The sequence below is a fragment of the Miniopterus natalensis genome, chromosome 6, assembly GCF_054644295.1.
Source record: "Miniopterus natalensis isolate mMinNat1 chromosome 6, mMinNat1.hap1, whole genome shotgun sequence".
Classification (NCBI taxonomy): Eukaryota; Metazoa; Chordata; class Mammalia; order Chiroptera; family Miniopteridae; genus Miniopterus; species Miniopterus natalensis.
Window position 1 is genome coordinate 58943370 of NC_142086.1, and position 251467 is coordinate 59194836.

The following is a 251467-nucleotide window of genomic DNA, read 5'->3' on the forward strand; positions in this document are numbered from 1 at the left end:
TTCTTAGTTCAGCTGTTGCATTATCAGCAGAGTGAAACGGAGGCCACAAGGAAGCCGCGCCTACAAGTGGTTTCAAGAGGACAGGTGATTTTGAAGAGGCAGGCAGAACGTGTGTGCGAGGGTGAGGATTTGACATCAGTTTCAAAAACGTAAAATGCCTGATGCATATAGGACCGAGGAACTGAAGCACATTTCTTTGATGTTCAAACTGCAAGTTATTATCAGGAGTTAGATAGAGCAGATCCTTAAATTGGCCAAATATTTTAACTAGGAGAAGTCCTATAGTGTATCTATGCTATTCTCTAACAAATATTTGGAAAACATAGAGGAATTGTGTAAGGGTTATCCAGAAAAACAAACCAATAGTATATATAGTATAAATATAGATAGGTGTGTGTGTGTGTGTGTGTGTGTGTGTGTGTGAGAGTGAGAGAGAGAGAGATGATAGATAGATAGATGATAGATAGACAGACAGATAGATAGATAGATAGATGATAGATAGATGATAGACAGACAGACAGACAGACAGACAGACAGACAGACAGATAGATAGATAGATAGATAGATAGATAGATAGATAGATAGATAGATAGATAGATAGATGATAGATAGATATTTAGTATAAGAAATTGGCTCACAAAGCTATGGAAGCTAAGAAGTCCCACCATCTGCAAGCTGGAGGCTCAAGTAAGCTGGTAGCGTAGTTTCAGTCTGAGTCTAAAGTCCTGAGAACCAATAGTGCAAGTTCTAGTCCAAGCCTGAAGGCCTGACAACTGGAGAGCTAGTGCTACAAATTCTAGTTTGAATAAGAAGGCCATAGAGCCAGGAGTGACAACGGTGTAAGTCCCCATCCAAAGGCAGGAGAAGACTGATGTCCCATCTCAATCAGTTGGGCAGAGGGAGAGAATTCTCTTCCTCCACCTTTGGTTCTGTTGAGTCCCGGGTGGACAGGCCGGTGCCCACCCACACTGGGGAGGGCAGAGCCATCTGCTTCACTCAGTGATAATCTTTTCAAGTGATAATCTTTTCTAGGAAGAGCCTCACAAACATACTCAGAAGCAATGTTTAACCAAATATCTGGGCAATCAGTTACCCAATCAAGTTGGCACATAAAATTAACCATTTCAAATTGTATATAGAATCCAGAAGAATTGTGATTGGTGGCAAAGTTAGAGGAGTTCCCATCTCAGGCACAGGCACCAGGAAAAGAGAATGTGACTTTTCTAAACACTTCTGTGATTGTAGTGACAGGTTCTAACTATAACACTGTTATAGTTAATTTCTTGATAATAATGAGGAAGAATTCTTCATGTTAGTTAATTGCTTCACCGCAGGCAAAAGGTATCTGATTTTTTATTGGAGCTTCTAGTAGGCAGAGCCATCATATAATCTTCAATTTATAGATAAGGAAAACAAAACTAGGAAAGGTAAATGGTTAGCCCAAGCTCACTCAGATAAAAGTGGGATCACAAAAACAGGTAAAAGTTCACCTGACGTCCAGCATCCTCAACAATGCACCACACTGCCTATTATTATTTCAAAAAAATTTAAGTTACAATATATTCTTTTTCTGTGACTCTCCATCTATAATAAGACAATTTTTTAAATAGCAATTTTAAAAAATATGCTATTTATACCAAAGGTTGCCTTTGGGGCATCAGGTACTTTGGTGCAATCCCACCAACACATCCCTTGATGCTTTTCTAAAGAGACAGAATTTCCCATAAACAACATGCCAAAGTCTTGATACCTAAAGTAATTACATGCCATGTCAATCACTCTCTCTTACTTCTTGCCACTGCCACTCCCATTTCAGGTGCACAACTTTGCGGGGACTGAAAATAGAGTCAGCCATGTCACTAGACTTTGAAGATAAAATTATGAAGTGCCAAAAGGAGGTGGCAGGTTATAAATGAGTGTCACTTATTCACATCTCAGGACAATACCTGTAGACTATAGAAATTCTGATAGCAATTTCTTAAGACTATATTAGCAACAGTATTCAGATTTGTGAGACTTGTATTCCTCACTGCTGAGATGGAGCAGTGAGATTAAGGACATAGACATACTTGTGAGCACACACACGTGTGCACAAACACACACTATCACACATGATTACAATTACTTTTGTCGGCAGCATATCTACTTTATAAAGAAAGAGTAGCAGTTGATTACAAATATAGAGACAGATAGTAATGTGGTTATTATTCAGAAAGTTCCTGCTGGTAAATGACTTTTAGTTCAAATTGAGCTACTTTGTATATTATATTTATAATACTTAAGGTTTTTCATATATACTTAACTTAATACTTATAATTTTCTATCTTCCATAGTATGTATGTATTTATTTATTTATTTATTTGAAATTCTTATTTTATTAAGTTTATTAGGGTGGCATTGGTAATAAGATTATATAGGTTTCAAGTGAACATTTCTATGATACATAATCTGTATATTGCATTGTGCGCCCACCACTCAAAGTCAAATAATGTCCCCTCACCATATATTCGGCCCCCTTTACTCCTTACTTCGGCCCCCACCCCTTTCCCTCTGGTAAACACCATACTGTTTCAGTTTTATATTCCACATATGAGTGAAATCATACAGTTCTTAGATTTTTCTGTCTGACTTATGTTGCTTAGCATAATATTCTTAAGGTCCATCCATGTTGTTGCAAATGTCCGTCTTTCATCTTTCTGATGGCTGAGCAGTATTCCATAGTATATATGTGCCACATCTTCTTTACCCAATCATCTATCGAAGGACACTGGTTGTTTCCATGTCTTGGCCACCATGAATGATGCTGCAGTGAACATAGGGGTACACATATCTTTGAAAATAAATGTTCTCAAGTTTTTCAGGTAGATGCCCAGAAGAGCAGTTGCTGTGTCATATGGTAACTTTATTCCTAGTTTTTTGAGGAACTGCCATACTATTTTCCACAGTGGCTGTACCAGCTTACATTCCCTCCAGCAGTGAGTGAGGGTTCCTTTTCGCCACAACCTCTCCAACACTTGTTATCACCTCTCTTGTTGATAACAGCCACTCTAACAGGTGTAAGGTGGTATCCCATTGTAGTTTTGATTTGTATTTTCCTAATCGTTCATGAAGTTGAGCATCTTTTCATATGTCTATTGGCCATTTGTACATCTTCTTAGGAAAATTGTCTGTTTAGGTCCTCTGTCTATTTTTTAATTGGATTGTTGGTGTGTTTGGTGTTGAGTCCCATGAGAAGGTTCCCTGTGCCCTGAAAGAAGAAAGCAGAGTCTGATGTTCTGGGATGAAAGGCTCTGTACATGTCAATTACATCCATTTCATCTAATGTGTCAGTTAAGGTTGGTATTTCTTTATTGATTTTCTCTTTGAATGATCTGTCTAGAGCTGTCAATAGAGCATTTAGGTCCCCAACTATAATTGTGGTTTTATCAGCTTCTCCTTTTTGTTCTGAGCAGTCACTTTATATATTTCAGTGCTCCCTGGTTAGGTGCATATCCAGAGAAGGGTTATGTCTTCTTGATGTAGTGACCCCTTTATCATTATAAAATGTCCATCTTTGTCTCTTGTTAGCTTTGTTATCTTGACATCTCTTTTCTAAGATGTAAGCATGGCTACACCTGCTTTTCTGTGGATGTTATTTGCTTGGTGAATCATTTTCCACCCTTTCACTTTAAATCTGCTTTGCCTTTGCCGTTTATGTCTCCCGAAGGCAGCGTATGGTTGGGTTTTGTTTTTTGATCTGATCTGCTACTCTGTCCCTCTTTATTGGTGAATTCAGTCCATTTTCATTTAGGGTGATTATTGATGTATGTGGATTTCCTACAGCCATTTTATCTTTTGTTTTCTGGGAGCTCTGTACCTTTCAGGGTTCTTTTCCTTGTGTTCCTGCCTGTTTTTCTTTGGTGGTATCCATACCTCTTTCCTCTGCTTCCTCTTTTTTCAAGTTACGTGTCTCAGTTTGGTTTTTTGTGTGTGGTTACCATTAGGTTTATAAAAAAGAAAGTTCCATATATAGTTATTTTTCTTTTGAGTGCCTTTGATCTCCATCCTTCTTCAAAAATTCAGACTGTTACCCCTGCCCCTTTTGTGTGTTTGTTGTCACAAATTATCCCTGCTTATGCTGTCAGTTTGTTGGTGATCTTACTCGTAGTTTCATGACCTTTTGTTCTGTTTCAAGTAGAATAACCCCCTTGAGTATTTCCTGCAATGGAGGTGTTCTGGTGATGAATTCCGCCAGCTTCTGTATTTCCATAGCTTTGAAATTGGACCATTTTGTGAACATAAGTGAAAATAAACATCAAAAACACTATTTAATATTCCTTCTCTCTCCTTCTATCATTTATATCATCTCACAAATATCAGCTACATCATCTCACACACTAGTAAGTGCCTAGAATTCTCAATATTACTACTTATTAACTTCTCTACATGTTTGTGTACCTTTTAAAATGCTTCTATAACTTATGTGCATACATTAGAGAGCCTAAATCCATACGACAGAGCTGAAAGGGTCTTTAAAGACCACCTGGCTGAGACTTGGATCGAGCCCCCTCATTCTATAGGTTAAAAAACTCCAAGGATCAAGGAGTTAAGTGCCTTTCCCAAGATCCCAGAGCTGGCCAATCAGAATTGGCACTAGAACTTAGCTTTCAATCCAAGGATTTTTCCACTTCTTTTGTACAAAATATCATAAATATGGATGCCAGTATTTTTCATTAATTAAAATTAGCAACACATACAAAAGGCCATGGTACTCTCAATATCAATTGGAAGAGGCCTTCTTAGGAAATAACGAATTTTCCTGTGTATTACCCAGCAGTTGACCACTTATGTGATGTGTGGAGGCTGAAATTTACCCAGATTTATAACATTTAAGCAGGTTAGCATTTCATCTGGTAGGGTCCACCATTACTAGGCTATTTGTCCTTTCTAGCTAGACCATAATTTAATCCTTTCAATAGAAATGAGATAGAAAGAATTTTACTGTCTTTACTCTGTATCACATGTCATGCAAGTAATATCCAGGTATTTTTTTACAATGATTGCAGCCCTCCAAAGCCCTGCTTGATACCCCAACAGTCCTGTACCCTGGAAATGATATTCCTTGTGTGGTGAAAGGGGTGAGCATAGTAGTTTTCCAGCAATTTCCAGATAAGTCCCTATCAGAAAAATTATAGGATAGTTCCAGAAAAAGGGGGTTAAATTTTGATCTTTTTCAGACCTTTACTGGGGCAGAAATTGTGTACTCATGTGTCAAACACTACGGATCCTTTTTACCTTATTCATGATATGCAGGGACACGTTTCTAATTTCTTTGCACATGTACATGTGTATTCATGTGTATCACAACAGTAAATAAGTGGGGTTTCTAAACAAAGAAGTTTTAAGTAGAGCCCTGTGGGTATTTCACATCCCCTCCCTCGTTGCAGACCTGCAGTCTTTCCTTTTGGAAGGGGTATGTGGCTGGGCAGTAAATCATGGCTATAATCTGTCTGTCCATCATCTTCCTATGAGAAGAAAAAGAAACCATTATGTAGGGGCTCTTGAGCCCCACCGAGAGGATTTTTTCACTGCTTTTCTATAACAGAAAAAATAATAACACATGCCCATTAGTGACTGCACAAATTTAAGGTTACATTTTTCTTTTGATCAAGCATCTGTCTGATCTTATTTGCTACCTTTTTCCTCAAATTTTTTGCTTACTCATTATTTACTCAATTATTGCCTAATATATTCCAGGTACTTTTCTAGGCATATTAAAATGAAGACACATGGTGCCTGTCTTCAAGCAGCTAATTGTCTTATGAAACTGGCAGGCTGGTAAACAAATATTTGTCTTTGTATCCCTAGTGTAAACAACCCAAACTCCAGAAGGCTTACAGCTTCGGAGCCTCTCCCATTACTCTTTGTGCTATGGTCCACTTCTGTCCGTTGAGATGTTTATCTTGTTTTAAAACAGCAAGGCCTTTTAAATGTTCTCATTATGAATTATGTATTATGATGTGCGTTTGGAATAGTGCAAGCCCTCTCAGCTTGAACATGAAACTCAAACTAATTGGGATAAGAAGTCCCAATATTTGCCACGGTTGTAACTATTTTGTAAAATATATGAGCCTCTTGGTTTTAAAGTATTTTGTAAAATAATTTTTAACTGTTTATTAGAAAGTTTTGTACAAAAATAGCATAATGAGCTCCCATGTACTCATTACATAGCTACAATTACAACCAAATCTGCTAATCTTTCACCTATACCCACCCCAACACTTTTTTTCTTGTTTCTTTTTTAATGGAAAGTGCTGGTAACAGTTTAAAATAGATTTTTTACCAATTTATAATTAATGAAACATATAAGGGTGAGTGCTAAAATAATTATAAAATAAGTGTATTTTATATACCCCATTATATACCTCATCATTACATCATTTCACCCATAAACACTTTACACCTTTGACAGAAAGGGATTTTTTTTAAAACATGCACACATACAAAATAACATTATCATACTCAACACAATTAACAATAATTCCTTAATATCACCTAATACCTTGTCTATGCTTAATTTTCCCCAGCTGTCTTTTTACACTTGATAAGGAACACATATTGCAACTAGCTGATTGTTCTTTTAAGTCTCCTTTAATGGGTATCAGTGTACTCTGCCCTTTTTAAAACTTCATTTACTTTTGGAGAAAAACTGTAGAATTTTCCACATTCTGGATTTGGCTTATTATATTTGCAGTGTAAATTAGCATATTCTTCTGTCCTCCCCCCCCCCCCTTTTCTTTCTTCTTAAAATTACTACTTAAATCTTCAGGTTTAATTAGCTCAAATTCTTTTTTCAGGAATATTTTATTGGTGATGCTGTGTAATGTCTACTGCTTTACATCCTGTGGCACATGATATTCATTTGGTCTACTTTTGGTGAAAGTGAGATTAATTATAGGGCTCAGCTGGCTTCAACTAAGATCCATTCATTATAATTTTCCATTAACCATTCACCTAATGGTTTTAACAACCACTGTCGACTGTTACCTCGATCCATTATTTCATTAGGTATTGCAAAGTAGTGATTTTCTAATTCTATCATTTGTTCTGCATGTATTAGCTGTGCTTCTTTTATTAAAGAAGGCTTTACCTTCAATGGATACTTGGGTAATCTGAAATACAGTTCATACAGGAAAGGATCCTCTACCTTTATTTATATATTTTCAGATTAATGAGTTGGTGCTTTATCTTGCTTTTCTGCTGGGTCTCTGTGGTGGCTTAAAATATTGCTAGATTATTTTTCATCTCTATGTAGCACTTTTTTATCTTATGTCGTTCCTTTTCTGTGACATCCTGATCTGATTTCAAAAAGGAACATTCCCTTAAGTCTTCTTGAGTCCATAAATCATGAATCTCTTAAAATTTCTTTTGCTTTGTATGCATCAGTAGGGAAAAGAAACCACGCTAGATTCTTCAGTTTTCAATTGGTGGAAATGTAATATAGGACATTGGTTACAAAAGTAATCAGAGCTCTAAAGAAATAAAAAGGGGAAAATACTAGCAACTGCAAGAAGTTATTACCCATCTAGGCTCAATGAGAAGGAAAACAGTGGCACGCAGTGCCCTCAAGAAGCTCACTACAAGGCTACCGGAGCCACTGGAACTGACATTGGGGCCACTGTGGCGACCACCCCTGCAGGGAGCCTCGAACTCACAGCTCCCCTGAGGCTGCCATGTTCAGAGGACTTCTGTCCTTTAGATTCCACATGTAAGTGAAATCATATGGTCTTTGCCTTTCTCTGACTGACTTATTTCACTTACCATAATATCCTCTAGGTCCATCCATGTTGTCTCAAATGGCAAGATTTCATTTATTTTTATGGCTGAGTAAGATTCCATTGTATATGTGTGCCACATCTTCATTCCTCTGTCAGTGGACACCTAGGTTGCTTTCATATATTGGCTATTGTAAACAATGCTGCAGTGAACACAGAGGTGTATATATCTTTTCAAATTGTTTTGGTTTTCTGCAGAAAAATACCCAGAAGTGAAATTTCATACAGTTGTTCTATTTTTAATTCTTTTTTTTTAATCCTCACCAGAGGATACTTTTTCCATTGCTTTTCAGACAAAGTGGAAGGGGGAGAGAGAGAGAGAGAAACATCGATGTGAGAGAGACACATGGATTGGTTGCCTCCTGCACATGCCCCAACCGGGGCCAGGGTTTGAGCCTGCAACCGAGGTATGTGCCCTTGGTGGAATCAAATCCAGGACCCTTCAGTCCTCAGGCTGACTCTCTAACCACTGAGCCACATAGGCTAGGGCCTATTTTTAATTTTTTTGAGGACTCTCCATACTGTTTTCCATAGTAGCAGCATTAGTTTATAACCCCATCAGTGCACAATGGGGGTTTCCGTTTCTCACATCCTCACCAACACTTGTTATTTGTTGTCTTTGTTATCATAGCCATTCTGATAGGGGTGGGGTGATATCTCATTGCAGTTTTGACTTGCATTTCCCTGATGATTAGTAATTTTTTTAATTTATTTTTTATTATTGACAGTATTACAGGTGTCCCCCATCCTCCCCCCTCCCTGCCCTTGGCCTCCCTCCACCCAGTCCCTGCCCCACCCCAGGCTGATGATAAGTGATTTTGAACATATTTTCATCTGTCTGTGTTTCTCCTGTGGAGAAATGTCTACTCAGGTCCTCTGCCCAGTTTTTTTCGGGTTATTTGTTTTTTGATGTTGAGTTGTAGGAGTTCTTTGTATATTTTAGGAATTAACCCCTTATCAGAAATGGAGGCTGCAGGGTTGAGGGATGGGCAGAAAAGGGGAAGGAGAGAGGAGGTCAATGGGAAAAAAGGAGGGACATCTTCAATACTTTCAACAATAAAGATTTTTTTTAAAAGTACAAACTACCAATTATACAATAAGTCATGGGGATGTGATGTACAGTGTAGGGAACAGAGTCAATAATATTGTAATAACTGTGTATAGTGACAGACAGGTACAAGACTTATGGTGAATCACTTTGTAAGGTATGTAAATGTTGAATCACTATGTTGTATACCTGGAACTAATATAATATTGTATATCAACTATAATTAAAAGCAAATTTTAAAAAATATATGAAGGTGAATTTATCAAACTTTTCCTTTATGGCTTTTGAATTTTATGTTAGCTAGAAAGAGCTTATCCAATCTTGGACTTTTTTATTCTTCCACTTTTAAACACTTAAACCTTTATATTCAAATATCTGATCTACCTGCATTTCATCCTGGCATGAGGCACAGATCTGATTCCAATTTTATTGTGATATATAGCTACCCATTTCCTCTGCAATTATTTATTTAAATAATTCATATTTTCCCTATGGATTGAGCACCTTTATAATCTACTAAATTATTTCATTTGTTTGTGTCTATTTCTGAACTTTGCATTCTGTTCCATTGATTTGTCTGTTTATCCGTAGTTTAAATATTATTAATTTAGTTACAATATTAGTTTAAGTTATTTTATATGTTTATCATCTGGTAAGGCTACTTCTCCCTTGTTAATCTTCTGTTTAACTCTTTAAAGGCTTAAGGACCTTGAAAAGCTTTGAAACTAAAGATCTAGGCCATCTTTTGTACGTCCACGCAACAGGAAAGGCATTGGGTGGGTCCAAGTCCATGCAAACATGTAGTCAGTATCCAATGTCCAGGCTCTTTTGCTGGATGCTGAGAGAATCACAGTAAACTGGTGATTCAAAATGGTGCCTTTTGTAGGCATCATAGTTTAGGAAACTCGGAAAACGTTAAATAAATGTTGCTGTATAAATTCATTCCCAAACCTGCCTCAAACTGAAGAAGCAGGAGATGAAGGGCTACCACTTGAGAGCGTCAGGCAGAGAAGCCACCGCAGTTAAAGGAAGAAGAATGGATCTAGTGTTGGATCTAGAGCAAGGCACCTAGATCTTACATCAACACTATATTTTTGAAAATTGGGCCAGGAACTACATTTTATTCTCATATGGGTAATATTCAATCATCTTCCCTAGTTTGAATATGTGCATGATTCAGTTTCAACTCTGATTCATTAAATTGTCACTGTCTGCTCTGGGAGAGAGAAAAGCAACACAGAGACATTCCTAAAATCCCTCTAAAATCTTGCCATAGACAGCCTCCATGAAAAGCCTGTTTTGTCGCTTACTAGCTGTGGGACTCAGGCAAAGTGCATCAGCTCTCTGTGTGCCCCCTCCCTCCACCCCATTTCTCCTTTCTGTAAAACGTAAATAATAGCAGTTTACTTTAGTGGGTTGTCTTGAGAACTAAATGAGATCATATATTGGCCCTTAGCACAGTGCTTAGCCCATATTAGGCACTAAATATAAAAATAAAGTTACTATTACCTATAATGATCATCATGTCACTTATTTTAACAACTAAGCAACCATATGATGAAATTTTTATTTTCACTTTATAGAAACCAAGGTTTTCTGTCTTTCCCAATTTCCATAGCTAAGCTTTTGCTGGAAGGGTAGTATTCAAACCCCAATAAAGGATTTGTGGCTGTAAATTCTAAAATTATGTTTTCTAAATCTATCTAATACTGACCACTGTAGAGGTCTTCTAGCTTTTTGTGCTTCTTCTATTGATGACTTCACCAGTCACGCTTGACCCAAAACCCTTTGTCACATTTAAAACTGGCCTGTATTCCCTTCCCTCAGCACTTTATTGTATCTCCTCGGTCTCTCCTTTTAAATGCTGAAACATAGTACCACCAGTTGTAATTATATCCTAGGATATCTAGTTAACTTTGAGGCAAAGCCCTGAGGCTTTTCACCAAGGTCTTCAGTATTTTGTTCCTTGTTCACACTCCTTCATAAAATAATAAAAATGAAATCGCCTCTGGAGTTTTAACACCAAAAGGACTGTCTTATTCAGCCTTCTACTCCTTGTTATACCTAAAACAAATTCCTAAAACAAATAACCTAAAACAAACAAACCTTCCCCATATATAGATGAGGAAAGTCAGCACCGAAGGTGACTAATTACTCACAATCCTAGTCAAGGATGGAGTTGGGAGAAGCCCTCGGAAGTGTCAGTCTTCCATTCTCTAGCCAGTTGAATATTTAACTTGCCTTGTTGACTCAGGAAATGCTGGACCATGTGTAGTGTGATGCTCTGAGTGGTCAAGAGACAGATGTAGTCTTTCAGTGCCATGTCGAGGGTAAGAAGATGACCTCACCTCTAAGAGCTCCATGTGGAATGAGATAGATACAGGAGAGTGCAGTTAAGTGGTCAAATTTTTAGGGTCCATGTTTCAGGACTTTTTGCAGATTATCTATCATCTACCTACCTACCTACCTACTTATTCATTTGTTTGTCGATGCATTTGACAAACACAAGACTAACTGCTGGGGAAAACATGGCTAAGGCCTGCTAGCCCTCCACCCCCACCCCAACTATTCCAGCATCACAGCACTACCTGGAATCTAATCTGAAAAATTTACAAAACCTTGGAGGAAATAGAACAGAAGGAGTCAAAGACAAACTCAACTCAAACTGGTCAAATAATTGGGAACTTACTGGCTCACGTAAATGAAAAGTCCACGACAGCTGAAATAGGTGCCATTTTCCCAGTGAGTCGAGCAAAAGTGCCAAGATTCACTCTAATAGAACCAACTTTGTCTATATGCCTATCCAGGAGTCACTGGACCAAAAGAAGGGAATATACAGTTTTGCCAGGTTTTAAAGTTGGAGTTAAGTCATCTTTCCACCCCATGCCATCCCCAAAACTATGTGAATTGAGAGTAGAGAAGGGATGGTTTCCTATAGAATAATGGAATTGATGTTACAAGAAGAAAAAGGAAAGGATGCCAGGCAGGCAAACACAAATATTTACCAAATGTGATCCAAAATGTGGTGATACATATTCCATTATTTCATTCATTCAAGCATTAAGAAAACAGAAAATATTAAAGCACAGTCTCTGCCCTCAAGGAAATCTTAGCACTTTGAAGTCATCATATCGATACATTTTTATGACATATTAGATTTCATTAAAGGTACACCCACAAAATAAACTATAGCAAATATATATGACAAGTATCAATTATAGAGGCCTTGGCTATAAATTTCACATTAATATCTACCAGTAACATGCTAGTACACATAAATGTAGAGAAAACCAAAACAGAGACCTCACTTATACTTCTTGCTAAGGTGACAGCCTTATTTTAGGTGTATCCACAATTGAATATGGAATCACCAGCTGAGGTAGTGTTTCCTGATGGTCTGCCCACTGCTGGGTGCTTCTAGCAAAGCATAAGCTGGCAGCATCCACACCGAGAATTTGTTAACCTCATACACTACAATTTACTTTTTAATGTACAGTGCCACAACTACTATTAAATCTCATACCATGGCAGGTGGTTATTTATTAGATAGGAAACTGCTCTCTTTAAAGAATGTCTTTCACTTTCCTACCACTTGGAAAGCACTGCAGTTTAATTTAAAATTGGTCCAGTCAATCTGCCGTGAGCTCCTGAGACATAATTTGAGTGAATAACTATCACCAAGAGCTTCCCCAAGGACAAGCTTTCATTAGGGCTGGGAACACATTCTGGTGATTCTAATAATTACCTTTCTTTGAGTTCCTGGCTCACCAGTATGGTTGTCATAAAGTACTTTGCTGATTTTCTTTCATGCCTCTTGACTTTGTAGCTCAAGATCCCACAACAGAAGGAGAAAACTGGTCAGGACATGAGTGTTTATTAAGTTCTACTTCACATGAAGTGTTTATTGAAATATTTATAAAACAAACCCTGAAAAATATTCCTCTAGAATGTATTAGGACGTGGCCCCAACTCATGCTTCTAAATTCCTAAAGAATTTTCCCTGATATGGTTGTTATTATTACTAAAATAATGCTGTGGAAATGTGAAGGGAGCATCCTCAGATTGGAGATGGGAGACCTGGGTTTGAATCCTGGCTGCACCTAAATTGTAAGGCAAGTGGGGATAATAAACCCTATGCCTTCCCATGGATTATTATGAAGATTTAATAAGATTGTATAGAGAGAAATACCAAGCATTGTGCATGTTACATAGAAAGTGCTCTGACATGGCTGTTGAATCTAAATTCATGGGAAAGCAATTGAATTAGACTTCTAACTTTCTTACACTTGCTATTTGAATGGCAAGAGTTTACTAACACTGTATTTGTTCAATTACTGAATTAAAAAATGGCACATCTCCATTTACTTTATACTATAATAGCTGTTTGGAGTGTAAAAAAGAAAGAAAGAAAAGAAAATATACATCAGTCCCTGTGCTAATGGGTAGAAAGTCAAGGGCACAAATATTTACCTTATGTTGAGTATAGTAAGAGAGGTATGTACAAGGATCCCTAAAAGTATGAGGAAAGATCCCTTAAATCTTTCTGAAGGAATCTGAAGAAATTTTCGCAGAGAGGACAACACTTGAGCTGAGGCAAAAATAGTAAGCAAGAGTTTACCAAATGGACAGAGTTGAAGCGAGATGAATAGAGAACAGAGCATATGCTAGATGTGAGGGAAAGTGCTATGGTGAAAGAACAGAAAGCAGATCCTTATGACTAGAAAGGCTGCCTGAGGAAGAAAACTGGGTGAGGGAATAAAAATCAGATTAGGAAGGCTCTGGTGTGCCATATGAACTCGGAGGCACGTGGACAGCAACCCTCTTGAAGCTTTCATGCCTGTTTTAATATATTCATTCAGTGCTGAAAATTTCCCCATAAGCGCTGTTTTTGCTGCATTCCTACAAATTTTGATATTTAGTTTTAAATAATTTTTAAATTTCCTTTGCAAGTTTTTTCATCCTCTTGTTATTTAGAAGTGTGTTGTTTAATCTCCAGTTATTTGGGATTTTTCCATCTGTATTTCTGTGATTGATTTCTAGTTTAATTCCATTGTCTGAGAGCATGCACTGTATGATTTTTTTTTTTAATTTTAAGATAAGTTTTATGGTTCAGAATGCAGTTTATCTTGATTAATGTTCCCTGTGAGTTGTAGAAGAACGTGTAGCCTGTTGCTACATGAAATCTTCCGTAAATGTCAATTCGATCCAGTTGATTGATGCTTCTGCCGAGTTCAGCTATGTTCTTACTGCTGCTCTGCCTGTAGGACCTGTCAGTTACTGAGAGAGGCCTGGTGAAGTCTTCAAACCCCTTTTCTCCTCGCAGCTAATTCTATTAGTTTTTGCCTCATGTATTTTGATATGTGTTGTTAGCTGCATACACATCAAGGGTTATGATACCTCACTTGTCTTGTTCTGAAGTCTGCTTTGTCTGAAATGAACTGTTCCAGCTTTCATTTGATTAGTGTTAGCACTAATTCCTTTACTTTTATTCCTTCTGTGTATTTATATACAAAGTAGGCTTCTTATAAACAACATATAGTTGGGGGTTTTTATATCTATTTTAATCTCTGTCTTTTAATTGGTGTGTTTATGCTGTTGACATTTTAAGTGATTCCTGAAGTAGTCAGATTAATATCTGTCATGTTTGTAACTCTTTTCTATTCTTTTCACTCTTCTTTCTTTTTCTTCTCTTTTTCTGTCCTCTGTGGTTCTAATTGAACATTTTATATTATTTTATTTTCTCTCCTCTTTTACCCTATCAACTATACCTCTTTAAAATTTTTTTAGAGGTTGCCCTAGAGTTTGCAACATACAGCTACAAATAATCTAACTCTACTTTCAAGCCACACGTTGTCACCTCAGGGCAGTGCAGGCTCCTTATAGCAGGGTGTCCCCAATTCTTTTCCCCAACATTGCTGTCATTCACTTCACTTTTCCATATGTTATAATCACCCACAACATTACTGCTGTCATTGCTTTGAATAACCAGAAATCTATTAGATCAATTAAGAATTAGAAAGCCCTAGCTCGATTATGCTTTTGTTTTTAAAAGGACTCGGAAATAAGAATGTATTCCTTCACTTCTTTCTTCCTTCTCTGACGCTCCTCCTTGCTCTGTGTAGTCGGAGCTTCTGGCCTATGTTATTTCACCTCTGAAGAACTTTAATAAGTCTGGCAGGGAAGGTGTTCTGGAGAATTCCCTGTCTTCGTTTATCTGAGAAAGTATTTCTCTGTCACTTTTGAATGGCCATTCCACCGGATACGGATGGTTTATGCGGGCAGTTTGGCTCTAGACGCTTGAGCCGGTTCAGTGACTCCCACCTTACGGAGCGGCTCCTGGTGAGGACGGTCTAGAGTGGAGGCCCCATGTCGTCCTTACCCTGTTCCCGTAGGTTTGGTGTGACTCGCTCTGGCTTCCTTCAAGGTTTTCTTTCTTTTTGGTTTTCCCAACTTGAATATGATCTAGATGTAGTCGTTTTTTAAATATTTATCTTGTTTGGTATCCTAAGAAATTTCTGATCCTGTGCTTTGTTATCTTTCGTTCATTTTGAAAAATTTGCCTCTGTTATCTCCTCGAATGCCTCTTCTTTCTGTTCCTTTCTCTCCTGACCTCCCATATTCCCACTGCATGTATTCTACCCTTTTTCTAATTGTCCCATTAGATACTCTGCTTCATTTTGTTTTTTTTTTCATTCTTTTTCTCTTTCTCTGCTTTTCAGTTCAGGAAATCTCTACCAACATTCGAGACCACTGATTCTTCCTGTCTTTCATTCTCTGGCATTTCCTTTTCATTCTTAGACTTTCCATCTCTCCACTTAAGCTATTCGTAGGTTCTTACAAGTTATCTACTTTTTTCATTAGAGGCTTGAGTATATTAATTATAGTTACTTTAAATTCTCTGGCCAATAATTTCAAAATCTGTGCCATATCTGCATCTGGTTTTGTTGCTTGCTTTGTCTCCAGATTGTGTTTTTCCTTGTTTAGCACGGCTGGCAATTTTTTGGTGAAAGCCAGACCTGACGTATTAGGAAATAGGAGCAGAGGTAATTAGGCCTTTGGTGTGAGGTTTTATGATAATCTGTCTAGGAGGCAGGTTGTCTTTAATATCTGCTGTAGCTATAGGTGCCAGAGGCTTCAGTTTCCTCTAGTTTTCATGTGTTGATTTTTTTTTTTTTTATTCCCCTTTGTCTTTGTCCTTAACTAAGAGCTCCGTCTGAAATTGAGTCTGTGCCCTGTAGATCTCTCAGTTGTAATCCACTGATATTATACTGGAGTTCTGTGGATGTGATGCAATGTATTATAGAGGGGACACTTCCTATAATCTCACAACAGAATCTCATTTTTTTCATGGGCTGAAGTCTGTGGGCTTCAGCAGTGCTTCTTAGCTTATTTTTCTCCTCTTATCAGTGATAGAAAGGCTATAGGGGCTGGATCTAGCAAAATCCCCCTCCTTTAGGTCAGATAAGACTGGTAATGTAGTTTCCCTTGAAAGGCAGGCTTTTATTGTGGAGGAGCTCTGGGCATATTTCAAAATAGTTACTTTCCCTTCCCCCTGCTCTCAACGCAGAGGAAATGTTTCTCTCAACTTCAAGGTGAGAATCTGGTGAGATTCCTGGAGGTAAAACCCAGGAAAGCGTGGAGTTCTCTCTAATATTGGGCTTTAGGAGTTTTTAGCACAGCTAAGTAGTCCATACCCAGTATCCAGAAATGTATCAAAATAACTATGCAAATGTTTCTACCCGTTTATGTCTCCAGTGACTTCTACTTCAGGTAAACTGATCTCTGCTGTGATTCTCTGAACTCACCAGTCTCTTCAGATTTGGGGGTGGTGGTTTGTTCTGTAAGCTCAGTTCTTTGATGGATCTAAGAAGTCATTGCTTTTCAGCTTGTTCAGTGTTTTTCTTATTGTGAATTTGGGAGTGACAACTTCCAAATTCTTTACATGTCGTAGCTAAAAAAAAAATGGAATACCTTTACTGTATTATATTTTTCATATATAAAATTTGCCTAATTCAAGTGTACCATTCAATGATTCTTAGCAACTTTACTGAGTATTACAACCATCACCACATCAGCTTTAGACTACATTTATCTCCTAAGGGGAGAGTATGTTCTTGATATCTCCAGCCCCCACTTAAAACTCTCCCCATGTCCAGACCTACATTTCTTTGCTGATATTTCCCCAAAGTTTTATTTTATCTGGTGAAAACTCTCTGCTGGAACTATCCTAATTCCAGGCCATGTTTACCTTAAAGACTGGATTCGGAGAGTTAGAAGACCCCACATTGCCACTAACTGTCTTCATCACCTTAAGCAATTCACTTAAACTTTCCTCTCACTGAGGAAAAAAAGTAGAAGTTATTTATCCTTATATTCCTTGCAACTAGCAAAATAGTGGGTACAGGTGATCATCAATAAATATGTGAATGAATCTGGAATCGATTTCAAGATTTGTGAAATGGTGAGATTGCACAAGATCAGGAGGTGTGTTTATGGATTTATGTATACAGTTTGGAAGGGCAAGGAATGAAAAACTTTGTTGATATACTTCGTGAGATTTTCAATGGGTTCAAGGCCCTAACGGGTAAAGAACAATGGGCCAAATGATATCCAAGGACTTTTCCACCTCAACCATTCTGTCAGTTAATGTATTTCCTGTTCCTAAGACAGGATTTTTATAAGTTGGACATTATGTAACTGAGAGCCTTTTGGCATTCGGCTCTACTTATTAGTAACTATGATACCACACACCTGAATCTGCACAAGCTCTGTTAAAAGGTGGAATCCGCACCACGTAGGCGCGAAGACTGCAAGATGCTAGTTCACCCAAATCTAAGTCTTAGGACCTCATTACTTTTAGCTCACCATGAAAAAGAAGGAGGTTGAGGAACTGAAGGGAAAAGAAATGACTAGGTCTATAAATCAAATCATGTTTAATTTACCCAAATAGCTACATGTATGGAAGACACATGTAGAAATAAGAGTTTAGTTGCCCAGCCAGCATCAAAGAGCCAGGCCCCATTTAGACCTGCTTATCACATCAAAGCAAGAAGTAGAACACAAGTGCATCCCTTGAAAGACAACCTTAATTAGGTTGCAACTCTTCATTTTTCAGAGGACAAGTAGGAGGGTGAGCTAAGAAGATGGTGGACAGAAGAGACAGGTCTGATGTGAAGGGAGGGGCCTGAAAAATTTTCTCCCTCCTACCTGGATACTGGAACTTACTTTGATTGGTGGCCTGCCATTCATCACTCCAGCATGACTTTTCCTTGAGCATGATTTCAATTTGATAAATGTTCTGTTGTTCTAACAAATGCTTTGTTGTTTTTGCTGTAACTTTTCCTTAGGCCAACTGCTATAGCATTTCCACATGTCCTCACTCAGCCATGTCATCATTGCTAACACCTAGACTCTTGAGACATTGGCTTTATATTTAATCATTTTTTGCTCACTCATACCAAATACAGACACATATATACACAAAATTATTAAATATATTTTTACTAGTGAGAAGTTAGCAAATATTTATCAAATGAATGAACAAATGCACAAATGAATGATTATTGCTGGTTTAAATTGCTTAAAGCATTTAGCTTGATGGAGTGACTAACGCTTCATCATTCACTGAATTATATGCCTACTTAAATCATTTTCTTCTCCTTTACCCCCAACCCACATGTGGTAAATACAGAGCAGTAGGAGGATAGGACAAAGGACAAGTAATTTTGGGGATGTAAGAAGTCAGAATCATAAGAAGAAATTTTCATTGCTTGGCCCTCAGATACCAGGAACCATGATGAGGTATCTCGTGGATCATCATAATAGTCCAGTAAAACAGGTAGAGCATGATTACATTTATTTTTAAATTTCAATTTATTTTTAAAATCAAGTGAAAGTAATGAACTCACCCAGGTCAAAGAGCCAGTAAGTGATATAGCCAAGCCATGAATCCAAATCTAATTCTAGTTAGCACATAGCCACCTGCATTTTACCCAGGGCCTGCTCAGACTGAATCTAGGGCTCGATCAAAGAGCAGGCCCAGGTTGGCCCACAGAAATAAAGCAGTGGGGAGGTGTTCTCTGGCTCCTGTTTACGCTGTAGTCCATCTCTGCGGGCTCAGCTGAGCGATGATAGTAGCAAACAAGGACTTCTAACTCATGTATTTTATGCTAAGGAGTCATGTGAGACAGCTGGGAATTTATTCTCATTAGTAAGAAAAGCACTTAGCTGCTGAACCCACAACTGCACCTCATTTTTATTTGACATTCTTAATTAAGATTGATTTGCTAGTACTAGTCTCTAAAGACAGCAGTACCGTAGGGCATGTGTTCTTAGATGACCTCACTCATAAATGGGTAAGTCATTAGTATTCTAGGGACTCTTCTATCCATTTGTATGGCTGGGGTGGGAGGACCGGGGTAGAGAACAGAATTGGGGAGAACCCCTCCCCAGCAAAAATATTGTTTATTTTCCCTGATAAATCAGGATCAAATGCCTAGACCAACAGATATCAAACCATAAACTCACCTGGGGCACTTGTTAAAAAATGTAAATTCCAGGTAGCCGTCATTAAAGATTCTGCTTGTATAGTTCTTGAGTATGGATCAGAAAAATTTGCATCAACAAACACTGTCATCGATACTGATGTGGGCACTTGAACCATACTTGATAAGCACAGGCTGAATCTATGAAAAGGGAAGTCAATGTTCATTTAAATAACAACAGATTTATAAATAAAATGAAATTACATTCAACAGAAATGATATAGATGAAATCATATCAATATCATAAAGCCCTATTTTTCACAGGACCACAGTGAAAAATAGGCAGGGTCAACATTTTGCCTGGAAAATTTGGGCAAATCCATACACTTTCCCTTTTGACAATATTTCTACAATTTAATTTTTATGGTTCTGCATAATTCAATTAACTATTTCTCTAGCACCTACCACATGCTGGTACCTAAGTCTCTTCCTTCTTGTCCATCAAGTCTAGTTAAGACAAAAACAGATCTATAAAATAATTCAGTACAGGGGAGAACATGACTGTGAACCTGTATGATAATAGGCTAAAGAAAATTTTAATTGTTAGAACAAATCCTTGCAGCCTATTTCAGAGATGAGCTCCCTAAAAGAACACAAATTGGCATTGTCCCTGGTATCCATGTGTTCAGTAAATACACAGATAAACAGAATTGGCTGTCTAATTAACTAGATAATTTATCACAAATTACCTTGGTTAATTGGGTTTCAATATTTTTATTTTCAGGGTACTCTTCTTTAAAGTCATGTGTATTATGAGACCATCTACCTAAATGTATACACAACCCCAAAACACACTGACAAAGGTCTGGGAGAACTTCTTCTAAGGCTTCCTGGAGGACAGTCTGAAAACCATGACCAAGAACAGAGAGAAAAAAAATGGGAAAGAGAATAGAAAGTACAGAATATGTTAGAAATAATCCCAAATATATTCATAATTACATTAAATATAAATAGACTCACTTCTGCTTCCAGCGAAGGTGGAATAAGAGAAGAACTAGATTTCCTTCATCTACCTTAAACAATTAGGGGGGAAAAAATACATGAAACTATAGTTTGCAGACACTGGACAAAAGCAGCCCAGGACCGTGATCCCAAGAGGAAAACAAGCACTATTGCACTATAGTACCGCCTAGAGACAGCTTCCATGCTGTATGTTGCACCAAGAGGGGGACCCTAAAACAGAGCCTTTTGGTCCTGCTGAGCTGGAGAGGCAGAAATTAAAGCTGGCTAGCATGTGCAGGAAAGAGTACTGGAGATGAGAGCGCTGCACAGAAAAGAGGGAGCTCCAGAGATCTGCAGATGGCCCCCTTGAATCTTTGCCTAAGTACTGATATGCATATATATAATTAGAAAAGAGTATGTGGTAAGAAGACCCCCAAGGTGAAGTAATTTGGTAATATGTAGAAAGAGCCATGACACCCGGCTGGGCGTGGCTCAGCGGTTGAGCGTCAACCTAGGATCCAGGCGATTGGGGTTCGATTCCTGGTCAGGGCACATGCCCCGGTTGCGGGCTGCAGCAGATCAATGACTCTCATCATTGATGTTTCTATCTCTCTATCCCTCTCCTTTCCTCTCTCTGAAATCAATAAAGATATATTTTTTTAAAAAAAAGAAAGAGCCATGAAATTGTCATACTTTGACCCAGGAGTCCTAATTCTGAAAAATGTTATATACATCCACATGTGCACAGCTGCACTATTTATGACAGAGAAATAGTGAAAAATCTGACTAGAAATTAGATAATAATTATGTAAATTGAGTTATATAAACTAGATTATAACCTGGGATCTTTGAACCCAAAGAATTCATGGACCCTAATATGTACAGTAAATGTTGAGGACATGTGTGTTTGGGGTGCGTATCAGTGACCCTCAATCCTGGACACATTAGATTCGTCTCGGGATGTTTGGTTTGCTTGTTTGTTTGTTTAATGCTGATGTTTGGGTCTCCCTTCTGACTAACCAGGCCTGAATTTCTGAGGGTGAAGCCTGGACAGCGATCTCTTTAAAGCTTCCATGTTACTCTGGAGCACACTGAGGGATGAAAATCAGTGGAGTAGAAGCTTTCATCCAGTATCAAGGGGATTCTCATGTAAAATATGTTAATTACTTTCATTGAAAAAAAACAGTATGCACTCATCAAAAATACTTATTACAGAAACATGGGGAAATACTTACAATCCTGAACAAGGTACAATGCCAAGCTGCGTATATTGTGATTAGAACTATGAGAAGAACATATGTAAAGGTGATAATACAGAAAGGAGCTATGACAAAATGTTTCCAAGAATTGTTTGAATAACTCATGAGTATCTTTTCTCCCTCTCCAAATATTCTGATTCCTTCTCTCTCTCTCTCTCTCTCTCTCTCTCTCTCTCTCTCTCTGTGTGTGTGTGTGTGTGTGTGTGTTTGAAGGACATAGTGCATGGTAGGTAAGGAGACCGTAGTGGGTTGCCCTTCTATAGAGCACCCCTGTATCCTTAGCCTCCTGACATTTCCCTTAATGACTCAGTATGCCACTGGGTTGTGGTTCAGCCTGCATCACCCTGAGTGCTCTCTTGTTAAAACTAAAAATAGGGTAGCCTGACTTAATGGTTTCCCTGCAGGATGTCTGCCTCTAACCTCTGCCCTTTGGCAAGGCTTCCAGTCTTCCAGACCTCCCAAGTCAGCGGTTTCTCTTCTTGGGAGTCACTGTTACAGAATTGCTATTTTTCTTCCTTGAAGAAACCTAAATTAAATGATGAACATTTGGGATCCTAAACTCTTTTCACAGACCATGGAAAATCTCCTCGTGTGGAAGGTATAAAATCGCCTATGCTAACCATAGCACGCACAAAGTATACAACTTTTAACTACTGCAAGACTAATAGAGCGATTATGACCTCTTTCCTGCTGGGCCCTAAGAACCTGTGGGCATTCCTATTCTTTGGAAGTTAGATAATAGCTCTTGTTGTTCTTCTTTTAATTTCATAAAATAGCAAATCCCTGTAGTCCTTAGTGATTTAGCCAAGTAAGCAATTATAGGAGATTGCTGAATCCATCTGCTTTTCCCCAATAGATTTGAAGATGAGAAAGAGTATCTTCAGTTTTTCATTCTTCCAAAAAGTCAATCAAACTCCTACTGCTTTATAAGGTCGTGGAACACCTCCTGCAGACTCCTTCCCGACTCTGGTTGGGAAGCTTTTGAAACAGCAGTCCCGTTGTATCAGTCAGGTCTCCTTTGGTTGAAAATGGCAGAAGCTCCTTACACTTGCTTATGTGAAAACAAAGAAATGAGAGTAGGCACTATTTAATAGTTCACATAACAAGAAAATTTAGGAGCAGGCTGGATGTAATATAAGGTTACTTTTCATTTCTAATATTAGAGGTTATATTGAAATAAACATCTTTCATACATGAAGCTTTATATATTTTTTAAATTTTTTTCTTAAATTCTAAAAAATGGAATTATTGTGTTTAGGTATGAACAAATATGATTCTTGCTACATATTGTACTGATTTGAAAAATGGTTTTAATGATTAACTTAAAATGTAAATATACCCTTTTACCATAACTGCATCAACATTGGATATTATACAAATTTAGCACAATCCCTGGTTAGCCCAACTGAAGTAGCACTTCCTGATCCCAGCTGTCGCCTTTGATCCTCATACCTTGTTTTTGTTTTTCCATAGCAATTTTCACCACCAGAGACTGTATTTGCACTTTGATTTTAGCTCTTCTTTCAGACCATCAACATAAACATAAGCCTGATGAAATCAGAATTTTACCTCTTTTATTTATGCTGTGTCACTACTGCCTACAACAGTCCGTGGACCACAGTAGACATCAATAATGCTCTCTAAGCTTGCTTTTTTAAATAGAGGTAAAATTTACATAGAGTGAAATGTACAGACCATAAGTGTATAGTTCAGTGAGTTTTGATAAATGCACATATCCATGTAACCAATACCCTATTGAGATATAGAGCATTTTTCCATGACCCTAGAAAGTTTCTAGTGTCTACTTCCAGTATTACCCATTCCCACACTCGCAACCACTATTATTTCTATCCCTATAGATTAGCTTAAACTTTCTTAAACTTTATATAATTAAAATTAGACACAATGTACTTTTCTATGTTCTTTTACTCAATATGAGATGTATCCATATTTTTGTATACATCAGAAGTTTATTCTTTATTTATTGATGAGTATTATTCCATTGTATGGATATCTACAAGTTCCTGTTGATGGACATTTAGGTGATCTTCAGTTTTTAGCAATTATGAATAAAGTTTCTTTAAACATTCTTGTACATTTTTTTGGCCATATGTTTTTACTATCTTTTGAGTAAATCCTTGGGAGTAAGTGCTAGGTAAGTGTTTATTAAAAAAAAACAAAAAAACACACACCTACAAACCATCTTTCAATGTGTTTGTGCCATCTTAAACTCCTACCAGTAATGTCAGTGTTTCAATTGTCATGGAATATGGCATCTTTGTCATGATGCTATTAGTCTTTTTAATTTTAGCTATTTTGGTGGTTGTGTATTGGTATGTTATTGTGCTTTTAATTTGCATTTCCCTGATGACAGTTATGTTGAGCACTGTTTAGGTGCTTATTGTCCATTCGTTCATTTTTTTGTTTTTAAAGGTGAAATTCTTTTTTTTTTTCAAATATATCTTTATTGATTTCAGAGAGAGGAAAGGAGAGGGAGAGAGAGAGCTAGAAACATCAATGATGAGAGGGCCATTGACTGGCTGCAGCCCACAACCCGGGCATGTGCCCTGACCGGGAATCGAACCCTGATCGCCTGGATCCTAGGTAGACGCTTAACCGCTGAGCCCCGCCCCGCCGGGCTCGTTATGTTCTTTTGTGAAGTGTTTTAAGTACTTGTATATTTATATTGGGTTATCATCATTATTGACATTTACATTATGGACACTTGTTTTTTGTTGTATTTATATTGCAAATATTTTCTCACAATTTGTGCCTTTATCTTCTCGCTAATATCTTTTGATGAATAGAACTTTTTAATTCTGATGAAAACTAATTCATCCATTTTTTAAAGAATTGTTAGTGCTTCTTTTGTCCTACCTAAGCAATTTGCCTGTCCTAACATCATGGAAATAGTCTCCTATGTTTTATTTCCATAAGCTTTATAATTTAACTGTCACATTTAGGTCTGTGAGTCATTTCAGATTATTTTTGTACATAGTTTGAAGTAGGAACAGAGGCTTTTTTTCATATCTTTATTCCAGGATGTCTCTGACTTTTGGGGTCAGAAAATACTTTGTGCGAGAGAATGTCCTAGTCACTGTAGGATATTTAGCAGCATTCCTGGCCTCTACCCACTAGATGCCAGTAGTGCCCCTACTCAACTGTGACAGTCAAAATGTATCAAGACATTACAACATGTCCCCTGGCGGTGGGGGTGAGGGGGTGGCAAAATTGCCTCTGGTAGAGGATCACTGCTTTATACAATAGTTCCAGCATCATCCTTTCACCATTGAATTAGCTCGGCACCTTTTTTAAAAATTTAATTATTGTATGCATGTGGATTTTTTCTCACACTATCTGTGCTATTCATATGATCTACTTGCCTTAATTACACCAATATCACAATATATACCAATGCTATAATTTTTATTGTTTTAAAATCAAGTAGTAGAAACTGCTTCAACTCTGTTCCTATTTTCAAGATGTTTTACGTTAAGATTGAATTCTGAAAAAAATAATTAGTTCTAGTAGTTGCTCTGTGGATTTCTTAGGACTTTCTTCAAGTCCAAAGATGTCATCTGCAACAAAAGATAAATTTACTTCTTCCTTTCCAATCTGCATGCCTTCTATTCTTTTCTTATTGCACTGAGTAGGACATCTGGTACAATGTTAAAAAAAAATTTTTTTAAATGAGAACAGATACCCTTGCCTCACTCCCAATCTTAGAGAGAAAGCACTCAATATATCATCATTAAGTATAATATTTGCTGTAGGATTTTAGTAAATGTCCCTTATGAGATTAAGGAAGTTCTCCTTTTCTACTTTTCTGTGAGTTTTAAATTATGAATAGCTTAGTGTTTTTATGGCATATATTTTCCACCTTTTATTTCTGAGTCTTTATATTTGGAGAACATCTTTTTTAGACAGCACATACTTGGGTCTTGTGCTTTTATATACAGTCTGGCAATCCCTGCCTTTAAAGTGGAGTATTCAGTCTATTTGCATTTAGTATAATTAGTGATATGGTTGATTTAAGTCTACTTGGTTGTTAATTGTCCACTCTGATTTTTGCCCCTTTCTTCTTCTTGTCTCCCTTCTTTTGGATTAATTGAATATTTTTAGAATTCCATTTTATTTTGCTTATTGTCCTTTTAGTTATATAGCTCAATATAATTTTGTTAGAGCTGTCCTAGTCATTACAATATTTATCCTTTACTTATTGTTGCCTACTTTAAAATAATACTGTAGCACTTCAGATGAAATATCAGAACAGAACCTTGCAACAGCTTATCCTATAATTCCATTTACCCCTTGTCTATCCTTTGTGTAAACCACATGGGAAATTTGATATTTTTGTCTTAAACAATCAGTTTTTTCAAAGAAATTATGAAATAGAAAAGGTCATTTGTTTTTGTTTTAGTTTGTGTTTGCTTGTGTTTTTTTTGTTTTGTTTTTTACATTTACCTAAGTAGTTATCATTTCCAGTGCTTTTCCTTTCTTTCTGAAGATTCTGGTTCCCACATTATGTTGTTTTGTTTTTCTTCAACCTGAAAAAATTCTTTTAGCATTATATTTAGCACAAAACTTCTACCAAAATATTTTTTTATTTTTTACTGTACCTAGGTTTCTGGTTGAAATTTTGTTGTAATTATTATAATTTAATTTATTTGAAGCTATAGTACCATTATTTTTTATCTCTATTGTTTCTGATAATAAGTGAGCCATTATTCTCATCTTTGTTCCCACACATAAGTGTCTTTTGACATTTAGTTGCAGGACTTTTTTCTTTCTATTTGATTTTCAGCAGTTTGACAATTATGTATTTGGCGTGGCTTTCTTGGTATTTATTTTACTTGTGAGTCACTGAACTAACTGGATCCCTAGGTTGATGTTTTTTGACAAATTTATAAAATTTTGGGCCATTATTTCTTAAAATATATTTTTGCCCAGTTCTCCAACTCCTCTCCCACTGAGGCTCCTATTATATATGTGTTAGATCAGTTGATATTGTCCCACAAGTTCCTGGGTCTCTGTACATTTTTAAAAATCTTTTTTCCCTCTCTGCTTTATTGGATCATTTCTGTTGATTTGTGCTGTTAGGATGAATCTATTTGGGTTTTATCCCTAGTGCTAGTGCATAGTACTTAATGTAGGGTGTGGGCTTTTTCTTCTAAAGTGTGCCCAGTGGGTTTCCACTGGATTTTTGAAGTACACAGTAAGTTCTCTCCACTCTGGATGGAGTGGCTTTCATCTCCCAGCACTCTGTGACCTCTCTTACATCAGTTTATTTCTCAAATCTTTGTACAGTTGCTGTGTGCCAGCCCTTTAGTGGTTTTACACAATACAAGACCAGCCCTTGTTCAAAGACTTGAACGAAACCCATATGCAGATTTCTGGGTACTCTCCATACTATCAGCTCCCTTGTTTCCAGTCTCTGCTACACAAATTCCAGCCATTTCTTCAGCCCTAAACTTTTCTCTGCCTCATCAGAGGCAAACCTCTGGTTTCTGCTGGATTCGACCTACCTGCACCACAGTCGGGAAAGTGCCTCAGGGCAGAAAGCTAGGGTTAATGTGGAGCTCATTACATGTTTTCCTTCTCTCAAGAATCACTGCCCTGTCCTGCTTGTTTACTAGTTCCTTATCTGTTTGTTCCAGTTTTATAGTTGTTTATATCAGGAGAATAAGTCCAAAATGAATATCTTAGTCATGGCTGGATGCAAAAGTCTCTTGTCTCTCAGCCTTTTGGCTAAGTCAAGTATAGTATCTGTTCTTATCAATTAAATAAACTTTGGAAAAATGAATAAATGAATCTTGGCAGAATAAGGAACTATTATTTTAAAAGTATGCTCTGCTAATTATCCTCCTGGCAACCTCTTACACAGACTCATCCATCTATCATATGTCCTATTCACTAGAAAAATGTTTTTAGATCCAAACACTTATTAGCATATTAGGGTATTTGCATTTTCAAGACCTATACTTTAAAGCAAAAAAGCCTTTGAAAATTAAAAGAATAAATATTTGAGTTTTTATGCAGCTCTACTAAGACGATAAAATTAATGGACAAGGAATGCTCCTTCTGACCCTTAATTTGCTCCCTCTCTATTTGCCACATACTTTGCCTATAATGAGGTCCTTCCTGGTATCATTTACCACCTTGATATTACACTTACAGCACAAAATAACAAATCTGCATAGTTAACATTCTTTCTAACCGCATCGCCTTTTTTATGGCATTTCCTATGCTTACCTAGTTCCTCAGGTTCTTTTCTCTTTACTCTTGCTCACAACCAACAGAGAGGATGGACAGAGTGATCAGGTATTAAACAATACTTGTATCTCATAAGAACATTGTCACCGTGAGACACTATGCATCCTCAGTTTGCCTTAATGTACTATATTCAAACAGTCAAGCAAAGGGCACCAGGTATAGGAGAGAGAATGAGGAATCAGAAGATCTTAGTTCTGGTCCTCTGCCTTTTACTAACTAGCTGTGAGAACACAGTAGACTTTATTTAACAGCTCCGGCGCCTTGGTTTCATCATCTGTAAAATGGAGGGGTTAGACTAAAGAATTTTAGTATCTAACGTTTACTGAGTACTTTTTATGTACCAGGCACTATGCCAATAATTTTATATATTTAATGTTATTTAATCTTTGCAATAATAAGTCTATGAGACTGTTTGTCAGAGTTATCTAGAGAAACAGAACCAATAGGATATATAGGTGTGTATATGTGTATATACATATATATGTGTGTGTGTATACATATATATGTGTGTGTGTGTGTATTATATATGTATATAAGAGGAAATCTATTGTGAGGATTTCCTCACATGCTTATGGAAGCTGAGACGTCCCACTATATGCCATCTGCAAGCTGGAGAAAAGCTGGGTGTATAATTTAACCCAAGGCCAAAAGCCTGAGAACTAGGAAGGCTGCTGATATAAGTCCCAGAATCCAAAGGCCTGAGAACCAAGAGATCCAATGCCCAACGGCAGGAGAATATGGACATCCAAATCAAGAAGAGGGTGTGATTAGCCCTTCCCCCTCTTGTTTGTTCTGTTTAGGCCCTCAGTGGATTGATGAAGCCACCCACATTGGAGAGGATTGCCTGCTTTACTCACTGACTGATTCAAATGCTACACAAAGTAGTATCCCAATAAGACATGTTCTCATACATTAGCCAGGTGAAGAGCAGATAGAAGAGGATTCCAGAAGGAATAATTTGTTCAAAGAATCAAAGACTAGGGAAAGAGAAAGGCATCATCCCAAAAACTGAATATAGTTCCAAACGTTGCTCAGGGGAGTGGTAAGAAATGAGATTATAAGGCAGACAGGCATCATCCTAAAGGACCTTGTGAGCCCTATAAGCTCCATGTTAAGCCATTGGGGCCTTTACCTGAAGACAACTGAAAAGATTTAAGTGATGAAGTGAGGTGATCAAGTTTGCATCTTGGAAAGGTCACTTTGGCTGCAGTGTAGAAGGAAAATCACAGGGGACAAGAATGGTCTGAAGGAGAAAAAATGAGGGCCTTTTAAAATGATGTATAGTCAAGGCAGTAGATGAATTGGAGTCAACTGAGGAGATAAAATTGAACAGGACACAGTTGTTAGAAGAGAGGGAGTTGGGAAGCAGTCAGAATCACAGAAGTGCTTGTGTTTTGGGTGTAAAAAACTGGATGGATGGTAGTTCTAGTCATTGGAATAGGGAACGTGGAAGGAGAAACAGCTTGGGAGAAACAGCAAAACTGATTAATTCCGTTTTGGTTAAGTCCAAAGAAAGTTGGTTTTGTTGTTGTTGTTGCAAATATCCTCTGGAACTATTCCAATTCTCATACAGTCCTAATCTGTACCACAACTTAGCACCTGTTCACTAGAGTAGATTCGGTTTTATCTTTCTCCATCAATTCAGTCAAAAAGACCCTTCAGTTACTGGAAAGGTAATGATAGGAAAGGGAGACACTCATACTGAACATTATTGATTCTTGAAGAAGGTAATGGTAGAACATTACAGGCTGGACCACATCCTGTGGGGGGAAAGTACTATTCTGGGTTAGTCAGTAAAATTTATAAATATTATGTGGTGGCCTGGGCACATACACTATGATACTAATTCTATGGGAAATAATTGAGGCAGAGGCCCTAGAAGATTGCAAGCCAGTCTCAGCTTACAGAGCATTTCTGAACAGGTTGTTACAGCATTTCTGAAAAAGGTAGTTGCTTGCATGAAAATGGAGAGAGCTGGTGCACAGAAGATTAAATTGAATGTCCCAATCCAGTAGCTTTCACTCTCATAGGAGCCCCCCAAAAACTGGACCCATTCATTGAGTGAAGCAATTGGAAAACTGTTTACCAAATTGTCTCACTGCTAAAAAACAGATTATCCCCAAAGAATCATGCACTCCCCAGCTGACTACATCTCTTATCAGACTATTCTACTCAGTCACTTTGCCTCTTAGCATTTGAAGACATCTGCATTTGTAACTTTACCACAGAACAGGGCTCAATGACATTAGCCTAGGCATTTTTTCAGGTAAGGTGTAAAAACCATAGTCATAAAATCAAGCAATATAATAAAATCTTTCAAAATAAATTAACTGCGGGTATCTTAATGAGTTGATGTAATGGAAGATGTTTGCCAAGAAGAATGGCTTTGGCTTGGGAGCAACTGTTTCTTCTGGTAATAATTAGATAATATGTCTGGTTGCTTGTTGTTTATTGAGGCCATCTTTAATTTATGACAATAAAATCATGTTCTGAATTTAAAAAGAAAAGATTATGTTCTGTATTGTATAGTGCAGTGGCAAAAGTGGTTTAAAGTCATTCAGATGAAAGTTAAAGAGAACAATGAAGTATATCCAAGAGCATTCCTGTTGTATACTACTCTAGCCTAGTGAATTCTCAGAGCAATATTTAACAATGTGAAGAATACCTACTTTGTAATTATCTCAGATTAAATTTCTAAAAGTGGGATTATACCCTAGGTCAAATAATTTGTTCAATTTACAGTTTGATACATATACCAGATTACTTACAAAAAGAACTACCCATTTAATTTTCATCATTAGAACATGAGAGTGATTATTTCCTTACATCTTCATTAATAATGGATTTTTATCTGTATTTTTAATTTGTACTAATCCAAAAGATAAAATATATTTTATAATTTATTATTTTCACTTACCTGATTACTAATGCAGTTAGATATATTTTCATGTTTCTTGGTTATTTGTATTTCTTCTATTAATCATATTTGTATAACTATTGTCCATTTTTCAACTGGGCTAATGATTTTTTTTTTCATTGTCAGTCTCATTTTGTTCCTCCTGATTTGTAAATTTGTAATGTTTGTAACATTAATATCTTACGTTATTTTTATTGCCTATGAATCAGCTGTGTTTGGTGTTACAATAATTTTCTCCTATTTTCTTTTTGCTTGTGTTTTCTGATAGACATTTGCCATATACAGGGTGGGGCAAAAGGAGGTTTACAGTTGAGTTCACAAAAGTTTATTCTTGTATTATTGTTTATTAATTATTTTATTATTTTTCATATGAACAACTATAAACCTACTTTTGCCCCACCCTGTACATTTATTTATAAATTCCTCTAGCAAAACCTATAGTTATTCAGATTTTGCCCTCTCAAATAAGATGTCCTTAGTAAATTTTTACCCTCATTCTCTCCATGTTTGTTTACCTTATTAACTAGAATTTTTGTTCCATTTTAAAAGTACCCACATTAAGAAAACATATGTATTTTTTTTACATTTAGTAGTTAATTGCTATTTCCATATATGTTACAATTTCTGACCTCACTGTAGGTTCTTGCACCCTACTCCTTCCCTTTAGGTTCAATTTTAGTAGGTTTTTATGTGAGAATCTATGAGTCCTAAACTTCCAGAACTTCCTGTGTTTGAAAATGATTATTTATTTACTCTACAAGGATATTTTAATTGAGTATAGAATGCTAGCTTAACAGTTATTTACCTCAGCTCCTTGAAGACATTCCTTCTTTTTGTCTTCTGACAATTGTTGCTGCTATTGAGAATTTTATTGCCAATCTACCTCTTCTTTCTGGTTATCTTGCTCTTTGATTTTCTGAAGTTTCCCTTTATTTTTCCTGTGCAGTGTTTGTAGAATGTTACAAGTTAAATTGTGTCTGCTAAAAAAGATAAGTTGAAGTCCCAACCCCAGTATCTCAGAATGTGACTTTATTTGGAAACAAGGTCCTTATAGGGGTAGTCAAGTTAAAATGAGGTCATTGGGGCAGACTGTAATTCAATATAACTGGTGTCCTTATTTTTAAAAGGGGGGGTATTAGGACATAGAGGTATACATACATAGAAGGGACAGAGAGACAGAGAGAATTTCATGTGAAAATCAAGGCTGAGACTGGGGCAATACATCTACAACCAAGGAACACCAAAATTGCCAGCAAATCATCAGGAGAGAGGCAGGGAACCAAGTTTCCCTCACAGCCTTTAGAAGGAACCAATGCTCCCAACATCTTGATTTTGTGATTTTACCACAGAACAAGGCTCAATGACATTAGCCTAGGCATTTTTTCAGGGAAGGTGTAAAAACCATAGTCATAAAATTAAACAATATAATAAAATCTAGCCTCTACAACTGTGAAATAATAAATTTTTATTATTTTAAACCACCCAGTCTGTGGTACTTTGTTACAGCAGTTCTAGTAAACTAATATAGTGGACATTTTCAAATGAGGCTAATGTGTTTCTTTAATTTTAGAATATCCTTAACCACCATGTTTTTGAATATTTCTTTCTACTATTTGTACTATATTTTTGAATTTTTATTAAATTTACTTTGGAATATCTCAATTTATCCTCCAAGTCTTTTAACTTTAGTTTACAACTTACTCAAATACCAATTTTTCTTATTCCATTATTCACATTTTTTATCTTCAGGATTAACCTGCAAGTCAGTTTAACCCAAAGTTAACCTGAGGTTAATTCACTTTCTCATTTTTAATTTTATTGGTTTTCTTTGTATTATTTTTCTTAGTGTGCTTGAATTTTTAATTTGAACTCTTATCTTCCATGGGGGTTTGTTTTTTACCTCTGTGCACATTCCTCCTTGCCTAACAGTTTTACAGTTGCCTCAAACTCCACCGCACCCTCAGATACCCTTTCAAGTACCTGATGATATGCAGTGAATGACTCAGCCAGTTGATTGGCCTAGGTCCTGTGCCTGCTTACTCCTGTCTCTCAATATACACAGTTCTATACAATCTGTAATCCAGGAAAGTTTTTTACAACTTTCTTTCATTGATGATAGAGCTCCCACACAGCCCTGTTTTTGAACAGTAAGGCTGACCTTAGTGTGCTACCTTACATGGGCCCCATTTAGTACCTCTTACTCCACTCCAGCATTGTCTCTAATTCTGGTCCCAAAGTCCAGTGGGCTTCTAGTTTACTATTTGTGGTTTTCTCTTGCATTTTTACATGCAAAGGTAAATTTTTAGTTCAGCCATGTCTTTTCACTTTAGAGTTTATCTATCACTGCTATATATTTAGAGTAGCACATAAGGACAAAAACATGAAATCACAAGCCCACCTTGAATAGAAACCCTGAATTACTTTCTAACTTTAAACCTTTGTGAGTCATTCCTAGTTAACTACTGTTAACATTGTTTCTACAGCCCAATGTAGAGAACTCTGTTGGCCTAGAAAGACCCATGTGAACTATTCCTAGGCTTTAAGCAAATTAGGCTTAAATAGCTTTTAACAAAATCAGGTTAAGATAGGTCTTATTTCTTTTCTCCAGGTTGATAAAGTACACATATATCAGCACCAGGTGCAATGTAAGCAGACAAAGATAGATGACGATTTTTCCTTAATTCTGAATGCTGAGCTGGGATTATTTTCCTTCCATAATGCTGAGTCAAGGTTCTTGGTCCTTACCACGTCAGCATTATGGGAGGGAAATGCAAAAGACAGAGACATAGCCACTTGCATTTATCTTTCAACTTTCATTACACAGGACTTTCCCCAGCAGCAAGCCTAGGCCACATGATGCTGCAGGATCTAAGATCAATTTCCCTCTTTTCTCAAGTGGAAGAAGTGATGAAGAGAAGACCTGAACTCCTTTCTTAAAGACCAACAATATTCATTTTTCTCCAAAACTTTAGTTGTTTTATTAGCTTCTACTTCTAATGAAGTAAATAAGTATGAGACCATACTGATTTTTCCTTGATGGATTTCCTACTTCTGTCAATCTAGTTGAATGACTCTTTGTCATTGAACTTCGCTAGTAAGATTCTATTCCTTGTTTACCTGGCTGTGGTTTACATACTCCCTTAGACTTTGAGCTGAAAACCTAGTGCACGAACCCATAGCTCTTTAGTCATTCAGTTACTAGAGGCTGTATGAAAAGTAAGCTGAAGAACTTGGTACCCAACATTCAGGTGGGTTGTATTTGCCTGTCTCTATGAAAATTTGAGTCCCTTGCCCTGGTACCTTTGCATTATCTCTAAGGACAGAAAAAGTACCTGGTACTTAGGTGTTCCCCAGCTTCAGCCTCCCTAATCAGCCTTTTACAGACTTCATGAAGTAGCTGCAAATCTCCCATAATTGACACCATCACCACCACCAAGTATTATTTACAGTCTCTCTTTACACTTACTCTTGCCTTCAATCACGCACCAGGTTCCTCTTAAAAATTCATCTATATGCACATAAATTCTTTGGTTACTCTCTCCCCCTCCCCCACTCGCCCTCCTCCATCCCTCTGACATTCATCAGTCTCATCTATGCTTCCATGTCATTGAATCTATTCTGTTCATCAGTTTATTAAGTTCTTTAGATTCCATGTATAAGCGAAATCATGTGATATTTGTCTTTTGCTGCCTGGCTTATTTCACTTAGCATAGTATTCTCCAGGTCCATCCATACTGTCCCAAAGGGTACGAGATTCTTCTTCTTTACAGCTGCATAGTATTCCATGGTGTAAATGTCCCACAGCTTTTTTATCCACTCACCTACTGATGGGCACGTGGGCTGTTTCCAGATCTTAGCTATTGTAAACTGTGCTGCTATGAACATCGGGGTACATATATCCTTTCTGATGAATGTTTCAGGATTCTCAGGATACATTCCTATATATACACAACCCAAGGACATGGACAATGGTGGGGAGAGGGACAGGGGAGGGGGAAGGGGGGTGTAACGGGTCATTGGGGAGAAAAAGGGACATCTGTAATATTTTAAACAATAATAAAACTTAAAAAAAAAATCCCTTTGAATAGTCTATAAAATGTAAATAATTGTATACCTATACAGCCTCTCATCATAATTTTCCATAGAAATATTCTATTTTGATTTTTTTCATTGAGATTCTTTGAGCTATGGTGATTTGGACAGTGGTGCAAAGAATAAACTCAACATTTTAATATCTAAAAAAAAAAAAAATTCATCTAGGGAGTTAAAATGACAGCATAATGTGATTTTCCCATTAGACCTGCACTTCTGTGCTGTGGAGGAAGGATGAGTGTCAAATAGGCCACTTCCTTTTCTGTCTCCCGTGGCTCTTTCATCACTGGAACTTTCTGTCCACTTATTGATCCAAGTCCTAGATACTCATTCATTGTCACACAAATGTATTACATCTGACAAGTTTGTAATATGACTTTATGGTCATGCCACTCATATTCCTAAAGATGAAATTCTATCTCTATTTTTGTTCTTGATATTTTTGTTATTCATATCTGTAAATTTTAGGTAAAGGCATAACCTATGTAAACATGTCCTGACTCTACACTCTTTCCCATAAGTTCATCAATAAAGTGAGTTTTAATGTAGCAATTTATAATAAAAGTGAGAACTAGTAGGTAACTAACTGAAGAACAGGAAAAAGCTGCTAAAAGTTTCAATTGACTAAAATATAGATTATGTCTAAGGGAGCCATCTTTCTTGGATTCTTATCAGAAGTTTTCATAGATAAAAATTATAAATATTAATGCTATAATATATTTTATTGTTTCTTATGTTATCATAGGACAATGCATTTGACAAAGTAGAACTTATTCTTTGGAATAGTAAAGAACAAGGGAGTAGGATTTATGAAAGCTTTTCTCTCTTTTTCTTTTTTAATTGGAAACAACTGTTGCTAACTAGCTATGTGTCCTTGGATGTGTTTCCTTCCCTGACATCTCTGGGATTGATTTTCTGCAATTATCAAGTAAGAAAGTGAAATCCTCTATTCTCTAGGGTTACTTCATGCTGCATTTATTTATGCACAAATGGTACAAAGATGACTTCTCTACAGGTGAAGTCGTCTGCCTACAGAAAATGTATTTTTATCCCTGCCTAGCTACTTTCTTCAGTTTTGGTATCCATGACATCACAATCAACAATCATAAAATAATTGGAAAACTTCAGTTGAACACATGAAATGTTTATCTTTTTCAAAATTCTCATTTGAACAAATTTTGAAGCAGAACTGAATTTTACTCAAAAATTGAGTCGAGATAGTCATGATTAATATTATTTTGGGAATAATTCATTATGACATGTTTAAGTTCAGAAAGTGCCTGCTGAACAGTTTTAAAGACCTTTTCAAATTGTTTTCACCTACCTCATAAGTGAAGGGCATTTTACACAAGCATAAAGTGGAAAAATTATAAACACCTATGGTTATTTGTAGGAAGGCAGATGGCATTGATTAAAAGAAAACATAAAGGATTCTCATTTGAAAATAACTTCACAATTATGTACTACAGATTAATCTAGTCTGAAAACTACTATCTCAGAGTAAATGCAAATTTTTCTTTATAATTGTGAACTATTTAAGGTAAAAACTCATCAGCTTAATAACATTATCTTATACACAGGAGCCCAAGGTTAGATATTCTTGCATCTGGATTTCTCTGCCATCACACATCATTGCTACATACTATCTTCCAAGCAGTGGAGTTCAGAAGAGGTAAATAGCCTTGTTATTTGACATTTTGCTCTACTTTCTAATATCCAGTATATAATGATACTCAATAAATATTGATTAATAATGTCTTTAATGAGAATTCAGATAGAAATAAATGTTTTATTACTAATAATCTTTCTCTGAGCACAATGCAGTAACTAGGATCATCTTGACATAATTTCACATAAATCACAAACTGGGCAAGTTTGGGCAATTGGCTCACATCGCCACTTATTTTTAATATTATTTTGAAGTCCCCTTAGATAAGAATAGAACAGGCCTTTGGTACAGTGTAATGTTCTCTGACACCTCATAATTCACTTATGCATTGCAGAAGTGAAAATATTTTCAAGTATTTAGATAATGACACCTTTGGCCAGGGATATGACTGACCAGCAGGAAGAACAAACTTCTCCCAATTTTGCTCCTTTTTTGGAAGACATTCCTTCCTGCAACAGTATACACTGCCAAGTTCTCAAAATCTGACCCAAAGACATTCTAATTAAGTAGGAAATAATGATGGGATAGAAGATCTGAAAGATTTCTTTACAATTTGCAATTTTCTTCATGGAGTTTAAGGTATTATTATAATAGTTAACATCGCTCAAGAAACTGTTTATGAAAATATTGTCTTAAATATATTTTTCTAATTATAAGAGTATTATATGCTTATTATATAGAAAATTTGGAAAATATTGGAAGGTATAAATAAGCATATAATATTTTCCCATATTCCACTATGGAGAAATAATAGCCATTAACTTTTCTTTCCTTTTTTTTGGGGGGGGGCTTTTTAATTGTTGTATAAAACACAATTAAAATTGCAATAATTATATGTATTTAGCTAAGTAAATTTTCACAAACACACCTGCGTAACCAGCTTCCAGCTCCCAAAACAAGAAATAATATATTATCAACACCTCAGAATCTTCCCCATTACATATCCCCTTTTGTCACCACAGATAAATACTATTATCCTGACTTCTAATGCCATAAATAAATTTTGTCTGCTTTTGATTTATACGTAACATCTTTCTCTCACCATGAGCTGAGAGAACATAGAGATGTGTGAAATTTATGTTGTCCTGTATAGTCATAGTTCATTTGTTCCCTTATCTGTGAATATACTACCACTTTGGGGCAATTTTAAATAGTCCCCGTGAGCAGTCTTGCACATGTTTTGTGGTGAGCATATATATATACATTTATATTTACTTAGGGGTGGACTTGCTGGGTCATAGCATACATAGAGAGTGTACATACATTCAGTTTAATAGATACTGCCAAATGGTTTTTCAAAGTGTTTGTACCAATTTACACTCCTCCTAAATTAGGATGAGACTTCTAAATACCCCAAGACTTGATCAAAGCTTGGTATTTTTTTCTTTTGCAATTCAGCCATTTTGGTGGGTAGAGTGTTGTCATATTGTGGTTTAAATTTATATTTTCCTAGGGGTTAATGAAGTTGAGCTGCTAACTATCGTTGATATTTTGATGTATTTCTTTCCAGTCTTTTTTTCTCTGTGTATCTACATATGTGCATCTGATATTCTAAAATTAAGATTATATGGCATATATAGTTATGTGAACATCTAAAATTACATCAAGAGAATTTCCCATGCTCATAAATACTCCTCAGAAATATGATTTTTAGGGTATTTTTCTGATTCATCTCATTAAAAATAATTAATCTTCTAATATTTGGATAAAATTAGACCAGAGAAAACAATACCTGAAGTTTAAATTGAACAACTGATTTCACTAGTTTTTTTCTACTTTTGTCTTTTTCTCTGGTCTAAGTCATGGACAATACATTGATTAAACTGTGATTATTTTAGCACATGATGAGAAGCAGTGAGGTGGACCTACAGTGATCCAGTCACATCAGGATGATGGCACATTCCCTGGCTATGCTGGGAAGGTTTGGGCAGACTGAGGGTCCTTTGAATCTGAGAACAGTTTGTGCTATACTAGGCAAAGCATTATAATAAATTAGAAACTATTGTTATAATTCTAGCACAGCATCTTGTAAATATGAGGCTCTTAAAAAATGTTAGCTCAAGGTCAAAAGTACAGGTGGCCCCTCCACAAGTAAAGGCTATTCCGTGATGTTCTATTGTTGCAACGTTCAAAATTCCAGATTCTGTACACATGCCATGAAGATGAATTTCACTTTTAATCACTGCAAAGAAGGGAAATTTAGAACTGGTCATAAACTTGCCCCATTAGAATAGACATAAAAAATCCCTTTTTAAAAAAAAACAAAACACAAAACTAAGAATGCGGCTATAAGCCAGAGGTCAGGCCTAACTTGTAAATATCCACCCAACGAACAGTAGTCTGTTACTTGCACACTCCTCCATAGAACTGGTGTGTAAACTCATTTTTTCAGGGCAATTCTTAGCATCAGATTCTCAGTAATGTTGTGGGCACATTGGGATGTATTTTGATTGTATTCATCCTAGGTCGCCACAGCTGACTCAGTAACCAGGAACAGCAGCTAGAACATATGTTAGAACATACATCTTATATGTTCTATGTTCCTGGTTCAGATGGGAAGGGTCTTTTAAAAGGATATTTGAAAGGAAAAGGGTGATTATTCATTGAGTATACACCATGTTCTATGAACTTCACAAAATAGTTTAAATGATAAACATTTCATTTAACTGGAAAAGAAATCAATAGCTTCATTTCTGTCACTGTGTATGATGGGTTAGGCTTTAAAATGTGAGCATTTTAAAAATTGACATAAGCTATACTGAGAACCTGCTTAAGGAGACAGGTCTGAATCAACACATATTTCAAACCCTCAGGGCGTATACTCCTTTTTTCTTTGTTCATGTTGTTCATGCTGTTACACCCAACACCCTGTACTTTATTACGTTTGGTAATAACCTGCATTTCCCAGGCAGTGAGCTATGCTAGCTTCTTTATTTGTAGTTCCTGTATAGTTTTGGTTTAACTCATCTACTGATACATTCATATGGAACTAAGCCACTCTGTGGCGAGCTGTTGGGAGCACCCAGGTCTGCTCAGTGACATTTCCAGAGCTAATGACAAGTGTTATATGTCACAAGCCACCCAGAACTCACAAGAAAAAAAGGTAAGATTACCAGACCGAAATCCCAAATACAGACATTCCTGAATTCATAGCAAAGATCACATTTACACAATCTTGCTTATTCCAATCCTTCCAAAAACTCTAATGCTGTAGGATGCAAATTGTTACGGTGACAGAGAACAGAAGAGTACAGCCCCGTGTTCCTCAAAGTATCATTCAAGAGTTTCCTGCATGAGAAGCTTCTAGAATGCTTACCAAAAATGCCACACCTAGACCCTCAGAATCAAAATCTCAGAGGGGTGGAGGGGGCTTCCTGGGCGATTCTGATGCATGATAAAGTTTGAGCATCTCTGTTATATAAACAATATTCCTTAGAGTTCACTCAGTGAGCTGGGCTTCAGATGGCACCTGGCCTGCTGGCATAACAAGCAGGGGGCATCGTGAACACAGGTCAGGACGTTTTTCTAACATTCCTCAAGCCGAGCTGTTCCCTGTCATCACACTGCTATCCGGGTGCTGCAGGGAGACCATGACTACTAACAGCAGGTCCTGGTGGCGGGAGCAGTGACTTCCAGTTGGCAAGTCACAGACTCCTTCGTAGTGCAGATTTCCCTTCCAAAGTGTGCTTGGAGGCATATGCACGTACGAACATAGGCAGCACTGTGAAGCAGAGAAAAATAGGGTGGAAATAGGAGGCCTAATTTAAAACCCCAGCCCCAGTAGATACCGTTAGTTAGATTACTCCTTACTGCGCCCTGTCCTGATGCTCTTTCTATGTGATCTTGGGGAAATTGTTTAAATTTAAACCTTAGTTTCCCCACCAGAAAAACAAGGATTCATAATACTTCACTGATGTAAAAGGATACCACAATTCCTGAAATACAGTAGGCACTCCACGAGGCTTGCTCAGTAGTTTCTTACATAGACACGTGTTTGTGAGTAAGTTATAAAGAGCTACACAGAAGGCTGCAGTGTTGTGTAGTCAGAATTAGCATGGACTCGAGACAAACCTGTGTTAGAATTTCAGTTCCATCACATGCTATCCATGTGACATTGGGCAAGTTACTTAATCTCTCTAAGCCTCACTTTAAAATGGGGACTCAGTGGTAACTGTTTCATGAGGCAGTTGTAAAAATCAAATAAGAGAATATATGTAAATCCCTTAGCACAGAGTCTGGTACATCGTGAGCACCCAACGAAAGTTCACTATTATTATGTTAACAGTGTAAGATGTTAATAGTGATAGTTGTATATTTTATAACCATTATCTTAATCGATCTCCATGATAACACTGTCGGACAGGCTGGTAGGTCTTGTTTTCCTCACTTTACAGATGAAGACACAGGATACAGGTCTAAGAGCTCTGGCCGTCATCACACAATGGCAGTCAGTGTATGAACCTAGGTCTTCTGACTCCAATCTCGTGACATCTGGTTCCCTGGTTCCTTTTCCTCAATAGCAGAACATTTGCTCAAATTATCTAGACATTTATTTAAGACACCTATTTTATTTTTACTATCTAAACCTAGTTTAGCACTAGCAAAACAAATTTGTTTAGAGTTTATTTTCAGAAAAGTGTTTTTCATAAGGGTGGCAATCAGAAAATTCTTAAGACTAGATGGAGTAAGGAATTATCTCCCTAATTTGTTTTAAATTCGTCTAATTAGTATCTCCATTGTCATAGATCCTGGGATTTTCTATTGAAGATATATTTATGTTTATATTGAAGACTGCGTAGTAATCAAAGGCCCTCTATAAAACTACTTTTAGCAAGTTGTCGTGGCACTAGTGGTTCTCTCATAGAATTCTCTTTTGAATTCTGCCCCTCTTCTCCCATTCAGATGCCTCTAACCTGACTCAGCACCTCATTGTCACTACCCATAACTAGCATAGAAGTTTCCTATTCAGTATTTGTACTCATAGAAATACTCTAAAAATTAAATCTTATGTGTAACTCCCTGGCTTCCTAATCTTCATTGCTCAGTGTCTATTTGAAAAAAATCTTATTACCTTACCTGGCCGTTAAAACCCTCACAACCCAACTCCTTCTCCAGCCTTGTATTACCCCCTTACCACTGCAGCCACGCTGAACATTCCAGGTTTCGCCTGCCGCTCCCTCTGTCTAGAATGTCTCCTCCCTCACCCCACCGGACCCTCCACCTGGAAAACGACTACTTATCCCAACTCTCAGCTCAGACAGAATCTTCTTTATACGGCCTTCCCACGGGGCCTTGTTACACGTGGTAAAATAAAATGCATCATGTTGCTTCTGAGTATAGTTGGCCCTGGAACAACTTAAATGCAGATTTTCTTTCAATAAATACTGTAAATGTATTTTCTCTTTCTTATGATTTTTCTTAATAACATTTTCGTTTCTCTAGCTTACTTAATTGTAAGAACACAGTATATAATACATATAACATACAAAATAAGTGTTAATTGCCTCTGTTATTGGTATGGCTTCATCAACAGTAGGCTATTAATAGTTAAGTTTGGAGAATTCAAAAGGTATAAACAGATTTTTTTATTGCATGGGGGGGGGGGTCAGTGTCCCTAACCCTTAGGCTGTTTAAGGGTCAACTGTATATAATAATTTCTTCCTCTTATGCGTGAGGACTTTCTTATATGGATTCAATCCTCTGTAGTTGGTTACTGTGCCTGGCACGCAGTAGAGGCTCAATACGTATATAATACATATGAGTGAACAATAAGAGCTAGTTTGAGCAGGGCCTGTGGCAATGGATCCTAAGTTTGGAGAAAGAAGCAGAGAGGTTGGAGAGTGGAGACAGGAAATATATCAACTTTGTTTTTGTTGGAGTTCTGCCTGGGGCTAATGTTTGGTGAAGACACTCCCTCAAGCTTCACTTACGTCTTGAAGTCTGGCTATCTGTTTGCCATTCCCACCCAGGTAGGTTTGATCTACAAATGTCTGTTGAGATCCCCCTGAACCAGATGATCACCAAAGTTAATAGAAAACAATTTTTCAAAAGTTAACACTGAGGATAATGTTACCATATTTAGCAAACAAAAATGTAAGATGCCCAACTAATTTGAATTCCAGCTTAGCAATGAATACATTTTAGTGTAAGTACGTCTTATACTTACATTTGTATTTCATCCAGCAACTCTAAAATAGGGCCATCAATTAAGTTGGATGATGATGAGTATTTTATTGAATTTATTAATGTCCCACTTTTCTTCAAAAAAGATTTATGCCAGCTTAAAGTAAAAGACAAGATAACTTAGCATATTAGAACTAGAAAACTAGGAACAAGTAAAATCTATAATTAATATAATTGAGCTTTAAATTGTGCCTTAAGCTTTCTGAAACAGTGCAACAAGTCATGATAAATTGCAAGTGTCTTGAGATTTAAAAGACCATTCCTTAGAGTGGAAAAAAAAGTATTATTATCATAAAGTAGAAATGTAGTATAATAAACTACTTCTAGGAAGAGAGTTTGGATTCAAGCCCTTAAGCAACTCACAATAGCTTTCTGAACTTCAGAGTTCATCTAAAAATGGGGTTACTATTTTCTGTTCCAGTTATCTACCTATGGCTGGGTAACAAATTACCTTATAACTTAAGTGACTTAAAACAACCACTGTTTTATTGTAGCTCATGGTTCTGTGGATCAGGAAAGTGGGCAGGTGTTAGCTGGATAACGTGTCTGCTCCATGCAGGGTTGCCTGAGGTCACTCAGTGGTATTGTTTGAGTACGAGCTCTTCTGAAAGTCCAAGGTGGCTTCACTCACATATCTGTGCCTTTGCAGAACTGTGTGGAAGGCCAGGCTCAGCTGGGACTGTGGCCTGAGGGACCCACATGTGGTCCCTTCAGCATGATAGTCTCAAAGTAGTTGTACTTTTAACATGGCAGCTCAGGGCTCTCAGAGAGATTGTTCTAAGAGACAAGAAGTAGAAACTGGCAGTCTCTTAAGGCCTGGCCCAGAAATGGGTACCGTGCTACCTCTTTCATATTCTACTAGTTAAAACAGAGACATCACAGGGCCAACCCAGATTCACGAAGAGGGGACACCCTCAATAGATGGAATATTGAAAAAAACTGGCCATCTTCCACTCTGACTCTTTACCAGGTTCCTGGGAAGATAGAATGAGATGATTATGCACAAGGCCAGATAACAAAAATGGCCTAGGGTGCTGGTCCTATCTAAATCTCCCTTAGCTATAGCCTCTACCTAATCCCTGTGGCAGACAATCTTTTAAACCAGGGAAAAGGTATAAGTGTTCTATGTAAATCAGATGACTGGGATCCTCATAGGTGCTCCTTGGAAACACACAAGAACCCTGAATGTTAAGAGCAGCTGCTAGATCAGATACTGGTTTCCAGCTGTTTCTAGGGCACTGAACCCTGCCTTACACCGCTGGACCAGAACAATCACCTTGGTTTTCTCAGTAAGTGACCCACATTCCTAATTTATAGTCATAGTTCCCATGTATGAAAAGACTTTCAGTATTTTAGGGAGATGGAATACTGTAATTTAAAAAGAAATTTAAAAGTAGCTGGTTCATGAGAGAAAAGGATCATTTTCTTTAAAAAAAATTCTAATCATTCTAATGATTTTGTGCTTTGTTCATTAACAAAATAAAACCTCCCTTTAAAACTTCACTCCCCATAATGAGTTGCTAGCCTAAGGAATATGCATTCAGGATGAATCCCTACCCTAATGTTTTTCCTGCAATGCTGGCCATGCCATTCCCAGCTCTATTCAGCAGCAGCACCAAGATTTGAGAACCAAAGTTCCTCCCATTGCTCTTCTGCCCCCAAATAGTTCTTCTATTATCACCTTGGGGTTATTAATCACTTCCTTGAGCTGAAGAGGTGCTTTAGAGAAATCTTTGTTCAAATGGCATTTAGCACCTGCTGAATTTTAATGACCCACAGGACTTCAGTGCTGGCAAGGACTTCACTGTCTTCATCTTTGCCTTAGCCAAGGAAACCAAAGCCCCAGTAGGTGAAGTGGCCTGCATATAAGCTCACAGAGCTTTGAGCAGTAAGGGCAGAACATGATTATAACAACTTCAATATAATAATATTTAATAGGCCACAATGCTCTTATGTTTATTTTATGCCGTTTGATCTTAAAAACCTCTTCTAAGGAAACTCTTGAAGCCGAAGCACTTGAAGATTAGTCATGGTTTCTTTCCACTCCACACCTGCCCAATATCTGGGCCCCAAGAGAATAGAACTTGGGACAGGTAAGCTTTGCTTTGCAGGATCAGGTGGAAGAAGGGGGAGGGTAAACTGCGCAGGCTGGTTTAGGCTGGATCGGTATAACCTGAGGAAGGAGACCCCAAAGGCAAACACCCCTTCCCAGGTCTCCTTAGGGGTTCATGTAAATAGCTTCTTCCTTTTCCATGAATCCTCTTAAAGGCCTTACAGGATGCCTGGCCTCACATGGTTGGATCTGCAGAAGGTCTTGCCAGAACACAGACTGCTTAGCCTTTTCTCTTTTTCTTTAACTGCTTTTGCTGCACTGTCAATAAATTCCCAAGTGTTTGAACTAAGCAATGATGGGAATAATTTCCATTTCTGCTTCTCTCAGCATGAAAGAAGGCAATCTCTTTCCAATCCAAGGAACTTTGTTAGCAGATGTTAGGAAGCATCAGGAACCACCCAGTTTCTCGGCTCCTTTTTACTTATTTAAAAAGAAAAGAAAACACAACATATGATTTCTGTTTGTTTCTTTGTAGCAGAATTTTCCCCAAGCTTCTGAAATGTTATTTCTAGACTTGTTCTGTCAATATCTGAAGAACACTGCACAGCAGTGAGATAGCTTTCAGATGCATGGGGAGAAAATATGCAGCATACAGACCTTTAAGGGACACTGCTGCAGCCATAGAGCTGAGAATGTGGCTCATATCCTTTGTCAGCGTCAAGAGACTCCAAATGATGGGTCTTTTATCAACAAAGCCAGTAGCTGCATTTCTAAATTAAAGATACTGGGGCTTTTGTGTATCTGAGTTTAGATAGTTAGATTAGGTAGGTAGATGATAGGTAGGTAGGTAGGTAGGTAGGTAGATAGATGATTGATGGATAGAGATAGATGATGATAGATATAGATAGATGATGATAGATAGATAGATAGATAGATAGATAGATAATAGATAGATAGATAGATAGATAGATAGATAGATAGATAGATAGATAGATGATAGGTAGGTAGGTAGGTAGATAGATGATAGATAGATAGATAGATAGATAGATAGATAGATAGATAGATAGATGATTGATAGATGATAGATAGATAGATGATGATGATAGATAGATAGATGATAGATAGATAGATAGATAGATAGATAGATAGATAGATAGATAGATGATAGATAGATAGATAGATGATAGATAGATAGATGATAGATAGATGATAGATAGATAGATAGATAGATAGATAGATAGATAGATAGATAGATGATAGATAGATAGATAGATAGATAGATAGATGATAGATAGATAGATAGATGATAGATAGATAGATGATAGATAGATAGATAGATAGATGATAGATAGATGATAGATAGATGATAGATAGATAGATAGATGATAGATAGATAGATAGATAGATGATAGATAGATAGATGATGATGATAGATAGATATGATAGATAGATAGATAGATAGATGATAGATAGATAGATAGATAGATAGATAGATAGATAGATAGATAGATAGATAGATAGATAGATAGATGATAGATAGATGATAGATAGATGATAGATAGATAGATAGATAGATAGATAGATAGATAGATAGATAGATAGATAGATAGATAGACTAGATAGATAGATTAGTAGAGTGGGGAGAAAATAGATCTAGTAATAGGAGTGTTAGAGATAAAGAGATTAGGAAGGGAGGGAGAGAAAATGAAGAGAGATTGATTTAGATATTTATTAAAATCACTAAACCCTATCAAGTGTCTTATGAAAACCCAGTTATAAGACAGCATGGCTGAGGCTAAATACTGGTCCAAGTATAGTGAGAAGATAAGGAAATAATGGTCCCACTGATCCCAAATGTGTCTTGGTGCTAGAGACATAAACGACACAAGACTGGCACAGACAGTAACGGTAATCCCAAGAGATGTTATTGTATTAGAAATTTCAGATGCTCTCAGAAAGACTCTTTTCAAAATTAAAATATTTGTTTTTATTATAAAGTTATTTTATAATTTTGATTTCAAATATAAAATATAAAAAAAGTAAACTAAGTTTCCGTCTACCTCTACCCACCTCCCTCCCCACCCTGCAACACGCACACTTCCTATAATCCCAATCCCTAAAGCTAGTCACTGTTAACAATTATATATATTTTTAATTTATCTTTATTGTTGAAAGTATTACAGATGTTCCCTTTTTTCCCCCCTCATTGACCCTCTCCACCCACTCCCACTCCCTTCCCAGGTGTTCCCCACACTATTATCTGTCCATGGGCTATGCATGTATGCATATAAATTCATTGGTTAATCTCTTCCCATCCCTCCCCCTTCCCTCTGAAATATGTCAGTCTGTTGCATGCTTCAATGTCTCTGGATCTTTTTGTTCATCAGTTTATTTTGTTCATTAGATTCCACATACTGTTAACAGTTTTAATGTATCCTTCTGGACGTCTGTGCACAAATATATATTTTAAATTAATGTGTCATATTTTACAGAATGTTCTATAATATGCTTTTCAAATCACCAGTGTATTAGAGCTATCTCTCCACTTCAGCACATCTCCTTTTGTAATGATTACATAAAATTCATTTCCCAAAGTCCACTTTAACCAAGATCCTACTGATTTAGATGGTTTCCAAATGTGGGTGTGTGTTTTTTTAATTTCAAAGAGTGCTGCAGTGTGCACATCCCTGAATTTATATCATGATACACTTTAATTAGTATATCTTTATAGCAAATTTCTTGCAATGGCATTTTGGACAAAATAGTTGCACATTTTGTAATGTGATACATTTTTCTAGATTGTCTTCAAATAGATTGTAACATTGCCCACTCCACTAGGAAGGTACAAATATTCCTGGGAAGACTTTTGTGCAGCCATGGCTGCTTCATGGAAGAGAAGATTGTGTCTTCCATTCAGTGACTATTGAGAAAGTGATGATTTCTTCAGAAGCCAAAGAACCAATGGGTAAGACACCATGGGACTCAAAGCCTGATTCAAAACCCAACAGTGGCTGGACAGCCTTCTTTAAATCCGGTGCCATGTAAGACATTTGATTGTTTGAAAAGCGTATGTCTCCACATTTTCACTGAAGACTATACAAGCTCCCCAGAACTGCTGGCTGGGATTTGAGTTCTTTTTACCTACCATACAGAACGCACCCAGAGAACCATATAATAGATAAAGCACAGGGCGGCAGCTGTGGTGCAGGGAGCTGACACCAGCTGTGCCACCAAGTAGCACGTGAAGTACACAGTAGGGAAATCGATCCGTCGAGACAAACCACAGATCAGACTAGCCATGGCTACCTAAAGCCGGGCGAGCATAACAGGTGTAGCCACCGGATGTGGCTGGGTGGGTATGAGGCAGAAGTACTGATTTGTATCAGCAAAAGTCAAAATTGGGTGAGAAAACGAAAAGAACACACCTCAAAGCAAGCAGAGCAAGAGGCCAAGTAGGGAAATTATTTCACCGAGAAGGGCCCAGGCTCTGAATACTGCCCTAGGTAAATATACCTTAGACTTAGCTGAAGGTCTTCTGAATTGTAATCTATTCTAAAAGACAGAAACACACAGATCATGCAAATATACTTGTATGCATGTGTATAACTGTCAATTGTTTTTTATGCTATGAATTTTCTTTTTCTAAAAGTCTGAGAGATTCCAAAGCTCGAGCTATAATCCCACTTACCAAATTTAATTAGTCCTCTTAGGAGTACTCGTTGGTGTAAAATGAGCCTCATCAATTCATTACAACACAGAATGTATGAAATTTCCCACCCACCCCACCTCACCTCACCTCACCTCACCTCACCTCACCTCACCTCACCTCACCTCACCTCACCTCACCTCACCTCAGAAGCTTTTGTTCTTCGCATGGGGTAGGAGAATCTCATCTTTAACACTGGTCTAGGCCTCCCCACGCCACCCTGGTTTCCAGGAAGGTCCAATAGGCTGGTCAGGTAGTTCTTAACACTCCTTTTCCTGAAGCTCTAGAGCCCTGGATTTCCAGCACTTTTGAGCTGGGCAAAGAGGGTTGGCCAGGCCAGAAGCCTTGATCAAGTTAGTCTCTTAACTTCTCTAGGCCTGAGGTTCTTCACCTATAAAAGCAAGTGCCTGATCTACCTTTCTTAATTTAGTTAATACCACATATGCCTGAAATTAACTTTGCATTAGAGGGCTTTAAAGACTCCTTTTATTTTGAATGCCCAGTTCCTTATTTTGCTAAATGGATAAAACCCATAAATTCTTTTCTTGATTAGCATTGACATGTTTCTTGCATACTTACTCACTAAAAATTGACTACATCACTTCAGAAAAATCGAGACATAGTATTAATGAAAAGATAGACTTTATCCATTTAATAAGCATTTAGTAAGCATTCAACAGTGTGCCAGGCACTGGGCTCAGCCCTGAGGAATTAGCTCTGCCTGCAAGGACCTCTCAGCCTAATGGAGGAGGCAGACTTGTAAATAAATAATTACAGTCTTGTGAGATATCCCTGATGACATAGGTATACAACCAGTGCGCAGTCGCAAACAAGGCATGCAGGAGTAAAGGAAAACTTCTGAGAGGAGCTGACACTTGAGCAAAGGCCTGAAAGGAACGCAGATTCCCTGCCAGGTGCAGGAGAGGAAGGAGGCAAGGGAGCTGCAAGCGGAGGGAGCCACACGCACCAGCGCACGGAGGTGGGGCCCAGGGCGGCCTATTCTGGGGACAGCCACCAGTCACGTAATGCTGGATTACCCTTGGGGATTTGTGGGAATATGGTGAAGAGCTATGCTTGTCCTGAAAATAGTTTGGGTCTTATCCTCTTGTTAATGGAGAAAGTTGGAGAATTTTTAAGATGTAATTTGCATTTATTTTTTCAATGTTGACTCTCATTACATTATAGAGAATCGATTAGAATAAAGAGAAGGGGGAGGCTGAAAATTTAGGAAGCTCTAATAAGTCCAGGAGGGACATGAGCCTAATAAAAGTTGAATAATATACAATATTCTAGTGATTCTAGTGATTTAGTCTTTAAGAAATTTAAACAAAAAATAGTCTCTGCCATCCAGCTACAAAATGCCATATCCTTTAATAAATACCAAGTTTATTTTATTTTTTTTTAAAGTTATAATTTTAGGGCCCTAGCTGGTTAGCTCAGTTGGTTGGAGCATTGTCTCAATATGCCAAGGTTGTGGGTTTGATCCCTAGTCAGGGCACATACGAGAATCAACCAACGAATGCGTAAGTGGAACGACAAATCGATGTTTCTCTCTTTCTTTCTCTCCTTTCCTCTCTCTCCCTAAAATCAACTTTTTAAATAAATAAAAATAAAAGTTATAATTTTATAAGCATTTACCCACAGGCATTATGTATCACATCACAATCTTATTTCTTCTTTCAAATATAGCCTTAAGGTTTCATTTTTCCCATTGTGCTGTAACAGTAGGAAAGTGGGAACAGGATAATCTAAGGAAAGAGAATGATCTAAACTAGGATTAGAAACCATGCATTTACCTTGGAAACTAATTCCCAATTCCTTGTAGATTATATCAGCTCTGTAATGATTTTAATGTTGCTTATCTCTCTCTCTAACATGAAGTCTTTGAAAATCAAATCCCCTCATTTGTGAGTAGCAAAATCAGGCCATTTCCATTGATATAAGGTAAGCCTATGATTCTATCACATTTCTCAAGTGCCTTTGCAAAAAGAAAAGAAAAAAAATCAGATATCAGCATGAACTGAGCTGTATCATCACTAGTGTACTTTGGGTTAATTACAGTCCCAGATTTCTTTATTCAGTCACAATTGAATTATTTGTTTCACATCAGTAAAAGGAAATCACGAATAAGGCTCTTGACTTCATTGGTCCTCACATACTTCACTTGAAAAAGGAGGGAGTTGGGCCACAAAAGCTATAAGCTTTTTTATGCCTACATCTAATAAGGAGTAAAAAAGCACAGAGATAATTAAACAAGGGAAAACTTTATGAATTAAGAAAATTTTGTGTCATAAAAGAGTCCCTAGCAAGGAAATGTATTCAGTTATATGATCAATAAAAGCTTCATAAAGATGATAGAATTTGAGACTGAACTTGAAGAATAAATGAGCCCTCATTCCAAGGGCATAAGGAGAAGGGAGAGTAATACAAAAGTAAAGTTACTACAAACGTTAGGGAATACATAGAACAGAAAAAAAGGCAGGAGCCAGTTTGTGGAAGGTCATTGTATTAAGTATTATTTTGGTTGCAAGTGACAGAAAATCCAACTCAGAAAAGAGAATGTCCTATCTGAAGTCATTCAAAGGTCATAGGTAGGTTAACTGTCAGTGTGGTTTATTTAATGCCTCAAATTTTGTCCCCAGGAGCGTGCCTAGACTCTTCCTCTCCCAGGTTGATTTCCTTTTCAGGTTTGCAATGATAGACGCTGACAGCTTCACGTTTACATCATTAGAACACCTGGTCCAGAGGAAGAATTCATCTGCTCCCAAACAGCCCTGGAGCTGACTCCATTTGCCCCGGTTGACTGACTTGGGTGACATGCCCATCCCCAACTGTGACTAATGGGGATTGGATGTCCTGGTTGGCTCAGCCTTTATCATATGTTCCACCCTCAAAGCCTGGTAGTAAAATATTTCCCACCACACAAATGGGCCAGAGTGGGGGAAATGTGGTTCCTCACAGCGAAGAGACAGTTCTTCCTGCCCCTAGAAGATATGGCTCTCGATGGCAAACTATGTTCCATGACCCTGAAGAAAAGCTCAAGTGTTCAGATAGTAGCAGGCAGTGGGAAGCCAACACGGTTTTGAACTGGCAGTAATATGATCAGTGCAGGCCTTTATGAGATTCACCCGGCGGCCACGCACCTGATAGGCGGGAGTGGGAGATGGGCGGGGGTCATAAACCAGCCTGGAGACTGGTGAGAGGTTCGGGAGTCTGTACGAGGACGGCGGTGGTGAGAGTAGGATGCAGGAGTCAAAAACAATAGACATTTCTGTCTGAAAATGTTTTCTCACCAAGACTAAGAAATTCTAGGAAGTACATCTAATATTAAAAGCAATATTGGCCCGGCCAGGCGTGGCTCAGCGGTTGAACGCCGACCTAGGATCCAGGCGATCGGGTTCGATTCCCGGTCAGGGCACATGCCCGGGCTGCGGGCTGCAGCCGATCGATGACTCTCTCATCATTGATGTTTCTCTCTCTCTCTCTCCCTCTCCTTTCCTCTCTCTGAAATCAAAAAAGACATATTTAAAAGCAATGTTGGGCTCTCAGCTGGTGGCTTGGTTGGCTGGAGCGTCATTCTGTACACCAAAAGGTTTGCAGGTTCAGTTCCTGGCCGGGGCACATACCTAAGTGTGGGCTTGATCCCTGTAGGGAAGGCAATAGATCTCTCTCTCTCTCTTTCTCTCTCTCTCTTTTCTTCTTCCTTCCCTCCCTCCTTCCCTCCAATCAATAATAGTAAAAAAAAACCATGTCCTTGGGTTAGAATTAAAAATTATTTTGAAAACAATATTGGATTGCTGAAAGAACATTGTCATAAAGAAAAAAATCAAATGTAAATTACTTTTAGTCCAATTTCTTAAATTGGCTTAATAGGAGGCACAGTCTGAAGCATCCAGTTCATTTGTTCATTCATAAGGTCGTTGCTACTGTCTCCTAGTCACCAGGGTTTGTTATCCCCCTGCCAGCCTGGGGTCTGTTTCTGAAATTCTTTCCCTCTCCAGTGCCCTGAGCACCAGCTAATCCTGTTCAGTGTGTTGAAGAGGGCAAGTGAGCAAACTTAACAACACATTCCTTCCTCTGATGGAACGGTAAAAACCAGTTTGTCATTTTAATTTAGGTCTACAGTTGTGTTGACTTTACCCTCTCGCACACCGTCTTTGAGCAGCAGGGTTTGAACTGCACAGATTATAAAAGAATGGTTGAATCACCAACAGGCTATTACCCCTGATAATAAGTCCACAGCATACTGACATCATCACTATTACTCAGCTTTTTAAAACACTTAATAAATACTGAATTTTCAATACCTATTTAATATGCAGGAGAATTCACTTACTAATAAACAAAATTTCATTTTGTCAATACAAAATATATTCTGCCACCACTAAACTCTGTTTTTTTTAAAAAAAAATAGTTTATTGGTTTTTAGAGAGAGAGGAAGGAAGAAGAGAGAAACATTGACGTGTGAGCACAACATCGATCCACACTAGGATGGCGGTGGTAAGAGTAGGATGGCGCCCCCTACCAGGGATTGAGCCCACAACCTGGCAATGTGCCCCAACCAGGAATCGATCCAGCAACGGTTCACTGGGCGATGCCCAACCAACTGAGCCACATCAGCCAGGGCTACCGCTTGACTCTTTAATTTTATTATAGTGATTAAAATTGCAAGTGAATTAGCACATTTCTTGCTGTAAGAAAGCTGGGTGTGCTATGATCTTATGTCAAGTCTTCTGGCCACTCAGAATACAGTTAGATTATCTTGTAAATGGAGGGGGATATGCTCTTGGTACTGATGTTGCTCAGGTGTTATCATTGCAAAAGGCAAGAGCTAGTTTTGCCACATATTTACATGAATATATAAATAAAATATAAATATATCACATAAATAAACCTTCCAGGCCACAGTACAGCTCAAATTTTATGGTGCATACAGAGCACTTGAGGATCTTGTTAAAATGCAGAATCTGATTCAGTAGGTCAGGAACGGGGCCCGAGAGTCTGCATCTCTAACAAGCTCCAGGAGACTTTGACACTACTGCTCAGCAGACACACTTTGAGTAACAGGGTCTCTGAATTTAAAGTGAGAAATCTTTTCTGAACCTAAGATGTGGTATTAAATCATGCTCTTTTAGGTTGAAAAACAACAATGTAAAAAAGAATGAAGTATAGATTATCTTTATTTTCCTCAGAAACAATGCATGCCTTAGTAATATGACTTATTTGGGGTTTGGCTGGGCAATCATGGCCCAGCCACTTATAAGGCAGACTGTTGCTGATGTATACCTGTGGCAGGCCTGGTTAGAAAAGACTCATCAGTAACTGTTCCACAGTGTATATGGAGACATTTTTATTTTGCTTTGTATGATAAATGTAATTGTTTGAGTTTGACACATATTACAAATTCATCGTCAAAGTTGTCTTTCCGTGATTCTAATTGTTAATACGAAAACTAGAAGATACTGTGAAAGGTCAGTATATGTAAAGGATATAGATGTTTGGCAGACATTTCCATTTTTGTGCAAATATTTCTGGTATCAGAGAAGCCAGCATATAGCTGTTGCCACTTGCTTTAGTTCCAAAAGAACCACACCTTTTCCAGACTGCTGCATCTCTGGTTTGTTTGTTTTGTCTTATGTCAATTGACCTTAATGATTCGGGTTAGAGGAAGCACTGGGGGCAGAGATTATACCAAGTGGTACTTTCTCATCATTATTGTAGTCATAAGATAAAGTTATGCACATTTTCTTCTTTCAAGATCTCTTAAAAACAATTTGCAAAAAGCTTTCTATAGATATAATTACATTATGATTCAGCTTTTTGTCATGTCTATCACAGAAGTCTTAGTGTTCACCAGAATACAGTTCACACCTGTTTTATCCTATCAATTTTCTATGGTGTATATACTTGCACATGAAAAGGATTTTTGCAACAAAACACCAGATTACTTGAGCTAAAATGCCAGATTTGAATGACAACTTTTGGCCTAGCTAAATGACATATGTAAATTGCTAGATGGTTCTAGAAATCAAAAGTATCTCAAGATACTGACACTTGAATTGGTAATCCGCCAAGTGTCTTTGATCACAAAGCTCATATTTATAGGCTTTGAAGGAAATATTTGTACCATAGAATGAATTAAAATTCACACTACTGCGGGGAATGTTTGACTAGAAGAGGTTGGATGTGAACTCTTAGGGAAAATGGGGAAATTGTGTAATCACTGTAGAGGTTTTAGGGGGATTTTGTTTGTTTTGGGTTTTTTGCTTTGTTTTGTTTTTGTTTTTGAGAAGTCTAGACAGATTTGTCTTTCTGGGGTGGTAAAATGTGTTCCTGTCAGATAGCTGGACTCTGGGTTCCACAGAGATAGAGACCATGTCTGTCTTATCCATAGGTGCATTTCAGCACTTGGGACAGCACTCCCACATGCTAAGTTCTTCAATGAATGAATGAATGAATGAATGAATGAATGAAGGGATGCCTTCACAAATGCATTGCATTCCTGAGATTTTGGGAATGTAGGAAGTAACTAAATGAGTTACTTAGGTTTAACAAAAGGATATGAGTTCTATCTTCAACTAGACAGTTGCCATGCTGGTTCAAGTACTTCTATGGTTGGTAGCTCCTTGAATCTGCCATTAAATAATAATAAGCAACTGGGTGCTGTAATGGGCTGGAAATCTTTGGCCCCGCTATTAGTTCACAGATTCCTAACACTTTCAAATCAAATACTAGAATATCCCCCAAGGTTTTTGTAGCAACATGCTAGCATTTATAATAAACAACCTCCCCCCCCACCTTAAATTTGCACAGCTTGAGGTTTCAGGAAATCACCATCACTTATCTTTCCTGGACTGGAAAAAAGTTTTCTGTTTGCATACTTATATGTGGCGGTTTATTTACAGCTTCCTTTGCATGCATTCGTTCCTCGGCAGCCCTGTGCTGTAGGCTGGAGAGAGATTTGCCTTACTTCAAAAGTGAGGAAATAATTTGTACACTTGCCCAAGAAAGCAATGATGAAGTGAGATGGAACACACTTTTTACCTGCTGACTCCTATTCCAGTGCTCTGTCCTATAAAAAACAAAAACTGGATGGTACTTCACAGTTTACAGTGCTTCTTAACATATTTTAATTGTCAGGATAAAATAATGAGTTTTTTGGGGTTTATAGACAAGAAAAAGCTGAACTCTAGGGAGGGTAAGGGAAATTGTCCACATTTAACTATTGGTGAATCAATAGGAATCCACATCTCCTGCCTACAAGTCTTAGTCATTTTGTGTTTGGTTGGTTGGTTAGTTGCTTGGTCAGTTGTTTTAAGACTTCAGATGCATTGAATTGGATTATTTCTTTGGTTCATTTCATGCTCTCCTTACTAGTCCATGCATGGCTCTGTTTTATTTAGTTACATAATAATTTTATAGGGCAATACTTGTCCCGTGAACATAAAAGCTGAGATATTAACAATTGATCATCATATAAAATTCCTCCCCATTCGTTTCCCCTGCCTCCCCTTACCTGGTATCACCAATATTCTGAATACTACATTCATTGTTCCATTGCTTCCCTTTTCATATATTTATACATGACTATATTTTATAGGGGGGTTATGTTTTTATTTTTGTTTTTATTTTTTTTGTTTTATTTAAACACATATCTTTATTGATTTCAGAGAGAGGAAAGGAGAGGGAGAGAGAGAGAGAGAAACATCAATGATGAGAGAGTCATTGATCGGCGGCCTCCTGCACGCCCCCTACCGGGGATCCAGCCCGCAACCCGGGCATGTGCCCTGACCGGGAATCGAACCCTGATCGCCTAGATCCTAGGTCGACGCTCAACCACTGAGCCACGCCCGGCCGGGCTATGTTTTTATTTTTAATCTTATGAAAAGTGTATCATGCCATATGCAACATTTGAAGGTTATGTCATGCTGTATATAATTTGGGGGGCAATTGTGTGATTGGAGTTCTTTTTACCAACACAACTAGGTAATCACAGTACACCCACATGCACCAGCCCCTGGTGTGCGTATGTGTATGTGTATGCATATATATTTATAATGTAAAGACTACATCAAACTACCCACTCTCTTCAAGTTGAGACATATTTAAACGCACTCTACCTATACATTGTATAGTAAAGACCCATTTGTTCAACAAATATTTACAGGATGCCCTCCATGTGCTGTGATACATCCGTGCAAAATAGATACACTGGTCCCCCCGAACATTCCTGATCTCATGGAAATAGCATGTATATATAATCAGAGGCAGACAATAAATAGAATAGACGTGTAAAATATACAAAATGTTAGGTGGTAAGTGCTAGGGAGAAAAATCATGGAAGGCCTTTAAGGACTGGGGTTTGCGATTTAAATAGGAGGGTGCTGGGCGGTGCACTGGGGTGGGGTGAGCGCGGAGAGTCCCTGTTCGCGGGGTGACACGGCGGTAACTTGCGGGAGCCGAATCAGAGCGGGAGCCAACTCTTCGGACACCCTCACGCTTGTCCTGTTATGTCTGCAGAACGACGGCTCGGTCGGTACCGATGGTGCCCCAGAGGGAGTTTTTTTGCAGCTGGCCCCCCGCTCAGTTAAAATCGCCGCCTGACCGCCCGGCGCCCACCCCCTCGGCCCGTCGCCGCGCCGGCTCCTCCCCGAGCCCGGGCGCGGGGCAGGTGCGCGCCGCCCCCTGGCGGCTCGGGGCCCGCGGGGACGCGCGCGCGCGCCCGGCCGCAGCCTCTGGGCAGGGACGCTCGGCAGCTGCGGCGGCTGGTGCGGGCGCCCACGTCAGGCCGGGAGGAGGGGGAGCGGGGCGACGGAGCGAGAGACATGAGGCAGCCGGGCAGGAGGCGAGAAAGAGTTCGGCGGAGAGGGAGTGAGTTGTAGAGACGCCGCGAGCAGGACCTGCGCTGCGGGAGCGGTGGCCGCCGGCTGCCGCCTGCTCCGCGCTCGCCGCGCCCGCGTTCAGCACCGCCAGGGGAACAGCTCCCGGGCCCGCAGCCGCCGCAGCCCCGCCGCCGGGGCACCGAGCGCCGGGCGCGCGCCTCCCTCGCCCCCCGCCGGCGGCCTCGGGAAGCCTGAAGAAGCCGGAGCAGAATGTACCAGGGACACATGCAGGTAAGCGTCCCCGCGGAACCGGAGAGGGACCGAGGGGCTCCCCAGGAGCGAGGCGGCCCGCCAAGTTCCCGCGGCCAGCGCTGCCTTCACGCAATTCAACAAGTGCGGCGGCGAGCGTGACCGCGGCGATCCGCCCGGGGCGGCGGCACGGGGCGGCGCCGGGGTGGGCGGCCGCGGGAAGGCCGCCCGCAACTTCGCTCGGGAAGTTTGCTTTCCGGGCACTGCCCGAGCCTGTGCCTTTGGAAGCCCGGGGAGCCAGAGGGGCCCCGGAGCCACCGCGTTTCCGCTGATGCCACTGGGCTGTATGTCAGCTGAAGGGCAAACACGAATGGGAAAGACGACGCTTTTCCTCTCCCAGCCGCAAAGGTTTCTCCGCAGAACACTTGGCACTTTTCATTATTTTTTAAAGTGATCTCTTTAAAATGGTTTGTGCTGTATTTCCCCCGTTCAGATGATGGGACGGTGTCACCTGTCCCTACAGTCACAGGATGACTTAGGAAGATGAGTTTCAAACATATGTCCGGGAGACTCCAGTGTTTTCCAGGGGAGGTGCCTTGGGCCCTCAGTGCTCATCTGAGCTGAGCCGCCGCTTCTGCCCCGTGCACCCCACTCTCGGGCAAGATTACTTTAACCTTGACTCCAGTTTCCATTCACACGGCTGCCTCTTCCTTACAAAGGAAGGTGTGTGCTTGGGGGGTGCGGGGGGATGAAATACTGGCTCAGCGTCTTAAGTATGAACTGAGCTCTTCTTGCTTTTCCTAAATGCTTTAGTCATCAGGTTTCATGCTCCGGCTTCCTTTCCACTCCAAAATGGTCAAGCACAGCTACTGCATGTGTGGTCTTTACCCTAGTGTGTAACGCGTGTGACTACTGAGGATGTTGCCTCTGTGTCTTTTAGAGCAATTGAACATAGATAGAGATGTTGCATTCATGACTTAGGACTACCCAATATTTAATTTCCAAGTCTGGGGTGGGGGGTAGGAGGGGAAATTCCTTTGGACTATAATTTACTTTTATATAAAATGACATTGTATCATATTGCTAAGTTTTGGAAGAATTCTGAACCAGCACTATCAGAATTCCAAAAGCATTTCCCATATTGCTGACGTCTTCCTGTTTTGAAAATTTTTAATGGGATTATATCACAGTTGATGGACAATAATTAGTGACTGAAGTATATTTCTAAATATATATAACAAATATCACCTGCATGTTTCTTATTAAAGCTACACTAATTGGAAAGTTTAGTAACAAAGAAGCATTCCAACAATGACTGCTGAAAAATTAACAAAAGATTATTACTATAGTTTTATGCTTCACCTCCACCCAAGAATGATACTTGCAATGTTATACATTATCTATTATCCCTAAACAGTTTCTCTATACGAGCAAAATAGGATGGTTTTAATAAATAGAGTCATTCTTCAGAAAATTGCTCATTTACACAAAATTCATAATTGACTACTTAGGCAATTTACAAAAACTTTCCACGTCGTGTTTGTTTGTTTGTTTGTTTGTTTGAATGAAGAATTGAAGCAGCAATCTGGTAAATCCACAAATCCCAAAACAATTTTAACTCAATTTTCTGAATATTTCAAGGGAGGATGTTATTGAAACTTGAATTATCTAGAACATTGTCTGCGGGTTTCATTTCGCTTTGAGAGAACAGACAAATTGTAAGACTCTGCACATGCTCCAGACTTCATGGGGTTTTTTTGCCTGTGCCCTGCTGTAACAACAAATATGATCAAATGTGATGGCTTGCAGTAAAACTCACAAATCTCTGCTGCCAAGCTGAACTTGAAAGTGCAACTAAATAAAGACTGTAATAAAGATATGCTTGCCAAAATTTCAGAGCACAGCAATTTTTTCTATTTATTATTGACCATTAATTTTAAACATAAAACTTCTAAGGCTTTACTCATTTAGTAGCTAGTAAATGGTATGGTCATCTGAGTGGGAATTTCCTCTCCCTAAAAAAAAAAAAAAAAAAAAAATGCCTATTACAGCCTAATTCATAATATAGTCATTTGCTTATATTTTAAAATCCCAACATCTCCTCCAAAGAATCATATGTACCCTGTAGACAAAAATCTTCCTCATATTGGTATGTTTAGATTAAATAATCTTTCCCTATTAGAGATAGCATCATCTTCCCGTGTGTACCTGACTCTAATTCAAGGAAGAAGAAACATAGCCCAAACACTCCAAAGGGCTTGTTATTAAAAATATGAATACGTATTTGGTGAAGTGGACCAGAATGAGCAGGTTTACTAGCATTTCTGCCAACTTTGGAGTTTGTTTGAAACACTAGTGTTTCTTAGCTAATACCTTAAAACAGGAGTGAAACAGAGAAGATTTGCCATCATTTGCTATACCTTCTAATTCTTCTCTGTTTTATATCCAAGAGATTTTTAAATAAAATGTTTTTTTAAATAGACCACCTGGAGTGGAAGAGGTGTTCACATGAAGCTTTAAAAAGTAGTCGAATTTAAAACTCCTGTAGTGCCTTTGTTTTTGCAACTTAATGATTTTGTAAATAAAGTCTTTTAATTGTTATATATATATGGTCAATTCATCCAGTTTACTGTAGAAACTGAATTTATTTTAGAAGCCACAAACTTTTAAAAACACTCTGTCAGATCATTAGAAGATAAATTTGACATCTATTACAGGTAGATAAACAGAGCATAGCACAGTAGCGTATATTTCTTGGTTTCATAGTAAATGTCACAGGTATATTTATCAGAAGCAGGGCCCCAGAGCTGTGCTGTTTTCCAGCTGCTGCACCAATTATTTCCAAGGGGAATTTATCACCCTAGCAACTTAAGCAAAGGTTGTTTCTTTAGTAGCTGTTTTAGATTTACTTTTTCCCCCTTTGACCAGTTGGGCTGATGGTGATTGTATATACTTGGCATCAATTCTGACTAAACTCTCTATTCCAAATAGATAACCTGTGATCTGCATCCCTCCAGTACCTCTGTGTGCTATGTACTGTGATGCTTCTTTTATCTGTACATAAGTTAACACTGCCAATTAAAGCAAAATAGTTATTTCTTTAATCAAACTTTTTTCTGGAATTGTAGAGCAATATAATTTCAATTTTGAACTAAGATTTGTTTTTTAATTATTAATAAAGCACCCACAGTAATGTTTTTGTTTAAAAATAGCTATTTCAGAAGGCAGAACAAAAAACTTTTTAATTATAACTAATCTTTATTATAAGCACTCAAAACAGCCTTTTTCTGACTTCCTCAAGTCATCTGAGGAACCTTTCCACACCTTCTGCCTTCACAAGATAAAAAACTAAAGAAAATTTAAATGGAAAAATTGTAAGATTATTAACAGGCCTAAAAGTAGTCATTTTATTTGTCTATTCCCTGGAGGGGTTTTGTGTTTGTCTTTATTTATGACTTTGCTTAGGCTTTTTTTTTTAAAAAAGTCTTCATGAAGGGGAACAGCTTGGGTAACACAAATTATGTTAATGTGTCAGATCTGGCCACTTGGGATTCATTTGGGTTCACTAGAAACAACACACAGAAGCCAGTGCAAGGCAAGATTTTGGAATGTTGTTTTCAACATCTGTAACAGCAGTCTGTCGTCACTGAGATCCTGCAAAACTATAAAATAGACAGTATTTAACACGGGTACCTCCACTTCTCTAACATAATCATTTTTCCCCTCCTGATGTCACCATTTTCTGTCCTGCATCATTTCTTTATTCAGCCGTTGTTAACAAAGACCTAATTAATACCAGCACCCCACTCATACACACCTCGCAGTGTATTTGTGCTTCTGGAGGAGAAGGGTGGTTTGGGGTGGGGATTGGGGCTTATTTTAAGGAGAAGCAACGCTGGCCTGAGGTTGGGGTTGGTTGTGTTGCTTTGGTCACAGGGAGCTTCTGCCTTTCCCTCTCCCCCCAACTCAGATGGCACCTGCCCTCCTCAGGGTCTCCCTATTAGTGATAATGGGCATCAGTACAATGAATTTATTGCCTGAACTATTATTAACTAGAACTCTATTGAAGGAAATTCACGGACAGTGAGGCTAATGTCAAAGTTACGACACAAGCTTCGGCAAAACCCCGAAGTGCCTTTCCATGTATTTACAAGCAAATCGTGCTTGGTATGAGTGTAATATCGAGCTTCTAACACTTCAAAATGATAACACTTCTGCTATAATGTTGCAGAATATTTGATTAGCCTGCAAATTTTAGTCCTCAGCCTCACCCACCAACAGTTTACATTATGCACTTACTGTAAGAAACACAATATGTTCTTCCTAGATTTTGTTTATGGTTTATAAACATTCTTCCTAAAAATATGTGTTTGAACAAAATTTTTCAGCATGTGAATGTTTTGACTATACAACATTTATAAAGTAAAGAATAAGAGAAGGTTAGAACAGAACTTGTTAAGTTTAAAATCCTGAATCTCTCTCTAGTAGTGCTACTGTGAGCCTAGGAAACATTAGATGTGATGCATCGTGTAGTCAAAACATCTGGCAGGCTGCTTTCCTACGCTTTGCATTGAGATCACATGTTGCCAGCATGGACATAAGCTAGAGGTGTTTAAAGGTTTTATCTTCCGGAATTCTTGATACTTCTATGGGATTACTATTGTGCATTTCTTGCACTAAATGTGAAAGCAAACCCTCGCCTAATGTTTCCTTATTAAAAGACCTATGTCTGATCTAAACATTTTGGGACATCTGAACATGATGTAATTTCAAATACACGAGTAGAGAAGATGAGGTTGCCAAGTTTCTGAAACATCTATCACCTTTTCCTAATTCGAATTTATGTAAGGGAAAAAATCATCTTGAACTGCGGCATGTAAATCAGAGAACAGAGTGCTATAAATGGGGGGTTACATTTCTTTCGATAGCCCCTCTATCTCCGCTTCACCCAATCCCACCGGTCCTCACCTGTGCCATCCCCTCTACTGGGAATACCAAAGGGAAGACTTCTTTCCCCAGTCTGTTACAAAGGACTGTTATATCTTACATGTTATTATATGATGCAGAATATAAACAAGAAGATAGCTAATACCCTGTTGGTTCAATATCGAAACCATTGCTGGGTGTTCAGAGCTTAGCGTATAGTACAACACGCTGCCTATATTGCCTCATAACATCATTTTTTACTGACCCTTACTAGTATAATATACTAGTTCTTCTGTTAAAACTCCATTATAGAAATGATGATGATTATTCTCCATGTGAGACTTTTCTATATCAATCACCCTTATGTATTATTTTTAGACAATCACTGTTAGAAATTTCCCAGCTGAAAAATAATGAGCTGGCTTAGAGAGGAAGAGGCTGGTCACGCACCATTTCATCGAAAAGAAGCCCGCAGAGCCCCGCTCAGCTCTGAAGGGGGCGAAAGCGAGCCGGCTGGGAGGGTTTCACTGCAGGTGCCTGCGCAGCTCCCCGGAGCCCCTGCTCCTGCGGACACTTCAGGGAAACCACACGGACCCTGCAAGTGGGCCTTGGAGTGGTGACAACTTTTTTATCTCAGCAGAAGGCCATATGGTGGTCTATGAATCATGGAGATTCCAAGGGAGGATTGGTGCTTCTGAGATGCCAGAAATCTACCTAGGGAGCTCCAACATTCCTACTCCTACATGCCCTCTTTAAAATTACATGGTTCTTAAAGCAACTGGCATGGGAAAGGAATTCAAAACCATTTCATTTGAGTATTGATTGAAGAAACTGGGGATGCTCGGCTTGGGAAGTAAAGACTCAAGGACACCATAATGACTCTACACAAATACCTACAGAGTTATTATGTAGGAAGGGGACAGAATTGTTCTGTGTAGGCTTGAGGGAAAACACTGGTATCATATCAGTGTGAAGTAAAAAGTTTCCTCAAGATAATGACAGTAACAAGACCTTGGACACAGCACGCAGTTCCAACTGTGGCGAGATGCCTACTTGGAGCTGAAGGAGGCCTAGAATGAAGAAGCGGATCCCACAGGTGAGCAGAGCGTGTCCCTGCACACACAGGCCTCTGCCCAAGACCGTTGTGCCTTGTGCAGGAAGCCCAGTGAACACCGTTGATGGCATGTGTGCCTGTGTGTCTCACCCAGTATGACTGTAGTCAACTGAAGTAATGACCTAGAGTAAGCAAAATCCAAGCTGCCCTGGGGGGAATAGTCCCTAGTTACCTGAAAGGATGTGGATGAACATCAGACAGAGCCATGCCAGTATCATCATGCAAAGTGATAAACAAATAGTAAAAGGTCAGGAAATATGGAACCTTTTTAAGGAAATGAGAAAGAGGAAAACATTTAAACATGATGAGAAGATGGAGCTCCTAGAGCAGCAAAACATCTTTTTACCCCCTTTCACATGGCTGTTAACTAACATGCTTCTACTGGGTGGTACCCTTTGATCATGTGGCGACTTGGCGTCTGATTGGGCAGGTGACTGTGTGCACTCGAACCACCTGGGAGCTTGTTGGAAATGCAGAATCTCAGGTCCCACCACAAACCTACTGACTCAGAAGTTGAAAATTCCAAGATATCCAGTGATTTATACGCACCTTAACATTTGAGAAGCACTGATCTGAAAGTGTCTGTGTAGAGGACAGGGCCTGATCTACGGCACCGAGAACATAGCAAAAACCTTGATTCTTGGGGAGCTTTCTGATATCACAGAGGCGTGATGAGGTCCCTGACAGAGGAGCTGGCATCAGCAACTCTCACATGTTTGAATAAAATTTCTTCCTTATATTGACACCATAATCTCTGCTCAATTGTTTGTAGTTTTTTCATCTGGAAAAAGCACAATAAACCTATTATGTTCCACCTGAATAAAAGAAACCTTCAAATATTGAGAGAACTATCATGTCTCCATCCCATTAAATTTTCTCTTCTCTATGATAAACAGCCTGGTTCACTCAACTGTTTCTCATAATGACATTTCTGATGTTTTAATGGCTCCATGAAAGTATGGCCCTCTGAACAAGACACATTGCTCAAGATGTGATCTGACCAGTGTCAAGCACTTTGAGATTATTTATCTCTTGGGACAGACATCTACTCAGACAGCCTAAGACTATTTTAGCATCTTTAGACTAAATTGTTCTCTAACTTGCTCTAGTGTTTCTATTTTCTGAATAAATTGGGAATTATTTCACAGATGTTAGGTCTTTATACCAGAATAATCTTGGATCCAAATGTGCTCATTAGAGAAAAAAAGCATTAAAATATTCTACATTAACAATTCATTTTGTCTCTAACAATTGCACTAGTATTCAGTTTGAGGTCACTGAATCCTGGGTCTGAAGGACTCTTGAAAATGTTTTGTTCAAGTATCTCATTCCACAGATGAGAAAACTGAGGTTCAGAATAGTAGGAGACTTGCTCGAGTCTCGCATAGGTTAGTTAACAGAGCTGGGATTGGAGTAAAAGCTGCCTTACCCCAGTGTGCTATGTATATTACACTGTCATTCTTTATTGTGATGTTTATTACAATAAAAAAAATCTAAGTGAAAGTAAACATTATAGTAAACCACCAGATGTTTACAAATGTCCAGGTGTTTGACGTTTAGTCATAAAAATTGATATTTTTCTGCTTTTCAGTTTTAGTATAACTCTTTGATATTTTATGTGTTCAGTTTTGGAAGTCGTTTGGCTAACAGTGGAAGAAAGCCTAATCTGTAAGTGTGTTTTAAAAGTGAAATGAGGCCTTGACTGGTGTGGCTCAGTGTGTGGCTCGGTTGGTTGAGTGTCATCTCATGCACCAAAAGGCCAAAGGGTCACCATTTCAATTCCAGGTCAGGGCACATGCCCAGGGTTTCAAGCTCAATCCCCAGTAGGGGGTGTGCAAGAGACAGCAGATTGATGTTTCTCAGATAGATGTTTCTCTCTCTCCCTTCCACTCTTTCTAAAATCAATAAAAACATATTTTTTAAAAAAGTTAAATGAGGCCCTATGAAAAGTTGTATAATTTATTTTCCTAAAGGTATTCCCATTCTCTCTTCTTGGACTGACTAGATTGACCATTTGAGTGAACTGGTTTGATAGGTTCTTGGAACTAGCTGCCTAAATATACAAGTAAGTCAATCAGGTGTTCTTAACTGTGAGCAACAGAGACCAATTCTGGCTTATTTAAACAGAAAAAAATATTTATTAAAAATATAGTTATACAATTAATAAGCATAGAGAGAATGATGACAGTAGAAGAATCACCATTTTGAAATCATAAATTGACTCAAGTGGGAGTGATTAATGAATGCTAAATCCGAGGAAGGGGTCAGTTGGAGGAGAAATAGAATATTTACATAACATCAAAATATCATCCATATAAGTTGCAAAAGAAAAAAATTGTAACTTTTCAATGGAGAAATTGGACAATGCCCTAACTATATAATCAAAATCACTATCACCAGTAAGGTAATCATCTGGGCGTCCACCTCTGGGTGTGATGCCCTGAGAAGCACACGGCATCACCCAGGTAATACTATTGCTGAGAAAGCACAGCCTGAAACTAACCATGAGAAAATCCCAGAGAAACCCAAGATGAGGGATACTCTCGAAAATAAGCAGATTATGTTTTTCAAAAATATCAATGTCATGAAAAACAAGGAAGAACTGAGATGTTTACAAATTAAAATACTAAAGAGACATGACAGCTAAATGCAATACACGATCCTGGACTGAATCTCAGAGGGGGGGAAAAATTGTTACAAAGCACACCACTGGCATAATTGGAACTTGAATATGGACTGGAGAATAGATTAGCATTTGTGTTATATTTCCTGATTTTGGTAACCAGCTGTGACTACATAAGAGAATATTCTTGTTCATTGGAAATACATGCTGCAGTATGAAGGGGGAAAGGGGCATAGTGTATGTAACCTACTCTCAAGTGATTTGGATTAATGAAAATAATATGTATGATATATTTACATATATATTTACAGAGAGAGAAAGGAAGCAAATATAGCAAAATGTTAAAAATTGACAAATCTGGGGAAAGGATATTATGGAAGTCCATTATACTATTCTTGCAATTTTTCTGTAGGCTTGAGATTATTTTAAAATATAAAGGTTTTTTTAATGTTTACAACAAGTACATTGGAGCACTCACAGACTCCTAGAAGTAAGTTTGAGATGGAGGGACCAGGCAGAGGTGCAACCCCAGTCAAACTCCAAACCAGACTAGTACAGACCCCATGGCTGCCCTCCCAGGATAAGGGGCATTGGGGCTTGTAACCCTGACACCCCCATTTGGACACTGGCTCAGCCGCTGGGCACTGAGTGCTGGAGCTTCGGTTGCTGCCCCCCACTGTCAGGATGAATTCTCTACCACAGGCGCTTCAGTGTGCCCCCAAATCCCAGTGCAAAGCGGGGGCAGGCGTGGCTGGTTGGAGGAGCCAAGGTACACATCCATACCCAGACAGCCTGGGAAAGCTCCTGTCTGCTTACCACCAATATTCCAAAAGTGGGAATCTCCCAACTATAGTTTAGATTTGGGAAAGTTAAAAAAAAAAGCCAATGTCCACTCTAACATGTTATAACTACTGCTTGAGAGTAAAATAAACACCTCTCTATCTTGACTCAAGTCCAGTCTGCCTGGAGGGATGAGTTAAAAGAAAATAATTCTATTTAAGCCCTGCGCTTATTTTTCGCTACCTGCCATTACATGCAGGCCTGCAGGAGAGTAGTGTAAAGCTAGAGTGTGTTGGTTTGTTAAATCACGAAGCAAAGAAGAGCAGAGAGCTCCCTCCATCCTTCATCAGCGTCCATCTGGTACTCACTCCTGCTCTTTTCGAGAAATTGGGAAGAACCCTGTGAAGATTTAGTAATTATGGAATTAAATACATATAATGAACCTTGGTGATCAGAACTTTCCCCTCCATATGCAGGAATTTAATGTGGAAAACTGGACACATTAGTGTTTCATAGTCCTCCAAAGGATGATTAAAATCAAGATGCCACGTGCATGGGTCTCATACTGACATGCAGTCTATTATACAAGAATTACGTAAGACAAAAAGAGTGTTCCAGCGCTTAAGGCAAGATTAAATGAGAATAGCATCTTGGAGATAGAAAGGTCTTTAGAGTTCCACGTAGCACAACTTTGTTATTTCACATGTGAGGAAAGGGAGGGCTAGGTCTTGAGGGAATTAATTGCTTCTCCCCAAAATGGAAAACAAAAAAGTATGCTAAAAGGCTTTCAGATGGCATGCACCATACATCACGCAGTAACCCCTCAAATTTGAAGAGGCTACAAAAACTCCATGGTTAACAGCTTGAGCTCCAGGATCAGACCGCCTCAAATTCAAATCCCGGCTTCACGAGGTGTATCTGTGTGACTCTGCGCCAATACCTCGTCCTCGCAAACCTCGCTTTCCTCGCCTGTGACGTGGGTGGTGCACGTGCCCCTGCACTGCGATGACTGTGAAGATGGGCTCCGACGCGTTCATAGAGCTGGCCGAGTGCCGCGTGCACACCGTGCGAGGAAGGAGCTCGGCCGCCGCACTGCCTGTTGTACTTGGTTGTTTACAGCCGTGACAGGTGATTGATTTTCTTGTTCTGTCACAGCTCTCGATTTTCTTTTTTCATTTTCCCATCCCCAAACTCTTGCCTTCTACATACGGAATATTTCCTGGTCTTTTAATATTCAACTCCAATGTTCTCTCCTCGGTGAGTGCCGCTCTGCGCCCGCCAGCACCCTCCCCCCACAGTGCAGATTTATGGGTGTCTTCCTAATGCTCCCTTAGCACCTGATGTGCATCACTAAGACCGCAACAGACGTGTCACTTTAGTTACTTATTTTTGTCAGCCTCCCCAACTATTGTAAGCCCATCTGTGGTAATGACTGTGTTCAGCAATCTTTGTATCTCTAGAGACCCTCAGTGCCAAGTGCACACTATTAATGCAGTGTTTGTGAAGGAGTGAATTGGTGAGTGAATGGATGAATGAAAGAGTGAACGGATTGGAAGGTCCCTTACTGTCCTGAGTCAGAGCTCCAAAGCGGGACGTTCTCTCTGACTCTAAGACGCACGCAGCCCCAGAACCTGGCCTATTCCCATGAGTTTCAGGAGCAAGCACATATCAAGTGCAGTTTCCACATACTTGAAAGGGAATCAATTACAGGGAAACCTTATAAACCTTATAATTAGATTGCCACTGTAATTAACCAACACCCTGCTGTCAAAGCAGTCTACGCAGTTTAATGGGTTCAACCTCTTCAAAGCCTGAGGACAGTCTGGGGCTGCAGACTTAAAAATGTAATAGATTCTTCTAATGGTTTCTAACTATATGTCTCACTGGCCAAGGTCATTTGGAATTAGAGTTCATGCCTCTAGGATTCTAGACACCTCTCACCACCTCAGCTAGTTGTCAACAGTGATTTTTATTATAGTGCTAACACACACATTCCTGTGACCATGGAGACAACAGGACATCATAGTCAGAACAGCCCCAGGAGGCCATCATATGCTTACACCCAGTCGTAAGGGTTATTTACACCTCCAGCCCTGACTTCCCCAGTTACACACACACCCCCCCCACACACACACCCCACACACACATTTTTCTGTGGATCCAACAAAGGAGCTGCACTCACAGTGGTCATCCAAGGGACATGTCCATTTTGTGAGCCTATCTAAATATGGAGATCTTATTATTATATCTCCCACAGTTACTCTGACCTGGGAGCCTGAGATACGGAGGTGTAATTCTTCCCATTCAAAGACAGTGTAGCCCGGCCGGGTGTGGCTCAGCGGTTGAGCATCGACCTAGGATCCAGGCGATAGGGGTTCGATTCCCGGTCAGGGCACATGACCGGGTTGCAGGCTTGATCAGTGACTCTTATCATTGATGTTTCTATCTCTGTCTCTCCCTCTCCTTTCCTCTCTCTGAAATCAATAAAGATATATTTAAAAAAAAAAAATTTCAAAATCACATGTCCAAGCTCTCTCTAATAAGAGAGAGGAAGTAACTGTGCCAGTGAATCATGCCACCGGTGAGCCAAATACACAGACTCTCTTTTTCCCTGACGAACATAACCCCACACAGAGACACACAATTTGGCAAGTGGAGTTAGAGGGTTGGATTTCAGATGTGATTTGTGTCCCTCATCCAGCCATCCTTGCACAACCATATGTATGGCTCTGAAGGGAGTCGCCTTTCCAAAAATCGTGTGTGTGTGTGTGTGTGTGTGTGTGTGTGAAGAAATGAGCTCTATTTTACCAAAGATATTCAAACACAGATGGGATGCAAGTTTACTAAAGCCTTTATGAAAGAGGAGTGTTGGCTTTCCTTCCAGCTCTAGGATTCTGTTATTATCAGGCCCTACAATACATCTCTGAGTGTTTGGTCAGGGCAGATTTCCCCAGTTTACTAGTAACCATATCATGGAAAATAAATTAAAAAGCTTTGCTAATATCAAGATATTTATTTCTTATGAAGCCAAAGATCAACATCTCATAATTCTTCAAAAGATATGCTGCTTGGGAGGAGCCTGCTGTCCTTCTGTCCATTCTGCAAATAACAAAAGATACTTTTCTACAATATGGCAGAACTGTCAACTGTGAGAGAAAACTGATAATATGGCCCTAGCTGCTCTGGCACAGTGATTAGAGCGTCGGCCTCCAGACTGAAGGGTCCCAGGTTCGTTTCTGTCCAAGGGCACCTATGTGTAGGAGGCAATCAATCAATGTCAATGTCTCTCTCTCTCCCTTCTACTGTCTCTGAAAAGCAATGGAAAAAATATCCTCAGGTGAGGATTTAAAAAAAGAAAACTGATAATCTGTGCTGCAATAGTCATTTTTTGTGAGAGTCTCATAAAAATTAATCTTTAGAGTGCTTCAATGGGGTCTGGCAAAAGACATTTTATCTTTGTTTTGCTGATAAAGAGAATGTGGCACACAGGGTTTGACTGCTTCACCCAAACTTCCACATCACATCAGTTGGGGACTGAGGGACAGAATATGGGTCTTCTGATTTTTACTCTATCGCTTAAGTCTACATAGAAAAGTCAGTCCACATTTCCACATCAGTACCTCAGCTACTGCTAAATGACTCAACTAGGATTTTACAAGTTTTCTGGAACATTGCATAACCTTGGACGGTAGAAATCTCTGATGCATCCTTCCTGCCAGTTACGCAAGACAGATGCTAAATCCATACAGCTTTATCAACTCTCTGGACTCAGTATCTATATATATTAACTGGACACCTTGAGAATGCTGTCGTGTATAATGGGGCACACTTTCCTCATGGAGTGCAGAACAGCAGTGACGCATCCATCTTTCTGTGCAGAAAGCCTCCCATGAATTGGAAATGCTCAGGAGGCCAAGAGAATAGTGAGACTGTGGGATTAACCAGAGCCCAGAAGGCCAGTGTAGGGTCACTGTGTTGCATGTGTAGAAGCAGAATCTTGGGTTGTGTGTATAAACTATGCCAAAATATGCCCCCTCCAAATCTGTCACTTACCTAAATATTTTACTTTAATGTTTTATTTTGTACTTTGTTTGCTGTTATAAAAATATTCAAAATAATATGGTGGTAAGCCAAATTTTTTATGTTTTACTTGGATGCTTTAACCTCTATTAAGCCCATCCTTAAAATACCTGAAATTAGTATTGAAAAATTAGTCACTACTTATTTGGACTGCCTTTCCTAATTTCTTCTGCTCTTACCGATCTGTTTCTTTCAGGGAAAGAGAAAATACCAGCTTTGTTGAAAGAGAACTTCTAAATGGCAGGATAAAGGCTAGTAATATGCATAGATTTTACTAATCTCAGTTGATATTAAAATATCTACTTAAAATGAAATCATTGTTTAGTAACATTTTTTAGCTCATGTCTTTGTGTTGCTGTTGTTGTTTTCTTGTGATTGATTTCTAGTTTCATACCATTGTGCTCAGAGAAGATGCTTGATATGATTTCAATATTCTTGAATTTATTTAAACTTTCGTGTCCCAATATGTCGTCTATCCTAGAGAATGTTCCATGTTTGCTTGAAAAGAATGTATATGCTGCTGTTTTGGGATAAAATACTCTGAAGATATCAATTAAATGCATCTGATACAGTGTGTCATCTAAGCTCACTGTTTCCTTGTTGATTTTCTGACTGGAAGATCTATCTGTTGGTGTCAATGGGATGTTAAATTCCTCTACTATGAGTATATTACTGTTGATTTCTTCCTTTATGTCCATCAAGATTTGGTTTACATATTTAGGCACTCCTATGTTGGATACATAAATGTTTGCAAGGGTTACATCTTCTTGTTGGATTGTTTCCTTTATCATTGTATAGTGTCCTTCTTTGTCTCTTACTAGCCTTTGATTTAAAGTCTGTTTTGTCAGATATAAGTATTTCTAACCCAGCTTTTTTTTTTCATTTCTATTTGCATTAAATATCTTTTTCAATCCCTCTACTTTTAGTCCATGTGTATCTTTCATTCTGAGGTGGGTGTCTTGTAGACAGCATATATATGGGTCTTGTTTTCTTATCCTTTCAGCTATCCTATGTCTTTTGATTGGAGCATTTAAGGCATTTATATTTAAAGTGGTTATTGATTGGTATATGTTTGTTGCCATTTTAGTCTTTTAACTATGTTCTTCTGTTGTTGTTTATTATTATTATTATTATTATTATTATTATTATTAAAGAAGACAACATTTCTTGTAATACTGGTATTGTAGTAACAAACTCCTTTAGCTTTTTCTTGTCTGGGAAGATCTTTATTTCTTCGATTTTAAATACTAACCTTGCTGGGGGAAGTAGTATTGGTTGGAGTTCCATGCTTTTCATTACTTTGAATATTTCATGCCAATCCTTTCTGGTCTGAAATGTTTCTGTTGAGAAATCACTTGACGATCTTATGGGAGCTCCATTGTAGGTAACTGTCTTTCTCTTGCTGCTTTTAGGATTGTCTCTTTGTCTTTAACCTTTGTCATTTTAATTATGATGTGTCTTGGTGTGGGCCTCTACGGGTTCATCTTGTTTGGGACTCTCTGCACTTTATGGACTTGTGTGTGTTTTTCCTTCACCAGATTAGGGAAGGTTTCAGTCATTATTTCATCAAATAGGTTCTCAGTCCCTTGCTCAGTCTCTTTTCCTTCTGGTACCCCTATGATACAGATATTGGTACACTTCATGTTGTCTCAAAGGTCCCTTAAACTATTTTCATTTTTTAAAATTCTTTTTTCTTTTTACTGCTCTGATTCAATGTGTTCTGCTACCTTGTCTTTTAAATAGCTGATTCCATCCTCTGCTTTATCGAACCTGCTGTTTATCCCTTCTAGTGTATTCTTCATTTCAGATATTGTAGTCTTCATTTCTGACTGGTCTTTTTTTCATGGTTTCTATGTCGTTTGTCATGCCGCTGTAGTTCTCAGTAAGTTCCTTAAACATAAACATCGTATAAGCATTCTTTTGAACTCTACATCTGATAAATTGCTTGCCTGCATTTCATTTAGCTCTTTTTCCTGGAGATATCTCCTTTCATTTAGAACATGTTCCTTTGTTTCCCCATTTTGGCTGCCTCTTTGTGTTTATTTCTATGTATTAGGTTGATCTGCTATGACTCCTAGTCTTGGTAGGGTGACCTTATTTAGTAGGTGTCCTATGGAACCCAGTGTCATAGCCTCCTTGATCACTTGAGCTGGATGTTCCTGGAATGTCCCTTATGTGGGTCCTCCTATTGTTTAAGTCTTGATTGCTATTGACCCATTCATGTGTGAGGTCAACCCTTAGGCTGGCTAACTGTAAGGATCATGGCCAACCACAGTGTGTGAGCTGCTGTGCAGGTGTTGGCCACACAAAGTGGAATTCATTCGCCTCAGCAGGATCTGGCGCATGCCAAGATCACCCTTTGAATGTGTCACTTGTGAAGCTAATTGGATCCTGCTCTGATCTTGTCTGAAGCTGGTCACTTGGTGTATTGGTTCTGGGGCCTTTGGGGAGGGACTCTGGTGCAGGCCAAGGTCAGATGCTGCCTATGACTAGCCCTGAGCAACCCATTTGGAGCTGCAAAGGAATCTGCAGTTTGTGGCTGCCTCTGCTGGGCCTGGGTGTATGCAAGAAGGATCAAGCTGTAAATCCTTTGTTATAATACTTCTCTTTAGCTACTCTTCAGTTGGTTATTCAGGTCAATTGAGCTATAATTTAGTTGTAATTCAAGTTTGGTCAAGGGAGGAGGTGAGTGTAACATCCACTTACTATGCTGCCATATTGGATCTTGTTCATCTTTTTAAATAACCCTGGCACTTAGCACAGAGCCTGCTCATGGTAGGTGAGCAATACATATTGGATTAAGTCATGAGTCATCAAACTAATTCATCTTGTAATTACCTTGTATTAATCTGTTCTGTTTGATTTAAACTTTTGGAGATTCCCATAGACCAGTATAAATTGAGCATTTTATCTGGGCTCATTTTCTTATGAAAATGGACTATTCCCTTTAAAAATCAATTAATTCTGAGTAATGCATTCAAATTCCTGTCTGATTAATTTTAAAGGGTTTGGGAGCACAGGTGTGAGGAATCAAAGAAGGCATATGAGCCAGCAGGCAAAAGAATTGGAGATTTCTTTCTGTCTTAACTAGTGTAGGATTTGGGGAACACCTCTTAATCTTTGTGAGTCCCGGTTTTCTCATCCACAAAATAACTGAATAGAATTTTAATCTTTCCCCAGTACTATTATTTTGTTATTTTGAACTAAGATTTAGTCAATCAGCATTTTGAGATGTTAATTAATGCAAGGAAAAAACAGTTTCAATAGATGATATGTAGAATTTCTCATATATATGAAATTGGATTTTGGGGGAGAAAACAACTATTGATCTAACTTTACCATAACACAAGACCAATTATATTTGCTCTACTTTTCTCCTACTTAGTTGTAATATTTTGCCATGTGGGTTTGAATTTTTTTTATCAGTTACTTGCATGATTTGCTTATTATATGAAATGATAACCATCTGTTATTTATCCTCATGAATTATACTATTACGAGTGAAATGAATGTCATGGCATTAAATGAGCTCTTCACATTTTCTTTATGGTTTTCAAAGACATGGGGAAAATTTTTGAGTGAGCATTAATCTGAGTTATAGCACTCCCTACTTTTGTGATCTTGGACAAGATTCTTATCCTCTCTCAGCATCTCAAAGTAGAAAATTGGAGTGTGCATTAAGTCATACAAAAGCCTGATTTCTTGATTTCTGACTTGATTTCTTGATTATAGGAACAGAGATTTGTTGGCAAAATTTAATACTGGATTCTCTGCTTAAGAAATGCCCTTTATATTATTGAGAGTAAAAAAGGGTTGCTCACAGTATCCAATTAATACAGAGTATCTCATTAAAACAGAGGCTAGCACTTCCCTTTTTAAAAATTTTACAATAAGATTATTATAGTGGATATAGTGGACATTGTATACACTCAAACTAATTAATGGAATGAGTTAGTTGCAGTGAGAAGTATTTCTATTTCCTTTTATCTATCTGATTCCCTCAGTGAACCCCAAAGAAATGTAGATATTGGTGTGCTGCTTATCTGATGCAGCTGCAGATCCTCGGCAAACTGCCTTTGGTATATCCATTTAGAGAGAATGGAGGAAAATATGATGATAAGTAAAAATGGGAAACTAGACCCTAATGCTATGTTTCTGCCTTAAATCTCTGAAATTGCCCTTTTGAAAATTTAATATAAGGTGACCTTGTAAGTCAAAAGTAAACACTAGAAATTAAAATTCTAATCAAAGCCAAGAGCTTCCTTTTATAAGAAGCTAAAAAATTTAATTTCCTGGGGCACCAAAAGTTTTGACTGAGATTGATTTATTAGAGAACAAAAAAAAGCTGATCAAATGGGAGGAATATTTATGCACTTATTTATGCATTCTTTAAGAAGCATGATTATACAAATGAGTCACAATCTACATACATATAAACCTAAAAATCCAGAGTCTTAGAGTTCAAAATTTTTTAGTTTATATCCAACTTTGACTCCACATGGCCTTAAATAACCTATTTGATCCATTCCATGGCCCTATTCACAGCTCGTCAAAGGCTACCTCATTTAGTATTGGAAAAGATTTGTCACTTCTTCCCTCTCGCTTCCACCCCTTGGGCACACGATTAAAATAGACACCAATGCATACAGCTAGAATAATGCTTCCCATATATTGACCATTCACACCTGACTATAAAATGTAATTGGTTGCACTGATCTCTGTGGCCCCAAAATGCCTTTTATAGAGCAGCCGAGAAATTCCAGCCCTGACATTTTGGATCACAACGAAAATTCCAGACAACTCGAACAAACTGAATCTGCAACAAGATCCAAGAGCCATCCCAGAGGCAGGGGGGGACCCTTTGAGAAGCATAGCAGCTGGGTGTCACCAGAGAGGAAAGGCAGGCATGGATGGCAGGCTTGTTGGAAGCTGTCTAAATGTTGTACCTCAAGCTTTCTGTGAATCGGTTTGCTGCTTTTCAGAGGAGCAGCCAGTCTCATATTACTGACAGTGAACAAGCTCTCCAGGCCAACAAAAGCTCTTCTCCTCCTCCTCCCTAAAAAACAGATCAAACCAAAGGCAGGTTTGGAAATAGATGCACAGTCACAGATATTTGCATTGTCTTTAACCAAAATCATTCACTTAAAAATATCATGTTCTGATTTATATTGTAGTTTATGTTCATGATACTGTCGTCAAGTCAGAAGGACAGATCATGTCACTCACAGAAGCACAGATTATTAGTTACTTGGCATTTCTGGTAATTGTCAGTTACAATTGGTTAGTGGTACAGCCAGGACTAACTTCCCAAGGCTCCATTCAGTGCTATTTCCTGTAGAACGTGCTTATGTGAGCTACACTGCACAAATGGCTCCAGCCCATTCCATAGTAAGGTTAACACAGACCTACCCAATGATGGAAAAATTGCAAGCATAAAAGTAATCATAAACACAATTAATACATGTGTCTAGGTTTTACTCACATGAGGAATATGGTATATAAGGTGCGAAATCAGAATACTACCTTTGGAGGGAAAGGACATTATCATATCATGTATATGTTCCATATAGTGCCCAACACACTGTACAACCATAATAAATATAAATCACTAAAATCCAGCTTATTTTCTGACCACACACTCCCAGCAAAGCTTATCTGATCTCCAAACTGTGGACGCTAACATAAAACCTGGGAAACACAGAGTGAAATAAGAAATAGGTCTCTTCAGCATATCTGACATCCACCCACCCTCGGTCCTTACTCCATCCTGATCCCTTTCTCTGAACCTAAACCTTTTCTGAAAGGTGTGTAACCTTGTCATCTTGATAGAAGTAAATTCTCTTTTATTCACTCATTCATTTGTTATCAAATATATTTGAGTACCTTCCCTTTTTATAGAAACAAAGCCTTATGATAACTCCCCCCGTTAAGGAATTTAAAATTTATTTGAAAAGACACAAGAAGACTTATATAGGAAGATCAGACTTAAATAAAATGAGGAAACAAATTAAGAATTTTTGCAAGGTGATATAATTAAATGTAAAGTATATGGAAAATAAGCATTTAAAAATGTGGCCTTGTTACATATGATTTATGGACGTAGTATACTCAATTTGAGAGTAAATTAATAGACTGTAGAGAGTGTTTTGAACTAAGTATCAAAAAGCAGTCCCAATCAAATAGAATAGTTTGAAAAAAAAGTTACTAGATCAGCCCTGGCCAGGTGGCTCGGGGGGTTAGAGCAACACCAAAAGGTTGCAGGTTTGACTCCTGGTCAGGGCAAATACCTAGTTGCAGGTTCCATCTCCAGTGGGGGCACGTGCAAGAGGCAACCAATCAGTGTTTCTCTCTCTCTCTGTCTTCCTCTCTCTTTAAAATAAATAAAAACATATCCTTGGGTGAGGATATTTTTTTAAAGTTACTTTATCAAAAATGACAGCTTTTTACATAGTTCAAATCGGCCACAGCTTTAAACTACATTTTAAGAATGTATAAAGAGAGAGAAATCTAAGAAGGCATCCTGGGGCTTGAATCAGTAATCCATATTTTTTTTCCCAGTGTTATTTTGTAGCCTAGATGTTATGTGAGGGAAGCTGTCCTTTTTCCAAAAGGGCAGAAAAAATCAAAAAGATATTTCTGTCTGGGGATAGGTAAACCTTTTAGTTTGGTAAACTACCTTTTCAAGCTATTCATAAGTTAAAAATGTATTGGTATAGTGGGCCTCCTGATTTTCTTCATACCAAAACATTAAACTCAAATCTGTAAACAGATGTTTTTTCTTTTTACCATGACATGGCAGTTTATCTTATAGCAATTCTCTTATAGAGAGACTCTATTATAGAAGTTAACCCAGTATACAATTCCGTTGTGGAGGTATAACTCATGCACAAATGATCATGTCAATAACATTACTCACTATTTTTATAATAAAAAATTTTAGGAATAAAATTTTAAGTTCAATATTTAGTTTTAGGAATCAATAATACTCTATTCTTCAGAATTCCAATTGATTTAATTGCATTGATTAACAAAGCAAAGAACCCAGATGATAAATGCAAAATTATTTTTATTTATAAAAAAATGTTCAGACATTGACACAAATAAATTAACTAAAATAATAAGTAGCAACGTTTAAGAAGAATACAACTAAATAGAGTATTTACACCCTAAAAATGATTTTTAAAGATCCATCAGCAATCATTCCTCTGCCTTTGGAAGCCCAGCATCCATCACCTCAGAAACAAGGTCAAAGCCAAGCGTTTACTAAGAGCTCGTCACTCCCAGAGCTAACCCTGGCTCCCTTGGCTGCTTCAGTGGTATGCATCTACATTTTTAAAGGAGAAACCAGCAAGAATTTTCTACCTTGCTCATTCCCAGATAGATAACCCAACCAGAAATATTCAAGGACAAATGAAACAACCGAATTAAAGGTCGCTTGGGGATGTGTTCCATGTTAGCACCTTGCAAGTCTCATCTGTTTTAAAGTAGAAATTCCTTATAGACAGCAGCAGGATCTTAAACATTCACATATAGAGAAAAATGGAGAGAGAGATAAAAAATATTTCATAGCACTGAGATGCCATCTAGTTAATAGGAAGTTAAACAGTAAAGAGATAGCACTAAGGATTTATATAAAACTTTGGATGCTGTGATCTAATGTCATTCTTCACTGTGACAACTATCACATTTTCCTGGGGATAAGATTGAGATACTAGGATAAAATGAAAGATAGAATTAAGGACATAAAGATATTTTCTGTTGGTGGTAATATTGTTATAGCATTTGCTTCTTGCTTTTTGTGGAAAGGAATGTTTTCTCCTCAAGTTAATCACTATTAGTGATTATTTTTCTGTCTCTATAAACCTAAGTCCAAATACCCCCATTATATTTTTCTGTAATTTCACATGTCAATTATTTGTTTACACTTTTACTCTTTTATTTATTCCTTATACATTGACTGAGTACCTACTATGTGTCAAGACAAAAGTGCAGACAGTTTGTTTCAAATCCCTTCCGTATCGCCTCCCATCCTCTAAGTTGAGTCCTCTCTACAATTTGGCTTCCTCACCTGAGTAGTGAGGAGCTTAACACACAGAATAGTCTGAGGCCCCTCCAGTTGTGACATCCTGGTTCAGTACAATAAGGCATCGGGGATATTGCTTTGGTTTGGTTTTTAATACAGGATGATGAACTCTTTAAAGAACATGTCACTGTATGAGACAGTTATAGATGCTTGTACCGTGAATGGAGCTATTCTTCTCATTCCTCTGTTATACTGAGGACAGACAGTACATAACATTACATCAGAATATAAAAACAAGCAAAGCAAAAGAAACTTTGGAGAAAACAAGTTTTCTGAAAATTATAATTAAATTTCAGTGGCTCATTCTCTGACTTGGCAAAAGTGGGATCTGACCCCAGAAAATCTGGCTCCAGAGGCCGCCCACTTGCATACAATATCATTAAGCAAACGTGTTTTAAGCATTTATCAGAGTGTCACCAACAAGGGATGTGAAGATGAAGGAGGAATGGCCCTGTCCTCACGGGGCTTACAGAGCAGCTCATCTTTCAGCAGGGCCTTTCTGCAGGGCCTTTCTCCAGGGCCTGTCTGCAGGGCCTTTCTGCAGGGCCTTTCTCCAGGGCCTGTCTGCAGGGCCTTTCTCCAGGGCCTGTCTGCAGGGCCTTTCTCCAGGGCCTGTCTGCAGGGCCTTTCTCCAGGGCCTGTCTGCAGGGCCTTTCTCCAGGGCCTGTCTGCAGGGCCTTTCTCCAGGGCCTGTCTGCAGGGCCTTTCTCCAGGGCCTGTCTGCAGGGCCTTTCTCCAGGCCCAGACGACAGCACCCTCTCTGTCCAGAATCCCCACAGCACCTTGTCCCTTCCGTTCTCACAGCGCTTCTCCAAGTGGCTTATTGTCAGCGTTTACCTCTCAGATCCCTTGCTTGAAAGGAATATACCTTATTCGTGTTTATAGTCCATGTGGTGCTGAATAAAATGTTTTAAAACAAGGAAATAATACACTGATGTTTACATGTAGCAAGCATTCTATGGTAAATACAGTGCAAGGATGAAATAAGAACCTTTAGTAAAATAGCTGCAATTGCAAGATCAAAATGACCATAATAATCCCAATTCGGGATTTCAGGGTGTGTTTTCTTCTCTACCAGGAGAGAAAAGAATTTAATGGAAAGAGACTTGGTTTATTTTTCTCAAAAGTACATATAAGATAGAGCTCACTTTTTATATGCCTTTTTAAGACCATCCTCTTATGACTTAAGAGTTTAGCTTCTGTTAAGCCAGACTTCTTTCTGTTTATTTTTTTAAAACAAGTTCCCAGATTTAAATTTATGACATACTTTGTGGAAACTATAACCTCTTAGCTTGTTCTTAAAGTTTTAATTGAAATAATAACTCTGCATGCCAGTAATTGGGGAATGTTGTGTCTCCTTTCTTTGCCTTTTCTTGGCACTCAAGTCACGGACACTGTACATCGTCTCTTACTTGAAGCACAGAATTCAGAACATGTTTTTTCCCCCTTAACTAATAGTTTCCTGAGACCAGCTGACATGTCACAGAAAACATAGAACGCATTTTATTAATTTTCATTCTGCTCTCAGACTGTTCAAGGACATAAGCTTGAAAGGATTATCACACTCCCATCCGCTGGTGCTAAGATTTCCCACCGCCATTAGTCCAGCTGGCCTTTCTGGAAGTGCACAGTGAATGTGATAAGCAGACATGCTGAAGAAGTTCAACAAAGCTTAAAAGGCAGTTACAAAATTAATATTTGATTTTTTCTGATCATACAAGTCATACATGCTCATTGTAGAAAATTTGGACAATAAAGAAAGGTAGAGCCTGGCCAGGCGTGGCTCAGCGGTTGACCATCGACCTGGGATCCAGGTGATCGAGGTTTGATCCCCAGTGGGAGGCGTGCAGGAGGCAGCCGGTCAATGACTCTCTCATCATTGATGTTTCTCTCTCTCTCTCTCGCTCTCCTTTCCTCTCTCTGAAGTCAATAAAGACATTATTTTTTTTAAAAGGTAGAAATAAATATAAGATCATCCACAATACAATAATTATTAATTTTTCATCATTTTTCTTGAACTAGTCTTTCTATAAGGGGGGGAGTGGTGAATATTCTCAGGAAACCATGAAATACTAATTATATTTTATTCCTGTTTTATGAATAATAACCATAATAGCCAAATTTTGTAGGATGCTTACAATATAGCAGGCATTCTACTAGGCATGCCATATATATTATCGAACTTAATTCTCTCTGGAAATGAAGCCCTGAGGAAATGCTTTGTGGTCCTTTGCTGTAGTTGCGGACACCTCATAGAATCAAGACAAATGGTCTGAGTCACAAGTGATTCAAAATTATAGAAAATAAGTATTAAATCATATCTTAAAGATTAAACATGGATTTAAGGAATTTCTTTACAATAAAGGAATCTTAAACATAGTAAAACTTAACCTTATGTATGGTGGTTATCCAAAAACTGTTCTTTGTCATCATTTTGAGTTACTGAGATCTAATCTGAAGGTGAAAAAAAAGTACTGAGTGTTTCAGACACAGGCGTGCACACACAGAGACACTGGTGATGTGTTTAGTGCTTTAACACCAGTAAGTGTATCATGGACAGTACAGTGTTGTGCATTTTCTTTATTAAAAAACACTCATTTATAGTTTTGTATTTGTATAAGTAATTCATGCATGTTTAATTGTATAAAAATTAATACTAACTAAAATATAAATAAATACTAAGTTACTCAAGGGAACAAAACTGATCATTTTTTCCTAGAATGAAAACAATCTAGAAAAAAGTATTGCTATTTTAAAAAACTACAGAAAGTTCCATTGTGAGCCACTTGCAATTTCTTACTGAAGACTGCTGAATAATTAAAGAGAAATTCCCTCTGTAAATAATTGTAAATAGAATTTTATTCTTTTTAGCTCCACAGCATGAATACTTGATTTTTCAGTGTGATCGAGCTAGGTAAATTTTAAAATTAGCTCTGCATCCCAAAAATAGTTTATCATATAAAGTCAGGAAATATTTCCTAAAATAAAAAAACATTAAAAATGGATTACCATAGGTATTTTAATTTATTCTTCCCATGTATGCTATGTATTCCATATACCCATCCATATACTAGAATTTGTCATTCTCTTACATAATATATATTCTATAAAATGAGGCTTATTAACCTTTTTACTTTCTTGTTGTTGAAATATTTTGTCTATTACTTTATGCCATTGCCTTATTACATGAAATATGTTAAACAAAATATCAAACACAATTTACCCTTTTTTTTGTATTTTTGTACTGTGTGAACCAGGGTCACTGTTTTATACATCAATTCTCTCTGCTAAGCGCTATAATCATGCAATTTTTCTAAAGAACATATTGGGTTTAAATTGCGCCAACTCCAAGATGAAACCTACCGGTTTGTGGTTGTTGCTTTCCATTAATGTATTGTTCGTTTACTTATTTATTTATTTTTAATGAAATCTCTATTATCAGTTTGTTGTGATAGAGATGGTGGAAGAGGGGGTTCATTTGCCTCTTTCCAACAAAAAGATTGCCCGGTCATCTATCAAAGGGCACCCCAGTTGTTTCCATGTCTTGGCCACTGCGAATCGAAGATGTGTCCATATGTACAGTGGGATACTACTCAGCTGTGAGAAGAGATGAAACGCTGCCGTGGTGACAGCGTGGACAGACCGCGAGAATAGCATGCTAAGCAAAATAAGGCAGATGGGAGAAGTCAAGGACCACATGATTTCACTCATCTGTGGGGTATAAAACTGAAAGTAATAGCTGAACAAACCAGAAAAAAACAAACTCACAGACACAGACAATGGTATGGTGCTTACCAGAGGGAAAGGGGGTGGGGGGACCAGGGGATAAGGGGGGACCAACTCTATGGTGACGGAAGATGATTTGACTTTGGGTGGTGGACACACAGTGCAATATTCATATCATGTATCATAGAAATGTACACTTGAAACCTATATAATCTTATTCACCAATGTCACCCCAATAAGTTCAATTGAAAACACACAAGAAAATAAAAGATTGTACAAAAATACTTAATTGGATATTATTTTACGCTAGTGTTCAAGTAACCCTAAATAAATCATGCTCAATAGATGCTGGCGTTAAAATAATAGATACGGCAAAACATCTGTATTAACATAACATTTAAAAATAACTAAAATTGGGAGTTCTTTTCTTTCTTGCTCTTATCAGAGTGGTTTTTAAAAGTCGAATTACAGACTATATCAGTACTTTGTGAGGGGCTATTTACCAAGCCCGGGGCAAATGGGATTACCTGGAAAGGTGATGGACATAAAGCCATTTAATGTCATTTTAGGCTCCATGATTCCCTTCCACCAGGCAAAGCGCCATGGGATCTAGAGGAGAACTTAAAGTTACAGGAGTGAGATTGGTTTTGTTCTGTAAGGGTTCCAGCTGCCAAGTTAGATGCTGAATTTTATGGTTTTCTCTCAGGCGGGCAGTGCTAAGGAGCCGCGCTCCTCCCCATTCCTGCCTCCTGAAGCTCAGCGCCTCCTTGCTTTCTGCCTTTGAAAAACTCACTTTTTTCCCATCTTTTAGAGTTTAAAAGAAGAGCCCTTTAAATGTGGTCTGTTGTCATTTCTTTGAAAATGACAAAAAGGGGAGGGCAGAAAGGAAGGGACAGAAGAGGGAGTGCGAGATCCTCTCGATTGAACCTTAGGGTTCTGCCACAGGAGCGAAGGCTGCATTCGCAAACTGTGTTATTTGCATTCAAAATCCAATATTCTGGGTTTCCATAAGTCACTGAGCAAATCCTTACCAAAACCTACGGAGCAATGCTCTTTATCCTTTCCTATGATGGTAAAAGATAGGAAGGAGAAGGTCACATTATCAAAATGCTTGACAGCTCCTGAATTATTAAGTACCTTAGGGACCGGAGTTACACGCACTTCCCCAGTCATCTTTCCAGCAGAGGATGCTACTGTTTTCTTACGATATAGCTTACACTGCCCTTTTTGGTAATTAGTGTAATTTGACACATTTTAAGATAATGAAGCCACCTGCTCTGAATAGCTAAATGGCCATTAACGTTTAAAAGCTTTCCTCTCAAGAACAAAACAGATATGAAGGCATCCTACTCCAGGGTTGCCTTTGAGGTTACATTTTCCGGAGAATCTTTGAAATGATGGTGATTCAGATTTCAGTGATGCATTGTGATGGACAACTCACCTTGCCTTGTGTGGAGACGCCAAGGAAACCCTTCAAGGCGCCTTAGATGAACCGCAGGAGGGGGACCGGGGCTGGACGCTGGGTCCTGTGTGAGAGGCTGCCCTGTTGCATCTCCTTTAAATGGCACATCTTGCAAAAGGTCATATAAGCTAAACAGTGGAGGACCCTGCATTGAACGCAGGTCTTCTATTGACTGGAACTCTTTCCACGGCCTTCGCCAATTCTCTTTTATTATTTAACCCATCTCATAAGGGAGGTTAAAGAGTAGTAATGTTACATAGTAAAAATTTTAAATACTTCAATGAATCACACAAAATTAGTAACAAATACCACAGACTATACACAAGAAAAGTCAGTTGGGGCAACGGGATAGGGCAAAGATGAAAAGAGAGGACATTATTGAAATTTTTAAATAAAGACAGTTTCTTACAGATAAAAGTATAAAATTGATACCAGGTCAGAAATAAGTGATCTGAAGAATATTAGTTTTAGACATATTTTAATTTCACTTGCCTTAAATGTAAGTGAACTAGGAGAAGACATTAGTTGTTGGGTCATTACAAACTACATCTGTAATTCTGTATTGCCTCTCCAGGCTAACTGTTGTATTTTCTGAGTGGACAATTCATATAGAGGGTCAACTAGAGTTTTTCAGTGTCAGTACTATTAACACTTTAGGCCAGAGACTTCTGTGTGGGGGCTGCCCTGTGCACGGCAAGATGTTTCTTTCACAGCATCCCTCTCATCCACCCACTAGATGCCAGTAGCACCTTCCCAGTCCTGACAATCAAAAATATCTCTAGACATTGTCAAACGTCCGCTGGGGGCAAAACCACCCCCTGTGGAGAACCACTGGAGTAAACAAGCATTTATTGAGCACTTAACCATAGGCCAGGAATATGATTTAGTTATGATTTTTACTATCCTTTTAAAGCTAAAAAAAAAAACTAAAGAAAGAACTAAATAAAGAACCTGCTCTCATGGAAATTACTTTCTTGTGAGGGAGACTGAAACAAAAAGACCAAACTATATAATGCAGTGACAAGTATTGAAAAGAAAAGGAAAGCAGGTAAGGGCATAAAAAACGATGGGTGACGTTTAGATGAGCCCTCTCCAAAGAGGCTTCTTGAGAAGAGATCTGAAGTAAGATGGGAATACCTTGAGGAACCGTGTTTCAGATGGAAGGAATTGCAAATGTGAGGGCCCTGAGGCAGAACCATGTGGAATGAGAATGGCAGAGGGCTAGTTGATGCTGGAGCTGAGTAAGTTAGGTGAAAAGACAGGAAGGGTCAAATCTGAGAGGCTGGCAAGGGCCAGATCCTGCAGAGACTTCTAAACCAGCTCTGCCGATAGAACTTGCTGCCGTGATGAAAATGTTCCATATATTGTGCTGCCCAGAACAGTAGCCACTGACCACATGTGGCTGTTGAGCACTTAAAACATGGCTACTGTAACTGAGAAACTGAATTTTTCATTTTAATTCATTGAAATGTACATAGGCACATGTAATGAGCTATTGTATTAAACAGTGCAAGTCTAGACCATAAGGACTTCAGATTTTATTCTAAATATGATAGAAAACTACTGGAAGATTTTGGGCAGAGGAAAGACATGACCTCCTTAGCTTTAAAAGGATAGTAAAAATCATAAAAACCGAATCTGTTTCTCCCCATTTTAGGAGATCAGACCTAAACCCAGGGAGAACTTCAGCTAAATAACTTACACAGGGTTCCTATGATCTTCTACTTCCCTGGTTCTTTTAACTGTCTTTCCTCTGTTTTTATTTTTTAAATTATTGTTAGCTTAATTTTGTGAAATTGTTTCAGATCCTCTCAGGAGATGAATATAATCTAAATAAATAAATGGTAAAAGGTAGGCATAATCTTCATTAATTGATGATTGGGAAAAAAAGAATTAATAAACTTTTATGCTTTATAGGGACACATAATAAGATAGAACCAAAAACTGAAAGAAATTTTAAAAAGTTAAGGAATATGATCTGGAAACAAACCTCTACATCTATACATTATAGTCACTCATTATTGTTTAACAAATGAATCCATAAAGAACTATCTGCAGACTCTTAATTCTTGTGTTCTGCAGCCTGTCTTAATTCTTGTGACCAAGATATGGAGAAGAGAGCATAATATATGAGTTGAAGTCTGATGAATGTGAAAAATAAATTATTTAAAAACTGGAAATAGCAGTGAAGAGTAAAATTATTATTTACGCATCAGCAGTATGTTTATACACAATGAAATGAGTTAAACTTTGGCAATTATTTGATTAATCTAAAGTATGCAAACAGATTAATCAAAACATTCCATTCTACAAATGAGCTCTTGAGCTGAAAGCAAAGGCTAGAGAACGGCACAGGGTCTAATCATTAGTAGGTGTGATTTGAGGGTTCATTTCCAGTTCTGTATTCTTCCCAGTAGCCCTCATCTCATCTTCCTCTAACTTGGATACTTTAAAAAAAAAAAAGGTTATGTTCACCTTCCACAGGTTTAGGACACGCTGTGACCCTTATGTTGCTTTAATACTGCAGGGATTGAGTTTATGTACACTTGCAATAAAAATAATTACTAAATAAAGAAGAAAGCGGTCAAGAGAATGTAAGACCTTGATATGAATGGAAACGAGGTTGCTGAAGTAATTAATTAAAAATGTCACAGACTGCCATTAAGGGAAGGATTAGCAATTAAAGCAGAAAGGTTTTGTTAATTACTCAAGGTTGAAGCACAGAACAACCGAAGAACAATAAACCCATTAACGAGTATCTTTTCAAGGGGAAACTGGGTAAGTTTTTGTGTCACTTAATTGAAGTTGTATTGAAACTATTCAAATAAATGATAGCAGGAGGCTTCTCAAAGATAAACATGATAAAACGGATGCCCTTATACCTAGATCTTTCCTGTCTAATTGTGACAAATCACATTTGTAAAAACTCTAGTTTCGAACAGGTAAGAAAGGAAAACATATCTATGCTAGGAGTAAATTAATAGTCATCAATTCATTTATACTTAGTTATTTTCAATTTTTCTGATCTAAGAAGTAGTAATTTAATGTAGAAGAACTCATTATAATTTTACCATTCTCAAAGCCTATTTTTAATACATTATTTTTCTTTCAATAAAAAAGATGACACCCTCCTGCTACATATTATGGAAAAAAAGTTATTGTCTTATTAATGCAATGAGAAAAAAATGTTCATAAGCTAAAGTTTTATTTTAAAAATGCTTTTAAAGCCTTTGGCAGATTTTGTAAAGTAACTTTAATATACTCTAGATCCTGAATTTACAAAAAATTGAACACAATTTTAACTAGTCAGATTTATATGAAATGTCTAAGTTTTCATTCTAGTGTTACGCATTTCTTTTAACTTCTTACAGAGTAATTCGGATCAAACAGGTGATGAAGTAAAACCAGACACTCTGCTTTGTCAGAGTCAGAGATGTTCAAACTGGACGCATAAGGGGCCACCTGAAGTGCTTTTGAAACGGCAACTCCCTGGGCCCCCACCCCAGAAACTTCAGTAGGTCTTGAGTGGAGCCCAGGGATGTCATTTTTCACAAAAATTCTTGTAGTTCTGAGGCAGCAAGACTTTGAACCTCTGCAAAACACAGCAGCTTAGATAGCTCAGTAACAGGTTCCCATTGCATTTTGTCTGGTATGTGTTTGGGGGCCAGTGTAGAACTGGTATAATTTTCATTCATATTAATCTACCCGGTTGTTTTGATTATTTCAATATTTTATAAATCAGTTTTATCTGCAGTTTGAGTCTCCATTCTATCTTATTTTCAAATTTTAGCAAATGGTAGCCATACAGTAAGTATTCTTAATCAATAATTCAAACTGAATTTGTCTGCTTTTCATGAATATAAATAAAATTGTGAAAAGGTTGTCTGAAATGTTTTCACTAAATTTGGCCATCTATACACCTAGCAACAGAAGTCTCTGAACATTAAGTTTGAGAACCATAGGAATCTATTGGTAAGGTAGCAGGATTTAATTTTCCAGCCAAAGTTTTTTCAGCCAATTCAAGAGCAAAAGCTAAATTTACAGGATGACCTTTCTATTCAAGTAATATTGCTTCCAAATTGGAAAGGCTATTTCAAATAGCACTGTCTTCATAACTGGAATTGTCAGATCGCTAGCAGGAGGGGAAAATATGAGATTCTCTGTATAAATAGTCAAGTGAGATACCGATGGGGATCACGGCAGTGGTAGAAGCACTTTCGAGAGCATTATCTCACAAGCTATTATTACATAGCCCTCTTCACTTATTTGTGCAACAGGTTTCTACTAGATTTTAAGAAATTTAATTACTCTTATAATATTATCACTTTAGTAGCCAAAGAAAACCAAAGTAGTCTTTTAAGGAGCATTAGGTAAGATGTAATGATTATTTCCTTTTTGCTCTTCTTGGAACACTTTTAGGTTAAATTCAGACATTTTTGTATAAAACATGTAAAAATATCTTGCAAATTGAAAAGCGGTTGTACTATAATTGGACTTGAATCAAAGATCTGAGAGGCCTTGAGAGCCTCTGGATATGAAAAGGTTTCATTTTATTAATGTTTTTTATTTTTATTAAATCTTTGAAATAATAAAGACCAGCATATATAGTTTTCCATTTTACATACATCTGGGCACTTTATTTAAAGGATTACATTATAAATAATATAAATTTAATCAAATAATTATATTTTGGTTCTCTGTAGTTTGGTATTAATACGTATGGCAGTTGGGAGTTTTAAATTTTTGTTTTGTTTTGTTTCATTGCACAGTCTGAGGCCACCAAAATTGGACAGTCTCCTTTAAAACCTGTAATACTACTCATTCAGTAACACATAAGCATGGGGCGTAATACAGATTGTTCCAATAATGGATTAAGACAGATGTTTTCTGTGTTTCACATGATGGAATAGAGTGAGCTAAGCTCCCTGTGGGGACTGAGTTTTCTAAATCAACTTGTTTACTGAACTGCTAAGACTTTGGGCTTTATTTAGAAAAGTCTCAATAGGGCATTTGAAGCCGGGCCCCAAATCCCCACCTGAACTGTGTCAGTTTACATCTCCGTTAATAACCCAGGATGGATTAGATTTATATCACTCTTTTCTGTTTGAAAAGAGAAACTCTTTGATCTCATCTATTATAGTTTCCTAGCCTGAGAACTGAATGAGGATTTACCTGAAGATAATATTTAAGATCCCTTCCAGGTTTAACATGCTGTGAAAATATAAGATAATTCAGATCTTTATGGGAGATTCTTTATTGCTATTGTTTCCTGATTTAGCAAGATTATTAACTATACTTGTCTAATTTTTCCGAAACAAAGAGTTTTATTACATTTGTCATTATCTCTGTCTTTTCTTGTAAAATATTGTGGTAGGTGGTCTCTCCCCAGTTCTAGGTAGCTGAATTTCTAGCAGCAGTTGACACTAAAGTAAATATATTTCTTAATGCAAAAATTAAGGATATGCACAAAAAAGGTTATACTGACAGACTAATATAAGTTTGGGAAAATATTTGCAACATAGCTGTCAAAGGGTTTTTAGCCAAACTATGCAGAAAGTTCTCACAAATGGGCAATAAACGGGCCAACAACCCAATTAAAAACTGAAGCAAGGATACAGATGGGACTTTTCTAGGAGAGAAACTTCAAGTGACCAACAAACATGAAAAGCTGTTCAAATGAACTAATAGGGAAATGCAATGAAAGGTACCACTTTACACCTATCAGACCAAGAAAAAAATGTTAAAGTGATTAATACCTGCTGCTGTCAAGGATGGAATTGTAATTATACAATGTTGATGATCTAACAACTTTTTTAAACAATTTTCAAATTAAAAATTAAAAGTATGTACCCTCCATTCAGCAACCCCACTCCTAAAAATCTCTCCCATAGAATTAAAACAATCAGAACCTAGAGGAATATGCACAAAGATGCTCATTTCAGGATTGTTCAGAACTGAGGGGAAAGGGAAGCCAAGTGAATGTTGATTTTTAAAGATGGTTTAAAAAAACATGGTACCTCCGTACCTAGAATAACATGAAAGAATTAAAAAATAGAAATAGAGCTATGAAGATTGATTTAAGTGGTTATATATGAGGTAAAGTCGTGAGAAAAAACAAGACACAAAGAAGTATACTGCCACATTATTTGTGAAACAAGGATAATCCCAGCTAATGTATATATGTACCTCTCTTAATCAAATTTATGAACCCCAAGGAAAATACTAATGGGATATGTCCTTAAGAACATATACTATCTACTTTTTAAAATTTTTATTTTGAACAAGTCATTTAACCTTTCTGTGTGATTCCCCTATTTCATCTTTAATATTAATGTAGCATATGAATTATTATAACTGTTCTACTTGATCTAACATATTTGAATGCATTTTTGTTAAAAGTTAGATAACTTTTAGTAGTACAATGACAAAGAAGATAACAGAGAACTGGAAGAGTGGATTGTTTGGATTAATTCAGTTGGTTTCAGCGAAACAACAGTGTTACTTAAGTTGGAATGGAGCGATGTCAACACTTACAGTCAAATAATTACCTTTTACTATTTGCTGGGTGCCTGCTCTGTATTAGAAGCTGCAGTTGGTGCTGGCTAGACAGACAGGCAAGTACGAGCCATGGTCCCTGGCTGCATATAGTAGATGGGGCCAGGCAGCTTAGTTCTAGTCCATGGCCTGAGATTCGTCCCTAGCACCGAGCCCTGCTGGCTCCCTTGGAGGCCTGTGCAGAATACACCAGCGAATTCAGTCAGTTCCCAGACCAGTGCCAGAAAAGCATTCCAAGTCCATCCTTCATTCTTGTGACAAAATTTGCATATACTTGTCTTTTAAAGGTTCATCATGATAGTGGCATTTTACTGACTTTTCAGTAAAGAATCTTTCAAAATATCACAAAGAATATACATCCAAGTTTATTTCTGTACAAACACCAAAATGCCAAACGCTAGCAATTCCTTTCCTTTTGCTGATACCTTCTTTCAGACTTGTTACCAGTGATTTGGTTCCTTGCTACATTTTGTCTGCACTTTTAACTCCCTTCAAGGAATTCTATACCTTGTTACCTGATTCGTTTTCCTGAACAGGTGTGTACACATACACTTAAAGACCACCAACATATTCCTTCTTGAGAAACATATTTTCACATCCAATGTTAACTACTTGTATTCGTTGCATTAGAAAGAAGACTTGCCTGTTGCTGCCCTTTCGGTTACTTATTAAGAAATACTGTTTGAGCCCAGCCAGGCGTGGCTCAGCGGTTGAGCGTCGACCTAGGATCCAGGCGATCGGGGTTCGATTCCTGGTCGGGGCACATGCCCGGGTTGTGGGCTCGATCAATGACTCTCTCATCATTGATGTTTCTATCTCTCCCTCTCCTTTCCTCTCTCTGAAATCAATAAAGATATATTTAAGATGAAGAGATTTAAAAAAAAAAAAAAAAAAAGAAATACTGTTTGACAGATATGAAGGAAGGGTACATAGCAGCTTGGTATCTGAATGAATGTTAAAATGTGTGAGCCTTAGCCCTGGCCGGTGTGGCTCAGTTGGTTAGGGCATTGTCCGATGCACTTCAGGGGCATGAGTTCAACTCCCATTCAGGGCACATACCCAGGCTGTGGGCCCATTCTCTGTGGGAGTGCATGGGGGGGGGGGGCATCTGATCAATGCTTCTCTCTCACATCGATATTTCTCTCTCTCCCTCTCCCTTCATCTTTGGAATCAATGAAAATCACATCCTCAGATGAGAATTTTTAAAAATTTATGAGGCTTAGTTTCTTTCTTTAATTAACAATGATCTTCTTTCCTAATCGCTACAAAATTACTAATTAACTGATTTCCCAGTCATTTAAAAAGAAATCTTAGAATTTAACATTAAAGATTATCTAGTACAGACTCCTACTTTGGAAATGGAAAAACTGAGCTCAAAAGAGGTAAGAAGAAAAAAGTGATAAAAACAAGGCTAGAACCCAGATGTTGGCACAGACCAAAGTCCTTCTCTTCCTGCCTTCCGAACCAACCGCTGTAGTCATTCTTTTCCTGTATCCTTAATATTTGCACCATTTCTGAAACATACTGTAAAAAATCCAGTTTGTGTTAAAAGTAGATTTTACAAAGAGGCAAACTTCAGAGGGGTCCGCAGGGAAGAGCTCGCTGCTGGGGTGCTGCTCCACTTACTTGACAGCGGCACCTGAGTTCGGTTCAGTTGGCTTTCTGGGAGGTGGGGGGTCAAGCCAGAGCTCTTCATGTTGCTTGGTTTTGGGTTCACAGGAAAGCAAACCCTCAAGCGGTGTTCTGATGTATCCATGAACTGCAGCTAAGCCATTCAGGGTCTTCTTAAAATAAAGCTCTGCTAGGTTTTCTCAGCACAGCATTCTATAAGTTGACACAGCAAGAATTGCTTCTCACCAGGTTCTATTTTTAAATCTCAGTCCAAAACAAAATTTTAACTTTAAGATTGAGTTTCTGAGCCATCTTTGGTGAGCCTTACCATCTTGCTAGAAAGATTGCTTAGTGGTTACACACTGTGAACTCAGCCTGTTAGGAGAGAGAAGGAAAGCAGGGAGGAAGGAAGAGAGGGAGGGAACAATATCAGATTATATGAGCTAATATTTATTTAGTGTATTAAATATGTCGAGTGCTGTTCTAAGCACTTTACATATATTAATTAATTTTCCCCTCAACAGCTCAAGGACATGGGTTCTGTTATTATTCTCAAATGAGAAAATTTAGGTGTTGAGTTAAAAAAAAAAAAAAACTTGCTTAAATCCATTCATCTAGTATATGGCAGTGCTGGCTTTAAATCAAGACCCTGACCTCAGAGGCTGACCTCTTACATCTCCACTAGATGTCTTTGAAATGGTTGTTTGTCTAAAAAAAAACACTAAAAGCCTGTTGACTTCTCTTGAATTTTTCTTTTTATGCTTAATCAAATATGCACTTTTGCATTATGTCATCCCAGCTTTCAATCAAATGGAAAGACACCGGAGACGGGGGGCTGAGCTGAAAAACCCAGATTTGGATTGGTCAGAAAATTTTAAGTTCTAAGTCTGCTCTGCTACTTTTAGGTTGTGCAACCTTGGACATGGTCCTGAGAAAAAGCTTAAACCTTTAGGGCTTTCCAGCTTCTCATTTGAAAACTAAGAAAAATATAAACAAACTCATGGTAATATTAGGAGAATTAAATAAGATAGCATATAGTCTTCATTGTCGTGAATAGCAAACCATCTTCCCCAAGGTAAATTTATCATAGCAAATTTAAATTTTTAATGGGTCATTCTCATTTTTTTATTATTGCAAAAATGTTTCTATATATGCATGTATGTATATACATATATATGGAAAAAATAATTTGAGATTGTTCCTATGAGAGCTTGCTATTATCATTATTATCTTATTAGGTATTAATATGTACATGTACTATGTTGGAATCAATGTGCAAAGAAAGCCAAATTAATACCATTAATATTCCTCTGCTAACAAAGTACATCCTCCAGAAACTCCTACCTCCCTGAACTGCCAACACTGGGCCCGCCTTCTGCTTCCACGCCCAGCCGCCTCTGAGCAGCACTGCCCCAGAGCATCGCAGCGCTGAAGGGCTCTGCGGGGCCGCCGGGAAGCTTGGCTCATGCTTTCACATGCGGGGCCTCTTTTTAGCCCTAGTGCCGAATCCTCCTGCCTCTGCGAGTAAGGCTCAGAAGCCCCGTGTGCAACCAGAGGGGCCCTGGGTGAGGCAGAAAGGGCCCAGAGGCGGTAGCCGAGCGCAGGCGGTCATGGAGACGTTGCATCATTCTGAAGGGCCTGCATGGAGAGAGTCTGCAGGTGTGAAGCCAACAGGATCAAAACTAGGAAAACAGGGAGAAACTAGGGCGCAAAATTGGTTGGCTTTGCCTGGATTCTCAAGGCTTGTTATGTGGCTCTAGCCGTCTGACGTGGGGACAGGGAAGAAGCCATTACAGGTGCTGATGTCCAGCAGCCACTCAAAGCCAGTTTGGACCAGGCCTGCCAAGCGGAAGAGTCACCTCTAAATCTGAGCGGTGAGCTGCGGTGTAGGTCAGTGGCACATACGGAGTCACCTCTGGCTTGCGGCCTGGAAAACGCTGCATTTCTGCTGTGGTTCAAGCCTGCAGTTGTTCCGAAGCTTTTTCATATGCTGCCCATCTCTTCCTGTCTTATTGACTGAGCCCTTTCATTCTTGACCGAAGAGTTGGGTGAGACCCAAGCTACGCTGTCCTGGTGCAGGGTTACAGTTATGCTGAGTAAGAAAAATATTAACAACAGGACCTAATACATACTAAGCATTATTTCACACGCCTTGGCATATATTATTTCCCACAATCCTTATATATAAGCAGAGCAAATGGGCTGGGAGAAATCAGGATCCTTGACCAAGTCCTAAAGATAGGTTAATACCCAGCCTTTGTTTCTATAATACAAGAGCTGAAGTACATAGTCCATGCTGATGTAACCAAAAGACTATTTTTTCCATCCAAAGATGAAAAAAGAGCACAGGAACATGAGGTCAGCAGACCTGAATTTGATTCTGTGTTTTAGCACTTTCTGAATGGACAAAGCATTTTTTCTCTCCTAGAACCTATTTCCTCAGCTATAAATAGAAAGAATAATACCTGCCTTCCTGGAATTGCCTAAGGAAAGTAAAGGATATAACCCAGGTATGAGTATTTGTAAATTCTAAAGCTATTATCATTAAATGCAATTCAGATATATGCTAAGTAACACAATACAGTCTATCACAAGACTAATTGGATCATTTTTGACATGTCTGTTATGGGATTTTTCCACCATAATCTAAAAAAGATAAATGGGCTTTGCTTATTATTATTATTAGAGAGAGAGAACATAAAAACTAATTTTATAAAAGCAAATTGTTCTACCACCTTAGAACAAGTTTACATTGTTTCTAGTATAAGCGTCGTCTTTAAACTTTTGTCTCAGCATCCCTCTGTACTCTCAAAAAATATTAAGGGCCCCAAAGATCTTTTGTATATGTGGATTACGTCTATTGGCACTTACTGTATGAGAAAAGAAAACTAAGAAAAATTTTAACTATGCACTTATTAATTCATTGAAAAATAGCAATAAAATACTTATTATATGCTAGCACCAAAAAGTTTTATTTTTTTTAAACAGTATTTTCAAAAAAATAGACATTTTAGTGAGAAGTGCAGCTTTGTTTTCCATTTTTGCAAATCTTCTTAATAGAAAAGCTTAATAGAAGAAAATTGAATTCTCATATCTGCTTTTGCATTTAATCCATCGCAATTTTTTTTCTGGTTGAAATATAAGAAGAAAAAACCATCTTCACACAAATATATAGCCAAGAAAGGAAGGACTATTTTAATAGCCTTTTCAAATAATTATGGGTATTCTTTGGTACTACACCAAAACTTGACTGATGTTCTTTCTTAAAGTTTAGTAGCAACTTGGAAGCTGAAGTGCTATCAATGAACTTTGTGTATCTTACATTAAGATCCATTGGTTCTGAACGGATCTTTAACTTACGCATAGTTTTGATAGCATGTCATGTATGGATCACTTAGAAAATACTGGCTCATTGAATTGTTCATGTCTTCCAGATGTTGCCATACGTCACTATACAATATGAAATACTTCATTAATATCACCGATCTCATCAGAAACATCTTTTAACTGTTGGGCAATTATCAAACTCACAGTGGCAGATACAAGTTTTCCAAACCTTTGTCATTGAAAACTTGAATTTTGGCAAGAAATATTGTTGGTTGTTTTTCTTGAAATGAAAGATTCTCTTCATTTGGGAGGAGAGGGGAAAATGCCATATTTCCAAGTTTGAGTAACCATAGCTTGTCTGTCAGTCATTTTTTTCAAGTAAATAAGGTTTTTACATTTATTTTAAAGTGGCCATTTCGGTTCCCAACTAGTGCAGTTTGGTGCCATCACCTTGATTCATGCTAAGATACAGTTTTACCCACTGCTGCTTTTGCATTGCTCGTGCAAATGTCAACACCGCAAAAAAAAGGTAAAAGACATCTTAGTACTATTATGAAAATAGTTTTAACTTTGCAGACCACTTGAAAAAATCTGGGAAGCCACCAGGGCTCTTCAAACAACATTCACACACTAGCATTGTCTCTTGTCTCTTAAGTGTTGGGTACGTTCTTTATTCTGATGGGTTCCAGGATTTCTTAAACATTCTGGACAAAAACCTGTTAGTGTAGGTGAACTTGGATGTGTAAGGTAGATGTGGATGTGTGTATGACAAAATATTTACAATATATTATTGAGTAAAAAGAGTAGTTTAGTATTTATACAACAATCATATTTATTTCATAAAAATACATATGCATGAATATATGAATATATATTTATACATACATATATGTGCATGTATGTGTATAAACATTTTTTAGAATGGCATCAACAGGAGAAAATAAAGGGGTTAGGAATAATGGGGATAATTAAGTTTTTTCCTCACTGCTATAAAGCAAAACTATTTCATTGAGCAGTTATTAAGCACCAACAATGTGATAGGCACACTTCTGTACTTTAAAAAGAATTTTTTTAATGTTTTTTATAAGGATAAGCTGCTACTTTTATAATTTTAAAAAGCTTCTTCCATTTGGGACACGGTACTATCCATGGCAATTTAGCTGTTTCTTTCTAAAGCCTTGATTCCTCTCCCTTTAAAACTCCCTCACTCACCTAACCAGGACAATTTTACAACTGCAAAGGAGTTTTTAAAAGATTCTTTGTTAAAGCCTATATCTACTTCCAAACATGTATTTAAAGCAATTGAGAATCAGCCACTCCTCTCTCTCTCTCGGTACTGTATTATCAATCAGTACACTTTGGGTATTTGTCAAAGTTCGCAAGGAGCCTTCAAGGGAACCTTACAGGGCTCTCAAGTTGGTCTGAGCTTCGCGCACTTCATCAGTGACATTCCTCTGCTCTGTATTGTTCAAGAAGCCTTTCTCACTGCCTCTTTAAAATTTTGTGATGACCTCCCTAAGAGAAGCATCTAAGATTTGGGGATTTACTCCTAAAGAGGAAAAAAAGGTAAAAAATGCAAAAATGTGAACTGCAGATGGAAGAAAACTGTCAGTAGTCACCTGTGCTCCTTTCTTACAGAAAGGAGTCGGTGCTGGAGCTCTGAGGTATGCTTGCCTGCAGCTGGATACCCTTCCGTACTTTGCTTGCAACATGCGATTGTTTTTACATATTAATAACAAAAGTTATTCAGTAGCAAGATTCTCCAAGCAGTCTTTGAGCAAGAAGAGAATACTGTGTTTGAATCTACCTGCTCTGCCTTATCTTACTCCAGCTTTCCCCCATTATTAAGTTTCATCTTCTGACAAGTGAAAAACAAATGGAAGCAACTGTATGTTTTTCTTACCCAAGCTCTAACTATGCCCTCTCAATTCTCTTAAAAACACATTAGCTTTGATGATATCCCAAATACACTTGAGTAAATACATTTCCTTTTCAACATTTTATGCTTCCTCGGCAGTTTGCTTCTTAGGTTTGCATAAAGAATTCCTGTTGTTGATTTTCAAAAATCAAAATAAAGCCTTTTGGATGCTCTGTAGCACTGAACAATCTCATATTGTATTTTTTTAAACAGACTCCCTTTGTTTTTATCAAGTAGCAAGAAACAGCAAGAAAAGTTTAAGCTCTTGTTTTAGGACTTTACAGAGTACAAAAATTCATATCCTTTACTAACTACAAAATTTTTTTCTATGTTAGTCAAAATATATTCTCTCTCTTCTTTCTGCCTCTCTTTCTCCTCTCTAATTACCTGTCTCTATCTCTGAAAAGTTCTTTTTCATTGAATTTTCCTAAAATAATTTTACATATTACTAAGGGAAGTGAGTACCTAGAATGTGTCTTTTGTAGACCCATTTGCTGCTAATTTAATTCCTGACTACAGGAAATATGGGTATTTTATCACTTACAGTAGCCAGTGTTGAAAAAGTAATTTCACGATATACAAAGTGATGAATTAAGCATGTGATCGTAAAATTGCCATGTGGTCAGCTATCTCGACTTCTCTTTAAACAGGCTCCACAGCTGTCACAAACAACACTTCAGTGGCCCCAGTTGCTCCCCTCGGCCCCAGTCCCCTTTCCTCCAGCCCATTCCCCACTTTAGCAAGTGGGCTTAAAGCACAGATTTGACGATGCCACTGGCCCGTTTAAAGCCCTGCAATGGCTCCACATTGCCCTTAATATAAAAACACGATTTTCAAGACTCTGCCTTCCTCTCTAGTCTCATCTGGGGCCATTCCCCCAAATCCCAGCTGTCCTGTCGCCACACAGTCGCCCTCTGAGGTGTTAGAAGGCCCTGCCCTCTCCTACCTTAGGGCTTCCCTCTGTCACTCTCCTGCGTGCCAGCCCCTCTGCTCCACCGGAATGGCTTCTACGTATCGTTAGGATCTCAGTTCGGACCTTGACACAAAGTAAAGTCCTGCAGCCTCCCCCACGTCCCCAGGCTCCTCTGCCATGGGCCCCTCGCAGTTTTGTCATTGCCTGTTTGGTCGCCTCCCTCCCCCAGCGAGGCCTCAAGCTTTGTGAGCGCAGGGAGCGCACCTGCCTGCTTATGCCCTGGGAGCCAGCAGCTCATAGCAGGTCATCAAAACCACTTACACTGGGGAGAAAAAGGGACATCTGTAATATTTTAAACAAAAATAAAATTAAAATAAAATAAAATAAAAAAAAAAAAACACTTAGAGAATGAAAGGCTAGCACAGCCCCGACCTCACGAGGCTCATGATACAGTGGCCAAGTAGTTCCAAAAGACAGCAAAATCCATTTCACTGTCACCTTACACATAACACCCAAGTCTATTTTATGAAAAAAATCCAGATATTTTGAACCTATAAAATGTATTAAAGATAAAAGTTTAGTAATGCATGTTTATTGTAAGGTATAATTACATAAAATGTTTAAAGTGCAAGCATAAAATGAATATACTTCATACGCATGCCAAGTTAAAATAAAATTACCACATTAGAGAAGCTCCTTCTATCCCTCATCACCAAATAATGGAGGTTTTATCATTGTTTATGTTTTGAAAACCATTTCTTTCTTATCGGCTGATTAAGTCATATGGAATTTCCTATGAAAATCAACAAAGTGCCAAAAACGCCCTGTGTATTTGAATGCATATGTACTTATTTTTTCCAGTAATGGAAGTCATATTTGCTGAAAATGTCAGAGGTAACCCACTCCCTATTACTACTTTTGTAATAGTAACACATAATCGTATTTACTGAATCTAGGATCCCAAGTGCTAAAAGGGTGACCACATATCAACCTGAAGCAACCATTGTTCTAAACTAATACAATTTTGCCTGAACAAATTCATCAAATACTTGAATGTCCAGTATTGTCACACACTCTACCTTGCATCTTCTCCAATTAAAAACTTGTGTCTTCATGGCTCAGATACATAATTTCCAGACATCAAACCCCTTTTTACCTAAGCCAAAGGTTCACAGAATATTTGAGCTCAGGTGGTTGGTGACAATACTTCATATAAATGAAATTATTTAAACTTTGCTTTTCACGATATTTTCCCCCTCGTTAGCAATAATATTCTCTGTATCAAACAAGGTTTTAGTTGATGTCTGTCATAAAGTAGTGCATGTGATTGGCTACATGTCCTCTGGACTCTACTGTTTTAATCATTTAACTAATTTTCACGGGTCCAGCACATAAACGACCTGTCTGGGGCCCAGATCTTTCCTGCTCCTATAAATCCTGCAGCTTAGAAAAGCTCCCTCAACAAGCAGTTGCCCAGAAGCCCTTCTCCATGAAGAAGATGGATAGGAGCCCCAGACCTGTCCACCCTCTAGGGATTACCGTGTCTTACCTATAATGTTGGCATCAGTGAATCAATAAGTCACTGGAGAAAAGGAGTGAACAAAAGAAGCCACAGGGAGACTGATGTAGAAATGATGAGAATCCGGATTCCTGAGGTGAGCAAGGCCGTAGGGAGAGCCCAGAGGTGAGCGCAGTGAGCTACACCTGCAGGAAATCATCACTCTGAGAACAGGAAAGATTTCTTTGAAGCTGTCATGGCCGTGTATAGATCCACATGAGAAAAAATCCCTCTAACGTTATTGGAGCCATCATAAAAACTGGTTATAAGTCAATCAGTCACACAGATGCAGTCTGATGGTACAAGACTTTAACCTTTTGCATGGATTTTATGGCTGAAATGCAAACTTTGGGTTGGCTCTTGTCAGAAACAAAATTCCATAGACAATTTTTTCTCCAACACGTGTCAAAGGGTCAAAGCAATGCGCGAGTTTAGAAAAGGTATGAAAATAGAGACAATGTAGTTGGGAAACAGAATGCTTATAAAAGCAGCTGAAGACAGTAGGCTTGAAAAGCGATGTATTTTAATTTACTAGGTTTCTTGGCCTTCTGTGGTCTTGGCACTATATCCAGGCATGGCCAAGCACTCCCACATGGTAGTCCCCCCCCCCCCCCGCCCCTTTCCTTTTTATTAAAGCACAAAGATGGCTGGGTTTTTTCACAGTGGCATAAAATGATCACGTTCAGATCAATTATTATAAAGGAAGCCAGCGGCGGGTGTGTGCTGCCAGGTGTGTCAACTGCCAGTGAGAGGGACTGGGAGCCGCTGGCGAGGCCAGTGATAATCACACCTGAGTGTGAGATTGGAGTAACATAGCTTCACCCCCATCTGGAAGGACCTACACATATAAAAATGAGAAATCATGTCAATAGACATCAGAAGCAGAACACCATGTAATGGTTTTAGTTTTAAATACTTGTAGGTTATTTCTTGTTTTTATCTAGCTGCAAAAATATAGAATACATAGTTTACCCTCTGGTTAGTTTTGGGGGAGGCAGGGTGACTGCTTTATGTGATAGTATTCTTTATTTGCTATTTAGGGATCTCTCAAGCTCTTTACCTATCGTACACTAACAACTGCCCCTGCGCTGCTGTTTGAGTGATCACAGGTAAAACTACCATGTGGGAGTGCTTGGCCATGCCTGGATATAGTGCCAAGACCACAGAAGGCCAAGAAACCTAGTAAATTAAAATACATCGCTTTTCAAGCCTACTGTCTTCAGCAGGCAGAAAACAATTGTTATCTATCAGCCACTGCACGCGATAAGACTGCATTTACAGCTTCAGTGGCCATGTCTGGAGGAAATGAGAAAATGATTTTTGTAGAGAAAAGAACCTTCCAGATGAAAGAATTAGACTCAATTTTTCTGTTAAGAAAGATCATTTTTTGTTTGATTTTTCTTTGGATGTGGTTTTGTTTGGTTTGAGGGGGCGAGGGAAGGTTAAGAAGAGTTTACTTATTGCCCTCAAAGTACAGTAAGTACTTGCTGAATCTGACATAACTGAAAGTTCAAGTTCAGTTTGTTTTCCACCTACTTAATCTCAAAAAAAACACCCGAGTACTGTTCCTTCGAGCACGGGTAACCCCTTTCCCTCCGAGAAGCCGTCAGCCGTCCTGGCCCTGTCCTGCGGCTGCCACTTTCATTACATGCGCCAGATAATTATTACATGGCCCGGAGTGCAGTGAAGTTGTTTGCAGGGAACACTGGTGATCAAAGGATACGAAACGAAGACATGGGGATTAATATCAACTGGAACTGCCTATCACAGCACGGATTTGTCTCAAAAGTTGAGTTGTTTGATCACTTGCTTTTGACTGAGAGCTATAAAAACCCCAGCCCTTTGATCAGAACTCTTGCCTAATCCTGGTGATGGGACCTATCGCCAGCGCTCAATGCTGGAAACGTACTTCACTGATATGCTTGGCACAGGAGAGCTGTAGGGGAGCAAATCCTCGACTTACAGTGCTCTTAGTGTGGAAGCTTACAGAACCAGCGGTCTTGCTTTTCTGAGTTTTAAAAGTAAATTAAATAAAATAAACCCCAGAAGAAAGAATGTATAGAAATGTGACAGCGTGTAATATATTTTAAAAACATACCACAGCGGGTGGGTGGAGATGCAAAAAAGCAAGAATAATACAATGTTAGTGGTAGAATCTAAGTAGCAAGCATATAGGTGCTCACTATAAAGTTCGTTTAACATTGCTGTATGTCTGAAACTTTTCAAGATAAAATATTGCAAAAGATATGTAAGGCACATACCGAATAAGAAATTTGTATACTTAAGAAAATGTAGTCGCACAACAACGTCAGATTGAGTAATTTTAATGGATATTTAATAAGAAGAATTTGAAAATTTAGAAAATAATACTTTTAAGAAGCTTTATAAACCCTTCAGGTTATTCTCTTACAGAGCAAGGGCTGCCCTAAAGATAGGGAAGCCAGCCTGTAGGAGGACTGTTAGGTTACGGTGAAAATTGTGTTGTGCATCACTGCCATTTTATTACCCAACTAATAAGTAACCGGAATATCTATTTCCTCAGTTAGACTCAGCCTTAAAGTAAAAAGGTTACCAAATACATGGACATACGCCTATGACTTAAAACATGGCTTAAAACGCATCCACATGTTTGTTGTCCTTATAGTTCTCTTTTCACCCAGCAATATACCTTTAGAACTGACTTTGATTGCCGTATGTTATGTTTGCCCACACCTGGCCCAAAAACTAGAAAATTGCACCCTGTGGCTATTTTGTTTTACTATAGCACAATCACCATTGGAGGGAAAAACACAACTGTTAAATGTCTTTTAAAAAGAAAAAAAAGCATTGTTCTTGAAAAATGCCAGACTTAATAAGCCCCTCTGCAAACAATTCTCTGGAATGATCACATTTTCCCTCGGGAAAGTTGATTTCCTCCAAATTTAAGAAACATAAAAGATATGAAATTTGTCCCTTTAATTGGTAAGGTGGTTTATTTTCTATTTGAAAGGCTAGTCCAGGCTTACGTCCTAAACAGAGGAAACTCTCAAACTCTTATTCCAGGCCTTTCGGGAGAAACCTCTTTCTCCCTTATGTCCTGTTTTCTCTTTTCACTGTTTCTTTGGCTCCTACAGCAATAGTGTGTTTGTGCTGTGCTGATGCTGTGCGTATTTTTAAAACAGAAAGTGTGTGGGGGGAACATGGGACAAAAATGATGTGATGTCAAAGAACTGAGACACTTAATATTATCAGGGAGAGTCAAGAGGAACGGGGCATATTAAATGCAATAAACAAAACATTCGCTCCACCATCCTAACATACTTGCCACAAGGGACATAAGCAATAACTGTAGTATGAATCTCTACATTAAAAAAAAAAGCTTTTATTCCTCCAGAAACATCATAAAGGATGGGTAAAGCCCTGACCCAGTCATTTTTCTGCAAAGTAGACTTTAAATGAGTATTTTCCACGGCAATTTTATGGATCTCTCCAGCCATCACATTTTGTTTACTTTTTTATTATAAAAGAAATGTATTCTTATTTCAAAGAGTACTCCCAGGTATAAAGAGAACACACAGACCATGCATAATTCCACTTCCCAGAGGAAAGGACTTTAATATTTGGCATTTATCCTTCCAGATTTTTGTGCTATAAATAAATATCACGCAACTGTACATTTTAAAGGAGAGACGGGTTTTTCGGCCACGGGGCTTTGTCCTCCCTTTCTCGCTTCAGGATCGGCCTCCCCTCGCCCTCGGGCATCTGCGCTCTCACTGTCTTCACCAGTTTCTCGCACAGCGAGTGGGGTGGGCGCTGGAGTCACTTTCGCAGCATTCTTTCCTTGTATTTTTTGTCTTCTTGCTCTCTTTTTCCTTCTTCTTAGCTGCGAAGAGAACACGTAACCTGAGATCTACCATCTTAACAAACTCCCCCTCTTTATTCAAGCTGCCCACGGAAAACTGTCCTCTCGCTGTCTCACGCCCTTGCTGCGGCCGTATCCATTCATTTCCTCTAATCCTGGTTCCGTCTTCACACATTCTTCTGTTGCTCGCCCTTGATGACTTCCAGGATGCCCAGCACCGCGCAAGTTCGTCTCCCCATCCTCACTTAGCCTTGCCTCGGCATCTGGCACTGCCTAGGAGGCCTTTGCCTTTTGACTGCGTGCTCCCGGTTCTCCTCCTACCCGTCGCCTCTCCTACTGGGCCGCCTTCCCTGGGCTCTTTTCTTTGCCCCATTCTTTACATTGAACACTCTCCAGGACTCTGGCCTCATCTCTTGAACTCTTGTTTTCTTCTTTAATGAGCTTGTTCACCTCTGCAATTTTGATTATCCCTAGCAATCCATACGTCCTGCCTTCTCTCTCTTCTAAGGCATAGGCCTGGATATCCAAATGGTCACCTGGGTATTTCCACATGGATGAACTTTCCAAAGACTCACACTCTGTTCAGTTGATGGTGACACCATTTAATAGCTGTAATCCTGCCTGGCTGGGCGTGGATCAGTGGTTGAGCCTCGACCTAGGATCCAGGCGATCGGGGTTGGATTCCCGGTCAGGGCACATGCCCAGGTTGCGGGCTCGATCAATGACTCTCTCATCATTGATGTTTCTGTCTCTCTCTCTCCCTCTCCTTTCCTCTCTCTGAAATCAATAAAGATGTATTTAATAAATAAATAAATAAATAAATAAATAAATAAATAAATAAATAATAGCTGTAATCCTGTAAATAACAGCAAAGACATTTTAGAAAATACTCCGTACAAACCTGACCACTAAAAGAAATAATATTTGCATTTATTTTGTTATCTGTAGCCAATCACAAATTTCATTTGGGCCTAATTCATACAATGAACTCTAAAAAAGAACTGCTAAAGAATTTGCTAATTAAGAGCTCATTGGCAATTGTCAAGAATGCAGTTACAGCCAATTGCAACCTGATTGTGACTGGTGAAATGCTGAGGAGAAAAGAAGGAATTGTTGCTAGTAAGAAGGGACCACTCTTTCCAGTTTGACAGTGCAGAGATAAGAGATTACATAGGTGCCTTTAGGGCAGCGATTTTCTACGGGGCAGGCACAATGGTATGCCGCAAGGATTTTTTTTTAAATTGTTGACACTATTACAGATATCCCCCATTCTCCCTGCCTTTGTGCCGCAAGAATTTTGAAAACATGCAATACCTGACATGCAATAGTCAGAGGCATTGACCTCTTTTCCCTTAGATTGTCAAATTCAAAAAATGGCAACAGCCAACATAACAACAGCCATCTGGTGTGAATGAATAAAAATTAGACTTTTTTTTCTTTGCCAGATTGGCAAAAAATATACTTTTGGTGTGCCCCAGAATTTTGGTAATTAGTTTATGTGTGCCATGAGATGGAAAAGGTTGAAAATCGCTGCTTTAGGGGAAGCAGATGTGAGGAAGTCATCTTTTAGGACAGGGGAAACTAATTTTGCAGCCTGCAGGAAGGAAGGTGGTGGAGAAGAAAGGATTAAAGGTAGGGAAAATGAGCCTGGCTAGAGTGCTCAGTGGTTGCACATCGATCTAGGATCCAGGAATCGAGGTTGGATTCCCAGTCAGGGCACACGCCCGGGTTGCAGGACTGATCCCCAATGGGGGTTGTGCAGGAAGCAGCTGATCAATGACTCTCTCATCATTGATGTTTCTCTCTCTCTTTCTACCTGTCTTTGAAATAAAAAAAGATATATTAAAAAAAAGAAAAAAGATAGGGAAAATGAGAAGATAGGAACTGAGTACTGACAACCACGAAGAAGAGAGTAGGGGAGGTCTCTGTACTTTTGTCTGCATAGTCTCCACATAATATTTGCTTTAATAAATTTAGGTCTACAACTTATCCTTCACTGCAGTATTGAATAAATAATAGTAAAAAAATTTTTTTAAATATTTATATGTAATCTTTAACCACATCTGTAGTTAGTCAAAAATTGCAATTGAGGCTAATTTGTACAATTAATAAATCATGTGTTCCTTTTTCCTTTCAAAATTCCCTTCATATAGTCCTTTCCTAATGAGTATGAAGAATCCTTTTGATTTAACCCGGACACAACTAGTATCTTTCAACTAATATTGTTACTTTTTCATAAAATCTTCCTCTAAAATTAAACATAGGGTGCTTCATGTTCAGGTCTCTATCCCATCAGATTTTGTTGTTTTGTTGTTACTTGCAACATTTTCTTCTATAACACATTGTATATCTGCGACCACATAATTGTTTTCCTATACAGTTTCCAAGTTTTATGGTTTATTTAATTCTCGTGAATAAAGCTACTTCTCTGTTACACTTTTGTGGAGAAGAAGATGAAGGAATGTCCGCGGAGAGGAAAGATTAGCAGCCGGGCTCAATGTTCTTAAGAAAACTACAGATATGAGTCAGTGGTATTAAAAAAAGTTATTAGCTCTAAGCAAAAACTAGATAGCCCTCCTTCCAGGGACTTGGAAAGGATGTGAATGGTGCGGGGAAGGTGGGAGATGCGGTGTTTGGGGCTTCAGAGATGGGCCACTAATTGCCCGCCCAAAGCTCCTGGCCCGCAGCGAGGCTTTGTGGCAACCGCGACGCTCCCTTTGTCCCTCCGCGCCTTCCCCACCGAGTCCACCGCCGCAGCCGCGCTGCTCCGACCCCCCCCCCCCCCCCCAGCTGCGCCTCGGGGCGGCCGCAGAGCGGGCTGCGGGCCGGCGGCGCGCGGGAGAGGCCCCCGGGGACGCGCTCGGCCCCGGGCGGTGGGAGGAGCGCAGGGCGCCGCGGCCCGCGCCCCCCTCGCGCGGAAGCCCGGCCTCCTGGGCTTGGGCCGTGGCGGGGGAGCCTCGCTTTCTCCTTCTAGTGCGGTCCTTTGGCTCAAGTTTGGAGCTGCTTTTTGCGCGCTTGGCAAAAGTGCCCAGAGAGGAGACAGGGAGTCCCGGCTGGGAGGAGGGGGCGAGCGGAGGAGCCCCGCCCGGCGGGCCGCGCCCCGCGCTCCGAGGGGAGCCGAGCGCCGGGGAGGACTGCGCTCGCGCTAGAAATGAGCAGTAAGTGAGCGGACAGCCCCCAGGCGGAGAGCAGGCTGCGTCCCCCCGGGGTTGCGGGGTGAGCTGGGAAACGCACCTTAGCCCCGGGCTGGACCTGGACGCGTCCGGCTGCGTCCAGCTGTGCGCTGTTCGGGGTCTAAGGGCGGGCTCCGAGCTCTAAATTCTCCCACTTTTGCAAAGTGCCAACTTCCGCTTCCAGTAGCTGGGGTTATAACCTCCTTCTCCGACCTAGCCTCGCCCCAGGAAAAGTTGGGATTAAATTGGAAAGGTGGAAGTTGGTATTGGCAGAAATTGCAACCCTGAATTGTGTTCTATCACATTTTTTATATCAGTTAGCAGTGATTTTGCTAATCACAAGAAAGTCTGGGCTGGGGCATTAAAAAGAGAAAACTTAGGGCTTTTATGGCAAACAGGCTGAGTAGTCCATATGTGTGGGATGAAATCTAAAAATGTATGTAATTAATAATAGGGGTTTTTTTAATTAAAAAAAAGCATTAAACTAGAACAGCAGTCAGGGAACACAGTGGTTGGATAAAAGTGAGTTAAGAAGAAGAAATTTTTGTTTCAATGACTTTTTGTGCTAGCCTAAATTTTCACGATGTTTACAAAGTCAAGACAGTGATTCAGGGATACTTCAATTATTGTCAAACATTATAAACACGATCGCTGGGCAAGATCTGAGGTTCTCTGGTCAGCAAGTTCTGGCAATGCAGCCACTGCTGCAAAGAACTCTGGGATGTCTGACAGTGACATGGATGGATGGACCCACATTCTTTCTCTGCTTAATGTCCTTTTGTCCAGAAATCGAGTCATGCAAATGAGCTACTTGGTACGTATACAGATCAATATTTGGAAAGGCATTTCTAAGTGTTTGCATTAGAGGGTCTCTAATATCCTGTGGCAACCAGTGGACTAAGAGGATATAAAAGCAAAGAGATAGGAAGGAAGTCAGCTTGACTGAAACCACCCTTGTTCTCTTTGTTTTCCATTAATCCTGAAATGGAACCTCAAATGAGGACAAGAATAACAGTAGAGAGAAGCCCTGTGGCCATCTGGTCTGTTCTAAGTGGCTAAAGTCATTAATATATGAATGAGACTTTATGCATCCTAATACCTGAAGATCCAGAAATCTCTTTATTACAGGAAAAAAATACACAAAAATAGTAGTTATGTTCATGGGGGAGGAAGTGTGGAAATCTGGTTTTGAAATATTATGGCGGAGGCGGGGAGACAAGAATCAGGTCCCACAGTGTAAACAAATTTATGTCATGTTCCCTGCACGCTGTAACCCACCCCCCAACCCCCAATGAGATGGAGATTCTTACATGGCACAGTAGGTGCAAACATAAGAAATATTTTTAATTCCCTTAATTTTAGTTGATGTAGATAATACCTAAAGAAGGAGTTGGTTTTTTAAAAAAAATAATAACCTTGAACTACAGCTAACTGTATAGCAATTTTTTTTTCTCTTTTCCTTTGGTTGTTGGTCCTCTACCGAGGTACTTTGATTTCTGAAATTATGAGGAAACATGTCATTTCTGGGATTCCCATCAGCCAATGCATTGGGAGAAATTAAAAAAAAAAGACTCAGACCATCTTTCTACTCTGAGCACAACAGTAAAATGATCTGTGTCCTTTCTAATGTTAGAATTTTTTCTATGGGGTAGATGGATGGAGATTGGTCATTGGGGGCGGGAAATGACAAAATGCCAATAAAGTAATTTTTTTTAATGAATTTTATTGATTGATTGATATGAGAGAGAGAGGAAGCGGGGAGAGAGAGAGTGAGACAGAGAATTTGTTGTTCCGCTTATTTATGCATTCTTTGGTTGCTTCTTGTATGTGCCCTGACCAGAGATCGAACCCACAACCTTGGCTTATTGGGGACGATACTCTAACGAACTGAGCTACCTGGCCTAGGCCAATAAAGTCATTTTTAAAGATGGTCTGTACTCTCCTAATTTTTCAAACTAATTTTGAAAATTATCTTATTTACCTTTTAAAAATTATTTCTGAGTTGTTTTTATAATGTTAGTTTTTATCTGATTTATAAGCAAATGTATAAAATCTAAAAATTTGTTATCTGAGTTGCATAATACTTGTCTTATTCTTAAATATATATATGGGATTAAAATAAAACATTTAATAGTTGAAGTCTTAAACCTAGTGTTACTAAATGCAGTTTTGACCTTTAAGAAAAAGGTGCTGAGACTCTTGAAGGGATTACTTATATTAAAGTATTAAAGAATCTTTTCTAAAACTACAGCATTGAAAAAAGAAGCATAACAATATTCAGAAAGATTAAAGATGTAATTTGTATGGAAGAGGCTAAGCAAAAGATACTTAATGAATAATTATAAACCAACAGCTTAGCAGTAAAAACATTTGCTGTTGTCCATGAGAGGCTGATGTAAAGAATGGTGTATTATGACTAGGGAACAAGGCTAAGTAAACTTTATCTTTTAAAAGTATTAAGTGGGAATTAAGACTATTATTGGAAAGAAACTAAATGATCATTTAAAATTATTCTTTCACAAGAAAAGTAAAGAAAAAGGATATGGAAAACTAAGCAGTGATGAAGACCTCGAAATAATTGTTGATCAAAAGCAGGTAAGTGCTTACATACATTTGCTACTGTTTCACTGTAGAGTTTTGACAGCTGAAGCCCTCTGAGCATTTGGCCCTGCCCTAACTGAGGCCTGTCTAAGGAGGCCCGTCTAAGGAGGCCCATCTAAGGGAGTTCAGTCTAAGGAGGCCTGTCGTCTAAGGAGGCCCGTGTAAGGGGGTCTATCAGGAGGCCCGTCTAAGGGAGGCCTGTCTAACAGAGGCCTGCATAACAAGATAGATTTTGAGAGCAACTAAGCCTCCCTCTTTGATGCCTCTGGTCCACTGATTTTTGCATGTCAGCATGTATGTTTTGCATGTAAAAATGATGAAAAAAAAGCAGAACAAGATAAGAGAACTTTTGGGAAATTAAAAACCCCACTTGAAAAGTCAGTCAAAATAACAATGGTAATTTGGTTAGAAAAATAGATTTAAGAAAGAACCAGAATGTATATTATTTTCAAAATGAGAAATGCTACCATTATTGTAAAACAATGAATAGGATTTAGGGAAAGGAAGGTAAAAGACTTTTAAAAACTGAGAAGTTTAAAATATATATATATTGCCCAATTTAGTTTCTTGGCTAGTCTTCAGTAAATTTAGAAATGATGTTTAAAACCAAAATGAAGCTATTTAATATGTGTAATACTGCCTATAATTTGAGAAACATCTAGCTTGGATTTTATATGGGCCCATAAGGTGAAATGAAAACTGCTTAATAGACCATAAACAATGACACACCGGGTAATGGAAGGTATCCAACTTATGCCACTGAATTAGCATTAGCCCTTAATGTCTATGTTAATTATCGGGGAGACAAGCTAACTGCACATTCATTTAATGTATAAGTGGCACTGATTCTTAGGGTCATGTAAACTCAGGTGGAGATAAAGAAATCATTCAAAGGATTCTGAGCAGATGAACAGGTTAGAAAGAAAGCTAAACAAAGGCAAGTTGAACTTGGACAATTTCCTAATTCTGCAGTTTGTTTTGCATCGTGGTGATTGCATTAAAGGAGCAATTGTATATATTTCTGGGGGGGGGGGAAGGAAAAATGACCATCAGAAAATAGCAGCCAGAAGCAGGTGAGTTAGAGACTTGCTTGTTAGAGCTGAAATAATTGAGGTAAATGAAGTGATTTTCTGGGAAAAACTGGCCAAACAAAGCATCTCTATAAACTGCCTCCGAGTTCGTCTTGCCTTATCTTCACTCTCCGGCTCCTGAGTAAAACACAGGGGCGGAGAGTGTTTGGCCCTGTATTTCTCCTTGGTGCCAGATTGTCAGTTTAGTTAATAAGGTAAGTGGGGCTAAAGCCCAAGTGCCCCACTGGGCTTTAACTAACTCTTGTTTTAACTGTGCCAGAATTATTACTTGGGGCATGTGATCACCATATCCTGCAGGTCCTGCCTGTAGGCTGGCATCCTGCAAAGGACTGGACCCACCTGGTGAATGAATTAGTAAAATGCAACTCAGTATATTATGAGAATACACATGCCTATACATTCTCTATTAAAACAAAAAGTTATTATTCAATTTCTTTCTTAATCATGTAGAAGGTAAATTCTTGCTCTTTTTTCTACTTCTTTAGTTTCATCCTACCCCAAGGCTGCTTTTCTTTTCTTTTCTTTCATTTTTCCCCTAAAGCTTCTCTTTGTTTTAACTGAATTTGGGGATTCCAGAAACTATAAAATTAAACATTGAGATCAGAGTGGGAAGCCCAAGGGGGTTATTTTTTTTTTTATCTCATGGTACCTTTCATAAAACTTATGTTGGTGTGCCTAAACTCATTTTATGAGCTGTGAAGCAATCTTTAAAAAAGTGTGTGTGGCCTGGCTGGGCGTGGCTCAGCGGTTGAGCATTGACCTAGGATCCAGATCGGGGTTTGATTCCCAGTCAGGGCACATGCCCGGGTTGCAGGCTCGATCCCCAGTCGGGGGCGTGCAGGAGGCAGCCGATCAATGACTCTCTCATCATTGATGTTTCTGTCTCTCTCTCCCTCTCCCTTCCTCTCTCTGAAATCAATGAAGATATATTCAAAAAAATAAAGAAATAAAAAGTGTGTGTGTGTGTGTGTGAGAGAGAGAGAGAGAGAGAGAGAGAGAGAGAGAGAGACCTACTTTACTGCTTCTTCAGAAAATAACACTTTCCATACCTGAATCAGCTGAGGGAGAGTTTTATTGGCCCAGTCATTGTTTGCCCCTGTAGTTATCACATTTCCTCCAGTGCTATTGTGCCAGTTGGCACCAGTTGGCAGTGACCCAGCTTTGCTGAACCATTCATGTCAAACATGTTTCAAAAGATGAGTAATTATGACTATGACTTGGCATTGGTGTTTGCTGTTGGCTGTAAGAGTAGTTCTTTATTTTGGGGGCAGTTTATTTAGTGTTGATGTCGTGAGTAAATCCTAAGTCGGAACAATGACAATGTTGATACCTATAAGTAAAATATTTAGGGAAACACTCTAATTAGTCTTCATAATTCTACAAAAAAATCTTCCTGAGTTTAAGAGATCAGTATTAAAGGTATGTGTGTAAAATACATGTTTAATATTGTGTCATCTTATAGATTATACGTATTATTTATATATAATATAATTTTGTGTATCTATATATTACATATATAAATAGTATGTATACACACACTATTTGGGGAGGAATCTTTATGTTCAGTTTATTCTTCCTTTCTTTTCAGAAACATGGTAGAAATGTGTTAGTCAACCTTCATGTAATTGCAAATAGCTTTTTCAGTAAATGGTGCCAAAAGAAAATCTAAAGATTAAAAAAATAGTTGGAGGCTGTGATGGGCGGAAATCTACTAATCTCATTAAATCTGTCATTCAAAAGCTGTCTCTCTACAAATGCTGTGCAAGCTGTATGCCATTTTATCAGTTGTGTGATTTGCAAGTCTTGTACTTCACCGAAAGCCCGCAATTTTGCTTATATAGGCAAATTAACAACAAGAGCGGCACAGAGTGAGTGCATTTTGTTCTCCCTGCTGCCCACATTCAAGGGGTAAAAAGGTTATTTCTGTGTTATTTCTACACAAGAGAAGTAATTTTGGAAATGTCTAAAGTTTTATTGTTAAATGGTAATATTGTGCATCTCTCTTTGTGAAATATTATTGGCAAAGTTTATTTGGTTCGCATATAAAACATTTCAGAAAATTCTTAGATTAGTATTGATGTCCTCAAATAATAGGTGTCATATAATATGTAAGGATACACACAAGATACACACACAGTCATTTAAATGTAAATGTATCACATTGGCATCAGAGTCCAATATTTTCCATGAGATATCCCTAGAGTTTTTAAACTCCAAGCCTAGGAAGATAACCAAAGGCAACATACTAGATTAAAATCTTATTGCCTTAAAATCCAGACATTTGACAGAAAATATATATACTTTTTATTATAATTACATATACAAATATAGTTATTATATATAAATTATAATATATGTAATTAATGAATTGTGTTTGGCTTTCTAGAATAAATATTAAAAGAAAAAATTAAATATATATTTTGGATCATTTTATTATTTATTCAAATATTCTGTCCTGCTTGAGGAGGGGTGGATTTTGTTGAGGAACAGGTTTCAAGTACACATGAATTTCCTTTGGAAGTTAGTGAGATTTCAGGGGTGTGATTAAAAACAACCACTTTGAATAAATAATAAGTTCATTATATTTTAAATTACTATTTTTAATTAGAGTCAACTTAATTCAAGGTTTATAATATGCTGGACCTAAATAGTTTTTTTTCTAAAATGTTTTCAAATTCCAAGTCGACTTAAAGGAAGTAATAAAGGCCAACACAAAATTATAGTCTTATGATTATATGAAGGATATACTTACAGTTTCAAGCATTTCAAACATGGGTTTAGCAGTATGTTGTGGATGTAGTTGGTTATAGGACTCAGAGTTGCAGCTGCGTATCCTTCAGAGCAATATGTCAAATGTTAGTCAGTTATAAGGGGAACAAGTAAGTGAATACAGATGAGGGCAGTGGTTCTCAGACATTAGTGGCCTCAGAATCCCCTGGAAGCTCATTAGAACATGGAGTGCCAGGCCAGCCCCAGAGTTTCCAATTTCATAGGTTGGGGGTGGGGCCCAAGAATTGCATTTCCAAGTCCTCTGCTCCCACTGCTGGGCCACCCTTTGAGGACCTCTGGGTCAAAGGAGATAAGTATGACAGTTCTAAAGAGAAAAAATATATGATGTGATAAATTTGACACTGTTTAACTGTGCATTACCTGGAAATCTAAAACCAAGAATCCATAGACATCCCACATAATAATGCTGAAAACAAGAAAACTGCAACCAAAGGTGCTGTTAAAGGTCTGGGTTTCCAGTCTGACTGAAATCCGCTTGGTAGCCTTGTGACCTTGAACCTGCCCGAGGTATATTTTCTTATTTGTATAATACCTCCTAGAGTTTCTCGAGATACAATTTGTCACAGTCCTCTGTAAACTGTCAATCATTACATCATTTCCATTAGCTAGTCATTACCACCTGTACTCACCTGCTTCACCTGCCCTAACAAAATACCACAGGCTGGGTGGCTGAAATAACAGACATTTATTCCTCATGGTTCTGCAGGCCAGAAAGTCCAGGATCAAGATGCTGGCCCACCTTGAGGGTTTCTGGTGAGAGCCCTCTTCCTGGCTTGTAGATGGCTGCCTTCTCTCTGTATCCTCACAAGGCAGAAAGAAAGAGCCCTGGTGTCTGTTCTGTTTCATGGGGGCCCCACTCTTATGGCCTCATTTAACCTTTATCACCTCCTGACACACCCTGTCTCCAAATACAGTCACGTTGGAGGTTAGGGCTTTGGCATGAATTTGAGGGAGGGGTACACATTCAGTCCATAACACCACCCCACAATCCCATTCTAGCAAACGGGAACACTGAGACCTAGAAAGGTGCGTAAAGACACCTTGAGTCCCTGGGCAGGTGCAGAGAGCGCCCTGGACGCCAGCCCTCTCTCCTGAGGTCCAGTCCAATACTCCATCATGCCACATAGCTTCTCTCCAGTTGCCCTTTACTGGTCATCCCATATGTGTCTTAAAAAAGCTGTTTTGCTTCAGTGCTCTGATTATATAAAATAACAATCTACTAGGAATTATTATAATTGGCCAATATTTATTTATTGAACCCTCACTGGGATACCCTTTCGCGCACACACTTCTTAACCACTTATTTCCCTCCTGGCCCTTATGGCATTGCCAAGAGAGAAATGCCCTTTATAGCAGATGTGTACAAAATTACAGCTAAAAGGTTATTGCTGACATCTACTTGCTCGTCTGTTCCCTACACGGCCTCCTTAGGGAAGGCCTCTAACCAGGCATGAGAAACACCATGGAGAGAGATAACACATACTTTCCTTAGTCCAGAGCCTTCCTCAGAGTGTCCTTTTAAATTTGTAGGAGAAGCCTATGCAGAAAGCAAGGGAAACTAGAATTTCTGTGATTTTTCTCTGAGGAAAAAGGAGAGATGAACTAGAGCTGTCCCCTTGTGTTTCCAATAGTAAGCATTTAAGTAGGATTGCAGTTCTGTCCTAGTGGTCCTATGGGAATGCATCCTAAAGAGGAAAATACAGGTCAACATGAAATAAAAATGGAATAATGAGAGAAACAGATTAATGGGAAGAGATGCCCAGCTTCCTTCTGATACCAAGAGATGGTGTGATCATAGCACCATCCAAGCCGCGGCCCTGAGTCTCAGACTGCTAAGTAGTGAAAGGGCTGGGGGTGACCTGTTTCCCTGCCTTGTTGTACTCAGCACCATCTGGCCACTGCTTTCTGTGCCACATCAATGCGGTGACTTAATCTAAATATAATTCAGACGTCATTTACCTCTGAAGAGACTTTTAAAGCATGAGTGTCACATGACACCTGTCTCTCAGTGTCATCTGTAATGCTTTCCCCGGATACCTTCTTGGAACTCTGTCCTGGCCACCATGAACAGAAAACACCTCTAGAGGTGCGGGAAAGAGGCAACCGGGAGATTCTGAACCTGTCTGCTCTGAGCCACTGAGAGAACAGAACACCCTCGGCGGTGGTGGTTGCCCGGATTACACTCAGCAGGCACGGGCTCATTGGCATTTCCCACAGGAAAGATTGATAGGTGAGCAGCGATTCAGTGGGAAGAAAAGCCGTATGTATTTATAGGGAGAGAGACTGAAGCTTTCAAACTTGCTGCCTATCTGAAATCAGTATTGGAGTAAACAGAGGTTCACTACTGTAGTCCAATCAATGCCATCTTGCCTGTGAAGCTATTTGTCACCAATAAATATTGTACAAGGAAGGGGGAGAGTCTTCCACTAGATTGAATTGAAAGATTACTGGAATAAAGCATGATCACCCCGTGTTTTATTCCTAAATAGTTCCTATTTGTGTCAAGAAATATAAAAATAACTCTGAGCGACTGGTAATTTTGGAGAAAAAATAACCACGGTATGTTAGTTTACATTTTCCCACTCCAGTTTAGTGTACTGGTTCCCATAGCATCACTGGACTCTGGGCAGAACAGAAAGGGCAGGCCTAATATCTTCATTTCGGGCTGAGGTCTGAAGGTAGAAGACCAGAAAACGTAGAGCCCACTCTTCTAGAATCGCGTAGGGGCAGGCGAGACAGAGCTGAAGGGAGGCCGTCGCCCTCGCTTCTCGTCTCAGCTTTGGCACTTACTAAGCGGAAGACCTGGGAGTGAGCAGTTTAGCTTCTCTGAGTTTCTTTCTTAATCTGTCAAATGAAATACTACCATCTGGCTCAGATGTCTGCCGTAATGTTCAAATGGGGGTGCCGCCTGGAGTGCCAGTGTCCAGCTTAGCCTCCTTCGGTCAGAGCCAAGACTAGAATTCGGGGCCACCACTTTTTGTCGCATGCTCTGTCCACCAGCAACTCACTTGGTCACAGTTGTCGCATCATAACGTTTTGCTTTGCTTATTCCAACTGCTTTCCTGTTGAGCATTCTGCCTGCCTTGTGCAGGACGCTATCAGAGTGCTCTAGTCTAGTGCATTGGGGGCGGAGGCTCCTCTGTCACTGCGTGTGCATGACATGTAACAAGGATGTTGCAGAGTGCTTAAGAGCAGGGCCTTCACAGTCAAGAATCTGAATGAGAACAGGCTATGGCAGGTGTACTAGCTCTGTTACCTTAGAAAAATTAACCAGCCTCTCTGAGCCTCAGGCTGCTCTACTATAAAATGGGAGAAATACTATCTCCTTCATAAAGTAGTGAGAGGATTAATTAAGTTTTTGTATATAAATGCTTAGCAACATGCATGGCATGTGGTAAGTGCTTTATAAATGGCAGGTACTGTGGTGGGTGGGTGGTGGGAATTGATGGTAAAACCCTTAGGTTTATTAGCTGTAGAATCCTTTGGATTTCTTCAGAACTCAGTTATAATAATTCTAGACAGTAAAATCTATTCTGAGGTCATGGATACAGGTGTCCCCTTGGATCAACCAGCTACAGAAATGAGAATAGACTGTGTTTTAGAAAGACAGGGAGTGAAGGGGACAGTAGCTAATGTCCTAAGCTGACCCGTCCAGGAGGGGCCAGTACCTACCAGCTCCCCCTAATTGCCATCTTGTTGGAAATGGACTCAGTGTCACCTCATATAATAATTTTTCAAGAGAAGGAATCTGCTTCTTAAATGTCTATTATCAGTTTAAAATGTTTTAATGGTCTATAGTTAAACAAAATAGTCTGGGTCTGTCTCAGCCCTGGAGGTCCAGTTTGAGACCTATTATACTCATGAGACTCTAAGGTCAAGGAGAGTAGGATCTGACGTGGCCTGGGTGGGCCCCTGCCCTCCTTTGCTGTTTCTCTTCTGCTTTACAATCATATCGTCTTGCTAGCTAAGCATCGTGCTGAGTAAACAAGGTACCAGCACTGAGTAGGGAGCACCCAGATTTCCCCCACCACATCTTCTTCCCCAGCTTTCCAAACAGGAGCACAACATACAGGCTCAGTTAATTACTACAGCCGCCAAGAGAGACCCTGAGTTACCACCTCAAGTTCAACAAATACCCAAAATGCTATTATATATCTTTACTTTAAGATATTGTTCAGCCTATGTTCATTACATGAGGCTTAAAAGAAAAAACTGGACTTTTAAGTTAGAAAAATATATAGGTGTAAAGTAACCTTCAAGCAGCTCGTTTGTTTTTTTTCCTTTGTGATCTAATGGGGAAAAATGCCCCCAACATGTTTAGGCCTGAGAAAAGAAATGCAAAATTGAGATGACATGAGCTGACATGCTGGGTGTAAAATGATGTGATATATGCAAATAACAGTCAGAGACAATAACACTTAAAAAAGTAGACCCGGCCATTTGGAATACAACTTGAAAAGCCCATTCAACCTGTCGCTGTGGAAGGTTTGTTGTGCTTTTACTGGTGGGGTTATTTTGGAGGAGGGGGGTCATGTTTTTGTTGTTTTAAGTAGGTGAATCTGATCAATATGAGATCTGTAGACATTAGAGCTGAAATGAACTTCAGGAGATCACCTGAGCCCGAGGTTTTTCAGTTGTGCTCTGTGGAACCCATTCCCAGCCATTTGGAACAGAGGGGCATGTTCTGTGTTGGTGATGCCTCCCCCTTGGTCAGCCCCCAGGTGTGCAGACAGGCTTTGTTGGATTAAAGTGTGCAGCTGCTAGGAAGTTCAATTATAATCGTTTCCGTTCAGTTGAAATAAGTGAGTCTCAAAGTGGGGAAGTAGCCTGACTGTGTCGCTAAGGTATGTTACAGCGCAGGAAATATCAACACTCGGGTCTGCGGCAGCCTCCAGCCTTGGACTCATCCCTCTGCCCCGTAACTGCCCCCCTAAATTCAGCTGCTGCTTGCCCTTCCTTCCAAACTCCCTCTTGCTGGTAAGCCGAGCTTACCAGTGAAGCCAGAAAAATCCCTTGAGAGGTGCGTATTTCAAGCGCACAGCTAGATCTGTTACATTTTTCTGATAGATTTTTATGGAAGGATGTTTATATGAGATGCTTCCCAATTCTTCATAAAGGGGTTCTCACAAACCCTGTGACAAATTTCCAGTGTATATCAGGGCACAGATTTTAAAGATTTTAAAAGTGGAATTCGATCCTCCTAAGATATGCCTGAGATTCTCAATGTTTCTTCCACATTGAAACACACAGTTTCTCTCCACCTGGATCCGCATATCGTCTCCCCTCAGTTGGCTGCGGGGACTGTGACCCGCGTGCACAGCTCGGCATCTCGCTCCCAAGTCCACCCGTTTGGAAGTGAACTGCCAGCACCTCTGTCTAATGAACCTGCAGGCGACTCCCTGGCGACCGATTGGATCAGCGTCTGCTGTCATAAGGGCTTTGAAAACTGGTTGTGGGTAGAAATCTTTATACCGAAGTGATTTATTACAGATTCAAAATCTGATAAGTAAAAATGACAAAGGAACAGACAGACAGACACCATTTTCTTTCTTATTTTAATACTTAAACAGGCGGGAGAATTTAGAGAGTAAACTTCCCTTCCTTCTCTGACTTTGAACCTGTGCACTGTCATTGTCCTGACCTTGTCAGTCCTGTGGCTGTGCCTTCATTTCCTCCCCATGTAGACTTTGCAGGACGTGTCCCTCCTTTCTGCTCGGCTCGCTCTGACCCCCGCCTCCAGACGGTGTCTCTTCCTCTGACACCGCATATATAAGGTCTGACAGAAACGCAGTTCTTGCAAACCTGCTTTTTTTTTTAATGCTCCATCGCTTCCTTCCCTTTCTCCAAAACAACTCTATAATTCTGTCATTTCCATTTTTAGTCATTAATTTTTCACGTGGCCTGCCCCCCTCAGAGTGAGTGCCACTTCCTCCCCCCACCTTGTGATCTAGGAAAAGCACGTGCACACAAAGATGATCGTTCGGCGCAATCATTATTTATTCTTCGTCATAGTATGCTTTGTGCCAAATGATCTCATTTTCAAAATACATGAGTAAGTGACTTACTAAAGGAATGGTGAGACAATGTACCATCTCGGCTTTGTGCTGGCTTTCTGAATAGGAAAAAGCATCTATTCATCACTTTTTCTAACAAAATTATCTCATTTGTATAATTTGTGAATGATTAATGAATTCTTATTGTAGAAAAACACTGAGCTTGGAAGTAGTTTTCTTCCAGTTGAAGGTTGTCCGGTTATCACCTCCTTCCACTCTCAGCTTCTGTCACTAAATTTTAAATGTGTCCCTGAAATTGCTGCACTAGTTTTTGTGAACTATGGGAATGGTTTCTGGGAGGAAAAAATGAGTGATGGCGCATCCGTTGATATATTTTTTAATCAAATTGTTTAATACAGGATAAAACACATCAAAGATCACAGGCAGGCTTAGTTATTCTTACATTTTTAAGCTAAAGATGTAAAACCTTGAAAACTTTGCATTTTTTTTAAAAAGGGAAAATTTGTTTTTCTCTACGTGAGCGAGCAATCTTACCCTTCCATCCAAACTCCAAAGAACTTGATTTAAAATCATACCCCTGTGGGTCTGTGAACCACAGCAGCCATATACAAGGCCTGCTCCGTGGACCCCAACACTCGTTGGCTTAGTACCAGCCTGCAGGTGATAAGCACCCAAGATATGGAGAGAACCTGATACTTCCCACTGTCGCCCCAGTAGACTGCAAACAACTCAGTTGGGCGTTCAGGACACGCATGATCCAGCCCCTGGTACCCCGTTATCCTCATCGGTGCCACCTCAACTCCATGCCCCATTCATCCTGAACGCTATGAAGCACCCCAAGTGCGTAATGCTATTTCTCCCCTATTGCCTGTTCCCTAAGTATGTGCACATGTATATCATGTGTAACACGTCTTCTGATATGTCCCCCAGGAGCAAAAGGAGGAAAGGAGGCCTCCTCACAGTTCTGATTGAGGCCTTTCCCTTTGAGAGTCAACGTGCTAAGAGAGGAGAGAAAGACCAAGTCCCCCTTGGCTCTGTTGATGGGCAGACTTCCTAAACCTTATAAATTTGGGGGGAAATAAGAAGGAAAAAGACAATAATAAAGTCTGTTCCTGAAAAGAAGAGGTAGCAAATGGAGAAACATCAAAAAATCTGAGAATCTATTGCTTAGAGAAATGTGATATGTAAACAATGTTGCTGTGTATCTTCTGGGACTTGGTTGTAAGGGAAACACGCATAGTTACATTTAGTACCTTTGTAACTTTCGTTGTTCTAAAAAAAAAAAAAATAGCCCTGATCCTGATTCTGCCTGTTCCCAAGGTCCTTCCACCAGGTGGTGAGCAGCCAGCTCAAGGGATGTCAGCAACCTTCAGCTCTCAGTGTTCAGGGGAGACAACTAGACAGGATCATATGTTTAAAGACTGGTTCTAAGAAAAACTATGCAGACGAAATTAAATCGTCTTTCATTCTTCTCTATTTATGGGATAACTTAAAATAACTTCAGGGGGAAGGTAGATAGGATGCTAATTTGAAGAAAATCACATTATTTCAGCGGAAATGATTTCACCTTCTAGTTCATTCATTTATTTTACAAAAACTCTTTGACAACCTACTTCTTGTTAGGTGCTTGCCAGGTGCTGGGACACAGAGACACATAAACACAAGCCATGGCCCTCTCAGAAGCCCACAGCGCAGTGCAGACCTTCTGTCAGTAGACAGGCAGGTGCCGGTGCTGCAGCTGAGCTGGAACCCAGGACTCCCAGGGAGCACTCGGGCTCTGCCAGCTGCTTGTTTCCCTACCATGGTCCTGAAAGAGCTCCAGGGTCTTCTTAGCGTTTACTGTATTCCCTGGGTGGGACTTGGGCTTTGGAAACAAGAACCAAAGACGTTTTTAGAGCCTGGCTACTCAAAGAGAGGCTCATGGACCAGCGCTGTCTGGAGATGGTTAGAAATTCACACCCTGAGCCTCAGACAGCATCAGCGTCCCTGAGGTGGGGCCCAGGAATCTAACAAGTCTTCCAAGGGATTCCTGTACACTGGTTGGGGAAGTACCGTTTTAGATTATTCAGACGTCTGGTATCAAGAAAGGATCCGTTATTGTTTTGGCGAGGACGTTGCACTTTTATTTCCTAGGCCTACAAAAGAAAGGGAGTTAGGACAAGTATCTTTAAGTCCTTTACCTGAATGTCCCTAAGCTTGCAAGTATTTCCTCCCAGCCTCATCTGTGAAAGTGAACCCACACAGCAGTCAATCCTGTGCCCCAGGTTGTTACAAAAAGGGAGTATAAGTGATGGAGACCAAGAGGTTAAGCTTGTTAGCCTTCAAAAAAAAGGTATCCGTGTGTGTGTGTGTGCGCGTGTGCACATGTGTGTGCGTGCATGAGTGTCGGGGGGCGTTGTGAATACATCGGCATAAACACACACACCCAAGAAAAAACCCATGAAAAAGGGCAGTTGCCCAGTCCTTGGATCACTGCCCACCCCCGAGCCGTTGGGACACTGCGCTGTGCTGAACGGCAGGACCGAGCGACAGCTTTATAAGGTGAACAGTAAAAGGCACATACTGCACTGGGCTGCTGCATGTTTCCAGTCCCCACCTGAGGCGCTTCTCATGAGAAGTTAAATCCTCACTCCGTGCCTAAGATTATCTCTCTGCTCACCGCATTTAAAAAGTCCACACCTGACACACACCTGAGAGTCTGTCACTTCAGCATTTGTTGAGCAGCTTTCCGTTGTGGGAGCAGGTTGCTGGCTGTGAAAATGTCACCCCGGCAGCTGCCCTGCAGGGGCTGACCTTTCTCTCGGCTGAAGTCCCTGCTGGACTATTGGTAAAGCTAGTTTATCCCAGGCTGCTGGCAGATCTCCAGTTCCCCTGCCTGACCATCTAGAAAAGTGGTCTAAGAATTTATATTCTGCCACCATTTTAAACCTTCGCCGGACACCACTGTGCCCCTGCAGGCTCCTCGTGGTCCCAGCCTTCCTCCGGAGCCCTTGCTGTTCCGAGAGGCGCCGCTCTCCCGGGGTCCCCTCACGCTGGTTATTATGCCGAGTGTGAGTGTACAAAACCCTCCTCAGAAACTTTGAACAAAATGAAAACCATCACCCTTGCTCCCAAGGACTCTTCATTTTGTATACTCTCATTTTTGCATAGTCATAAGCACAGTTTTAATTTTTTGCATAGTTGTAGTCAGTATGCATTTAATTCTGTATCTGCTTCATTATGTAACATTGTGCCAGACTCATTTCCCACATTGTTATTTAGTTGCCTTTTATTGAATTAAGGTGAACCTTAGGCATTTTTTTCCTACCACTCTCCCTGGGTTGTACAGTGACCATCCAAATCTTTCCCTTCTTTCAGGTTACAAGTTATCAAACTAAAAATAAGAGAAAGGGATTGCAAGGATATCGTGTACATTAGACATATACAGATTTACCATGAATTATGCATAATGTTCGTGGGGATTTGCACAGTGTCATCGTTTCGTATCCCTGCTGAACCTTTAAATATCACTGGAGATGCTGCTACGCATATTGCATTGCTCTCATAAAACCTCAGTTTTAAATCACATCCTACATGACAGTTACACAGGACTCTGCTTCCTGAGCTGACCACAGCCAAATCACAAGCATGGATCTGCATCAGTTTGGTTTGCATGAATTTTTAAGTTTGCTGAGAAGGGAAATAAACTAAATATTGTTAGAGTCACGCATAACTTGAGATATGATTTTCTTTGGTACCATATGCATTTAGGAAACAGGTGTATGGAACCACTAGAATATTCCTGTGCCAAAGAAACAGAGAATTAAAGACCCATATCAAAGTCTGAGCAACTTATATGAAGGGGGTGCCACTAATGAGGTTATAGAATTAAGCCCTATGACTTCTTCATATTGAAAGGCAATGATAAAAAGAAATAATTGCGAATGTGTTGTAGAATGAATAGTCTTTTGGTATGCATTCTAGATTTTTTAATTTTTGCTAATGTCCCCAAATGCAAAACTCTACAGTAATAAAGATCCCAAAAGTACAGAAAGTTATTAAGGCCATTAGCAGAGCTAAAGTACAAGTGAGGATGCTAGTATTCAAGTTCCTGACTCTGCCAATGATTTTCTGTTTGACCTTGATCATATCTCTAAACCTTGACTTTTCCCTATCAGCAAAGGGATAATATTTTCCCTAATTCTATCTCACAAGAATTCTGGAAGAATTTTATGAAGAAAACTAAAAAAATAATCCTCTGAGCCATTCAAGAGGATTACTTTCTGTGAGTAAGTCCAAGGTGGTTTCATCTGTAAGGAAGCTACTCACTAATGCCCTGGGGTTATGAATCAACCCCTTTTGTTAAAGAGCAATTTAAAAATAAAATCCCCTGTAGAAAAATGAACACATTCATAATTATTGTTTTAGATCAGTATTACTTTGGGAGGTAGGCAAAGTGTAATTTAATTTTATGAATTTACAAGCAATAGAATTGCATTGCTTTTCTTTCTGAGTGATTCTTTGTATTTACTCTGTTTATAACGAGAGGAAAAGTGGGTAAGTTTTCATATTTATATTCTTCAGCTGTCTTGAAAATCTTACTTTATAAATAGGTAGTTCTAAAGAAATAACATTGGTATTTTTATTACTACTGATTCTATTTTTTAATGAACAAATTTTTCTTTTCCTGGAAAACCCAAGCTTATGCTGAGGCCTCTAAACTTTATTTTGTAGTTGAGAAATAGCACATTCCAAGTCAAAACAACGTACTTGTCCCCTCAGACTAGAAACAGGCCTCCCAGATGACTTTTAACACCTGAGCCTTTTTTAAAACAAGTTCAAAGCATGTGGAATTCATAATCAGTCTTTAGCAAAAAAGTCACATAATATCTCTCAAAACACAGAGAATCCAAATGCACTTCAGCAAGGTGCCAGAGAGAAGAAAGTCCTCTTACGAGGAAGATGGCATTTAGAACTGCTCTAATCTGAAGGAAAGTAAGCCCTTTATCAATCAGCTGTCCAGGACAATTGCATTGGGGTGTCCTGGTGCGCGATTAGGAACCTGGGGTGAGCTGCCTGATTCGCCCCTGTGCAGGAATCCGCTTCTCACCTCACGGGGGAGGCTCGCACTCGGCATCCTCGGAACTTCTGGCCTATCAGAAGGGAGGACAACCCAAAAACAAACAAAGAAAAGACATATGTCAGTTTTAAAGTGCATGGTGAGACCAGACTTGGGGACAGGAAATGAAGATGCAGAGAAATTTAGGCAAATCAGCTTGGGCAGAGGGCATTTTAAACACACGAATAAATGAGATGGGTGGAGGGGGCTGGAGCAAACTTTATACCACAGCTGTCTGGTAGTTACAGTATGGGCGGTGGGGGGAGGGTAGAACACCACTGTAGGTGCTTAACATTATTGAGCACCTACTATGTGCCACAACAACCTGAGAGGTATCATCATGATGCCAGTTTTTGAGAATGGAGGGAAAAAACAAGACTCAGAAGGGCTGAGAAGCCTGAAAAGAGTCTCGTAACTAGTAAAGCAGCTGAAATGAAACTGAAATTAAATTGCCTCCAAAGCCCATGCTCTTCCTCCCGACTGACTTCCCCAAGCTGTCAAGAAAATTAAGCTGCACTGCATTGTGTTTAATTTAAAGATGCAGTTATTCGTTACTGTATATTGCCCAGCTCCCATGGGAGTTTTTAAAAAGAGCCTTCTTTAAAAAAAAAAAAAAAAGTCACAGCAGAGAGAAAGGTGAGGCTGGGTCAGGGTCAAAGCCAAGGCCCTGCTGGTCACCTGCTGCGGAATCGCCAGTCCCTTCCAAGTGCTGAATAATGGAAGTGGGCAGGTTCTTGAAACACAGGAAACAAATAGTAGTGTCCTGTTTCCTGGTTTACACACAACTGTGTCTATGTTTTACTCATAATTGGCCTAAAAAATTGTACTGGAAAAAAATGGCACATTTCATCAGGTTTTTATTCTGTTCTGAGCACCAAGTCTCCTGCTATTCATGGCAGATTTTTTTTTCCACTACAAGTTCATTCCTGACCTTGTGCTTATACAATTTAATTAGGAAAGCTGTCAAAGGCAGGTGCAAAAGAAAAAAAAAAAAACAAGAAATATCTTTGGAACTTAAAAAGCAGCAAAATTTCCCCGTAGCCAGATGAGATCATCCCTCACACACCTTCTGGGATTTATAGAATTAACAATGTTGAGAAATACAAAAGCTAAAAAATTTCATAGTTTTTTAAGTAAAGTGGATAAAGGGGATTGCCTAAACAAAATATTTCACTTTGGGGGGTATATTGAGTCCCTTGCCCACTTCTAGCTTCATTAGTTGCTGAACATCTGCTTTCAACATCTGCTTTCTCACTGTATTCATGCCAGTGGACCATGGTCTCCTTCCCAGCTCTTTCATTTCCCTCATGATTTACTGCACGCTGGCCTTTGAGTCTCTTTTGCTCCTTCACTTTGGTGGAATGGATTTCCTGACATCATTCTACCATTTCCATCCTGAGTCAAGGCAAGGCCCCCAGAGCTCCCAGTCTCTCCATCACTGAAGAGGGGTCATTTAGAGACGTACCTCAGAGCACCATGGAAGGCAGCTTAAAGACACGTAAATTAGACAGCCTTCTTCTCAAAACAAAACAGAGTGAAATCTTTTAATGTTAAATAGATCGATAATTTCTTAAACAGTGCAAACCTCCATGATTATACCTGCAAACAAATCGATTGAATGGTATCAGCAGCAGAATCTTTAAATGAAAGGAACTTTACACAGTTTATTTAAGCCACTCTGTTTCATTGCTTCTAATTTCGTCATCATCACAAATTGTTGAACACCCACCATGGACCATGTGGCATAAACATTGTTCCTGCTCTTCAAAAGTAGATGTTCTCTATATATTTACAAAATTAATGCTTAAACAAGGTAGCTTTTTAGTAGTTTATTTCTCTTTCACCTAAAAAAATCTAGAGTTACACAATTTACCACTGGTGCAGGAGCTCTCCAAAGCCATCAGGGATGCAGGCTTCTTCCAGCTCTCATGGAAGAGGCCCTACTCCTCATGTTCCAGAATGGCTGTTGAGTCTCCGTTCACCATCTCTGAGTCCCACGTAGCAGGAAAGGAGAAAGGTAGAGAGAGAGTGGTAAGGGAACATCTACCCTTCCTTTTTTTAAATGTCCCTCTTTCTTTTCTTTTATCCACCCCTCCTTTTAAGGGCACTTCCCAAAAGTTCCATAGAGGTGTTTTTTGTTTTGTTTTGATTTTGTTTTTTAATATATCTTTATTGGTTTCAGAGAGAGAAAGGGAGAGGGAGAGAGAGAGATAGAAACATCAGTGAGAGTCGTTGATCCTCTGCCTCCTGCATGCTCCCTACTGGAGATGGAGCCCACAACCCGGGCATGTGCCCTGACTGGGAATTGAACCGAGATCTCCTGGATCCTAGGTTGATGCTCAACCGCTGAGCCATGCTGGACAAGCCATAGAGGTGTTTTTTGTTTGTTTTGCTTCTATTTAATTGCCCAGAACTTAGTCACGTGGTCATCAGCTAGCTCCTGAAGAGGGGTGGCTCCTAGGAAACGTAGATTCATTTATTCTGCATGGTGATATGTTCACCTAAAAAGCATGTTGCTGAGGAAAGACGATATTGGGATAGAAAACTATCTCGGCAGTAATTGTCATTCTAAAATTTTCAAAGATAAATTACATCTCTGAAATCAATAGCAAAAGAAACTAAGCATATATCACACATTTTTTGGATTTTTCATAACAATTTTATCTTACAAAATCACAAAGCCCAGTATAATTTAATGAAGGCGCCGGGGGGAATAGGAAGAACTGTTTTTAGGGAATATGCAAAGTATCTATAGTAATCATCTTCAGCATTTAACAGTGCAAAAGGGAATAGACTCACTTGCCCATTTTCTAAATAAAAAGAGGCCAAAAGTACTTGGATCTTGTGGGATTCGTAACTTCAGTGCAGTAGAACACCCTTTGCCATTGGGCATCACACATATGCCTCCAACATTCATTTTGCTCCAAGCCCCTTCTCATGTTTCCCTCTTTCCCAATGCTCACCATTTCCTCCCAGCCTTTCCTCACCCATCACCCACTTGTCAGGAGGCCTTTAACCTCCCCTGCACTAATATTTCACTCACTTTGACCCTGAGGGACATACAATGTCAGTGAGTGCCATATATCATGATCTTACTTTATGTCAAGATTTTTTTATTGATTTTTGAGAAAGAGAGGAAGGGAGAGGGAGAGAGAGAGAGAAACACATTGATCTGAGAGTGAAACGTCAATCGATTGCCTCCTGCACGTCCCCTACCGGGGATCGAACCAACAACCTTTCGGTGCACGGGATGACACCCAACCAACTGAGCCAGGGCCACGATCTTCCTTTTGTTTCCTACACATTTTAGTGTATATTTTCAACTAGATTCTCAGTGTCCCGACAGCTCGGTCTAGTCTTTACTGTGCACTGGCCCCCACAGTGCTCACCGGGTGTGTGTATGTAACGGGCCCTCAGGAGATGCTGTTTGATTGAGTAAAAGATGTGAGCAGATAGGAAGGAGACGTTGCTTTTAAAAGGCTGCCCTGACTGTTTAGCAAGTTTGCCTATAAGCCATGCGGAGGCCCCTGCACCACAGGGCAGTGGGAAGGAAGCTGAAGCTGAAGCTGACCTGACCGTAAAGAAGCCGGCAGGGCCAAGCGGTGGCACTAGCAGTTCAGGTGGCAGGAGGCTCGGGCAGTGCTCTGCTCCAGCCAGCTCACCATCCCAAGCAGCCGGTTCACGGCAGCAGGCCCTCGGCGGAGGCTGATGGCTCAGGAAAGGGGGCGACAAGTGGCAGGTGAGGCATCAGGGTCGCAGCCAAGATGAGGACGGGTCCCAGAGCAACTGAAGGGAAACCGCAGCTGTGCAGACTGGGCCCTGGCCGGGAGGAAACCACATCGTTCACCTGATTCTTCTCTACGCTCCCGGCCCCTCGCGCGCTCCTGCCCCAGCAGGTTTTTAATAAATGCTTGTCCCTCTACTTCCCTTGTCCGTGACCAGCGGACAGCCTGACCCCTCTGCTGGGGCATGAAGCTACCAGTTCCTGGTGCCTTTGAGGACTGGACAGGCCTCACTTGCATGAGAGGCGGCGCGTCAGTGGGGAGCCGGCCCCCGCCCCAGGTTCTTTATTGGAGCTTGAGAAACTAAACGCGATACTCCCTGCTGCGGGCGGCAGTCCCGCGTCAACACAGGCAATTTGTGTGCAGTTCTACCAAATGTGTTATCCAAAAAAAAAAGGAGAGACTTCACAGGCTCTAACTTTAAAAATAGCAATTGGTCGATCTTCTCTTTTTTAAAAAAGAAAATTTTTGAAGAAGGGAATTTTGAAGAAAGAAATAATTTTCCATATTATAGAATAGTACATGCAACTTTAAAATCATGCTGACAGTTTTACTGGCATGAAAAAAAAAATATATATATATATATATATATTTTTATATATATATATAAAAAAATATATATATATATGCTTGCAATATATTAAGCAAAACACAAAGGCAAGACAAAAATTTGGAAAGATCCAACTGTGTCAAAATGTGTGTAGCAAAAAAAGACTCTAAGTAAACATTCTAAACTATTTCTCTCTGGATGCTGGAATAATAAGTGACTTTTAAACTACTTTTTTGTTCTTTTCGGTTCTCTATTTTGATATTCATTAATTCTCCCAAAAAGAATTTTTAAAAATAAAATACTGCAAAACTGACTAAAAGTAAAAAAAATAATAATAATGAGAAAGCCCTAAACAATAACTCAGACTAGAAATAATCCTGTTCCAAACATCAGCTACAAATAGAGCCATGTTTCATATAAACAGAAGAGACACAATGAAATTAGAACCGGGAAAGCTAGTCACAGGATCTGCTTACTGTTGGTGTGGCCTTGAATTAAATACTATGAAGATCTCTTCCCATGAATGCAGATATACTGAATGCTTGTGTTTAAAATCAACATTAGCAATACCGCTCTGAAAAACTTAGTTGCCACTTTATATAATTGTGTTAAAGGTGCACTTTAACAGTGAGCATTAATGGCTTTAGTGACTTCAGATTAATAAACAGGCCCTGTGCTTCCACAGAGAGAACACGTGAGGTGGGCAGGCCTTCCTTCTGTTTATCTGTACTTGGTGTTTTCAGCGGCTGGTGGGGATGGGGGGTTGGGGAGAAGCGAAGAAATATTGCCTGCACCTCTCCAGTTTTAACAGTGATGGTATCGTTTAGAGTTTTCCTGGATTGAATTGGTAGCTCCTGCAGGGAGGAAATCCTGCTGAGCTCTAATTCTCCCCTGAGCTCCACACACCTAATTGTGTTTCTCCCGTGCTGTGTCCCCATCTATCTCCTCTTTCATCTTCTCTGGTGAGGTGACAGCTCTGTCAGCACCCATTTCCAGATTCTAATTCCCCTCTCGTGATTTCTCACTCGCGGCCGAAGTCAAACAGGGGAGAAGGAAGCTGGGCTGGCTGGGCCGATGCTTTAGATACAGAGCCAGCAGAAGCTACCGTCCTACGGGAAGGAAGGCAATCGGCCAGCTAAGGGTGGCACCAGGGCCCTGCCTGCGCTTCCTTTGTGAGGGCCCATCGGGTACAGCTTCAGGAGGTGTCTGTGCCTCAAATGCAAAGCCCGGAATAGGAAATTGTGGATGAACCACCAGGTCCCTTGCTCTGGAATATAAATCCATGAAATTTATTTATAACTGTAGAAAGTCAAACACATTTTTATTTATTCATGGATTATTAATGCTTTTAATTAAGAAAAGGCATCTAATTAATAACTGTTCCAAGGTATAGATCTGATCCCTTTTCTTGCTGTTCACTTTTCCCCCTTTCAAAATAATTTCTTGATTAAAACACTTAAAGTATGGTTACTGTTAAAAAAAAAAAAAAAAAGAAACTACAACAAGGAAGGAATGCTGTTTACTTCATATGAGTACTATCTTTATATTGTTTCTAAGAATCAAGATATTATAATAAAAGAAACCTTTCAAACAAACCTGAACTTTAATCCTAACTCTGCCACTTTCCAGCTGTGACTATGGGCAAGATTCTTAACCTCCCTAAAACTCTTTTCTTTGGCTGAAAAATGAAGATATTCATACCTACCTTACACAGTTGGTGTGAGAATTAGAAATGGTATGTCCTTGGCACATAGTGGGTGATCAATAAACGGTAACTATAATAATAATAATTATTACCTTTTAAGTTTGAGTTTAAGTTTACACTTTCTAAAAGCATTTTTTAAATTTATCTTTACTGTTGAAAGTATTATAGATGTCCCCTTTTTTCCCCCATTGACCCCGTTCACCCCGCTCCCCCTCCTACCACACAATTGTCTGTGTCCATGGGCTATGCATATATGTATGTAAGTTCTTTGCTTAATCTCTTCCCGCCCCTCGACACCCTTCCCTCTGAGATTCATCAGTCTGTTCCATGCTAAAAGCATTTTTTAATGCTTAGGCATTTCAGTCCTGCATCTAATAGGTGAATATACCTAGCCTGTGGAACTGAGCAAGGCGCTGCAGGTTTCTCAGATCAGTGCACTTTCTCAATGCCTCAGGAAGTGGTTTGCCATGTCTGCCCTGCCCGGTAGGTAGTGAGAGCCTCCATTCATTTGAAAAGCACCCCAGGAGGGGGTTTAGGTCTCACATACAATGAAACCCCATGCAGCCAGCCACCACTCAATGCGTACCCACTGCTACTGACTTTGGCCCACAGAGTTAATCGCACATGTCACATATTGATCATTGATTCTTCTCTTTCTGTCAATGCAAAAATCCATAAATATCCCAGCTCTGTTTTACACCAGCGGGAGGTGAGCCCTGGGTGTTCAGGAGAGCCCAAACCTGCAAAAGCTGCCCCCACTAACTGAAGGCCATTCCGGCATTGCAGCTGCGTGCTGTGTTGGTGGTTCTCAGTCATAGCTGCACACTGCACAACTGAGGACTTAAAAAACATGTTTATGTGTCCATCCCACCCCCAGGGATTCTGATTTAATTGCCCTGGAACCAGGCTCAGCTCTGGCTCACCGCACCTGGAGCTTCTGCCTTTGCCGTAGTCATTGAGGCCCTGGGACTGACTGTACTCAGAGTTAGCAAGAGTCTATGTGTGCTTTGCAAATTGGTTGTTTTATGTTTTCTTACATTCGTCTTGTTCTCACCATCACTTCTATTCCAGAATTTTCTCACCTAATGTCTTCATCTTTGATTTTTTTCCTTCACTTTCCGTATTTGATCTATAAACAAGGAGTTTTAGTGGGGACACAAGGGCTGTTGTGCCGTCAGCTTGTATCTCCTACGCCCCTGCCCTGTGCCTGCGCTGCTCTGGGCACTCTACTTCCTTTAATCTTCACAGCAGTCTTGGAAGGCAGGTGGGAACCTCCACTGAGGAAACAGCCATGGAAATTCCTTCACTCACCCCGTATTATACACCAGCAAAAGCCTGGGTTCAAGTTCAGATCAATCAGATTTCAGAATACTTCCTCTTTGTGCTCACCATGGGCCACAGAATCAGAGATTGGGGGGAGAGAGACCACAGAAAAGAGTGAAGTTGGATATAAGGCAGTAGGGAGAGGCAAGGACTGTGGCAAACTAGAGAACGAATGCCCCAACTGAGTATTTAAATACCAAACCCTTCAACGCTGCAGGTCAACAAGACACATCTAGGTGTACACTGAATCTGGCTTGCAAGCCACCAGCTTTTAAGCTTTTATTTTTTCTTTTCCAACTTTGAAAAATATCAGTCTTAGAATTTCACTCTGCAACCACATAGAAGAAACAGAGACTGTGTTGTGTAACTCTGAGTGGAATAAAAGACTGATGAGTGAAAGCAAAAGGAAGGGGTTCTAATCTGATATGTTTAATAAACCTTCCTATCAGAGCTGCCAGCAGGGAACCCGGTGCCAGGAAGCAGCAAGCCCTGGCCCGAGGACCAGGGGAGAGGCTCTTCCCCTGCAGGCAGGGGCGGCTCTGTCAGGCCGTCCCTGAGCCCCCGGTGTACCATGTGCTGTGCTCACCCCTGTGGGAGCTGCCCAGCTGCAGAGCCCTCCTTGTTACCATCCTGCTAGCAAATTTACAAACATCATTTCTTTAACCTGTATCTTAACCTTGAGAGGAAACTGCCATTAACCGCAGTTAAAAGATGAGGATATTGAGGTTTAGACTGAGAAAGTTGTTCAAGGACACAGTAGAGTGACAGAGAGGACTGAGGATAATTGGAAGTCTGTGCTCTTAATGACTAGGCCCCTCCCACAGTGGGGATACCGGCTTGAAATCCTGAGTCATCCTCAGGAAATCTGTCCCGGCCCTGGTGTCCTAGTGCTCAAGCTTTAGCCCATGGCACACTGTCCAGACCTTATCAAGAAAGGGCAACCTGCCCCGGACAGTGTGGCTCAGCGGTTAGTGTCACCCTGTACAAGGAAGGGTCACGAGTTCAGTTCCTGGTCAAGGGCACATACTTGGGTTGCAGGTTCAATCCCTGGCCCCCTATGGGAGGCAACCAATCAGTGTGTCTCTCACATCAGTGTTTCTCTCTCTCTCTCTCCCTCTCTCCCCTCGCCCTCCCTCCCTTCCACCCTTTCTAAAATATCAATGGAAAAAATATCCTTGGGTGAAGATTAACAACAACAACAAAAAGAGCAACCTATGAACTCCCATGTGCCAGCCCCTTCCTGGTTACTTGTAATGCGATACGGGGACTGCAGTTCACTTGGTTCCATCCAGTTGGATCACAGGGAGACCAGTAGCAAATTGTCTTAAATTTTTCACTCATTTGTGTCTAACACAGACTGTAAGACAGGAAATGTTTTGAGTGCTAGCACTACAGAGCTTTTCTCATTTCAAATATGATGCTGAGGTCAGCATTACAACAAAATATCAAGAAATAAGCATACTGAGAGGAAACAGAGGGGAGCTTAATAGATCTGAGTTTAAGAGCTGATTCTGCCACTTACTGGTTTTGTAATCTTGCATTTCACCTCATTTCAGTGAGTTTCTGTTTTGGTACATGTAGAAACGGGGCTTGCAGATTGTTATGGGGAAGCACGCTGGTGTGTCTTAGGCTCAATAAAAGTGCCTAAAATCTACACAAATTGGAATCTTACAAAATTTATAAGATTGTTTACAAACTCAGTATAGCAGTAACATGTGATATGGTCACTTTAAGTAGTATAAACTAGTTTTGTAAAAAGTATTTATTAAACTGAAGGGAGAAAGAGGGATTGGGAAAGGGAACTGACATTTATTAAGCTCCTGGTGCCTGCCAGGCCAAGCTACAGCTTTCCAGACTTTTCATTTTCCTCATAACAGCCTGTGAGATAGGCAGTTTTATCCCCATTTCCATAAGCGATGACCCCTAAGACTGAGAGGTTATGGAAACCGCCTGAGATCAGATTTTAACTCAACTTCCAGACTGTCTGAGCCCTTCTAGCAGGACCACAGAGCCTTTTGATTCTTATGAAAAGTTTTTTCTTAGAACGCTGGTCAAGAGTAAACCTCCCCTCGTGCATTCATCTCTGAAGGCAGCAGTTAATAATTGCTCTTCCAACAGAAACTCTCGTGGACACATATTTCTACAACTTCTGATGTATTCTCTCAGCTTTCTGAAATTTGGAATGACTCCTGATGAAAATATATCAACATTTTTTGATCTCTTTTTATATGGAAAACTAGTCTGTGTGTCTATAAATGGTTCTTACTGGAATTTGAGCTGCTATAAGTTTATAGACATTTCAGTCATTATAGTTTCTTTGGAAAGACACATTCTTCTAGAAAGCTTGTTGAGAAGCCCATTGGAATTCAGGATCTCTTGCTGTAAACATTTGAGTTGCCTAATTTTATCAGGAAAGCTTATCTGGTCCTGTTTCCTTCTGCTTTGCCCAGGGAATCTGAATAGTTTATGTAGAAAGGAAAAAAGGAGATGGAGTGGAATTGATAGAATGAAGTATTGTGCTGAGAATTGTGACTGAGCCCTTCAAGAGACCTTTGTCTGGCTTAAGCATCTAAGAATTCGAGCCTTGTTTCTCTTTCTCATATATAGTGACAGCTCAGGCCACAGTGTCACATGCTTTGCATGCACCACCCGTGCCTTTCTTTTTGTAATTCTCCATGTGGTAGAAGAAACACTGCTCAGAGAATGCAGATGTGCATCCAGCTTCCTGGAGGATTAGGGAGTTTCTACATCTAAATACAATAGCAAAGAATTTGACTAATTGAACATGAGTTTCTGTTCTCCTCACAATAATTCACTGCAGGCTAATTGTTACACATTTAAATACTTTGAATAAATGAATTAAAAGCTAGTTTTTATCTTTGTTCATCCAATTCATTAGATGATTTCATTTTAGGAAATGAGGAAGTAGATGTGATTCATTGTGCAACAAACGAACAATTCACTCATTTATGCAGGGTAGTAAGTACTGGCTTGGCTATCTCTGTGCTAAAAAAAGGGGATGGTTTCTTTCCACTGCCAGGGTGACCACTGGGCATACCGTGAGTGCTCGTGCAGTGCAAATGCTGATGGTGGAGCTAACTTAATATAAAGAGACTGCTTTAAATCCAGGGCAACCCTCACGCATCATAAATAGAAAATTATGCATGGTTCTAAAACTGTATTTAAGTTTAAAAATCAACTCTTGTGTAGTGCTTTATTTTTGCAAGGACTTTCTTTTTGCAAGGGCTTTGTTATTTTATTTGATTGTTATACAACTTTGGATGCCATTATTATTATTATTATTATTATTATTATTATTATTATTATTCCCATTTTACAGAGGAGAAAACTGAAGTTTAGAGGACATTAGTGCATTGCTCAGGGACACATAGATTATAAGTAGCAGAGCCAGAATTGGACCACAGGCCTCCTGGTGCCAAAATGTTATGCTCTTTCCACTGTATCTACCATACAGGACGGAATGGGGAGAGAAAGGAAAGGTCAGCCTGAGCGCTGTACCCTTTGGTTGTCATAGCTCCTATCACCACAAGAGGACTAAACCAGGGTGTGGCATCTGGGAGGCTCAGCTTACTGTCCCTGCCTATTGTCTTCAATGTGTGAGTCCCAGGGCAGGCAGGCGCTTGGGAAGAAACCATTCACCTCGGGAGCCTGGGCAGAGAGGGAGAATCAGGTGTAACAGGCACATGAGGACCAGAAGATTCAAAAGGGACAAAAGCTGGGGCCGTGGCCACACACGAAGATGGAGTGGTGGCAGGATCTCCAGAAGGCATCATTGCTCTGGGCTCGTAGACACATCCCACTCCCAAACAGCCTAGATGTGGCCATGATGGGGGTGGCCTTCTCAGGCTCCAGATGCAAAGCATTCTAAAACAGTCAGACAGAAGCATCAGCCACGGGAAGGCGCTCTCGGAGGAAGTCGATGGCCTTCCCTTCTTTAGAGCAACACTGAAAAGGCTGTTGGGGTTCTTTTCAATCTGACAGTCACTTTCTGGGAGGATTCCATAGAGTAGTAGATGTATTTATGGCAATAGTTTTTCCTCATAGCAGTAAAAAGCAGAGTTAACTTTAGATCCAGATTTTCTTCCACCTGTGAACCTTCTTTTTGAAATAACTGATTAATAATCTTGTTACTCTCAAAGGGAGACATGTCCTACTCCTATAGCTAGTATGAGCTATATTAAAAACTTTTGCATTTTTCCCCACCAGGAGAATTAGTGTTTTGGAGAAGGGCTTGGGCTTTAGCACTACACAGACCCGGGTTCAATTCCAGACTATACCGTTTATTAACTGTAATTTATGAGCCAATAACTTCTGTGATCATTAGTAAAATGGGGGGATTGCTACCAACCTGATAGGGCTGTTGTGAGAATTATGGGAACTACTGAGTGTTTAATACTTACCAAATACTCTCCAAGGAGACTTGGCTACGCTGGACCTGCCGGGTCCCTCAGTGGAGATCAAGGGCAGCTTGTGGCCCAGCTATGTAACCTTCATGACTCATGAATGTGGTAGTTGGGATACTCGGCTCTGGGCAATGGGAGTTTAGGAATGTGCATTGTCAGCTTATTGGACCTCCCTGCATTTGCATAAATGCGGGGCCTAATTGAGCTCTATGTTCTAAGGTCTCCTCCAGCCGTAGAAGTCTGTGTGTCTGTGGTTAACACAGAAAGGCACATGCATCCTAACCTAAGCCCCAGCCTCCGCTTTCTTCAGACTTCTTTGAAGCTCTAATTCCCCAAGATCTGAGTATTTTATTTACTCTCTTCTGAACCCTCCAGAATATCTTACTTTAGTTTTAGGCTTCAACCCAGATTACCAGGCCTACCTTCAGAGTTTCTGCTTCAGTAGAGAATTCGCATTTCTAACAAGTTCTTGGGTGATGCAGGTGCTTCTGGTCTGGGGACCACACTTTGAGAAGCACTGGACTAAAATATCAAGAAGCCTTTGCTTTGATTCACTTCATTTTCTTGTTTTTCAAGGCTGATCACTCTTGAATTTTTTTTTTTTAAATATCTTTATTTCAAAGGACTCCTACTTAACCAAAAATTATTGTTCTAGACCCTTCACCTTTATAAAAAGAAGGCCATATAGGAAGCTTAATCTTCAGGACAAGGAAACTGAAGTATAATTCTTAGGTGCATTGAATTTCCCATAGGAATTCAAATGACACCAGGTCATGGGTCAGAGTTCCAATAATACAAAGCAGCCTTGTCCCCAATCCACATTCATTTGGCCAGGCCATCCATTTGAGGCTCGTCTTTTATGGTCCTTGTGATTAAAACACTTGAGAATTGCTGCATCAGAACTTAGCTTCTAATGCAATAGGTGACTGTGCTCTGGGCTACAGAAACAATGATGGCTTGAGACAGGCCAGCACTGGTCTCACCCTGCAGAAGCAGCAGTGAGTCGCAGGCTCCAGAGCATTTACAAGATGTAGCGCACCCTATAAATCAGCTTCTGAAGTGGAACAATGTCTCCCAGAAATCTGAAACACTCTAAGAAAAGAATCTGAGCTTTTAGCCTCTGAGCACCTCCCAAACTGTTCCATCTTTATACCATCAGCCCTTACTCTTCTTGGGAACCTGCAGCCCTCCTTGAGGCGTGTCTGCTTCGAAATCCCCTTGTGGCTACTTCCAGTATTCACCTTTTCATTGTGTTGCTCTGTGGTATGTTCCCCATAAACTCCTATTTTGCGTAGCTATGCTAATGAACCTTATAACGCCAGCCCAATGGATGCGAACAGTTTTATTAAACACACTATTTCGCTTACCCAACAAAGTGTTAAATGATGGTTTAGAGGTTTGAATCCATCATGCTCATCTAATTATACTAGACAGCTCTGCTGAATCTCCAGAGTAACCAGATTTAAAGTCTTTTTGTGCATATGCACAATTTTGAAAGGATTCGAATATTAAATATCGTCTAACCTCCCATCCATTCAAATTAGGAATGGACAGGTTGCCTTCTCTGGCGTCCGTCCTTCATTGAACTTAAGGTGAAAAAGAACGGTCAGCTAGCCCACATTTTAAGAGGTGAAAGGAGGGATTTCCTGGATATCACGAGTAGTTTCATCTCCATGGAGCTTTGCTTGACAGGATTCATCCCCATTTTGTATGTTTGCCTCTGCAGAGTTCATCTGAAAGATGTTTACCTCTTCAGGTCAATATTTATGATGTTTAGTAGCCTTCGGATGCCATAACTATGTGGTGGTGGTGAAAGCGATGTTGGACTTGGTGGAGGTGTGGGAGGCAGTGGTGGTGATGGTGGCGGTGGAGGTGGTAGAAAGAGATAGAGAGGTGATGATACTGGTGCTGCTCTGCTGGACATAGTCAAAAAGAACCAAGCAAAGCTAGAACTGGTAGGTAACATCCTACTTTTCAGAAGAAACTGAAGCCCAGAGAAAAGAGAGCGTGATCATTTCACACAAGAGAAACCTTACCATCCTGCCTCCTTCCTGATCCAAATGCACAAAACTTGGTGAATGTTGGGTGGCCCTGAGAAATGATACCACTACTCTAAGATTTCAGACTTTACCAAACCCTTAAAACCAGGCATTCAGAAACACTGAGGACACCCTGCTTCCCCAAGCCAAAGAGCGAGCCTGATTTCCACCTCATCTGGTTATATAGGTCTTATATCCATGGCAGGGCCAACCCCAAAGCCTAGATTCTGTGCTGCTGAGACTTGCAGCTGAAATTGATGGACATGTTTGGGCTTTCTGGAAGAAAATAAAATTAAGGTGTTTGTTAAATGATGGTTACATGAAAAGAACACAGGGTTGAAAGATTACAAGTATACTTACAGGGAAAACGATTAAGTGCTTAACAAATGCCATTTGATTTTTTTTTAAATAACCTTTCTCTTTTAGAGTAGTTTCAGATTTACAGAAAAGTACAAAGATAATACAGAGCCCCCATACACTCTGCCTTCAGTTTCCCCTATTGTCAGCATCTTACGTTACTATGGTACATTTGTCACAACTAATGAACCAACATTGGTTCTTTGGTACATTACTATTAACTAGACTCCACACTTTATTGGAATTACATTAGTATTCCCCTAAACATGAAACAAGATGAACTTTTTACTCTTGCAAACGGTAAATGCCAACACACAAGACTGTTTGAAGTTCCTTGAGAATAGGATCTACTTTAATACCTTTGTTTATATTTCTTCTAGCACCTTGTATATATTAGACATGCGTCAGCTGATGAGATGACTGTGATAGCCCACTGATACCATTTTAGTACACAACACTGCACCAGCCCCCCTCAGTCCAGTGATAGCTTTATACACCTGGAACATAACTGAGTAAGTAGGGAAACTCCTGCTGTCATGGAAACTGCCAAGTGTATTCCACTTTTATTTTCAGAAAGCCCAGCCCAGCACACCTCTCCATGGGGAAGACAGCACTATAGCCACAGAGCAAGGGTTAAGCCTTTCGAGGCAATCTCAGAGAGAGCACCAGGGAGAAAGGCTGGTAGGTCAGGAACCCTATAAACCCCTGCTCACCCTGATCCTTCTCCTTGGTGACTGGATTTTTGGAAAAGCACATGGCACCCTGTCCCTTCTCCTGTCAAGGGCACCTACACATAATTGTGTTCAGACTCCTTGCAAAGGCCTAATTCCTTGATAGTGAAGCTTCCTTTGCAAATTGAAGATTTTCTTGAAAGTTAGTAGAGCAAAATTGAGTTACTTGGAAGGGACCCCCAAAAAGGGGGTCCTTTGTTAACTCCAAAGCTTAAATTAGAAACTAAAAGAAGCTCCTTTTAATTCAATAGTAATAGCTGACACTTCCTAATGCCAAGCACTGTTCTAAGTGGTTTATTAACTCGTTCTGTCCTTCAGGAACCCAGAGGGTGGTTATCTCATACACAGACAGAAACTTCTTCCTCTCCTTCCTACTCCACATGTTCCAATGAGTAGCTGAATCCCGTCTGAAATGTATTAGCCTCTTTTATCCTGAAAGATGGTGAGCTACTTTGTCAATGTGTGAACCTGATTCCAGAACCCAGAAGATAATGGCAGGAGAAAAATACCAGCAATCAGGACCTATTTGTCCAAACCCTACCACCCTCAGACCCTATTCTCATCTCTCTCTCTCTCTCTCTCTCTTTCTCTCTCTCTCTCTCTCTCTCTCTCTCTCTCTCTCACACACACACACACACACACACAAAGGTGGGCTACCATGATAATTTGGCACTGCCTGCTTTAAACTATAATAGGGGGAAAAAACAATAGGTTAATTTTTTAAAAAGATGCAGTTCCTCTAATTAAAGTAATATATGCCCATGGTGGAAAATAACAACAAAAAATACCTACAGGTTTTAAAAAAACAGAAATGACCCATAAGCATATCCCAAAGATAGAATTACTACTGTTTTGTTGCAAGTCCTCCAAATCTTTTTTCTGTGCATATATGGTTTTTCTTAATTGAAATCACACTGCATATACACTTTGATTCTGGTTTTTTCACATAGCATTGTACATTATCATTTCCCATGTTATAAGTTCTCTTAAAAGATCACTTTTGGTGACTACAGTAGTATATTTCATGTTAGAAGTCAGGGCTAATGTAAGTCCTCTCACCTCAGTAGCTCCCTCTGTTCCCCTTCTTCCATATACACAACGCTTTTTAAAAAAAAGGAATTCTGATATAATATCAAAATCATACAGAACTTTCCTTAGCTTAGTTTCTCTTCTGGGTTTGATTCATTGTCAGATTACTTCTGCCAAAATCTGGCCTTTGCTATCCAAAATGCTTTATAATTGATATCTGACCATTTGCAATGGTGAGGAACAGAAGCACAACCACTCTTTACTTCAAGAGATTGAACTACCAAAAAACACACGGTGTTTTTTAAAAGTACATTGATTGGATGAAATGCTACTACATTAGGCAATCAATATTTTAGAGATGGTAGTTTCCAAACAATTAGAGTATTAGTATTGAGCCCTTTTGTGTACCCAGTAAAAACCCACATGAAATGCAAATCGATATTAGATTCATAATAATATTTTTTGGTTAAATAATTTATTTGCTCCATGTTGTGTCAATGAGAATAGAGCGGAGAGAATATAGACCTTGAAATCAGATGCAACTGAAATCAACTTCCAGACCCAATATTCAGTAATTTTACTAGGCAAGTTGTTTAACCTCTGAGACTCAGGGACCTCATTCACTGAGTAAGGGTCATAGAGCCCATCTCACTGTGTCATTTTTGCTGAGGATTAATTGAGACAATTTGTACGAAGTTTCTTAACAGTTCATGGTAGATAATAGAAGCTTCTTAAATACCAATGCTCACTGCCCTTCCTTCTCTCTAAAATAGCCCAGTTTACCCAACAGACATTTAGCTTGATTCCTGGTTCTGTACACACATTGTTTCCAATCTTCCTCTTATACATACAGATCCTGCCATATCTGCTTGCACAAAAATGTGCTATATGTAAATGCAAATTTTAATGTATGCAAATACATATAGGACAACTTCCAGAGTAGCAGCTATTCATATGCCTGAATTGTATGCCAACCTGCTCAGCCTGGACAGGGTTGGTGCAGACGTGATGTGAAAGCAAGCTGCCCAGGCTGCTCATCAGTCTCCAGGCTGCATTCGCAGATCTGCCGGACTGGTCTGGGGGGACATTCCTTCCCCTTTTGTGTCCCATTGGGTCCTTCTGAGTACTGGGACAACCCTCCCAGATAGTGAAGTGCTCTTCTTCCATCAAGCATGTCAGAATGGGCCACAACTCAAACTCTCACCTGTCAGAAAATATAGGGAACAGATTGCAATCTGAAACAATGCTGCTCAAGGTCGTCCATCAGCACCACCTGGGAGCTTATTAGAAATACGATTCAGAGTCTCCCTGCAGACCTTCAGGGGCTCACAAAAGTTTAATATAAAGTGGCACTACTTTCAGCAAATGGTTTTTTGTTTGTTTGTTTGTTAATGCTCACCCAAGGAAATTTTTCCATTGCTTTTCAGAGAGAGTGGAAAGGGGGAGGGAGAGTTAGAAACATGGATGTGAGAGACACATCGATCGGTTGCCTCCTGCTCGTGCCCCAACCAGGGCTGGGGATCGAGCCTGCAACCGAGGTGCATGCCCTTGGCTGGAATCGAACCCGGGACCCTTGCTGTCCCTTGGAACAGGAAGAGGAAAAATAAAGACCTCAACATAATGAACTAGAACTGTATTTTATCAACGTTTCCAAACTTCAGACCATTTTCCAATTTCAGTTAAAAATTCATTTCCAAATGCTGGCTTCTCAGCAATACATATTTCACTGGTGCTGAAATTCGTTTCCTAAAAGAGGGAATCGGGCGCCGCTCCACTGCCTCTAGTCACTTAATCTAGGACAGGCTCCCCCACGTGCCAACGTTCGCAGCCTCGGCCGGGGCGGCGGCCACAGCTCCCGAGCGGAAGCTGTGTGCCCGCAGCCGTGATGCAGCGGGTGGCCGCGGTCACTCCCAGGGCCTGCCATAGATTCCCCGGTAACAAGAGTCCCTGGGGACTGAGCAGGAGGCGCACATGTGGTGCAGGGACAGCTTCACCGCTGGAGACAATACAAGATGCATGTGGATGAAAGTCTGGGGCCGTGAATTATTTCATCCAAACTGTCTTTAAAAACAAAAAAAGTGCAATGGAGCTGAAATTAACCTTGCCTTTTCCAATTTGGAGCAAGAATCACATCAAATCGCGTCAGCCGTGGCTTGTGAAATCCCTTCCACGGGCTTGCCCGGCGCTCACTCCTCAGAACGGCCCAGAGCAGAAGGTGCCGATTCCCAAGCGTCTTCAGCTGCATTTTGTTCAAAACACGAGCGCACATCTTTTGGTGCTTTCCTCTCCCCACTTAGCAAGCTTATACCTGCTCATGTATAAAATTCAAGCAAACACAAAATGCAAAAAAAGCTCAAATTCACCACCCTGAAGTAATCACTGTCAACATTTTGAAGGCTATCCTCCCATATGCCTCCCTGTCATCACACACACACACACACACACACACACACACGCACACAATTTTACATAAATGTGATCATGCTGTACTTGAGGTTTTGAACACTAATTTCCCCCCTCCTCCCTATGTCCTGAAGACCTTTCTATCTCAGTAAATATGTTTTCTATTTTTAATAACTAGGGACAATTTTGTGTTATGAATTATCATAATGTATATAACTAATCCCCAATTCATAGACTTTGGTTGTTTCTAGTTTTCCACAATTCCAAATACTATTGGGATAAAAATCCTTGCACCTGGACATCTTTGCACTTTTCTGAGTATATCATCAGCATAATAGCTAGAAAAATAAATCAGTGATAGGAGACCATGTGTATTTAAAAGTTTGATTCCATCAACAAGCCACCCTCCAAAAAGACTGCCAATTTCCCTCCCATTGACTGTATGAGTTATTATTTCCTTATACTTCTGCCAAAACAATGTCACTGTTTTTCATCTTTGCCAATCGGGCAGATTAAAATCAACATCTCAATTTTATTTCATTATAAGTGAAGTTAAAGAAAATGGAATATAGAACATATATGAACCTGAGTATCTCATGACCCTTCTGGGTAGTATTTGAGTTCATTGGACCACACTGTATTCAAGGAGTTTTTCATTTATAAGCTTGGAAACAACGCTTCTTTGAACCTCGTTAGGAGAAAAACACATAGCAAGTTTCTCTTAAAAGTAACAGATAAGAATAATTTAAATATGTCAGAGCATACGGCTCCAGGCATCTTGTCATTTTTTAACGATATTTATAATCTTGAAAAAAAAAGTATTTCGAGAAAAGTCATCCTTTCCAATTTGGTCTTATCATAAATAATTTCCAAAAGTGGTTTCAAAAGCAGACTGAAAAAAATTGATAGGAAGCCTGGGTTCTGTTCTAGGTTCACCACCAACTAACTTGGTGACCTTATAAAATTGGCTTCAACTCTATAGGCTTCAGTTTCCTCCTCCAAAAGTGAAAGGGGTTGAGCAGATGTCCCTTGAGGTCCTTACAGCCTCAGAAGTGATGATGATTTGCCAGGTTTTTTATTGACAGATACTCAACCTTGGCACTAATTCAAGTAAGCTCCCCATCTTAAACATGACAGTAGATATTGAGCTTAAATCTTGGTCAAATACAAAAGATCCATTTTTATTTCGGTAACATTTAATAATCTAGATAATTCAGTAAGGTACATTTTTTTATTTTTGCATGTGAGTGTGTGTATTTACATTCCTTCATTTCTCAACATTCATTGGTCATCTCCCGTCTTACAGGGAAGTGCTAGAGGTACAAGAATAAATGAGACAAAAATTTTCTTCCTCAAGTAGCCCGTCTCGTGGGGAAAGGAACAAATAAGCAAGCAGGTTCTATCTGAAGGAAAATTTGAAGTTGTGCTTAAATAATGCCATTTTTCTCAAAATTCACATTTTTATGAGGTGGCATTTCCCTTTTCCTCCATTTCGCTGCACAGATGAAAATGAGGAAATGTCTGAGCGGCATAAAATGTCTTTTGGGGGGAAAAAAGAAATATTTAGGCTTTTTTATAGAGTTAAATTATGCACTTTGACAAATCCTAACATTTCCTCTTATTTTAAGTGCTCAAATATAAAATTTAAACAACCTGGACAGCATTTACCGTATTTCAAAGATGGTTGTGTGGCCCTAATAAGTTAGAGAAGGACCAGATGTAGTACAAGACCTGCCAGCCAAGGCAGGAGGGGGCACCGGGGGAGGGCTCATCCACAGGAGACTCACGTGGGCAGGCAAAGCACCAAGTCCAGGGGCACCACAGGCTCCAGTTGCAGCTGATACTAATGGGCAGCTTCCTGGGTTCCAACAGGTGGGCAGAGGCCAACATAGCAGAACCCAGCATGGGTGACATCAGCATTCCAGGAGGGTGGCATTTGGAAGCCAGGAAGTCATTTCATGCATAACAGGGGCCCAGCTCCACGCTGGGGTTTCAGCTGAACTTTAAGCTAAGAAGAAAATTAGAAACTGTCTAGAAAAGGAAGGTTGTAAAAGGCCGTTGATAACAGAAAACAAAGATCCAAGGAGCAACTCAGTTTTATGACCTAGTCCAGTGGTTCTCAAACTTCTGAGGCATCCAAAGGGCTTGTTAAAACTCAGATTACTAGACCCCACCCCCAGAATGTCTCAGTCAGTAGGTCTGGGAGGTGGGCCAAGGATCTACTTTCTAAACAAGTCCCCACACCATGCTAAGGCTTCTGCTCCAAGCCCTGGACCAGTTTGAGAATCACTCCAAGAACTCACTCAGGTTCAGCAACCAGGACATAGAAACCTTGTTTCCCAAATGCTGGCTCTGAAAGGAAGGGGAGTACTGTGGAGCCTGTGACTGTAGCCATAACTGTGTCCTGATCTGATTGAGCAGTGAGACTGCCCGGGACAGCAGGGTGAGTCATGGACAGAGCAACGGAAGCTGAAGATGATGCGATTGGTTCAGGAACAGGCGCTACGGATGGGGGGACACATGATCACCACTGCGGGGAGCAGGGAGCAGAGGCAGGGGATTCGGCAGGCACTGGCCGACCTGCCCACAAGGACTCATCATCTCTCTGAACAGAGGGCTGTCACTGTGTGCAGACATGTGCCTGTCCTTCATCTATACTTGAGGAGTACATCTATATATAAATTCTGCTCCAAAATATTAGGTTTAACCCTTTGAAACTGCCAATACTCAGTGACTTTTGACACACACCAAAAAATGATAATTTCATGAGGTTCAACTTAATACAAACAAGAATATGAACTAAAAATAAATGCAAAAATCTTTATTCTTAGCTCACTCAGATCTTTATTTAAAATGTGGAATCAACTCTTAGGTTTTCCATATTTAGATTTAAGCACTTTGAGGATTTTTCCACTGCAAATTTTCCATCCTTGGAACCGCTATCCCAGAGCCAGGGCCGACTCTCAGCTGCTGCCCCCTGCTGTCAGCTAGGGAAGCAACCTGATTTTAACTGTGTGGGAGGCTAGAGCTATACAGGACTTTATTAAAAATTTAGGATTTTTAAGCATGTCACTTAGGATCACCCCTTGTTTTGAATAATCCTTGCCACTGCTTTTCTCCTTACAAGACTATTAAGACTCAGTGGGGCAAGTAATTGTCATGGAGCCCTACCGCCATGACATATTTCCCTTTGGGATATAACTTGATAATCGGGGAAGGAAATTATAGCTGGACTCTCAATAACTCCCCCTAATGAGAGGGACAGCTGCTTGCAGATTTCAGTGATCGGCTAACAAGGATGTAGCGAAGGGTAATAGAGTACAGGGACTGTGCGCTGGATCTTGGGTGATTTTGCTGAAGTGAGTTTGCATTTAATTACCTTCAATAAAAATCAGGATTTCCGCTCTGGTGGTTTTGTTCTCCGCGTGATAAAACCAAATGAGTATAAGCCAACTCCAGTCCTTTGCCCAGTTCTTCTCTGTAACATCAAAAGGGACTGCTGGGTTTTTATAAGAATCACTGAGTTTTAGATCTAACACAGAAAGAGCTGCCTGCTGCTGGTCGTAAGCGGTGGTTGCTTTTGGAAAATGAAGGGAAGTGCTTAAAATTCAACCCAGAATCAGTTGAAAAATTGAAACTGTAACAGATACACAACTGTTGAAATGCCACCCAGCATTGGTTCTTAATTGTTTTCAAAGGCCAACTCTACCCACTGCTTCTGAAGGTTGGGATAGGAAAAGTGTGTGTCCCTGTGAGGCCCCAGCCCTGCCTCACTCCCCCACGTGCAGGCAGTCCTTTCCTCTTCTGGAACAGCGAGCCCTGAACAAACCAGGGGTCCAAAGTGGGGTGCGGTCGGTGTGGCTCGGTGGTTGAGCGGACACCCAAGCACCAAGAGGTCACTGGTTCCATCCCCAGCAGGGGCCATGCAGGACGCAGCCTATTGATGATGATGTTTCTCTCTTATCGATGTTTCTGTCTCTCTCTCTCTCCCTTCCTCTTTCTAAAATTAATAAAAACATATTTGTTTAAAAAGGGAGTGGGGCGAGTGCTCCCATTTGGGTCCCAGGCTGCAAATTGAGAATGACTATTTTGGATTATAGTTGTAATTTAATTCGGCAAATATTATTGAACTTCTCTCTGTAATTAAGTAGGCTCTGGAGACACAGGGACAATAAGTCCTATCCAAAGGCTCACAATCTACAATCCTCTACGTGCATGCCGGTTGGTGTTGCTCAGTTATTATTGGAATAAAGGAAATTGCTGGCTGAAACTTTTCCCTCCCAGTAAACTGTTAATTATATGTATGTTAATTAGCATGCTCCCTGAACATTTCCTACACTTTACACCTATTTCTCCCAAGACAAAGACCAAAGTCTTTAGCTTGGCTCACAAGGTCCAGCCCAAACTATCTTTGCTGATGGGCCAATTTTGTTTTGTTTTGCTTTTAATGTTCAATCTGTTGAGAATCAATGCTTTAATAAATAAATAAAGACTAATTATTCAGATAAATGAAATGAAAAAAAGTCACACAAAATGCAAGCCCAACTTTTTTATTACAAACATAAAGTTACTTTGTGAAATTGCTATGAAAATGCCTGAACACATACTTTCCATGAACACAGTCCACAGGTCTGCGCAGCACACTTTGAGAAACACAGTGTAGCCCCTGCCCCCCTCTCCCTGTCACCCTGTGGGCAGCCGCATTGGCCCGCTCCCCCTTCTTAGAACCTGTCACCCTCCTCAAGCTGGCACAGCTGTGTCGTCTGCCCAGAAAGCTCCCAACTCCTCTGTGCCTAATTAACTAGAACCACCCATCGGCTCTCAAGTCACATGTCTCTGTCTATCCTGACACCCAAAACTTGGTCAGGGTCCCTGTTCTGTTACTGTCATCTGTTACTGAAACTCTCCTTATCACACTAATCACTGCTGAGAAAATGTGACCCCTCACCAAGCTTGAGCTCCATGAATGGAGTGCTATCATTAGTTTTGTTCACCAAGGATCCCAAATACCTTGCGCAGTTCCTGGGACATCGTACATGTTTAATACATACTTGTTTAACTAATAGATAATTAAAATATAACCAAAGTTCATATCATTCAAACCCCCATTTTCCAAACAAGAAAACTGAGCTACAGATAGTTTAAGCAATTTGCCCCAAATTCCCCAAGACGTATATATATTTAAAACTAAAACCCAGATCTGACAGCTTCCATACCCCAGCTTTTTTATGACACATACTAAAATGGGACATTACACAGGCATTATGAAGGCTGTTTTGGATGATAGCATTTTTATGAGTTAAAGCCTCATTTTCAATATTATCCCATTTCCAAAACTATCCAAGAAGTGTGCACAGTTAAACAAAATTGCATTTTATAGCCCATCTATTTATTCCACCGATATTTACTGAGCACCTACCATACGCCAGGCACTGCTCTAAGTCCTGTGGGCGCAGCAGCAAATGAGAAAGCAGGGGCCGTGCTGAGCAGTGTCGTCCAGAAAAGTACCCATAACTGGTGATGAATCCTAGGAAGAGGATAGCACAGGGATAGGGAGTGAAGGAGGCGCTACTTTTGCTAATGTGACCAGGGGGCCACTCTGAGGAAGTGATACTTGAGCTGAGACCTGCAAATGGAAAGGAGCCACAAGGGTCTGGTGGAAGGCAGAGGGGCAGTAACTGCAAAGCCTTGTGCTCTAATTTTATTATTATGTAAGAGAACATTTGGCCAGATTATTAGCTAGAATAATAAAAATCAAGTAACTGGAAAGTTAACACTCATATAGAGTATTGGTATAGTTTTTCGTTTGTGTCTTGCCTAAAATCAAGATAATTTTCCTAAGTTTAGGGATAGTGAGTTAATTTTGCCCCTTGAAAATATGTAGCACTATGTACCAGGTTATTTATTACAGCAGTGATTGTAATGGGGAAGATGGGAAATAATTTAAAGAATCATTAATAAGACACTAGATAAATGCATCAAGGTGCATTTACAACTGAATATTATGCAAATATAATAAAAATGAAGAAATTCTCTAAGTACTGATATAAAACACCTTTGTGATGTATTCAATGGTAGAAACAAAATACAGAATAATTGGTATAGAATGTGATCTCTTGTCATTGAAAGGGTGGGAAAATAAAAATATGTATAGTATCCGTATTTGCTTGTATAAATGTAACAAAACTCTGGAAGGATGCATAAGAAACTAAACACAGTGCTTACTTATGAATGGGCACTAAGAGATGAATTAGAGAGAGAGAGAACAGAGCGTAAGAAAGATTTTCCGCTGGGTACCTTTTTACTTTTTTTATTATTGAGCCATGTAGCACCTGTTCAAATGTTAAATTTTAAAGAACATAACATTAGGCAGAGTTGAAAAGGTGACCAGGATTATTGAAAACGTTGCTGCGAAAGGAAACTTTGAGCCTCCTGCCTGGGGCAGAGGGGCGTGAATTTAACGTGAGCTCTCCCCTCGCCTGGGTTTCCCAGCCCTTCCCTCTCGGCTGCAGCCTCCCAACCTGAGTGGCAAGGAGCCGGGATGTCTGGCTTCTGAGACGGACGTGATAAACAGGTCATCTTATTATATTTGCTGGATTGCTTTCTCCTTGCTCTGCCAAGTTTCGTGCTTGACAGCCCTTTTTCTTTCCATCATTTATTCAACAAATATCGATTAAGCGGCTCCTGTGTACAGTGTACTGCATTTATCCTAAACTACAAAACTTACTCTAATTTAATATCGATCCTCTTAATATATTTAAAGTAGGAGGTGGCAGGGAAATGCCATCCTCTTTGCAGGCCGGAGAGCTTCATGGTCCTGAGAGATTAAGTCCCAGGCCTGAGATCTCACAGTACTTAAGGAGAACAGGACATGTAGCTGCCAAGTGGGTCTAGGGGGCAAAACCCCCTGACTTCGTTTCTTTGCTAGGTGACAGTAAGGCTCAAATATCACTCTGGGGGAAGATGAGCCCGCTTGCTTGCCTCTTTCCTTACAGTGAGTGCTGGTCTATGTTTGAAAGCAGTAATTCACTTTCATTCATTCCAAGGACATTGACCCCGTCCCAGAGGCTAGGCATGATAGTAGGAGCTGAGGGAGGTGTGAGGATGACTCAGATTTGGGCCCTGTCTCCAGAAAGCGACATCTAGAGGTACAGTAATAGCATACTCATAAAGAACTGGGATACACCGTGGAAGTGATCAGTGCCTTAGTGGTCACTCTCATATAGTTTGATCAGACCTACCCCAGAAAAAATTGAAGCTTGTGAAAACTTCATGTTCTAATAGAGACTCTGTACCCAATGCTTCCAACTTGGTAGCGAAAGGGTATCTCTTGATTATATATCTTAGTTTCAGGGCATTTCTATGTCTTTTGAATACATTGATAGCTCTGATGATAGTTTTGACACTCACTGCCCACTTGAACATGATGTCACCTGATTAGAAATAAATGTAGCCTCATTTGTCCCGCAGGTAAACAAGATCAGCAAACCCATTAGCACAGTCACATAGATGAAAAACAGCTAAAACGCCATTAAAGTTAACAGCCAACACTTTTAAATACTTGCTGTGTTTACTGGACTTTACAAGCATTGCTTCTTTTAATCCTTACATCAAATTCACAGGTTAGACACTGTTATTACCGCGCCCACTGAACAGATGAGAAACCGAGGATTAAAGAGATTGTTATGTATAGTCACACAGCTACTAAGTGGCAGAGCTAGGAGTTGAATCAGCCAGATTCCAAACTCATGTCTTAATCTGTATGCCAGTGGTTTTCAAACTTTAGCATCAGAATCATCTGGCGGGCTTGTTAAAACAAAGATTGATGGCTTCACCCCTAAGGTTTCTACTTCAGTGGGTTGAGAGGGGTCCAAGAACTTGCCTTTCTGACAGGTTTCCCGGTGATGGTGATGCCGCTCCCGCAGGGCCTGCGTTGTGAGAACCGCGTCTGCCAGGGGCGGTGCCCCAGGGTTCTGCGGGGGAGCTTGAGCCCAGCCTCACTGGGTAGATATTTGTGCCCACCCTCCCTGTGTTGGAATTACCAAGAATTCACCGACAGTCTTTGAACAGACTGACTCATGGAGAACTGAAAGCAAATGACCAATACATTAAATGTCCCAGTTAAAGAATTCATTTCCTACTAAATGAATGTGGAACTCTTTTTCCTTAAGGGCAAGGTTGATCTTCCTACATGAATTCGGAAGCCTTTTAAATTAGCTGGAGAGCATTCTGGTCACCAGCTCAGAACAGTGTCAGTGACTGTTTGGTCCTCTGGTGTGATGTGAGGAGCCAAAGCGGGAAGCTCTCGGATTCTGAAGACAGGCCTGGACGATGGGAGAGGGAGAGAGTTTCCTGACACACCTAAATAAAGGAAGAGGTATTTGTCTTAGATCCCACTGCTGGTTCTTCCCACAGGGCCCTCTGCTTCTCCTTGATGACATTTATCACATTAAAAAGTGTTCGTGTGATAGATTCCGCAGACCCCTTCCAGACTGGAAGGCTCACGTCTGTCTGTCTTGCCTGCCGCTCTCTCTCCAGCCTGGTCCGGTTCCTGGCAGTCCTCGCTGACCCGATGTCTCACTGGTCTCTAACCTGTAATCTTACAGGCAACAAATCATAATCACAGCGCTTACAAATCTGCCTCGCTAGCTCCAGAGACGGCTTTTTCTTAGAACATACAATAAATACTTGCATAACAAACAGAAGAACATGCTTTTGTTCCCCATTCCTAAGCCTTTCCTTGAAGCACTTCTCTGAGATGCTGTCTTGCCGATAAATGATTTCTGGGCTAGATTATAAAAAAAAAACAAAAACACAAAAAAAATCCCACACATTGCTTGAGGAAAGCCACAGTTTAATGAGGCAAAAATAAAAACATTCTATGAACCCAATCCAGCTGTGTGGATATTTCCTGCCAAAAGGTGTAGGAGTTGGAGTAGTAGGGGGTGTCCAAGAATGTGAATGGATGTCTGGAGCCCAGATGGACCGGGAAGAGCCGGTGACTGTGTCCTCATGGGCGTGCTCCAGATGGCACAGTGACCATCCCCACCGCGCACACCGACGGAGGATGCTGGCTGAGTCAGCGCTCCCCGATTCGTGGGTCCCCTGTGCCTTTCTTCATTCTCATTGAGGTTGGGATGGTACCTGGTGGGCTTCAAAGTGCCGGAAGAATAGCCATAAAGGTTGAGGAGACAGAGAGTAAAAATGTTAGACGGACTCCAAGCAGACAATTGAACAGGATGCATCTGGAACTGAGTTGCCAGCGGAGAGGAATGCCACCTGCGCAGCCCGAGACCTGAAGGAAGAGCCTTCATCCCGTGAGTCCTCTCAGCTCACGCTCAGCCGACGTGATGGTTTTGGTGGATTATGCCAATGTGGAAGGACACGGCCAGAAACAGCCTGACAGAATACGTTCATTATCACGATTCCCTTAAAAATATTTTTAGGACGCTATTCATTTTATTGTCCAAACCCTCTCTTAAGGTAGAATTCCCTAGGAGGGAAGGAGATTTCTATTTTTCATGAATTTATTAGGGTGACATTGGCTAATACAATTATAAAGGTTTACGGTGTACAATTCCGCGGCATCGTCTGTATGTGGTACTGTGTGCTCACCACCAGTCCCGTCTCCTTCCCCTCCATTTATGCCCCACGTACCCTCTTCTACATCCCCTCCCCCCACTTCCCTCTGGTAATCGCCCTACTGGAGTCTGTGGCTCTGAGTTGCTGTGTTTTGATTTTTGTTTTTGTTTTGCTTAATCTCTTCACCTTTTTAACCGAGCCCCACACCTCCCCTCTTCAGTTGCTGATTCAGGTTGATTGCTCTATAATTTCGTTGTAATTCCAGTTTGGTCCTGGGAGGAGGTGAGTGTAGCGTTCACCTACTCTGCTGCTATCTTGGAACCCCTATAAGATTTATTTATTTTTAAATAAATCTATTAATTTATTGTAATTTATTTATTATTACTTATTTGTTTTAAAATAAAACTGTAAGTCTTCACAGAATTTAAAATAAAAACAGCCCAGCCAGGCATGGCTCAGCAGTTAAACGTCGGCCTAGGATCCAGGCGATCAGGGTTTGATTCCAGGTCAGGGCACATGCCCGGGTTGCGGGCTCGATCAATGACTCTCTCATCATTGATGTTTCTCTCTCCCTCCCTCTCTCTCTCTCTCCTTTCCTCTCTCTGAAATCAATAAAGGTATATTTTAAATAAATAAATAAGTAAATAAATAAATAAGTAAATAAATAAATAAAATAAAAACAAATAAATGAGTAAAATTCTGTAGTACTAATTAAAAGAGACCTAAATAGACAGGAAGTACTATAGTAGAGGAATCCAGATTAAATTCTTGAAAAACTGTCCTTGTTTTCTGTGGCATAGTTGATTCTATTGCTCTAATTTAAGCAATCATAATATTAAAATATCCAAATTCAAGAAATATGTTTCTATTTTCAATTAAAGCTTCTCTAAGACACTAAGAGTTTTTTTAATGAAAAAATATGCAAACAATTTTATTTTCACTTTTCAAAAAAATGGTCAAAGTAGCTCTAAGCCTCCTAGAAGAATTATTTTTTAAGTTGTTGGAAAGTTCAGACAGAAAACAACATTTTTGGAATTTTTAAATCTTGATGACTTTAATATAGAAAATTCAACAGAGTAGGTTGTTTTTCTTACTGAAATATAAAATCTTTTGAAATACCTTTGCAATTAAACCTTTACATACATTTATTGTAGATTATACATTGTATAAATTAGCCATGATATAGATATAGATATGAGATATATATTGCAAAAGATGTATATGTATTATAACTAAAAGTTACTATAATCTATGATGATCTAAGCAAAAAACAGGAAGTAAACCTTTAAAATAATTGATCTTCTATGACCTTTCTTGTAACATTTAGAGAAAAGCAGCATTTAAATGTAAAGAAATCAGAAAGAAATATTTGTGTTTTAAATACAGTGAAATACCAGACAGATTCGTTTAACCAGAACACTCAGAGACATTTAAGGTTCTGGTTAGTTGAAATTTTTTATCATATCAAGATTGACTAAAAGGAAAAGAAAAACAGCTTTTTAGTGGCAAATCTTTCTGAAATGCATTAATGCTTCATTCTACATTACTAAGCACAATATACTGTACCTAATTCTTTCTACGAAGAATGGGATATTACAGTCCCCAGGGCGACTACTCAGTGCACCTTCCCTTACTGAATGGTCCCAGGTGTGGTTGTCAGAGATGAATATATGCTGACTGTGGGATGTAACTTAGAATCCTTAGAATCCTTCCAATGAGCTTGTTTGTGTATAAATTAATTTTTTCTTCTAAACATGAAATTTTCTGGAAAAATTATTGAGGATACTGGTTAGTTAGATTTTTGCTGTACTGTATCTGAACAGATTATAAGTGGCTAGAAGAAAATAGTGTGATGCTGCTAATGTGGGGAAAGGAAGAGTAATTATAAATTTGCAGAAAAATACATTTTGATAGGATTAAACCATTTTGAGCTGTCTTCAATTTAGTGTTTACAGGAATAGCTTAAGTGCAGAACCTAAAACCTCTTATATTCCTGGGAACCTTTTCCAAGTTTAATAAAAACTGGCATATGTTTTTGTGGAAACAACTAGGACCTTCAAGTTAAAGAAATTAATTTTTTTTCCAAACATCTATCTAGAATTAGAATCAACTTCAGTCTGTCTAATGAAATATCATGATCCTGTAGTTGCTTTTATCTTTGAACCTAAGAGACTGCAATGCATTATTTAGCAAATTAAAATGAGTTCAGGCGAAATCTCTTTCAAATGTTAATTTAATCTCTTTTGATATATATCTGAGAGTTAGAGGAAGAAAATGTTGGAAGTTAGCAGAGAATTCATTTTTAGGAGACTAAGAAAAACTTCATTAAACAAAATTGGTATTATCAAATTACTCTTCTGCCTATTTGTAGTGACTAGGGATACAAAATATGGACATATTTCCAGTACAGGAGATATAGGGAATCTGCCTGAAGCCAAGTGTAGAAATGACCCAGGACCTCTGTGGAAATGACAGTGCACCCAACTGTCCTAGTCCCTCAGAACTTGGAACGACCTATGAATTTGGTACCTATTTATAATTCATCAGACAAACCATGAACTAATTAGTAGAAATATATTCTTTTGGAACTCCTGGAAATGTTTCAACAATCTTAAGGTCCTCTATGTTGAATCCTTTCTTAGACTTTGAAAGTTGAAGGTCATTTTTCATTGTGATTCTATAACTTTGGTTGAGTAGATTTTCTAATATGGCTCTATTTGTCAATCCTGTGAATTCATTAGCAAGTTTATGGTACCTCGGGGTTTTGCAACTGCTACTCGAATAGGCCAGATCCAGACTTGCCTTGATTTCTATTGTTAGAAGAAGTCCATTAACCTTTTTATTTCATTATAGTGTAGTATTATCAAATTACTCTTCCAAAATAATAAATAGTTCTTTCAGATACTATAGACTCCCAAATACATATAAAAAATAATGTACTCAGCTAATAGAATTTTGCTGATTTATAGAATTATTAGAGCATATTGAATTCTCACTTTTACACACAGCATCTATTTTATCATCACAAAAGCCCTACAAAGTCAGTAAAGCAGTTGTTAGTACCATTCTCATTCTCCTGCTTCAAGAAAACTTAAGTTGTCTGCCTAAGGTCACAGGAGAATGGAAAGTGTTGTTCCTGGGTCTCAGACCCTGAATTTCCAACTTTATGTCCTATGCTCTGTTAACAGGGACCCCACCTAACCTCAATGACCACATATGTATAAAACCAAGTTCTCTCTCTCTCCACCCCCATCCCCCCCTTAAAGTATCTCTTGGCAACTTGGAGTTGATAGATATGCAACTGGGATAATACCCAAGAAAGGCAAAACTTGAAAACTATCCCTTCCCCTTCTGGTTTGTCAGTTGAGAAGAACCTCCAAAAAAGAAATATGTAATATAGGGAGTTGGACGTGAGTCTTGGCACAGTTCAGACACTGGCTTCAAAACCACTAGAATCCTGACTAGCAGGACTAGCCTACCTGCTGGTTCTTAGCCCAGCCTCTCAAGTTCATAAGTGTGTCAACACATACCGTGGGGGAGAGAATTGAGAGGTGGTTTTTTTAATAAGCACTTAAATGGTAGTTTCAAGAGCAAATTTCATACATATATTGATATTTAGAATAGTGTCCTACAGATTTGGAATTCATTAAGACTGTGATTATAGCCAGAAAGTCAGACAGAAAAATTAAATGAACTGGTACATCGTCCGCATAACAATAGAAATGTGAGTTATAGATTTATGGTGATTAGAACAAAAGAGCCTGGCTTTATTGAAAACATTCAGGCACTCTAGGTTCCTGATTCATTTAAAGTCCCCTGTTGATGTCATCCTGGGGTGACATCTTCACACAGAACAGTCCAGGCTATATCTGACAGCCAGAGCCAAGCTGTACGCTGTGCCCCCCAAAAGCTACACAGATATTAGCAATAACTTTTGAAAAATAAAACTACCTATGCTACATGGTTACTTTCCATTGTTCTATTTTTATGTACATATCAATTATGTATTTTAACTGGTGTATATGTTAGCTAATTGAAGTCTATAAAATGTATATAATTTAATAAACTTTTAGTTGGGCATAAATAACTTTCTTGGAGCATTTAGATTTCAAACAAATAACATTTGTTTGAAAATAAATAAATACATAAATTTGTTATGAAAACAAGTAAGTTTGTTTTTTCACAAGAAGATTCTCTTTAAGAAGTTTAAATAATAACTTGAGGTCATGTGGCTAAAATGTCAATTCAGATTGAGAAGGCTCAACTCCCGTAGGTACTGGCTGACCACAGCAGACACAATCTTCATTTGAATTTCTTTGGGGCAGCACTCTCTGACAAGTGGGTCATGGTCCCTGACCAGACACTACCAGAGAAGCCAATTGTGGCCTCCTGGGTTCAGAATTTCTATTTTTCAATATCTATGGCATCCTTTTGATTAGATTATAAATAACAAAAAGGATTAGCTAAGAAGTCTTAAAATAACCCTGTTTCAATTTTTCTGAACAGTTTACTGAGGTATGAAAGTAGGCCACTATGTAATCTTTCATAGGTACTTCTTTAGACACTTTATTGGTTTACTAGGGCTCCCATAACAAAATACTACAGACTGGGTGGCTGAAACAATGTATTTCTCACAGTTCTGGAGGCCAGAAGTTTGAGATCTAGGTGTTAGAGAGTTGGCTTCTCCTGAAACCTCTCTTCTTGGCTTGCAGATAGCTGTCTTCTCCCTGTGTCTTCACATGTTTTTCTTTTGTCTCCTAATTTTCTCTTCTTATATGATCAGTCATATTGGATTAGGATCCATCCTAGACCTCATTTTAACTTAATTGCCTCTTTAATAAAGACCTTACCTCCAAATACAGTCACACATGAGGTTCTGGAGATTAGGCCTTTAACATATGAATTCGGGAGACATACTCAGCCCTGACAGTTATTACTCCCAGCTTGTTAGAAACCAGTTTCTCATTCTCTGATGGTGGCTGGATTCAGCACCCCAGGCTTGCTTCTGATCCTCAGTTTCTATGTCATATTAGTCTCTTTTGATTAAGGTCGTCCCAACCCTGGTCTTTGCTTTTTGGCTGCACGGTCTCAGACTTCCTCTTAATTTTCCCATGGATAAGGTGTCTTATCCACACTGTGACTGTTCTCTACCTCTGCTGTTCAACTCTCCACTCGTTTCATGTCTCTTTTTCAGTTTTTCACCCCTCTTATGTTTCCAGTGGCTTCTAAACTCAAGTTCATGACAGCATTTTCTATAATAGCCAAAACTGGAAACAATTCAAATATCCGTCAACAATTAAAAGGAAAATTATGGTTCACTCAGAGGATGGAAGAACTATTGCTACTTACTCCATGGATGAATCTCACAAACATAATTTTGCATCTTTGCCACCTACCTCCTAAGGGCAATGAGGCCATAGGGTCCATGAGCTCAGCAATGAGTTCATAATCGATGAATACTGAGTACCTACCATGTGCCGGGCATTGTGGAAATGCTTTGATAGATACTGTCTTATTTAATTCTCACAAATGTATGAAGTAGATAGATAATATTTCCATCCTTAGTAAAATGGAGGCCAGCATGCCACGTGGCATCCCTTTTTCTCCCCCACTGACCGTGGAGGCTGCCCTGGCCCTATAAGCTGGTGATCGCCTTGACCACACCTGGTCAACCCTGACTGGGGCTCACAGCTCTGAGGCCTCTGCTCTTTCCCTAACTCCTCTCCACAAGGTGAGAGAGACAGCTCATTCCCTTTCAGGGAACCGGGAGGCATGAGGGAGGAGCCACCCACACATTGCCGATGACCCCAGAGGACCTTCAACATGAGCAGTGACGCCAGAGTCTGATCCAGAATTTTAGAAGAGGAATTCCCAAAGCCCCAAGCTTCTCTCTTGGAGCTGTTTCAGGGGACTCAGGCGGGTGGGGTACCTTAGCTACAGACCTTCTCAGCTAGTGCCTTGTGAATTTGACCTAGTTTCTGGCATTTACTTTTCCTAAGTTCATCACCAAACTGGGGCATTTGATGACTGAGGAACAAGCTGATAAAAAAAAAACAGTTGCATCTGCCAGAAAATGAGGAAAGCCACAAAGACTGCTGAGTAGTCAGGCTCCGAGACGCAACTCTTGTTCATAAATTAGTAATAAAACTTGCCTGAAACATTCATACAGGGGATGACCCCCAGTGCAGTGGCGAATAGTCCTCCTCTAGGATGAAATGGATCCAGTGTAATTCTGCCTCTGACATCTGGGTAAGCGTGCTGTCTCCAGTTCAATAATTCGGTGACAGTATATTTAGCATATGGTCTTTCCATCTGTTTAGAAAAAGGAGAGGTTTGACCTCTTTGCTCTAAGGTGATAGCCATCAACATTTAAAGGCTTCCAATTCCGTAAGGGGATGAAATTCTTCCTTGGGACATCTTTGTTGACTTGGTATGCATTAGTCGGGCGGGAAGTTGGTGGATACACATAATCACTGATAAGTAAAAGAGTTTCGAAGCTAATCCTATCAATCCAAGGAAACTTTTTCATGGTCTTGACCACATATTTAGCTACAAGGGTTTTTATTCATTATATTTACTTTTTAAAACTTTCCAATCATAGAAAATATGGAAAACATGGGAATGATTTTAAAAATCAAATTTTGTATGCGGATCTTCCCAAGTTTCCTAACCACCAGCCTTCACATTCCAACAGCAGCTTGGTCACTTGTGTATACTTAGAAACCAGACCTCCAGACCTCTTCTCCTACTTCCTCACAGAGAAAGGCCCTGTCTCACCTCCCACCACGCCTGAAACACCATGAATTAAGCATAATTTAAACAACTAACCATGCTGGTGATGAATGATTCTTATAGCACTTTGCTTTCTCTTGAGTGTTGGGACATCCATCCATTTGTGCAAGTAAGATGCAAGCAGCCTGGAGCACTTGTATTTGGGGGGACAATTTTCAAAAATAAAAACAACAAAGTAATCTTTAGGGTTTGTATTTTTAGTCATTTTCCTTTTTCTTAAAAATAAACCCCCAAATGTGCTATAAATTATCTGAACTATTTAGCACAAGAAATTGAAAATAACAGTAGCAACCCTTTAATTAGGATTACATTTTTTGGTGACATATTTCATACAAAACCCTCTCAAAATATAAATAAGAAATTTTAGATGTATCATCTTAACATCTCACTACATTTACTTCTTAATTATCAAATATGTATTATTAATGTCATCATCAATATAAGGCTAAACAAGGTCAAAAGAAAACAATTTTTTTAAGCCAGACCACCAGGTAGCAAAAGTTGCTTACAGGGGCCTAATAGAGAAGCTCAATATTAACATAAAATAGGTTCCAAGTAATTTAGAGCCACATTAATAACAGTAATCCTGGTAGTAAAACTTCAGTAATTCATAACTGGTAATGGATAAATGAGAACTGAGTGATGTTCCTTTGACCATTTGTCCAGAAATATTGCTAAGCAGAGTAAATAAGCCTCAGGGACATGGTGAGAGTGAGGTGGGGGAATGTTTACCTTTCTCAAATGATTAAACAAATGGTAAATTATAAACAAATGGGTCTTGTTAGTTTAAAAAAAAGCCTTATCTCTCCACAGCAAATATTAAGCACCTTTACTTGGTAACACTCTATTAATTTTAATAAATTTTTATTTAGCTGTTTGAAACTTTATTTAAAATCTAATTAAGTCTTTTATTTAATTCAGAATCACCTTCTGTCAAAGTGGGCCATATTACAGTATGTGATTTCAGTATTTTAAATAATGTGGAAAAGCTATCCAGTACTTATATTGGATACACACAAGTAAAGTTGAGTGTCTATTATGTGCCCACAGAGTACTATTCCAAATAATAGAAAATAGTTCAAAAGAAATAAGCATAGTCTTTGCTTACATAGGCAATTTCATTGATGAGACATGGTGAAAGAACAATTTACAAAAATAAAGACTATAACAAGGTCCCTGGCGGGGGGTGGGGGGGGCTTAGTCTGCATGCACGACTCAGGAATTTGGGGTACTGAACAGTTCTGTTCCTCAGATGACCTGCTGCGTAATTGGACAAAGTGGCCAGGAGTGCTTGGAACCAATTGGTGACTCTTACCATTGAAGGCTGACTTTTTTTTAAATAAAAGTAGAGATACGGGTTGACTCAACTTCCTCAGAAGTGTTCCTGGCTGGTCAGGGACACACCCTGAGGCAGGAGAGAATGTAGTGCTTAAGCTTATTGTCTGGTGGAGAGGTGACATTTTGAATCACTTCAGTTTTACAGGCCAGTGTTTACTGCCTCAGGCCTGAACATTCCAAGTTTTCTGAGAATGTCTCAAGAACTACCAGATGGAAGCACTAATTGGGCATTCATAAGATTTATGAGTACACTAGTTCCCTTTATCTGCAGGGGATACATTCCAAGACCCGCGGTGGATACCTGAAACCTTGGATAGTACCAAACCTTAAATATACTATGATTTTTCCTATACATACACACTTTTTCTCCTTAAAAGAAGCACTTTACGGCCTTCCTTTGGTATATCCAAATTGCCAGCATCACTACTCTTGCACTTTGCGAGCAATTATTAAGTAAAACAAGGGTTACTTGAACACAAGCGCTGTGACAGTCAGATAACTGAAACAGCTACTAAGTGACCAGTGGGCAGGTGGCGAACCCAGCGCGGATACGCTGGACAAAGGGCCGATGCACATCCCAGGAGGGGTGGGTCAGGACAGCAGGAGACTGCACCACGCTGCTCAGCACGGCATGCAATTTAAAACTTATGAATTGCTTATTTCTGGAACTTTCCCTTTAATATTTTAGGACTGCAGTTGACCACAGGTAACTGAAATCTCAGAAAGGGAAAGTGCATGTAAGGGCGGACTGAGGTATCGTTAGAAGACACCTGGATCCTGACAAAAACAGTGAGAGTAGCAGCACTGGCAAAGGGCTGCATGAGGGCAGGAGCAGCCAACCTGGAAGCTGGGGGCGGGGGAGGGGAGTAGAAGCAGCTGCTGCCAAAATCAACCACCTGGAGGTGACAGATCAGTTCTAGGGACAACAGAGCAGCCACAGGGCAGCAACACTGACTACTGAGAAGACCCCAACCCAGAGCCAACCTAGGCACTAAGCTCAGTGGACACAGTACACAGGGCCAAGATACTTTTAAGAGCCCATAAAAATGTTAGAATTTTTATCTCTCTTAAAATCAGAACCCTCAAAATTACTAGTATAATAATGAATATATAACAATAAATCCAGTCTAAATTATATTTATCTTTATACGAACTCAGTTATAAAATACAATTTTTAGCATTTTTTGTATCGAGGAAGGGGCCCATGAAAGTCATAATGTCCCCCACCACCGCTCACTCGGGCTAAGAAAATTAAGCGTGTCCCTGGTGGGCTGGGATCCCAGCGACTTACCCTGGGGGAGGATTAAGGTTAAAGACCATAGAGATTGCTACCCCCACTCTCTCCCCCCACCTCATCACGGTCTGCAAGAGTGTAAGAAAAAGTGCCAGTCAGCGTGTGACACAAACTGAGGGCACAGGAGTTATAGCGTAGGATGTAACCAGGGTCACTCCTTGTTCATCTCAGGGGACATCCTAGGAAAGGAGAAGAGCTCACAAAACAGCAGTGCTGGGGGGGTGGAGATAGTAAGGGAGAAACAGAGAGAGGTCAACTGGCAGGCCTGCTGTAAGTGCCCTGTGTCATTATTTTCACCAGGGAGGCACCAGTTTGTTCCCTGCACCTTTCCTGCCCATATTAAGGAGTCAGAAATCGCATCGTTCCCAGCCAAGAACAGATCACTGGGCCAGCGGGGAACTGACTGTGATTTGTAAATTCCACACACTAATCTGCAGCCGGGACAGAATTCGGCGTGTGCTTCCCAATTGTTTACATCTAGAGCTGTGCCTCCTTTGGGGCGTTTGGAAATAAGGCTTGACCAGTGTGCCCAGATTTAGTTCTGTTTGTACCACTTTTAAAATTTACGAAACATTCTGTTGGGGGGAGGAATGAGTTCAGCATAACTGATAGACCAGCGTGGCCTGAACCCCCCTGTGTGTTGGAGGGAACCTACGGGAACACCCGGCCTGGGAAAGGCCACCACGCAGCGGACAGGCCCGCGGCGCTCGGGGGCGCTGAGAAACGCTGCTCTCAGCCTCCCGTTCGGGGAGTTTGAAGAGTGCCTGAGTCCCTGACGTTTACCTTCCTGAGTAAAAGAAAGTTATCCTTGCTCTGCACAAGAGAGACAGAGAGAGAAAAGCCATCAGAAATTACCATTTTTATGGCCAGTTTCTCGCAGGTGCATTTAAGGTCAGGGTCCATAATTTATGATGCACAAAATTTTTTAGCATGTGCAAAACCGAATCCATTTCATTTCGAACAAAGTTGCCAACATGTTATAGATGGCAGGCATTTGCTTACAGGTATGCGTATGTGAGGAAAATATTCAATACATTCACACTTGTGAGCTTGATGGTAGTTTGTCTTCCTTAAAACATTCATCCTAAAAACCTTTAATCTTCAATGTTGTAAAGATAAAATTTGGGGGGAAATGCATGAAAATATCAGGCTTGTTTTTTGGGTTTTTTCTCAGTTTTTGGTAACAGTATGTGTTTTTTTGTAACCAGAATAAAAGGAAGACTTTTTAACTTCATGTATTAGATAATTTGGGGTTACCAGAGATGACTACTAGTATAGTCTTTTACTTTTACCCTAATTTAGTATATCTCCATAGCTGCTATTGAATATCGCTGATAAAAAGACTCTGGATTATTATTGATAGATTGAGAATAATAAAAATAATTTTTAAATTACAAAACTTCATGTAGCAGTAATAAAATCTGCAACTAGAAAATTGCTTATGAATGGACTGTGTAACCACCGAGTTGCATACTTTAAGTACTGCATGCACCCAAAATAGATGAGAAAATCCTAGTACAGCTGGCATTCCGAAGCACTGATTTAGCATTTTAATCAGAATTAGAGGGATGCTAACGCTCATAAGCCTAACAAGATTTACAGAATAAAAAGAAGTGTGATACATGGCATGCTTAGGTTAGTTTTCCATGAAGATAGAAGAGACAGAAACATTTTGTTAGAACTGTGTTTATGAGTGAAGTTATGGGTGGCTGATTCTCATTGACCATTACAGATTGAAGAAAATATTTCTCCAAAATGTTGGCTTGATCCATGCTGTATCATTATCCTGAGAAGTGGCTGCTGCCCCGAACTTGGATGATTTTATAAACCACCCGCGTGGATGGCAGTCAGTGAAGCAGTCAGTGGGGCTGCCTGGAGAGAGAGCAGCGGGGCAGGCAGGGAAGCACGCGGGCTGGCGCTGGGTCCCCTTCCTGGCTCAGCCACATGCTGGCTTTGAGACTGAGGCCAGATCACTCCACCTCTGAGCCTTAGTGTCCCAACCTACCTAGCGAAGATATGTTATACCCACAGAGGCCTCATGCAATCAAATGAGGGAAAATACAGAAAACACCTAGCGGTGCCCAGCGCATAGTAGCTTCTCCAAATGCTTTGCTGCCTTCTGTGTGAGACAGGCCTGGAGCCAGCAGCTCCGCGTCTGAAGACATCTGGTAGCTTCACAGCCTGGTGTCCAGCCTGAGATCCTGTGACTTCCAGTACTTTTTACTGTTTCTTATATTCTATATTTAAAAATGAGAAGTGAGCCAAAATTGGGTTTTCTTAATTATTTTAGTGTCATTTGCTATACTGTCTGCGTTTCATTCGTTTATGCCTGGTCTTATAATAGAAGTTAATAAAAGATTTTTCTCAACAGTATTATTTGTTAGAAAAGCTATAATTTTATCTATTTCATTGCTGAGGAAACAAAGTGATAAAGAGAAATATCAAAGAATTTTCTACAGAAAATCACCAAGAAAAACAGTCGAAAAAATATCTTAGGAAACTCAACAAGGAAGTGGGAAAAGATGGTTTTGAATTACTGTTTAGAAAGAAGTAGGCTGACGTCATCGCCGGCGTGTGTCCCGGTGTGATAATCAGCTTGCAAAGCCCACTGTTCCTTTCTGTTGTTGCTGAGAATGAGGGGAGAGCACAAAGGCTTAATACAATCCGCATCCTCTCACAAGCTTGAGCGTATACTCACTGTCTAGTTCATTTTTACCGTCTTCATGTTATTTCAATTAATAAATGAGTATTTATCCCCGATTTAGAAATTGACCTTGAAGTCCAGATCATTAAGCGCAGATAGTTCTCACAATGTTTTAAGCCATTGACTTCCAAAGAAAGAAAGAAACACCTGCCCAGCTGCGTTACCGTCCGCCCCGCGGAGCTGCTGCTGAGCGAAGTTGTCCAGCTTTAGGAGTTGCCAACTCAGTTATCAACCGGGCTCTGAATTTCAGAAATGTTATCCCGCAAGATGAATGGGCGAGTCAGAGCAGCACAGCTTGGTGTTCGGGTCCAGGTGGAGGCGGCGGTGCGAGGTGGGAAATCTCGCTTGGATAGATGCGTGCGCTCCCCGGCTCTGGCAGCGGTTAAGACGCCGTGCCCGGGACCGCGGCGACGGCGCTGTGACAGTCCCCCCCGTGCTGTTCTCGGACGGCACCACCCCGGTAAACCAGTGCAGCTCTTGGGGTAATGACTCAGAAGCCAACAGGCTGTAAAGAAAAAACTTTGCTAGCAGGCACTAACATGGGTGTCATGACTCTTTTCAGGTAGTAGGTGTAACCTTGAAGAAAAAGTGGCACTGTCTTCAAAAAAGTGACCTGACCCTGGCTTTGGTGGGTTTTTCTGCAAGAAATCAAAAGCACCGCATGTGTTACCTATACATCCTTTCTAGCTGACCACTGCTTTGTTCTAGAGTTCAGCATGAAAGGACTAATTTTTTGTTTTGTTTTGGTTTGTTTTGGTTTGTTTTAGTGAAATGGCATGTCCGTTGCTAATTCTAGCTACTATAGTTGCACCTGTTAAAAATATCTATATGTAGTTTACGGATTGGTAGCATTTCAAATAAATAGTGTATTGAAATATTGGCCCAAAATTTTTTGAGATGCTCATCAATTGACCTTTTTTTCTTAGCTCAAGATAAGAGTCTGAATTATTATTTTTTTTTAAAATTATACCTTGTAACATTAGATTTGTTCTTTTACGTATGTTAGGAATTTAGATATAAGCATGCCACTTCGTTTATTGCTATCTTGTTAGAACTTCTTGGAGCATGGAAAGAATTCTTCACACTGAGTTTGCTCTTTCAAAAAACTAAGCTGCAAAAATATTTGTTAAACTTTATATCTAATCTGTAAATGAGTGTAGTTTATAAAGGTATGCTAAGCTTACAGTATGTAATGTCTCATCCAAATAATTTTTATATTTTGAAAAATTGTAAAATAGTTTAATAGTTCCATAATCACCCTTTTCCCAGAAATCAGAATTGCATGCACCTCTATTTTAGGAAGTTCACATTGCATCACTAAAGAATAAACCTGGGATCACTATGCTCCCCAATTTTTTTCCCTTTATTCTTCCAGATGTCAGTTCTTCTGAGGAATGTGGCCATACAGACATTTCAGAACATTTATGACAGAAACTACTGTTGCATCCATTGAATAAAATCTCTTGTAGCTGATATTCCATCATGGAAATAACACATTATCATAACTAGTAATGCTAGTTCTTAAATAAAAGACACAAAGAAATAAACTTTGAGCATTGTTAAGAGATTACACATTTTAAAATCTAGTAACTATAGAGAAAGTTCTTGTTTTCGTCAACAAAAACTGCCACTTGTTCCATTTTAGGAAGGAATGCCCGAGAAAATGGACAATGTTTTCTTCCTAGAATAAACCTACCTTCTAAGTCCTTAAAGTCCTGTGCTAGACCATGATGATAGCGTAATTCTATTCTTTTGCATTGCATAGAAAGTGTCAAGATTTATTAACCTCTGGAGTTAATATTAACCCTAGCTTTAATTCCCTTTCAGACAACAGACCCCATATGTCCATTTTTGTTTCTTTTCCTATGATATCACTGTATGCTACATTTGTATTTTAAGTAGATTTACAACACAGATATTCATGTGTGCTCTTAAAGTTATTTTCTTCAGGAAGGCTCTGCCCAGAGACCTAAGAAAATGGAGGTTTTCTCTGTTTAAAGTGTTTAAAGATTATTTAATTTTTACATAGTATGAGATGCTTCTAATTGGGTTGAGAAGGTAATATTTTATTTTTTCCATTATGTGATCTCTACTCTCAAAAATTTAATAATCTAGTAAACCAAAAAGACAGAAAGCCAGCATACCCCTTAGAATCTGTAACTCTGCTTGTATGAGACAAAAAATGTAGGGAGATATGGATACCTATATATTTATATCTATATCTATCAGTGCATCAATTATTAATCATGTCTGTTTACATCTGGATTTACTGGATTCTCCAATGAGAAGACATTCTAAAATTCTATTAAAATTCTTTGGTCTCAAAAACATTGAGAATTTTTTTCATACTAGCTTCACAAAATAAGCTGGGTGAATTCCTGTGATATTAGGCCACTGAAGAATTCTGAGAGGTTTTTATGACACTTTCACTCTTTTTAGGCCCAATCCACTCAAAAATGACAGACTTTAGAGACCACCAGCCAAGCCCTCTGTGGGAGTCAGACCCTGATCCCAATCCCTGTCCTGGACTCCAGTCATTCAAAACTTTTAGGTATTATATAGGAATAACTTATCAATGAACATAACAGGCACTCCATAATGTTTTTAAATCGATACTATAAAATTATGTTCATGTCATGTAAATTGCCTAAAATATATTATACATATAAAATACTATGTTCAATTTAAATACAATGTCAGCTGTAAAGGTGAAAACGTAGCTTAAAAGTTCACAAACCATCTTTTTTCAGATTCTGTGTGTTTTCTCTTCAGCCAAAAGCCTCAAGATTCACTTGCAGCAGCCTACCTCTTCATTTATGTTGGATTGCTCTTTAAACATTAGAATATCTTGTAATAAATATTAAGTGAAAGATTTCTCCTGACACGAGTCATTGTTGATTTCACTGTTATAGGGAAAAGGCTCTAGGGCGGCAGATAAGGCTGTTGCCATGGTGATGAAGGAGATACCGAGGGAGGAGTCTGCCGAAGAAAAGCCCCTCCTTACTATGACATCACAGGTGGGCAGACCCGTAGGGCTCCTGTAGGAAGCTGACATATGTTAATGTATCAGACATTGTGATTTTTAACTAGCAAAAAAAAAACAAAAAAGCATTAACTTGAACTAATTTTTTAAAAGCACAGTTTTAATGAAACAATTATACATTATAAAATGAAAACCAAAATTGCTAAAACAATTCATTACTTAGTTACTTATTTGTGAATATTAATTTTCATTACTCAACTTTAGTTTAAAAAATGTACGTGCAAGTAAAATGTGTTGCTTCTTTATAAAGGAGTCTTATTAACAACTTTGGGAAAGAAAGAATTAAGCTAATGATACATTTGAAAAACAACAACCAAAAAACTCAAATTCCATGAATAAATACAAGTTATATTGTATACATATGTCAGTTTACCAGTAGAATATCTAAATTTTCTTAAATGTTAAATATATTTATGTTGTGACTATGCATACTACATATTGTCTATACATATTTATGTGGATAACTAATTTACAGGAATGAGGCAGAAGTCCCTGAGTCCCCCTGCAGAAAATGGCATCTGTGACCCCTCTTATACATAGTGACCTTGACAACAAAAATATCTCTATTATAAGCACATGAGGGCCATTTTCAGCATTTATTATAACAAGTATAGAAAAAGTTTGCATTTATATGCAAAGACATGCTGAGGCTGTGAATCCTGTATGTCCTCGGGGACTTTTGAAACACCCTGTAAAATCCACATAAATATGTATAATATACTCATCACCACTCCGTGGAACTATCAGTTTTAAATTCTTAAATGAAAAATATTTTTACTTGCATTTATCTTATAATTTAGGTTAGATTGTTATCTTAAACATTTCTTTTTCTCCATAATGCAGAAAATGCAGTGATTTAGTGCCAATTATATTAACATGTCCAGAATTAGAAAAATGTCCATTTACAGTCCTCATGAAAGGCATTTATATCAAAAGCTAAGTTATGGCAGCTTATTTTCAGAATACCATCAGATCACATTCCCAGCTGCTGCCAACATGTGTGGCTTTATTTTATTCTGAACACTGTGTTGTAAGTAACAAAAATTATAACAACATATAACGTCAAAATTGAATACTAAAAGAAGTTATTAATGATTCCCAGGACTTTGGGATAAGTTTTATGTCATGAGTTTTTTACCCATGAAGAGATGACACAGTAGTAGTTAGAAGGAAATTTGCTTGACATTTACCAAGGTCTCCATTCTTCATATAATTGACACAGTAAAACATATGCAGTTTTACTTTGATCTCCTGCCCTTTGTAGAATCCATGTTCAAAATATTCAGTCCATAGTTTCTCAGGTCAGTGCTAAGGGAAATGAGAACCACTTTAAGTTCTCGGCTAAGAACAGACCCACATACATCAGTAGATAAGGCCTGTCCAGATTGGCAATTGGCATAGTTGTGCTACAGCAACGTATCATTTCAGGGCATCACAATTTAGGGCAGGCTCTAGTTCCCAAAATTCTTTTTCCCTCAAACCATGCATTGGTATGTGCTTCCCAGTAATCCTTTTCAAATGTCCAAAATTATCATTATCACCTAAGCTTGAACTTAAAATGTAATGTAAAATAATATTTTTGATTTTTTAATTTAGAAAAAAAATTGTGATTATTACCATTTTCTCATATTCAGAACATTTGTGTGCACCAAGTTCCTTATTTAATCCCTATGTAATGTCGCATTAACTGTTTTTGAGGTATTAGTTACATTTTACTGCATGAAGATCGTGTAATGCTTTCTTTGATGCATCGGATCCTTGTTGCATACTGGCAAGTTTATGAATCAGCAGAGTTCTGATTCATAAAATGCAATGCACCTATTGTGTTGATAATATTATGGAATTAATTCAGTGACAGCTATGATACAATTATTTCTCAGTCAAATACAGTTTTATTAGTTGATATACTTTTTCCACTGTACACAAGTGGCTTCTTCCCTGCTATGCACCAGTGGCATGCACAAGCCAAAAGGCAGCAGAGTGATCTGAAAAAGTGAGTACTTCTCATGGCAACCACAGCATCCAGTCCGTCACCATGCCACATTCTTACACGTGATCCTGTGTGACTGTATTAGTGTCCTGAAACATGTTTGTCCCGGTGTCTTCTGTAAAGCCCCTATGACAGTGCTACATACTGCTGAATACATCGATTCATCTTCATCACCGGTGTGTCGGTGCCAGCTGCTCATTCATAGATCAGATATGTCCGAAGCTAACTGCTGCTCTCTCGATAGTGTCCTTGGGACAATCACAATGGATTAAGTACAGAATACGTCCTTGAAATACTGATTCCTAACTTGTTTAGTGACTGTTCAACAGATTGTAAGTGCAGAACAATTCTTTACATTGAAGCAGTTTTTTGTATTGTGTGACTATTATGATCTCTTTGAGAGGGATTTAGCCAAACATAATCCAGGGAAGTCATTTATAGTACATTGAACAAAGAAGAGTTGGTCAGGTGACCTGAACTCAGAGATTGCTGGACCCCTGAGAACTGCTCTTTTTGTTTAATTTAATTATTAATCCTGTATTAATGAACTATGTCAAGCACTTCAAAGAAGCTCAAGTTCATGCTGTCCTAGCCTAACACTTGAAATCAAACAGTATGTAAACAAGTGTGCATTGATGAAAGGATTGAAGGGGGGGAAATTAGGTGACTTGTCAAGTCTTTGAGGAAAGCTTCTCTAGACCTGCGCTGTCCAACACAGTAGGCAGTAGCTACATGAGGCCATTGAGTACTGTGTAGCTACCCCAAATTGAGATGTGCTAGAAGTATAAAATACACATCAGATTTTGAAGATTTTGTCCAAAGAGAAACAATATAAACTGGCACATTAATAATTTTCATATTGATTACATGTTGAAATGGTATTTTGGCTATATTGAGCTAAATAAAATGTATTGTTAAAATTATTTTCACCTGTTTCTTCTCACTTTTTAAAAAAATGTCTATTAGAAAGTTTAAAATCACCAGCCTCTTGTTATATTTCTATTAAACAGCATTACTTAGACTCTAATAGTTTAAATAACTCCAGTTTGAGGACAGAAGGGAAAACTATAAGCCAAAGATTCATTATATTGTAGAAAAATTATATTCTTTACGAAAATGAAATTACTTTAGCAAATATTTTTCTCTCATAAGGAACCTTAAGAAATTTTCATTTTAACCACATCTGCTGGTACTTGTTTTTCACAAGGTATATCCCCTTCGTTTTTTGCTACAAAGCATACACAATGTCTTAAAACTATGTGTTCCAGACCTCTTATTGTTAAGGAAGTTTGTTTTTCAAGTTCAGCCTTCGTTTTTCTATATGTCCCCACCCCTTATACCTCAATATTGATTTAACTTTTGTGTCTGATAAAGATAAAAAGAGTAATATCCTTGACTGGAAAAATATTCTCAAGGCTACTAAATATATAGCCTTGTTTAGGCTTCTGTTACCAACTTGAAAGAATTGCCTTCATTATGTTCTCCTGCCTGCCCTAGTGTTAGCACTACCCAAGGTGTAAACAGTAATATTTGTTCATTTTCCCATGAACAGATTGGCACTTACAAATCTAATTATCCTGTCAGAAAAATACTTGCAGTCAGTTGAGATTTAGATCAAGTCAGAGTTGAAAGTTATCACATGGTTTATCTTTTACAAAGATCCACTGGGACCCAAATACTGTATAAAAACTGGGACAAGGGGAAAGACCATGAGTACCATTAGCTCATAAGAAATTAATTCTGTCCAGTGTCAGGGTTACCAAAGCAAAGCTACCAAAGTCTGAGTACTTAAAGGACTCATGATAATCATTTAGTTTTCTTGTCTTTTCCATGGAATTAGTTAACTTGGTTTTGATATGGTCACTATTTTGATGGGCATTGCACACATTTCTAAACTTGGATAAGACTAATAAAGCCATAAACAAATAGTTCAATTTCAAAATTATGAACGAACCCTACTTAACAAATGACACATACTTTGAATCAAGTGTACAAATAATAAAGGCATTTTCAAAATGCATAAAGATATACCTTTTAAAAGCATAGCTGTGTTTGCATTTATAAAGAAATGAAACAATCTTAAACCTTTTCTATTATTTAGATGAGATAAAAGACATGGGATATTATTACAAATTGTTTTTAAATCAGCATTACAAATATGAGATAATTGTCAGCTGTTTTTTAACTTATTAGCTTCAATGTTTTAACTTTTAAAATTATTCTTTAAGTACTAAAATGCTTAAAAATAAAAACAGAATATTTTACTTTAAAACAACAGTTCGAGATCATCAATCTGAAGTGTAAAGTTATGGAATAATGGATTATTATTCTTTACAGACCTTGTTCTATCATATAAAATGTATTTTGGCTTGAAGTTAATTTGTAATGACATAAGTTATCACAAACCTTTAGCTATATATTTTTTAATGAAACACCTGAGCAATATATTGGTTAAAGACAAATAAGCTTAGATTTAAGTCACAAAACAAGCTATGTAAACATATACTGGAGCCTAAGTAACAGGCAGTATTTAAAAGCACAATACTCTCATCTTGGTTAAGTGTTCCCCTTTAGCTTAGATTATATAATAATTTAATTTTTTAACACTGAAATTAGAGAAATTCAAGTTGAACTAAGACGAATGCATTTTTAGGCAAAGTTTTAAAACAAATCATAATTCATTAAAGCTGCATAATACTGTCTGCATTTTGTTCAACACAAAACATAGTGTTGATATAAAATAACAACCAGTTTGGTCCTGTGGTGGCTGATATTAGCCATATCAACTAACCAGTCTAAGTCATTAGTAAACTGAAGACATTTGACTGAATATTTCATTCACAACCTATGACTACAAAGAAGGTGTAAGGTTCAATAGCCTTTTGAATTCTGAGTGACAGGAAGCCCCTCCAAGCAAGTTCTCACCTATCTCCTACCTTCTGCTGTTTCCTTTTGTTTGTGTCCATTGACTGTGTAAGGGTTTCCCCTCAAAGTCTCCAAATTTGAATCTCTGACCTAAAATCTCTGAAGTAGTAGTGTTATGTCTTAAACTGTCTCTGGCCCCCCATGTGCACTGGTCTGTGGCCTTCTTCCAAGGATGTCGGAGAGCAAATCTGTGCCTGAGTTTCCATTTTTCTCATTAGGCACTCTCCCTTTGCACTCTCGACTTTTTGATAGAATCCTTGCATTTGGAAATGTTCCTCTTGGTACCTCTAGGTTTCTCAACATTAAAATGATGTGACACTGGTGATGGTGGGGAGGAGACGGACTTAGATTTGTGGTTTAAAACCTGTCGGGAGATTGGTAAACATTTCTGAGGACCACTGACCTCCTTGTGAGTTGATTAAACCCAGCAGGAAACTGAGGCTGCCCACGCAATCATTCTTTTGTGCAATTCACCATTCAGTTAGATTTATAAAATCAGTCGACATTTATTAAACTGCTACTATGAGATACAACATTTAACTGGATAAGGTCTCTACTCTGAAAGAGGTCACAGTCTAGTGGGAGGAAAGCAGGGAAAACTGGGTAAAGATGGGACCGTGGAGATGCTGTGGGAAGGCGCCCGGTGTGCAGTGGGACAGGCTCCTGAAGGACAAATGAGGATCTATCCCCATTAGAAATGCCTTTGAACTTACCTAAACATTGAGCATAGGACAAAGGGAGATAAAAAATGAAAATTTAAAATGTAAACAAAGTGAGACAATGCCTTAGCAAGTAATTAAATGGATCACTTTAATTCCCTTATGATAGTCAGATTGGACCAAAATTACAATCACTCCAACTCAGTTATTCACAAAAAAAAAAAAAAAAAAAGTCTTTCAACTCACCTTTTATTTTAATAACATCAATCAATGTACTCTGTTCCCAAAGGATGAAAGGTGGTAAGTTCATAAAGTATTCTCAAACTGAAGGAAGTAACCCTAAGAGGAAAGCAAGCAGCACCCTGTCACCGTGTGAGGAGAGAATGACTGGCCTCCGACTGGAAGTAAAGCTTAGGGCAACTATTGGGGGATTCGGTCCAGTTTGCAATTTTCCTTTAAGACCTAAAAGATTTACTTATTCTCAAGTCTCCAAAGGAAAACCATGAACTTGTTTGGAAATGTGGAGGCAGAGGCCATGTGAAAAGCGACTCTTACCTATACAAATAAAAATAAAATGGGACAAAATGAGACTTACTATGGTTAAAATAATGATTCCTAAGTTCATCCGACTGAAGACACAGTTCAAAATTAGACTGTTTGAGATAGATCTTTTTATATCTCCAGTTTCTGCAGAGTCACTGTCCCCTTCGGTAACCATTTACTGGAGCCTTCTTATATGAAGACATTCTGTTCAGAGTCATGAAAAATATAAATATGAGTAAGCCATAGCCTCTGACCTCAGAGCCTATAAAAAAGATTTCTTTATGATATCTCCTGTTTCATCTTCCACATCCCAATCAAAACCAAAAAGCTTTCTGTTCCCAAATTACCTTTCCATGCTATCAGAAACCTGGCCCTTTATCTCCTTCACCTCTGAGCTCTGTCACTACCCCCCACTCCAGCCCCAGCATTTCCCAAGAGCTAAACTGTGCTTCAGCTTGAAAAACACTGACTCAGAAAGTAGTTTTTTCCCTCTGATTTGTATCCACGGAAGAAAGCTACAGGAGCAGCTCAGTTCATGGAATTGGGCAGACATAACAACTCCATTAGCGTAGGTATCAAATGTGGTCAGAAACGAGACAGTAGGCATGGAAGAGGCCCGACCTTAGGACACAGGGGATTAGGAGAGGACTGGAGAAGCCATGCTGTCGTCCTGGGCTCCCTAGAGTCTCTCTGAACAGCCTCTTCTTTGGCAGAGAAAATTTGAGAATGCTAGAGGTGCTTTCTCCAGGAAATAAGTCTGAAGTATGAAAGAGGAGAGAGATTCCCCCAAAAATCTTATTACCTTTGATAAAGCAGGCTTGCCTAAAAAGACAGGCCTCTCAATTAACTGTGCTTTTACCTTTGTTTTTTCACTTAGATGTTTATGTGGACAAAGGTCTTACTTTCTAGAATTCTCTTATCATATTTAGACTATCATTTTTTCAATGTTTACAACTAAAAGTATGTACAGAAATCTAATACCCCGGCCTTCTAAAACTATAGGTAATTTATGCCTATTTTACAAAGGAATTTAATTGTATCCAAAGTAAAGAAAAAATAGAGACACTTCGGTGGACTATAATTTATACTTATCTTTATATAATAATTGATCTTAAAATCATGACTAAGAGAATAACTAAATTATTCTTAGTTATCTATCAATATCATCAGAATTCTTCAGAGAAATAATGGCTATCAAAGAGACAGTCATGACATTGCACATACATATATAAAACTTTCAAGTTGCAGTTGTATTGGTTGTATTTACTCTGTGCACCTGTGCTCTTAAGCCAGTTGACCTGAGACCAAAATCAGAGACCAAGTAATCAGAACGCACTGATTAGTAAGTGCTAGCCTGTTACACTAGCTTGTGTGAGAGCAGTGTGGTGCCATTTTGACGGTGACCTTCACCCTCCGGGAATGTTTACAGTACAGCAGAACCCAGATCTCATTTGGCATGAGGATGGCACAGCCTGGAGATCAGCACTGTTGCTAATTCACATTCAGGACCATCACATCACTCTGGTGATACCACACTAGATGGGTTCATTACTCTAAGCATATATGGTTAAAAGGGCAAGTCCTTTCAAGAAATATATATTAATGTGTGGGTCCTTTAGAATCTCTTGCGTGCACTAAGTTTTTATATGACCAAACTATAAATGAAATACAAGTCCTAGAGAACTAATCACGTTTTCAGGAAAAGTATATGGGAAGTTTTGTGGACTCAGAAGGGCTCCCAGAATCACTGGTGTTTAACCATTTCTTCATTTTCTAGTATATTATATTCCACATCAGTGCTTTCCACTGTATTTCCAGATAATAAAATTGACTTATATGCCAGAAAATATAATAAATCACTCCTAAACTCAAATAGACCACAGCATTTACAAAAATTCAAATATATTTTATCACAGAAACGTGAAAGGCTCATAGTGCCTCAACATTAAAATATATTTCAATATAAATGAGTGATAGCCAACAATGTTCAAATTCAGAAAACAGAATTCAAAGGTACTCAGAGTTTCACTCATCAATTAAAGGATCATCCCTCCCCAAAAGGTTAAGATCCAAACAGACCTTAGATAATTTGATTTCTAGAAAAATCTGTGAGTCTTTATACACAGTAACACTAAACTTTTAATAATTGAAGAAATTTCTGTCCCTGTAACTCAAACACTAATGAAAATGGACATTCTCAAGGTTCACCCCTTGATAATGTCCACAGATTACTACATATGAAAGTCATATTGCCATCTCTACGTCAAAATCTTAAACTCTAGTGAAGATCTGAGATTTAGCCCTGGTTAGATCATAGGATCTACATGTAAAAGTACCCAATGTGCCTCTTGGTTTTCAGTCCCCAAATGATCACTGAATGTTTCCATATTCCTCCTACAGTAATAATAGCTTTGCACTTTTTCCTTCTCACATTTACCATTATTTATAGGTCTCTTGCCATCTTCCATAAGCTCTGAGCTATAATACCACTGACACTGTGCTAAAGAAATAATGAAGTGAGAGTGAATAGAGTTACATAAAATACTTTGATTTGGTAGTACTCTAAAACCCTTTATTTGTTATTTTATATGCCTCTTAAAATACAGCCTTGCAAATAAGTATTTAGAAATAGCTAGAGGTTTTTAGGCATACCTTTTTAAATACAATATGTAGAAAACTAGATGGCTATGCCCATTTTAAGAAAGGCTAATATAAAATCTTGTGAAAGACTGAGACAGTTAATTTAGGGATTAATCACTTTTGTATCACAGGTATATTTTTTCCCTTAACCACAGAAACAGAACTTAAGGAAGTCTGGATTCAAGAGGTGCCAAATAACTGATGGTACATAGATGGCTGCCACTGATAGATAGAGGCCTCCTCCTAAAACTCAAACTGAAAGAGTTCGGAAATCACAGAACAAGCCAGTGGGAAAATAGAATTGAAATCGCAGAAATCTGCCTTACATATAGATTTCCACAAACATATCTACTTATGCAGTTAATACGATAGTTAATATAACGATATGTTGGGCTCTTTCACAGTGATGTTCCTTACGCACTGCAGAAGCACAAAGCATTGCAAGGAGATGTAAGGAAGGGCGTGGGTGCCAGGGGGCGACTTGAGCTTTTTGAGAGAAGGGAGTGTGTCCCCCCACCCCCAGATCTGTGTGTGTGCTGTTCCCCCAAAACACTGGCTGGCCGGTCCTAGCCAGAGTGTGTCACCTCAAAGTCTGAAGCCACGGTTCCAGGTCTTCGTAGGAGCTTCGTGTCCAAGGAAAGAGTGGGGTTGGCCCTTAGGCACAGTGATCCCATAGGCCTCATTTTCTACCTACTGAAATTAGAGGGTAATTCTAAAACTTCTCGGAGAGGAGAAAAAGCTTGAGCTTTACGAATTGAAGTTGGCTGCATCAGAAGTGTTGACAGTGCTAAAAGGCTCATTCCCCGTCCTTTGGTATTTTTTTTCTTTCTTGCCCCTCCCCCTTTATTTACCGGTTTATTTATTTTTTTGGTAGGCTTGCTATTCTCATTTTGTTGCAAGGCTGCGTTTGAACTCGTCTGACCCAGCAGTTTAACATGGCCCTTGACACCTGTGTTCGTTTGTTCTCAGCTGGTGAATGAACAGCAAGAAAGCAGACCCCTCCTGAGTCCCTCCATCGACGACTTTCTCTGTGAAACCAAATCGGAGGCAATAGCAAGGCCAGTAACATCCAACACAGCCGGTAATTCTTTCACTTTTAACTGATCCACAAGTAGAGTTCATTTTCACTATAGTAAAATGCACGTTTTCTTTCCACAATGCATTTTAAGTGGAGAATACGTTTGCAACCAACTTAAACTTTAGAACATACACTATTCAACATAAACCAACAAGTCACTTTCCATTGTACAGGTATATAAGAAACTGCCATGTATATTATGCAACCAACTCTGCTGAACATTAGAGTGCCACTATTCGCAATGAATCCTTTTCCTATGTATATTTTCATATTTACAGCTCTAGCATTTCCATCACATTGGGAAATCTTTAAAATAAAAGTATCTATTTCAGACTAAGGTTTTTCCAGGTCTGACTAGAAATACTTTGTATGACAAGGTGAGTAAAATAAAAATATAGGCAGCCCCTTCAAACGTATTGAAATGACTATTAAAATGTCCTAGAGACTTGGGATATTATTGAGCAAGTTTTATTTTCATGTCATGTAAATGTGTCACTTGCTCCCTCTTACAACAATCTTTTTGAAATTAAACATACTCAAGCAGTAACCAGTGATCTAAGAGGCACTAATAAGTATTCACCCCATGAGGAAAGCAGGACGCCACAGGTATGAATGACACCTTCTCAAGTACCCTCTGCGTTTCCCAGTTCTCACTGATACTAAAGCTGAGTCACTTAGGTAAGGCCCACCCCGAGGGAGCAACATAAGATTTGACTTGAAAGCGAATTTTCACCTTCGATATCAGAGATAGCCTTTCTGCATTGATTTCATTCAGTCAACATTCACATTCAAAGGCATGTTGTTCAAATAAGAATGAAAAAATGATGTTCAGAATCAGAGAGCAAAGGTTACGTTGGGTTGTAGGAGAGAATTTAACAAAGAAAGGACATGATAATCACATACTGTCTTGTTAAATTCCTTCCATCTCCCTATCATGACCTCAGTTTACTGTTGCCTGGCATATTTTCATTACACCCTTCAGTAAGTGAAGAAAGTCACAGGCGAAGAAAATTGTGATTTTTTAAAAAATGCTTAAAATTTCAACAACGGGAGTAACTAACACGAGACAGAGTCACTTTATGTGGGAGTGTAGTCTGCAGTCTTTGGGGTCAAAGTTCATGATTTCAAACCTCAGCTTTGCCACTAAGCAGCTCTGTGTCCTTGGGCAAGTTGCTTAACAAAGTCTGCTTCCTCATCTATCTAATAATAGTAAGATCTAGATCTCATAGTTTCCTTGGGAAGATTAAATGAAGCAATCTGTGTAAGTCTTTACACCATGTGAGTTCTAACAGGTACTACTGTTACTGTAAGCTATCAGTTGAAAAACAGTATACCCAACACTTACCTTTTCAAATGCATTAACTTTCTGTCCATCACACCAAAACAATCATCTTCTACACTCAGCTATCACTTTGAGTAATAAGCAAATAAAATTGTGCTTGTTACATTTTAGGCAGGAAATTCAGTAAATTCACATGCCATCAGATCCGATTCTTCCTTCTTATCTATGAAACTGGAGCTCCTCCCTCCAAAACCGGAGAGCTACCCCCAGAAGAATCCAGAGGAGCCTTGTGGGAAATCCATGAGAACTGGATGCGCTGAGAATTTCCCCCTGTTCTCAGAAAAGCTGTCCAGCGTAGAATTCTCAGATCTTGGTTCCAGTACCCTCTGCACCTTCCAGTTCTATCTGATGCCAAAACTAAGTCACTTAGGAAGAGCCCACCCAAATGAGCAACATGACATTTGACTCAAAAACTACCTTCACCTTGGTTTGTCTAACATATGAGAGACCTGGAGGGAAAAAATCAAAAGAATGTGTAATTTCTTATAATCTCAATGCCTACAGTATTGCCTCTGTGTTAGTTTCCTAGGATTTCCATGACAAAATATCGCAACCTGAATAGATTAAACAACATAAACTTACTGTCTCACAATTCTGGAACCGAGAAGTACAAAATCAAGGTCAGTAGGGCCATTCTCCCTCTGCAGGAGCTTGGGCAGGATCTATTCCAGGCCTCTCTCCTAGTTTCTGGTAGTTCCTTGGCTTGTGGCAGCATAGCTCCAATCTTCACCCGATGTTCTTCCTGTGTGTGTGTCTCTCCCTGTGTCCAAACTTCCCCTTTCTATGAGGATACCAGTAGATGGGCCCCTACTCCAACGTGACTCATCTTAACTCATTACATCTCCAGTGACCCTGTTTCCAAACGAAGTCACATTCTGAGGTCCTGGGGGTTAAGACTTCAACAGATGAGTTTTGCGGGGACACAGTTCAATCCATAGTGCTCTTCAGATTAGGGGGGTCAGGAAAAGTGATATTTTGCAACTGGATTTTTCTTTTCTCAGCCACAGCATTCAGAACATCTGAGTCACACAGATATTTATCCTGAAGGAAGAATCTTGTTTGATAGTGTGTTTTTTAATCTTAAAAGTATAGCTAAGGGCAGAAACACTATATGCTTTTAGTCCCTAAGGAATATAGTTCTTTTTAAAATTGTTACAAAAACCTATAACATATCTCAATATGCAACATAATTCACATTATTACACATCTTTAAAGAGGAAAAGTTTTAGCATTCAAACACCTTGGAAAGAATTCTAATTTGTTCCAATAATTTTACAGTTAAAGTTTTTAGGCAAGAGATAGAGTTATCATTTTCTGTCCAAATTTTTAATAAAAATAGTAATTTTTAAATGGAACATTGCCATTTTATAGAGTGGAATGAAATTACATTGGGAAATCAGAACAGTCATTGAATATTGTCCGTGACATTCTAGGCATTATACTTAAAATGAGTATTAAACAATCTTGGAGTAAAATATAGAAGAAATCCTGCTTAAGTTTGTACCAATTCAACCCCGTTGAAATTTGAAGAACCTTATGTGAAGATGAGAGGCATTTATATAGGGCATTTTCTTCCAATGAAAAATTAAAGTCAGTGTGCTACCATCTTGGCATTTACTTAACTGTTTAAGGAATACAGTTCTTATACAAATTAACACAAAGTAAAAAATATAGGAAATAGTTATCTCTTCCAAAAATCTGTTAAATAATGTTTTTTTCTCTATTAACCCTAAAAGAACATATCAATGTTTTGCCTCATAGGAGTTCTAAATTATAATTTTTTTCTTAAGTATCTCAATTATCTTTTTTACTTTCTGCTTGTTTTTCTACACTAGAATTAACTTCTTGTCATCCAATGATGATAGTGTCAAGCTGGCCAAATAAGGATGTTTTTATCTTTTTTTGTTATTAACCTCCAAAATTATCTTTAATTCATCTGTAACCTAAATAGATAGCTAATCCCTTGACTTTCTCAAACTGTATCCGTAAGTGGTAGGTAGGCCAAGAACATTGCTAATATCCTTATTTAAAAATGACAAATAACTATATATTGTACACATGTGCATATATCAAATGCTCTGAAAGTAACTAAACAATAGATATATTAAGAGAGTGATTATATTATAGGACAAATAATTATTATAAAATTTGCAATAGTAACTTGTCTGTATTCTCCCAAAAAAAAGGCTAATATATGTCTAAGTGTAGGAAAGACTCTTTTCTAAAATACAAGAAAAGTAAGGTTCCTTGGTTCTCATTTATCAATCTATATAATTTAAAAGAATTGCATCCATAAACTTGAGCTATTAGGTGGACAGGTACTATATAAGAAAGCTTTTCCATGGTTTAAAAAATTATCTCACTCCTTGATATGGGACCCGTATACAGTACCTATATAAAAGATCCTTATAAATAAGGGGAGAGGTACTCTTAACAAAGTTCACAATTTCAAATAAGCCACCTAATAAGATATCTTATCTGCAAACTTAGTGTCACATTTGCAAAATACATATTTTTGAAGCCCAGGTAGCCATGAACCTAATGGCATATCTCTAGAGAGAACTTAGAAATTTGGGAAGTAGTGTTAATTACATATTCCAATAAAAAGGCAAAACTTGGTTGAATTATTTGAGTCTAATATATCTATTTCACATCACTGGCAAAATCCTTCCTAAAAGACTTTGCTTTGTAGCCACTATATTAAAGAATATCTTCTAGAACAGAACAGAGATCCTATCAGCTCCCTGTGGCACATTCTGTGACTGCACCAGTCAGGATTGTCCCGTGATTGACCTCTCTGACCACTCCATCTAGATTTATTCCTTTTGAGAAATTCACTAAAAATCTGAGGCTCATTATACTGTAGTGGTGTTAACAGCATTGTGTTTACCGTCAAAGTATCAAATCAGGGCTTCATTATAGGTGCGATTTTATTCCGTTTCAAGCAGCCTCACCTCCCAGGGCCTAAGTAATCTAGTATTCATAAGCATCTTCAGTGCCTTGAGGGAGTCCTCCAGTTCAATAGAGTGTGATCCTCAATCAGGTGTCTTTGAAATAGATGGAAACAAGTATTTATGTATTCTATCTTCAGGAAATTTCACCCAATGAAATTAGGTTATCCAAAAAGTTTCTGAAATTGCCTATTATTTAAATTATGCCTCAGACTACCCTGCCTGCCAAATAATTGGGAGCTAAACAAAAAATAATCAAAGCCGTATCAATAGAATTAGCACATTGCCTCCAGGTTCAGATAAAGTCTAAAGAGGAGTGGTGAAGCACACAGGCTTGGGAGTGTCAGGGCCTGTGTTTGAATTCTCTTTTGGACAATGTCCTACCGTAACAAATTACCACAAATGTAGTAGCTTAAAACAATACAAATGTATTATCCTACAAGTCTGGAAGTCAGGGGGCCTAAAATCAATGTATCAGCAGGGCTGCATTCCTCCTGGAGGCTCCAAAGAATTCATTTCCTTGCCTTTTCCAAGCTTCAAGGGGTACCTGGGATTCCTTTGCTTGTGGTCCCTTCCTCCATCTCCAAATAGCATAGCATCATCAAGCCTGCCTCTCTCTCTCCCCTGTCTCTCTCTCTTTCCCTCCCCCTCTCTCTCACACACATACACACACACCATACTTGCACAGATACATTTTCACATTAATTTAAACACACGGATTCTGGAACCCAACCTTCCTGTGCCTAAGAGAATCTTTTAAATCCTAAGAAATCCAGCAGAGAAATACCCCCTTCTATGCCAAGATATTCTGTCTTTGAAGGGCACACACACACACACACACACACACACACACATGCACACATACACGCGCATGAGAGCTAAAATGTGATTTGTCTTCTTCCAAAAAGTGAAAAGCTGCACCCATCCTTCTTTGCTTTTGAAATTGTGGTCCCAGAGATTCTCTCAGCTTCAAATCTTTCCATACAACCTTCAGGCCACTCCCTTCATCAGCTGGGTAACAAATAAGGCCTTTTGTGTGTGCCAAGCATTTGTTTCCCATTTGCTGGGAAAACAACAAAGGAACAGAGAGCTCAGAACAAACACAGGAAGTGCTGAGGACCATTTGGATGGGAAAGGATGTTGCTGAGCCAAGTTTGAATTCTCAATTCACTCTTATAGTAATTCATTTATTCCGAATGGCGAGAAGCAGATACAGAATTAAATTAATACTCACCTGTTATTATTTGTAACAAACGTACTTCCCATATACGAGTAGACGAGTCCTATGTAATTTGCTTCTAAAAGAAGTGTGGGAGCAAGTGACTAATTCCTAACTGTTTTACAATTAGTAAGAAGACATATATGGTGTTCCAGACTGTTTTCCACTTCTTGCCTTCTATTATAAGGAAATTATGGTGGGCCTAGGATACTTGCCAATGTAGCAGTGGCCTGGAAGTTTTTGTTTAAACATTCAAAGGCTGTGAAACGTGTGGTGTCCTAGCCTGTCTTGGCTGCATGCCATGCTTAAATTGTGGACATCAAGCCAGGTGCCTCAGCTCTGAAAGCCACTTCCCTTCCCCCGAGTTCCAGTACTTGTTGGCCACGGGTACTCCTCAGATCTCAGAGCATCTGAGCACTGGAAAGTGGCTCCCATCTCATCAGGAACACTCAGATGAGATAAGCTGATACTTTCAGGCCATTTTAGGAGAAATTTACTTCCTAGCATCTTCTGTAGAACCAACATCTTCGTCTCATCCTCCACTTTATTCCCAGGGGTTTTTCCTCTTTCTCTCAGTGCATGGAGCTGGTTCCTGCCTGAAATAGAAAGGATCAGGGAAGATAGGAGATCAACAAAAAGGAAAAGGAAAGAAAAGCATCACGAACTGGCCACCAAAGAAGGGAAATAGCCTTTATCTAGTACCTACTGTATACCCAGCATTTTACACATTCGATTTATAGATTAAAAAATTAAATCTCTTTGTCATACCTAAAAGACAGATGATTAATTCCACATTTTCCAGATTAAGAAACTAAAACACAGAGAAGTCAAGAAACTTACTCCAAGTCACACAGCTAAGCAGTGGTACAGCCAGATGTTTCCACTTTACCATCAACATGCAACCACTGTGCTTTGTAATTGAAAGCAGAAAACAGAATCGTGGAGAGTAAAGCTTGGCATGCTGTCTTAAGGATTCCATAGGGATGCTTAGCTCACGAGGATGGTGCAATACTAAAGAAATCCTGGTTGCCCAGCCAGCATGGCTCAGCAGTTGAGCATCGACCTATAACCTAGGCGATCCAGGTTCCATTCCCAGTCCGGCCACATGCCCAGGTTGGGGGCTCGATCCCCAGTGGGAGGCATGCAGGAGGCAATCGATCAGTGACTCATCACTGATGTTTCTATCTTTCTCCCTCTCCCTTCTTCTCTCTGAAATCAATAAGACATATTAAAAAAAAAAAAAAAATCTTGGCTGTGAGCTCATCTGAGCCCTGACCCTGCTTTGAGTGCAAGGGGGAAGCAGATGGAGGAGAGCTGAAACATCAACAAAGGTCCATTCCTACCAAGAGGAAAAGCTGGAGATCAAAGAGGAGTGGTGCAGGCCTTGGAGATGGTGCCTGGAAGGGTTAACACGGGGAGTTTTAGTGTCACTTTGGTGGCTTTTCTAAGCTAGCTGGGTAAAGAGATTCTGGGCCAGGAAGCACCAGGCCAGTTCAGAAGCCAGCCTCTCAGCTGCCAAGGCTGGTGGAGAGGTAGGGCAGACGGGAGCTTCTCTAATCAGAAATTTCCATTTCTCACAATGAGCTAGTCAAACACTGGTTATTTGCACTGCAAGGGCAAGAAGAATGAGGAGCTTCACAGCTTGCCTTTCAAGTTCTCCTTTGCCTAGTTTGCATTTGAACAAACTATTTTTGCTGTCTGCATTACAGTGTTTAATATAATGTAATCAACCTTCTAGGAAGTAAAAGTCTAACCGTTTTATGATTTGTTATATTGAAATTGAAATTTGCATAATAAGCAGCAAAGGCATTAACATGTGTACCTATTCATCAACTATGGATTATGAAACACCTATCTGGTTGAGCCCACGCAGCAGGCCATTTTCTGATTGAATTGCTTAATTAAATAAAAGATAATTAACAACATTCTTTTATATTGTGTTTGTTTTAGCAGTTTGAAATTAAAACACAAAGACATTCAGAAACTTTACCAAATTGTCCTTATAACTGTTTCCCTAGCATATCTCTGAAAATGATAGATTGATTCTTCTCTGGGAAAAAAACTGCACTCTAAAATAAACTTCTCTATAAATCAAGCAAAGCAAAGTAGATGGTACCTGAACTCAGATTCAATTTTCTCATTTTAATTTCATTCAAACCTTCATCACTGGTGAGGCTGATCTAAATCCTGCTTTGCAGATTTGTACCATGCCAAAAAAACAAAACAAAAAACAAGCAGCCAACTTCCCCATGTAAATACAAACTGTCTTTATAAATCAGTGGCGAGCTCACTTAATGCGGTGCTTCTAACCCACACAACAAACACAAATGCCTTCTGCACCAAACTGGAACCTATTTTTTAAAGTAATTTCAGAGCACTGAGCAAGCTTATCTTACCGTCTTTCTTCTCTGATAGTACTGACCACAGGCTTAGATCTCCTTGACCTGAGTGAACCCGTCTCGCAAACCCAAACCAAAGCCAAGAAGTTGGAAGCCTCATCGAAAACCTCGTCACTCAAGAAGAAGGCTGATGGATCCGACCTCGTCGGTGCAGATGCCGAGCAGAGAGGCCAGCAGCCTCTTCGAGGGCCGGAGGCGTCATCCTTAGATTTAGGTGAGGCAATAGCTAGTGCCAGCTGCTGCTCACCCCTGCCTTGATCCATCAAGGAAGCTCCACAAGTAACGTTAAAACCATGGGCAAAGGGGTAGAAAGGATGAATTCTGTGTAGAAAACTGGGCAGGACACACTTCTTTTGTGCTTGGATTAAGTGACAGTTGGGAGCTCAACTTTGCATAACTGATGTGGATTCATTCATTTATTTATTCAACCCACATGTATTAAATCTTGATGGTAGGCACCATACTAGGCACTGGAGCTACAAGTAGAAACCAGACATGAATATTGCTCTCTAGGAGCATTCAGTCTAGAGGGAGAAAGAGCCCAGGAGAGAGCGAGAGAGAGAAAGAGAGAGAAAAAACTCTAACACAAGGTCCAGGAACACCCAGACAGAATGGTAACAGTCACCTGGGTGGAAGTACATTTGATACAATAACAGCTACCATTTATTGATGGTTTATGATGTCCAGGACTGTGCTACATGATTACATATATTAGTCCTTTAATTCACCCCAACTCTTTGAAATAAGTGAGGAACCAGGTCTTCAAATGTCAATAACTTGCCCAATATCTCAGTTAGTATAAGAAGAGCTGGAATTTGGGGCTAGCTCTAATTAACTTCAAACCCCTTACTTTTATCCACTGCACATCTTCCTGAGAAAGGAGAGCTTGACCTCAGCTCATGGAACCAGCCAAATTAAGCTCTCTTTTCTCGGGAAAAATAAAGGTAGCAGGTATTTTATTTCTAAAAAGGGAACATGTATTTCTCCAGGCTGAGACCGACTGGTGTGTATGTGTGTACATATGTGCATGGGTAAATATTCACAAAATTAGCATATTAGTAACCTACCCCTCAGGTTGTGAAGATTAAAGGGGATATGTATGTGAAATGCTTCGTTTGTTCAGTAAATATTTCTCTGAATACCTACTGTGTCCATCCTGCGTGCTAGGGATGCAAAGATAAATAATTTAAGCTCTCTGCCTTAGTTGAGTTGACATTCTTGCTTAGTAAGTTTACACTCTAGTGGGGAGATAGAAAAACGACTAAGTGATTATAATAAAATATGCACGACAGTAGTCCCCCGTATTCACAGTTTCGCTTTTTGAGGTTTCAGTTACCTGCAGTCAACCACAGCCCGAAAATGTTAGATGGAAAATTCCCGAAAGAAACAGTTCGTAAGTTTTAAATGGCGTGCCATTCTGAGGAACATGATGAAGTGTCAAGGGGTCTGGCTCCATCCCTCCGAGGGTGTGAATCACCCCTCTGTCCAGCGCGTCCATGCTGTGGACGCTCCCCCCCATTAGTCACTTATTAGCTGCCTCAGTTTTCAGACTGCCCGTCTCTGTATTGCAGTGCTTGTGTCCAAGGGACCCCAACTGTACTTAATAATGACCCCGAAGCACAAGAGTGCTGATGCTGGCAATTCGGATAAGCCCAAGGGAACCCGTTAAGGTCTTTCTATAAGTGAAAAGGTGAAAGGTCTCAGTTTGATGAGGAAAGAAAAAAATCATATGCCGTGGTTGCTAAGATCCATGGTAAGAACAAATCTTCAATCTGTAAAATGGCCTAATTTTCAAATTAAATTGTATCTTAGGTGTGTATGATTAGGAGAAAACATAGTATATATAGGATTCGGAGCTGAAACCTTCAGGCATCCATTGGGGGCCTTGAAAAGTATCCCCTGCAGATAAGGGAGGATGGCAGTGTGTGTTGCAGTCAAGGGAAACCCAGGCCACTTCCTACAAGGGCGCCGTCTGGAGCCCTGGCCCGGCGGGCGGTGTAGAGGTGTCTTTAGGAGGTTCTCTGTGAGCAGAGTCTTGAGGGATGAAAAGGAATTTTCCAGATGAAAAACATGGATCAGAGAGAGGTGGCGAGGCAAGGACAGAGCATTCTTGGTGCAGAAGAGAGGGGAATTCACAAATGGACAAACACACACAAAAAATGTCTTTTCAAGCAAATAGAAGTATTGCGATAGTATTCAAGTGGCAAGAACTAAGTCTGAGAGTCACTAGGGGTCAGGATAGTGGGAGTTCTTGGATGCCATGCCCTTGAGTTTGGGGGAAAGGCAGGGTTGAAGGGTTTTACACATAAGAGTAACATGAACAGAGTCTACTTTAAAAAAATGTCTCTCTGTTGGTTGTGTAGAGAAAGGGGTGGGAGTAGAGAGACCCATGCAGGCATCTAACGTAGTGACAGAGGCGATAGTTAGAGGGAGAGAGATTTAGGAAAAATTAAAGCAGGACCTGTGGACTGAGTAGACATGTGTATGCCAGCAAGGAAGACACATAGAATGGCCACACTCTATGGTGAGGACACAAGAGGGACAGAGGGAGGGAGGGAGTCAAGGCGGAAACGATGGAATTCAGTTTTGAACCTGTTATACAGGGTGGGACAAAAGTAGGTTTACAGTTGTTCATATGGAAAATAATACAATAATTAATAAATAATAATACAAGAATAAACTCTGTGTTTTTTGTACGCACAACTTAAACCTACTTTTGCCCACCCCTGTATTTGAGGAAACTGGGACTTCTCTGTGGAAATGTCCAATAGACTGTTAAATAGAACTTGGGGGAGAGAGCTGCACGGGAAATGGAGATTTGAACATCTGATGCTTATGGATGGATGTTGCATTCAGGGGGTAGATGACATCACCCAAAGGCAGATCACAGAGCAAAGGAAGAGAGCCAACACATACTTCACACAAGCTGCACACACAGGGTCCTTCCCCCCTGCCTTGTCCCTCTGACGCCCGTCTCTTTGCAGGAAAACTTTATAACAATCTCCAACACTTCCTCACCATCCCTGTGTTCCAGGTTTATTCAGTTACACAAACGAATAAATGGAATTTATACATTTGTATAAGGACACATTACAATATAACACAATATACATGGAAATGAAACTTGAATTTCTCCGCTTTTGAGAAAACGTCCTGTGTAAAAAGCCATAAAAATATTTAGTTAAGAACTTTGGCGGACACCAACTGCAAACTTATCTTTTCATAAAGGAAAAAAAAAAAAACAGACCCAGATTGTTTGAGAGGTTCATTTCCAGCACACGCTTGCTGATGAGAGAGTGCGCTCTCGATCAGGTGAAAGGATGGGGCCCGGGGAGGCCCGGCTCCGGCTTGGCCGTGGCTCTGTCCAGTGCCCCCCTCTCCAGCCCCGTTGTCAATGCCCTCCTTGGGCGAGAAACTGAGCAGTCTGCACGAAAGCAGGTGTTCCAGTTTCTTCTCCCCTCCCACGGCAGGGAGGCTCTTTACACAGAATCTCTTTCGGGAAACATGCCAGAAGCACCTCAGAGCCCCCGTCTTAGCCGGAGGCCCAGAGGACAGAGCCCTCCCCGTGCTCATTCCCATGGGAGTCCAGGGGCTCCCGCACAGAATCCAGAACCCACATAGCTCTGGAAATAAATTCAGGTGAAACAGCTGGATTGTTTAACTGTAAAAGCAATCGAATGTCCTTAATAGGTCTCGTTTTTATTTAGCTGCACGTTTTCATTTTCATGCGACCTTAAAAAATTGGTCTTGGGGTTTGAAAACATCGGTTGAGTAAAGGTCACTTGTATAACCCTTCACAATCTTAATCAGCCCCCCTTCTCTCTGCACCCCATACTCTCCCCGTCTCCCTCTCCCCTCCCTGTCTCCTTACTAGACATTCAAACACAGCTGGAAAAATGGGACGATGTTAAGTTTCACGGAGATCGCAGTAGCAAGGGTCATCCAATGGCGGAAAGAAAATCATGCTCATCGAGAGCTGGATCGAAAGAGCTTTTATGGTAAGACATTTTAATATCAGAAAATAGCCATTTGTGCTTCCACTGTCTGCATTTCTCCTCTCATGTACTGAAATAGCTGATGAGTTAAGTCAATACATATACTTGGTGCCGGGTATAACCCCTTATATATCAATGTTAATTATGACTGTGGCTTCTAAAACTAAATTATTTCATCTAAATTGCCCAAATAGAAATCAGCCCAATAAAGATTCTGATGGATTCATAATATCAGTATGTGCTAATAATTTCTGAATGTGTAATTGAGCTGACCAAAACAGGTGCATAAGTGTGTTTATATGTGTGTATTCAATATATTACATGAATGATAGTTAGATTAAATGTTTCTGGTTACACAGGTAACCTATTCTGACTTTCTTAATCATCGCTGTCAGATAATGTACTATGTAACGGTAACCCATGGAGGCCATGAGAAAAACTGGCTGCCTGAATTTTACCATATTTTTAAAGCTTCTTAAAGGGCAACATATTTTAGTCTCCCGTTGTCCCTCTCACATCTCTACTTATTATGACATTTTATGTTCTATATAAAGATTAAGTCACACCTGAGACCCTTTGTGAGAATCTCTTCTCCCCCCCAAAATAATATTTTTTAATAAAACAAAACTTTCCGTAACAAAAATGGTGTTGCCTATATTTACTTTTTGCCCATAATTGAACTGAATTCAATAATAGCACCTAGCACATCACAGCCACTTAAATTCCAAAGGTGGTCATCAAAATAAAAACACTTAGAAGTTACCTTTTTCATGAAAATTCTGGTGAGAGCTTTGTTCCCATGGCTCTCGATGATCCAAATTAGCTAGGTTTCTTGGCTGGGTTTCTAGCTAAATTTGTTTCTCTCTCTTTTTTTTTTTCTGTTGAGTGATGATTTATTATTTTCTCCAATAAAGAAATGGGACCAGTCTCTGGTACTTGCTACACAATTTTTTTAAATGTTTATTGTTGAGAGTATTATAAATGTATCCCCCCTTTTATCCCCATTGCCCCCCTCCACCCAGGTCCTACCCTGCCCCAGGCCTTCGCACTCTATCGTCTGTGTTCATGGGCAATGCATGTATGCATATAAGTTCTTTGGTTAATCTTAAATTTGTTTCTCAATGTACATCAGGTTCCTTCATTTGTCTCTATAGGTCCTCAGAACACAGATCTCAGCCTGAACTGAGTGCCGGGAAAAGCGCCCTGAACTCCGAGTCAGCGTCAGAGCTGGAATTAGTGCCCCCAGCACAGGTAACAGCAACTCTTCAAGGAGCCCACCTTTCTAATAGGTCATTCATATCTGAAATATTTTATTTAAATTTTCACAAAAAGTTCTAAATACATTTTCTATATTTTGTATTACATGTGCTTTCGTACTATCTGTCTCAATGCTTAAAATATATTTATTTGACCAGAAAATGTATTAATGAAGTCACTGTGTACTTAGCACTTTTTCCTTTTTCTACCACTTACTGTTCCATGATTTTGCGATACAAAATCTGTACTACTCCATTATTAGCGCTATTGATGTAGCAGAACACAAAGGAGAGGAAATTACATCTCGAGTGCTCATTTCCATCTCTGCCCGGTGGGACAAGGTGCTCACACATCAGCACCCTGCCTGCTGCATTCCAATAAAGGTCATGGGAGGAATAAGTAATTAGAGTAGTAGTGGTAATGGCCCTACTGAGAGCTACCATTTGTGGGCTTTACTATGTGCTTTTCATATGTCATATCTAGCACTGAAATAACCCTGCAAATATTTATTAACCTCGCTTTAAAGATCCCTTAAAGGGTCTCGGTGAAGTAAAACCCCTTTTCCTAGGGAACCCGACTAGTGACTGGTGGGAGTAGGGTGGGAACCGAGCCTGTCCACCCCTTGGCTCTCAACTACAGTGTGACTGGCTTGTCTATGACTAATTACTGCCTATGGTTAAGGCTGCCAAGAGCTCCAAAGTCAGTCTCAATCTTTTCATTCCCTCAAGCACCTTACAAGCAAACAGCCTGGGTTCTAAAACCACAGAGATCTCTTAAGAAATGTGTCTACTGACCAGCCGGGGAGCGTACTGAAGGCAACTGATTAATGTTTCTCTCTCATATAGATGTTTCTCTCTCTCTCTCTCCTTCCCTCTCTCTAAGTACGTCCTCAGGTGAGGATTTTTCTTTTCAAATGATAATATATATTTTATTTGAGGAACATGTAGAAAAACACTCATGGACTCTGCAATTTAGTTGAAAAGAAGATGGGTGGAATGAAGTAAGCCAGAAAATTTTCTTGAGTTTACTAGATAAGCTATTGTAACTAAGAGGAGAAATATATTGCCTGAGGTGAAGTAAAAGGATAATTATGATAATAACAAATGTTATTGATTGCTATGATAAGGCCTTCTAATATATATATATTATCTCATTGGACCCTGACAAATGGCTCTATGAGTTCAGGTATTATACTCCTTTTAAAGATGGGGAAACTAAGGCACTGTGAGATTAAGAAAGCCATCTATGCAACCACAACTAGCAAGTGTCAGAGGGAAGGAGAACAAGGAGAGAAACAAAGTGGAAGGCCCCTGGCACCCTCTCTAGGCCACTAAGAGCCCCCTCCACATACACCTCACCCTCCGCAAGAGAGGGGCAGACATTACTGCCCCCAGAACTCTGCTGGAAAACGAGTCAACTAACATCCAGAACAAATACCCCTGGGAAGCTTAATGAATTGCAAATGTACCATGAAAATGTATTTTCTTCCTCTGTATTCATTCTAAATGTATCTTTTTAAAAGGCAGATTGATAACATTTATCAGAGAAACATCTCTTGATACATGCATTAGAAGTTTAGACTTGACTCAAGTAATTGGTACTTTTTCATGAACTGGAATCCTTGGAACAATCTAATTAGCGCTAGAATGTTTGTTTCAGCAGCAGGGGGAGACCTGGCAAGGTGGGCTGCCCTCCATGGAGCTGGGGGCAGATCAGCTGGGGCCCCGGTTGCCCATGGAGACCCACCGTGCACGTATCTTATTATTCCAGTGACTGCTTCTGTCCTGCTGGTTGTCTGGTTTCATCCCACCACACTGTCCCATCACTGACCCACCCGTGCGCCTTTAAGCAAACACTGTGCTTTTCGGATTCTGGATATTGTCTTCAAAACCATGTAAAATGCACCGTGACAGTTCTCCGTCTAGATGAAACATAGCAAATCCTTTTAGAGGGTTACCAATTATTTGTAAAGAATGTATCCCTTCATTTGCTTTTTTAAAAACACTGTGTGTTTACTTATCAAGATTTCCCTAAACTAAGGAAATTTATAATCTTTTAGTTTTAATTCCAATTTATGGTTAAATAAGGAAACTTGCATGAATTTGGAATTTAATCATCTGAATGACTAAGTCATTCAAATGGAGCAGCAAGAGGATAGACTGATTAATCTGCTTTTAATGGAAAAGATGTTTTTCCTGTTAGAAGCATACTGCTCTTAAATATATTATCTCTTTACGCAGATAAAATGATGAAGGCAGTAAGAAAACTCAACTTAAAACTGACTTGAAAACTCTCCAGGTGAACAGTCTCAGCTCAGCAAAATCTGTTACTGCTCCACTATTACTCAGATGGTTCACAGGAAAATCAGGGGAATGTTTTCCTCTCTCTCAGGCCAACAAAGATTAGCGTAGGTTCAACAGGTGAGGGGCTATTTGCAAGTCTTGTTTAAAAATCATGTTTCAGAATCAAAGAAAATGGAAGTTCACCATGAGAAGAATTCTTATGTTGGCTCATTTTCTTATCAAGATGGAGAGAAGGAAAGACATAGTCTAGTCTGTTCCAAATAGTGTTTTGAATTCACTAATCAGAGTGGCAAGGGAGTGTAATAAGTTACATAATCTCTATATATTTAAGAATAAAGCTTTTGACACTTAAACTGCAAAATTAGTATTCCCTGGAGTTACATGTTTAAAGAAATCATGCAGTCTCAAGAATTAGAAAACATTTGAAGAGTTGAAGAAAAACACAGAAAGCAACGCTGTAAAATTAGCTTTTTCCATAAATGGGTTGAGATAGTGATGAGGCGAAAGAAAAAGAATCCAACTTCCCCTGGAGCGTGTGGCTCAAGCATTTCTTTTTCCAGTCTAGCCCCTGGCAGGAGAGCTCAAGACAGGCTCTTGCCAACCAAAGTTGGATTTCACCAGACTGTGCGGCCGCCAGGCTCTCTGATACTTAGTCACAATCTTGTAACAATCTGATTTTGCTGACTTTGGCACAGCAAACGATTCCTCCCACATAGTTGTAATTCCATCAAGTTGGCAGTGTCCCAAAACAGAACTATATAGACTTTAAGATGTAAGTGCAGGTATGTTGTCTGAATTTTTAAAGGAGTGATGCAAAAGGAAATGCATTTAAAAGCTGTCATATTGCACACTCCCTGTGTGTAATGCAAAATATTTCTAATATATTCTTTGAAATGCTTACAGTAATCTTGGGAATCAATATCCCCATTTCTCAGATAAGTAATGCATCTCAGAGAGCAGAGTAATTTTCCCAGGGCGACAACACAGCTAAGGAGGAGAAAAGCCAGCGCTCGATCCGCACCCATCAGCTTCTGCAGCCTTTTCCTGACCACACATCTCTTTGGATCGGTCACATGGAGCCTGTCCACCTGAGAGAACCCCCAAGCCATCTATTTCCATTCTCCCTGCAAGCCTGATTATTATGTCTAGAGGGTTAATCGGAGTTAAGTGATTTTTAAAGAACGTTTATCACTCTCTCCCAGAAACTTTGCAAGATAAATTAGGATTGTCATCTAATCTGAAGCTGAACACAATTTTGTGCCTGCCCCTACCAAACTCATCCCCAAACTCTTACTCTCAGAAATGTGGGTGGCTTCCATTTCATTCCATTTCAGTTCAACAAATGTGGCTGAATGTCTACTGTTCATAAAGCCATAGTGAGGCAGTGAGAATACTAGAAAGAGGAGTTTGACCATAAGAAGTGTCAAGACTTTTGTGTCTAATAGAAGCAGTTAGTGCACTGTAAGTGCAGTTTTGCTTGTTGCAAGACAGCACAAGAGCCGCATCCCCTTTCCCCTCCTGGACATGCGCAGCGAGCCACCAAGGAGGAAGGAAGCCAGCAAAGGTGGAAGGAAGGAAATAGGAAAAGAAAGGCAAGGACTGGCAGGCAAGAAGGAAGGACAGAAACCGAAAGATTATTTTCAACCTAGTAGGAAATCTGCACACAGTAGGTCCTCAACAAGTATTTGTTGAGGTAAAATATAATAATAATAATAATAGTAATAATAATAATAATAAAGAGAATACTAACAAAAAGGAGAAACAATAAATGTTTGTCAAATTTAATAATTTGCAAGTAGTGGCTAATGGCTAAAGGATAGAAAAGATAAAAAGATGAAATTTAATCCTTGATCATTTTGAAACTAGTTTCAAAAATACTTTCCAGTCATTCATGGTCATAGACTGTCCATCCCTTTTTGAAATCAACACTGATTTGCCTTGATATTTTACAACATAGAATTTCATATTTGGAGGGAGATGGGGACCATATGCTCCCTCCTTGCACGAAGCTCTGAGAATCTGCTCTTTACACTTAAGGTAGAGCTTTTTTTGTGTTTCTTCAATGATAAATGTCTGCTGACTGATTAAGAAGAAAAAAATTGGAGCATTTCAAGGAAGCAAGTGTCTAACTTATCTGTTCTAGTGTAAGAATCCAATTTGTCTCCATTAACCACTGAATAAAAGTGCTTTAGGCACAGATTTTTTTTTTTTTAATGTCTTTATTGATTTCAGAGAGAGGAAGGGAGAGAGAAAGAGAGAGATAGAAACATCAATAATGAGAGAGTCATTGATCGGCTGCCTCCTGCACACCCCCTATTAGGGATCGAGACTGGAACTCGGGCATGTGCCCTGGCCCGGAATCGAACTGCGATCTCTGGGATCATAGGTTGATGCTCAACCACTGAGAATACTGGCCCTGCCAGCACAGATATTTTTTAATGTATTTCTAAAGTCACACCAAGTAAATACTAACCAGAAAGATAACAAAAGCCACGTTTTATTGAGCACTTACTATGTACTGAGACTTTTGTGTGTGTATTTACATGAATTACTGTTCTCAATTCTTATGTGGATTCTGTAAGTGAATACACACTTGGCAGATGAGAATAAACTGAGGATTCTAGAGATTAAGTAATTTGTCCAAGGTCCCCAGTTAGTAAATGGATTTGACCCCAGGCAATCTGACTCCAGAGATTATGCTCTTCAAGACCATGTTGTAGCAGACCCTCGGTCTGCTAGTTGTTATGTTTTTCTCTCCCACAGTTAAGCAGACCCCTTTTCTCCTTCCATTTCTTTTGAAAAGATGCTGAGTTTTTTTAAAGTGTGTTTTGGTGGCAGATCTTTGGCAATAACATAAAAGCAATTTATGAGAAGCTATGAATGACCGGCCTTGAGATTCACCAACAGTTATGCCAGGACAACCACAGCCATAAGCACAGTCATTTTCAAATCATAATTTTGATCACAATCATAATTTTGAGTAAGGAAAATAAAACATAATATTCTTTTTAAGGAGTTATTACTTTCTTTCTCCTTTACCTTCGCCTACTGCTTAGCATTCAGAACCATGAGCAACTAAAGGAACTAAATGCCTTCTTCCTTGGAGAGTGTAAAACCCTAAAATCCAGTTAGCTTAAACCAATTAAAATGCTGTTTTTAGAGCCAAAGCACTTCCAGGAGGTTGCTGTAATTGTGGAGCATTTTTTTCAAAATCATGAAAAGAAGAGAAATGTCCATGTCAGAGTACATTTGTGAACTCCAGGGCTCCACCTACATGTACACAATGTCAGTATCTAGACCAGAAGTTCTCATAGTGTGGTCCTTACTCCAGCCTGCTCAGCATCACCTGGGAACTTGTTAGAAATGCAGATTCTGGGGCTTCATCCCACCTGCTGAATCAGAAACCCCAGCGGTGAGGCCCAGCAATCTGCATTCGAACCAGACTTCCAGGTGATCCTGACGCCCACTAGAGCCCGAGAACTACTAATACAGAGAACTACTGTTCTACCAAAACAGCTGCAACTCAACCTTATGGGTGTAATAGTCTTGTTTACCCTTCCTCTCGGTAAATATTGAGTGCTATCTGCAGTTTACAAGCATTACTTACACGTTTCCCACATCACAGGTTTGCCTATAATCCTCAGTTGCGTGCTAATCTCAGCTTGAAAATTGCCTCTGTTTCCATTCAGTATTTACCTGTATTTTATAATGTTTAGCTCATGCTTCTTTGGGCAAAATATATGGCATCCACTGTGAGGTGGATGGCATGTGTTTAATAATCATCTAAAGCTTTTCTAACCATGTGGAAAACAGCTCTTACCTAAACAGCAATTGTACTAGCAAAACAAAATTTCACTTGCACAGTAAGAGTCTGTTTTGTACTTTCTGTTTTAAGTGGTAAAGAGAATACGAACCATAAGTCTAGAATCCTGAGAGGGATTTTCCTCTTCTCCCTGATCTATGGCGCCCTTTGCATTCTGTGATTTATAATCCACGTGGGTCATGAGACATTGATGAAAGGAAGCTAGTGACAGGAATGGAGGCCTGTTAGGTCAGGCTTCACAGAAATGACAGATCGCGTTTTCCCAGTGAACAGTGCCTTTAACAAAAGGAGGTGGCTCGGGACCAAAACACTGGTGCTTTATTTTTCTTCTCCTGATGCCATTTGTCGCTCACTCGTGACATTATTATATAGATGCACAAAGTTCGTGTCTTACCGTGTATCCACAGTTTAAAATTCACACTTGTTTATTTCATTAATGAAGGAACCAGCAGGAAGACGAGAGTTGGTTCCAAAAGCAAAGGATTAAGGGACGGAGACTTATATAACCAGTTGGGAAAGGAATGCCAAAATAAATTTGCCAAGCTAGATAGAAAGTGCTGGGTGAAGAACAAAGTTTTGCTATAGACAGTGGTTTCCAAACATGACTGCATTTCAAAATCACCAGAGGAGCTTTTTAAACATTTAATGCCCAGGCCTGTTCCAGTAATTCCCAAAGAAGCTGGAGTTGAGCATTCCTGCAAGAGAGCAATCTAACACATGGGCCAAGGAATACGCCCTACCCCCAAAAAAGGGAGTAGGGGGGACTTCACAACACAAGCCCCAAAACCTAGCTGCCTTATCAGTACAATCCCTCACCCTACAGTCCACCATCCACAGGCATCATGGGGACACGATCGCTTGTCAGGCCCTGGGCTCGGCATGGACAGTATAGAAGTTACCACGCAAGATCTTACATGCGTGGATCCCACAGTAGAGTCAGAAGTTAGACAAGAAAACAAGCAATTGCATGGAGAAAATTTGGAAACGTTCTGAATGCTCCTGGAGAGAGTTCTGAACAATCTACAGTACATAGTACTTAGTAGAAAACCCCTGGGAAGAGTGGGGTAGATTTACACGTACTAATTGTGGAGACTCTCCAAGGTGTATTGTTAAGTAGAAAAAAGTAAGCTACAGAATAGTATATCATTTATGTTTCAAAAAACATTTTGAAACACATCATGATATTCTATCTATGGGTGCATAATATATATGTAAGTGCAAAGAAAAGTATAGAGGTGCATCTCTTATTTTCCATAATTAACTTTTTCAAAAAGAAAGTATTCATTGTCAAATGAAAAAATAATAACATTTTTTAAAAATATATCTTTATTGATTTCAGAGGGAGGAAAGGAGAGGAAGAGAGAGATAGACAGAAACATCAATGATGAGAGAGAGTCATTGATCAGCTGCCTCCTGCATGCCCCCGACTGGGGATCTAGCACACAACCCGGGCCTGTGCCCTGACCGGGAATCGAACTGCGATCTTCTGGATCCCAGGTTGATGCTCAACCACTGAGCCATGCCTGGCTGGGCAAATTAATAACATTTTTTTTAATCCCAGCAGACTCTTTTGGCAGGCGGGGTCTTCTGGAAATATTTGCATTTAGCTAAGCTGTGTATCACACTGCCTGTTAATTGTGACAAAGTAGTTGGCGTTATCAGAGGTAATTTTATCTAAGTGACTAGTATTTAACAGAAAGCAACGTCCTAAGGAAATGGGACATAAGACAGATGTGTGCCAATAGAGGGAAGGCAAAGGCAAGAGAATCCAGCATGAGGGCCTGCTGCGTATTTAAAGAGGAAGACCCAGCTGCCTCCTTTCATCTCTGCAGCTTCCACAGTTTTACCCGAGGCTGGGCCTTCTAACCAGCTGGGAGCTCGAATATCAGCTTCCAGGTCTAGTCTTCCAATGGAGATTCTCCATTCTAGCTGCATGTTAGAATCATGTGGGAGACTTACTGAAATATTAACGCCTGGCACCAAGACCAGTTAAAGAAAAGACCTTTCAGAGGTTGGGCCTGGGGATTGGTTTTAATGTGACCAGGCCTGACACCCTGTTACAAGAATCATGCATGCTTGCAAAGTACTCCAAAAATGACGTCAGTTGCAGGTGCTGCTTAAACTCTAGGGGAATATGGGAAAAGGAAAAACATATGTACTGTTGTGTTATGCGATTCCAATATTATAACCGTGTGTGGTTTATTTCAGGCTCGCCTGACCAAAGAGCAACGCTGGGGAAGTGCATTGCTCTCCAGAAACCACTCCTTAGAAGAGGAATTTGAAAGGGCAAAAGCAGCAGTGGAGGTAACTTTTATAAAATTGTTCTTTGTGTGTGTTTCTGAGAGTGGAATTCAAAAACTCAAATTTCAGCAGGATACACATGAAATGGGTCGTACTTTATAGACATGAAATAACCCAGATTATGATTGTTCGAATGAAACCTGATACCAGAGAACTTTTGGCTTCCTGCCAGGCGTGACTAATAGATGTCACCTCTTAAGCCAATTCTGTGGTAGATTATCAGTGACTGTCTGGAGTCCTGGGTCAGAAAGAACTCTGAGCCTCATCATGGTCTGTGATGAACCTGTGCTATGCATTTTCTATGTTTCTCTCTGTGAGGCCAAGATTCACGCCTGATGTTTTCATCTCTCTAGCATCTATACAATGTCTGAACCATAGAAGGTATCCCTGCTCCAAAAATACTATACATTTTCCTAACCGAAAAGGCATATCCCAGCCAATGGAGGGCCTGATTCAAGCCATAATTTTTTACTGCTAAAAGTGTCCAAAACAAATGATAAGATTTCATTTTTTTATGGCCAAGTAATATTCCATAGTATATACATACCACATCTTCTTTATCCAGTTGTCTATTGGCAGACACTTAGGTTGCTTTCATATCTTGGGTATTGCAAATAATGCTGCAGTGAACGTAAGGATGCATTTATGTTTTTGAATCTAAAAAACAAAATTAAGGAACAAACAGAAAAAAACTCAAAAGATACAGAGAACAAACTGATGATTGCCAGGTGGGAGGGGGGTGGGAGGGATAGTTAGAAAGGTGAAGGGATTAAGAAATACAAATTGACAGTTACAAAATAGTCACAGGGGTATAAAGTACAGCATTAGGAATATAGTCAATAATATTATAATAACTATGTATGGTGTCAGGTGGATACTGGACTTATGGGGGATCACCTTGTAAGTTATATCAATGTCTAACCGCTATGTCACATGCTTGAGACTAATATCATATTGAATGTCAACTGTAATTGAAAAGTTAAAAAATAAAAGGGTACCCCAAACAATGACAATGTTGATAAACTAAATCAAATGATAATTTGAACATTAATTTTCTTATTTAGCCTTCTAATGAGAGAGAAAGAAAGAGGAGGAGGGAGAGGAAGGAAGAAAGGAAGGAGGAAAGGAAGCCATAAAAGGTCAATCTTTGCTGGTTTTTATCCATTTTCTTCCTGGTTAGAATCACAGAGTGCACCACAGATGCCATCTGTTATACTCATCTGAGCTTTGCTAGATCACTGTTTGAGAGTGGAGCTTTCTGCCAAGCCCAAGTAGGAACTTGTCAGGATCTCCACTTCTGTTACTGATATGAAATCTTGAAAATTTGAAAGTATTCCTATAATATGGCTCATTTATGTAGCTGTCTTGCCACTAGAATTTGGATGAAATTATTATACTATGAGCAGTCTTTCGGTAACTCCATACTTGAAGTGCAATTAAATCACATTTCTAATTTAATAGTAAAAGGATTCTTTATATTCTAGAAAATAATTCCAGCCATAATTTCATATCATCATTCAGAAACCCAATAAGAGAACACTTTTTATCTCATCACAAAACAATCTACCCAAATTTCTTTTTTTATTTTTAACCTTTTTATTTAAAAAAAATTAATACAAATTTAGAGCTCTTGAATGTGATCAACTGATATATTTGATTGAGACCAGCAGAGACCACATGGTCCCACTGCATGGAGTCTGTAACTCAATTCATCTTAAATGCAGATATTTTTTCAGACTTAAGAACTAATTTAAATTTATTTTTTGAACTCCTACTGTGTGTAGTGCACTGAATTAGCACTAAAGAGAAGATTATGTAAAACCATAGACTATTGAGTCAGTAAAGACAGAATTTATATGATCCCATTTAGAATAAGAAAGACAATGGTTCATACTCAGATGGCTTAATTTCAAATTAATATATCAACGACAAAAATTACCCATCTATCTACCTATCTATGTGTGTATTATATAGCTATAGATATATATTGATATAGAGATATATACTCATGAAATCATTTCAGTAAATATCTATTGAATTAATAGATGGATAACTGATTGTTAATTACCTAATGTGGGCAAGTCTGTCTATCTATCATTACATATAAAGTGTCTTTTCACCTCTTAATCTAATGTAGTTCCTGCATTTTCATAGCTAATACAAACCAACGATTCTGTCGGTGGCATGCAGACTTGTGCCAGGGACTGTGCTAAGCGTCACCGTCTGTGGTTGTCTTCCTCTCAGGGTCAGTCAGTAAGACACAAGAATGCGGGCCGCACCAACCAGTCTTGCTGGGGGGTAACACTGGGCATGTCTTGTATTTTACATGGTACAAACTAGTTTTTACTTATACTAAGTAACACCTGACAACATGTCATTCAACTAACGTTTGAGCTAAAATGTCCTGAAATACAACATCTCCTGCTAGAGAAAAGACAGCTAACCCCGCATGCATATTTAGTGCATGTCTTCAGTGACCCGGGAACTGTTTATGTGCAAAGGCTGACATTGCTTGGGCTCAAGCTGAACTGTTAGATCTAGCAAGGCAGGTATGGGGGAGGCGTTTTGCCTCCTTAGCTTCCATTTTATTGAAAAATCACTGCAAATTTATCTCTGTTCAAAATATTGTAATTTTAGGACAAAGAACCAAAAATTCCTATTTGGGGCTTTTTTTAAAAAATGTATGTTCCCTGAACAAGAATGGAGAGGAGCTTCCTCCGGGTTTCCTCGCCAGCCAGCAGCCTGAACGCACTGTCCGCCGCAGCGGGTCCCTGTCCCTAGGCAGGACGCACCAGGAGCTCGGTGGCGCCTGCAGCTGCCCGGGAAGGCGGGTCCCTGGAGAGACTGTGCTGCATCTGCGGAGGAGGGACGAGTCCCGGGCAGGCGGCAAGAAATACCTCCGCTATCACCCGTTCCAGGGCGGGAAGAGCCTCTGCGTCTAGTATTGTGTTTAGCTAGTCGGTCACGTTAGGGGCCTCCACCTTCAAATTCGTCAGGCATGTTTAGGCTTCTTCTCCGGGCCAGGCACTGTGCAGGGTGCTAAAAAGAGAAAAGTGGGTGAGACCAGCTCTGCCCTTAAAGAGCTAGAAGAATCACAGGTGTAAGCAGCTCAGATCACTCAAGTATAGCTTATCACGTAGCATAGTTACTATGGGTTTACCTGTCCATCTCCCCACTAGACTGACCTCTTACAGGCAGGACTGTGTCCCAGCCTTCATTATGTGCTCAGCCCGTTCAGAGTTGGGTGCAGAGCAAGGCCCCACAAAGTTTTGTTGGATAAATAAATGAGCAAAAATAACAATGGATCCCTCTAATGCAGCTATTTCATCTAAGCAACTCTTCTCTGATGGGTGCTTTAAAAACATCACAAGCATACTGACTAACAGAAGATGAATTTTCGGTCCTGACCTCAAAGTCACGTTTCACTTGGCTCCGATATTAGTATAATGAATGTATGCATTTTAATCAGTGTTTTCATAACTCTCCCTTTACCCCGAGGGAGGTATTCTTGTGAGCAAATTTTGGAAAAGAATAATGAAATATGTGCATGGAGAGAAATGAAGATACATGGACAAAGGAAAGTGCAATGGTCAGAGGCAAGAAAAAGAACAAGAAGCAGACTTTTAAATCCTTCTGGCTAATTAATTGAGCCTATTAAATTCTAGTGCTCTGAACTCTTCCCATACCCAGGTCTCTTCCCTTTGAACTTCATTTGGGATATTGCTTGTGATTTTTTTTAAATGGCCGCAAATGTTTTGATACTTCCTTCAAAGTACAGAGCTTAGCTCTCCTCCCCTTGAGCGTGGGCTGGGCTTAGTGACTCACTTCTAGCAAATGGAATAAAGTGGCAGCCATGGTATGTGACTTTACACATTAGGGCATAGAAGGTACTGTGGCCTCCTCCTTGCTCGCTCTCTCTTGAGCCACTTGCTCTGGAGGAAACCCAGCTTCCATGTCACGAGGACCCTTAGCAGGTGGGGAACCAAGGCATCCTACCTATAGCCAGCAGGTGGGGAACCAAGGCATCCTACCCATAGCCAGCAGGTGGGGAACCAAGGCATCCTACCCATAGCCAGCAGGTGGGGAACCAAGGCATCCTACCCATAGCCAGCAGGTGGGGAACCAAGGCATCCTACCCATAGCCAGCAGGTGGGGAACCAAGGCATCCTACCCATAGCCAGCAGGTGGGGAACCAAGGCATCCTACCCATAGCCAGCAGGTGGGGAACCAAGGCATCCTACCCATAGCCAGCAGGTGGGGAACCAAGGCATCCTACCTATAGCCAGCAGGTGGGGAACCAAGGCATCCTACCTATAGCCAGCAGGTGGGGAACCAAGGCATCCTACCTATAGCCAGCAGGTGGGGAACCAAGGCATCCTACCCATAGCCAGCAGGTGGGGAACCAAGGCATCCTACCCATAGCCAGCAGGTGGGGAACCAAGGCATCCTACCTATAGCCAGCAGGTGGGGAACCAAGGCATCCTACCCATAGCCAGCAGGTGGGGAACCAAGGCATCCTACCCATAGCCAGCAGGTGGGGAACCAAGGCATCCTACCCATAGCCAGCAGGTGGGGAACCAAGGCATCCTACCCATAGCCAGCAAGGACCTGAGGCCTCCTGTCAATAGCACTTTGTGAAAAATCATAGGCAAATTGGTAATTACTGTTTAAGAAAATGGATAGTGAGATTTTAATGCTACTAATTTTTGTTCTAGAAATATGGGTGACCTTTCCTGTGTTAAGTTTAACTAGGGGATACCATATTCAAAGTAACACAATAGCTAAACCCAGCTCTAGTGACATAAACTTAAAAATTATTTTCATAGAGAAATTTTGTTTCATCTGATGTTAATCTCTATATATACCATAGATCTGATAGGCACCTCAGAAATATTAATTGATTGAAAAAAGTTGGAGGCCATTCTGGGAACTGCTTTTAATATAAGATTATGTAAGAAGCTACTGATTTGGGTGCCCTCCTACCAAGAAGATTGTCTCCACCACCCCCTCATATTTCCTTCTGCTTTCTAGGACCATGTCACCTTTTTTAAGTAGGTGGAAGAGATTAATGGATCAAACACTACTTAAATCATTCTTATTTAGATTCAACACCCAAAAAAGAGAAAATCTTCTGAAAATATATGAAAATATTATTTGGGCAATATTGAAGGAATCTTATCATTAACTGTTTAAAATACAGATTTCTCTAGATAGAGTACGTGAAGATTTGATGTGCTGTGCATTCAAGAACTGGCAAAAGATCCTTTGATCTTATATTGATTTGATTTTTTTCTTTTTTAAAAAAAATATATCTTTATTGACTTCAGAGAGAGGAAGGGAGAAGGAGAGAGAGAGGTAGAAACATCAATGATGAGAGTCATTGATCGGCTGCCTCCTGCAGACCCCCGGCTGGGAATGGAGCCCGCAGCCCGGGCATGTGCCCTGACCAGGAATCGAACCTCGATCTCCTGAATCCTAGGTCGACACTCAACTGCTGAGCCATGCCGGCCAGGCTCTTTCCATTTTTAACAAACAAAATTTGATTTCTAAGAAAATATAAAGTATAGATAGGAATTACTGTAGAGTGACTTTTGATAAACCTTCATAGGTGATACAGATGGAAGTATAAAGAGGTGTAAGATAGTCTTAGGTAAATGTATGAGTAGTTCTAATCTTTAGTTCTGTACTCAAGGCAGTGGAGCTATCTGCCCATTTTGCTTTTGAAGGACTTTTTATAAAATAAAATCAAAATACTGAATGATCATCTGATGACAAACACTTAAACTGCTCATTGGTTTAGTAGATCGAATATGAAATGCACAACTATACAGAGTTCAGTGGAGAATTAGTGAACACCCTGTGAGCAAAGTGGCATCTTGAATTTCCTTTATCATTCAACTAAGACACCTAATATACCATATAGTAATGGGTATGAGTTGATGTTCAATACATGAACACTTCCTGATGATTAAGAAAGTGGTTCTTTTCCATGAGGGTAACCAGTGTCTACCTCTTCCTCCCAGATAATCAGCATTAGTTTCTTCGATCTTGTATTAATCAGGGTTCTCCAGAGAAACAGAACCAGTAGAATATAGATATTTGGTTTGGAGATGTACTTTCTTTCATCAAGTTTTATCTTACATCAGATTTCTTTATTTAGCATATTGATTTTTTTGTGTGTCCTTTTATTTTTTCCCCATCACCATTCATTCCCCCTATACCTATATTGATTTTAATTTATATTAAAATGACTTGGTATTCTTTGAAATACACATCAACCCCTGACAACAACAGCTACTTTTACTGGGCCAAGAGGGCTGGAGGCTTGAAGAGAAAGTATAGGGCAGAGAGGTATTAAAACATAGCTGGAAATTATTAATATCATATATAAGCCACATGCAAATAATTGGAGATGAATTTGATTTCCTGTCAAAAGTTGAATTGCATGGTGAAATTTTAGAATAAAAAATTTACAGACTTATCCTATCTTAGTTACCTTGTATCCAAAGAGTAAAAATGAATGAACAGATAAATAAATAACGCCAAGTCAAGCACCAAAATTAAATTATTATGGTTATTAAACACCATTTGCTTCCTACATCAAAAAGCTTAGGTTGTCATAGAAAACGGATGGGCAATCAAATATTCTATTTCTGTGTCCTGCACGTCTCTGAAGGGAAAATGCAAGTATGGGATTGACTACTTGATCTGACGACACAACAAAAGTAGATGGATCACTATCTCTTTAAACCTAAATGTGAAAAAAGATTTGATTTTCACCAAATAATTAAAACCAATCTGAGTGTGTTGTGTTTCTGTGATGATAACAGGGTGTTTATTGAAGCCATTTATAGCCCCCAAAATAGAGAATACACTTAGGAAAGCTACATTAGAAGTTAACTGCTTCCTCTACTAAGTCATTCCTTGTGACTCATCGGTCTTCTAAAAATAGCCTTCCTTTTCAGAGTGAGCAGTTTCTTTATACTAACGCATTTGTTTTCTACCTGTGGGGAACAGACTTTGAATTGTGACCATCAGGTTTAAGAGTCCCCCATAAATTAGGTTTTAGGTTTCACTGGTCAGGTGGCAGTACTACAATTTGAAATAATTTCAAGATTGGAATTATTTCATTTATTAGTGAAGTTTGATTTTATGAATTTACCAAATCACAGTGATTATTTGGATCAATAATAAGGATATCCCCCATTCAAAATAATAGCTTTGCACCCTTCAGGTTGCTTGGGGTGATGGGATGGGTAAGAACACACACACATGCACACACATACACAGACACAGACACAGACACATACACAGACACATACACAGAGACCACTCCAAATTTAGGTAGAGGTCCTGACTTATTCAGGCGAGGATCTCAAGCATAATGAAGGCAAAGTGGCTACAGAGTGGAATCAGTGCAGCTCCTCAATCCCGCTTCCTCCAAAGACCCTGTCATGGGTGTGCAGCTGTTGGTGACACTAACTCCATGAGGCAGGCCTTTTACACTTGGGCTTTGCAGCACTACTCAGGACTTATACAGTCCATCCTGGACCCATTTGGGTCTCAGGCTAAATGCAGAAGCCAGGAAAGATGGGGCCTCATGCTGTGAGGCCATCAAAGGAGGGGGAGGAAAAGGCTTGTAATGTGGCCCAGCATCCTGAGCACCATCCGTACCTCCTGATCCCTGCCTTTCCAAACAGCCTGCTGTCATTCTCAAAGGGAAGAGCCTAACTTTTACGAAAACTTAAAAGTACATATGGATTTGAGAAAAAAGTGGAAGGAAATGCAAAGGCATCAGTAATTTATCTCAGGATGGTGAGATTGAGAGATTATTAATTTTCATTGGCAATTTCAATGGTTGTTTTTTTTAAAATATATTTTTATTGATTTCAGAGAGAGGAAAGGAGAGGGAGGGAGAGAGAGAGATAGAAACATCAATGATGAGAGTCATTAATCAGCTGCAACCCACAACCCGGGCATATGCCCTGACTGGGACTCGAACCCCGATCTCCTGGATCCTAGGTCGACTCTCAACCGCTGAGCCACGCCCAGCTAGGTGATTTCAATGGTTTTAAAAAATTATTTATAATGATAACTTATTGCTTTCATAAACATAAAATAAGTCGTTTGGGTTTTTTCCTTTTCTTAAAGCCCCGTGTGTCTGATCAAGGATAAGAGATGTGGGCTCTCATTCTCTGCATTCACTGCCCTGGCCAGCTGGGACCACCGCTTTCCCCTGGTAGGCTGGGACAGTCCTTTTCCCCTCTAGGCCTCAATTTTTATCTGTAACTTGAGACCATTAGGTTATATCCAGGGTACCTGAACTTGGCTGCCCATTGGAACTACCTGGGGAGCTTCCCAAACTCCTGATACCTGTTTCCCACACCCAGAGACTATGATTTCATTGGCCCTGGCCCTGGCCTGGGCCTTGGAATTTTGAAAAACTCCCCAGGTGATTCAATGTGCAGCCAAGTTTGGGAACCTCTGGATTCAGTGATTTTTAAGGCTGTCTTCTGCTGTGCCGGTCAGTGAATATATGATTTTTCCCCTTCGCCTAGGGCCATCCCTAAGTACCAGTTCTGTTTTTAGCAATTGCTAAGAAAGAAGATTCTAAAACTTTCTTAGGTGACCCATTTCAATGTCTTGCAATCATTTCAATCAGAGAACATTTTCTTTATGTCTAATCTAAATTCCTGCTGCAGCAATTTAAGCCATGATGAGAAAAGAGAACATCTAGTTGTGATTGGCTTGGATGTTGAATTCCTTGCATGAACTTACATCACCAGCTTCAGTCGTCTTTTCAATCCCAGCTAAACTCTCTCATTACGGTAGCTTTACCCAACAAGTTCCTTGTCAAGGTTCTCATAGTGAGCGGGAAATGCAAGATTTCTTACTACCATATTGTCCAAAGTATATTTTCCAGTTTCTGCCAAAATCATCCCTAGATCTGTGTTCCTATAATGTTCTTAAGGACAGTATATTTTTAATTCTTTAATGTTTTTATTGCTTTCCTTAGCCTTCTTTCCAGATTTCCGCTATCATTCTTCAGTGCTTTTCCCCTTTATTCGTATATTTTAGAGTTAACAGATTTCAACAAAACTAATTCCAAGGGGCATGTCACAAAACACATTCTGAGCAAATGCTCAAGGTTCTACCAAAACGACTGAAAATACTGTGCCACTTACAAAATAATTATTTCCCACACTGAAAATATATGGTTTGATACTCTTTACATTTATACCCAGATTCAGGAAGGATGAATGACTTGAACATAAGCCCTATTTTTAAATTTTTCTTATATAAGTTCAGGTTTTAGATGGTAACATGAGCGCCAAGGCTAAATTTGTTCTTTGTATATTTATGACCGTTCACCGTGAACCTTTTCTACATCTTACGATGTCCATTCACTTGCAAATGAAAATAGAAACAGTTGCCTGTCCTGGCTTCAGAACTCTGGTTCCAGACTCTTGATGAAACCTGCCCTGCGCGGAGGGGCTTGGCCACATCCCAGCTGTGTCACTCTGTGTTTGGCAACAGTAGGCAGGAATGCAGCAGCTTTGAGAAGTTTTGCCTCATTGCTAAACATGACATTGATTGAGCAGCGTTGCAATCCAGTTAAGATTATTCCAGTTCTTCATGATTTTTATAGGATCTTTGACATATTTTCAAAAGAACAGGAGCATTTTACATAAAGCCACTGGACTATGCTGACTGCTAAGAAAACTTCATGACATGGCTTGAACCATGCCATATCTTCTGTCTCCTCTACATCAATGTTATCTACACTGTTTCTGTGATGAAGTGGTTATGTTTCTAAATCCCTGTCGAAGGAGGCTTCTCATATATAAAACAAGGATGTTATATGTACAGACAGAAGACATCTTCTGCTTCAGTAAAATAAGCACAAAGCAGAGAGCTCTGAGGTGCTCCACCTTGTTCTGTGTTAGATATTGGTTTCCTCCCACCTCAAAGACGATTTCCCCCCAGTCTCCTTTGCGGATTCCTCCACTGTGTCTGTCTTCTTAAGATCACAGAGCCCCAGGACACAGCCCTTGCTCCTCTGCTCTCCTCCTACCTTGTCTCCATAGCCATCTCTTTCAGTTCTGTGGATTTAAGCAATAACTATACCTTGATGGCTCTCAATCTGAATTTTCAACCTTGACCTCTCCCCCAGAGACCCCAAATTGAATATCCAATTGCCTACTCATGCTACTACTTAGGTTCTAATATCCACTGTGTACTTTAACCTATCTAAAGCCTAACTCTTCATTTCCCATCCCAAAGAAGCCTCCACCCCAGTTCAGTGATAGCACCACAATCTGCTCAAAACAAAACCCTGAAAGATGCCCTTTCTTCCCCTACAGCCTCACATCTAATTCAACAGAATGTCCTGTTGGAATAATGTCCAAACTAAAGGACTTCAACCAAATCTATCATCAACCCTGCACAAACTTTCCTCCTCACCAGCAACATCCCTGGCCCAAACCACTGCCACAACCTCCTTCCTTGTCTCCCAGCTTCCAGTCTTGTTCCCTAGAGAATTCCAGGTTCTCTTCTCAGATGATACATCAGATCCTATCACTTCCTTGCCAATGAGAGTTAACATCTGCCAATCACTTTCCATCAAAAATAAAATGAGATCCAAAGTCCTTAATTTGGTCCATAGGACATGATCTGGCCTCTGTTATTATTCCCTCTTGTCACCTCCCCAGTCCAGTAAGACATTCCAGCCACACTGTCTCTTCTGCCCATTCATCCCAAACTCATTTCCATCTCTGTATCCTGTGCCTAGAATGCCCTTACCTGGGTTGTTTAGGTCTTAGATCCCTTTAAGAGGTCTTCTTTGATCACCTTTTCTGAAAGAAGTCTTTCCTAAGTGTCATATATAACTATTTCTTAAAGTGCTAACAACTATTCAAAATTACATTATTTATTTATGTATGTACTTTTTATTATTTATGTGTTTCCTCTAGACTGGAAACTCCATGAGAATAGCGACCTTGTCTTAGTCACTACCCTATCTCCACTCCCTAGGATGGTACACAGATAGAGCATCACAAATTGTGCTCATGCAAATGAAGGAAAAGTGCAGAAGTTATGTGAGTTTATAGGGCATTAAGAAGTAGAGTTCAACCTTCTGTTGAATGTACCAAAAGAATCCTGTTTATTTTCTTCAGTATAAGACGTTAGCACGATAGTGCTATTCGCACAATTTGATAGTCTAGCACTATCATAATTTGATAGTCTAACACTCATTTGGACATTTCTGTTCTAAACTTCTTTAAGGAAACTTGGACAAGTGGCAGTGTTTATGATTTTGCAAAAGCTTGGCTGAAGGGTGTGTTCCACTTCTATTTTTAAAGTAATTTTGAGCTAAAGAACACAACCAGTATTGTCACCATTTTAAAAACATGATGCTGAATTACATTATATTCAAAGAAAAAGAAAGCAGTAAAAGCCCAGGAACCATTAAGTCCTTATTCAAAAAACATTTATTTATGTCAGTTGCTTTCTAACGTATACCTGATTTTATAAACAAATTAGAATAATCTTCTGGAAACTGAATTTTTCCTGAATGTTTATTTAGTGTCAAATCTTTATGTTTCCTTACCTCAAGGTCAAAGGAAAAGGAAAATCAGTAGCATTTCATCATTACAGATGACCTGCCAGAGAATCCCTACCTCTTCAACCAGAAAGAGATTTTCTCTTCTCAAAGAGAAAGCCTCTTCCTCCAACAAGATTATCAGATTCTAGATCTGCTGATCAGTTTAAAGACTATGGTCACCATAACAACCAGTACCTTTAACAGCCGTGTTGGAAATTTTTTTTTCCTTAAAAGCCTGTCATTGGGGAGCAAGCTACATCAGAACACTGAGCAGGTAGGGGAATAATGCTTTAAAATAGATAGATAGATGATAGATGATAGATAGATAGATAGATAGATAGATAGATAGATAGATAGATAGATAGATAGATAGATGATAGATAGATGATAGATATATAGATAGACGATAAAGAGATAACATGTTTTCTTCTTAGTGAAATGAATCAATACATTGGTTAAATTATTTATTTTTCTTTTTTAATTTATTTTATTTTTTATTAATTTTTAAATTTATCTTTATTGTTGAAAGTATTACAGATGTCCCATTTTTTTTCCCCAATTGACCCCCTCCACTTCTCTCCCATCCCCTCCCCAGGCTTTCACTTTGTCATTGACTGTGTCCATGGCTTATGCATATATGCATATAACTTCTTTGGTTAATCTTTTCCCACCATCCACCCCCCTTCCCTCTTCCCTCTGAAATATGATCGACTGTTGCATGAGTCAATGTCTCTGGATCTATTTAGTTCATCACATTCTTTTGTTCATTGGCTTCTTCTTAAAGAAGACCCTTCAACATTTCCTGTAGTGCTGGTTTGGTGGTGATGAACTCCTTTAGCTTTTCCTTATCTGTGAAGCTCTTTATCTGACCTTCAATTCTAAATGATAGCTTTGCTGGGTAAAGCAATCTTCGTTGTAGTTCCATGTTTTTCATCACTTTGAATATTTCTTGCCACTCCCTTCCGACCTGCAAGGTTTCAGTTGAGAAATCAGCTGACAGTCGTATGGTGCTCCCTTGTAGGTAACTAACTGCTCTTCTCTTGCTGCCTTTATGATTCTCTGTCTTTAACCTTTGGCGGTTTAATTATGATGTGTCTTGCTGTGGGCCTCTTTGGGTTCCTCTTCTTTGGGACCCTCTGTGCTTCCTGGAATTGAAAGTCAATTTCTTTCCCCAGGTAGGGGAAGTTTTCTGTAATTATTTTTTCAAATAGGTTTTCAATTTCTTGGCCTTTTTCTTCTCCTTCTGGCACCCCAATAATATGAACGTTGGGCCTCTTGAAGTTGTCACAGAGGCTCCTTATACTATCTTCATATTTCTGGATTCTTTCTCTTTTTTTTTGCTCTTCTGGTTGGGTGTTTTTTGTTTCCTCATGTACCAAATTGCTGATTTGATTCTCAGCATCCTCTACTCTATTGTTGATTCCCAGTAAATTATTCTTCATTTCAGTTCGTGTAGCCTTCATTTCAAATTGGTACTTTATTTTCTCAGTTGTTTTCATAATAATATGCTTGAGCATCCTTATAAACAAAATTTTGAACTCTGTACCTGTTAGCTTGCTTGGATCTATTTCATTTAGTTTCTCTTCTAGAGATTTCTTCTGTTCTTTCCTTTGTGACATGTTTCTTTGCCTCCACATTTTTGCTGCTTCCAGGTGTTTCTTTCTATGTATTAGGTAGAGCTGCTATGTCTCCTGGGATTTGTAGAGTGGCTTTGTGTAGTAGATGTCCCGTAGGGTCCAGTGGCTCAGCCTCCCCAGTCACCTGAGCTGAGCCTTCTAGGTGCTTCTCTGTGTGGGCTGTGTGCACTGTTCTGTTGTAGTTGAGCCTTAGCTGCTGTTCGCATCCCTGGGAGGAAATGACCCCCCAGCCAATCAGCTGTGAGGACCAGCTGCAACTACAGCCAAAGAGCTGCTGTGCTGGAGACACCCCTATGGAGCAGGGTTTACTTCAGTGGAGCTTTGGTGTTCACCAAGTGCGCCCCTTGAGTGTGTCACTCGTGGATGTGGTAGGGATGTATTCCAGCATGGTCGAGTCTGACCACCAGGTGCACTGTCTCTGGGGCCTCCTGGGAGGTGCAAAGTCAGCCTGTGCCAGTGCCTTGCCCAGGGCCACCCAGCATGAGCTACACAGCAAACCGTAGTTGGCTGCTACTTGTGCTGGGCTTGGAGGTGTCCAGCAGAGGCCAAGCTATGAGCCAGTGCAGGCTGCAGCTAGTGCCAGGCCTAGGGCCATTTATCAAACCGTATGGGGCCCGCTGCTGCTTGTTTGAGAGATTTTAGGAAAGTCCTAAGCATGAGGCTGGAGAGGCCACTTGCACAGAAAAGCCCCTGGAAATGGCCTGGATGAGCTGCAGGTGGGAGGGGCGGGGCCTCCGGGAATCAGGGGGCGGGGCCAAAGGTGAGAGTCAGGTGCTGGGGATTCAAACATGGCGCCTGCCTGCCAGCTGTGTGCGGGGAGGACTCGCCAAGGAGCCATGGCCTCCGCCAGCCCTTCTGCCTGGGAGGAAGCCGCCCTCCAGCTCTCGCCCGGATCTCAGGCAGGTTAGTTCCTCCCCGAGTGTCCCGGGTCCTTTCAGGCTGCTGCCCGGCACTGGGCGCAGAGGGAGCGTCCGAGTGAGTCCGTGCCGGGCCCTTTAGAGGAGCTGCTGGGGCTCCCGCAGCCTCCGCGACCCTCAGGGACAGTCCCCGCTGGTTTCACAGCCCGAAGGTGTGGGGACGTCTCTTCCTGGCCCTGGCGCCCTGGGCTGGGGGCCTGCTGTGGGGCTGGGACCCCTCCCTCCTCTGGGAAACCCCCACCTCCGAGATTCCCTCCTAGGTTTAACCCGAGGCACCGCGTGTGGGCCCGAGGCCGCGTCTCCAGGATTCAGCCCCGACCCCCAGCGTCTCCGCCCCCCTTACCACTCTTGATGCTTCTTCAGGTCCCTGGTTGTGGGGCTTCTGTTCAGCCAGATTTCAGGAGGCTCTGAGTGATAGTGGTTTTGTATTTTAGTTGTAATTTTGATGTGGTTCTGGCAGGCGGCAGGTACGGCTGCTACCTATGCCTCCATCTTGTTTCCCCTTATTTTTCTTTTTTTAATAATTTTTATTTTCCGGTTACAGTTGACATGCAATATTATATTAGTTTCTGGTGTACAACATAGTGATTAGATGTTTATATAGCTTATGAAGTGATCACCCAGTAAATCTAGTACCCATCTGGCACCATACATAGTTATTACAATATTATTGACTAGATTCCTTATGCTATTCTTTACACCCCCATGACTATTTTACAACTACCAATTTGTACTTCTTAATCCCTTCCCCTTTTTCATCCATCCCTCCCCCCCAGTCCCGCTCCCGTCGGGCAACCAGCAAAATGTTCCCTATATCTATTAGTTTGTTTCTTATTTATTTGTTCATTTGTTTGTTAGATTCCACATATAAGTGAAATCATATGGTATCTGTCCTTCTCAGTATATATCAAAAGCTTCAAAATGTTTGTACCTTTTGACCCAGCAACTTCTTAATAATTCTCAAGAAATACTCACTCACATGCATAAAGATACATGCCCCAGTATATGTGATGCAAATTTTTGTAATAACAATAATAGAAGGTGAAATGTATTAAGATAAACCTATATAATGGGATACTACAGTGTCCTCATAATGATGTGATGGTTGTATATTTACTGGCATGTAATTACATCCAAAATAAAGGTTAAACAACCACATGTACAGTAAGGTTCCATTTTCACAAGTAAATAATGAAGTAATTTGATTGAGCATGATTATATTCCAGCTACTCTATTAAATATTTTACAAATACTATGAAATTTGATCCTCACAACTACCCTACGAGGTTAGTATTTTTAACTCCTTTTTAGAAATGAGAAAACTAGAGCTCAGAGAAGAAAGTAACTGGCCCTAATACTGAGAGCTCATGGGTAATTGTTTTTATATGCAAACATAAGGGGGAAACCTAATATAAGATACAGCAAAGTGCTCCCAATTATTATATCTAGGTAGTAAAATTAATAGGGTTATTTTTTCTTTTTCTTCATCTATTTTTCTAATTCGCCTGTAAGGAAAGAGTATTACATAACTTTAAAACAAATGTTTTGTAAGAATTTTATTTTTTTAAAATTACCCAGAAACAAATACGTAAGTAAAGTAAAAGTCCTTGTCCTCTGATATTTTGAATGAGTTTTAGAAAGTCTCCAAAATAGGCTCTTAACACCCACTTAAGTCTACTTTGAAAGATTTGGATGATCCCTAATTTAAATACATTTTAATTCTCCTATTCCCTGCCATCTGGACAGTTAGTTAATAGGCTTTGCAGAGTTCCCCATATGAAAACAGAGCTTGTGTTTAGTTTACTGTTATTAAATACTTAGTTAAAATGTGGGACTACAATTATCTCTGAAAACAATCTTTTAATTATTTAAATGTTGTGACAGCATGGTTTAGATGCAACAATCGACCTTTATATTTATCTTGAGTCAGCAATGTTCTTTAGATTCTAAATATCCTTGTAAAAAATAAATCACAAGCTGTCTCCATGAAAAAAAAAAAAATTAGTCCCTAATGGGGTTTTGTCTTTACAGCACTTAAACAGGGTCGTTTGTGCTTGGCTACTTAGGAGCATCCATTGCTGATTGATGTATTGTGTAGCATCTCTTTAGACATTTAAATCATACAAGAAAGTGGTTTTATAAAAATAATAATACCACCGCCTGACTCTGGTGTAACTCTTCACAGTTTATAGAAAATTTTCCCAAAAATTTTGAAATGAGAAAAAGTTATTTGATTTCTCTGAGATCACACCCCTAAGGAGTAGTTGCACCCGGACAAGAGTCCACGTCTTCTGACTTTTGGTTCAAATACTTTCAGTATCTCCCAAAATTTCTTCCAAGTGACTGTGAGATCCTTGAGTCAAAAACTGTCTTTTTCAGCTTCATAGCCCAAGAACATAGACCTAGAATCAGGGTTTAATAGATATTGATTTTATTTAAGCTATACAACCTAATCTCTGCCTGCTTTCCTATAGACAGACTTCTCAGTTTGTCTTTTTGAGAACCAAAATGGCCAAGAAAATACATCTTGCATTCAGATTCTAAAAAATCATTTCAAATGAGGCATAGTTCTCTGAATTAAGAGGACACAGACTATTGAACATCTACCAAGATTTTTTTTGGACTAATTTGGTGACTGGAGTGGAAAAGCACAGGCTGGAGTCAAGAAGACCTATGTTTAAATCTGTTTTGCACTATGAGTCATTTTCCTTGGGCAAGTTATTTAATCTATGGGACATCAGCTTCCTCATTTATAAAAAATGGAAATAATGCACGAAAGCCCATTTGAGGAATCAAATGAAACAGAGTGCAAGAAAGGGTACATCTCAGGAAGCTCGGGAGACCATTCATTCACAACAGGTATTTGTTGAGCATGGGTCATGCATTAGGATTCTTGGCTATCATTTCATCTAATGGGCAGAGCTTGTTAGGCTGAGAGTAAAAGAAAACTTAACCTACTGCCCATTCAAACCCCATTTGTGAGCTAGTTTTATCCTAGTCTCTGACTGAAATCATAGGTTGGTTCCTTCTGTTCACTTCCAGTGGCTGTTGTAACAAAGCACCGCCAAATGAGTGGCTTAAAACAAAAGAAATTTATTGTCTCACAGTCCAGAGGCTAAAAGTCTGAAATCAAGGTGTTGACAGGGCCATGCTCCCTCAAAGCCCTTCCTTGCCTCTTTCAGCGTCTAGTAGCCCCAGGTGTTCCTTGGGTTGTGGCACATCACTCCAATTTCTCTTCCATCTTCACCTGACCATCTTCCCTCTGTGCCTGTGTCCCAATTCCCTTCCTCACTGTTCAAAGAAGTTCTCTTGGGATTCATGATAGCTCCAGGTTGGCTTGCCCCTTGGCCGCCCAAACATGGTCATGAGAAACACACACCCTTGACCACTCAATTCATTGAAATGCTGTCCCCTGGTCCCTTCAGTGTTAGCTGTTTACAAGGATTGTAAGCTAAATGTTGCGAGAGAGATATAGATGATATAGATAGATATAGATATAGATATAGATATAGATATAGATATAGATATAGATATAGATATAGATATAGATATAGATATAGATATAGATATAGATATAGATATAGATAGATATATAGATAGATGATAGATGATAGATAGATAGATAGATGATAGATAGATAGATAGATAGATAGATAGATAGATAGATGATAGATAGATAGATAGATAGATAGATAGATAGATAGATAGATAGATAGATAGATAGATGATGATAGATAGATAGATAGATAGATAGATAGATAGATAGATAGATGATAGATAGATAGATGATAGATAGATAGATGATAGATAGATAGATGATAGATAGATAGATAGATAGATAGATAGATAGATAGATAGATAGATAGATGATAGATGATAGATAGATAGATAGATGATAGATAGATGATAGATAGATGATAGATGATAGATAGATAGATAGATAGATAGATAGATAGATAGATAGATGATAGATGATAGATAGATAGATAGATAGATAGATAGATAGATAGATAGATGATAGATAGATAGATAGATAGATAGATAGATAGATAGATAGATAGATAGATAGATAGATGATAGATGATGATAGATAGATAGATAGATAGATAGATAGATAGATAGATAGATAGATGATAGATAGATAGATAGATAGATAGATAGATAGATAGATAGATAGATAGATAGATAGATAGATGATAGATAGATAGATAGATAGATGATAGATAGATGATAGATAGATAGATAGATAGATAGATGATAGATAGATAGATAGATAGATAGATAGATAGATAGATAGATAGATAGATGATAGATAGATAGATAGATAGATAGATAGATAGATAGATAGATAGATAGATAGATATAACCATTTGTTTGCAAGTGCTGCATAGGTAATAAGGCACCAATTGTTTCATTGTATTTTCCTTCCTTTTTTTTTTGGTGGGGGGGAACCACAACCAAAGAGTTTCATTATAACATTCCATTATAGTTTCCTTCATTCCTGATAGAAAAGAAGCTGAGTACAGTATCTGTGACCTTGTCTTTCTAAACAGAATGAACTTGGTTTGTCTCAGAAAATTAAGTGACAAGAGACAAACAGAAGGGCTCTGTGCTGCTCTTTCCTCCAACCAAGATAATATTTGCCAAGCAACAACACTGATTGATCCTAATGCTAAGGACAGGTTAGAGCTGCAGCGGGGGATGAGGGAGACAAGGTTGCATTAGTGAAAAGGGCATAGAGCAGGAATTACAAGATATGGGTCTGGCCCTGGTTCTGTTATTAACTAGCTAATAACATTGGACAAATCACTTACAAAGGTCAAATAAGTTAATATACTTGAAAGCTCTTTGAAAACTATGCACATTCAAGGTGACAATCTCGTTTCTCTTGGTGGAAAGCAATGCAGTTTTGTCACTAAATCCTCTTATTTCTTCACTTAGAAAATCTCAAATTTGCTCTTTCCTCTCTGTCCCCATTGTAATCACCCTGATCTCATCTCTGCAATAGCCTCCTAATTTATCTCTCTTCTATCCCACCCCCCACAATTCATCCCCATGGGGAGGGGGGTAGACCAGATGCTCCTAAGGCTCCTTCCTTCCTGTTGTGATGCTCACATTCTATGAGACAAAAATCAGAAAAAATGTGGCTGTTTCTCTCCCTGCCCCACTGCCATCCTTAGCCTTGGCCATGAGTCAAATGAAGCATTTGACTTAACAGCTAAAGGTTAGCCAGGTAGATAAGTAGATGAGTCAGTGGGTAGGTGGGCGGGTGGTTGGGTATAAATGCATAATTGAGACGTGGGGGGGGCGGGGGGGGGGCGGGGGAGGCCATTAAGTGAAGACTAGGATTTTTCAGCTACTTCACAGTTTCAGTAGCTCCACAAACCCTCCAAAGATGGTTTTCTTTACTGTTACAATGTAAGACAGTGTGTCTTATTCTTTTCATTTTCTTTCAATCCATGGTGATCTGCCTTCCACCCCTAGTCTACAGACGTTGCTCTGGATGAGACCATTGCTTCTTCATTACTAGTCACTCTTGCAGGCGAGCTCCAGCTCAGTGTAAACTCTCAGCAGCACCGGTCACTGTTAAGCTTGTCCTCCGCTTACGGATTCTCTTCTGTTGGATTTTCTGACCCCACACTCTTCCTCTCTCTGGAGTTCTCCCTCCTCTGCCTCGCCTTTGTTCCCCAGAGTGAAACATCCAGCAGCCTGCCCTCCGATCCTAACACAGTCTCACTGGTTGAGTGCATCCCCTTGTGGGATTCCAGTCAACTCCCACGCTGCTGACTCTAAAATCCACATCTCTGGCTCTTCTTTTCCTCCTGAGAACAGACCACAAAGCACGCAGCCTGCTCGACATCTATGCTCAAACATACAAAGGCTCCTTACACCGAACATACCCAGGCCTGAGCTCTTCAGCTAACCCTACTTTACCTTTTCTGTTCTTTAACTCAGGGAATGGGATACGCCAAAGAAAAGCCTCCTCTGCCCCTCCCCACCCCCCAGGCCTCCTGGTTTCTCTCTCTTTCCCACCTAACATCTATCTCTCCCCCAACATCTAATCAAACATCAAGTCCTATTGATTGTACTAAATGTCTCTCAAATCCACCCATTTCTCTCCTTCCCCTCTACGAACACCCTGCTCTGGTGACCATCATCTCTTATGCAGACAACTGTAACAGCCTTGTAACTGGCCTCACTGCCTCCAAAATGTAAAAGGGAATGCTCTACTTATTCCATTCTCTTCACTTCAGCCCGAGAAATCTTTCTAAAACACAGATCTGCATAACGACCTTTCACTTGTCCTTAAAATCCAAACTGACTACGTAAGGTTCTTCAGGATCTGGACCATTCTTGCTTCTACATCCTCAGCTCTGACTCCCACCTTGATGTCTACACTGGCATCATCATAAATTATCAGTTCCTAGGATAGGCCATGTAATTGCCTTCTATCAGAAATGTTCTTTCCTCGCCCCATTACCTGGCTAATTTCTGTTCACTCAGAGTCTCAGATGGTTTCCAGGAATATCCATGAGCTCCCAAGTCTAAGCTGAGCTCCCCGCGTCTTTGCTCCTAGGGTACCTTTCCTCCTCTTATCTTGCAGTACTCTATTGCATTTGTCTGTGCCCCACCAGACCGCACACTCCAGTGGCAGGATTAGCATCTGTCTTATTCATTGCTACACTCAGGTGACTGGAACATTGCCTGCTACATAGTAGGCTTGTCAATAATTTGGCTGAATGAGTAAATTAAATGTATAAATATATATAATAAATAACTTTGAGAAGATGCTACTCTTCAAATTTTATAAATCAACCTCAATAAAAAGGTAATAAAAAAATCCATTTTATAGACATTAGAAAATCACTACTATCTTGTATATCTAAGTATTTCTTTTTAAAAATGTTATGCCTGGCCCTTCAAATGTGTTCCTAATTACCTAATAGCTCCTGAGACCAATGCAATATATGTCATTTGTTAAGGCCCAGCAAATCTTGCCATACAGTCTCATAACTGACAATAGAAGAATGTCAATCCATACATAGCCTCCTCTCCACTGATTGCTAGGTTCTGTAGGACAGAGTGCTACAATGGCAGATTTTTCTCCCGGGCTACGGAGTCTCTGGCCTGGCATTTTATTGGGCTTCTGTTCTCTGTTTCTATGCTGGGTATGAGTCAGTTGCTGCCAAGAAGCTAGACGCACTGCCTAGTATCTTTGGCAGAGAAAATATTTCTCTAGTTCTATCCAAATTAATCCTCATAGGCCAATAAATCAAAACATGAGGAAAATGTATGATAATTTTGGCCATCTGGAATATTTTTAAGGCAATGGTGGGTGTCACAGAAACTACCTAGCTCCACAGTAGTTATGAACAACTGGATATTAGCTTTGGGCAGTATGAACACATTCCCCTCCCCCGTGATCCCACCAGCCTGGTCCAAGGCAAGGGGAGTCCCGGCGGTGTTTCAGAGTCCTTGCCTTGCCCTTGAGTCAGGCAGTTTGATTTCTGTGTCGAAAAAAAGCAGCTTCCACTGGTTTCCTTCCCGTTATCTTCATAAGATAACAAACTGGATCTAGACTCCATCTTCACACCTGGTCAACTGCTGTGACAATCAGGTAGTCAAAAAGAAAAAGGGAGAAAGTCAGAATGTCAGTACAATGTGATCAATACAATATGAGTGATTTTTTATTCTGACTTTTCCATCAACATGACTGGCCCAATTTTTTCTTCCGTAAATAATCCTGAAGGATGGGAGTGGGGGGCTCATGGTGGAAGGTAGTGTCAACAGGGATATTAGATATAGCAGGTAAAATTCTTTATCACCAGGAAAAATATTGCAAAGGAAACTGCTTCTAAACCAGTCTCTCTGGTGGCCTTGCCCTGCAGGAAAGGGGAGGAGGGAGGAACCTGTTCACAAGGTTGCTTTAGTGGTAGCTATACATGTTACCCCTGGTGGGTAGCCCAAAGCTTTACAGCAGCCATATCCCATTTTAACGAGAAAACAGGGACATAGATTCAATAACTTGTTCAAGGTCACACCACAATTCGGTGATGGAACTGGAATTCCGACCAGTCTAGCTCCAAAACTCCTGCCCTTAACCACTATTCCCAGTGCAAAGAATGCTTGCATGTTTCAAAGACCCTGAAACAATGATAGGACTTAAAAGCTGCTGGTCACCAGAAAAATAATTCCCTTATCAAACAGTCTCTCTTATTTAAATTATTTTAAAAGCAACAACAATAAGGGAAATCAAAAAGTTGGGAAGGAAAGGTTAAGAACTACCCAGAAATCCCACTACACTCATAAATTAACTGTTTTCATTTTCTCGTGTTTCTTCTAGTCTTTGTCCAGTCTGTACACATAATTATATGTAGTTTCAAAGGCCATTTTCAATGACTAGCTAGTACTGAAAACATAAATACATCAAATGAGTTGTCTTCCCCAAAACATACAAAAATTATTTTAATTCTTCCATGCACATTGTAGGTTTCATTTCCTTTTCTGGAAAAAATAACAACAAAATCTTGAAGAAATCTGATTCACACAGCAGATGTGAGGATTAGAGAACCTGCTGGCTAATTGGAGATGAGTTTCACTGGAAACAATCACATAAACTCAAACTGCGTGTGGTAAATTCCTATCCCTGGTCGTTTCTCAGTATACACCAAATTTATCTCAACGTTCTCTGGTTTTGTGGAACTTGAGATGCTCATGCCCTGGGTCTCTACATCAGCTTTTCCAAAGCTGTGTTCTGCAGAAGCCTAATTACACACACACACACACCACCCATCTAGGGTCATCCCCCTCTTAGATATTTAACATGTATATTAGCATTTAAAGGTCCTGGGAAGTCACACAGCAAGGAACCTGTTCACTTTTGTCCAGAATTTGCCAATTCGGCGACCTCCAGGAGCCAGGCAGGTGAAGGTAACGATCTGGTGGTCACTATGATCAAGCAGAAGGTCACATGTACCACCTGAGAGCTGCTGCTTCCAGACATGCAGGCCTCACATTGACAGGTCTTCATGAAAGGTCTGAAAGCTAGGTTTTGATGTGAAATTTCATATCTAGGATTAGGAAGAAAAACGTCTCTTGGCTACATCTGACCTGTAGGTTTAACCTGAAGTCTCCCAAGCTCATTTGACCACAGAACTCTTTGTGCCTCGTGCACCCCCTGGGGAAATGCTGCCACACTTCATGACCTGCCAGCCCTTTGAGGAAGCCCCCGTCATTAGGTCCCCTCTCTGTGCCTGGTCTCCCTTACCTGCTCTATCCTCTGACCTGAAGTGTGTTCCAGTTACTCTGGATATGTGATAAATTACTCGACACATATGGCTTAAAACAATAATATTTATTTTGCTTCAAAAATCTGTAATTTGTGTAGGGCTCAGGGGGGATGGTGCTTCTTGGTTCCCCAGGTGTCAGCATGGCTTTGAAGCTGTGGTGCGGATCATCTGAAGCACTCGCACTCACAGTCAGCCAGCCAAGGCTGCTGGTCGCCTGAGGCCTTAGCTGCATAGATGCTGGAACATCAAATTGGCCTTTCTTTGAGGCCCAGGCTTCCTTGCAACCTTGTAGCTAGATTCCAAGGGTAAATGTCCAGAAAGAAAGAGGGAGACAGAGACACGGGCAGAAGCTGTATCACCTTTTAGGATCTAGCCTCAAAAGTCACACCAGGTCACTGTCATTACATTCTGTTTGTCAAGTGAAGTGCTCAAAGACAGGCAATGGACTCTACCTCTTCATGGAGTGACAAGGTTCTAAAGAGGATGGGGGTCCAGAAATACCGCTGTACCCATTTTGGAAGATGCAATCTGCCGTAAAAGGAAACAATGAAATATATTGAATTCTGGCTCTGTTATTTAGCAGCATAGTGTGACTTTGCGCAAGCAACTTCATCTCTTTTTGCATCATTTGTTCACCCTATCCTGAATTATAAGTACCTCTGTTTTTATTTGGACAATGAGCTTCTTGAAAGTGTTTTGTTTAGTAGTCCTATAATGCAAAGCACAAACACATAGTTAGGATTTGGCAAATATTTTTAATACTTTATTTCTTAAAACAACTAGAGTTTCCCAGTAATTTTCCACTACCTGTAGACATGGCTAGAGGAGAAGAACCCCCCCTGCAGAACCGAGTCACACTGCAGGTAGTTCACAATCTACGTGCCAGTCTTTTATCACATGGCATTATCACATGGAACATGAGACAAGGCTCAAACCCCAGGACCCTCCCCATCTCCTCATACCTGTGGTAAAGTAGCCCTACAGTCACGTGCTGCTAGTTGCCCAAAGAACAGCCGGGAGGCCAGCAAGCAAATAAACAGCCTCTAAGACACTGACCCTACAAGGCCTCATTCCCAAAGTAGCAGCAAACTCAGGCTTGGTCTCCAAACCTCCAGTTCCAGGGCATCTTAAGAACAGTTCTTGGTTGTGAATACAAATACTGCTAGAGCCACAAACATAGATATAATCATGTGAAACTCCAGTTCTGAGAAGGCATTCTTTTCCTAGTGAGTTGGCCAATGACCCTGCCCATTTGGACGACAGGTTTTGCTCACTGTGCTTTAATACTCCATTCCTTTTTGCCCCTTGCTAGAACAGGAAGGTTAGAAAGGAGAAAACAGAAAACTGCTTTAGATTCTCTGCTAGAAATGGCTCTTGATTGCCTTCTGACATCTGCTCAAGCCTTGTATTGCATTATTTCCAGCCTCCTGTGTCCTTTCCTCTCCTTCCCATCATTTCCAATTTTTCTTCCCCATGTTTCTGCAGCTAATCTGCTGGCACATTGTTTGGTGAGAGCCTCAGGCTGTTTGCCCAGGTGCCTGCCAACATCTGCAGTGATGGCCAGCTCCAGTAAACAAGGAGGCATGTCTAACCCAGGGGCAACCGGAAAATAGATGTCAAGTGCTAGTACCAATATTTTTGGTTTTCAACACTTCTGAACCACAGTTTATAGTTTTGTGGGGCTGCATCCTCTCTGTATCCTGGGAGATCCTCTTTTTCATTTACAAATATGAAATAACTAACTGCCAGTTCCTTAGTTCTTAACATCACCAGTTCTAAAGCACTTTACATGCATTGTTCCACTTAATCCCTAAGAGACTTTTTACATTTTACAGATGAGGAAACTGAGTCAGAGGTGAACTGGATTAAAAAGGTCACGTAACAAGGGACATAGCCAGATTCCACCCTGTTCTACCTGTTGCCAAAGCCCATGTGTTTTTGTCCCTCTACTGTTTAGGTTGAGAAAGGGGCACCCACGACAGATGTATTTATCTCACCGAGATTTTACTCATTTTGAGCCTTCCTGTTTTACTCAGTGAATCAAATCATTACTAGTGTTAGAAGCAGAGCCCCTCAGGGCTGTGAGAGACTGCAGAATTCTCTGGGTCAAACCTGCATCTGATCTGTGAATCCTCTTTACAACACTCCTCACGTTGGTCATTCTGTCTGTGCTTGCAGACTTCTACTGTAGGAGAACCCATCCTTCTGAAGAGGAAGCGGTCCATTCCATTTCCAGGCAGCTTCCTATCACCTTTGACAAAAACCTCTCTCCCTGGAACTGCCATTCACTCATCTCACTTCTCTTATCTGCACAACATGGCTCAGGCATCTTGTTCATTTCTCATCAGCCCTCTGAGCCTTGCTTTTCTAGGTAAATTGTTTCATAAATAGGGTTACTCTTGCACTTTCACTCTTGCCTGAGTAGACTCATTTGGTAATGACCCCTCACTCCGTGGGACAACCTGGACTGTACCCAGAGCTCAAACTAATTTTGATCAATCCAACTTCTATCCGTTCCTTGATCAGAATGCTGCACACCTGTGATTGTAGCCACAGGTTGAATATGTTCTTTGGGTGGCCATATGGAATTCTTGACTAATATTGAGCTTAGTCAACAAGAGATGTGTTGAGCGGGAACAGTTTAGCCGGTCTTCACCAGCCTGTGCTACTGGATCTTAGGGCACTGGGGTCCCAAACTGACTGCACATAATTTCACTTCAAAAAAAACCTGTTTGTTGTGGCAAGTATTTTACCCAACCTTGCACAGTATTTTTCATTCCTCGCCATGCAAGAGGTGCTCGCTTTTCTTTTCCACATATAGAAGGAGTTGGTTGGTTGGTTGGTTTTTAAAGTTTTGATCCAGTAACAGTTAATCAATGGATGTCTAAGAAGCAAAAAGGAAGTCAGACTCCTGACAGGCAGAACTGATGCCAGTTGCATGTGGTCTCACATGGATCATCAGTTCTTTCACAGCACAGCCCCAGGATCTTTCTAATCAACAGTTGTTTGATGACAAAGTTAAAAGTACCTCTGTTTTAACTCAAGGGTGACCAGAATAGCTGGTGAATGGGAACTGATAATATGTTGCTATCCCTAAAATTTCCTGGTTCTAAATTAAATTACTTATTTTCTTATTCTTTGTAGTTTAATATAATTAATATTTAATTTTGTCATGATTTTTGTGGGAATTTTTATTTTCTAGTTTTATAATCAAAAACTGAAGGGAAGATGTCCAATATGCTTTGGGGAAAACACTTTAAAGTATAATTTTTGGAGATCAGTGAACAGGCTCCCCTCCCCCTTATTCTGATCTTCTGAGTCAATCTGCGTAGACAATGAAGCCTCAGCTATTTGTCTAATAAACCCAGTTGTCTCACTTTACAAATAAGAAAAAATAATATACAGACGGGTTACAATGACTTGCTCAAGTTCACAGGGGAAATGGCAGTTTCTAGCACATACTTCTCTCATTTCAAACCACTAACACAATATCTGTGTTGAAAGAATTCACAGAGACAAGAAATTGCTCTAGTGTGGGATCACTGGAGAAAGTAAAATTGAAAAGAAGTCAGCATTTTTTAACCAAATCTCACTTTTTCACCAAAATAACACATGCTAGTAATAGAAAATTTGGGAAATGCTGAAAAGTACAAGGAACAGTGATGGGACAGATTACTCATAGTTCCATCCCATGAAAGCAGTGCTGTTGGTGCCTCCCTGGTGTATTGTTTGTTGTTTTCTATCATTGTGATCATATTACTTATCAAGAAACATTATAACTCAAGGGCTAGTCCATGTTGTAATGAACTCTTCATAAATACCATTTAATTGTTATGTAACAGTCCATTTTTACCATAATATTCTTAACTTCCCTCTAATTTTGAATGATTAGTTAGAAGGGAAAGATTTAAATAATGAAAGGAAAGATATCTGGAAGAGGATCTGTGTTTACAGCAAATTAAAACACCACTCACAGATATGTATTTGAGTTTTGAGGTTATGGGTGATTTTTTGTTCATTTTTTATATTTTTCAATGCTGCAGAAACACTAATAAGAACACCTACTTTTATGGAGCATTTACCATGTGCTTTATGCCACAGATAGATTTTCTCATTTAGTCCACATAACAACTGACCAAGATCACTATTATATATCTCATTTTTAAGATAAGGGAAATGAGACCTAGAGAGGTAATGGTATTTGCAGAAGGTCAGTAATGGAGCCAGAATTGTTCCCAGGTTCATCTGAGGAGTGAGCTGCTGTTCTTAATCATCATATTGCATATCCCAAGTTTTTTTTAATGAATTCCTAGCATTGTTATCAGAAAGCTATTTTTGAAAATGAAAATGGTTTGCAAACAATAGCTCATTTCTGGTGTAAGCATATAACTTGTTATGTATAGAATATAAAAAACAACCTACCAAAATCCCAAAACAACAAAGAAAATCATCAATACATTAAATCCCCTCAGTCCTGTCTAAAATGTTTAAAATTCAAATATGTTTCAGGTTTCTCTGAAATTGATTAGAAATAGAAAAAAAGCAGCAGTGTTAATTGCAGTTACGTGAATGAAGTCTGGATTTTGAGACTGGATGAAAATTGATTGTGCTAAAAGTAGTCTTCTGTAATTAAATGAAACTGTGCTGTGCACTTTAATTAGTCAGAACTTATTCAAAGTGGAAACAGTAAGTCCTGGTGTGTCTCATTAAATGAGAGCCCGGCAGCCCCCCTGAGCTGAGGTTCGTCTGTTTTGCACAGCAGTCTTATTTATGCATCTACTGCTCTAATTTGAAACTGCAGGAAAGGTGATGCATCCTTTTGTAACCCAGATGTACACATTATAAAATCCTCCTCATTCGTTCATTCAGAAGACTTGGAATAGCTTGAAATTCTGGAGAATCGCACTAGGGGAACAAGTAACTGCCTTAAAAAGTACTGGAAGTCATTGGCATGTCACATTACCCACCAGGGGGCTTGGGAAAGTCAGTAAACATTGTAAAATTCACCTGACAGATTTCTCTTAGTGCCTATGAAGACAGGTGAGCCTGCATCTTTGAAAAGGTATTTAGGACAGACAATGAGTCTCCACAAATTTTCTCCTAACTCCTCAGTATGTAAAATTCAGGTTTCATGGTATTAAGAAAGGAAAGCTAATTTATTCTTTTAAATTTATCTTTATTGTATTATAGATGTCCTTTTTTTTTTCGCCCATTGGACCCTGTCCACTCCAGTCCCGCCCCCTCCCCAGGCCTTCACTGCACTATTGTCTGTGTCCGTGGGTTATGCATATATGCATATAAATTCTTTGGTTAATCTCTCCCCCACCCTTTCCTCTGAGATTCATCAGTCCGTTGAATGCTTCCATGTCTCTGGATTTATTCTGTCTGTCAGTTTATTTTGTTCATTAGCTTCCACATATAAGTGAGATCATGTGATGCTTTATTGTTGTTTTAACTTTTATTATTATAAAATCAATGCAAAATCAGAGAATTCAGAAAGTACGGAAAAATGTAAAGAAGCAGAAAAAATATCACCCATCTTCATTCAAAGACATTACTTAGCATGGGAGCATATTTCCTTCAAGTTTTTTATCTAGCCATTGCTTTTGTACACCTGAGATCATTCTGTTTGCACAGTTTGGTACTCTACTAGAAAGACTCATTGAACAAGAGTCTGGACTTTTATTCCTCATTTTAACCTGGATAAGTGGTGGTCATTCCATGTGCTTCTAGCATCCCAACCACAGATTCTCAAGACACCTGCTGCCCTGAGCCTTGGTTGAAGGGACAGGACTCGTTTCTGTGGTAGGAATGAGTATCCTGGATATAATGAAGGAAAGGAACAAGACCTACTACTTATCGGGTAGCCCTGGATTAACCTCATCGGACTTGCCTTCATTCCCTGAACATTCATATGCAGAAGAAATAAGCTTATATTTATCATTCCAAGCAACTTTGAAGAAAAGGTCATGCCATAGCACAGCCACCACCAGGCATGAGGGTGGCATGGAGGGTGAGACTGGGAGGATTCATGGGCGAAGGGCAACCTCAAGTCAAGTTGATGGTGTGGCAACAAGTCACAGGACTTAGAATCATAGAAATTGAGACTGGCAGGTAGAGTATGGCTCTCAGTCCCAGACTCGGGTGTTCAGGAAATACCCATTTCTTTGTTTTCTTTAAAGAAAATCAAGTGGTTTCCAAGCATCTCTCTTACCGCACTGGGAAGGTAACTTAGTCCCAGATACCCAACCTGGGAAGCTTATGTGCTGCCAGAAAACAAGGACAACTTTTCACCCTCTTATTTGTCCTGCTAACAGCCAACCAAGCCCCAAGTGGATCCTTGAAATTCAGTTTTTCTCTATTCCCCTGACACATGGCAATCAAAGTTCAAGTCAGCTCCCCTCCCCCACTCATACCCTCTGTCATCGCCTAGGAGGCCAGTCCTTCCACACATCTCAGCACCTACCACCTCCTTTTCTCCCCACTCCTGGAAAGTTCCCCTTCCTCTCTTAAGCCCTTTAAGACACTTTCCCCTTTTCCCTCTTCCCAGGACGCCTAAACTATGCTTTTCAGGCTCAACCAAATAGAGGCCGACCTGGGACAGATCTTGGAGGAAAATTCTGCTTCCATCCAGAACACAAACCTCCTCTTAAATAAGAACAGGTTTCCCTTTTGAAAGATGTAAAAGAAAATTATAAGGGAGAAAAAGTAGTATTTCTCAAACACATCATTCTGCCATAGAAAAGGCCTTGAAGACGATCTGTCCAGGACCCAAAGCCAGGGTCCTTCTTTAGCACCAGGAGGCCAGGTTTGTCATAAGGTGATAAGCAGGGCCTTGGAAGCGAGACTAGGGATCAGATCCTGTGCAGCCCTGGCTTTGTGACCACAACCCTCAGTTTTCTCCCAGCACAGCGCTTCACACAGAGTAGCATCAACTAATGTTACTTTTCCTTGGCCATAGCCAGCTGCCCCTCCAAGTCACTGCCCAGGCAGTCCCAAAGCTGTTGCTCTAACTCCTCATATCCTCGGAGCTGGAGGAAAGGCCATCCTTCCTAAAACGTGTTTCTGGTACCCACACTTGAAATTGTTCAAGTAATGGATTTTTAGCTGAGTTTGGTATCTGTGATCCAGGTCCTTCAGAGGGTAGTGATTTTCCTGCTGGAGAGAGGCCCAGCTAATCCAGTTAAACACCCTGACCACTGAGGACCCTCCAGGGTTCTTCAACTGTGAACATCATCGGATGTGGCCAGTTTCCACATTTTATTCCTCCGCAGAACTCATTTCGATCTATGAGGAAAACTGTCTTTCTGGAAATAAACCGAGTGATATATGCCATGTCCTTAAACCCACCTCTCTCCATGTTTCCTGTCTCCTAGTCAGATACGGAGTTTTGGGATAAGATGCAAGCAGAATGGGAAGAAATGGCCCGGAGGAACTGGATATCCGAGAACCAAGAAGCGCAGAGCCAAGTTACCGTCTCAGCCAGCGAGAAGGTGACCAGCTCTCTTCTTATCCATGCTCCTCTTTGAATCCTATAATTATAAATTAGTTGATAATTATTTCTGTGAAAAATCCAAGAATCAAACAGACACTTTAATGTCAATCAGACCTAGAAAAAGCTCTGGTAGATGAAAACAATATAATCATCCAACGTGTGAAAGCAGCAAAGCTGGAACGGGGCACCCTTATTTTTATCAGTGTTAGTACAGACAGGTGGGCGGCCACCCAGAGCTTGGGTCCCGGCTGCTGGCCACTTACTGAACTAACTACCTTTGAGGGTGGGTTTGAACAAGACCTGGGCTAACCTCACAACGCTTTTCATCACTCAGTCCCAGGAGCCATGCTGATGAGCCAACCGAAGTGATATCAATGGGCAGGGGAGCGAAGCAGGGCTTTGGACTGCATTTCACAGGTGGTCATTACACAGCTGGCAGAGAAACTCAATGGAAAAGAGAGTCTTCACACAACCAGGTCAAGTCCCAGGGAGATTCCCCAGAGCTACTTCCCGGACAGGAGCTCCAGCAAATATGAGCACAGTGAATGACAAGCCAGATTGCCCATGAAGTCCCAGATGCCCTTGGATTTATGCTTTTAAAAACAGTTAGGGGGATAAAACTTGAGAAATAAGTTTAAATGACTTGAAAGATAAAAAGAGATGTGGAATTTTCTTACACCGGGGAAGGGAGTCATATATAGTATATGCTTATATGATGGTTTTTGTGGAGGAAGTCTCAATAATATTTAGTTCTGGGTAATTTCCATGATAGTTCAACCCAACAGATATTTATTTGTGTACTGGCTCCTGGGGAAATGATGATTAATAGTCTCTGATCTTAGGGGATTTTCAATCTGCATAGTCATTAACATGTCCTTCTCTTCCTAATATTCTGTGTCCCTCAGTAGGCCAGGCAATCTCATAAAATCAGAACAACCATCTCATTAAAAATAACTGCCTTTTCTATTTAAAAAATCAAAACTAAGTAAAAAGAAAGGACATTGATGCAGATCATCAGACTCTGGACTGTAATCCTTGAACCTGGGACATGATGAGGGCCCTGAGCTCCCCACTCCTTGGGGCCTCATGTCCGTAACACCCCTACATAAGCTCTGTGGCTTTGGATAAGGGGTTTTGTCTTTCTGAAGGAATTCATTTGATCTACTTTAAAACCTTGGTAGCATCGTAAACAGACTGGCTTAATTGTACCTATCAAATTAGAAAGATTTTATAATAATCTATGCTAGTTAACACTGCAACAAATAATGTCTCTCGGGTACTTCTGATAAGAGTTTAAATTGGGACATATTTTCTCAAAAAAAATTCAGCTACACATGTCAGGGGCCTCAAAATAGTTCATAGCTTTTAGCCTAATAAATCTCTCTAGAAGTCTATCTTAAGGTAATAATAAATGCAGGCAAAGATTTGACCATGAGGCTTTCACTGTAGCTTTATTTATGAAAACCAAAAAATGAAGGTAACCTGAAAGTCCATCAATAGGGGTTTGATTGAGTAAATTTTAACATACTATAAATAATTATAACTAAAACTAAGTGGAGCTTACGCCACAAAACTGCACCTATAGTATGAGCTTATTTGTTTAATTTATATGGTCATAGAAAAATACTAGAAGACTATTTGACATTGTGTATTGTTTAAATTTTTACAATGAAAGAAGATCTATAACTTTAAAACAGCATTCTCAGTGGGTGATATCCACCTCTCTTCACCAACAGAGTAAACACTGGTTTGAGGAGTGGGAGGGCAAAAAAAAATCTTAGATATGGCAGTGGTTTGTAGCCCTCAAAAGGGCCACAGTGCATAAATAGATGTACAGTACATATTAGGGGAGTGGGTGGTAGCACATAGCAAAAGTCAGGGCAAAAACTCGGTATTTTTTAAATCTTGGGGGGCAGGCGTAGGGAATAGTTAGAACAAAGTGAACAAAAGAAATGTCATAAGGCAAAAAACTCCAAAATATTAGCAGTGATCATGTTTAGGTTGCAGCACTATGGGTAAGTTTTTGTTACTTTTTATATTATTCAATAACAAAATCTAAAACTTATACAAAGCAAATGTATATTCCTGATAAGAAAAAACTAATTTAAGTGGTTAATTTTATGTTAAGTATATAAAATAAAATTTTACCACAATAAAAACATCTATGTTAAGTGAAATAAGCCAGTCAGAGAAAGACAAGTACCACATGGTTTCAGTCATCTTGGAATCTAATAAACAAACTAAAGTAACAAGGAAAATAGAGACAGACTCATAGATAGAAAGTAGGCAGACAACTTGGGGGAGGGGGGGTTGCTTAGGGGGAGGGATTGAGCAAAAAGGGGAAAAAAGAGAGAACTCATGGACATGGACAACAATGTAGTGATTGCTGAGGGGGGAAGGGTCTGGGGGTGGAAGCGGGCATAGAGGGGATAAATGGTGATGGAAAATTTTAAATTAAATTAAAAATAAAATAAAATAAGAAATTTAATTGCAATTCAATTAATTGCTTTAATTTAATTTAAATTCAGAAAGAGCTTACTGAATGTGAGAATGAGGCGGTAAATGGTAGATCCCTTCGGCCCTTCTGTGTTGTAGGGCTATTACTTCCACACTGAAAACCCCTTCAAGGACTGGCCAGGCGCATTCGAAGAAGGCTTAAAGCGGCTGAAGGAAGGGGACCTGCCAGTCACCATCCTGTTCATGGAGGCGGCGATTCTTCAGGACCCTGGAGATGCAGAGGTGTCTTTCCCCCTTCATCCTGCCAGGCTCAGAAAGTGGCAGCACATGCTAATGAGGGACAGAGGGTGACACAGGGCTCTACTGGCTGGCATTTTCACCATGTAACGGTTCCCAAAGGAGTTAGCCTGGTTTAGTGTGATATAAACCTGTTTTCTAACCCAATCTGCAGAATCTGTGGTGCCCAAAAATAAAGGACAGAGACAAGAAATGAAAAACTAAAATGCCTGCCCGGGAGCTCATGGGCAGTTTTCAGGGTGCAGTGTGCAGTCTTGTCGGGGTCTAGAGCCACACCCTGTCTCACCACTGATTTAGTCACTCCACATTTATTGAACATATACTACGTCCCAGGACTTGTGCCGCGCACTGGCTCAGAACACCGAAGAGCTAGAAAAATAGAACAGTGCAGAAGACACGTTAGTGGACTATCTGGAGGGACAAGTAAATAAACCAAGGCAGTGTAATAAATGCAGACGCACAGGAGGCTAGGAGAGCAAGAGCAAGACTCTGACTGAGCCTCCCCACAAGTGAATCCAAGCTGAGTTTTCAAGGAGAGAGGATTAATTAAAGACAGCAGGGGAGTCGAGTTGTTTCGAGGGAATGGTTTCTTGGCTGAGCAGAGAGACCTGAACCATTCGATCGGGGAAGAGGGGAGGAGAGAATGGCAGGAGTGGAGGCAAGAGGAGGTAGACGAGAGTTTGTGCTTCATCCTGAAAGCCCTGGGGAGGGACCCCTAGGAAAGAGCATGTTAGAAAAACCCCTTTGTCTGAGGCATGAAGGGTGGCTGGAGACAAGGCTGGGAGACCACCAAAGAGGCTTCTGCAGTCCTATCTTGGTCCAGGACACTTCCACACGTGTGAAGGCCTGTCGTAAGACAGTGGCAGGTATAAAGTCTTCCTTTGTAGTTTGTAATTTTCAGGAAACATCTTAAAAGGGATGTTCCCAGAACAATTTGAGAAATTTTAGGAAAGGGTATGTACGGTGCTGAGAAGGCAGTGTAGAATAGTGGTTAAGCTCCTAGACTCTGCTCTCCTGCGTGGGCTCAATACAGCAGTGTGCTGGGCTCTACGGCTGGTTGGCCATGAGCCATGTGATCTGGGACAAGTCATTAAAACTCTCTAAGCTTCTGTCTCATCATATGTAAGGTGAAAATCACAATTATAATAACCATCTTATTGGATTTTGTGAGAATTGAATTAGTTCATATAGATAAAGCGCTCAGTTCAGTGTCTGGCACATCATATTTAAGCTTTATTACTACTATTCTTTGTACTTAGTGTCGAGAGAACAAGTAAAATGATCACTAAAGCCCCTGGTATCTTGTTCATCAAAACATGGATAATGAAATGGGATTAAACTGAGAGTTGGAATGCTGAACCAAAATATTAGGATTTTTAGAAAGATAGTTGAATCATTGTAGAAAAAAAATTGTATTAATAGAAAAATACAGGCCATCCCTCCCCTCAAAAATACTAATGTCATCTTACATTTCTGAATGCTATGTGTTTTCGTGAGTATTATATCGTTTGACACAACTCTGGGCAGTTTTTAAAAAGTATTCATTATCATCCCAGATTCATAAATGAGAAAATTAGGACACTTGGTTACTAATGGATCCTAGATAAGGACCCGGGGCTTCTGAATCTATATAGATCCCAACACTAAGATAATGGGTGGTCTGTGGATGGTGAAAGTGATGCCCAAAGCCTAGGAAGATGCCCTCAGAGAAAGATTGTTTCATCAGTCTTTCTTAAGAAGCATTCTAAGATGTATAGACGGTGAAATAAAGGTAGAGGCTGCTCTGGGCACACTGGAAAGATTACAAAGAATCCCTGATATTCTGGGGGGAAATAATTAGTTTTTATGAGTTTGTATGGTATATGTAAAGATAATTCATAAGGGGAAAAGCTGATACAATTTTATAGCACTTTAAGATGACTCTACATGTTTTCATACAGTTTGTTTTAAAATATCCATAGCATTGATTCTCAGAAGTGGGAGAGTTATGCACATCCCAAACCTTTTCAAATCCCTAAGACTCAGATATACCCTCACCCCTGGCAAATTTGAGGACAATGTGTGTAGTGAGAGGTGTTTTTTTTTTCAATGTGCATTGCTCTTGTAATGGTGTGAGAGTTCTTGTTCTAATAAGTATATAAGTATAAATTTGTTATATTTTTAAATGTCAGTCTACATCTGAAAAACATTATCTGCTTGAAGATATTCTTCACATTATTAAACCATAGCAAAGGGTTGGAAACAACCTCAGAGCAACAAAGGAATTGATCGAGTAAATAATGGGCTATCCATTCAACAAAATTTAAATTAAAAACTATAAGTAGGAAGATTTTGCAAAAACATGAAAAAGTGCTTATGGTGGAATATAAAGTTTAGTGTAGGCTTTAAAATCACATATACATTATATTGCATTTTATATATTTTATGCACTTTGATTATACAGAGTAGGGCAAAAGTAGGTTTACAGTTGTTCATATGGAAAATAATACAATGAATAACAGGAACTGACTGCGCGTCATGCACTTAAAACTGTAAACCTACTTTTGCCCCACCCGGTATTAGAGCTGTAAACACATTGTGAGGGGTTTTGTTTTCCCTAGTTCCTAAATTTCCTGTTGCCTCTTCTAATAACTGCTTGACTTTCATTTATACGAGTAAATTTTATTGTGTACATCTTGAGATTCCTTATTGTAAACTTCAGACTACTCGGCTACATTTCTGGGTTATCTTTTTACCTTTTTTCCTCACAAAAGCATCCTTTTATGTACTTATCTTTTGGTTTTAAGATGCCTAATATCTCAGAAGCTCAGGGGTTTCCATGGATCACAGGAAAGAATAAATACTGAGAGCTTGTAAATAGAGACGGTATCTTGACCCAGATGTCACAAGAGTTTGAATGAAGAAATGCATGTGGTGTTTTTCCCTTTACAGGACTCTCCCATCTGAGACAGGTCGCTCTGCATAGAGGGATCTGTCGCAGGTAACCGACTACTGGCGTGAGTGCTTGTGCCTCCTCTTGCAGCGTTGACATAGTTGTTTTTTGTAGGCGTGGCAGTTCCTCGGGATAACTCAGGCGGAGAATGAAAATGAGCAGGCAGCGATTGTCGCCCTCCAGAGGTAGGTGAAGCTAAGTGCAAAGTCATGGGCGGGCGGACACTTGTTGATGGCCTTCCTGCTAATAGTTTCAGACTTATCATTTGACCTTTAAGTACACTGCAAAGAATTTGGCCAGAATAAGTGTTAAGAGGCCACATATGACTTACGCGTAGCTCTGGAAAACAGGACCTGATGAAGAAGTAATGTTCCTCAGTCACAATGTGGGGCCACATGCAAATCAATTTACCCTCATTAGCACGAAGAGTTCATGGCAAAAGCAGTCATAAAATAGGCTCATTGAATAAATAGTTCCTTTTAACGTCCTATTCTTCTGCAGCACCTGAAAGTTTTCTTTAGAACAAAATAGACTCAAAATAATCTCAAGGCAATTTTAGCTCCTGATGTCTACAGAGCATCCCCTGAGATATTTTCAGCAACCTGCAGGTTTAACTCCTGAGCCCCTGACTAAAGCTCTAGACTACTTGGGGTGGGTGCAGCATTACCCCAGGCTGGCTTAGAGTCCTTATTTAGGCCCCGAGGGGGAAACAGCCTCTACCAAATAGATTTCCACTGTCCCGACTCTTTCTTATAAGTGTGTGTGTGTGTATACATATGTGTGTGTGTATACATATGTGTGTATACATATATGTGTATGTATGCATATGTGTGTGTATACGTGTGTGTGTGTGTGTGTGTGTGTGTGTGTGTATAAAACCTCTTCCTAAAGCTCTGATAAAGGTACCACCTAGGGCTTGCTACTCAAAATCTCATCCAGAGACGCTCAGCGTGGTTTTCCCCTGGGCATCTGTCAGACCTGCACAGCCCGGGTCCGCCCAGACCCGCTGTATCAGAAGCTGCACTTACCAAATCCCCAGGTGATTCCCATGCACATCAGAGTCTGAAAAGCCCTTGCTAGAGGCCAGAGGAGGAGCACGAGGGGGAGCAGCTATAGCCTGGGCCTGCTGTAAGCCCACATCAGCAGTCTGGAAACCCAGAATAACCCTCTCCTTTACAAAACACTGCTCGATCTTTCATCTCTGGATGTCTGAATTTAATTCAAGCCCATTCGCTTTGTGGATAAGGTGCATTTCATATACTGATAGTAGAGCAGCGTTAAAATAATGATACCCCCTACTCCTCATTAGATTAACTACTAATACATTGTGTGCAGGGATTAGCCACATTTTCCATAGTTTCAAAATCATTTATTAAAATTACCAAACCTAACACACATCAGGATGAGTTTTTAACTTTCTTAAAAATAAGTTTTTATGTAGATAATGAATGTGATATTCTCCAGGGGCTTAACATAAACTTAGCAATGCTTTTGTACCATTTAATTAATAAAGGCCTCAAATTTTCTAAAGAACTGCTCAGACACTGGCTCCAAAAACAAAACAAAATCTGAAATTGGCTTCTTTTCCCCTTCCTCCAGGTGCTTAGAACTGCAGCCTAACAACTTGAAAGCTTTGATGGCTTTGGCCGTGAGTTACACGAACACCGGCCATCAGCAGGATGCCTGTGAAGCCCTCAAGAATTGGATTAGGCAAAATCCAAAGTACAAATACCTTGTGAAGAGCAAGAAGGGATCTCCAGGCCTCACCCGGAGGATGTCTAAGTCTCCGGTTGATAGGTATCCACATCATTAAATTACACCCACACACGCAATTAATTAGCATAATGGTAATGAAGGAGCCGCAGGTCCCCACCGGCACCCACTCCAGATGGTTTGTGGGACAGCATTCTGCCAGAAGAGCAGCGCCAGCCTTTGGGACACATGATCTGCCCCAGGGGTACTCACAGACATTTATCTGAGTACCGTACTTTAAAGCCAAATGCTTTGGACACATAATTAACCCAAAATAAATTATAATAAGTAGCAATGTGCCAAGTTTTATAAAGCCTGAGAATGAGGTATGGGGAGAAATGGAAGTCCTTTCTTCTGGAATTTGGTTTCTACCAGCAATAAATCATTATGTCAAATTATTTCTCACTGAGGCCTCGGGACTTCGGCCCTGGGGTTTTCTACATTGGCACTTGGGGGTCAATGGATCTCTCCTTACCTAGCACTGTTTGGATCCGTGTAGGACAAAATATTTCATGAAAATCAGCAGGTTATTTTAACCTGGTATAGTAATAGTCCTCTTGTTACACTAAGATATTTTAAGCAAGATTTTTTCCAGTCTGTAATGAACAGAGAACATAATCATAAATCATTTACGTTCAGACTATTTGGATTACAAATCTAATTTTTTCCCCCCTGTTAGCTCTGTTCTGGAAGGAGTGAAGGAGTTATATCTGGAAGCTGCCCACCAAAATGGAGATCTGATCGACCCAGACCTGCAGACAGGTTTGGGGGTACTGTTCCACCTGAGCGGAGAATTTAATAGAGCAATCGATGCATTTAACGCTGCCTTAACCGTTCGGCCAGAGGTAAGTGTGCAGCAAGAAACCATAAGGTTCTTTGTTTTAAAAAAGAAATTTCCACAGGATGTACTTTGTACATTTTTGCTGCACTTTACTTCCCTGCATCCAGTAGCTGAAAGTGATCAGTACTAATGACAGCTACCCTGGCTGGTCATACTTAAGATAGAAACAGGAGTGGCCTGAGCGCATCCAATGGTAGGCTCCTTGAGGGCCGGGAGTCATTTCACGGAGCAGTCCGTAAAGATTTTTGAGTAACTGGCTCGTCCTGGCCCTTGCCCCTGAGCCCCCGCGAGTTCGCAGCCGCGGCCCGGTGCAGGGCCTGGGGCCCGCCCCGCGCCTGTGCCGGGCCGCAGGGCGCTCTCGCTCTCCCCAGGACTATTCCTTGTGGAACCGCCTGGGGGCGACCTTGGCGAACGGAGACCGCAGCGAGGAGGCGGTGGAGGCCTACACGCGCGCGCTGGAGCTGCAGCCCGGCTTCATCCGCTCCCGGTACAACCTGGGCATCAGCTGCATCAACCTGGGCGCCTACAGGTGAAGCGCGCGGCGCCCTGGGCGCGGGGGCACGCGGGGCGGGGGTGACCGCCCTGGCAGGCCGTTGGCACTAAAACACCTCGCCTGTGGGACTGACTCTCCCCCTGTGAAGGGTAGGCTTGAAGGCGCAGGTCCTGGGGCCTGTTGAAGCGGGAGCAGTTTGCGTTAGTGTTTCTCAGTCTTCAGGGAGCAGCCATCCTACGGGCACCTTGTGAAATGCAGATTCCCAGGCCCCCCTCTAGATTCTCTCAGCGGGGGGGCGGGGGGGTTATCTGGGTTTAACACCCCCAAGGGCAACTCTTTGAGAAACGTGAAGGGTCCAAACCTTCTTTTCCCAGGTAAGGAAAAGAAAACCTTGGAGCGGGGGCAGGAGAACCCAGTAAAATGACTTGGTTGCAGGCAAAGCACAACCAAGAATCCAGGTTCTCTAACTTAGCAGTGAAGTGAGTAATAAAAATAAAACTTAAGGAAATACTTGTGAATGGCGGGTTTATAGTTTGAAATGTCTCTCTCCCTCTCTCATGACTCCTCATTGTTGTCTTTTCCCCAACCACAGGGGCCATAACAACCACCTTTGTTTCTTTTGTGTAATGAAGGTTTGGGTGATTTTTTTCTTCTTTTTTTTCCATTTTTTCCCTAAGTAAACAGGTATTACTTTCATAACTAGAAAAAAGAGAATTGTTAGTTTTAAACTCCACCAAAAATGCAAACCCTTTCTCATTCTCAGAACGAGCCAAGCCAGGCCTTTAGAATCAGACCCGCTTGGGTTCAGATCCCAGTTCTGCCATTTATTGGTTTTTAATAAACCAGGTTCAATTTCTTCAGCTGCTAAAAAAAATTACATATTTTACCAAAAAAAAAATCATCTTCCTATACAAAAATGTTTAGTGAGAAAAGTGACATTCTTTCATCATTTTTGTGTTTATTAATATCTTGCTTAATAGAAGACTCTTGTTTCTGCTTCTGCATTCAGTCTGTGGGGATATCGTAAATCACGTAGTCCCTGGAAAACTCCAGGGTATACAGGTGAGAGAATGAGAGTGAAAGGTAAAATAACATCTCAGTATTATTTTAAAAATCACTTTGGCCTCACTGATTCCCAGGGTTCCCAAGACAATACTTTGAGAATGATGGATATAGATTCATAATAAGAGCTTTCACATAGAATAATTCTACTAAACCTCACAACAAGATTTTAAAGTGACTTCTCTTCTCCCTGTTATATAGCCAGGGAAACTGAGGCTTAGAGAGGATGCAGCTAAGTAATGGGATTCAAGCCCAGGTGCTCTGCTAACAAACTCAACTCAACCCTGGCTGCTCCCCATATTTCTGTCGCTAATAGGAAAAGTCAGACCGCTCTTTTTCTCAGTAGGTTCCTCTTCGACCCTAGTTACATAAACCACATCTGGGGATGGATTGCATCTTCAAATCATTCCTGGAGTAGGGGAAAAGTGAATGCATTCAAGAGTTAGCAGTGGCCATTATTCTTTCTCTCCCACATGACTTTCCTAAAATAAAAGTTGCTTTGCTTTTTTCTTTCTGATTGCACTACATTGAACGATGGTTTTTCACGAAAGAATAATGACAGGATCAGAAAGTTGTTCATCTGATGATCCAGCCCACCACAGAGAGGTGATTCAGGATGTTAGACTAAAATAACGTCATCCGTTTTTGTTGTCTTGCTTGCTAACTCTGAAATCTGTTGCATTTTTAAATGTCTGTTTTTCTACCCTCTTAGAGAAGCGGTCAGCAATTTTCTCACTGCCCTCAGTCTGCAGAGAAAGAGCCGGAACCAACAGCAAGTTCCTCACCCTGCCATCTCCGGGAACATCTGGGCTGCCCTCAGAATCGCGCTTTCTCTGATGGACCAACCGGAGCTCTTCCAGGCGGCTAACCTCGGGGACCTGGATGTCCTCCTGAGAGCTTTCAACTTGGACCCTTGAAGGAAAAGAGAGAAAGAATCAACAATAATCCCTGTCTGTATATGTGTACTGAGAAATGCAAACCTATTTTATTATGAATTCCAAAAAGATGAAACCAGATGTTCAAAAGGCCGTGGTGATAAAAGCCGGGGGAATTCTTACAGACAACGCCCAGTCTCTGTTCAGACCAAAAGCACAAAATGTTATATAGAGAGTCAAGGTCGGGCTCAAAAGACGTATCAAGAGGCTCAAGACAAACCAAGATAGAGTAGCTATGTGAATATTCTTTCCACAAGCTGCAAGCCCATCGCAAGACATCTTCGGGTTTTGGTCCCCACTTGCGGCTGATGACACATCTAAGGAACTTGCTCGTGGAACACCTGGAGGAAGCACTGCCTCAGATCGGGGAATTCTGACACTTTCTAAACTATCCCCTGAAATGCTCCCTTTTAGAAGATTGAACATAGTTTGGGCCAAGGTGCATGCACAAATATTAACTCGACTAAAGAGAGGCATTGCTTAAACCTTTCCGATTTTAACTTCTACTGTAGCTCTTTGATTCCAGGGAAGGAGCTTTGCTGGCAAAAGCAGTTTTTGCACTAGAAATTTTTTGCTGTTCCCAATCAAAACTTTTCTGGGACTGTATATATGCACTTTAATATCTTATTTATGCCTTGCTGGAGTTTTGTTTTGTTGCTCCAATTTTTAACTTGGGGGTAAAGGATTTGAGAACTCAGCCTTGTTAGATCAATGGACCAAATAAAAATTCCTGAAAATAGTTTTTCACAGTGTAGGGTTTTGAAGCAGTGTTTTTCTTAATGCAGATATACCTAGGGTATAAATATGCAAACACAGGTCTTACTCACGTGCTGTCTGGAACTGTATGAACTTAAGAGATAAGACACTGTCTCTCCATGCGTCCTCTGCAGGGCCAAAGTCTGATGATGTCCTGATTTCTATTGAGTTAACATTAATTTGCTTAAATGTCATATTTTACTTGCTTACTAACTGCCTTGCACCTGATATTCCTTTTAAATTGTTAATATTTTAAAGAGTATTTCTTAAGAGTGATAAATACATTTTTCCTAAAAACTGTGTTTTTCTTAGTTCCATAATAATCTGCATTGCTCACCCTTCTGCTCCTGCGTGGTAAAGATTGGCAGTCTCGAGCTGAACCTTCCCGAATGTCAGAGGTTTCGTGTGAAAGACGTGCGCCCCTTTGGCTCCCGTTTGGAACATTTATCGAGTGCCAGGGCCTACTGACAGTGGTGTTTTATTTCAGTGGTTGCATTCCACTCCTTTCTTCAGAATGTTTTGTGCTTGTTGGGGTTCTCTGTGATTATTTGGACAGACATCATTTTTTAAAGGATTAGAAAAATTATTTTCAAAATGCTAACCAAGTATAATTTTACCAACCGCCCAGTTCTGGTAATTTGTCCTAGTAAGTGTCCCATTCTCAGTTTTTCTCCTTCTTTCCTCCAGAATCTTCCCCACAGCAATCTGATCGCAGCTTTTCTTCATGTTTTTTGGTTAGTAGTAGCTGGTTATAGTTACCAAGATTACAGTTACCAAGAAAAACAGCATTTGGGTCAGAACAGTTCAGCTGACCGGGGAGTTAGCTTCTGCTGTGAGGGAGGGGATGTGCACACACCGAACTCGACGTGAGGGTAGAAGGTGCCTCCTCTGCTACATTCGAGGGCCTGGCATAGGAGGGGCCTCGGGTAAACATGAAACTACAATCCTCGAGGCTTACATATGTGTTTTATAAGCTAGAACAGGTTATAATATGTAACCTGTTCTAGTTTATAAAGACAAAGAGTCGAGAGCACTGGGGTGGAAGCGTCACTATTCCTGTCGAAGCTCACGTGGGCGAGGGGATGCCCCCAGCTGGACGGCAGGAGGCGGAGGCTTTGAGGCGCTCCCACTGGCAGCAGGGACAGCCCAGTCTTGACCTACTTCCCTGCAGGCTCGGAAGAAAAGTAAAGCTCAGCAAGGTTTTCAAGAACGGTATTCTCCAGAATTTTCGAATCCTAGAAACTCGGCCTGGGAAGGACTCTTGGGTCCAGCCTGCCACCCATGGGAGCTTCCTGTGGAGTATCCGACAGAACAGACCCCTTCTGGACGTGCTCCTCCCTACCCTGTGCATTCCCGCGAGCAGCTGACTGGCATCGTCATAGGCCGTTAGGAGCCTCTAAACGAAGGATTCACAGCAACTTTCACAAATGTTCTGTTTATGACGCCCTTCTACAGTTTCAACAGTAACTGAATTTGCAATAATAACAATAGTCGGTTTTCTTAGCTTTGCCACCACTACATACATGAGATCGGTAACAGTGTAAAGCCTGACAGTTGAGTAAATGTGCAATATTTTCACTTAACTTGATTGTTGCTAAGTGGTGGCAGATTTGGGGCCCCAGTTCTATTTTGCTATTTGAATACAAAGCGACTTCAAACTCCAAGGAATTGTTTTCAGGGAGAGTAAACAATTTTCCATTCCCATCATAATTTGGTAATTTGCAGAGCGTTTGGTAGGACTTTCTCCATTATATCTAGTGTCCATTATATCTTGGTCCATCAGAACCAAGATTTTCATAAGCTATTCCCTGTCAGGAAGTGAGGAATTATTGCCCAAGACATTTTTTTCATAGTATTTTTAATAAAATTAAGTTAAAACAGTTACTAAAAAGCAAGTGAAAGTTTCTAGAAATCAGAGCACCGCCAAAAATTAAGTAGCAAGATTTTAGAAGTCTTTATTGTGTACATCTTTTTTTAAAGTGTATACACATTTTTTAAAAGGCAAAACTTTTTGGTATCTTATCGCCATGACATAAAATTGTCATTTATATTACTCTTTCCATTTGGAAGGGTGGGATGACCTTGGTTCCCTCTGAGGCACTCTGGGAAGGCTTTGAGTTTCTTTTCTCTTGTTTTACTGAGTAACAGCCCACGACCTCTTAGAGGATGGTACGATTTTACAAGAGTGTCCACTCAATTGCATAGATGTGACTTTCAAGGACCAATTGCACCAGGAGATTGGGTACAAAATCAGAGAAGGCCAGTGATCATTGCTGAATTTCAAAATATATTATAACTATGTCCAGTGGGCTATTTCTCTGTGCTGCTAGGCCTTACTTAATATGAGGAGGAGTTGGAGGGTTCAGGAGAGAAGGGAAGGAGCAAAGTTCCCATTTACTGGACCGATCCTATTGAGTCATCACTGGCTTTCTCCCTAGACCGCTCCCCACGACTCCCTGAAAGAAAGGCAGCTCGTGTCCACCAGGAAACTTTCAGAGAGAGCTGTGAGCTGTGCTTTCTCAGCCCATCTGCGTTTCAACTAAAACTGAAAATTAATGATTCTTAGCTGGGTTGGACTGTCCGGGAGACACGCACTTCCAGTTTTATGCCATTCCCTCCCTCTCCTCCTTTAAAGAGAGCTATCGCGTTGAATCTTGGGGCCATGTCTAGATACTCGTACTAGATAAGTCTTTCTAGTATATTCTTGCTATGCAAGCAAGAGTTAAACACAATTGTACTAGTCCCACTTGTAGCAGGAGCTCCCCAACTACTTCCCATAAACTTCGTGAGCTCCTTGGGAACATAAAGCAGTTCCTCCTTCGCTCGTCCTTGAATCAGTTCCACAGAACTGGGCTCTTCTGTCACGTAGCTGCTGTTGTTTTAGACCTTGAAATGCTTCTAGAAGCGTTCTAGATACAGGGTATGCTGAAGGCTTAATTCGTGTGCCATCTTTTCCTCGTCTCCTATTTTAGAAATTATTACACAGGCACACACATTAACTTTCTAAAATAATTTCAAATTCTTCCCCTCTCCGGATTTTACCACAGTTTCTCTGTCTTCTCAGTAGTGATAGAACTGGTTGAACTATACATTGTTTTGAACTAAGAAGTACTTTTTTTTTTTTTGAAGAGTGCTCAGAGATGAACTCTGGCATAAGGTTTGTAAAAAGGCAATTTTTAAAAAGTAAAACATATAACCTCAGGTGCAAAAATAACGCATGCACTAATACTTGCAAATCTGCCTACTCGAATATTAACCAAAGCATGCAAGATAACACTGCTGAACGTGAACCTGCCAGTGCATGACTAAGTCTCTTAGGTTAGCTCGTGTTTCCTTCTGAACAGGGAAGCATCCTCATGGACCTTGTGTACAGTCCTATTTGCTTTTGTCATCCTGTCCCTGAGAGTGTTTCCTGCCGTGGCACTGAACGTGGCCGAGCCTCATGTGTCTGGTTCACGCGGCGCTGCAGCCAGGGCCGAACTAATCCTCCGGCCCGCAGAGGCGCCGCCGATCTAAAACTTAGGCCAAGTCCCCAGATCTGAAGGTGGTGCCGATTGCTTCCGCTCAGCTTTGGGTTCTAAATGCTGAAGAGTGCATTTCAAATATTTTCTAAAGGTTTAGGAGTAAATGAGAAATACCGACATTCTAAATAAGGGGGGTCAGGGTACATGAAAAGCATTATACGGCAAAGTGAACACGGGGCCTTACTATCCACAGTGTCACGCAGCGAGTGTGTGGCCCCATGTGGATGGCAGGTGAGCTACTTGGATCCATACCCTTGAGGAGCTGCACCTGGTCAATGTGTCTAAAAATGCTGAAAACTCGGGGGTCACGAGGTGACTTCACAGTCACTCAGACCAACTCAGAAGTCCTCTCGCGGCCTCTTTCTATAGCCCCTGCTTCGTGGGGAAACAGGGCCAGGGGACCAGAAACAGAGGGAGCAAAGGCCGGCGAGGCAGGAGGAGCTCTTACATGGGAACAGCTCGGTCACCCCTTCACGCCCCGCCACGCCCCACACACCTTCCTGTGAGCTCCCACGGTGCTCCCCAAACACCCAGTGAGGACCCCTGTGCAGAGACGCCCGAGACTTAGGAGAGAAAAAGGCAAAGGGCGAGGTTCGGCAAACGCACACGCAGCATTTGCCCCGAATGAAGTGTCCACTACTTGCAGCCTCTGCAGAAAGCCCAAAGTAACCCGCTCTCGGGACAGGCGCCCCATCTCAGGGCTATTTTGTCAGGACCTTCTGTCCAAGAGGAAACTGGCCTGCGATGTGGCCAATGTCATAGCAGAGCCCTGACAGGCTCAGGGGGACCCTTCCCTTAGAAACCTGCACTCGGAATAATACAGACATGGGGAAAAGGACAGTTTGCTCAACAATAGAAGTGTTCTTTTTATTTGAGGATCTTGGAGAGGAAAATGGTGTGACGCCACAAGGAGTAAGGGATCAACACCCTCGAGGTCATTCGTCATTTTCACTGAGGTACAGGAAATGTTTGCGTAGACACCACAAGGAACTGAGCCGTGTGAGGAAAATGTTCATGACTGAAAATGTTACCTGTAGCTAAAGGAAATACAGCAAACCTGAATTTATACCAATTTCCTTTCAATTTTCCCCCATATCATCTAACCCAAACCCTCTTCAATTTTCATTGCCCAAATTTGTTTACATTGGTTGACAGAAAAAGAACCTGATTAATTTAGTAAACTTTTTACAAACTATAACAAGCATTTAACTATTTAGAAAAGACATTTCTATATATTTTGTATATCTATGAATACTGTATATCTAGTCTAACCTAAAAACATTGTTTTGAGACAAATTCTTCTGTGATGCTTCCTTATTTATTATGCTCAAGAATGTTTAAAATCTTGGGATTTCATTTTTAAGCTAAAATAAATAACAGAGAAATTTAACTTTAAATGTTTACATTGAATTTCTAAATTAACACCAACCCAAATTAAGTGACCTATAGTAAATTAATGGCAATGGGGGGAGGGGGTAAAAGCTATTGGCATACTACATGATAATTAATGTCTGTATTTAGTGAAATATTATGTATCATAGCACAACTCTGTTGGATATTAAGGCTGCTTCTTAGTAGTTTCCTTGTGTTGCTCTTTGAAATAAAATTACTACCATAAAAATAACCTATTATATTGATGTGTTTAATTTACTCAGTTGGCTTATAATTTACAAAGTACCAAGATTAAGGTAGTATTTTTATACTATTATTGGAAGCATGCCTTCCCTTTTTCACATTATTAACTTGTATCTATATTTGTGCAATTTTAAACTATGTTTTCAAATAAACTTTGTGGCTTCAAGACCTTTTCAGAAATCTTTCAAAATGAGATTTGGGGATCAGAGTTGCTTCAACTCAGATAGAACTCAATTTTTACTACTGGTTGAAAGGTCCTTTTATTGAATATCTATATATGATTTTGCATGAGTTAACTGGAAATCAGGAATGCATTTTTATATATATAACAAAACTTTAAAATCTTCCTCCTTTGTTTATTTTTTAAGACTAAAATATTATTTAACCTAAACTTGGATTTTGTGATTTTTTTTTAGAATAAAAGTATTAAAATATATTTCTGTTTTAGGGTCTTTTTTTTTCTTTTTTCCTTTTGGTCAGTCAATAAATATTTGAGCACCTACTATATGCAGGTACTGTTCTAATGCAGGACAGCGGTCAAAGTTGCACTTGAAGAGCTTAGATTTCTGTGAGGGTTTAACAAAAAACAATGTCATGTGCTGCAAAGTGCTAGAAGAACAAGGCAAATAAGGTATTATCTATAGATATCAGAAAATGTTTCTCTTGGGTGACATTTGGGCTGAGATTTGAATGGCAAGAAGCCCGCCAAGTGGAGCTGGGGACAAGCATTCCTGGCAGAACCAACGGCTAGAGACGCAAGATGTCAAGGTAGAAATGAGCTTGCTATGTGTTCAGGGAGGAAGGAACCCAGGGTGGTGAAGGCTGTGAGCTGGGGAGACCTCGGGAGACGCCCTAGGGGTGGAAGATCATGTGAGGCCTTCTAAGAGCAGGCTAAAGGGTGGATTCGCCCCAGAGCAGAGGAGAGATGCCACTGAGACAGAAGTTTCTGTGTTTCCGAAACGTTTACTAACTAAAGTCCTTGAGTGGTCAGGCTGGGGACGGAAGGCCCAGCAGGCTCGGTGAAGACCGGCTACCCCGGGAGGCTGGAGCAGCCTGCTCCCTCAGCGCCCCTCCTTCGAACGCGCAGCCCTTCACCGTGGCGGAATTCCATCTTCCCCGGCGTAAAATCCAGCTGGGCATCTTTCTTTCCTGCTTCACCGTTATTATATATAAGGTAAAAAAAACCATCTACTTTGTGGTGAATTGTGGCTCCTCTCCGGAGTCCTTGCCTAATTCATAACTTTATTTCTTCTACCCCCACTGGGGAAAGAATATGCCAGGCAGTGGGAACTTCTCTCAAAATCCAGCGTGGTACAGTCGGTTTCCTACTCAGCATCGAACAGAGGCCTAACCGGCATTTCAAACTCATGTCCCACACTGGACTCCTGACCATCTTTCCCACCGTCCCCAGCCCCTCGAGCTTTCCCTGTCTTGACTGTAACTACATTCTTTATTGCTCAGAACAAGAAAACTTTAGTTTTCTGAGTCATAAATAATCCCTCCCTATCTCAATCATTTCTTTCTCTTTATCGCCCTCACGAAAACATATTAGCACAATACTAAAGTTGATCATTTGACTTGGATTTTTAAAATATATAGGTTCATTCTGTTTAGAATTGTAAGCATTAAATGAATATATTTGAAGTAGCAATTAGCATACCCTATATGGTAGGCAAAAAGCACCCCCCAAAGATGTCCACCTCTTAATCCCCAAAACCTGTGACAGTGTTACTTTACACGGCAAAGGAAACATTGCAGGTGATTAAGAAGGATCCTGAGATGGGAAGATTATTCTGGCCTCTCTTGAAGGGCCCAGTGGAATCACAGGGATCCTTATCAGTGGGAGGCAGGAAAGCCAGTCAGAGATGTGACAATGACATAGACACTGGACTGATGGCAATGCTGTCAAGAAGCCATGAGCCAAGGAATGCAAGCAGCTTCTAGAAGCTGAAACAGGCGAGGGATGGATTATTTCCTACAGCTTCCCTGCTGACACCTTGATTTTAGCCCTATGAGATCCATTTTCAGACTTCTCACCTAATTAATGTGTTGTGTTAAGCCACTAACTTTGTGGTCATTTGTTATAGCAGCCATGGGAAACTTATACAGCTTAGAAACGTGGTGTCATAGAAATGCTGACATCTCTTGATACAACTAGTGTCGGTTCTGCTGGTACCTGCGTTAAGGAAGCCACCAGCAAACTGAGAGTCAGGGAACCACAGAAAGGTCTTGATTGATTCTAATATTACCTGACATATAAGTAGAAAAAATCTAGAAGACATCAGACTCCTCCCTGCCTCGGCCCCTCCCTCCTTCACAGGGGTAACACTTGCCACCATTGATGTCCCACTGTTGATGGGGACCAGGCGACACAAAGAAACCCTAAAAGGAAACAAAATTAGTCACTGTCCTAAGTTACCTGTTCCACTGATGGACAAGAAGCTACAAAGAGGAAAATTCGTTTACTTGGCATTTTGCAAAAGAAAAAAAAAGTCATCAAGGGACCACAGATTGTGAGAATAGCTTTTAATTTTAAAACAATTGAAGCAATAAATCATCCATCTCTCTTTCCATCACAGGCAAATACTCTCCCAAAACATCTGAGATAGTTCAAACACCAACTGTGACTAGTGCAAAATAAAATAAATACAAACTCTTTTGGGAGCCAACACTGAAACCTGCTGGGCAGGTGGGCACAGGCGACAGGCTCGGCTTCTGCTGAGGCCGAGAGGAGCAGTGCGTGTGGGGCGGCAGGATTTACACAGTATCTCAACAGCCGGCTCTGAACACACTGAACAACACCTGGGGGGACCCACAAGAGAATGTTGCCTGCGGAGAAACAAGCACACCCGGCACCCTCCTGTGCTGCCGTCCTTGGCACCTGGAAGTTGCTTGGAAAATAAGGCCAAAGTTAGCAGCTTCTAGGCAAAGCTGAAGGAACAGGGACTCATTTTCTTTTGTCTTTTCATTGGGGTCTTATACATATTGGTCTTTTTACACAGAACAATCCTCTGCTTTCTGGAAAGCATTCTGTGCCTCACGGTGCTCCTGACTCCAGCAAAAATGCCTGTGTTGCTTCTGTCTATCCAGATGCTTCGGAGAATTACCTTCCATACCCGAGGCATTCCCTGACTGCCCTGCACCGTCTACGTCTCGATCAGCACTGCCCAAGAGAAGTACAAGAGTCGTGTGTCTGATTTTAAATTTTTTGGTAGCCACATTAAAAAAAGATAAAAAGGAATAAGTTAAATTTTAATCTTATTTAATATACCTAAAATATTGTCATTTCAGTATGTAATCACTATAAAATGTTGATAAAATATTTTACATTCCCTTTTTTTGGTAGCAAGGCTTCAAAATCTGGTGTGTATTTTACATGCACAGCACAATCTCAGTTGGGACAAGCCAAATTTCAAGAGGCCATTCGCCACATGTGGCTACTGACTACTGTACTGAATAGTGCGGGTCTAGAGACTATTAACCCAGACTCTCAGGATGACTTACTGAGTAGGGGACCTCAGGCACTGCGTAGGTAATCTCATACACCAGCTTCCACAATCTCCTACAGACCCTTGTCCTGGAACTAGGATTTCTGCCCTAAGGTACAGGATAGAATCACACTCCATCTAATCCTCTCCCCTGGTCGTGCCCCTGCCCCTGTCACCTGTCGTCTCCCCACAGATAATGTGCTTTAGCAATGGTGATCCTACAAGATGAAAAGGCATCTTTCTGTGATAGACAATTTTCTCAGCACTTATTTTGGGATTCACAGCTAGAACTGAATTAGAATAAGAAAATATTGTATAAATGTGACAGATTTAGCTGAAGGTAGTTCTGAGATTTTCAGAGCAGGAGGTATTTTAAATGAAATTTCATTTTTGAAGGGGATGGTCACAAAGTACCTCACGGACTGGAAAGTGGAGAGTTTCAAGAGTGATGGGAAAATTAGCAAAGAAAATAGGAATATAAGTCAGGGTGGGGACACTAAAAATGAGATAGGTTCTAAGCTGGGGTGTATAAGCTGTAACAAACCAAGAACACAACACCTAACCTGTGTGATGATCACTTCTCACACACCTGACCTCAGTAGTAACATAGGAAAATGAAAATAGCATCAATGGTTAGGACAGGAAGGGACTTCTGAGTTTATCTGGTCTAACCCACTCATTTTAAAGACAAAGGCCCAGAGAGGTAAGTGACTTGGCCGCACCACACTGAGAGGCGGAGTCAGGCTGCAAACCCAGGAGCCACTCACAGGGGAACATCAGGCACATTCTCTTGTAGGTGGGAGAAAACGGTTAAGTTAAAATACTGAAGCAATGCTGATGTGAAATGGCATTTAAATGCGATTCTTCCAATAGTCCTTTCTGCATACTTTTTTCCCTTTAAAAAAAAATACCCCAATTTGCACCAAAATGGACTTCTGATTAGTTATATGGACATTTAGATCAACTGACAAAATA

The 251467-nt window shown here is 39.8% G+C and overlaps 1 protein-coding gene and 1 pseudogene across 4 annotated transcripts; both read left to right on the forward strand.

The window, feature by feature from the left end:
- The first annotated feature begins 27336 nt into the window (after positions 1–27336).
- Positions 27337–27485, forward strand: LOC148092927 (U2 spliceosomal RNA; annotated as a pseudogene).
- A 79783-nt stretch (positions 27486–107268) lies between these two features.
- PEX5L (peroxisomal biogenesis factor 5 like) lies at positions 107269–241841 on the forward strand. 4 transcript variants are annotated; one of them, XM_016218079.2, is made up of 15 exons: positions 107889–108075; positions 109785–109856; positions 167821–167925; positions 177678–177789; positions 185714–185911; positions 189572–189695; positions 190847–190943; positions 199284–199379; positions 230202–230318; positions 232916–233059; positions 236121–236191; positions 237606–237803; positions 238438–238603; positions 238971–239128; positions 240867–241841. In XM_016218079.2, exons 1-15 carry the CDS (start codon positions 107983–107985, stop codon positions 241069–241071), a joined length of 1956 nt encoding a protein of 651 aa, XP_016073565.1. In that variant the 5' UTR covers positions 107889–107982; the 3' UTR covers positions 241072–241841. The 4 variants fall into 4 exon arrangements, with proteins under 4 accessions (XP_087674419.1, XP_087674420.1, XP_016073565.1 ...); XM_087818293.1 differs by lacking the exon at positions 238971–239128 and having other exon boundaries at positions 107269–108075; XM_016218081.2 differs by lacking the exon at positions 167821–167925.
- The last annotated feature ends 9626 nt before the right edge of the window (positions 241842–251467 follow it).

Bases quoted from the DNA above. Each gene is read 5' to 3' on its own strand.
- PEX5L (XM_016218079.2), top strand. From the start codon at position 107,983: ATGTCTGACAGTGACATGGATGGATGGACCCACATTCTTTCTCTGCTT. The intron at 199,380-230,201 runs GTAACTTTTATA...CCTGTCTCCTAG, and splicing joins GGGCAAAAGCAGCAGTGGAG to TCAGATACGGAGTTTTGGGA. The intron at 233,060-236,120 runs GTGTCTTTCCCC...TGTTTTTTGTAG, and splicing joins AGGACCCTGGAGATGCAGAG to GCGTGGCAGTTCCTCGGGAT.